The sequence below is a fragment of the Melospiza melodia genome, chromosome 14 (genome assembly GCF_035770615.1).
Source record: "Melospiza melodia melodia isolate bMelMel2 chromosome 14, bMelMel2.pri, whole genome shotgun sequence".
Taxonomy (NCBI): Eukaryota; Metazoa; Chordata; class Aves; order Passeriformes; family Passerellidae; genus Melospiza; species Melospiza melodia.
This window is the reverse complement of record NC_086207.1, coordinates 18,766,439-19,049,393: the sequence shown is the minus strand read 5'-3', so window position 1 is coordinate 19,049,393 and position 282,955 is coordinate 18,766,439. Positions and strand designations below refer to the sequence as shown.

At 50.1% G+C, this 282,955-nt stretch overlaps 4 protein-coding genes across 6 annotated transcripts; 3 read left to right on the top strand and 1 right to left on the bottom strand.

Annotated features, from left to right (window-relative positions):
- The first annotated feature begins 49,321 nt into the window (after positions 1 to 49,321).
- Positions 49,322 to 91,961, top strand: UBTD2 (ubiquitin domain containing 2). Its single transcript, XM_063169054.1, has 3 exons — positions 49,322 to 49,414; positions 73,015 to 73,251; positions 91,431 to 91,961. Exons 1-3 carry the CDS (start codon positions 49,345 to 49,347, stop codon positions 91,826 to 91,828), a joined length of 705 nt encoding a protein of 234 aa, XP_063025124.1. The 5' UTR covers positions 49,322 to 49,344; the 3' UTR covers positions 91,829 to 91,961.
- An 11,478-nt stretch (positions 91,962 to 103,439) lies between these two features.
- On the top strand, positions 103,440 to 145,037 carry STK10 (serine/threonine kinase 10). The gene is made up of 19 exons (XM_063169053.1): positions 103,440 to 103,630; positions 116,563 to 116,727; positions 128,657 to 128,705; positions 129,523 to 129,672; positions 131,482 to 131,554; positions 132,137 to 132,331; positions 133,377 to 133,458; positions 134,139 to 134,273; positions 134,952 to 135,656; positions 136,864 to 136,994; positions 138,188 to 138,311; positions 139,202 to 139,381; positions 140,103 to 140,195; positions 140,358 to 140,487; positions 140,899 to 141,023; positions 141,623 to 141,811; positions 142,091 to 142,216; positions 142,675 to 142,788; positions 142,890 to 145,037. The coding sequence occupies exons 1-19, from the start codon at positions 103,475 to 103,477 to the stop codon at positions 143,028 to 143,030; spliced, it is 3,063 nt and encodes a 1,020-aa protein (XP_063025123.1). The 5' UTR covers positions 103,440 to 103,474; the 3' UTR covers positions 143,031 to 145,037.
- Positions 145,038 to 150,959: 5,922 nt separating this feature from the next.
- SH3PXD2B (SH3 and PX domains 2B) lies at positions 150,960 to 212,949 on the top strand. Of its 3 annotated transcripts, XM_063169050.1 has the most exons (14): positions 150,960 to 151,074; positions 160,729 to 160,809; positions 173,195 to 173,270; positions 182,925 to 183,001; positions 187,335 to 187,426; positions 195,146 to 195,171; positions 195,422 to 195,457; positions 201,055 to 201,189; positions 202,535 to 202,639; positions 204,433 to 204,550; positions 205,983 to 206,203; positions 207,373 to 207,422; positions 207,581 to 207,706; positions 208,528 to 212,949. In XM_063169050.1, exons 1-14 carry the CDS (start codon positions 151,003 to 151,005, stop codon positions 210,004 to 210,006), a joined length of 2,694 nt encoding a protein of 897 aa, XP_063025120.1. In that variant the 5' UTR covers positions 150,960 to 151,002; the 3' UTR covers positions 210,007 to 212,949. The 3 variants fall into 3 exon arrangements, with proteins under 3 accessions (XP_063025120.1, XP_063025121.1, XP_063025122.1); XM_063169051.1 differs by lacking the exon at positions 195,422 to 195,457; XM_063169052.1 differs by lacking the exons at positions 195,422 to 195,457; positions 201,055 to 201,189.
- Positions 212,950 to 213,940: 991 nt separating this feature from the next.
- Positions 213,941 to 247,877, bottom strand: NEURL1B (neuralized E3 ubiquitin protein ligase 1B). The gene is made up of 5 exons (XM_063169049.1): positions 247,775 to 247,877; positions 222,914 to 223,477; positions 219,510 to 220,217; positions 218,439 to 218,564; positions 213,941 to 217,420 (listed from the first exon to the last, which is right to left on the bottom strand). The coding sequence occupies exons 1-5, from the start codon at positions 247,803 to 247,805 to the stop codon at positions 217,176 to 217,178; spliced, it is 1,674 nt and encodes a 557-aa protein (XP_063025119.1). The 5' UTR covers positions 247,806 to 247,877; the 3' UTR covers positions 213,941 to 217,175.
- Between the last annotated feature and the right edge of the window lie 35,078 nt (positions 247,878 to 282,955).

Here is a 282,955-nt window from a genome sequence, read left to right as displayed (position 1 = left end):
ATTTTGTATTCTTTAGTATTATTTTTGTATTCTTTAGTATAGTATTTTTTAGTATTTTTTAATATAATATAGTATAATAAAATAATAAATGAGCCTTCTGAGAACATGGAGTCAGATTCATCATTCCTTTGTTCCTTCCTTCATTGGGGCACCCCTCAAATACAATACCCAGGCACAGTTTTTAAATGGTTTTGAAGCCTCAGTGACTGGGTCTGGTGGTGTTGTTGTGGGTGCCAGGATGAGGTGAGAGATGAGAATTGACTCCAAGTTCTCAGAAGGCTGATTTATATTATATTATATTATATTATATTATATTATATTATATTATATTATATTATATTATATTATATTATATTATATTATATTATATTATATTATATTATATTATATTATATTATATTATATTACTATACTAAAGAAAGAGAAAGGAGACATCAGAAGGCTTCAAAAGAATGAATAATAAAAACCCTGACACAGCTGGACTGGGATTGGCCATTATGTAAAAACAATTCACATGGAATCAATCAAAGATGCACCTGTTGATAAGCAACCTCCAGACCACATTCCAAGCAATCAGATAATTTTGTTTACATTTATTTTCTGAGGCTTCTCAGGAGAAAAATCCTGGCAAAGTGATTTTTCAGAAAATATCCCAGTGACAATTAGGAGCAGATCAGGGAATCCCTCTCTGGGGAGCCCGTGCTGGAGCTCTCCCAGCAGCACAAATGAGCTGGGATGAGGCGGTAATTAGTGATTTACACCCTGCTCCTGACAGGGACAGCCCGGGAATGGGAGTGACAGCATGGGGACAAAGCCAGGCTGGCAGGGGCCGCAGCAGAGCCTGCAAACCCCGCCTGGGCTGCGCTGGAGCTCAGCTCCAACCCCGCCAGGCTTCCTCTGTTGGAAAACCTCTGTGTCCGAGCCCGGGACATTCCTCTGGCTGCCCTGGAGGACTCCAGACCCTGGCAGGGGGCTCAGAGACCTTGGCATGGAGTCAGAACCACCTGTGCCTTGGATTTTAGCTCATGGAAAAAATTCCCAACTTTGTGTGGAGAGTTACAAGTCACAAGTTTGACTAGTAGAATTTTGGGGTTTTAGAATGGGGGTTCAAGGGGCAAGATGGAGGAATCTAGGCATTTCTTCTTCTTCTTCTTCTTCTTCTTCTTCTTCTTCTTCTTCTTCTTCTTCTTCTTCTTCTTCTTCTTCGTCTTCTTCTTCGTCTTCTTCTTCTTCTTCTTCTTCTTCTTCGTCTTACTCTCCATCGTCTTCTCCTTCTCCATTGTCTTCTCCTTCCCCTTCTCCTCCTCCTCCTCCTCCTTCTCCATCTTCTGCTGTGATGGTGACACCTCTGGATTGGTTTAGAGTAGAGACAGACTGTCTCTAGTGCATAGGTGATAGGTACTGGAGAATTATTGTAAATAAAGCACACGTAGTTCTTAGCATAAAAAGCCAACACCACCCCAAGGGTGGTCAGTGCGCCACAACCCAGCCTGCTGGACAGATCTCAGCAGGTCAGAGAAAGAATGTCACAGATAAGAGAAAATAAACAATCTTGAAAAACAGAGCTGAGGAATCTCAACTTCTTCGAGTGTGGGGCTGGTAAAAAAGGCTTTTAATACCTTGGAAGCCATTCCAGCAACACAAAACCCAAGACCTCTGGAGCCATTTGCCCCCTTCAGCCTCTGGAAACCTCTACAAGGTGTCCTCAGCAGAGCTTGCAGAGTTCTCCCTTCAAGGCAATAATGATATCACAAATATTTTGCTGCTTTATTTGTTTTGATGCAACCGAGGTTTGCTGGAGAGCACTCAGCGATGCCTCAAAATAGCCATCATTAAAGGCTTCACCAGCGGCTTTCCCAAGCATTTTCCAGCAGTCAGGCATCCAAAATCCAGGTGTGAAACATTTTATTGCTGCCTGAAACAGGCCATAAAAGTTCCCTGTTCCTCCTGGGGCGGGAGGCACTGCCAGGGCTGCCGAGGTCATTCCAGGCTGAGGAACGAGGCGTGGATGCTCCCCTCCCTCTGGGGCAGTCAGGGACTTTTTAAAGCATTAAAAATTCTTTTAAATTACAATTTTATGAGTGAAGAAGGGAGATAGTCTTGGTGAGAAACTCCTGTTGAGAGCACACTGCGAACTGCCTGATGTGACTCACAGGATTCCCACAGGGAAGAGCCCACAGGGTTCCCACAGGGAAGAACCCTCTGCTTGCCTGCTTTTACATTTTCCTTGCTGTCTCCTTGCTCCTTGCTTATTTTGGGAATGCCACCAGGGTTTTGTTGTGGTTTTGTTGCGTTTTCTACTCACCTGAACAGTAATTTTTCTCTTGCAGTTGATGGCAGTGCTGTCACAGCTTCAGCCTCTTTCAAACCCTGAGGAAGCTGCACTGGGAGCTTTGGTGGGCTCCACAAACAATTCTGCCCCTCCAAGCAGAGGTACATCAACATTTGCCCTCTCCAAAGACTGAGATCACCAGGACTGGCCAAATCTGAGTTTCTCTCTCTGGCCAGCTCCAGGGCTTGAACCGCATCCCACACCCCACACTTTGTGTGTCTCTGAGTGTCTCCAGCATCCCTTTGTGTCCTTTTTGGGGGACAGGCACTGCTTTTCCCCAGCCCTGAAGCAGAAGAATGGCCCATGGCACCAAGGCCTGCCCTGCTGGAGGTGTCAGCTGGCTCCCTCCTGCCCCAAAACATTGACTTTTCTGCCTCTCCCCTGCCCAACGTCCTCCTCAGGCACAGTTTCCACAGCCAGGCAAACAGACTTTGCCCTGGGATTCCTTCCAACACAAAGATGAGATGCTTTTCTCTGGCTGGTTTGTTTGAGATGCAGGAACCAGCTCCACAGTGGGACTGGGCCCAGCTTGGCCCCGTTATCTCCTCATAAATCACAGGCTGACTTCTGAGAGTGCTGGTGAAGCCCTGCTGCAAAAACCCGCTAGCCCAGGGACATTTCGCTGTCCCACCACCTCCACCCTCCTCTTTGGAGCCATGGCCACTCCAGGAACCTACAGATGGTTTTTTGGGATCCCCTGCTGCATCCAGGCAGGACAGCACCCACTCTGCTGCTCCGGCACCTTGAATGAAAGAGTCTTTAGCTCAGACAGAAGCTGGAGGTGCTTCCAAGTCTCCAAAATGCTCCCAAAGGTTTTCTTGCAGCCTCACTGCAGCATCCTGGGACACCTCCCATGTAGCAGCAGCAGTTTGACTTTTCCTGGAAGGAGCAGGATTGGATAAACCCATGCAGAAGCCAGAGCAAAGGAAAAGATTATTCCATAAGGACAGCAAGAATGTGGTCCTGACACTGTGAGATGCAACCCAGGGAAGAGATGAGCTGGAAAGAAGAAGTGTTGGAGATATTCCAAGGAGTATTTGAAAGGTCCTGACCTTTCCCTGTTTTTGAATCCCTTCCCCTTCCTCCCCCAGGTGAAGGTCCCCAAGCTGCCAACACCCAATGTCACTGCACAGGTCTGTGGCTGTGCAGCACTCGAGGGAAAGTTATTTTTAGGACCATTTTTCAACAGATGATGGAAACTCTTCTGTCACTTGCACAAACAGAAAATCGTTCTGGCCAATGCCCAGAAGTTTCTGGCTGCTTTTGAACTCTGTGCTCACCAGCAGCCCCTGGAGCTTCAGAGTCTCTTTGAGCTGGTGACTCCTTCAAAAGAGGCAGCAGGAAAGGAGGGGATTTCACTGAAAATGAAAGTGTAGGAGAATTTCACTGAAAAGGAGGGAATCTCACTGAAAATGAAAGTGCAGGAGAATTTCACTGAAAATAAAAAGCCTCAGGGCTCTGCTGGGAAGTGCAAGACAGAAAGTGGGAAGACAGAAGATCAAGAACCAAGAAGGGTGAGCATTCCCTGCATGCTTCTTCTTCAAGGAGGATGAAGATGATGAGGGCAGAGGAGAAGCTCTGCCACATTCCAGGGAATCTGTGTGATGTTTCTGGATCACAGACACCCTGAGCCCTGCACCAAGTGCGTCAGGTCTGCTGGATGTGATGCAAGAACACGGTGACGTTTGTTCTTTTCACTTTTCCCGGAGTTTATTTGCAGAGGTTTGGCCTTACAAGTCCATTTAAGACAGGCTCATTGAGAAATTATGCTCAAGTATTTATTCACACTGATAACTCGGAGCATTTGGCTCCAAGCCTAACAACACACTTGTTGGGAATTAATTCCTTGATAATCTTTATCAGTTTGTGGTAGACACAGCCATAAACCTCCTCTGTGGATAGATTAATAACTGGAGAGCTGGTGAGGCATTAAATCAACCTCAAAAAGCTGTTTATTGTGTGTATCCTCCCCTGCAGCATGGCTTACCCAGCCTGGGCAAAAAAACGTCTGGAAAAAAGAGTTGGGAATGGAGAATTTGAGGCTTCTGATGCACAAACAGCTCAGGCAAGGGTGAGGGCTGAGTGTGCCGCACTCAGGGGCTCATCCCTGGAAATGAGCTGGAGCAGCTCCTTGTGCAGCCCACAGGGGGATGTTCTTCCCTCTTCCCACAGTGTGGGCTCCCAATGGGGATCCTAAATCCAGAATAAACGCCCAGCTTTAGTTCCCTCTCACACCCAGGAGGCCAAGAGGCTTCTCCATGAGTGTTCCCCATTTATTCACGGTTTCCTCAAGCCTTGGAATTTGTTCTGGGCAATCTCAGCACTTTTGGGGTGGGATGGGAGCCAAACTGAGCCCATTGTGCTGCTTGGAGCTCCCAGTGGAGCAGGACAAGGAGTGTTTCCTCCTTCTCCAAAGCAGGACAGGTTGTCCTAGGGAATCAGATCCATGCTGCTGCTTCTGATCAAGCAAATTAAGAAGGCAATTATTTTAATGACTTTTCTCCCCCTTTATTTATTTAATTAATTTGTTTTTCAGGACACCAAGAACTTACATAACAATTATGTGGGGCCAGGATGGGTTGGTTTCCTAAGGGGGTTGTTTATCCTAATGATTCCCAACTTGTCAACAGGAATCAAATTCCCGTGGTGAATAAAGAGGGAAATCTTGGCATCTTGAAATATTTCACCCAGCTCAAATCAAGCACCTCTGGTAATAATACCATGGGGGAAAGGCAAATTGAATAAAACTGCTGGAAAAACCAGGATTTATTCCCTGTCTCCTTTCCTTTCCATCAGCACTTGGATCAGTTGTTTAGGGAAGAGGCTCATCCTTCCACAGACCTTTGAGTTCAATTCAGATGCACCAGGACCAGCCCTTTTTTATGCCATATATTTCTGATGGAACTCTTGGGATTTCTTTAAGGCTTGGGAACGTTTACACTGGAAGAAGAGGTATAGGCCCCTGATGCTTTTTGAAATCTATTTTTATCTTTTAGAACAAAATATGATATTATTAAATAGCATATTAACATGATAACATTTTAAAAAGCAGCATGAACAATACCAGCAATATAATCATGAAGTCACCAAGAGAGTCATGTGAGTTTTGGCAGCTTCTCCCCAGAGAATTTTTCCCTAAAAAATCTGTTCAGTTTGTAGTCAATGGAATTTGTCAGGGATTTCTCATCAGGTGGAAGCTGTACACATTGTATCTGAGAATGTCAGCAGAAATATTCCATTGTTCCATCTATTTTTGTTGATGTTGACAACAGTTGCCATCAATTGGGCAACACTTGCTGACCACTGAATGCAGGTGCTCTTTATAGAGGCACTGGAAAAGATCTGGGTTGTTTCCAGAGACAATTCTTGGGCTCTCTTGGCAGATGCTGAGGGGTTTATTTAATGCCATGTGCTATATATAAAATGTAAAATAGCTCATGTATAATCTAAGACCTTAAAAAACTCAGTCCATACCTATCTGTGTTATAATATATGATATATATTGATATATCATATCATATTGATATGATTCTACTCACTGCTCACATCTAAAAATCACCAATTTAATGTTACTCAACCATTTCTCATGTCCCTGAAGGTTTTTGCCTTTCTGCCAGACCTGTTGGGGTTGAGTTGGCTTTGAAAAAATTTTTCTTTCCAGCCTTTATCTTTAATAAACATCCAGAGTTATGAGGACTAATATCCATGGTGTATTCTCCTTCTTGGAATCACAGAATCCCAGACTGGGTTGGGTTGGAAGGACCTTAAAGCTCTTCCTGTTCCAACCTTCTGCCATGGGCAGGGACATCTTCCTCTGGACCAGGTTGTTCCAAGGCTGTCCTTGAATGTTTACAACCCAAATAATTGTATGATTCCATGATTCTATTAAAAATGAAAAAAAAATCTTTGGAACCAGCTCATTTTCCCTTTTCTTCCCAAGTAACAGCGCTGGAGGGATCTGCATTGCAAGTGAGCATCTCCAGCTGTTAGAAATTTTAAAATTTTTAATTAAAATTATTGCTTTTTATTAATGATGAGAAATGTCACATTCAGAAGATTCTTGTCACAGCAGGGACAAATTCCTGCTCCTGGCAATCCCGTTGCTGCCCACCACCTTGTGTCCAGGGTAAATTCCTTCCCTGATTTTCATTCCAACAACAAAACATAACTCTGAGAGCAGTCCCTGCTGGAGGCCATTCACATTCCTGGAGCATTTGCATGAGGGAAATATGAAATATCTGCCCACATTAAAGCTATCCCATGGATTAATGTCCCTTCTCCACTTCCCCTCTGCTGCAATTTCTCACCCTGGGGCCAGGGAGTTTCCTCCCCCAGAGTCCAGAGGGGAATTTCTGGCAAATCAGTGCCCTGAGAAAGCTGGTAATGGGTGGCAAAGGGATCTGATCCTGTGGGATGGGCAGTGCCAGGGGTCCCTTTTCCCTCTGTGGACCCTGAGGCAGTGATGTGGTGTAGTTAACTCATTCTCTGTGAGTTAATTAGAACAATTAGAGGCACAGCTCTGAGCAGAGGCCATCACTGGAACGAGAGAGGATGCTCAGACCTACAGGTCTAGAGAAAACCAAGGAATTATCCTCTTGCCCTAAAGCCTAAAATTCCTGGGAATTTATCTCCCTTATTCCAACTGCACTTTCTACCCACTGCAGCCTGGGCTGCTCTGCATATTTTCCATTCCTGCCAGGTCCTCTCCTCACCCTGAGCTCTTCTGGATGAAACAGATCCAGAATCTGAGCAGCCCCAACATCCCTGTTTGGGGCTGGGGAGCTGGGAACCCATGGGAACTGAGTCCTTCTCACAAAGGGCCTTCCTCAGCCAGAGGATGAGCGTGGGGGAAGCAAAATGGACTTTGGAGGGATGAGCTTGAGACAGCAATCCTGATTGTTAAAAGTAGACTATTTCCCTTATCAGCATCCATTAATGGCAATGGTCATGGCATGGATTGATCTTCCTGGGTTTCCTTTCTCTGCTGACTTTTAGTTCTGTGGCCTGAACAGGGAGACTGGGCAGGTTCACCCTCATTTCTGGCCCATCCCCTTTTTTGGCTGAAGCTTTGTGAGGACAACAAACCCAACAGTGAAATTGCTGATTAAATAACCCTATGAGATAATGCTTTTAAAGACTTAAAAATGCTTATACAACCACCCTGCTGAGATCAGTCTGCAGCATGGGGCTGGAGCCAAGACTCCTCCTCTCCTCCCTGGCTGAGCAGTCGGTGCCACGCTGGGATGTTCAGGCAGGTGAGATCCCATCTTCTGCTGCCACACCTGGAAAGGCACTGGGCTGTGCCATGGGAGCAGGCTGCTGGCACTGCCAGGCAGTGATATCATGGTGCTGTCACCCACCACGCCCTGGAATTACACAGGGCTTCCATTCAGCTCCTTTTGGCTCGAGGAAGAGAAAAGCTGCTTCCTGTCATCATCAGGTGTTCAGGATGGGAACGTCCCAGAATCCCAGGTTGGAGGGGACCACAGTGGGACACTGGTGTCACCTCCCTGCTCCTGCTGGTGCCTGGGATTTCCTCCTGAGTGCAGGGCCTTTGTTCCCCAAAAGTCACCCTATTTTCAGGAGGTCTGACCTCCTCTGATCATTCCATTTTCTCCCTCCTTTGTGTTCTAAAACACTTCATCAACTTCATCAACACTTAATCAACTTCATCCTTATTTGCAGTCCAGGAACAGAGTTCTCCCTGGCCTTTCTAACAGGGAGAGATACAATCCATCCTGGACAGACTTCAAAAGGATGCCAGGCTGATTTAGGCTAATAAAGAGCATCATTGAGATAATGAGATTAAAGCTGCCTTGTTCATGGTGTCCCTGTTGGAAACTGCTCCAGGACAGGGCTTCCATGTTGTGGAACCTTGGGAATTAGAGAGGAATTTTGCTGTAGCCCAAAAAGCATTGACCTGGTTGTGCAGGCCTCCCACACCCAGAGGTTCTTTGGGAAAGATCAGGACACTGAAGTGTTCCCTGCTCATTTTCCCATCCCTAGACAGGCACAGGCAGCAATGCCCAGCCAGTGGGAACATCGTGTTCATCTTGTCCCTGGAGAGATCCAGGACACATTCCCAAGGGTGGGAGCTGGAACTGAGCTGGTGCTGAGGAAGAGAAGGGCACCACGTAGGTGAGTGGGACCAGTTCTCCCCCTTTACTGGTCTGGTTTATAATCATGGAATGAGTTGGGTGAGAAGGAACCTTAAGGATGATCTCATTCCACCCCATCCATGGGCAGGGACACCTTCCACTGTCCCAGGTGGCTCCAAGCCCTGTCCAGCCTGGCCTTGGGCACTGCCAGGGATCCAGGGACAGACACAGCTGCTCTGGACAGCCTGTGCCAGGGCCTGCCCACCCTGACAGGGAACAATTCCTTCCGGACATCCCATCTAAATCTACTCATTTTCAGTGTGAAGCTGTTCCCTGTGTCCTGTCCCTCCAATTCCTGATGAAGTTCCCTCTCCAGCCTCCCTGCAGCCCCTCCAGACTCTGGAACGTGCTGTGAGGTCTCCACACAACCTTCTCCTCTCCAGGCTGAGCATTCCCAGCTCTGCCAGCCCCTCCACAGGAGAAGTGCTCCTGTCCCTTTATCAACTCTGTGGCCTCCTCTGGAATTGCTCCAGCAGCTCCATGTCCTCGTTCTGCTGGAATCAGCAGACCTGGGCCCAGTGTTCCACATCCACTGGCAGTATCCATCTTCAGGACTTGCCCAGCCACCTCCATTCTCCCCCTTCTGCAGCACCATTTCCAAACTACCAAAACCTCCCACGAGTTCAGCGCCCCAAGAGTTAAATGAAGTCAGAACAACAGAGGAAAAGATTCATTTATCCCAGGCTTTCTGTGGAATTGCTCTGGAATACACTCAGCAATCCAGGAAAAAGCAAAGTGCTCCTTTGGGAAGCGGTCTGGGAATGTGAGAGTCCCCTGGGAGGATGCAGACAGGCCCTGCTGTGGCTTTGGGGAGGCTGCTGGAGCTTTTGGAAGGATCAGTTGGGGCTGTGAGGTTGGCAGTGCCCATCAGGGACACTGAGGACTGTCCCCTGTCCCTGTAGGGGACACTGGCACAGCAGCAGGAGCATGGCGGGCCCTGCCACAGGCCCTGCAGCCCCCCCAGGCCTGGCAGGTGACCACAGGAAGCACCGAGCTCCTGAGCTCATTTCCACCAGCCCAGGGCTCCGTTAGGAGCAAAAATAACTCGGGCAAACAGAGCCAAAGGCGTGTTTGGAGTGCCTCGGTCACTCAGGGCCTGGTGCCTCCCTTCCGCCATGGCTCCTCCTGCCTCAGCAGCCACCTCTGGCACCTGGGATCGTTTCCATCACCCTGCTCCTTAAAAAGCAGCCATCACCCTCACTAATTCCCACAAATTCTGTTTCTCTCCTGCAGAAGGTGGGGTTTTGCACCAACGAACAGGAGGAATGCTCCTCACCCAAGTGCTGTCCCCGGTGTTATTCCTCCTGAGACCCCCCTGGCATTTCCTACAGTCTGACTCTTTGAACAAGCAGCTTTCCCAGCCCATTTCCAAATAAAGCTGTAGGAACAGCCAGTTTTTCAGCTTGGTGGGTGAACAAAGAAAGCAGAGGAAAATTAATTAGCTGAGCCCAAGCAGAGCTGCATTTCCACCTCTGTTGTTTAGTAAAACAGCAGCAACAATGAAGATGAAGTAGACCAAAACCAAGAGATTTATTTTGTCTGGGGACCACTGGTTCTTCTTTTTAACTTCTTTTCTAAAATATAGGTCACATTTCAAAAGGAAAAAACCAAGCACTGATTCTGAAAGATGAGGCTGAAAGGCTTCTTTCAAGCTGTCAAAATGAAAAACTTCAGCACATTTGGGGGAAGGGAAATCCTTGTGGGACACACAAACACACACACAAAACCTGGCCCAAAAATGTGTAAATAATTTCCTTCTTCCATAAACAGCATTTTCCCCCAAATTTTCAACCTACTGAGGACAAAATTCCACAGATCTCCTTGGCAGCATTCCCCTGGATAAGGGCTAAATCTGAACAGAGGATTGATAGAAAGACAAGGAGATCCACGGACAAAGATTCCATGCATGGAAGAACTCATGGCAGGAAACGAGTTTGCTTCAAAGTCAGGCACTACTGAACTCTGGGGCACAGCAAACATCCTTTGATCCAGGTCCAGCAGTCACTGATAAGCAGAGAGGGTTATTTCTCACTCTAAGTTTGATAAGAAATGTCCACATGCTCCCCCCAGAGGAATTAAAACACAAGAAACCCAAATCCGGCAGGGCTTAGTTCCACTCTGCTGTGCTTGGGGAAAAATGGAGCAATTGAGCTCAGTCTGTATGCAGCAATTTATTAAGTTGTGCATAATTAATGAGCAGCGACGTGCTCCATGTGTTTTCTGATGTGATTCCATTTCCTGGGGATGCACTCACAACAGACTGTGCATTGCTCCTTCTTCTGGCTCCCATTAAATATGAAATATTCATGGAAATACCAACTTTGCAGGGTTCTTCACACTGAAGTGATGGTTTAGAGCTGGAGGACCCCACCACTATCCAAGAAATCTTCAAAAAAGGTGACTCAGCTCATGTTCCTCGGTCAGGCTGAGGAAAACCTCAGATGTCCTCATTTCCCTCACACCCAACATCCTCAAACTTTCCTGCTTTCACAGTAACCATCCTGATTATCTTCTGAAAGGCAGATTTTATCAGAAATCCATCCAAGCTGGGGACAGCATTCCCAGATGACAAATTCCCTTTTTTCCACCTCACAATCCTTGCAAACACAGCGGCTCCTTGGGAGAAGTGCCTTGAATATGATGTAGAATGTAAGGCTTAGAAAATAATAAATATTAATGTGCAATGCACTGAGAGAAAAGCCTTGCTCTGACCACTTCCTCCAGCTAGAAGAACAAACACAGCTCCTCAGGATGTGAAAACACAACCCCCAAAGATGTGAAAACACATCCTCCAAACATGTGAACACACATCCCCAGAGCTGTGAACACACATCCCCCCAAGATGTGAAAACTCATCCACCCAAGATGTGGCTGTGAAGGAGCTGTGCCCCTTTCAAGCCAACCTTGGTGTTCCAGAAGCCCTGAGGTGACTGCAGGGTGAGTCCTCAGTGCCACCTTCTCCCACCACGCTCCCAGCACCTGGATTTGGCTCCTCAGATGGGCCAGGCAGCTTTGGGGGATGCAGGAAACACTCTGAGGGCCAAGTGTTGGGGACTGGAACAGTCACACACGGGGGACATTTGCTGTCAGGTCCAAGCAAACTGGAAGCTCAGTACTGCAGTCATTTTGGAGCATTCCCACATTCCCACAGCTTTGCCCCAAACCTCTTGGTCCCGGTTCCTGCCTGTTGGATCAGCAGCACCAGTTTGCTCCCTGTCAGACCTTTCACATCCAAGTCCCTGTGCCAGTTTTTCTGGGCTGGCCAGATTTCAGCTGTTTGCACCTCTCATTGCTGAGCTATTGTTTATCCATCCAGAATTTATCCTTCAGCAGCCACACTGCCAACCAGCAGAGATTTTGTGCCATGTCAGGTGAAGCTCCCAGCTATTCCCTGGGAATTGGTGGTTCTGGAGTGCTGGCCTCAGGAGGAGCCCAAGGCAGCCTCCACATCCCTCTGTGAGCCCTGATGAAGTTAAAGAATAAAATAAATAGAATTAAAGAAATAATTCAAATGGCCAATGAAACATTCCCCTGGCACAGAGCTGTGGGAGGACCCTGATCCATCTCCATTGCTTCCTGCTTTTAAACATTCCCTCTGTTCCATCAAGCCACTGTAGGATCAAAGCCAAAGTGACCTCCAAGGCTGTGGCCAGAGAGCTGTGCCCTCCTCAGCTGTCCCACAGCTGTCCCACAGGTTTTGGGTTTACACAGAAAGGAGCTCAGCAGCACCAGCAGGGGATGGTGCAGGGCACATTTCCCCCAAACTGGGTCAATGAAGGTGTTTTCCCCTCCTGACTTCAGGACTGACCACCCTGATGGGGAAATCTTTGTGGTTTTGCTGTCATTCCTGCCTTAAAAGGTGTCCTGTGGCCAGGAGGGATCAGTGCCAGGATGCCCAGACCCCACTGAGGTGCAGTGTAGGGACAGGGCTGGAACAAACTCCAGTGCAGGGCTCAGCTGCTCTTACAACCTCCCTGCTGCACAGCAGGGAAAGACAAGCTCAGCTTAATTATTCCATGGACAATTAAACTCTGCAAAGGCACATCGAGGCTGTAGCACATCAAGGCAGAGCAGGTGGATTTGTTGCAGAGCTGAGAACAAATGTAGGGCACGTGAAGAGCAGGGTAAAAGTTAAATGGATCTGAGAAGATGATTATCAAAAACAGGGAAAAGAAGGAATTTCAGGAAGAATTTCTTCATGGAAAGCATGGTCAGGGATTGGAAGGGGATGCTCAGGAGGGTGGTGGAGGTGTCCAAGGAATGCATGGAGGTGGCACTCAGTGCTCTGGGCTGGTGAGAAGGTGGGCATTGGGCACAGCTTGGATTCGATGATCCTGGAGCGATTTTCCAACCTCAAGGATTCTGGGATTCTGGGATTCACCAGCCCTCACAGCAGCATCTTCCAGGGGGTGTGGGGATGCACAGGATGGGGAGAAGCAAACCTGAGGGACCTGAGTCCAGTGAGAAGCTGCAGTGATGCTGCGGGTGAGGCTCTTCCAGCAATGGAGCCAGTCCAAAATTGCTTCAGCCTGGAAGGGCAGGGCAGGGCAGGGGGAACGCTGTGAAATGGGAGCAGGGACTGGCAGCACATCCCTTTGTAGGGACAGAAACTCCCTTCCCCTCCCACAACAGCCCAGGGCTCCTGGGGAGGCTGTTGGGAAAGGATGTGACCTTTGGGAAAGCACATGTGAGCAGGGAAGCTTTATTATTCCACAGCAGCTACAGCCTGAAGGAAGATTAAGTTGTCCCAGGGACAAAGCTGAGCTCTGCAGTCTCGCTGCCAGTGCTTTGTCAGGGCAGGGCTGGATTTAATGAGGGCTGACGAATAGCAATGGAATCAAGGGGCCAAAACCATCTCTGAGCACATCTGCACCAGCCAAACGTGTCCCATCAGATAGATCTGACACATCAGCCACTCCTGCGTCCCCCAGGTGGGATTCCTCCTTGGAATGGCTCTCCAGGGAGGGGAGAGTTGGCTTAGAGACGTAAATGGGGATCACTGGGCTGTGCAGGACATGGATCCAGCTCATGGATCCCTTGGCTGAGAGCCTGGTGTGACTCAGGCATGGTCACACATCCCCTGAGGGATCCTGCAGGCCAGAGCCTTCCACACAAACTGGTGTTGGAAAACTGCTCCTTCCTGGGAGAAATGCTGCTCACTTCCAAAAATTTAGAAGGTTTGTTAAAACCTTATCAAAAATACAACAGAAGAATGAATAGGGAAATCTTTCCCACCATGTGCTCACCAACATAATGGAGGTTTCACCTTTTAACCCTTTACCTCTCCCAAAGTTCTGTCCATGTCTCCTTCTTCACTGTCCAGTGGTGGAGATCACTGCCTTAAATCTCAATTAGGGGTCAGCTGTTCCCATATTAACAATCCCACCCTCCAAAATGTCCCAAACACAGGCCACCCCTGATAACAAAACAAGGGGTGTAAAAAATAAATATAAATCTACAAAATTTCTCTTAACATAGATAAGATTATATATATATATATAATCTTATATATATTATATATATAAGATTGTATATATAAAAATATATATTTATACATATAAAATATATATAATATATATAATATATTATATAATATATAATATATAATATAATATATAATATATAATATATAATATATAATATATAATATATAATATATAATATATAATATATAATATATAATATATAATATATAATATATAATATATAATATATAATGTATAATGTATAACATAGAATATATAATGTATAATGTATAACATAGAATATAGAATATATATATATTTATATTATATATAAATATATAATATATTAAAAATATATCATATATATATATATACAATTGTAATATATCTCATATGAATATGATATTTGTCTTTTACTTGTAGGAGTCAGCCATGGCATTACTCATCTGTCACATTCCCCACCACAGGTCTGGAGATGCCACCTGCCCACCTCTGCAGTGCCACCACGTGTCTCTGTCCAGCAGGGCCATGGCTCAGCCCTCCACAAACCAAGACTCCCCACGTTTGCTTTCTTTATTCATGCTCTGCAGTCTTGTTTCCTCCCCTTTTGTTTCCAGGATCCATTTGTGATGCTAGGGAGAAAAAGAGGGGAAAAGCAAACTCATTTCATCTTTTTGGGATATTTCCATCTTCCCACAGCCACCTCCTGGCACCACTGTCGTGTCTGTGAGAGTGATCTGAGCTCTGCAGGGAAAGGAAGAGGAGTCTGAAGTCTTCAAGAAGGAAGAAATTCTTCCCTATGAGGGTGGGGAGGCCCTGAGAGCAGCTGTGGTTGCCCCTGGATCCCTGGCAGTGCCCAAGGCCAGGTTGGACACTGGGGCTTGGAGCACCCTGAGGGAATGGAAGGTGTCCCTGCCATGGCAGGGGTGGCACTGGATGAGCTTTAATGCCAAAATTCAAATTCCGTTTCACTGGTCTTCCCCAATCAACCAAAATTAACCAGAATTCTCCCTGCAAGTCTCGGGCTCACTTCACCTCTGTCCCCACGCGCCGGAGAGCCAGCTGTCTCAGGAGAATTCCCTGCAAAACCCACTGGAAATGGCCCCATTTTGCCCTTTTCACTGGCAGAGCGCCATCCTTGCCCGGCCAGTGGCACCAGAACAGATTCATCTGCCCCAGCTGTGGCACACACCCCTCCCTCAGCCCCCTGCTCTCTGCTGGACCCCCCAGGGCTCTCAGCAAAGCTCAGTTTGGTTTTGGGGCGCTTGCAGAGCTCACAGCCCTCACAGTGCCAGCCTCCCTGGTGAAGATAAACAATTTCTGTGACACTTTCCTAATTATGGAGAAGGGTTTCCTAAAGGGGACTGAACTCTCTGCTCTGCCCTGATGGGGAAAGGAATAACTGACATAGTTGCAGCATTTTTCATGCTGGAAGATCCAAAATCCTGCTGTAAACACAAGCTGTGAGTGGGGATTGCTTTGCTCAGCACTGAAACACAACTTTGAAAGTGAAAAGGAACAAGGTAAAGATTGTTTGGGGGGTTTAGGTCAGGAATTGGGAGGTTTCATAAAAAGGACATCATAATTTGGGGGAAGAATAACAGATTTGAGGGGTTTATTTAATGCCACATGCTATATATACAATATAAAATAACTCATGTATAAAATGATTCGAGCAGGTTGTGTTTGGGTTGGATGCAGTTGGATGAACAGCCTGTTTAGGACCAGGATTTTCCCTCTCTGACAAACCATCAGAGCTCTTCCAAAATGGATCCAACCTCGTCCTTCCCAAATCCCTCTGTAAATTCCTTGAGGATTAGAAACACAATCATTGGGAATGGCATTGCTGAGAAATGCTCTGCTTCAGGGAAATGATCTCCCTGTCATGGAAGAGGAGCTCAGAGCCAGCCAGGAGAGCCCCCGATTCCCAAAATTTGCCAAAATCTGTGCCACCTAAACCAGGCAAGAGCTGCCAAAAGACCCAGCCCAGGGAGGGATCTCAGGGCAGCTTTTTGGGCTGGGTTTTATAGGATTTGGGTTGCCTAGAGCAGAGTTACAAATGCCAGCATCTGTCCTTCCCTCTCCAAGGATCAATATTGCCTGGCTGGCTCCCAGGATGTGCAATAAGGACAAAAAGGACTCACTGCAGGTGCCACCAGTGGCCACAGCCCCTTGTCCCTGCCCTCCCTGCTTGGGGACATGGACAGTGACACACTGGGGGTGGCAGGGCCACTTCCCACCTGCTCTCAGACCAAGCTGGCACCACTGCGCTGCCACTTGGCACCAAGCTCTGAGTGGGAAGAAAGGGAAAATGTTGGCAAATGTTCACCTGCTCATCCTGAATGTCACAGCTCCTGCAGGTGACATTCCTGTCCCTGCTCAAGGCAAATCCAGGAGGGTTTTCCTGTCCCACATTCCTGCTGGGATGTCCACAAGCCCCTCCATGGAAGAGGAAGGGAAGCAGAGATGCCTCTTGCAGGACTCTTGTCCCCACCTCACCCATGGTGGCTGTCCCCTTGTCTGGACAGTGACAGGGACCCCTTGCTCTGCCTGGGCTGTTTTTTCCCAGCTCTCCCCCTTTCCCCAGCTCTATCCTGGAGCCTTGCACTGGGTTGGAGCTGTTTTTCAGGGGAGAAGCATAAACAGAGCTCTGAGGGACACTCATGACTGTTTATTTGCCTGGTGCTCTTGCCTCCTTTCTTGGTCATGGTTGTAAGAAAACTTTTTTTTTTTTCAAACTTTAACAGAAAAACAAATTAATGGTTTCCTCCGGCCACGCTCTGTTGGCCAGCAAGAGCAGCTGTCACCCACAAAGGCTGGGAATTGTGACTCTGAAAAGACTGGGAACAGGTCCCTGGCTTTGGAGAGAGGCTGGGATCAAAGAGAAGGAATTTCATCTCCAGGGTGGCTGCACAGCCAGGAGTGCCATCTTCTGGTGCTCACCCCAGGGATGGGCACAGTCACAGAATCCCAATGAGGTTGGAAAAGTTCTCCAAGTCCATCAAATCCAGGCTGTGCCCCATCCCCACCTTGTCCCCAGCCCAGAGCACCGAGTGCCACCTCCAGGGATGGGCACTCCAACCCTCCCTGGGCAGTTCCAGTGCCTGAGCCCCCTTTCCATGGGGAAATTCCTGCTGTGCCCACCCTGAGCCTGCCCTGAGCCCCCTTTCCATGGGGAAATTCCTGCTGTGCCCACCCTGAGCTGCCCTGGCCCAGCCTGAGGCCGTTCCCTCTCATCCTGGATGCCCACCTACCTGTCCCCTCCTGTCAGGAGCTGTGCAGAGCCACAAGGGCCCCCCCTGAGCCCCTTTTCTGCAGCCCAAAGCCCCCGCTCAGTGCAGAAGGAGGGACACACTCCAGGCAGTTCCTCTCCAGCCCCTCTCCTCCAGCTGCTTCCCTGCTGGATTTCCTGGCCCATCCCTGCAGGCTGTCAGCACTGAATGTCTTTTCTTCTGCCACCCCTGACCCTCTTTCCCTGGATCCCTGCTCCTGGCTCATCCTGGGAGAACAAGTTCTTCCAGCCAGGAGCTGCAGGGAGCAACCTCTGTGCTGAGCTGTGTCCTGAACCTTCTCCTCTGACAGATGTCCCCTGGCTGCTCCTTCCTGCTCACCTCTGGGGCCAGGAGCAGCTGTCCACTCCCTCACACGTACTGGGATTGACTCCATGAAGAATGGAAAAACACTGGATCAGGAGCAGATAGCTGAGCTGAGGGGAAGCAAAAATACAAACCCAAAAGGTGTCCCTTGAGCTGCTGGTCTGGGATTTGGGGATATTTAACAATGAAGGGGATGGAAAGGAGGAGCTTTGGGCAGGGCTGGGGGTGCTGGTGGGGAAATGAGGCCAGGGCTGGATGAGGGAATAGCAGAGAGGCAGAGAACTTGTGCTGAGGCTCCAGTGTGGTCACCCTGGCTCTCCAGCAGGGCTGTGTGTCCATCTGGCCCTAAATGTGCCTGTGTGACAGTGCTCACATGGAGGATCTGACTCCATGTTTCAGAAGGCTTGATTTATTATTTTATGATATATATTACATTAAAACTATACTAAAAGAATAGAAGAAAAGGTTTCATCAGAAGGCTGGCTAAGAATAGAGAAGAATGATACAGGTTTGTGGCTTGGGCTCTGTGTCTGAGACAGCTGAGTGTGATTGGCCATTAATTACAAACAACTACATGAGACCAATCACAGATCTATTCACCTGTCACATATCACAGCAGCAGATAATCAATGTTTACATTTTGTTCCTGAGGCTTCTCAGCTTCTCCAGAGGAAAAATCCTGAGGAAAGGATTTTTCATAAAAGATGTCTGTGACATGCCTGGGAACAGGACATTGTACATGGGTGCATCTCAGCCCTGCTCCTCTGGCCTGTGCAGGATTTCAGCTGGGAGAGCTTTGTCTCTGTGTTCTGCAAAGGACTGAGCCCAGCCCAGGCTCCCTAGCCCCCAGAAGCCATTCAGGCCCCTCCATGCCCCCCTCCATTTGCAGGATAACAAACTGAGTGCAGAACAAGACTCTGAGGGTGTGTTGTGCAGGGCAGCCAGAGCTGGCAGTGCCAGCGCCTTCAGAACCTCAGGAGCAATCTGCAGATGAAAACTGCAGATAGGGAAATGAGCTGCCAGGCCAGGATCCAGAAGGACATCTGAGAAATCAGGCAATTCTATTCCAAAGGCATAACTTTTTGTGTTCTCACAGCTACAAATATAGCTCCCAGAACAGGCTCTTCTCTGGCAGGGCTTGTCTATTTGGCTCATCAGAGTAGTAGCCAGGCAGAGGATAAAGATCTTTGCTATCAACCCTTTTAGCTAAGAAATGGAGTTTAAATGAACCTTTTATAGACAAACATCTGGAGAAGGGTGGATGGAGTGAAACTGTGCAGGGAATTCACTCCAGCACTTCAGCAATTCTCTCTCCAAGCATTCACAGTTCTCTTGCTCTTCTTCAGGGGACATCGTTTACAGTTTCTCCCCTGAATTTCCCCAAATTTTTTTGAATGATTTCTCTGTAATAGGGCCACGAGGTTGATAAGGGGACTGGAGCACATTCCCAATGGAGACAGGCTGAAAAAGTTGGGGATATTGAGGAAGAGAAGAGGAGAGAGAAGAGGAGAGAGAAGAGGAGAGAGAAGACACCCCTCAGTCTCTTCCAGTACCTGAAGGGGTTCCAAAGAAGCTGGAGAGGGACAATTCATCAGGAACTGGAGGAACAGGACAAGGGGAATGGTTTCACACTGAGAGAGGGGGAATTTAGGTTGGATATGTGGAAGAAATTCTTTACTGTGGGCTTGGGGAGGCACATCTGATCAGGATTAACAGGATCTTTGTTGTTTGTCAAGCAATTTATCTCCCTGATTTATTTCCTAGGTCCAGTGCAATGCAAGGTAAGCCAGATCTTGCACCAGGAGGTCCCTCAGCTGTTCAGACCCTCTGTTGTGATTTCCTTGTGCAGTAAAAGCAGAGCCTGTTTGCACATTTGAAATGTGCTGCTGCCTAGAACATCTAAATGCAGCCTTGGGATTGCACTCCTCCCCTGTTCATCTGTTTTCCCTTTAAACATGCCGTGCCTGAAACCCCCTCAGAGTGGAACCTTTTGTGAGCTCCCAGCCTGAAGAAGCTGCTCTGTCCATCTGAAGCCATTCCACCTTGTCCTGTCACTCCAGGCCCTTGGAAATTACCTCTCTCCATCTTCCCTGTAGCCCCCTCAGGCCACAGTTAAGTCACCCCAAAGCTCCTTTCCTCCAGGCTGAACAATCCCAACTCTCCCAGGTCTAATCCCCAGTTTCATCTCAGGCAAATTTTAGGGCCAAAGCTTTCGATTTTGCCACCCTGAGTTTCTCTGAGCCAATTTAGTGGCAGTCCTTGTCTGTGGCTTGGCTCCTTCACCCTTTATAGCTACAAAGCAAACTGTCCTTTTTTGGCCTTTAGCCCAAACTTTGATGCCTTTCCAAGAGCTTTTCAACTGTGTTTTCATTTATGGGCAGCTAAAACTTTCCCAGTGAAGATAAAGGGGTTTTTTTGCCAGTGTCACATCTGTGGTTTGCTGTGAGGAATGTGTGAAAGTGCTTTCTCAGCAACCTTTGTGGGTCCCAGGGATCTGCAGGCATCGCCCTGAAAGCTTCCCCTGCTGCATAAACAGAGCAGGAGGGACCAGGACTGGAGGTGGCACATGAAACTTCTTCCCTTGCACTGAAAATCAAATGATAACCATGGTTTCTTCCCATGTTAAATCTGCAAAGTTGTGAATTGATTTAACACCCCATGGATGTCCAGGGAAATGCTGTCAGCTCATCAACCCAGCCTGGCCAGCCACTGAACCAAGGCTTGAACTGTTCACAGCGCTTCTTCCTTGGGTCACTTCAATTTGGGACAGTTTCTTCATCTTTATGGCTTGCAAAGAATATCCTGAAAAGTCCAATTTGGTGCCAAATAAACAATCTCATTTTTGGTTACTATTTGAGTTGCCAGTGTGATTTCCTGAGATTTGGCTGTGCTTGGGCTGGATTTCATGTTTAACATGATGTTTGATCTTAACATATTCTTAAACCTTGCCAGCTCTTCACTGTTTATTTTCTTTTTTTTGCCCTTCTTGCCTCCCATTCCCCCATGGATGGAATTCCATGAGAACATCTTGCCTCCTCCACTTGGATTTTGGGAGCTTTGGATTTTGTGTTTAAAAAAAGACTAGACATGGCACTTGGTGCTATAGTCTGGGTGAGGTGTTAGGTCATAGGTTGGACTCGATGATTTTAGAGGTCTCTTCCAACCTCATTATTCTGTAATTCTGTGATTCTCCCCTATCATCATTGTGACCTCTCCTTTGAAGGCAGAACTATTCCTGGGGAAGGACCTTTCCATGACAATGGATGTGACTGAGCCATGAAGCAGCACAGGGTAAAGGAAGATCAGGAATTATTTTGATGTATAAATAATGTACTTTTTAGGGTGTTCTAAGGTAAACAGACCGAGCTGAGCCCCATGGGGAGGGTCCTGAGGTGGGGAGAGGAGAGGGAGCAGTGCTCCCATAAGGCCACTGACATTTCCAGGACATTTTGCTGATATTCCACCTCCTTGCTCTGTGGGAGCAGGGCAGGTTGGCACCTACAAGGAATATTTTGCTCTGCTTTTCCATTTATCTGCCAGATAAAGCCCAAATCCATTTCTCTACCTTTAATCACAGCATTTGGAGAGAATTTCCCAGTGAATACACACAGCATTTATTGGCTCTGTCTGCTCCTCAGCTGGAGTTAATTCAGAGAATAATGGAGGAACTTTATCTATTAATTAAAAATAATGACTTTATAAACTGGCAGATGTGTTAAACTTCAAAAGACCTGCATTGAAGGCCAATAGGAACAGGCAATTTACAAGCTGGGATAATAAAGGAAATTGCCTTGGAATGGGTTTATCCTGCAAGATGAAATCCTCTCCAGCCATTAGAAACTGCAAAGGGAATTACTGTGCCTGGTAGCCCTTAGATTAACCACCTTTACCACCCTATTTCAGAGCTGTGGACACTTCTCTTGTACCAGGAAAAGCTGGGAAAGGACATTTTCCCCTCCAAGGTAAATTCACAAAGAAGCCATTGCAGGGACTCCCATTTGTTTTCCTCCCAATTGTTTCCAGATTGTGCCTGCTCATTTTGCAAACAGAAGGAGTCCAGCTGGATGTTTCATGCTCCTCACATCCCCAAGAGCAGTAAAAGCTCTGCTACCCTTAATGTCACAGCAGAGAGCCAGCAAAGCCACACTTGGCTGCCCAGAGTGGTCATGAGTGGTTGCACAGCCCCAGCAGAGATCTGGAGATGCTCAAAACCTGGGAATGGGCACTAAATCCTGGGAAGGTTTGCTTTAAGTACCTAAAATATCTAAAAGTATTGGAGAGCACCCAAAGGAGGGACATAAGAGTGTGGAAGGGTCTGGAGGAGCAGCTGAGGGCACTGGGATTGTGCAGTTGTAGGAGGCTGAGGGGTGGTGTCATCTTATCACAGGGGCTCCATACTGTTGTCTCCTTATCACAGAACTTTCATATTTTTTTGGTGCTTTCTCATGGGCAGTTCCTCAGAGCACCAACTCATTCTTCCTCACACAGCAGCCACTGACACCACCCCACTCTTTTATAGCATCTTCTTCTCATTGCTTACAGCTGTGGCCTGTTAAAGTCAGGCCTGCTCCTAATCTTTGATAATTGGCCCAGCTGCAACTCCTTAGGGGTGAGATTACTTTCTACACCATCTTTCTTTTCTCATGTTCTATCCCCCTACAGAGGGGAGACTTCTTGGGGGCTGCAACTCCTCCTGAGGGACAGCTCTGATCTCTGGGACAGGACACAGGGAAGGGCTGGGGCCAGGGGAGTTCAGGATGAATTTTGGGAAAGGTTCTTCCCCAGGGATGGGCACAGCCTGAGGCTGCCAGAGCTCCAGGAGGGTTTGGACACCCAGACTGGGATTTTGGGGCTGTGCAGGTTCAGGAGCTGGGCTGGATGATCCTGCGGGTCCCTTCCAGCTCAGGATATTGTGGGATTCTCTGTTTTTCACATGGGTGACACAGACAAGCCCCAGAGCTGCCTGGAGCCCTCCAGGTGTCCTTTCCCCATGGGGAATAGAGAGGACACCCCCAAGGTTTGGGGTTTGGAGGGACAGCACAGCTGCACTGGGCAGAGCTCTCACTCTCACTGTCTCTTGTTAAAACAGAAGCATTTACACACATTAGACAGCAAAACCATGGGCTGAGGTGTTTCCTTCCCACTCCCAAGCACAAGGGGTGGCCAATATTGACTCCAGACTCATCAGGGCTCCAGCAATGGAGACAAAAGTGCAGCCTGTGCTCTGGGGCCTGCAGGATGACAGCCTCAGTGACTGTGCCCCAGGCTGGTGGCTGTGAGGACACAGAGTGTTCACAGACCCTGGATGCTGTGGCGGCTCTCAGAGCTGCCCAAAACATGTCCCAGGTGCCAAGGACCCATCCTGGATGCCCAGGGACCCATCCTGGATGCCCAGGTGTCCATGGAAGCTGCTGCACACCTGTGAGGAGCTGGCTGGCCACGTGTTCCTGGCTCTCCTGCTTTCCAGCTGCCACTGAAATTAAAAGGAGCTAAAAATACCCAAATACTCTCCTGATAGCATTCTCCATAGAAGCAGGAGGACAGGGATGCTCTGCAGGCATGAATGAGTTTGTATTTAGGTTGTGTTTATTTGGGCAATGAGGGAAATCTGAAATTCTTGCCCCTGCAAGGATGAGTTCAGGAAGCTCTTTGAGGATTTTTTCAGCTGGGGATGCATCAGGCATCCAAACAAATAAATGTCAGAGCATGGAGAGCCCAGGCAGGCCCTGTCCCCACCCTGGCAGGGACACCAGGACAGCACAGGAGCCTGGCCAGTGTGGTGGAGCAAGGCCTGACTGCTCAGATCTGCGTGTTCCACCCTCCTGACAGCTTTACAACACAGACTCCCTCCATAAACCTGGGAAAGAACTCAGCTGGTGTTTGCTGCATCCTCTGCACCTCCTGCTCTCATGATTGTAGGAGTGTGAGTTCACAGCAGGGAGGATCAAGCCTAGAGATGGGAGCCAGCTCAGGAAAAAGCATCAGCATCTTTGCAAATCTGTCAAAATTGGGAACAGAGGAGTGGAAAGAAACACCAGGCACCTCCCACACCCCTACAGGAGGCACCTTTCCCCTCTCCTTAGAGAAATCTGTGTTTGTCTGGGGAGCTTTAGGCCAGGCCTAAAGGGGTTTTGTGCTGCCCACCTGCCCTGGGCAGAGCTCACTGCTTCCAGGTTGGAAATACTTGTGTGAAGGAACAAAACCAGCTGGAATGTCCCCCCAGGATTTGTGACAGGTTCCCTGTGGCACCTTTGCATCAGCCCTGCTGTGAAATCCATGTTCTGCACATGGAAACCCCAGCCAAAGCCCCTGGCTGGTATAAACCTGTGTGGGTGACTTAGGTGTGATTTGGTGGGAGAATAAAGCAGATGCTCAAAGCATTTTGTTCTTCTGAGAGCAAAAATCTCTCACAAAGCCACAGATGTTGGGTGGAAAGAGGAGGTACAAGAATTCCTCCTCAGAAAAGCAGCAGTTCAGAATAGAAATGGGGAAGCCTTGCTCTTGAGGGTCCCACAGATTGTGACAGAAAAATCCCAAAGAAGATGGGGAAAATTTGGCTATCTGTCACCCTCAGCCTCCCAACACCTTCCCGCCAAGGCCTTGGTCCTGCCCCAGTGCAACCCAGTGGATCCAGTTGGGAAGTTTGTTTGTGTGCCTGGAGGAGGGCACAGCACCTTCAGGAATGGTCAGGGAATGGAAAGATATCAAATACCCCCCCCAAAAATAGCAGCTATTCCACAGCCCAGGGCTTGGAGGTCCTGTGTGGATAACAGCAGGAGGGCACAGCAGCATATGGTGAGGTGCCTGATGCCAAGTGGAATTTTTCCAGGCATGTTTGAGGACCTCAGGTTGAAGTGCTGCTCCCCAGGCCTCCCTCAGAGCCTAAATTTAACCAGGCTGGATTTGCTGGCAGCCAGGGTGGGGTGGGCAGCACCCAGCACATCACCCCTCTCCCAGAAAAGGCTCTTTAAAGGGCTGCAAGGGGATTGTGGTGCAAAGGCAAGAAATGGTAAGGAAAAAGGAATGCTCAAACATGCTTTCCTTCTTACAGAGGATGTCACACCCCAGGCAGTGCAGGGAGCTTCAGCAGCCCTCACAGACATCCACAAGCTATTCCTTGGTAAATCTAAAAGATTTTTTCTGTTTCTTTCCCCTCTGAGCCCTTCCCCAGAGCAGGAATCCCATGGAGGACAGAGCCCTGGCTGATCACCTCAGTCCCAGCTGGAAGAGCACCCAGCTCATCCTGGGAGCATCCCTGAGCTCCCAGCCCCATCCCAGCCCTGCAGGGAGATCCCTGCCATCCCCCTGGCCTGCCAGGAGGCTTTGGGGTGTATGCAGAGCCGGCAAAGGGCTGGGAAGGGCTGCCTGCATTGCCAGGCTTTGAGCACCATCTCCTGTCCTGCTGGCTCGGCTCCATGCAGGTGCAGGGACAAACTCTGAGGAGCAGATTGCTCTGCTGGCCATAAATCCCACAGCCATGGGGCACATCATGCTCTCCAGGCCTGGATAAAGAGCCTTTGGCGCTTCTGAACTCCTCAGCCTCTTCACAGTGGCTCTGTGAGGCCAGGGAGGCCGATGGAGCCCAGGGTTCAGTTGGGAGCTGCTCACTTCACCCAGCTCAGGAGTTTTCTCTTGTCTCTCCTCTGAAGGAGCTCTGAGCTGTTTTCCTTTCAGCTCTCTGGAGTGATCCAGTCCCCAGGAGCCCTGGCATGTTTGGCAGCAGCGAGAGCTTCAGCAGGGAGGCATTTTCCTGGAGCTAAAAGCTCCTCCTGTAAGGGGACACTGGGCGCTGCCGGGGTCACTCTTGACGTCAATGGCACTCGTTGGCTGCTGGCCTGGGGGATATCGATGCACAGGCACCCCTTGCCCTCACTTCCCCCCTGCCTGGGAGCAGGAGGCACCTCCCTGCAGGCCCATGTGCCATCTGCCACCACCCTGGGTCCTGCTCAGGCTCCCCAGGGACACCCAGCTGGTGAATATTCCCAGTTTCACATCCCTGCCCATCTCCACCACCACCAGGATCTGCCCCCAATAAAACCATCCCAAGAGCTCAGCTTTGGCCACTCTGATCAAACCCCACAAGGTGTGGGGACTCCAACAGCAAATTCTGTCCCTAGAGGTGCCCTTCAATGCCCGGCAGCAACGCCACCACTGGAACCACAGAGCTGCTGGGCACAGCTGGATGGGACAGGGCACAGCTGGATGGGACAGGAGACAGCTGGATGGGAGAGGGCACAGCTGGATGGGACAGGAGACAGCTGGATGGGAAGCAGGGCTGGAGCTGGAGCTCCAGCTGCAGCAGAGCATGGGCAGGGTGCTGGGATACCCCTGCTGAACATTTATTTTAGTGCTTCCCTCACTCCCTCAGGCAGAAAAACCCATCCCACGGTGCTTTTACACCATCACACCTTGCTGAGACACCGAGTTCCCCTGCACTGGGGTTGTTTCCAGCCTCCCAAATTGGGAATAATGGTGCAATTGTCCCCACGGTTCCATGTGGTCTTGTACTCCTTTCCATAAATATTTTTCTGCTTGTCCAAGACTGTGAAAGCTGGGACTGTTTGGTGATGTTGAAAGGGATCAGAGCTAAACATGTTGATAGGGGTGATGTGTGTTGGGAAGCACACATTCCCTGGAGAAGCCCACTCTAATCCTGGGGAAAACCACTTAGCAGTGCTATAAATGAAGCAAAATCTGTTGCTGTTTTTATTTTGAAAAGAAAAAAAAAATTACAGCTCACACAGCAAATTATTTCGGGGAGTAATAATTGCATAATCAGGGCTAAAAGTGGATATTCTAAAAAGAAATGCGTGGGGTAATGTTGATCATTACTGGAAAAAAAATAGCAGCACATGCTTGGGGAGCTCAAACAGGGGAAAACAGAGAGCCCCCAGAATAGCAGCTATGAAGCAGGTTGTATTTTAAACCTCCTGGGAGGCAGAGCAGAGGGCCAGGAGCCAGGGCCACGTGGGATGTGCACTCTGCAGGTCTGTGCTGAGCTCCCAGCATCCCGGGCTGGCAGCAGATGTTGTCCCTGGCAGGGCTGCTGAGCCAGCAGAGCTCTCTCCGTGCCCACTTTAGCCCTGTTTACCAGCAGGGAGCCAGGCAGGGTCAGCACCATGGGACAGAGGACACCTGGCCTGAGACAGGGAAAAAAAGGGGAGAAATATGAGCCAGGGATTTTTCACCCCCTCCTGATTTGGAAACACCACATGATTCTCAATGGCCCACTGGAAGTTATTCCCAATCCCCTCAGCAGGCAGAGCGGGAATGGGGAGCAAGGGGCTCAGTTTTACTTCACTTTAAGGACCTAAAGCTCATCCTGTTCCACCCCTGCCATGGGCAGGGACACTTTGCACTGTCCCAGGCTGCTCCAGCCCCATCCAGCCTGGCCTTGGCACTGCCAGGGATCCAGGGGCAGCCACAGCTGCTCTGGGCACCTGTGCCAGGGCCTGCCACCCTCCTAGGGGGGAATTTATTCCCAATATTCCATCTAAACCCCACTCTCTGTCAGTTTGAATCCATTTCCCCCTGTGCTGTCACTCCAGGCTCAGCCCAGCTGCGCTGTGGGGGAATAAACTGCAGAACTTTGGGCATCAAATTGCAGAACATTGGGCACCACCTGGAGCCAGCCCTGGTGCCTGGGAGGGTTTGGTGGCTGCCCAGGGTGCCAGCTCTGTCCCTGGGCACAGCACAGCCACAGGGACATGGGGACAGTCATTTCTGAGCCCAGACACTCACCTGAGCAGTGAGCTGGAGCTGGCCACAGCCTCTGTGTCCTGGCCATGAAATAAAAGCCTGGCTGTGTCCCTGTCCTTCCCTCTCAGAGGAGAGCATTGACAGCCCAGCAGGAGCAGTGCCAGCCCTGCCCCTGGCACGGGCACAAGGAGCTCTCCCTGCCATGGAGGGATGGATGGAAAAGCAGCAGGAGCAAGGTGGAAGTGCAGCCCCAGAGCTGGTGGCACATGTCCAGGCCTGGTACACTGCCTGGTTTGTTCAGTGCCCTGCATGGGGCAGCCTGGTGAATAGGCACAGTCAGGCTGCTGCCCTGGCACCTGGGGTGGCTCCTGGGCAGGACAGGGACAGATCCTGCCTAGCAGGACCCTCAGGAGACAGGGCTTGTTGTGAGTTGGGTAATCACAGGAGGTTCTGCCCATCTCCCCTGAAGAAAGGCCCTTGCTCAGGCCCAGCTCTGGCTCACTCAGGAGCTGGGTCCCTCTCTCATTTCACATTCAGGCCCTGGAATAAATTCATGAGGCAGGAATGAAATGCCAGCTTGTTTTCTGTGGGTCCAGCCTGGCTTGCCCTCACCCTGCTGTTTACACTGACTGCAGCACCAGGCCCAGCTCAGGCCCTGGAAAGTAAAACACAGCCAGGGCTGCCTGGTTCATTCCCCATTCCCCATTCCCCATTCCCCATCCTCAGCTGAGGCCCTGGAATGTAAAACAGCCCCAGCCAGGGCTGCCTGCCCCATTCCCTGGCCTTGCTCCACGTGCTTAGCCCTGACAGCAAATTTCCAAGCTGAATTTGACTGGGCAAAGGGGAATGGCCTCAAACTGACAGAGGGCAGGGTTAGATTGGGAATTAGGAGGAATTTTTTTCCTGTGAGGGTGAGTGAGAAGCTGTGGCTGCCCCTGGTTCTGTGAAAATGCCCAAGGCCAGCTTGGACATTGGGACTTGCAGTCACTTGGAATAGTGGGAGGTGTCCCTGCCATGGCAGGGGTGGCACTGGTTGAGTTTTAGGTCCCTTCCAACCCAAACCATTCTGATTCTGTGAAGAGGAGGTGAAAATGTCAGTGTGAAGGAGCCTCTCCTGCAGGGCTCACCCCATTCCCTGTCTCTGTTGATTATTTCAGCTTTTCCCTCAGCTCCATCCCCGTGCTCACCTGCAGTGGGAGGGAATCAGGGAGCAGTGGGACACAGACACATCCTCAGCACTGCTGCAGGGCCCCACAAATGCTCATTTGTGCCTCCGCTCCTCCACCTGCACAGAGCCCCAGGGGAGGGAGCAAGGCCAGCACCCAAACCCAAATCACAGCTCAGTGCTGTGCTCATTAATGGCAGGAACGACCTGCAGGGCTCCATCTCAAGGCTGACTCTGGGGTAAGATTAAATAGGGAAATCAGCTTTTATTTTCTAATTGGAGAAAAAGATCCTCTGGCCCTGCTTTGAGAATGATCAAAACCCTGCAGTGTTCATTTGCACACCCCTTCCCCGCGTGGTGAGTTGAGTGAGAGGAGCTTAACGATCCTTCCTCAAAGTGCAGGAATTTATTTTACACATCCCATGGAGCAGGAAGGCAGAGCAGCTCACACTGTGGGGGCTCAAAGGGTCTTAGAGACCAGCTGGGGAGGGACAGCCCTTCCAATCTGCTCCAGCTCTTGGGAATGTGGGATCTCCTGGAGCCCAGAGTGTCAGAGTGGCTCTAAATGAGCAATTCTGCAACTGCAAATATTCAGTGGTGAGAAGCAGCTGGTGAATTACCAACCCTGCTCCCCACGGCCCAGGGGAAGCTGGGCAGGACAGAACGTTCATTTATTGGCACAGCCCTGCTGTTTGCCTTTCTTTCCATCCCCCTTTCACAAGCAGCCCTGTCTGAGGGTCACTGGGGGTGCCACATGCCCCTAAAATGCCACCACACTTCATTAAAAGCTGAGTGGAAGAGGGAGAAGCCAGCTGCCAGCTCCCTGGGGGTGAGAGGGCTCTCGTTTGCACAGAGCCAAATGCTCTCAATTTGCACAGAGTGAAAATTCAATATTGGGCTCTTGGGATTGTTTATTTTGTGGCTTGGGAGGTGCCAAAAATGTCTCCGGCTTTCAGCAAGGGATGTCAGGGCACAGAGGGATGAAGGAGGTGCAGTGCTCTGACCCCGGCTCTGTTGGACTAGAACATTATCCCTCTTACTCCCTCTGAGAATAAAGCTGGGCTCCCAATTTCAATAAAAGCAGAGAAATAAAGCTTAATTTCACAAAAAGAGGTGCAAATAGGCACATGTGAAGCTGTGCTCTGCTGGGGTTACGTTCAGGCACTGCTCAGCAGGACTCTGCACTTCTGGGCTTGGCTCTGGTGTTAATTTGCCACTAATCAGCAGCTCCTGCCCATTTCCCAGCAGCAGCAGCAAAATAACAGCCTGGAGCACTGAGAGCTTCTTTGTTAACTCACAGACTTTTCTGGGATGCAGTTTCCCTGCCTGTTTATCACAGAATGATGGAATGACCTGGGCTGGAAGGGATCCCCCAGTGCCAGCCCTGCCACCTCCCTCTGTCCCAGCCTGGCCTTGGGCAATGCCAGCATCCAGGGGCAGCTGCTGGGGAAGGATGGAAAGGAACCCAAAGGCAAAGCTGGCCTCCCTGTCAGGAATGCTGGGAAGGTGTTTCAGGGTATTCCAAGGAGGATTTTGTTCCCAGAAGAGTTTCCAGAGAAGGGAACCCATCCTGCAAACCGCTCTGGCAGGAATCTGCTCAGTTTCACTGTCAGGACCCAGGACATCTCTCTGGCTGTCCTGAGCAGCCAGGAACCTGCCAGGGGGCTCAGAGACCCCAGAATGCCCCTGTGGGTTTGATTATGACCCATGGAGCAAGTTACCAGCCTGAGATGAGGATCTGCAAGCCATGACAAATTAAGTAGAATGAGAGTGAATTCATCACAGGATGGAAAAGTAGATTTTGGGGTTTTTAGAATGGGAGTTCAGGGGCCAAGATGGAGGGATCTGGGCGTGTCCAGCCTTTCTCCTTCTTCTTCTTGGCCTCCATCTTCTGGGTGATGGTGGCACTTACAGATTGGTTTAGAGTAGAAGCTCACTGTCTAACATAGGTGATAGGTGTTGGGAAGTTATTGTAAATATTGTACATGTAATTTTTAATATAAAGACATAACACTGCCCCAGGGGCAGGCAGGGTGCCTGGAACTGACCTGCTGAATGGACCTTGGCAGGACAGGAGAAAGAATTTTATAGATAAGGCAGAATAAACAACCTTGAGAACGAGAAATGAAGAGCTCTGACTCCTTCTTTGACTGCCAGGCTGGAAAAAGAGACTTTCTGACACATCTTGGGGTCACTCTGACCAGCTAGACATTCCGACATTTCACCAGCCCAGCCCATCTGCAACCACCCCTGCACTGACTAAAGTGTATTTATCCCACAGATTCCCTATAAAAGAAATATTCCAGAGCCTGGTATTTATTTATTTATTGGGTGCAGGGAGTCACTGATGTCCCCAAACCCAGCTCAGCCTGGCACAGAGGGGTCCCCCCTTGTCCTCTGTCCTTGTTTCTGCAGGAGGATCACTGGGAATGCTCTAAAACTCAAACTGGACAGCAGGAAAACCCCAGAGAGAGGAGGAGGAGGAGGAGGAGGAGGAGGAGGAGGAGGAGGAGGAGGAGGAGGAGGAGGAGGAAGGAGCAGAGAGCCCATCAGTGGCAAGCACAGAGAGGACAATGCTGACCTGATAAATAAAATCATTTCCAGCTCATTTCAAGAGGCAGCAAAGAGGGAGGAATTACAGAAGGGGTTGGGAGGTTTCCACCTCTGTCCTGCAGGGAATGAGGAGAGGATAAACAGAGGACAAACCTGACCCCTCTTCACAGTTCTCTGCAGGAGGAGGTGAGATCAGGTCCACAATGGGATGGGTCCCATCTGAAGCCTTGCATTCTGCCATGTCCTGGATGTTCCTGACCCAAATCCATGAGAATTTATTGAATTTCCATAATAAAAATCCCTTCTCTGCTGAAAATACTGAGAGGAACTGAATAAATGAAGGGGATTTATTGAGTCAGGGGATGCAGAGGAGCTCCTCCTTTTTCCTTTTTCCTTTTTCCTTCTTCATTTTTCCTTCCCATCTTTTCCTGGCAGAGCTGCCCCATCCCAGACCCCTGCAGGGACCAAGGCTGGGAAACAGCTCTTGGTGATGCTTTTAATTTTTTTTTTTTTTGGGGGGGGGGGCTTTTTTCCCCTTTTGGAAGGAACTTTCTGATGGTTGAATTTTTTTCCCCAACAATTTCTGAGCTTCTCACGAGCCACGTGGGCCACGCGGGTTTGGTATCCTGGGAACTCCTGGCAGTTATTGACAGAAAATGCTGCTCCAGCAGAGGCTGCTGATAAAGCACAGACGGGAGCAGGTAGAAGCTGTCTGTAAACAATTATTGGGTGAAAAGCCTGTGATTACAGCAGAATCACAGCTGAGAATTGTGAAAGGTTTAGGAACTGGAAGAGGATGCTGTGGGAATTGTTTCTCAGGAATCCATTTCTCCCAAAAAGGCTGAATTCTTCAAATCCTTCTACTCACAGAAGCTGAGATGGGGGATAAAAAAGCATTTTTATGAAGTCACATTGTTTCAATATTTTTAAAAGCAGATGATCGGTTTAGGAGCTAGAACCAAAGTAATTTTAAATTTGATATGTTAAAATTTAAAAATTTAAATATCATTTGTTTTTGCAGTCAACCTGTTCTTTAAAAATATAAAGCAAAATCAGAGTTTGTATATATTTTTTTACAAAAGAGGTTTGAAGGTGTTAAATCATCCAAAATTTGATATCAGGTCCACAATGGGATGGGTGCCACCTGAAGCTTTGCATTCTGCCGTGTCCTGGAGGTTCCCAACGCCAATCCATGAGAATTTATTGAATTGCCGTAATAGAAATCCCTTTGCTGAAAATACTGAGAGGAACTGAATAAACCTCTTGCTAAAGGGGATTTATTGAGGCAGGGGATCCAGAGGGAGATGTCTGAAGGTGTTAAATTATCGAAATTTGAAGCCATTAAATTATCCAAAACTGAAGCAAAATGAGAGGGTTTGAGCTGAACTAGAATAATCTTTTTTTTCAGGCTGAGATCCTGGACATGTTAGGACCATTCCAGGGTGGGGTTTGGCCAGCTCTTCTCCATGACCCCAGAATGGTTTGGGGTTTGGGGTTTGGGGTTTGGGTTGGAAGGGCCTTTAACACTCATCCCATTTTCCTCCTGCTTGTCAGGGCCCCTTCCCCAGCCCAGGTGCCTCAAGCTCCAGCCAAGCCTGCTGGTTCTTGGCTTCTTTTCTGCCTCTGTCACGGTCAGCATTGAAGCACCACTGATGGTATTCTGTGTTCAGGCTCAAATGTTTATTATTTCTCATCCAGACTGCAGTTTTACAAGTCATGAGTTCTGCAGTATTCTACTAACAAGCTACAAAATGCCCAATTATCTTCTCTACAAAGTCTTTTAAAGCATCCAACTAAGAAATGACACCTTTTTTTTTAACTTTTAACCCAATAATTAATCACTCATGTCCCAGAATTCTGTCCAATTACAAAACACCACCCAAACTCATGAAGGAGAAGGTGAAGAAGAACAACCAGCACCACCCTAAAACCTCCATTTTGTCCCATATTTATTGCTATATTCTAAAACATTAAACTCTCATTTTTTGGCCTCGGGTCAAATGCAATGTTCTCCTGTGGGTTTGTGCCTTTCAGCATAGGAAGGTTAAAATTCTCAAAGTTGAGAATTCTCAGCATCCAGGGCTCCACCATCAACCCTGATGCTTTGCAGGCTCCCCAAGGACGCCTCGTGTGAGATCCAGCCCGTGCGGGAGATGGAGCCCGGCCTGAGAGCCCCAGGGTGCTGGACACAAACACAGACCCCTCCTTGGCAGGAGCTGAAATCATCCCTGAGCTCTCCACAGCTTGGATGAGGAGCTTTTTATGCTTTTAACCCAACAATTAATACTCATGTCCCACAATTCTGTACAATTACAAAACACCACCCAAACCCATGACGAAGAAGGTGAAGAAGAACCAGCGCTGCCCCAAACCTCCATCTTGCCCCATATTGGGCACTCCCTGCCCTGGGATGCTCCATCCCCAGCAAAACTGAGATTTTCCCACTCTGGCAGCTGCAGGATGGAGCTGTGCTCCCTGGGAAACCACGTGGATTCAATGGGTGAAAATAAATTGGGTGACTGGGATGGGACCTACTTTGGGTTCTCCTCTTTCACTGGGGGAATATTGGGGACATACTGAGCTGGCTTTGGGGGCTTTGGCTCTGCTGAGGATTGGGTTTTCCTCAGCTTCTCTCCCTAGAAATATCCCAGGACCTCAATTCCCCAGGAAATCCATTTTTGTGGGATCTTGAGCAGCAGGGCTGGCCCAGGTGGAATCTTGTTCAGGATCCCACAGGCTGAGGTGGCCAGGGAGAGTCCCCACTTCCTTCCAGAGAGTTTGGAACAGGTTTTGGAAAATAAACAAAGCCCAGAAAAGAGCCATAGAGCCCAGCAGGAGCAGGGCTGGCTGCTGACTCTGCAGGTGCTATTTTTACACCTTAAGTGTTCCCAAGCTCCCAAGAGCAGCTCCAGAGGAGACGTTCCCTGGGAAGGGCTCTGCTGAGCAGGAGAGGTTTTTTCCTGTTTATTCACTGCTGACATTGTGTTTAAAAGCAGGAGGGAGTGACTTTGTGTCAGCCTGCAGAGCATTTCCCTTGCCTGGCTTAGTGGCCAGGGAAAACAATTGCAAAAATAAAACAAAAAAAACCCAACAAAAAAAGCAGATTTCTGCCCTAGGGTTTGGCTGAGGGGAGGAAAGAGAAGAACCCGAAGTAGGTCCCATCCCAGTCACCCAATTTATTTTCACCCATTGAATCCATGTGGTTTCCCAGGGAGCAGAGCTCCACCCTGCAGCTCCCAGAGTGGGAAGAGCTCAGCTTTGCTGGGGATGGAGCATCCCAGGGCAGGGAGTGCAGGGAGCCCTCACCACACACCCATGAACCTCTCCAGGTCTGCGTGCTGACAGTGAGAAAAGAACAGTCAGTTCTTCAGTGTTGTTTTAATATATCATTTACTTTTAATATAATCATAAAATAATTTTTAAAATGATATCATAAAATAATAAAATAAGATTTTATTTAAAATGATATAATAAAATAATAAATCAGCCTTCTGAAACATGGAGTCAAGATTGTCATCTCTCCCCTCGTCCTGGAAGCCCTGTGAACACCCCCACACTGAGCACATCCTCCAGCCTGATTTGGGGCTGAACACTGCAATTTCCCTGCTGCTGTCAGGGAGAGGACATGCCCTGGGATGAGCTCCCATTGCCATGCCAACAACCCCAGCAGCACAAAGGACATTTCCCCTCCTGGCCAGGTTTTAGCAGAGCCTTGCTAAGCCCTGGGGTTGGTTTTGGGGACGGGCAGCGCTCCTGAAGAGGGGGAGAGGCTGGAATCTGTGACACAAAAGCACAAAGACAGCGTGAAACAAGCCCAGCTGAGGTGGCACAGCCTGTCAGTCCCTTATCTAAGGCAGCCCTTCTATTTTTGGCTCTTTGCTGTACCATGTTTAGTCTGTGCCTATTGTACTTTTTGGCAGCAGTTCTCCAGCACCAGCTCAGCTCCTTTCCTAAAGATGCTGGAGCAGAACACATTCCCCATCTCTGCCACCTGGGCAGGTTGGGTGTTCTTAAATCCAGGAATAACGTGCTGAGAGGATGGAATGCAAAGTCCTGTGCTCAGGAGGGAAGGCAGTGGCGAGTTTTGAAGCCTCAATTTGAGCTTTGAAGCATCAATTCTCTGCCACAAAGTCTGGAGCAGGCAGTGCCACAAAGTGCTCAGAAAATCTGACCAAATCTGACCAGAACATGCTCAGAAAATCAGACAAAAATCTGTCCTTGTATCCCCATCATGTCCATCAACTCCAGCTCCTTTCCTAAAGATGCTGGAGCAGAACACATTCCCCATCTCTGCCACCTGGGCAGGTTGGGTGTTCCTAAATCCAGGAATCAAGTGCTGAGAGGATGGAATGCAAAGTCCTGTGTTCAGTGGTGAGTTTTGATGCCTCAATTCTCCTACACAAGAAGGAGACTCAGTTTGAATCCATTCCCCCTTGTCCTGGCACTCCATCCCTTGTCAAGCCTCTCCCCATCTTTCCTGCAGCTCCTTCTCCTCCTCCTCAATTCTCCTCTGGCACAGGCAGCACCAGAACAGCTCAGAAAACCAGACAAAATCTCTCCTTGCATCCCTTCTTCCCAGAGCCATCCCTTCCTGGTGACACAGGGATCTGCAAGGGCTCCCACAGACCCAGACATGAGCAGAGAATCATTATTCCTGTTTAAACCAACGTGGTTTTACCATAGCAACTCCCCAAGAAGGAATCAACAGCTTCTGAGCAAACAAACACTGATTAAAGCGCCCTTGTGAAATATTTATGCTTTGTTCCCCCAAGCCCACTAAGTGCCGGGCCCTGCCTGGCTCCAGGAGTGGCAGGAGAGCCTTTTTTCCGCTGCCTGGCAAAGTGGAAAAACCATTCTTCAGCAGAGTGTTTGTCAGGGCCACAGCAGCTCCTCAACGTGACTGCAAGGAGCTGCAGCAGAGGGAACAGCGTGGCCTGGGGCCTGCACGGCAGGGCAGAAATGCAGCAGCTTGAGGGGTGCTGGGCAGAGGAAACACGAATTTACACAGCGCTGGAAATGCCAATGTAGCTGTTGGGTTTTGCTGTTATATATTGGCTTTTGCAAATTATTATTGATAATACATAACAATTTTAATGTAATATAAAATATAGAAATATTAATATAATAGAAATAATTAGTAGAAAATTAATATAATGAATAAATGACGTAAAAATAGAAAATATATAAATAAAAATAATATATAAAGAATATAAATAATATATAATTAATATAAAAGAATATAAAATAAAAATACTATATAAATATTATAAAAATATAAAAATATGAATACTATATTATAATCAATATATGAATTTTATATAAATAAATAATAAGTAATATAACCTAATAAATAATAAATCTATAAATATAATAAAATAAATAATAAATGAATAAATTAAAATTATATAAATATTAAGTTTATAACCACTTTTTAACTGTTTTTAATATAGTATTTAGTATAGTATATAGTATATATATAGTATTATAGTATACTGTGAAGTATATATAGTACATTGTATATGTATATGTATGTGTGTATTGTATATTATATTTCATATAGTATATTTTTATATCATTTTCTGGGCTTGGAAGAACACAAAGAGGGAGAAATCTGGGAATGTTCAATGCCTGTGTGAGCCCCAGAGCCCTGTTTGTTTATGTGCTGGTGCTGCACACAAATATTTGCCAGGCTGGTTTCAGACGGTTTCAGGAAGTTTTTCCTTAAACAAGGGAGCCCCGCTGCTCTCTGCCACGTTTTCTGCTGCAAACACGCCGAGATTTTCTGCTCTGAGAGTCCCTGCAGATCACCAGGATGGAAAAGTAAGGAGGAAATGGCATTGTTTTACATCATTTTATTTTAAAGACTTTGGAAATAATTTCATTCCACTCCCAGCCATGGCAGGGACATCTCCCACTGTCCCAGGTGCTCCCAGCCCTGTCCAGCCTGGCCTTGGGCACTGCCAGGGATCCAGGGGCAGCCACAGCTGCTCTGGGCACCTGTGCCAGGGCCTGCCCACCCTCCCAGGGGAGAATTTATTCCCAATATCCCACCTAAACCCACTCTCTGCCAGTTTGAATCCATTCCCCCTTGTCCTGTCCCTCCATGCCTTGCAAATCCTCTCTCTCTGTGTTTCCTGCAGCTCATTCAGGCACTTCAAGGCCACAATTGTGTCACCCCAAAGCTTCTCCTGTCCAGGTGAACAACCCCAGCTCTGCCAGCAGAGCTGCTCCAGCCCTCTGATCACCTTTTGTTTTTTGGGATTTTTATGGTGCTTTTGTTTTTTGGGTTTCCCCCCCCGCCCCTGGCATAGGTAATATGGTATTGGAGAGCTCTCTAACTACAGAAAATCACCTTGAAATTGAAAAGAAAGAAATATAATATTGTAATAATAAAAAGAAAGAAAGAAAGAAAGAAAGAAAGAAAGAAAGAAAGAAAGAAAGAAAGAAAGAAAGAAAGAAAGAAAGAAAGAAAGAAAGAAAGAAAGAAAGAAAGAAAGAAAGAAAGAAAGAAAGAAAGAAAGAAAGAAAGAAAGAAAGAAAGAAAGAAAGAAAGAAAATAAAATTTATAAACATAAATAAATAAATATAAACTTAGCTCCTTGAGAGCCCCAGGACAAGAACTGGGTGATGCTGGAACCTCATATGGGCAGAATTCCCAAAGCATTTGCAGGATCTGGCACAGATGGATCCAGATTTCACCCTTGGCCTGTTGGGTGGAGCAGCTCAGCCCTGAGCCCCAGGCAGGAGCTCTGAGCACAGATTTGGACACAAATTTTGTTTTATTTGCCCTGAATCTCCTGATCTGAGCTGCGATTCCCATTTCAGGCTGCACAAGCGGGCATTGACTTTAGTCTGGCTCTCTCTAGTGGTGTGAAGCTTAATGAGATGGAAGTCCTGCTCTGTAATTACTCTGGGTGATTGAAGTATGAACAAAGAGACATCCAGTCACTTTTGGGCAGTTCAATTAAAAGCAAACTGCATTGAGCTACCTGGGGTGTGCTTCCAGGTGATAAATGCTTTCTCACAAATCTCATAAACCTTCCTTCTTCTGCTGCGCTGAACGGGGATTTTATGGAGCTTTTTAATAGTGCCTCAAATAATTTCATCAGCATAAAGTCTCCTCCTGGATGGAAATTTAATAAAAAGCTGAATTGTTCAGAAAGGGATGAGCTTGATCTCATCTTGCCCTTGTAAATGTATTCCTAGCAGGGTGGCAGTTAATAATTAATAAATGAAATAAACTACTTGGAAATTGCAATCTGACACCGGGCTCTCCCCTCCTGCCTGCACAATGATAATTCACACTTTGTTTTTTTTCAGTCAGTTCCCTCTGTGATCCAGATTAAACACCCAAATTAAGATGTGGAGTGCCTCAGCTCAGGGTGCAGAGCCAGCATCTCTCATTTCACATTTCAGTGTGGGTTTGCTGGGTTCAAACCATCAAAAGTGAGCCTCAATAGAGATACAGAGAATTCCTGGTCTTTTTTAGAGCTTGTAGCATGGAACAGGAATCATTTCCTGAACCAGTGGGTCCCAGCCCAGCTCTGTGCTTGGATTCTCCAGCTCCTTCTCCAAGTCCCACCTGTGAGTTCCAAGCTGCCAGAAATCCTTGGCTGCAGCTCCAAATCCTCCTGTGGCTCCCAGGCATCCCCTTGATGCCTTGGGAAAGCTGAGCTGGAACAGAGACTGGACAGAGCTACAGAATAAAGCAGGGATTTATTGACAGGATCTCTCCTCCATGGATGCACCTTGGGCAGCACCAGAGCCCAGGCAGGGCTGCACCCAAGATGAACCAAAACGGCCCCAAAATGCACGGCCGGGCACGGGCTCTGTCCCTGGGATCAGCTCTGCTCCATTTGCACCTTGCAGTTCATTGTCCCATCCCAGCTTTAGCCCAGGCAGTCCCACCCTGCTTGTTTTTCTCTCTCCAGCCCACGGTGTTTGTGCTCCTGGGCTGAGATTTGGATCATTTGTCCTTGGTGCCCAGCTGGAGCAGGAATTGTTTTGTCTCCCTGCTCTGTGCACAGAGCTCACCATCCCTGAATGTGAACCCAAACCCAAACACTAAAGCAGCACAGAATGTGAAAAATAGAAAAGCCAAACCTGAGGCATCACCCTCAGACCAGTTTGGGTCCATAACCAACATCTCAGGGAGCTTCTGGAGCCCTCTGCCCCCTCAGCAGCCTGACAAGGGTGGTTTGGAGCTCAAGGGAACATCAGGAAATCATCCCTGTCCCAGAGATAACTCCTGCAAAACCCCAGCTTCATTTTCCCTGCAGATCTGTGGGATTTTCCCTGCTCCTTGCACAGGCACTCTCCTGTCCTTGTGTGGGCTATGTTTGGGAGAAAATCTGCTTTGTTCCATCCTTTTTCCTCACCTGGTGCTAGAAAGGAGCTGAAGCCAGGCTGGAATACACCCATGGAAATGTGTGGGTGTCCTGAAATCAGCAGAAATTATGGAAATGATGGAATTTATGGAAATTATGGAATTCATCCCAGAGCACTTGTGAACCATCCAAGGGAATTTCTGAGGCATTAGTGAGGATCTCTGAGAAGGTGGTGGAAGGAGGAATAAACAGTGCCCTGGCTTTGAAAAAGGAGGGAAAGAAGCCCCAATAGTGATCCCTCAGCCTGCCCAACTCCATCTCTTGGAAAGGTCCTAGGACAAATGATGAAATAATAAATACAAACACCTAGAAGGTAATAAAATTACAGGGGAAATAAAATAACCAGCATGGATTTGTCAGGAGCAAATCACATCAAATCAACCTGATTTCCTCCCCTGACAGAGGAACAGCCTGATGGACAGGGAGAAGCAGATGTGAGATATCCTGGATGTAAAATCTGTGCACTCAGGATTGCATGGCAGCCTCGTGAGCAAATCAGGGCCATGGGAGCAAAATAGAAACATGAAAAAAGCTCTGTAATTTCAGTGCCTCGACAGGAGAAAATGCAGCTCCCAATTCAGGTGGGGCCAGAGCTGCTTGTTCTGTTCATGCCCATTAATAAGTGATTTGTCTGATAGCAGAGATAATGCAGCTTTATGAGCTGGGAGGTGTTGGAACAACACAGAGAGCAGCTCCTGAATTCAGATTGATCTGGATAATAGGATGAGATCTGTGGGCCGAGGACAAAGGCAGAATCCCAGGCTCAAGCAGCAAAAATCAAATGTACAGATGCAAAATGAGATAAGGGACAAAGCCTCGCTGGGAGGATGGGGACACAAACGATTTCATCTCTTCTGCCCGAGCTCAGAGGGTTTCTTTTCTGATTTCAACGTGTGCAGATGCTTTTGACATTGACAGATGGTGGAAGTTCTGAGATTATTTCTTCCTATTATTAGTTTTGACAAAGAACACGTATTTTTCCAGGGTTTATGGATTAAAAAGTAATGTTTTAGGGGAGAGCTGGAGTGATGAGGTCACACCTTGAGTGCTGTGTCCAGTTCAGGGCAAGATGGGCATGGAGGGGCTGGAGCATATCCATGGAAGGGAAAGGAGATGAGAAGGGGCTGGAGAATCCCTGAGGGAGCTGGGAAGGGGCTCAGCCTGGAGAAAAGGAGGCTCAGGGGGGCCCTTGTGGCTCTGCACAGCTCCTGACAGGAGGGGACAGCCAGGGAGGCATCCAGGATGAGAGGGAACGGCCTCAGGCTGGGCCAGGGCAGGCTCAGGGTGGGCAGGAATTTCCCCATGGAAAGGGGGCTCAGGGCAGGCTCAGGGTGGGCACAGCAGGAATTTCCCCATGGAAAGGGGGCTCAGGCACTGGCACTGCCCAGGGAGGGTTGGATCCCCATCCCTGGAGGTGGCACTTGGTGCTGGGGACAGGGTGGGGATCAGGGTGGACTCCATGTCCTGGGAGGGCTTTACCAGCTTTTCTCTGGGATCCTGTGGCACCAGCCAGGCCCAGGACCTGGCATGGAACCCTGGTGGCACCAAAGGACAAAGGACACCTCAGAAATGGCCACTCAGAGCTCCCATCCCCAAAACTTGGGGTGTTTTAGAGCCAGCAGCAAGGCTGAAGCGCTGATTTAAGAAGTCTTTCATTTTTCCACAGGCAGGAATAGGATGCCCTCATGTTATAAATGCCAATATTTAACCATTTTTCCCATCTCTTCAGGTGTTTCCTGTCATGGGTTTCTCTGACCAGCACGTTGCAGGTGGGATGGGAGCTGTTCCAAAGCCAAATCCAGGCTTCCTTCCAGAGGAATTTTCCTGCAGGAGCACTGGAGATCCCTCCTTAGCACCACCTCCTTCTGAGCTATCTCCCTTTGAGGTTCCCAGAGTCACTCCAGTCCCTGCATCCCTTCAGTTTAAATTGCCGGGAGTATTTTGCAGAGTGTTAAATTGAAATTAAAGTGATGTTTATCCCTGTGAACCCGTGGATTCCCAGACTTGGCTCTGTCCCCTCACACGCCCTGGAGGTCACGTCCCCAGCAGGGCTGGCCCAGGAGGATCCCTCACACCCAGCTCTGTCTCACACAGATTTCATTTTCCTCCACTCACACAAAGCCCATCTAATCAGGCACGAGGAGAATCTGCCCCTTTGTTTATTGGGAACACAACAATAGGATCCTATCCCACAGCCCGAGGGACAAACAACACCGCTCACAGCCAGGATCTCTCCTTGCCATTATTGGGTTTGATGTTTAATATCACAATCCAAAGTTCCAAACAGATTTTGATCCAGGTTTAACATCCCTGATGCAATTCCACCACTCATTAGAGGCACAGCACATGTGAAATGAACTCCTCAGAGACAATGGTGATAAGAAGAGATAAAATTTTGACGTCCAGCCAGGTGAAATCATCTAACAGCTTGTGGGGATGTGTCCTGCCATGCTGGGGGTTGCTCAGGTTGGGATTTTGGGGTGTTTCTCCCATTTCCATGCAAAGCTCAGTGAATCATTCACAAAACAATTCGGCTCTGAACACTGCCTGTCAGGGTTAGGAGCTAAGAGCTGGGAAGGATTCTGGTTTTCTCTAGGAGGAAAGGAACTGCTGCAGGGACAGTGTGGCAGGTCTTGGTCCATGCCTCTGCTTGGGTGTCCCCAAAACCATGGAGCAGGGAGCACCTGGCAGTGACAGTGGCCCTGCCCTGCCCTGCAGCCAGCCCTTGCTCCTTTCCCTGGCTCCATTTCTGTTTCTGCTCGTTTCCCTGGCTCTATTTCTGTTCTTTTTCCTTTCCCTGTCTCTATTTCCATTCCTGCTCTTTTTCCCATCTCCATTTCTGTCCTTTTTCCTTTCCCTGTCTCCATTTCCATTCCCGCTCCTTTCCTTGTCTCCATTTTTGTTCCTGCTCCTTTTCCCATCTCCATTTCTGTTCCTGCTCCTTTTCCCATCTCAGTTTCACTCTCTGCTCCTTTCCCTGGCTCCATTTCCATTCCTGCTCCTTTTCCCATGTCCATTTCCATTCCTGATCCTTTCCCTGGCTCCATTTCCATTCCTGCTCCTTTCCCTGTCTCCATTTCTGTTCCTTCTCCTTTCCCTGGCTCCATTTCTGTCTCTGCTCCTTTTCCCATCTCCATTTCCCCTCTGGCTGAGCCCCTGCCCTCAGCACCAGGCAGGGAGCAGAGCAGGAGCTCAGCCAGCTGAGGACAGAGGGGAGGAATGAATATCCCACCAAAGCACAACATCCAGACCAGGCAAACCCTTCCTGAGCACAGGAATCTTCTTCCAGCTCCCCAGCCTGGGAGAATGCTCAAGATCCAAAGCTAAAATATTTGGAATATTAACATCTATCAGTTTCACACGTCTCTTAAAGCAGCATATTCCTTGCCTGATTGATCCTGCCATATGGGAACATTAGCCTGTACCATCACCATCTGCTGCAGCTTTAATTTTATCAAAAGCATTATGACAGGAGGGAGAATGTTTCCTTTTCCACCCTTCCTTCTCCTCCCGCCAAAACCTGGCTGATTTCTCCTCAGATGAACTCAATTTCCAGTCCTGAGTGAGAAGGCTGTCTGGATACTCTGTCTAGGAATAGCTCTTTGATTTCAAACACTTCACTTTTGGGAAGCTGAGCTAAAAATCCAGGAACAAGGCAACTCACAAACTTCTCTCCCAGAGAAATTTTGGGTATTCATGAGCTCAAAGCTGAAATAGAAGCGTGGCTTTAGTGTTGCACATTTCTTCCACTCTCTGCTCAGAATCCCTGAATTATTCAGGTTGGAAAAGCCCTCCCAGGTCATGGAGTCCAACCTGATCCCCGCCTTTTCCCCAGGCCAGAGCACTGAGTGCCACCTCCAAGGATGGGGATCCAACCCTCCCTGGGCAGTTCCAGTGCCTGAGTTCCCTTTCCATGGGGAAATTCCTGCTGTGCCCACCCTGAGCCTGCCCTGAGCCCCTTTCCATGGGGAAATTCCTGCTGTGCCCACCCTGAGCCTGCCCTGAGCCCCTTTCCACGGGGAAATTCCTGCTGTGCCCACCCTGAGCTCCCCTGGCCCAGCCTGAGGCTGTTCTCTCTCCTTCTGTTGTTGGTTGTCTCAGAGAATAAAAAATATTGTACTTTAATCATCCCTGACTTATCCTGTTACCACTGATTGTGCATCCTTTCATAAGGGGGAAAAAAAGGAATTCCAAATTTTTATGCCTTATTTCTTCTCCCCTTTTCATGACCACAGATATTTTTACAATGTCCCTGCTGTGCTCCTTTCCTACAGCAAACCATGAACCAAACATAAACTTCAGTATCATAGAAAGAGAGAATGGTTTGGGTTGGAAAGGACCTTAAAGATCATCCAACCCCAACCCCTGCCATGGGCAGGGACACCTTCCACTACCCCAGCTTGCTCAGAGCTCCATCCAGCCTGGCCTTGGGCACTTCAGTGGAGATGTGAGCTTCCAAATGAGCCTCCAGACATTGATAAAATATTTATATGACACAGAATGAACACAATAATAGAAGGAAAGGCAGAAATGGCACCAGCACAGGCCAGGTGGGGCTGTGCCCTGTGCTGGCTCAGTGACCCAGCTCCAGGTGGAGATGTGAGCTCCCAAATGAGCCTCCAGACATTAATAAAATATTTATACAACACAAAATGAATACGGGAAAGGCAGAAATGGCACCAGCACAGGCCAGGTGTGGCTGTGCCCTGTGCTGGCTCAGTGACCCAGCTCTGCAGCAGCTCCTGCTGCTCTGGGAATGTGCACAGAGCATCCTGGTGTGCTCCCTTTGTGCCACCCTCCATTCTTTAGCGACACGGAACACTCCTGCAGCCAGGCACGCACAGAATCCCCTCGGAGGCAGCTGAAAGGGGAGAGAGAACCTGGCCACAGAGAGCAGCTCAGGACGGGAGCAGGCTCTCGGGGCAGGAGCTGGGATTGATGCTGCGCTCTGGAAACGCCAGCCCAGGGCCGTGACAGTGACAGCGGGGTGTGAGCGACTGCCTGGATGCCATTGCAGCAGAATAATGATAATCATTTTTAAAAATCAGGTTAAAAGTGCCGTTCCTTGCGGCGTCTCGCTGTGCAATCAGGCAGGTCACCACAGGAGGGAAGCAGCGTTTCACTTTTGTTGCTTTAGCAGCCAAGGTTTTTTGTTTTGTTTTGTTTTGTTTTGTTTTGTTGGTTTTTTTTTTTTTTTTTTCTGTTTTAATGTATATTTTGATTAGCAGAACCTGCCTGATGTGACAAAGCAATAGATCATAGAGTCATGGGATGGTTTGGGTTGGAAGGGACCTTAAAGATCACCTCATTCCACCCCTGTCATGGGCAGGGACACCTTCCACCAGCCCAGGTTGCTCCAAGCCCATCCAGCTTGGTTCTTGCAGTGGAATCACCCCTTCCAGAGATTCCTACCACCATTGCTGTTGCTGCTCATTAAAAGGGATTTTTAGCCTTTTCAGTGACCCCTTTTCTCCAGCCATTGCAATCAAAACCTCAGAGCTTTGCAGAAACATTTAAAGCAAGTGGAATCATGACTTTTCCTTGTTATTGACAGAGAGATAAAGAACCCAAGCAGTCCCCAGCAGTGGGTGTGGGGCTTTGCAGAGATCAGGAGAGAAACTCAACATTGCTCTTCCCAGCGATAATCCAAGGGTGGAAATTCCTTCAGAGGCTCTAGATTCCCATGCTGGCATCCCTGCAGCAGAGGTGCGTGCCTGGGCTCCAGGAGTGGGGTTTGTGCTCCTGGAGCACACACAGAGCCCTCACTCTGCTCATTCCTGGCCAGCTTGAGGTGTTCTGGTGTCTGCTGGGGCTCCTCAGCCACAGGAATTCCTCAGGGCAGTGTTGTCTCCTTGGCCATCCCAGGAGAACAAACCCTGCCTGCTTTCACATTGTTTTGACACAGCTTTGCTGCCTCTGGGTGCTGGAGATTGCTACCAGCCACTTTGGGAAGGGATGGGTCAGACGGGATTGGAATCAGCCTAAAAGCTGCTGGTGGAAAGTTTGGAATGGGAGCCAGCATTCCTAAAACCCACATTTGAACAGAAATGCTGTGCAGGGAAACCTCCAGCCTGCTACAGCCTCAGCAGCTTCCAGGAAGAGCCATGGGGAAATGAATCTGAAAATAGCAAATTGCTGAATCTCTTCAGAGTCTCTGAGGAGGAAAATGAGCAGTTGGACCCCAAGGTTCTTTCCTGCTCCTGCTTCCTGTGGGACCTTTGCTTGATAACCTCATCAGCCCTGTCTCCTTTCCCATCTGTCAAAAGGAGAAATCTGGGAAGACTTTCACTTCCAGTGTGGAGACTTTGATAGTGCTGTCCTGAGCAGCACCGCTAAAAACCAAACTGTGGATGCCTGAGAGAGAAGTTTCGGTGCTGATGCAATTTGTCAGCATCTCATCCTTGTTCCCACACAGAGCTGAATCATCAGAGAACAGAGATTTGTCACTCTGGATCATCATGTGATGGCAGAGCCCACCACCACCACCACCACCACTGAGAGCAAACAGAGAGAGCCCAGCTGGGAGAAAAACTGGCCAAGTACAGAAAATATTTCATTATATAGGATTATAGAGGGTTATAGAGGGAATAACTTGACAATCACAGAGCCATGGAATGGCTTGGGTTGGAAGGGGCTTTAAAGATCATCCAGTTCCAATCCCTTTGCCATGGCAGGGACAACTTCCACTGTCCCAGGTGCTCCCAGCCCTGCCCAGCCTGGTCTTGGGCACTGCCAGGGATCCAGGGGCAGCCACAGCTGCTCTGGGCACCTGTGCCAGGGCCTCACACCCTCACAATTTCTGCCCAATATCCCATCTAACCCTGCCCTCTGTTAATGTGAAACCATTCCCCCTTGTTGTGTCCCTCCATCCCTTGGAAATTGTCTCTCTCCATCTTTGCTGCATCCCCTTCAGGCCTGTGAGGCCACAATTGTGTCACCCCAAAGCTTCTCCTGTCCAGGTGAACAATCCCAGCTCTCCCAGCAGAGCTGCTCCATCCCTCTGTTCCAACACAGTGCATGTGGAGATCTCCTCAGGGACTTTTACACAATCCCCCTCCCTCTGGTGCTCCCAGGACAGCACAGCCCAGCAGGGTTTGTGCCACAATAAAATCCTCCAGCTGCTGGCACTGTAGGGTTTGTGACCCCCCAAATAATCCCAACCACACAGGGCAGTGGTACCTCCATGGCACAGTGCATCCGTGACAGCCTTTAATTGTGAAAAGTCACTTTTGATGTTCAAAGTTTTCCATCCCACACACTGCAGGCAGTTAGCAAGTCATAAAGAGCAAGAATTAATTAATTAATCCTGGCCATATCCCCAAGAGATGTGCAGACAACACTGAGCTACTGACAGAAACACAGCAGCCAAGGTTACTGACTTGTCCAAGCCACAGTGGGTGCTGGAGCAGAGCTGAGATTGAGGTGCAGAAATTGATTGCAAAGCTCAGGGAAATTGATTTTGAGGAGGAATAACCTTCAAAATAAACAAACATTTAGAAAAAAATGTTTGTTTTTAATTCAGTACTTTGTTAGTACATCCTGATCCGTGGGCTCAGGGTGTAAATATTCGCTTTGGCCCATCCTGAGGGTTTGTATGCACACAAAAATGTACATATGATAAATATGTGCTCCATACAATGTGAGAGAGAACAACGAGGTGTCCAGCGAGAGAGTTCAGCCCCAAACAGGCAGAATAACAAGCTCTGCTGTGTTTTTCCAAGGCTCCACCAGCAGACTTTCCCACGCCAGCCCACAGCCCTGCAGCCACCCTGCTCTGGAACAGAGTCACGTTGGGTTCCACCAGCTTTGGGGTCTCACTGGGCACCAGATATCCCCCCAGTGTGCTTCCCCACAATCCACGATTCCCCGCAGAGGTATGTGCCCTGATGGTAAAATACTCAATACTCACAGCAACACCTACTTCTAGGAAAATTTGCAACTGCCTTCCAAATTTCCTACACTTTTGAATAAATAATATTGAATCCCTCCCCCTCAGCCTGACATATCTCAGGAATGGGATGCTCAGGGAGGTTTGGAGTGCCCACCCCTGGAGGTGTCACCTGGAGGTGGCACTCAGTGCTCTGGGCTGGGGACAAGGTGGGCATCGGGCACAGGTGGCACTCTGAGGTCTTGGAGCTCTTTTCCAACCTAACTGATTTTGTGATTCTGCAATATCTTTGATCATACAGTGGATATATGGGCAAACGCCTTCGTGGCCCTCAGATGAAATCTGAAAGCAAAACAACTGAGCTCTGTGGGGCTCCTTGATCTGGTTTAAATGTCTGCACAGACAAGGAGTTTTTGCTTTTGTTGTAATTAGTGGGCATGTGCTCAGACTCTAATCATTGTTCTTTAGGCTTTCTTAGCAGGCCTGACCTTCCCATTTGGACCCAATAAAGCAGATGAGCTCTGTGCCTTTTTGTTCTCAGATGACAAAGTGCTCGGCATTTGGCACTCAGCTTATCTCATCCATTTGGGATTTTAATTATCAACACAAGAGCCTTCCCAAAGGCTGGCTGGGCTTTGGGCATGAAGATTATGTAGGGAAATTAATGGCAGGAAAACGCCTTTGTCCATCAGTTCTTTTCACTCTGGAGACTAGAAACTCTACAAACAGCTATGCTATTTTAATTCCAAAAAACACATTTGCAATGTCATCTCTATGGAGGAAAAATATGCTCAGCTTGAGTTTTGTTTTGTGCTGCTCTGTGTACAAGAACATGGAGCTGCCGTGTTTGCAGAACATGTGGGGAACCCAGAGCACAGTCTGTTAGCAGGCTTTATTTTTTGCACTGTCTGCTCCCATTTTTTCAGTGCTCTGACTTATTGCTGATTACTCCAAGGCGCTCCAGTGCATCTGATAGTGCAGGAACTGTAACTCCTCAATCCCAGGCTGGGATGGCTGCTGAAATGAGATAACCCAGCCAGGCATTGAGAGCACAAGAGTTGAACTTTTCTTCTCAGAGCTGAAGCCTGCTTAGTCAGACTGACCAACAGCACTGAGTTTGCTTAGTTTTTATTTCAAGCTGGCAGTGTGATAACACAGGGGTGGGTGGCTGGGTAGTGGGGCAGGGATTTATCTGAGTGTGGCCTTTCTCTTCATGTGCAGAGAAAAATCACAGAACGGTTTGGGTTGAGAGGGACCTTATGGATCCTCTTGTTCCCTGGGCAGAGACACCTTTCAGTAGAGTGAGATGCTCAGAGCTCCATCCTTGAACGCCTCGGCGATGGGTCAGAGCACAGCAGGGCACGGAGAGCCGCGGGCTGTACAGTGATCAGGGAATAAACAGTGAGAGGGGAATAAACCCAGTGATCAGGGAATAGACACAGGGAAAAGGGAATAAACACGGCCTGGTACCCAGGGCCGCGGGACCCGCCCGGGCTGGGGGCTCGGGGCTGGCCCCGCATCCCGGTGCCGGGCTGGTCCCAAGGGCGGTATTGGGGCGGTCCCGATGTCGGTGTCGGGGCGGTCCCGATCCTGGTGCCAGGGTCGGTGTTGGTGCCGGTGCAGTCCCACGGGCCAGAAAAGGTCCCGGTGTCGGTGCCGGGGCGGTCCTGGTGTCGGCAGCGATGTCGGGGCGATCCCAGTCACGGTGCCGGTCCCTGTGCCGGTATTGGGGCGGTCCCGTGGGCCAGAGGCGGTGCCGGTGCGGTCCCGGTGCCGGTGCGGTGCCGGTGCCGGTGCGATGCCAGGGCGGTCCCGCGGGCCGGAGGCCGTGCCGGTGCCGGTCTCGGTGCCGGTCTCGGTGCCGGTCGCGGTCCCAGTCGCGGTCCCGGTGCCGGCCCCAGTCCCGGTCCCAGTCCCGGCGCGGGTGCCGGGGCGGTCCCGGTGCCGGGGCGGTGCCAGGGCCGGGCGCAGGCCGCGCCCCGGGGGCGGCGTTGCGGAGCGGGGAGGCGGCTCCGGAGCCATCGCGCCTGCCCGGCCGGCGGCGGAGCTCGGTGCAGGGGAGGGGGGCGGGGGGCGGCTCGGCGGCGGGTCTGCGGGCCCCATGGGCGGGTGTGTGGGCTCCCACCACGACTCCTCGGGCAGCCTCAACGAGAACTCGGACGGCACCGGAGGTGAGCGCTGCGGGCCGGCCCGGGGGGCCCGCGGGGGGACCCCGGGGCGGGCGCTGCGGGCCGGGGCCTGCGGCGGGCGAGGGAGCCGCGTCCGGCCCCGGCCCGGATCGTGCCCCGGGCCATCCCCCGGCTTCTCTGCCTCGTTCGCCCGAAGTTTGCCGGGCCGGCGGCGCTCGGCGGGCGCTGCCCCGGGGCTCAGCCCCCGCCCCGCTCCGCGGCCCCGGCGTGCGGGGCTGTACCGGGGCTGTACCGGGGGATGGCCTGGGCTGTGCCCACCGGGGCCGCAGCGGGGGCTGTACCGGGGCTATACCGGGGCTATACCGGGGCTATACCGGGCTGTGTCCGCCGGGGGCTGTGCCGGGGGCTCCGGGGCCGGGCCATACCGGAGCGGTGTCGGGGCTGTCTCGGCGGGCAGTGCCGGGGGGCTCAGGGACGCGGCCCCTGCCGAAATAAAGCCCGGCTGGGGAAAGGCCCTGCCCGGGGCTCCCGAAGTTTGTTTTCCTCGGGCTCCCCTCCTTGCGGTGTGCGGGCAATGATTCCCCGGCTCGCTGAGATCCTGGCAGTGCTGCGGGGCCCGGGGTTATTTTCCAGCCGGGAGAGGTGCCTGGCTCCAGCCCCAGCCGCCCGTGGGACCGGAGCGGCTGGAGATGCTGCATGGATGGATGGAGGCATGGATGGATGTATGGACGGAGCAGCGTGGTCCCTGCGAGCGCAGCCCGACCTGGGCAGCAAAGCCAGCGTGCAAACGCTGCTGCAGTGTCAGCAGCCTTTCACCGGCGGGTTTCTCTCCAGCTAAATGCCTGAATGATTGCTTTTTCAACCCTCTCAGGTTTGTGGACCCCTGATGTTCTCCAGCTGAGCTGTGTGTGTTTTATAGTCATTTAAAGTCAGCCTACCAACAGGACACTTGACTTATAGGTAGTCCTCGTGCATGCAGGGTCCGCAGATTTCAGGAGGAGAATTGCTGATCTAGGTCTGTGTTTTTCCTTGTGTTTTACAGAATGTTATCTGTCAGTCTGGTTTTTATTTCGGATGTCCCAGCTGATGGGTGTTCTTTCCATCAGTGCCTTTGCTGTCATTCTGTAATGTAGAAATACGCAGCACTTGGAGTTGTATCTGAACCAACCATCTGCTGGTTCATGCCAGATACAGAGTTCATGGAAACACCAGAATTCCAGCTGCTAGGAGCTGTGTGGGATTTCACAGAATTCAAGAATAATTGGGGTTGAGGACTCCAATAGTTGGGGAGTGACCTCTGGAGATCATCCAGACCAACCCCCCTACTGAGGCAGGGTCATCTGGAGCAGGTGACGCAGGGACACATCCAGATGGGTTTGGAATGTCTGCAGAGAGGGAGGCTCCACAACCTCCTGTGGATTTAATCACATCAGTGTCATTGAAAGGAATTTTATAGCTTTGAGTAGTGTGAGTCTTCCTTACTCTATTAGTAAAAAGAGAAGGAGTGTGTTACCTAAGATGCATCTGTACTGAGCACATTTACCAACCAGTAAAAACCTGCAGGTGTGCTGAGCAGACTGGACCAGTCAAAGGAACAGAACAGCAGGAATCATCACATAGCCCAAAATCTTGACCAAAAAATAGCATTAAAAGCTCCACTGGTGCTTGTCTTGAGATGTGCTTTGGTGTTATGAGGTGAGATCATGTCACAGAAATAGGCTGGGTTTAATTTCCTTGCTCTTATCTCACCTGTGATATCGAATGAATGAGATAGGAGAAGAACACGATCAGGCTTCTTGTAAAACAGATTCCACGCCCCAGAGCAGCGTGTGAGGTGGGCAGGCTCCATCCATGCAGGCTCTGTGTCCCTGCCTGGTGCTCCCAGGGCATGGCACTCTGCTGCTCTGGGGTTAAATAACCCATTGTGCCTGCTGCATTACAACAGCAGCTGGGCTTTCAAGATGTAAGAGATGTGAAATTCGTGTCAGCTGGCTCGTGTTGATTCATGCTCTCAGGGTAATGTTCCTTAAGGTTGTCTCGCCAAAGTGAGAAGCGCTGAAATTTCACTTGAATTATGAGCTTCTTAGGACTGTCTTAAACAGTCAGCTCCAGTGTGCAATAGCCTGTTTTGTAATGCTACAGATCTGTTCCTGCCTCAGCACAAGGAGGAAAGGGGGGGTAGGTTAAGCTGGGGGAAGCTCTGAGTATCTCCCCTAAATGTGACTCCCCAGGTGCCAAAGTCCAGCCCGTGCTGATTCCGAGCTTTACAAATTCTGCCAAGCCTCAAACCTGGCTTGCTCTCTCCAGGGAGCTTCTGTCTGGAGGCATCAGCCAGTGAAGCAGCTGAAGCAGAAGTGAGCATGGTTTGGAGTTCAGACCTGTGCAGAGAGATGACTTTTTCCTGTTCCCCAGTGAGGCTCATTTCCTCCGGCTCGGGGGTTGTGACCTCGCCCGCTACATTTGCTTTCAGATCGCTGTCGGTGAGCGGGGCCAGAACGTTTCGAAATCCTGGGAAGGTGTTTTGGAACATGATGATTGTAGCTTGCCAGTGATGGACTTGTTTTGGAGAGGCTTTGTCTTTTCCCCAGAATGGAAAAGTTTCCTGGAGAATTGCGGGCGCCCAAGAGCTGGATCAGCCAGCAGTGGCTGTGTGCGATGCTTGCGAGAGCAGAGCCAGCTCTCGAGTCTGATTCATCCCGGTTTCAATTTATTCCAGGGCAGTGGGGAGTGGTAAAATCGTGCTCAGTTGTGTTACTGGAGTTGAGAGGAGGATTTGTCACATCCCTGTATTCTCCTCAGTGTTTTTGTCCGTGGCCAGCACTTCCCGTTGCTCGTGTGCAGCTTGGCAGAGCTGACGGCATGTCCTGGCCACGTGTGCTGCTTTTGTCTTTTCCTTATGGGCATTTTTCAAGGTCAGGATGTGCCTGTGTGTGTCAGGAGAGCTGGTGTGGATCCTCAGGTGTGCCTGCATGTGTGAGATGGAGCTAATCAAAAGCCCAGCTTATTGCACAGCTCTGTTTGCAGTGACCGGAGCAGGAGGAGGCTGTTCCTCACCAAGAATTTAACAGATGCTGCTCTGCCCATCGGGCTGGAAATAAAATGGGCTTTGCAGATTGGTACCAGCTGTTTCATTAGCACTGCTCTTTTTAGCAAGTTCTCATTTCACCAGGACATTGTTTGGCATAGGCAGGAAAAGTTGCTGCCTCGATGCTCGGTGTGTTGAAACCCAGCAGCACCAAACTGTCGTGGGTGTCCTGGGTGGATTAATTGGGGAGTCATTAAAGGACATCATTAATTGGGTTATAGACACAGGTTTTCATCCCTTTAGCTCAGCTGTCTCCCACCCAACAGCCCAAGGTTTCAGGAGCTGAGCGCTGCATCCCTTCCAGCTGTGCCCTGCCAGAGGTGCCCGAGTTCCTGCAGGACGGTGGGAGCAGGGAGGAATAACTGTTCTGCAGCCACTCCCCAGCTGTGTGACCTCTTCACTTGTGCTTCTGGCATTGCTTTGGGCTTGGAATGAACTGCTGGCAAACTCTGCCCTTGTGCCTGTACATCAGGTATGTTCAGTTGAGCAAAACCAGCAGAGCTGTGCCAGCTCCCACCCCACAGGCCAGTCCTTCTGGAGGGCTCCTCAATTTCTTTTTGAGAAGCAAAAGGAGGAACCTGTTCATTCTCTTGTGGCAGCTCTCGCCCCTCTCAGAAGCTGCATGTTATTTTGTCTGACGTGGTGAATTCAGCGAGACAGTGACTCGTGTGGGGTGAGGGAAAAGCAGGGAATCCAGTGGCTGGGAGCAGGAGTCATTCCAGATTAGGGATTTTGGCTGCAGCTGTCTGATTGCTGCTGAGCTCTCCTTGACACGATGCTCTCCTGCCTGCTGCAGTTCTTGTCACCCTTCCTCGGGAGCAAAGATGCTGATTCTGTTTGAAATTTGTCTTCTTTCCTGCTGCCCCCATCGCCCAGCAGTGAGAACAGGGCCAAGTGGAAATAAGGCTGCCAGAATGGGAGATTATTCCAACTCTCAATTCCTCCCGTGGAGTTTGATGCAGTGCTGGAGCTTCATTAACTCAGAGAAAGGCAAATATTGTGCTCCACCTCTGCTCTCAGCAACTGGACAACAGTTTCTTAAATATTTTCCTTGAGTGCTGTGCAGGGCTGCGTATCACATGGCTAATTGGAAGTCACAATAAGTGCTTTCATGGTGCTTCTCTGCAAGACTGACCAGGGGAATTTGCATATTAAGCAGTGAGATTTGTGGCTCACAATTGCACTGATACAGCCGGGCTCTGCTTGGCTGGCACAGGGGGTTAAACAAGCAGCTCATGACTGAGCACTTAAGAGCATTTGGTGCCTCCCTTTTGTGCTGGAGCACACAAAGAGTCTCCCAGAGGGATTTTTCAGTGGGTTGGAGCTGTTGGGTGCAGGCTGGGATGGTTTTTCACTGCCATCTGAAAGAGGCACCTCTGGATTTCAGGTAGTTCCTGCTGGTCTGGAATACAGAGCTGGCAAAAACATTCAGAAATCAGAGCTGGCTTTTGCTGTTAGGTCCTATTGGGGGGGTGTTTTGTATGGTTTGTTTTCATTTTGGATTTTTTTTTTTTTAATGAAATAACCAAAAAGGCTTAGCATGACACTGAAATTTGCTCCAAATCCTTCCTGCTCCATGCCTGGGTGTATTTAAAGGATGTGTAGATGGAGCACTTGGGAGTGTGGTTTAGAGGTGGCAGTGATGGGTTAATGATGATCCTAAAGGTCTTTTCCAACCTAAAGGAGTCTCTGATTTCCACAAGGGGTTTTATCATGGCTTTGGAATAAAACTAGCCTTTTATTATACTATCTACCTATTATATTATCTGTAATATCTATTATAAGTCTTATTTCCCGAGGGCTGGGCACCCACAGCCTCCTGGAGGTGATTATGGTCTGGGAATGGGTGCTGCCACCCTCTGATAATTCAGTCCCAGGTGTTCCTCTCCTGGCTGTCACTCTGCTGCTGTGACACCTTTCATTTGTCAAATACAGGACTCGGTTTTGTTTTCCAGGTGATAACAGGGGGCTCTCAGAAACCCAAATAAAGTGTTATTTTTGCTGTTAATAAGGGCTGGCAAACGAAGCTGTTTGGTTTCCTTTTTGGCTGGTTCCTCCATGTAATTGTTTGTTTGGCTTCTGGATGAAGTGATTTATTTTAATTTCTCTGTTTTGGATTGCAGTGTTGAAAACGACAACATCCTCCTTCACTGAATGTTAAATACAATAAATTGAACAGTCATTGTGCTTTGGAGACTTTTGATAAATGGAAAATATTATTAGTTGCCAGTTTGAATAAACTCTACAAAGCAGCCATGCACTCTCATTGCAGCAAGTAATGTGATAGCTATTATTTTTCATGTGAATGTTGAATAATATAATTTATGAGTCACAAATTATAATACAGTTGAAGCCTGAAATACATATTTGCCTCGTGGTTAAGTTGCAAATTCCTGTGAGTCTTCTTGCAGGTACAAGGAAGGGTCAAGTTGGCCTTAATTGCTTTGATTGCCTTTAAAAAAGAAAGAATATAAAGATTTGGAAATTCATGAGCAAATGACCATGATTGAGAAGGGAATATAACTCCTCCTTATAATTTAGAGTGTGATGTAACAATCTTCATCTTCTTTTCTAGACAGACATTGTGTATAAATGTCTGATGCATTTTTAAATAAATTGTGCTGTCTGTGGAGGAATAACAAAGCTGGGATCAGTACCTGACTGTAGAATAAAACACTTTTCTTGCACTCTGAGGTTTTTAGTTAGTTTCATCTGCTGCTTCTGTGTTGTCTGGCATTTTAGAGTTGACAAAACAGAAATGTGCAACTACTTAGGAAGTAAATGAACTTGTCAGTTTTGTTGGGGATTTTTTTAGATTTGGTTTGTTTCCTTGTTTTTGAAGAAAACAAAAAGGTTTCCCCTCCCGTGGGGGCTGTGTCTGCAGTGTAATTCAGTGTTTCAGACTGAGTTATCCACAGCAGAAAAGGTGATGGATGCAAAGCCTCCTGCATCCCAAAGCAGCAGGAATGCTGGTGGCACTGAGTGTGGAAAACACCTCCAGCACAGGATGGCCGCTGATACTGCCCTGTTTGACCTGTGTGCAGGGAAAACCTCTCTTGTGGTTTATTTAAGGTTCAGCTGGAACCTGAGTTTTGCATTTGCTGCCTTGTGCTGGCCCTGGCACACTCAGATTTAATGCAATGAGAGCTGGACAAAAGATGGGGCACGGCAAACTGCAGGAAGTGGTTTTGTTCTGATCCCCCTTGTAGGATTATTTTAAAAACTGTCTCAAATGCTGAATGAGGCTTTCTTAGACTACCTTAAATATTTAAAATACCATCAGTCTCATTCGGAGGCTCCCCAGCCCTGGGAAATGCAAGGGCCCTGCAGGTTCTGCACGTAATAAATGCAGGAGCAATTATTGGATGCTATCAATTTGCAGGAGCTGCTCCACAGCCACTTGACCTCTCAGGCCTGATGGAAAACATTTGGAAATTGTCCTTCCCAAAGCAGGAACGCTGCTGGGGATGTGGATTAGAGCAGTTTTAGCAGCTCCTCCCTCCAGCCTTTTCTCAGTGTCCGTTTCCCTGCCCATCTCCCCCTCTCCTCAGTGGAGAGGATTTTAAAAGGAAAATTCAAAGCCCTGCTTGAAAGCCATTTGTGGGAGGAGATGGGCACAGCTCTGAAGCACTGAATTTTTTTTTTTTTTTTTTTTTTTTTTTTTTTTTTTTTTGCTTCTGGAGGATCTCAGATGTGCTGGAGGATTTTCTGTGTGCCTGTCTATCTGTGTGTGTGTATGAAGACATCCTTGTGCTGCTGATGAGGTGGAAGGGAGGGGATTTGGGGAGTTTCTGCATGATCTGTCATGTGGTTTTTTTCCCCCCACATTCTCAACCATGAAAGCAGAGGCACTTCACAAACGGGAGTGGAAAATGCTTCAGTAGTTTGCAGCAAGAACAGGTAGTGCCCAGGGGGAAAAGATTAGAGGCTAAAATGGGAAAATGTGTCACACAGAGCATGGTGGCTCTGCACATGTTTAACAGGGAAAGTTTACTCTTAAAACATATATATTCAGTCTAGCATTACCACCACTTTTCTAGAAATAAATTACTTTTCATCCCCTGAAATGATAAACATTTTATAGCTCGTAACAGCTTCCCGTTTATAATAATGTATAATAAATGTGGCAACTATAAATAATTCTCTTAGTTCAGACAACAGATTCTGGAGGGAGGCATTTTTCACCTGCTCCCAGAGGAGCTGTGTGCTCTTTGAGAGCACTCCCAGGCCTGAAATGGCATCGGAAGCAGAGCACATCACTTTGGGATTGGAAGCTTGTTACCTTTCTATTTTTAAAATCCAGTCATGGAGCTGCAGCTCTGCTCCCATGCTGTGATGAAGGGCACTGTGGATTCAGCAGAAGAATCTCTCCGTGGCATTTACTTTGTTGCTTTATTTCCCTGCCACAGAGCTCTCATCTCCTGTGATTCCTGCCTGCCTGGGTAAATACAGACTCTGGAAAAGAGCACCTACAGAACAGCACAGGCTACCTGCAGCTGCCAAATGCCATTTTCTCCTCTCTGCCAATTGTTTTGGGGTTTTTTTTTTTGGGAGCACCTGAGCCTGCAGCAGAGCATCAGCAAGCGCAGGATAATGGCTGGCTGGAGAATTGAAGGGAAAATTGTTAATTCCCCTGCACTGGCTGCACAAAGCATTTCCTGCAGAAGCTGTCACCGAGCCCTGCCGGTGCCACACGTGCTGGATTTGTGCCTTCACAGTGGGTTTGGGTGTGTTTTTCTCCCTCTCAGGTGCACGCAGAGGCTGGCTGTGTCAAAAGAGTGTCTTTAATGCAGAATATTGAGCTTTTAAATGCTCCTGATGCATTGCACTGCCTCCCTGACCCTCAGAGGAGAGAAGCCCTGAGTATGAAGGGGACACCCAAATCTTGGAACGCACAAATGTATTTTAGATGGTTTTTTAGTGCAGGTACAAACCCCATTCCTACCTAGCATGGCTGTGGCTGCTCCCAGCTTGTTACCCCTCCCCAGGGTGAGAAGACAGGGAAGGAGCAGTTGGGAAGTGTTTTGGGAAGCACATTTTGGAAAGAATGATGGTCACCCAAAGATTGGGTGAGTGAATTCCCAGGTGGGATAAATTTGGTGGCAGTGATGCCTTGAGAATGCTGAGCTAGAACAGAGAGCAGACAGAGCTAAAGAATAAAGCAGGGATTTATGGAAAGGATCTCCTCCATGGATGCACCTTGGGCAGCACCAGAGCCCAGCCAGGGCTGCACCCAAGATGAACCAAAATGGCCCCAAAATGCACGGCCGGGCACGGGCTCTGTCCCTGGGATCAGTTCTGCTCCATTTGCACCTTGCAGTTCATTGTCCCATTGCAGCTGGATGAAGCCCCATCCTTCTTCTTTTTCTCTTGTTTGTGCTCCTGGGCTGAGATTTGGGTCATTTGTCCTTGGTGCCCAGCTGGAGCAGGAATTGTTTTGTCTCCCTGCTCTGTGCACAGAGCTCAGCATCCCCTGATGTGAGCCCAGACCCACACACTAAAGCAGAGCAGGATCTGCTGCTGATGCCTCAGGTTTGAGCTTTTCTGTTTTTCAGAGTCAAACAAGCTCAGCTGAGCACTCCAGTGCTTCCCACTTCCAAGGAGCAGCATTCCCAGATCTGCCCCTGCCCCATGGCTGAGGCTGAGCCAAAATCCCCCTTTCCCTGGGCATTCCCATCCTCCCCGTGCCTGGAGTGACCAAACCTGCTCTGGAAACTGGGAAATCACAGCTCCCAGCTGAGCAGGAGCACTGGGAGGGCTGAAGGAGAGGAAAGCTGTCACAGAGCTATTTAAACTTTATTTTTTGAGGGTTAGATTTCACTCATGAGTTGCATGTTGATGACTTGGCTCGGTGAAGCACGTAGCAGACTGATTTTTTTTTTTTTTTTTTTTTGGTGATTTTTTTCTGCTCTGTGCCCACATAAGTTCGTTAAAAGCACATGGGTTGCTATAAATATGAGCGCTTTTAGAACAAAAATACCTTCTGTGAAGTGCTGATCAATATTGGATATTATCCTGAGACAGGTTGAAATGCTCATTTGAGATGAGTTCTCACTCTTTTGTGTGTTTTTCACATCCACAGTTCTCCATTGTGTGTTTATCCAGATCTAAAAGTAGTTCTGGTGCCAAAAAAGCTCGAGTTTCAACAGAAAACCACATGATTATTGCTTGACTGAAGTCACACACTTCCAGTCACTCACAGATGGGATGGCCCCACGTGGATGTTACAGCAAAATCCCATTTTCTGCTGCCTTCGTGCATCCCAACAAATCACATTCCTTGTGTGTATCCAGGGCTCTCCTTTTAATACAGCACTAAAATAGCTCCAAAAATCCTCCAGGCATGGGTTTGGCTTTATCTGAAACTCCTGGAAAATAGAGCAGGGAATACAAGATTTTAGTCTGGCAGCTGGGAATAAAAAAGGAGCAGCAGCATTGTCAGATTGTTGTGGTTTGGTTTTACAAGGCAGCACCAGAATGAAAATCCCTTAGTTGTAAATAAGCTTTCAGTTCTTGAGCTCTGCCTCAGAATGGAGACTTTCTAATTGAGTGTGGACAGAGACTATTTTCTGTAGACCTCTGAAAACACTTGGATTTGGGGGTTTTATTCTCCTAAATAACACAAACCTTTAGAAACCATCACAGGTTCTTCACAGCTGTTGTTAGAGGTGAATCTCAAGGGCTGTGTGTGCTCTGCCTCCCTGGGAAGTTTTGTGCCCTTTCTAAATATTTGTGCCCTTTCTAAATATTTGTGCCCTTTCTCCTAAATATTGGTGTCATTTTGTGCCCTCTCCAGTTCTCCTGAATATTGGTGTTGTAGGAATTAGGTTAAAGTTGAGGAGGAGAAGTCGTGGCTTTTGATTAAATTATCACTCTGGCAGCTTGAAAATTGAAATTTTAGCTTGAAAATTGAAATAATCTGCTGGGTTTTGGAGTGTTGGAGTGCTCAGCAGTGGGGAAAACACAATCACCCCCTTAAACAGGAACCCAAAATTCTCTTTTTTATCATCAGCATGATAGGAGTGGGATGGCTCCAAACACTCCCCATTCCCAGCCTTCCTCCATCCCAGGATCAGTCATGATCAGTTCTCAGGGAGCAAATTTCCCCCAGAATTTTTAATTTAAACTTATTGGAATTGATGCTTACCACAGCCTCTTCATAATATTGCTTTGGGAAATCAACAGGTTCCTTTATAATTTTTTTTCCTGCTTTATCCATCCCAAATAAAGTGTTTTATCTTAGGAATGCCCCTGCTGTTCTTTCAGACTCTGATCATGTTTTTCCTGATGATTGGTGTGCTGCAGGAACCACATTAGCATTTTATCTTATTGTGCTGGGAAACTTATTACCAAGAGTTAATAATTTGCATTGAGCTCACATTAGTTAGGAAAATATTGCAGATATTTTTGAGGTGGGGGAGGAAGTGTTTTGGTTGCTGCCAGTGTCCTGCTTTAACATCTCTTGGCAGCTCTGTCCAGAGGGATGCTGAGCTGCTGATCTGATCATTGAGCCTGTTCAAAATCCATTCTATTAACTAAAAAAATCCATTTTATTAAGTGTTAAGTAGTGACAATTCAGCTTAAAGTTGTGCAAAGTCCAAGATGGCAAAGGCTTCTGTATCTCTGCTTCAGTGCTGTGTCAAACAGAATATTCTGCCTTAGAAATTCTACCAACTGATCTAATCTTGCCTTGAAACTCTTTCCAGGTTTGCCTGCTCAAGGATTCTGTCGCTATCTGATTGCTCTGCCTGCCAAATTTCCAGGCTGGGTTCATCTGCCATTGATAAAGTGCATTTCTCTCTGCTCACTGCCTTCACCCTTCCTTCTTTCACACGTCTGCTTTGGTTATTATGAATTAATCAGAGCATTTTTTCCAGCTGAGGGGACTCTTGCCATGCAATTCAGCTTCAGGGATCTGCACCATTTCTTTTCTTGTGTTTTGAAACTTTCCAACTTCTGCTGGTTTCTGTTGAAGGTTAATAAATTAGGAGCCCTTTTTCTCACAGAGCATTTTTCTACCAAGATATTTCAGGGATTGATGTTTGTTAAAGGCAGTTTTGATGCTAATAACAGGGAGCTGTGTGGATGCTGCTCAGGTTTTAATGCATTTTTCTCCTGCTCATCCTCAGGTCTGAAAGTGGCCCCAGTTGTGCTGCTCTGGGCTTTGAGATGCCTTTGTTCAGAGCTGTGGAATCAGCACTTCCTGGGCATGGCTTGCTCATTAGAGCACGGTAATTAGTGAGTTTGTCATGGACTTGCATGCAGCCATTCTTAGGAATCCTTTGCACTACTGCAGTGAAATCAGCTTTGGGTATTGGGGTTTGATTTCTGCAATGCTTTCAGGAGTTCCTTTCCCTAAACCAAATGATCCCACCTGCCTTGAGGAGCTGTGGGAGAGGTGGGCTCCCGTTTTCAGATGCCTGAAATAAGAATCTCTTTTTAATAATGCATTCTCATTGCCAGTCAAACTTCTCATCCTTAATTTGAAGCTATTTTCCCTTGCAGAAAGGGCAGCAGGGATGAGAAGAGGATCTGTGTAATAATGGAGAGTTCTGCTTGAACTCGGAATTTTTCTTGCAGTCACTTTAGGGTCCAGCATCTTCACTTATTTAACCTGTTATTACATCAATTATGCCTTAAATAATGGGGAAAAGTAGGAAAAGTGCATCTGTCCTGACAAAGAGCTCTGCTCTTGCTTTGCAGTGATGCCACAGGAGAAATGAGCTCCTGGAGCACTATGGTGAGGAGCTTTTTAGAAAAGACAAGCACAGCCCATGGCCGAGCCCTGCCTCAGCTTTTGCTGGCTCTGGAACAACAGAGAGCATTGCCAGCACCATCCCTGGGCTGCCAGTGTGGAGCCTGCCCTGAGCTGTGGAGAATTAAATGCATTTTCAATCAAATTCTGTGATCCCTGCCTTTGAAAGGAAGTTCCTCAAGGGCTGTGTGTCCGTAGGAAACACTGAGCAAGCACCACTCAGGCCATTAATAGAGCTAAAGCCCGGTGTGCTCAGGGACTTCTGAAAGAGATCAGATTAATTTGCTAAAGGTGGAAAGGCTCTGGCTGCTTTAATCTCGCTTCATTTCAGCAATTGAAGTGAAGAGGGCAGGTTCCTGCGCCTCCTCCAAGGTCCTTCCAGCTCACAAGGTGCTCTCTGTGCATTGCTGTGAGGAGGAGGAGGCCTTGATCAAGTTTCTAATTTTGGGGGATTTTAAATACTTAGGATTGAAGTGACTGGCACAGGGTGCCCAGAGCAGCTGTGGCTGCCCCTGGATCCCTGGCAGTGCCCAAGGCCAGGCTGGATGAAGCCCCTGGGACAGTGGCAGTGTCCTTGCCCATGGCAGGGGATGTCCCTCAAGGTCCCTTCCAGCCCAAACCATTCTCTGATTGCATCAATAATCCTTGAGGCTCTAACAGGGCTGGTTTTTCCCTTTACAGGAGGATAAAAAGGCCTTGAAAGGAGGGAGTTTTAATTTTTACACTCCCATTTACAGGTTTGGGTTGGTTTGGGGTTTTTTTCCCCCCCCCTGGATGTACAAGACATCCAGGTATTTATACAAGTTGCAACAAAGGCTTGCACGTTTTTCATTTTAGCTTAGATTGCTTTCTAATTATCTGAGCAATCCACTGATGTCCTTATCTGTTATTACTTGCCTCTAACGCGGGGATAAATGTGGATTTCTTAACAAGATATGTAGTTGGAGGGTAGGAATTCCTTATGAGGTTGCTCCTGTGTTCTACACTAAATTCTGAGCTCTATCCAGCATGGGTGCTTTAGTTTCCTGGGGGGTGACTGCCCAGGAGAACAGAGAGGAGTTGAGTTTCAAAATTGAATGCGAAATATTAACTTTACTATGGAAAAGTACCCTCTAAAATAGGGCTGAATAAAGCAGCAAGTATTGTTCTGAGAAATCCAGTTTCTTAGATGAAATCTGTCAATGTTTGTGTGACTTTCACTTTCACTTTTCTTGAAACCAAGCAATCACCTTTCAGTTTTCCTCAGGCACCTGAGGAACATTACATGGGAGCGTAAAATGAAATCATTAAGATAATGTATGTTTGGGATGTGTGTCAGGTAAGATTCCTATTTTCAGCTTACACTGAGCTCTTAATTAACTGATGAGCTTAAGCAGCTGAGATACAGTAATAGTGCATTTAGTTAATTGGCTCATGTGAAACTTTATCCCTGCCAATAACTGTGACACTGGAATAAATTCAAGACATGGTGTTAGATCCTTTAACTAAGCTAATTTAATCATTGGTCATTGTAAAAACAGCCACCAACTTGGAGGCTTTTTTTTGGTCATTCCCTGCTGGAATTTGTGCTGGCAGCAGTGACATGGGAAGCATGGCATGTTCAGCCAAAAAATCCTTGGGAAATGGAGTTGGCCATCTGTCCTGAGCATTATACCTTGAATTACCCAGATTTCAGGGTGTGCTGGGAGGGTTTCATGCAGCAAAGCCAAATTTTGGCTGTGCTGTGCAGTTTTACCTGAGGGAAAAACCTGAGAAAGATGGAGAGGGAATTCTGCAACAGCCCGGAGTGACAGGAGAAGGGGAATGGGTTCACACTGACAGAGATGGATATTGGGGAGGAATTCTTCCCTCTGAGGGTGAGGAGGCCCTGGAATGGCTTTCCCAGAGAAGCTGTGGCTGCCCCCCATCCCTGGAAATGCCCAGGTTGGGGCTCGGAGCAGTCTGGGGTGGTAGAAACTCTCCTTGCCCATGGCAAAGGCTGGCACTGGATGAGATCCCTTCAAACCCAAACCATCCAATGGCTTAATGAACTTTGGGTTTATTGTAGTAAATGCAATTCACTGGTGGCACCATCCAGAGGGTCTCCAGAAGGTTCATCCCCCACATTTAAACACCCTCTGCACAAGGTCCTGCTGAGCAGGGTGTCCTGGCTGCTTCCAGCACCATCACACCTCATCAGGGTTTGAAGAAATCCTCAGCCAGATTTTTTTTTGTCATTCTGGCAGGGTGAAAGATAAGGCTGCCTTTGGTTATTATTTTTTTCCCCCTTGGAAATGTTGCTGATGTTGGAAGCACTGGTGGTGTGTTAAACACAGCCCAGATGTCCAGCAGATGGTCCTGTGTCACTTGCCCAGCTCAGAATTCCTGGTGGCCTCGTGTGGCTGGGCTGTGGCTGTGTGACAGAGGCCAGCCCTGGCCACACCACTGCCCTGGCTCAGCCCTGAGAAAAGCCAGGCTTTGGCTTAAACCTGCTGAGCCAAACCCCGCCTTGGCCTTGCTCCAAGCGCCCAGAACTCAGCTGGGAGAAGAGTTACGAGCCACGAGAGCTTGAGTAGAATGATAGTGAATTTGTCAGGGTGAAAAAGTGGAATTTTGGGGATTTAGAATGGGGGTTCAGGAGGCAAGATGGAGGAATCTGGCCATGTTGTCATCGTCTTCTTCTCCTCCTTTTTCTCCTCCTTCTCCTCCTTCTTCCCCTCCATCTTCTGCTGTGATGGTGACACTTCTGGATTGGTTTAGAGTAGAGACAGACTGTCTAACATAGGTGATAGGTATTGGAGAATTATTGTAAATAAAGTACATACTGTTTTTAGTATAAAAAGGGCGGTCACTGTGCCACTGTCAGTGTGTGGGGAGGCACTTGGCGCTGGGAGAGTTTTGGTGCTGCTCCTTTTCCCTGGAGGTGGCACTCAGGGCTCTGGGCTGGTGACAAGGTGGGCATTGGGCACAGCCTGGTGATCTTGGAGAGCTTTTCCAACCTCAGTGGTTCTGTGGTGTCAGCCCCAGTGAACTTTAAATCACTCTTTTAGCACTTCATGCTTGTTGTGCAGAGGTCAGAGGGAGAACAGTCTGAAGGAGGGAGGGAATTTGTGAGCCTGAGCTGTTCCTTTGCAGAACTGGACATTCCCTGGTGTTCAGTCCATGCTGCCCATGAGCCTGGAGCAGTGGGCAGTGCCCTGTCCCAGCAGGCACCAGCACAGGTTGTCCAGGCAGGAATTTGCACTTTTATCTGATGTGTCTAAAGTTTCCCTGGGAACTGAAGGGACAGGAGACACAAAAGGCTTTTAGTGCTTTAAAGGTGAAGTTGCTGAGTTGCATTCTTCCTTATGCTGAGATACATTTAAGCTCTAGGGTGGGTTTTTTTTTTTTTTGTTTTTTGGGTTTTTTTGGGTTTTTTGTTTTTTTTTGCAGATAAGCTCTGTGCAGCTTCCCAGTGCATTCCCAGAGCTCTGAGCTGCTCCTGTTTTGGGTGTGGGGCTGCCCTGGTGCCAAGCTCAGCTGCAATTGAGCTGCAGTTTAAGCCACATGCTGCAGAAGTCACAACAAACGTGTGCCCTGTGCAGCCTGCCTCACACAGAATATTTTTCACGTTGCTGACAGCTTCCTTAATGGTTCTTGTCACAGCTTTTAAAAACGGTGGCCCAGTTGTGCACTGTAGATGGTGCAGATTGAAGCTCCTGGTGTTGCACTCTGTGGGTTGGGGATGGGGAAATCTTTATCCTCTGCTGTATCCAGCTGAAAACATTCATCTGCCAGAGATAGGAGCGGGTTTAAATTCCAGAGTAAACAGTGCTGACAGGTAATTGTGTTGATAATGTCTGTCCCCTGGAGCTGTTTCACCTCACTGAACTTCCCTGCCGGGCTGGGGCTGACTCTGAGCCGGGTTTTACAGCTCCTGCTGTTGGACCTGAGTTCAGGCAAGCTGGGTTTGGGGCTCCAGAGGCAGATGGGCATCCCCTGGGCTGTGCCCTGCCTGGCAGCCTGCCTTCCTCACCCTGCCCAGCCCTGAGGATCTGGGGACTCCACAAAGGTGTTCTCTCCCTCAGGCTTTTGTCTTTGTCCACAGGAGCTGCTGTGCCATGAGCTTAATCAAGATGATTGAGAATGAGATTGAGAATTGAGAATCAAGATGATTGATTGATTGAGAATTGAGAATCAAGGGGATTGAGAATTGAGAATCAAGGTGATTGAGAATTGAGAATCAAGATGATTGAGAATGAGATTGATAATTGAGAATCAAGATGATTGAGAATTGAGAACCAAGGTGATTGAGAATCCTCTGTTTGTGCACCCAGCAGGAGGCTGGGTGGGCAGGCAGGACTCAGGAGTGCCCACAGAGCTTTTGGAAATAATAATCATGGAAGCAAAGGATGGTTTGGGTTGGAAGGGACCTTAAAAATCATCTTGTTCAGAGCAGGGACACCTTCCACTGTCCCAGGGTGCTCCAGGCCCATCCAGCCTGGCCTTGGGCACTGCCAGGGATCCAGGGGCAGCCCCAGCACCCTCCCAGGGAAACATTTATTCCCAATATCCAGTCTAAATTCCCCCTTGCCAGCTGGCTCTGGGCTGAGGATGCCCCCTCAGGTCAGATGACATGCACTGCCCTGGTTTTAGTTCTGTTCAGGACATCCCAGGGCTGTGGCCACCTGAGCAGGTCCTGCCTGGGCTGGGATGAGCTGGCATCTCTGCAATACCACAGAGCAAGCAAAGATTCAGATTTCCAAAGCTGAAGCTTTTATTTCTTGCTGCAACACTGCTGGCTCCTTTGAGGGGTGATGAGTGATGAGCTGCTTGGAAATCTCCTGATTTCTTCTGCAGTTTCTGCTGAAAATGATGGGAAAAATGGAAAATGCAGTGGAATAGCTGCTAATTAGAGTCAGTTTTTCTCTTTGTCCCGCTCATCCATACACCCTCATCCTCTCATGCTGAGAAGCCTCTGGATTGACTCGGGGAAGGTTTAATGTGCAGACAAAGGCAGGGATAAGCCGTCCAGAGCTGCCTGGAATTACCAGAGGAACTTGCATTTTATTCCCTGCAGCCTCTTCTGGGCAGTTTTTGGTGTTGAGTAAGAACTGAGGAGGAGCAGGGAAGGATTCCCTGCCCAGCAGTGTGTGCCAGGCTGGGGGCACTGGGTGGCACCAGTGATGGATTGTCCCCCTTGTCCCCAGAGGCAGCACATCCATCACTGAGCAGCAGCACATGGTGTCTGCCGTTACTGCTGCTGCTCCTTCCCTTCTCCATCTGATTATTTTGCGTTTATTTTCTTCCTTTCTTCACCTCCTTTCAGGTGGGGGAAAGGGGAAATTGCTCAGGGCTTGGCTGGAGGGTTTATTTCTGTGTGCTGATGTGTCTCTGCTGGGTTTGCTGCCCTGAAAAGCTTCACAGTTTGTTACTTGGCTCAGAATTAATATCTTTGGCTCAGAATTAATACCTGTGCCTACACTTTTGTAATATTGCTTTGAGTCTGCAGCCCGGTGTTTTAGTACACAACTATTTCAAGATATAACCTGAATTTCTACCAGGGAAGTAGCGTTCATTTTACCCTCCTAAAAAAACATAAAACTTGACTTAGTTTCAGGCATTATCTTTCCATCTATCTGTATTTATTTGGAAAGTTCACACAGGCTCCCTGAAAATATTAATTCCTTTCCTTGTTAGGAAGCTTAATTGTCCTAATATTTCACTTCTAACTCTTTGCCACTGTCCAGTGCCACTTCTGTTCCAAAATCCTCTTCTTGCCTTGGAAGAATGTGAACACCTTAAAAAGAAAATTGCTGAAAATCAGCCATAAACAGATAAAATTCTGCCATTTTGCTGTTGTTGGGCACGCCTGTGCTATTTAATGTAATTTAAATTGTGTAAGCCTGTGTTGCTTAATGTAATTCAAATTGTCTGCTGCTTAAGTGCAATGAATTTTCCCTTTCTCCCTCTCTGTTTTCCCTGGGTTTTTGCACTTTTCCTTTGTCCTGGCTCTTCCAGCACTGTTGTAATTCAGGATTACACTGGAGAACAACACAAAGAAAATGTTTAGGATGAACTGTGTGATAGTGATACCAAATTACAAGGTACCTCATGAGGAAATTGGAGCAAAATGGGTTTCAAATGGGACTCATTTGATTAAGTAGAGAAGTGCTGGGTGATTGTGGGGAGAGGAGCCCTTGGGACTCTTCCTGACAGAAACTTTCTGGGTAGCAAACTGTTATTTGCATTTCATTCCTGATAGAAAAATACTTTGTTAGCAGCTGAGCCTCAACAGGGAAGCAATCTGGTGAAGAAAATAGTTTTGATCATTGGTTCAAGTTCTAAAACATTTCCTCAGCTTCTCCTGGCTGCCTTCAGGTCACTATCGAGGTTTCTCCTGGGGAGCCATCCCCTGTCCTGCTGGGGCTGGGGAAACCTTTCTCGTTTCTCACCACTTAAGCAGTTGGCTTCATCTCTTGGATATTTTCTTAATCAAGGCAAAAGGACAAAAAAGAAAAGGCTACATTTTCTTTTATTTATTATTTATTATAATAAATAATATTAAATAAATAATAATATAAAATAAACAATATTATAAATAATATATTCATTTTATATATAAAATATTATATAAATAATATAAAATAAATAATACAAAACAAACAATATTATAAATAATATATTGATTATTATATTTTATATGTAAAATCTTACCAGATTTATTTTATATATAAGATATAATAATAAACAATATTATAAATAACATATTCTTTATATATATATAATATTATAATAATATAAATAATATAAAATAAATACTATAAAATAAATGATGATATAAATAATATATTTATTATTATATTTTATATAAAAAATAAATCTTGCCAGATTCTCCTATTGCAACATTTTCACCATTTTGATCTGGGAAAGTTTGCCTACATCTGCTCTTAACTCGTGTCCCACTGTTGGGCTGTCCCTCCCTGGTGCTCTCTGGCTGTGTGTCTGTCCTCCCCCAGATCTGCAGGGGCTGGGGAGCAGAGCCAGGCCCTGTTCCTGTGACTGCAGCTGCTGATGAACCTGGAGATCCCCTGAAGTGGAACACATCCAATCCAGGTGGCTCCTCCTGGCTTTCCATGCCCTGGTGGGTTCTGTGCGCTGGAAACTTTTCCACCACCAGACTGGGCCAGTTTTCCTCTGCTTTTTACAAAAGCTGTAAAAGACTAATGCTGCAAGCAACATATGCTTGTGTTTCCAAGGGAAGGGAGGAAATTCACTGTGGAGCACTTGCAGGGATGGAACAGCCAAATTTGGTCCTAATTTTAGTTTTAGAAATAGGTGCAAGATGTTTGAAGGATGGGGTGGGAGGGAAAACTCACATAATGCTGATGGCAGCAGAGGTGTTTGCACAGATAATTAAGATTTGAGCTCAGCTGCTTCAGGGCTGTTTGAGGTAACCTTATCCAGAGTTACCTGGCAGGTCAGAGAGTGGGGAGGAGGAAGATCCCGGTCCCACCTGAAGCAGAGAGAAATTTGAGAGAAGTTCTGCCCTTCTCCAGAGCTCTGAGCTGTCCCTGGCTCAGCCTGGCCATGTTTGATTTGACACAAAACCCTCTGGGGCTGAAATATTCCCAGTTTGATGATGGAGTGCTGTAATTCGGGTGGTATAAATTAGGAATTATGGATTGTGTAGCTGGATATTGGCTTTTAATACACGAATCCTGTGGTAGCAGCTGCTCCTGCTCATCTGGTCCCCCTCAGAAGAGGCACCAGTGATACCCACAGTGATATCCACAGTGATAGCAACATAACAAACACACCAGCTGCTCCAAAGAACTGCCACAGAGACATTTCTTGACATCCTGTTAAGAAACTGATTTAAATATCTGGGTTTATCTGCATAAGGAGCAGAGATAACCTTCCAGATTCATTGCTTTGATGGGAAGCTGCGGGGAAGGGAAATAAATTTACAATTCAGGTGATAAAACAGTCTGCGAGGATTGGAGAAATACATTTTTTCCTTCTGAAAAAATAAGACTTTGTAGGAGTTCAGTGGGGCTGACAGGAGCAATCCTGATCCAAGGTAGCAAGGGCAAATAGGGAATGCTGCTAAATCCTGCAGGAACAGCCCATATGTGCCACTGGTTTGGGGCACTTTGAGGCATTAAAAAGAATTATTAGGATTGGAAAAGAATGTTCAGAAGAGTTTGTATCCAGTCTTTGATCCATCACCACCTTTCCAAGAGATTGTGTCCAGTCTTGGATCCATCACCACCTTTCCAAGAGATTGTGTCCAGTCTTGGATCCATCACCACCTTTCCAAGCAGATCTGAAGGGAGGTTTGGATCCCCAGCCCCAGGGAATTCCTGGAGGTGGCACTTGGAGCTCTGGGCTGGGGACAAGGTGGGGACTCAACGGGCTGGGAGGGCTTTTCCACCCTAAACTCTGTGCATTTCTTACCCTCTTTGGGATGCACAGCCCCACCTGCACACCTGAGCTGTTGGAACAACAGCCTAGCTCATTTTGGAGTGTGGCTGCTGCTAGTTCACTTTTTGAAAAGTAGACCAGTGCTGATTTCCATATTCCATTCTAAATAAATCCCTTGCCAAAAATATCAGCCATTGGCCTCTGCTGAGAGGGTGACCTGGAGCTTTGCTTCAGAGAGAACGTGCCTTCTTCTTGGCATTTGGAAAACAATTCCTGCTTTCCAGCAGGGTATTAATAATTTCTTACTCGTGTTGAAGTGATGTAAGATGAAAAATTAATGTGGATGCTGCTTTCTTTTCTGGATGCTGCAAGCTGCTGGTGCCTGTGATGGGTATGGTCTGAAATGAAGTCAGGGTTTCCTTCTGAGCTCTAATTTCCTTCCAAAGTGAGGAACAGAAAACTGACACTGTAAATACTTTTAAGTGGTTCAGACTGTTGATGTTTGTTTCTTTATCAGCCTTGTTAACAGAAAAGGGAAAGTGCTTTGATGTGGTCAGAAAGTTTGGTTGTGGAAATTCACATGTTTTGCTTTAGTGACTAAAACATGGGCTGGAAAGGGAAATATTTGGGCATTTTTGCACATTATTTTTTTACATGGCATAAGTTTCTCTCATCCACTCTGCCCCATCTATCCACAGAGCTAAATAATGAATATTTCTTCAGGGAAGGCATAAAGCTTTTTGGGGATCCTTGAAGCACTTCTATTAAATGATAAACACACCAAAGATCTTTTTAAATACTGGCTTGTGCTGAAGCCAGATTGTGTTTAAAGGCTCAGTCCTGGGATGGATGGCTTGCTAGAGTGGATTTGGCTTTGGAGCCATTTGGAGAGTCCCTTTGTTCCACCACCCTTCCTTCCAACTCAGAAAAAAAAATAATTTATCACTGGGTTTATGATCACTGCTCTGTGTGGGAAGGATGGGATCTCCAGGGAGGAGTTATTGGAGGCTGTGAGGATCTGAGCCTCGGCTGGAGTGAGGATAAATCAATTTTTAATAAATCTGGGTGCAGTCTGGGGCAGAGTGGGGAGCAGGGAGAGGAGTGGGCTGCTGGATTTGCAGTGGGCTGAGGGAAGTGCCTTTAACCTGCTTCCATAATTGATGGCTGGGGACAAGGAGAGGGCCCTGTGGGACAAATCAGCATCCATTGAGTGGATGCAAACAGATGTGAGCTAAAGTGGAATGGAAAAAAAAAGATATCCACTGACCCAAATTTCTTGCAGTGTGTCCTGTTCTGTCTGGCTGAAAATGTCATGCTCTGGCCGCTAATCCTTAATAAGGAAACAATTCCTCGTTGGAGTGTTTTCCCACATGTTTTTAGAATTTTAGCATGTACAGGGTTTAATGCACAGCCCCATTGCTTGAGGCTGCCCCAGCACCATCTTCCAGGCTTGCTCAGCTGAGCCTTGGACTGGGAAAGGCTGGGCTGTGCCAGGAAACTCGGTGTTTTGTAAACACTGGGGCTTGCAGCTCTGCAGTCTGCTAAATGGTCAGCGCTGCTTTGAAAAGCAAATGGAAGCAGTCCCATGGAAGCAATCCCCTGGAAACAAAAAGCAATAAATGCTTGTGGTCACTTGAAAGGATTTAAGAGTTTATTATTGTTGTGTTGTGCGTGGGACGCGAGGAGCGGCTGGAGTCGGTGGCTGTGGGCCATGCAATTGTCATTTGCTACTTTTAATTAGGAGCTGACTTTGTTTCTGTGCAAATGTAGGAGGCCAGCAGGGTGGGAGGGATGGAGCAGCTCTGCTGGGATTGTTCAGCTGCAGAGGAGAGGCTTTGGGGTGACACAATTGTCTGAGGGAGCTGCAGATGCAGACAAAGGAAAAGATGGAGAGAGAGGATTTCCAAGGGATGGAGGGACAGGACACTGGGAATGGCTTCACACTGACAGGGAATAGGTTTAGGTGGATATTGGGAAGAAATTCTTGGCTGTGGCCCCATCCCTGGCAGTGTCCAAGGGAAGTTTGGGCAGGGTTGGAGCACCCTGGGGTGGTGGGAAGTGTCCCTGCCATGGCAGGGGTGGAATTAAATGATCTTTAGGGTTCCTTCCAACCCAACCCATTCTCCCATGTCTTTAATCCACAGAAAGCTCATTCCTCTGCACAGCTGGCACTGTCAGCTCACCAGCAGGAATCCTTTTCAAACTCCTCTTTTCCACGATTTACACTTCAGGTTCATGGACGTGTCTGTCAGCCTGAGCCAGCAAAGGAAGCTGATCCTTCTTTGCTCTTATGGGGTCAGATTGAATAAAGGCTTAACCTCCTGTTGGGGGTTTTGGTCTCCTTAAAACCTCTATGAACTTGGAATCTCCTGCTGCAGCAACAGGCACTGATGGGGATGAGAGCAGGGAGTTTTAATCTGTCAAATTTATACCTGTGTGATAACCTCAAAGTGGCTATCACACCAAAATAGCTGTAGTTCAAGGGAAACAAATGGGGTTGTGTTTATTGAGAAGGAGTAAAATGCTCTTTAAACCTTGATGGATTCCTGGATTTCCAGGGGAAATCAGCAAGCAGGAGGATGCATTTGCACAGAAACAAAGTCAGCTCCTAATTAAAAGTAGCAAATAACAATTGCATGGCCCACATCCATATCACCTCCCTTCTCCTGAGCTCCACAGTCCTTTGACCTCTTGGGGAAATTGAGGAGACTCTGAGTCTGGTTTTGACCATGCAAGACTGGTAAAAACATAAATATCTCAAGAAATGAAGATCTGAACCGTGAGCAGGATATGAATAACACCCCTCTCACTGCATCACCTGGGAGGGGATGAACAAAAAGGACCAGGCTTGAAAATTCAGCTCTGGGGATGCCTTGGGAAGGCTGAGCTGGAACAGAGACCAGACAGAGCTGAAGAATAAAGCAGGGATTTATGGAAAGGATCTCCTCCATGGATGCACCTTGGGCAGCACCAGAGCCCAGCCAGGGCTGCACCCAAGATGAACCAAAATGGTCAAAAAATGAACCCAAGATGAACCAAAATGGCCCCAAAATGCACGGCCGGGCACGGGCTCTGTCCCTGGGATCAGCTCTGCTCCATTTGCACCTTGCAGTTCATTGTCCCATTCCAGCTTTAGCCCAGGCAGTCCCACCCTGCTTGTTTTTCTCTCTCCAGCCCACGGGGTTTGTGCTCCTGGGCTGAGATTTGGGTCATTTGTCCTTGGTGCCCAGCTGGAGCAGGAATTGTTTTGTGTCCCTGCTCTGTGCACAGAGCTCAGCATCCCCTGATGTGAGCCCAGACCCAAACACTAAAGCAGCACAGAATGTGAAAAATAGAAAAGTTAAAACTCTAAACAAAGCAACCAAAGGGAATTTTGTGGTGTTATTTTGATGATTTCCTTTTTGCTTTGTCCCCACAGTGGCTCTTGGTCGTAACCAGCCCCTGAAGAAGGAGAAGCCCAAATGGAAGAGCGATTACCCCATGACGGACGGGCAGCTGCGCAGTAAGAGGGATGAATTTTGGGACACAGCCCCGGCCTTTGAGGGCAGGAAGGAGATTTGGGATGCCCTCAAGGCTGCTGCCCACGCCTTTGAGAGCAACGACCACGAACTGGCACAAGCAATCATTGATGGTGCAAACATAACACTACCCCATGGTAGGTGCAGCTCGCAGGACGTGGCTTCTCCAGAGGGTGACAGGTTAAAATCCTGGTGGTTTTACCCCAAAAATCAGTGGTGGAATGGTTTAAAATATCTGGGTTTTATTGTGAGTATGCTCCTGTTCACAGTTTCCAAGCAAAATGGTGTTAATATATAGAAGGACCAAAAAAAAAATCTGTTTTGTTTGGTAGTTGCTGCAGTGGAATGGGTGATGTGGTCCATGGGAATACTCAGCTTGGGTCTGGTCTTTCCAGGCAGCACTTGGGACTTTCTGTAATCTCTTGAAACACCTGGATGCTCCAAGGCACCATTTTCATAACTTTTTCCCCAGCTTCTCTTTGTAAGGAAGTAGATTATTTTTCCCTCCTGATTTTATGAGTTTCTTTGGCACTTGAACTGATGGGGTTTTTTTAAACTTTCTCTTCTGAAGAGCTTGAAAAAATTTCCCCAAAATTTGGGGCTGGCAATCTGCTGTTAGATCCTGTGTGAGATAAACTGCAAGGTCTTATTTTGGGTACTTTCCACTTTGTTTTGTTATTCTGAATCTTGCTGGGTGGGATTTTTTTTTCCAAGTAATATTTCCCTTACTCCACAATTCTGGAATAAATCACTTGCCTGTATTCCTAACAGAAATACAGTGAGAGGGGCAGGCAAGAAGTTCCTGATCAAGTTGCCATTCGGATAAATGGAAATAATAACTCGGAAATTGCATTTTTGCAGACCTAAGGGAGTTGCTGCATTGTTTTTAGTTGCTAAAATAACAATTGTAGGTGCCAGGAAAATTCAATTTATACATGGGGAAGGTGGAATAAAATCCAGGTTACCTCTCACTGTGGTGTGTCCCTCACATCAGCCTGCAGCCCTCAAAAATTCTTTAATGTGAGAAAGTTCCTCTCTGGGAGGCTCTGAGTCTGTTTGACCATACCAAAGCCTGGTAAAAACATAATTATCTCAACAAATGAAAGTTTGGAGGCAGGAGCAGCGAGGGGGATATTATTTCTGTGATGAATTTGATGAGCCCCCATGAATGAGCTGTTCTGGCAGCACTGGGTTGTGCATTCAGCACTTGAGGGGAAAACACTCAATTTATGGCATCAAACCCTGCAAAGAAGGTGCTTGGCACACGGGGCTGTGCTGCCTCGTGTTAGAGTGGCACAGCAGCTGGCGGCTGGGAGGGGGGAGCTGGAGAAAGCCGAAGTTGAAGCGGTTTAATCCTGCCTGGAAGGCTCAGGGTGGCTTTGGGGGCACAGGGCAGTGCCTGGTGTGGCTCAGGAAAACAGGGGACGGCTCATGGGCAGTACAAGGCTCCCAGATTTGGAGAACAAATGGATGTGAGCTCTTAAATCTGTTTTTCCAGCAGTTTGCTTTGAGTCCTGCCCACTGCTAATTCTGCTTTTTAAGGCCCACATGCAGAATATTCAGAGTATCAGAGAAATAACTCAGAAATCAAAGCTGTACCAGGGGCTCTGCTGCCCAAGGCAGGCCTAGCTTGAGGCTGAATTCCAAAGACAGAGAATATTCAGAATTTTTACCCAGGATGTGGAGCTTACTGGGGATTTTTCTACCCACAGAATTGCATTATTTATTTTTATTCAGCTTTCTGACACGTTTGGGCATCAGCTGTTGGCAAAGTGTGACCTCCCCAGTCCAGAGAAAGCTGCTGCTCCTAGAAATCCAAATATTCCATTGGCAGTGCCATGGCTGAGGAGATTATGGATCAAATCCTCTCATTATTTTGGGAAAAATTGGGGAATGGGGGAAATAACTGTGAAGAAATCCAGCTGTGATGTCTGCAGCAGGATCCTGTGGAGGTTCCCCCTCACATCCTCACATTCCCCATGGAGCTGCTGGGCTCTGCAGGGCACCACTGGCACTGCTGAAATTCATCTTTTAGCCCTTTTTTTGGGGTTTTGTTGGGTGTGGGTTTTTGTTGTTTTTTTTTGTTTGTTTGTTTGTTTTTTTTTGTTGTTGTTTTTTGGTTTTTGTTTTGGTGGAGGTTTTTTTGGGTTTTTTGTTGTTGTTTTTGTTGTTTTTTGGGGTTTTTTTAGGTTGTTCTTTGTTTTGTTTTGGGGTATTTTTGTTGTGGGTTTTTTTTTTTTTTGTTTGTTGAGATTTTTTGTTTTGTTTTGGGGTTGGGATTTTTAGGGTTTTTAGTTGGTTTTTTGTAGTTTTTTGTTTGTTTGTTTTGTTGTTGTTTTTTGTTTTATTTTGTTTGTTTGGGGGTTTTTTTTGTTTGTTTGTTTTTGGGTTTTTTCTTCTAGATCTCTTTACCTGCCCAGGCTCTGTCTTCTATAAAAAAGTTTGGATGAAAATTAAGCTTCAGGCTGGGCCGGGGCAGGCTCAGGGTGGGCACAGCAGGAATTTCCCCATGGAAAGGGGGCTCAGGCACTGGAACTGCCCAGGGAGGTTTATATCCCCATCCCTGGAGATGCCCGTCTGTATTCCTGGTATAAATCTAAATATTTCCCCAAGAAAACCCAACATTTGTTGGATAAATTAATTTAAATCTATGGGAAAAACAGAGAAAGATTTCTCACTATTTTTTTTTCTTGTAAAATGCTGCAATGCCAGGGGATGTGGTGTTTCATTTATTATCTATATGTACAACAAGAGGCTTTTAAAAATAAAAACCCTACCCAAGCCCCACACCCACATCTGACTGTCCTTGTGTTCAAACCAGGGGTTCCTGAGAAAATAAAACCTTTCAGGAAGGAGAGGAGGGAGAGGAGGAGGCTGGGCAGTGAGGAAGGACTGAAAATCCAGATTTTGTACCCAGAGACTCGGCCTGAGCCGATGCTGCAAAAATAAAATTGCTTTTTTATGCCAGAATCCTACAGGATTCTGATCCTACAGGATTCTGATCCTACAGGAAAGGGAGGGGAAATAAAAATAAAAAAACCTCTTGTGAGGCTGTTTTCAGGCAGATGTGTCACTCCTCTGCTGTGAGGAAGACTCTCTCAGTGTAATTTTTCTAATGGATGCCTTTCCTGGCTTCTGCTGTTAAAAATAGCGTGTAAGAAGTATTAAATAAATAAATAAGCTTGTGGGATGGGCTTAGCACTTCTCATCTATCTTGGGTGACTCTGTGGGATGGGTTTAAAAATAGAAATAACGTTATCACCAATTTCTACTTCTTTTTTCTCCTCCTCCTGTCTTAAAGTAGCACGTCCTCCATATTTTATTAATGAGTCCATTTCAGTTTCATGCAGAAGAGTTTTCCCTACTTCTCAGCTATCAAACAGGAAATCTTGGAGCATGTAGTGTTTTAAAATAATCTTAATGTTGGGCTGAACTTGGCCTGCAAGTCATTAATATTAATTGTAATCTGGCAGGGGTTAAGTGGAGTGTTTAAATCCCAGGCTGGACACTTCATGAGCTGCAGCAGAGTTCCCAGGATATTGGGGTTAAATATCTCAGAAATTGCATCTTAGCAGCCCTTGCATTGTTTTGCTTGGTTGCTAAAATATAAATTGGAGATGGCAGAAAAACTCACTCAATTTATACAGGGGGAAGTTGTAGTGAAATGCAGGTTACCTTTAATAGGTAACCTGCATTTTATAAATAATATAAACACATAAAATTTACTAATATACTATACTATAATATACTGTACTATAATATACTGTACTATAATATACTATACTGTAATATAATATACTATAATATGATATGATATGATATGATATGATATAATATAATATAATATAATATAATATAATATAATATAATATAATATAATATAATATAATATAATATAATATAATATAATATAATATAATATAAATACATAAATAATATAAATACATAAAATTTACCAAAAAATACAATAAAAAATTACCAGAAAAAATACAATGAAATAAATTTTTCCCTTAAAGCCACTCCACCAGCAGCTTTGGGTTGTGGGTGTTTTTAACATTTATCACTTGTAGTCAATGTAAAAAATTGCCCTTTGCTATGTTGAAAACTCCCTTTTTTATTGATGTTGATGAAAATCTCCATTTATTGAGTCCATTTATTTTATTTTATGGTGATGGCAAGCTGAGCTGTCAGTGTGTGCACTCACAGCCCAGCAAGCCAAGCATTAGGATTGAAATGTGCACAGCAACTCAGAAATATCTGCCACAAAATGCTCTAAAGTGTAGGGGGCTTTTAACACTGCCCATTCCATGGATGGTTCCTGTAAATTAAAGAGCTCAGAAGTGGAACTCTGTCCTTCTGCAGAGCTTTTTGTGTGGTGGCAATGTTGGAGTTACCTCTGTACTGATGAATTTGTGATGGAGTCAGTCTGTACAGTGAATTTTGCTGCGGAACCTTTAGCATTTAAATTGAATCCCCTGTGAACTGCTGCCCTTAAAACCACCAGCTCCTTGTGGTTTTTCTTCCTCTTGTCCTTGAAAATTTCTCTATCCATTGCTGGGAATCAAAGCTGCGGGAATTGCTTGCTTGTCTGAAGAGGCTTTTTAATTATCATTCAAAATCACATTTTTGATGGATTATATTCTCTCCAAACATGTCAAACATTGCTGGACAATGTGTTTTTTCTGTGAGGATACCCAATACTCGCTCAGGTTTCTCTAATGCCCCTTTAAAATGATATTTTGGTGACTGTGGCTGTCTAATTTTAGATTCCAGCAGAGTTATGAAAGCTTTGGGAGGTCTGACTATCAAAGCCTGCCTGTCAATATGATCAGCAGCAGCACTGAGAGGAAAATGCAGCCCATGAAAGTTAAGCAAACTCTAAAATCTGTAGTGAACATCATAAAATTCACAGCTGAGCCTCCTGGTTTGTTGCTTTGGGGGTTTTTTTGACTAAACTCTGCTCAGGAGACAGCAGTTATTAGTTCCAGGGAAGCTTTTTCTGGTTTGTTTTTACTTCAGTTTAAAAAAAAACCCCAAAAGGCAAGGGATTAAAACCCAAAATTGCTGCTGTCTTGTGAGGAAGCAGACAAGCTGCTGCTGGCACTGAGGCTGTGTGTGCGTTAGGAGAGTGATTTTATTTTGCTTTTCCTTCTACACATCCACGTCTATTTTTAAGGGTTCTTGACGTCAGGTCCCCTCTGTAGGCTGGGAGGCTGAAATGGGGAAGTGAATGCTTTGGGAATTTCATAAATCTTGAATCCTTCCTGCCTCCCAGCGTCCAGCCATCCTCTGGGGAAGGGCTGGGAGCTGCATCCCAATTTTGGGGGTTCCAGCCCTGTCAGCAGCACAGGGCAGGGCCAGGGGTGAGCCAGATCACCCCAAAATCCAATTCCCAGCTCATCCTAAAATCCATTTCCAGAGTGGAGCAGCCCTACTCATCCCAAAATCCAATTCCCAGAGTTGGGGAGCCCAGCTCATCCTCAAATCCCATTTTTTGGGGGGTGTGGGAGCCCAGCTCATCCCAAAATCCAATTCCCAGAGTTGGAGAACCCAGCTAATCTCAAAATCCAGACTGCAGCTCATCCCAAAATCCATTTCCCAGAGTAGAGGATCCCAGCTCGTCCCAAAATCCGTTGCCCAGCTTGTCCCAAAATCCAATTCCCAGCTCATTCCAAAATCCCAGTTCCCAGCTCATCCCAAAATCCATTTCTCAGAGTTGGGGAGACCAGCTCATCCCCAAAACCCATTATTTTGGAGTGTGGGATCCCAGCTCATCCCCAAACCCGTTTCCCAGCTCATCCCCAAACCCCTTTCCTGGAGCAGCTCTGGCTGCTCACAAAGTGCCTCCTTTGAGGAGCAATCCCCCAGTCTCTGCCTCTTTCAGTGCCCAGGCACAGGAGTTGATTTTCCATCCACAGGAGGGATCCTCAGCTGCAGGCTGAGTGCTGGGTTTGGGATTTCCCTGCTCCAGCCTCCCTCAGCCTGCTCCCTCTGCTGCCCCTTATTTTGGTGTTTTTTGGCATTTTCTGTGTCCATCACACCTGGGAAAATGGCATTTTCCCCTTGGGAATGGCCATGGTTCTAGTGAAGGATGTGCTTTGTTGTTGCGTCTCCAAATTCCTCCTGACCTTGAAAATGAATCACTTTCCTCACAGCCTCATCCAATGAAGATGCTGCTTTCCATCATTTCTGCAGTGATTAATATTTCTAAAATAGATCACAACATCCTTTCTGAGGGATGCTGAATTCCCAATGTTTTCTTCAAGTGGAAGGAAAATGAATCAAACCCTCAGGATGTAAAGCAATTGTGGCTGGCTGGAATATTTATTTATATATCTAAGTGCAGGTTAGAAACTCTCAAAACCCTTCAAATAAAAACCCCACTTAGGGCTCCATCCTACGGTTGTTTTCCTTAAATATCCTTAAATTTCCTTAAATATCTTTAACTTCTGCTGTTGTGTTTTGAAAGGTTTTTTGAGCAGCTTTGTCAACAGAATTCTTGGGCTCCTCTGAGTCTCTTCCTCTGCAGCCCTTGCCTCTCTGTTTCCTGCCTTTGGTTTCAGTTTGTCTTTCTGCTGTGGGGAGGATGACTGTGCAGCACTTTTCAGAAATGATGTTTTAGGAGTTTTTTTAACCATTAATGTGTGACCAGAAAATTGCAGCTAATTCCTTTAAGGGGAAAAAAAAAAACAAAAAACAAAAAACACCACAAAAAACCAAACCGAACACAAAAAAAAGAAAAACAACACCAAAAAAACCCCTAAACAACAAACAAATCAACAAACCCAAATTGGCCACAAGATGCTCAAAATAAACCCAGATTTGTGCCAAAAGAAGGTCTCCAATTCCTCATGGGGGAAACTGCTTGTTGGTCATGGTGCTGCAGATGTTCCAGACAGGAGTGTCTGCTGCAGGTGAAAAACATTGCTGTGCTATCTGATGGTGCTCAGGACATGATGCCTGCTTTATTAAATATTCCCCAGTAATATTCAGGACATGGTGCTTTATTAAATATTCCCCAGGTGTGGACATTTCCTCCATTACTGGCTGCTTGCAGTGGAGGGGCTGAGCATCAGCTTCATCTGCCTTGCTGTCTGCTTGGGGAATGAGAAAAAGAAAGATGAACTGTTTAAAATATGAGTGGGAAATGAAGTTTGAAATGGGTTTTTCCCCTGAAGATTGCAGTGAGAGCCTTCCCTGGTGATCTTTGCTGCCTTCTAGAATTGTGGTTTGCAGTGGATTTGGTGTTCCTGGAGGGATTGGTGCCCTCAGGTTGGTAAATGGGGGGCTCAGCCAGACCTAAAGGTATTTTATTTTGATATTTTAGTAACTTATTTTGATACTTTAATTGCTAGGAAAACTCAATTTATACATGGGGAAGGTGGAATAAAATCCAGGTTACCTCTCACTGTGGTGCCTCCCTCACATCAGCCTGCAGCCCTCAAAAATTGTCTTTAATGTGGGAAAGTTCCTCTCTGTGAGGCTCTGAGTCTGTTTGACCATACCAAAGCCTGGTAAAAACATAATTATCTCAACAAATGAAAGTTTGGAGGCAGGAGCAGCGAGGGGGATATTATTTCTGTAATGAATTTGATGAGCCCCCCTGAATGAGCTGTTTTGGCAGCACTGGGTTGTGCATTCAGCACTTGAGGGGAAAACACTCAATTTATGGCATCAAACCCTGCAAGAAGGTGTTTGGCACATTGCTAAAATATCAATTTCTTGGGTGTCCCACCTGATTCTGGCTTCTAGCTCATCCCACTCCTCCTCCTCCATCAGCTCCACTTGATTGTGGCCAAAACCTTTGGCATCTTCTGCTGCTTTGGCTTCAGGAATTTTAGTAGTAGTAGTAGTAGTAGTAGTAGTAATAATAATAATAATAATAATAATAATAATAATAATAATAATAATAATAATAATAATAATAATAATAATAATAATAATAATAATAATTTATTTTCTATTATTATTCGAATTTTCTCCAAAACCAAGGCAGAAGTGTGTGAGCCCCAGAAAGTTTCTCCCTTGAACCTTTTAGGGGCAGGTAATGGTGAGGAAATCCTGCCTGAGGTGTCACAGGGAACATGGGCAGCGCTCATGAGGTTTTTCAGTATTTTTAAATATTCCACAACCTCCTTCAATAAATACCCAGCTGATAACTTGGAGTCATTCACTGGGTTTGTTACAAACAGCTTGACCTCTGGAAAAATCTGAATTTCAAAGGATTTTATGCACCTAGAGCTGGGAGCTGCTTTTTGCTGACAGTTAACATTGAGAAAGTCATCACTGAGAAAAAAACTTTCATTTTTTTTGCAGAGCCCAGCCCAGAGCAAGCAATGCTTGGTTTGTAGCTCTTTTGCAAAGAAAACCTGCAGCAAAATGAACTCTGAGTTCCCACCTGTGTTTTGATTCCTTGAAGCTGCACAGGAACAAAGAAACCTCTGAGGTGCTTTTAATAATTCCTGTGTGATCAAGGAAGGTTTTGATGGAAGGTCACAGGTACAGCAAGGCCTTGGATTTTTAACCTTTTTGGGCTCTCACCATCTGTGCAGCCTCTGCTCGGGGCACATCCAGGGCGTGAGGCAGCACCAACATTCACTCTTCCACCTTTGTGCTTAATCAATCATTTTCTCTTGTTTTTTATTTTAAATAAGGGACACTAATTTTATTTTATTTTATTTTATTTTATTTTATTTTATTTTATTTTATTTTATTTTTTATTTTAATTATATTTTTATTTTATTTTATTTTTATTTTATTTCAATTTCAATTTATTTTTATTTTATTTTAAATTTTATTTTATATGTTATTTTATGTTTTGTTATTTTTAATTTTATTTTTTATTTAATTTTTAATTTTATTTTTATTTAATTTCATGCATTTTTATTATTTTATTTTATGTTATTTTATGTTATGTTATTTTTAATGTTATTTTTATTTATTTTATTTATATTTTACTTTTATTATATTTATATTTATATTTTTAAAATTTTGTTTACATTTATTTTATTTTAATGTAATTTTATTTTATTTTTATTTTATTTATTTTTATTATTTTAATTTATGTGTTATTTTATGTTATGTTATGTTATTTTTAATTTTAATTTTATTTATTTAATTTTTATTTTAGTTTTACTTTATTTAAATTTTTATTCATTTTAATTTAATTTATTTTTAATTTTTTATTTTATTTTAAAATTTTTTTTAAAATTTATTTTATTTTATTTTTTTATTTATTTGATTTTGTTTTAAAGAAGGGCCTCTGCTCTGAAAGAACAGCACCATGGAGGTGAGGAGCAAATAAAGAACTCTCAGATCTTCTGTAACCTCCTTTAATCCCCTCCACCCGCACAGCCTGAGCCAGCCTTGTGCTGGAGTTTTATTTTCGGCTGTGGGCGCTGCTGTGGGATCCTGTCAGGCTGCGTGACCTCCCTTGCACATTTTTGCTGCTGATCCGTGGAGACTGAGCGTGGAAATGGGGGAGTGCAGGCTCGGGGCAGGGCAGCAGGGGCTGCAGGGAGGTGGCAGCAGGAGGAGCAGAGGTGCAGAGCAAACCTTGGTCCTTGTCTGGGTCATTCTGGGCTCGTGCTGCCTTCAGAGGCTGGCCAGTGTTAGAGGAGTAAAGGATTATTGTGACACCCTTATTAAAGGATTCACCTTATGGCTCCATCCTGCAGTTGTTTTCCTTAAAGGTATTTAACTTCTGCTCTTGTGTTTTGAAAAGTTTTTTGAGGAGCTTTGTCAACAGAGTTCTTGGGCTCTTCTGGAGTCTCTTCCCCTGCAGCCCTCGCCTCTCTGTTTCCTGCCTTTGGTTTCAGTTTGTCTTTGCTGGTGTGGGGAGGATGACTGTGCAGCACTTTTCAGAAATGCCTTCAGAGGCTGCCTGGAGCAGAGTTAAATGAATAAATAGGTTTTTATGAAAAGCCCTTCACAGGACACACCTTGGGCAGTGCCAGAGCCCGGCCGTGGCTCCACCCCAGATGGATCCTGGCCACGAGTTCTCGCACTTTGATAAGTTTGGGTCCATTTCCATGCTGGGGTGTCCAATCCCAGCTCCAGGTGATGCAGTCCCACCCTCCCAGGTTGCTCCCCTCCATTCCCTGTTGTTTGCACTTCTGGGGCTGAAGCTGCAGCGGTGTCCTTGGTTGTGGGGCTGGGAAAGGATTGTTCTGTGGGACTGAGCTGGGAGCAGAACTGCTGACACTTTATGTGGAGTGCAGAGTTATAACTAACACAGTACCGAGTCTGGAAAATATGAAAGCTCAAACTGAAGGCATCATTTGCCTTCTCTCCCTGTTGCACACAGGTGGGGAAGAGTTTTTCAGTTTGAGGAGTTTTCCACCTCTGGGAGACCACCCCACACTCCCATCAGAGCCAACATTTGTTGGGTGTTCAATCTGAGGGGTTGTCACTGCTGCTGCTTTACCTGGAGCTTTAACAAGTGCTCTGTCAGCCTGAATTTCCCTCCAAATCCATTTGGAGCTCAGATTAAACTCTCTGAAATCTCATTTTGAGCAGGGGATTGTTTAGAGGCTGAACTCCCTGCCTGGAGTGCACAGGAGGAGGAGCAGCTCCAGTGCTGTGCTGAGCAGTTGCTGATTGAACATCCCAACAAGTCCTGGTCAGTCTGTGCCTCCTCCTCTCTGCAATTCCCTGCAATGAGGTTGGAGCTGGGAGAGTTTGGTTTCTGCTCCAGGGAGCAGGGACAGGAGGAGAGGGAACAGCTCAGGCTGGGCCAGGGCAGCTCAGGGTGGGCACAGCAGGAATTTCCCCATGGAAAGGGGGCTCAGGGTGGGCACAGCAGGAATTTCCCCATGGGAAGGGGGCTCAGGGCAGGCTCAGGGTGGGCACAGCAGGAATTTCCCCATGGAAAGGGGGCTCAGGGCAGGCTCAGGGTGGGCACAGCAGGAATTTCCCCATGGAAAGGGGGCTCAGGGTGGGCACAGCAGGAATTTCCCCATGGGAAGGGGGCTCAGGGCAGGCTCAGGGTGGGCACAGCAGGAATTTCCCCATGGAAAGGGGGCTCAGGGTGGGCACAGCAGGAATTTCCCCATGGAAAGGGGGCTCAGGGTGGGCACAGCAGGAATTTCCCCATGGAAAGGGGGCTCAGGGCAGGCTCAGGGTGGGCACAGCAGGAATTTCCCCATGGAAAGGGGGCTCAGGGCAGGCTCAGGGTGGGCACAGCAGGAATTTCCCCATGGAAAAGGGGCTCAGGCACTGGAACTGCCCAGGGAGGGTTGGATCCCCATCCCTGGAGCGCCCAAGGAATTCCTGGTTGTGGCCCTTTGTAGACTTCCAGGGACACAATCTGTCAGTGTCAGTGGTTGGCAAGAAAAAGGAACTTTTTGCCATGTGAATAATGTGAGCCTCCCATTTGGTTTCCATTTGAACCATAGCAGTTCTGGGATTTGGGATGCTGAGTGCCAGCTGTTCACTCTGGATTTACAGGAACAGCAGACTGAAAAAATCAATGGTAACCAAGGCAGTGACAACCTGTGTAAATCTGAGTTCAGCCTCACCCTGAGCAGGTGACCTGGGGACTTCAAACACTGCCAGGGCAGTGGTGCAGCCACAGGTGGTGAGGATATTCTGCTTTATTCTTCTCCTCCAAAACCCTCCAGCCCCTTGAAGAAGCTGGATAATGCAGAACAGCAAATGTAAATGAAGAGGGTACACAGAGAAGCTCTTTTACCAACCATTTTATTTTTAAATTTTTATCTAAGAAGCCTGTCTAGACAGGCATTTATTTTCATGACATGCAAAGCAGAGTAGTAGATGAATACTTCATTAGTAAAATGACTTGTCATCTTTGAACCCTGATGGAATATCTCTTGGAAGCTGTTCCTTCCATGCAGTGTTAGATCCAAGTTTTACAGGGATATGGAAGTAGCAGTACATATGGTGTTGTTAACATGACAAGTACTGAGCATTAGTGCATAATTACTTTATTTATCAAAGCCAGTGAAGTGCACAGCCTGGAGGAATGTGAGCTCTGGTAGAGCTGTTCTAGGGAAGGATGAGGTTGTTTGTGGAAGTTGCACTGCTGGGAAATGTGGAGCTTTCTGGTGTAGGTCCCTTCTTCCCTGGTCTCCATCAGGTGAGGGAGGTGAGGTGACAGATCCCAGCTCCTCTGCAGGATTACACTGCTGCTGTTGGCATTAGTGTGGATTTCCAAGAGGAATTTTGGGGGATTTGGTTCCCTGAGCACCCTTTCCATCCCTGTCCCTCTGCTCTCCCCTCTCCAGCACATCAGGCACGGTGAGGGAGGCACAGCTGGGGCTGAAACCTGAACAAAAGTGCCTCATTTAGCTAGGGCAGAAATTCCTCTGCTTCAGAAGATTCTGTTAATTATCTTTCACCTTCAGCCTGGTTAATTAGTGCTAATGAGTGAAGTGATGCTGGTGCTGTGCTGTGAGAGGATCAGCAAGCCCAGAGATGCACATGGCACACGTGCAGCAGGCTTTGCCCAAAATTTGGGTTTGTGGGCACCTTAAAGCTCATCCAGTGCCACCCCCTGCCATAGCAGGGACACCCTCACTGTCCTGGGTTTTTCCAACCTGGCCCTGGACACTTCCAGGGATGGGGCAGCCACAATTTCTCAGGACAAGCTGCTCAGTGAGGAGCCTGCCCTGTGCTTAGTTTGGGGCAGGAAGGCTTGGATACACCTGAGGGACCTTTGGTTGCATTCTCCAGCTGGGAATTGCTCTTTAAAAGGATTGTTTTGGTATTACAGCATGAGGAAAGCTTCATTCTGTGGAGAGTGGCAGAGCCCTGGAGCAGCTGCCCGGGGGGGTTGTGGAATTCCCTCTCTGGGGACATCCCAGACCCACCTGGGCGTGTCCCTGTGTCACCTGCTCCAGGTGACCCTGCCTGGGAAGGGCTGGAATGGGTGATCTCCAGAGATCCCCTCTAACCCCAACCATTCTGTGACTGCAGGAAAAGCAGCTGGGTAGGATCCTTGAGGTTGGGAAGGGTGTCAGAGTCCCCTTATTTCCTCCTTTTTCCAATTTCAATTCCTGTGTGTGGGAATTTCAATTCACAAGTGGGAATGAGCTGCTCCTGCTCTCCAAGCAGCTCCTGGAGCCCTGGGATCTCCTGCTGCCTCTGGGAATTCTTCTCCAGCATGGAATGGAGCCAGACCAATAATGTTCCCATAATGGAAGAGCTGCTTTTCAGTGGATTTGAAATGAGAATTATTAAATGCTTAACACTCATTATGTGCAAAGCCATTCCTGCAGGAGCTGCAGAGGCACGATGGGGATGGGAACAGAGCACTCGTGCCCTGCCTCAGGATCCAAACTGCACCTTTGTCCTGGAGCTTTGTGCCAGTTCAAATCTGCAGAAATTGAATGTGGAAGGAGCACAGGAGGGGATTTATATGGGTGGTTTATTATCAAGTGTTTCGCCATCACCATTAATTCCTTATTGTTTTCTCCACACCGTGCAAGGCACTGACTTGCACAAGCATTCCCACAAATTTCCCTCTGGAAAAGGGGAAAGTCACTCTGGTACCAGCAGCTTTGGACACTTCCAGGGATGAGCTGAGCAGTTTCTGTTGGGATTAAGTCAGGAGGAGCTTTGTGGTGTGAATTCCTCCCAGTTTGGGCTGCCTGCAGGTGAGTGGAACACAGCACTGTGTGTGTGCTGCTGTCCCAGCCCTGCTCCACCTCTCCCACGTCCTCCTGATGCCAGCACTGGGATTATTTTCCTTCTAAAATCTTGTATTTCCCAGCTCAGACCTGGAATCAGCAGCTAATAACGATGAAGAGATAATTCAGCTTTTCTGCCTCATCACTGCTCTGCTGTAAGACCCAGAGACTTCTTTGTTTTCCTTCTGAATTTCAGGCATCAGTGATTTATATTGGGTCCAAATCAATACTCCACAGGTGAGAGCTCTGCTTTCCCCAATTTATTCAGCAATCCAGGCTCAGCTTGGCTTTGGAATGGAGATTTTCAGTCACAAAAACAACTGAACCAGCTGTTCCTTGGGCAAATGTGTTATACACAGACAGTCTCCTTAAATTAGCTGAGTCTCACTGCGCTGCTACATTTTGGGTTGTGTTGTCTTAATTTCTCTTCCTGCAGCAAATCTGGCTGAGAGAAGGGGGAAAATAAAATGGAAATCTGCTCAGTTCTTAAGTTTTGGGTGTTTCTGAGCAATGCTCCTCAAAATTGCTCTAAAACCTAAAGCAGAAAGCACTTTATAAGAGAAAACAAGAATTTTCCTGCTTTTTCTGGAGAGAATGGTGTGCAGTTTAAGGAGATGCCAAAATGCCATTTCAAATGCATTAAAACTTTTCATATTTTCAGGTGAGTGTGACCATATTTGCTTGATTTAATAACTCCTGCAAAAGTTGGCCTTCCTGTCATTGAGAGCTCTTAAATTGTTGGTCCTGCAGGAGGATAAGTGAATCCAAACTCTTAACTGCCTAGGGGTGGAAGCAGCATTTTAACCAGTCTTTTTTAGTGTTTCCCCTTCCAAATCCAGTGCAATATCCTCATAATCTTCATAAAACAAAGTTTTTGTAGCTGGCAAAGCAATTAATTTCAAAATGTTCCCGTTCCCTTATGCTTGATGATCACATCTGCTTATTTTTTTCCCTCTGAAATTCTCAAGCTGTCTCCTACCTGGACAACAACCAACAAGAAGCTCTGCCTTGGATCCTTCCAGAATCCCTCACCCTCCAAGCCCCCGTTAGCTCTGAAATATTAAAATAATCCCATCTGCTGTTGTTTTTTTTGCATTGTCTGCCACCCTTCCTTCCTTCCTGCTGCCTTCCTCCCAGATCCTGCCCCTTCCAGAGGTTTCTTGGGATGGTGCAGCAGGGAAAGCTCCAATCCTCGAGGCTTTGGCATCTGAACCTCTCTGGTTTGGGGAAGGGAAGGGAAATGAGGCTCAGCTGGGATGTGGGGTTGTTGTTCCCTGCAGCTCTGAGCATCGCTGTGCTGGAAGGACCCTGCTGCCTAAGGGACAGAAAAACCTAAAAAATATTTATTTCTCTCTTGTTTTCCACTCTCTCATGAAAACTTTATGGTCTTTTAGTGCCCCTTCCAGCTAAACGTGGTCCAAGCTGCTGTAACCTGCAGGAAGGATGAGAAATTTGATTTTCAGTTAGAAAAGCCCAGTTGGAATATTTGATTTCCTATGATTTTCAGTTAGAACAGCAATGTTAGGATGTGTTCACTGGTTGGGATATTTGATTTGTTATGATTTTCAGTTAGAACAGCAATGCTAGGATGTGTCCTCTAGTTGGGGTATTTGATTTCTTGTGATTTTCAGTTACAATAGCAATGTTAGGATGTGCTTTCTAGTTGGGATATTTTATTTCCTGTTATTTTCAGTTATAACAGCAATGATGTGTTCTCTAGTTGGGATATTTGATTTTTTTGTGATTTTCAGTTAGAACATCAATTTTAGGACATGTTCTCTACTTGGTGTATTTTATTTCCTGTGATTTTCAGTTAAAAAAGCCACGTTGGAATGTTTGGGGATTGGGACAGGGGACATTTCCACCAGGATGAATGGGAGACTGGGATTACTGGTGAGGTTTATAACCTGTTCTTACATTAATAACCTGTTCTTACATTAACAGTTTGGTAAAAACCATTTCTCAGTCTGGGATGGGCCTGTGGGGTTTTATTGGCAAGAGTTTTCCTCTGCTGTGTCTCTTTCTATTTATTTATTTTTATAGCTGCAGACCTCCAAGTTAGCTGCTGTTTGAGAGGATTTGTTTTAATATTGCTTGTCTGATGATGATTTAGGAATCCAGTGTTTATAGCATCAGCTTTGAGCCATGTTAGTTCAGCTGGGCAGCCAGATAAATGATGAAGGAATTCCTCAGCAAGCTCCCCATGTTATTTAAAATTAACTCTTTGAGGAGCTCTTCTAAAGCTGATGAATTCTTTTAAAAGAAATGGATTTTAAAGACATTTTAGCTACATTGAAAGGCTGTTGAGGTTTGGATTTTGGCTTGTTTTTAGCAGCAAATTTGTTTCTATGTCTGGAATTTAGTCCTGTGACATTCAGCAAATAGATGAGGAGTGAAATGAGTTTTGAAAAACAAAACTGAGGTGTGGGAACTCCAGGCTTGGGTCTGTAAATGGCAGAGAACCATAAAAGGGTTTGGGTCCAACACAGCTTTGATAAACGTTGGTTTGCTCTGAAATTCATTAGTGGTAAAACACTGTAATGAGTTGATGTAATTAGATCATTTTATTTCCTTTGGTTTTGTTCTCTGATAAATCTCCGGGCACAGATGCCTGTACAAACAGAAAGCTTAAACCATTGATCTTTTGAATGATTTCCTCTGTGTGTTTTTGCAAACACAAATTATCCTTAAAAAAAGAGGATTTCTATCCAAAAGACTTCCAGAAGATGTTGCTGTTACACTGGGCTGGGTGACACCACATATATCCCTGAGTTAGAATTTTATATTGGGGTCATTTTGCTGATCAGACAGCAAAGTTTAAGACAACTCAGTGTCAGCATGAAAAAAAACTCCAAATAAAAACCCCTTTAATTTCTAAGGAAGCACTTGGCTCTTGTGTGCAGAACAGAGTCAAAGAGGTTTTTAATATTCTGTAGCTCAAGGACTTGGCTCCTCTTCGAGCATTCCCAGCTCCACAAGGATGGGGAATTTGGCAAGCGACAGAAATGTGGAAATTGGTTCTACAGGTGAATTCAGACCAGGGAGGGAGGCTTTAACCACAGTGAGAAGGGATTCCTGCTTTTGGGATGCAGCTTCCTCAGTTTCCCAGGCTCTGCTTTCAGCCTTCTCTGCCTTGATTTGTTAAAATGTGCTGGTGCTTTTCTAGAGTGGCACTGGAAATCTATTTTAAAAAGTAAAATCTTTATTTTATGAAGTTACACTGTGAAAAACTCAGCCTGTATTTTGTAATTCAGCATGTGATAGAATTCTTGAGCACCCAGGTTGTCCAGATGACCCCAAGGGAGTTTAGGGAAATAAAAATCACGCCAGGGTTTGAATGTGGGCTCAGAGGTGCTGTGGAAACCCAGAATCTGGGCTGGGTGTTGTTCTGTGGTGCTGATGGAGCCACAGACCTGGGTGGCCGTGTTTGTTTGTCCTGGCAGTGCTCACTAAAACACCAGGCCTGCAAGAACCATCCCAGCAATTTGGGGATGTTTGAGAGGTTACAAAATCCTCCTTTCACGGGGCCCTCCTGCATTTTCACAGCTCGGGCTCAGCCTGCTGGAATTGCTCCAAGTGGCATTTTTGTGTCCTGAACCTTGGCCCTGCTGCTGAAATGAGACCTGGGGGCACATCCTCATCCCTCGTGCATGCCTGGGGACTTTATCCTGGTTTAGCTGGGGTGTTTGGCTTTTAGGGGGTGCTTGCTTTTATCTCAATACTCCAAGTTTCAAACAAGGTGGGGCACTGATGATTTTTGTCTTCGTGCAAACAAAGTCAGGCATTGATGATTTTTTGTCTGGTCCTTTAAAGCCTGAATTCCAACCTCACCTCTTGGGTGGTTGAAGAGCAGGGTAAAACTTCCCAGAGTGACCAGTGCAGTGTGAGATGCGCCAGCAATTCCCATTCATTCCCAGAATGACCACTGCAGTGTGAGATGTGCAGTGAGGAATTCTCACTCATTCCCAGAGGGACAGAGTGACCACTGCAGTGTGAAATGTGCAGTGTGGAATTCCCACTCATTCCCAGAGGGACAGAGTGACCACTGCAGTGTGAGATGTGCCAGGAATGCCCAGTGACCACTGCCGTGTGAGATGTGCAGTGAGGAATTCCTGCTCATTCCCAGAGTGACCACTGCAGTGTGAAACATGGCAGGAATTCCCACTGCAGTGAGATCTGCCGGTGAGATGTGCAGTGTGGAATTGCCACTCATTCCTAGAGTGACCATTACAGTGTGAGATGTACCAGCAACTCCCAGAGTGACCAGTGCAGTGTGAAACATGCCAGGAATCCCCAGAGTGACCATTGCAGTGTGAAAGGTGCAGTGTGAAATTCCCACTCATTCCCAGAGTGACAGAGTGACCCCTGCAGTGTGAGATGTGCCAGCAATTCCTGCTCATTCCCAGAGTGACCCCTGCAGTGTGAGATGGGCCAGGAATGCCCAGAGTGACCAGTGCAGTGTGAGATGTGCCAGGAATTCCTGCTCATTCCCAGAGTGACCCCTGCAGTGTGAAATGTGCAGTGTGGAATTCTCACTCATTCCCAGAGTGACCAGTGCAGTGTGAGATGTGCCAGCAGTTCCCAGAGTGACCCCTGCAGTGTCCCTGACCCCTGCAGAGTGACATGTGCCAGCAATCCCCGCTCACTGTCCCCTTTCTCTCCCCAAGGTGCTCTTACCGAGTGTTACGATGAACTGGGCAACCGCTACCAGCTGCCCGTCTACTGCCTCGCCCCTCCCATCAACATGATCGAGGAGAAGGGTGACCTGGAGACTCTGGACATCCCCGAGCCCCCTCCCAACTCGGGGCACGAGTGCCAGCTGCGCCTGCGCCTGTCCACGGGCAAGGACCTGCGGCTGCTGGTGCGCAGCATGGACACCGTGTACCACATGAAGCGGCGGCTGCACGCCGTGGAGGGAGTGGAGCCGGGCAGCCAGCGCTGGTTCTTCTCTGGGAGACCCCTGGCAGACAAAATGAAACTGGAGGAGCTGAAAATCCCAAAGGATTACGTGGTGCAAGTCATTGTGAGCCAGCCCTTAGCAAACCCCACCCCGGTGGAGAACTGAGCGCTGCTCTCGTTTGGTTTTTCTCTGCTGCGTCTCTGCTCTGGGGTTTGGTTTTGTCTGCCCTCTCTTCTTTTTTTTTGGGGTTGTGCTGCTCGTGGATGGGTTGCAAGGAATGACCAGCAAAAAAAAAAAAAAAAATTCCATCTGTGATGGAGATCTGCAAAAATGTAAAAATATGACCTGGCCTCTGGGGTTTGCCCGATCTCGTATTGAACACGACAGCAACGGGGCAGGGCAAAGAAAGGGGAGGGAGAAGAGGGAGGGAAGAGATTGTTCTTCATTCATGCAGATATGTCATGGTCCTGGAACTGTCAGTGGTATCCTGACCCACGAGGCTGGAGCAACAGAGAGCACTTTTATTTAAAAACCCAACTTGAGACGGAATCAATGTTTCCAGTTCATATCAGCAGCACACACAGTTCCTGCAGGAAGGAGCTCACGGGGATCCCTGGGGTGTGCCCGGGCTCTGATGAGGCACAGCCAGCCCTGGGCAGTGCAGCTGGGCTGGGCTTTGCTCTCTGGCAGCTCCTGGTGATGCTCAGAGGCAGCAATTGTACATTCCAAGGTGGCAGTGCAGCCACTGCCCCAGGCAATAACGCCCTGGCTGCTCTGTACTGTAACTCACCTGCTCCAGCCCTGGCTCAGCCCCAGCCCCTGCCTCGTGGGCACCTGAGTCTGTGCCTGCTGAACTCCTGTCCTCAGATGCCAGAGGCTGTGCTGGGTGAGTGCTGCTCTGTGATCACAGCACACCTGGGCCAGGTGGCCCTGCTGTCCCTGGATTGCCGCTCCCCTGGGAGCCTCCGGGCTTGCAGATGCTGGGGAAGCAGCAGCAGCACACAGCTCCCAGCTCTTGGGGTGTCCCTGGGAGCCAGCCCTGGAGCTGGGGGGGCTCTCCAGCACAGCCTGGTGGCCTCAGCAGCACAGGGAGTGTCCCCAGGCAGTGCTGGCCCTGCAGAATGTACCAGGGGCCCTGCAGCAGGTGACAAACCCTTCTGTAGTCTCACAGACCACACTGGGCTCATGGGGTGCAGTTTGTGCCCACTGGAGCTGCTCTGCCCCCCTGCCTTTGCTGGACATCAAGGCCCTGCTCTTTTAATCATCATTTTTCTGTTTGCTCGGGGTTTAAGCCATCATTGAAATCACTTCTTCCAAAGTCAGATGTGCTCTTAACATGGGAATAGCAGATTATTTTTTTTCCTGGTTTCTGTCTTCCCTCTGTGAATTGAGTGAAGCTGGGGGATTCCCTTGACAATTTTAAACTTCTGCTCCTTCAGTAATTCCATAGAAATCGAATTTCTGGCACTCAGAAACTCCAAGGGAGTTCTTGTACCAGGGAGATCCCAGCAGATGGAAGCAGAATTTCATTGATGGTTGGGAAACAGAGCCACATCTTCTTTGCATTTCCCACCCCACCCCACTACAGCTTTTCTTGGTCCTCATTTTGTACCAAACCTGAGGGTTCCTGACAGCTCCACTGGCCCCACTTGGCCCAGGATGCCTGAAATGCAGAGCTGGAGGAAGGAAAACGAATTCTCTGTTCTCATAATCACCAAAGTGACTTGCTTTGTTTTTCTCTTTTTTCTTCTTTTTTTTTTTTCCTTTATTTTTAAAGGTGAAAGTGAGCTGATCAATACTAACCTAGAACAAGTTTTCTATTGTGGAGTTTTTTTAAAGCAGATTTGCTTTACTGTACTTGAGGTTTTTTGCAGCCAAATCTTTTGCATTCCAGGGGAGGGGGAAATATTTGCTACATAAACAAGTCGAAAAAATCTCTCTTGGGTTTTCTCTGGGCAAAGGATGGGCTCATGCCAGGAAGACACTACTTGTCTTATAAGGCATAATTTATATGTCTGGATAAATGCTCTTTGTGGTGTCATTTCCCTGCAGTCCCTCCTGGAAAGGGGGGAAAATTCTGATGGATTAAGGAGGAGCAAACCTGGAGCTGTAAACACTAAAACACCACTTTTTTTTTTTTTTTAATTTTTTCTAGAATCCTTTTTTTAATATTATTTTTTCTATTTTCATTCAGGCAATTTGTCACCAGGTGCTGGTTTTGAGCTTTTGGGGCTGGGATTGCTCCTTCCTTGCCCCCTGTGAGCTGGAAAAGGCTCAGTTTGTGTCGCTGTTCCACAGGATCATGGTTTATATTCATTGCTTTTGTGACAGGGAGGAAAGGTGATGCTCTGAAGGCCGGGTTCTGAGTAGAACAGAGATTTTGTTCATGAAAATTCTCTTTAACAGCCTCCCCCTCCTTAATCACATATCAAAACCTGAAAGAATTCAATGGTGAAATGCTTTTAGAGGTGACAGTGAAGAGTTTGACCCTCTCTGTATAAAGTGGCAGCACTACTGAGCACACACCCTGCAGAAACACAATTTTACAGGATTTCTATTAGGAAAGAACTTAAAAATCTCAAAATATCTGTTAAAAATATCAGCAACAAGCTCTAAAGGCACATGGCTGACAGGGCCACCGATAGAACTGGAAATTGTGACACAACAGAGAACATCTGTGTCTCAAATGATTGAGTTTGCCCTAAAAGTTGGGCTTTGGTGCAGATTCCAGTGCAGGGGAGAAGGCTGAGAGTGTGGGGTGAGTTTTGGGGCAGAGGGGGAAATTTATTGGAGTGGCTGAAGTGGCACTGAGCAGGGGCTCTACTGTGGGGGCTGCTGGGGAGAGGATGGAGAATCCCAGGAGAGGATGGGGAACTCCAGGAGAGGATGGAAAATCTCAGGAGAGGATTGAGAACCCCAGGAGGGGATGGAAAATCCCAGGAGGGGATGGAGAGCCCCAGGAAACGATGGAGAGCCCTGGATTGCAGCAGGAGGGTGCTGGCAGCGTGTCCTGGCTGGGTTTGGCCCCTGGGTGCTGTCCCCACTCAGGCCCTGGGGTGTAAATGCTGGGACGGGATTTTAATGCACACGACACAAGCGAGGAGGAGTCAGTTTGGGATTTTTAAATTCCCCTTCTCGGCCCTCTGTGCCATTCCTGCTCAGCTCTGGCTGGGAGCTGATGCCAGGAGAGCCTTTTTCACCCTGTCAGTGACAGCTCTGTTTGACACAGCTCAGATTTTTCTACTCTTTCTTGTCACTTCTGCCCGAGCCAGAAGTGAGGACCCAGTGAAAGTCACACTCCTGACGAGCTTGAAGGGCAGAGAGGCACAAACCCCTGAGCCTGCCGGGCCAGGGAGCCCCAAAAAGGCCCAGGTGTGCTGCAGCTCCATTTGGGGCACTGCGGAAGGATGCTCAGGGTCTTCTTCCCCACCCCAGTGACAGCTGCTCCTTCAGAGCCCCCCAATGTGTTTTTGGGGTTCCCCACACAAAACACAGCTTGGGATCCATTTTCTGAAAGTTTTGCTGGGGAGGAGTTTGGGAAATGAATTGGTGGTGTGGTGAGTTGGGTTTTTAATAGACACCTTAAATTTGGGGTGTAACAACACCAAAAAACCTCAGCCCAGGAGCAACCAAACCAAGCCCAGCTTTTCTTTGCCTTCCACAGAAAGTTTGGGAAGGAAAGAGGGAATCTTTGGAGCAATGTGCATAATGTTTGGTGAAGGTCAATGATAACTTGATAAAATATTGCTGTAGTGTGATGTGCTTCTGCATATATATCCATTGCTAGTAAATAATGTAAAATCTTTTTTTTTTTTTTTTTTGGAAAGTATTAAAACTACAAAAATACTCTTTGTTACAATGGTGGGATGCTTTTAGCCATGGAGTTCTGGAAGCATTTTTGCTGTGTAGGTGTTGACAAAGTGAATGCTGAACGTTTCTCCATGTCTGTGATGCTTCAGAAATGGAAGGGGCATTTCTGGCTCTGGAGCTCTCTCTTTTCCAAACTTTTCCATGTTCCTGTACAGACATCTGAGACCCTGCACCTTATGCAGAGAATGTTTACATTTAAAAAAAAAAAAAAGGAATTTTTCTTTTTTTTGGCTTTTTCCCTGTGCTGCTCAGATCCTGTTACTTTGAAATGAAAGTAGTCTCTGTTAGAAAAAGGGGCTTTTTTTAATTTTTAATTTTTTTTTTTTTTTGCCCTTCCCTGTAATCAAATCCCTCCTGGATTGTGGCTGGAAGCTCTGGGACAGCTTGGACTTTTCTGGAGTGGGATTAGAGGTGCTTGAGAAAGGTGTTTTTAACAAACCCTGCCTTGGCTGTGGGGATGAGCTTTGTCCACACTGGAAAGAAGCAAACCCAGCTCCAAACCCCCCTGGATGTGAGGCTGCCTTGCAGATTCCCTGGGAAGCCTCAGGGATGGAATTCCCAGCATCCACATTTGTGTTTCCTGCCCAGATGATGAATGTCCTGCTGTTCCCTCTGCAGCCACAAACACTTGTGGTGGTTTGGATGCACAAATCTGCTCCAGGATTCCCCTTCCCAGGAGTTGTTTGGGATTGCTGTGGGTGCCTCTCCTCTCCCGAATCCCACCCGTGGGGATGGACTCGGAGCTCTCCTTCACTGAGCCTACAGCAGGCAGGCAGCTGGAAAATGAGATTATTTTAACCAAAAGGCTCCTTAAAGTGGACTTTGAGACTTTAACCCAACGTGTCTGCTGGATTTTCCATGGAAGATTTGTCCCGACCCTCGGAGCAGGGGGTGGGTCCAGGGGAACTCTGGATTTGTACATTTTCCACATGAAGACCACTCAGCCAGAGCCATGGGGCAAAGAGACAACTTCAGATCCTGACTCCTGCCTTAAAACCTCTCGTTCATCCTGAGCTCCAGAAATTCCTGCACCTGCTCGCTCCCAGGTCCCTTTGTGTTTCCGTCGGGAAATCGGAACCCGCTCCAAAGGCCGGGGACAACTCAAGGCAATGGAAAACAAAAGGAACTGGAGCTGGTGGCTTTATGAAAACAACAAACTGGTCTTGGCTTAAAACCCCTATTTGTGCCTCTCAAGTCCAGGGAATGTTTCAAAAGAGGTGGATTTGAGCAACGGCGGCCGGGACTGCGCTGGTGGCACTTGGTGACACCTGGTGGCACTTGGTGACACTTTGCTCCCGTGTGCTCTGAGCAAGGACTGGGCTCTGTGTCCTCTCTGCCTCATGGGAATGGCTTTCAAAGATGGCTGGTACCATCAAATTTGTACTTCTTGAATAAATACCTTCATTTTTATGGTAAGAGCCCTGCTGTGTGTTTGTGTGTGCGGTTCGGGGTGCTGTTCACAGGGGTTTCAGGATGAGGGGAGAGATGAGAATTGACTCCATGTCTCAGAAGGCTGATTTGTTGTTTTATTATTTATATTATATTAAAAGAAAATGATATATTAAAACGACACTAAAGAATAGAAGAAAGGATTTCATCAGAAGGAATAGAAAGGAATGAATGATAATAAAATCTTGTGACTGACCAGAGCCAGCTGGCTGTGATTGGCCATTAATTAGAAACAACCCCATGAGACCAATCACAGATGCACCTGTTGCATTCCACAGCAGCAGATAACCATTGTTTGCATTTTGTTCCTGAGGCCTCCCAGCTTCTCAGGAGGAAAAATCCTAAAAAAAAGGATTTTTCATAAAATGTGTCTGTGACAGGGGTTGGAGTTGCTGTTCCTGGGATCTGCTGCTGCTTTGGGATTGCCCCAGGACACACCAGGATTCCAGGGATGGGGCTCTTCCTTTCCCCTCTAACTTCCAGGAACATTTTTAGAATCAAATATTGGTGTCAAACACATTTTTTTTTTAATATTTTCCTCCTCACTGCTCAGGGAAGAATTCCAGAATTCCAATTTTATCCTGCTTTGAGCACCAGGTAACTTCCAAAGTGCTTTGTGGGTTTTGATCTGGTACTTTATTAACACCTCACAGGTTGTCTCCAGGCTGATAAATTATTTCTTATCCTAGGCAAGATCTTTTACTGCTGAGAGCAAACCACCCTGAATTTCCAGTGGAAACACTGTGCAAATTTCCTGTATTTTTAACAAAACCAAAACAAAATATTTTCCCCCCTGCATTTAAAAAATAAGAATAATTCTGGCCATGCCACACCTGAAGAAATACACTCAGTGTTCTTTTTCCTCCTGAAATTTTCTCAGTGGGGCTTTTGGCTGGGAGCTGCAATTCTCCAATTTCTCCATTATCTCCGGTAGCCCTAAGGGAGAGGTTTTAATGTGAATTTGGGTGTGTGACAATGTTTTATCTCGCAGACAAGGTGTGAAATCCGTGGAGAATGCAGAGCCTGGAGATGTGCCTGGCTCTGGGGATCTGCTCCTTGCTGAACAAAAATAATGGATCTGGGTAATTGTCCTGTAATTACATTGCCTGACACTTTGTCTTAATTCAGGTCAGCACTTTTATAGTCTTGATTAACTACCAGAGGTGTCAGAGGAGTAGGAATCATTCTTTGTAGGGCACAGCTAAATGTTTCAATTTTTTAAGTAAAATTCAAGAAATAAAGCTAATTTCACTGTAGAATTTGGGATCTGAGTTTCAAACAAACAAGGGTGTGATTTTCCTGGAAATTTTCCCTTTACAGATGTAAAAATACATAATTTTTATTCCTTTTATATGGGGGTTTGTTCATATAGTGTCTTTAATTTATCAACATTGCTTTTTCTAATAGATATTTATAAAACACAAGGTGCAAAGGCTTTGCACCTTTACAATTTTCTTGTAAAGAAAATTTATATTTTTCTTTAATTTATCCATATTCCTTTTTTAAGGGAATATGGGTAAATTAAAGAAAATTTAATTTAATTTATGCATAATATTAAAATAAAGAAAAATAAATTTAATTTCCAATAATAAATAAATAAATATAATTATATATAATTATAAATTATTATATAATAATTATTCTATATACTTATAAAATATAAATAATTTATAATTTTCTTTAATTTAGCCATATTCCCTAAAAAAAAGGTGAATATGGATAAATTAAAGATAACTATAAATTATGCAGCCTTTCTATAAAATCACAGGATGCTGTGGGTTGGAGAGCACCTTAAAGAGCCTCTTGGATTCAGGAGGAATCAGTTCCAGCTGATGGCCTGGGGCTCATCCCAAGCACTCCCAGCTCCCCCAGCGCCTCCCTGGCTGCTGCTGTGCCCTGGAGATGAGCTGCAGATGTTGGGGTGATGCACAACATCTGGATTGGGCAGTGCTGGAGGAGCCTCCACAGCCTTTGAACCAGGCAGCACCAGCAGGAATTGGTGATTTTTGCATTTCCTCATTTCAGGAGATGCTGGGAGGGCTCAGAGCTGCCCAGAGGATGAGGAGGGGTTTGGTACCTGCCAGGGCTGAGGCACAGCCACCTCCAGCAAATAACTGCAGAGGAGACTCTGGGCAAAGAGGAGAATTGCCTTATTATTAATTGTACTTTTATTAAAAACAGTGACCCAGGGAGCTGGCAGCAGAAAGGAGGAGCAGGTGAGGTGATGTCCCCCCGTTCCTGGAGCAGGTGGAGATGCTCTGTTCAGGACAGACATAATCCTGATTTCCTGCCTGGGAGGAGCACGTGGAGCACGGAGCCCTGCTCACATCCAGACAACAAACAGGACCTCCTGCTTCCCCCAGCCTCAGGAAATGCCAGAATGCTGCTGCTTCCTGCCATGGAGCCTCAGCTGCTGCTGCTGCTGCTGCTGCTGGCTTTGGGATGGGCTGGAGAGCCTCTGACACCAGCCAGGCTCCAGAGCTGCTGCCAGGGACTCGTGGAGGGGTTTGGGCTGGAAAGGACCCTAAAGCTCTTCTCACTCCACCCCAGCCATGGCAGGGACACCTTGCACTGTGCCAGGCTGCTCCAGCCTGGCCTTGGGCACTGCCAGGCATCCAGGGGCAGCCGCAGCTGTGCCAGGGCCTGCCCACCATCACAGGGGAGAATTCCTTCCCAATATCCCATCTAAATCTCCTTTCTGGCAGTGGGAAGCCATTCCCAGTGTCCTGTCCCTCCATCTCTTGTAAATCCTCCTTGTAAATCCTCTCTCTCCATCCTTCCTGCAGCTCTCTCAGGAAGGTCACAATTGTCATCCCAAAGTTTCTCCTGTCCAGGTGAACAACCCCAGCTCTCCCAGCAGAGCTGCTCCAGCCCTCTGCTCATCCTGGAACTCTCCTTTGACAGTTCCTTTCCCATCCCTCCCATATCCATGGTGGGCTTCTTCCCCCCTCCCCAAATCCCACAGGGGACACTCCAAATGTTGATCCTGGGCCAGGCTCCTGCTCCAGAGCAGAGCTGCAGCTCATCCCCAACACCAAAGCTGAGCTTTAGGGGTAATCCTGGCTTTACCACCCCTCTCCCTCCCCACTGCTTTTCCATTCCAGCTCAGTGGGTGGAGGAGCAGCAGGATCTGGTCCTGATTCAGGTTGGTCCCATCCTGGAGAAAGCAATAAACCTTCCCCTGAGCAGAGCAGGGAGCTCTCAGCATCTCCTGCACCAAGCTGAGAGCAATAATAATTAGCAGGATTTATTTCATTTGAAATGCCCACTGCTCCCAGCCAGGCTGCACAGGCAATTAACAGCCCGGAACAGACACGAGATGCTGCTCAGAATTCATGGACAGCATTAATAAGATGATTTATGAGTGTGATTTCTGCCCAGAGAAAATGTGCAGGTGCTCGTTGCTGTCTGCCTGTCCTCTCTTCCTGTCTTCTTCTCCCACCCCACCACTGGAGGGAAAAAAATATTTTTCCAACCAACCAGAAACACTCAGAAAACCCCACATTTTTCTTTTGAAAGTGTCACTTTTAACAACTCTTTTCAGTCCTCAGGGCAGCGCAGAGGAAGAACCAAACCAGCTCCAGAATTTCAGTCAAACTCCCCCAAATGTGAACACAGAGGACAAACTGCCCATGCTAAAAAAACAAATCTGCAGCTTGGGCTGATTCTGCCACCCTTAAATCTCTGCCAGTGGGAGAAACCTGTGGGAAGAGGGATCATTTGGGCTGGAACACCAAAAACACCTTGAAAATATCTTCAAATATATTGAAGAACTGCAGCATCAGGTGGGGAAGCGCTAAACCAGTGGGTGAGGGCTTGCAAAAAGTCTCATGTGCAGGACTTTTGGCAAGAAACAAAAAAAATGCTTCTCAACATGAGCATGGCTGGGTTTGGGAAAGGATTCCATGTGCAGCACCCAGGAATGAGCTCAGAAATGCCCTCTTGCCCTGTGCCCCTGACATCCGGCACAGCTGGAAGGATTCCTGCACTGCTGGCTGGGGTTTTCTCACGTGGATTTTGTGTTCCCTGTGCCAGGACCTGGTTATGGTGTTTGGACAGCCTGGCCTGGGGGTTTCACACCCTGCAGGGACACAGGGGACAGGGATGGCATCAGCGCAGGCAGGGCTGGAGCTCTGTCTGTCCCACACACAGGACAAGGAGGATCTTCAGGCAGAGCTGGGGTGGATCTGGGTGGCTCTGCCCCCTCCCCTGAGCCCCAGGGAGCAGCCAGGCCATTGTCACCTCCCAGGGGGCACAGAGGTGTGTCTGAAACCTTTCTGGGGAATTGCCAAGCCCTGAATTAACCAAGCTGCTGGCTAATTAACATTACAGAGTGCTGCTGTTGCTGGAACATCCGAAGTGCAATGTTTGTAGTGCCACTGATGCCTGGCTTTAAATCCCAGGTGATGCAGAGGCCTGTGTGTCCCTTCCCAAAACATCACACAGAGCATTTGATGGTTTTAATGCCAATCTCGTTTTTTAGGAGCATTTTTTCTTGAAGGGCAGAGAGGCACAAACACCTGAGCCTGCCAGGGCCAGGGAGCTCCAAAAAAGCCCCAGGTGTGATTGTGGCTGGAAGCTCTGGGACAGCTTGGACTTTTCTTGAAGGTGATTCTTTCAATGAGCATCTGGGAGCTGGAAATACTCTGCCAGGTTTTTGGGACATTTTTTTTAAAGCAAGGATGGGGAAAGATGACAACCAGCCCAAGGTTTTAGTGAATGATGTGTCAGGGAACTCATCGCTAAAATCAGATGTTCTGAACGAGGCAGCCCGTGCTGGGTTTTGCTGGAATTATCCTTCAGGATGGAGTGTGGAACCCCCCCGTCCCTGTGCCCCGGGCTGCGCTCTGGGATCTGGATTTGGGGCAAAACCCGCGTGGTTCGGGTCCGTGCGGGGCAGAGCGATGGCTCCGGCTGCACCGCCGGGGGGGTCCCCTAGGTGTCCCCATTCCAACGGGATTCCAGCTGGCTTTCCATGTCCCCATTCCAACGGGATTCCAGCCGGTTTATGTCCCCATTCCAACGGGATTCCAGCCGGTTTATGTCCCCATTCCAACGGGATTCCAGCTGGCTTTCCATGTCCCCATTCCAACGGGATTCCAGCCGGTTTATGTCCCCATTGCATTCGGGATTCCAGCCGGTTTATGTCCCCATTCCAACGGGATTCCAGCCGGTTTATGTCCCCATTGCATTCGGGATTCCAGCTGGCTTTCCATGTCCCCATTCCAACGGGATTCCAGCCGGTTTATGTCCCCATTGCATTCGGGATTCCAGCTGGCTTTCCATGTCCCCATTCCAACGGGATTCCAGCCGGTTTATGTCCCCATTGCATTCGGGATTCCAGTCGGTTTATGTCCCCATTCCAACGGGATTCCAGCCGGTTTATGTTCCCAGTCCATTGGGGATTCCAGCCGGCTCTCCAGAGGCTTGGAGCCGCCTCCATGGGGAGGATGCGATGTCCCAGCGGACACCGCCTGGTCCCATCCCCGAAGCAGCGGCGCTGCGGGGTTCCCGCAGTTCCCGCAGTTCCCGGCGGCTGGAATCGCCGGCTCCGGCTGCTATCCCGGGCCTGGGGGAGCAGCATCGCGGCTCTGCTGCCCGGCCACGGCGGGATTCGGGTTTTTCGTGCGAGGCCGGGCCGGGCCGGGGCGATCTCTCCTTCCCTGCCTGGCTGGGCCGGGGTTTGCTTTCCTCGGCTCGGGATTGCGATCCCCTGGCTGGCTCCGCGGAGGGGCCGAGCCGAGCCGGGCCGTACCCGGGCTGCACCGTGCCACGATGACAGGGCAGAGCCTATCACAGCTGAGCCGTGCCGGTCAGGACGGACCTTGACCCGGCTGGGCAGTGCCGGGCCAGGGCAGAGCCGCGCCCAGGATGAACCGTGGCAGTCTGGGCCGTGCCCTGTCTGTGACGTGCCCAGACCGAGCCGAGCCGTGCGGGGCGGTGCCGTGTCTGGACCGTGACCTGTCTGTGCCGTGCCATTCCTGGACCGAGCCGTGCCGTGCCCTGTCTGTACCGTGCCATACCCGGGCCGAGCCGAGCCGTGCGGGGCCTTGCCCTGTCTGTGCCATACCCGGACCGTGCCCTGTCTGTCCCGTGCCATACCCGGGCCGAGCCGAGCCGTGCGGGGCCTTGCCCTGTCTGTGCCATACCCGGACCGTGCCCTGTCTGTCCCGTGCCATACCCGGGCCGAGCCGAGCCGTGCGGGGCCGTGCAGTGTCTGTGCCATACCCGGACCGTGCCCTGTCTGTCCCGTGCCATACCCGGGCCGGGCCGGGCCGTGCGGGGCGGTGCCGGCCGGGCGGGCGGAGGGCTCTGCCGGCCAATGGCTCGGTCGCGGGCAGCCCAGCCCAGCCCAGCAGGTGGAGCGGCTCCGGCTCCATGTGCGCGGCTGGAGGCGGCCCCGGTGCCGGTCCCGCCTCGCCGCTCCCCGGGCGCGCAGCGAGCGAGCGGCTCCGTCCTGCCGGGGCGGCGGCTCCGGGGCCGCTCTCCGCGATGGCTTTCGCCAATTTCCGCCGCATCCTGCGCCTCTCCGCCTTCGAGAAGCGCCGCTCCAGGGAATACGAGCACGTCCGCCGCGACCTGGACCCCGGCGAGGTGTGGGAGGTGGTGGGCGAGCTGGGCGATGGAGCCTTCGGCAAAGTCTACAAGGTGAGAGCTCCGAGGGCTCCGGCAGCAGCCGCGGGGCCGCCGCCCGGGCTCGGGGCGGCTCCGGCACGGCGGGGCCGGCTCCGCATCCCGTTAGCCGGGATGGGCACGGCTGGGCTGGGCTGGGATCGCAGCGCTCCGGGGAGGAAGGGGAAAGGAGGGCGAAAAGCTTCCTGCCTTTTTTATTTCTTGCCTTTTTTTACTTTTTTTTTTTTTTTTTTTTTTTTTTTTACTTATTTTTTGTGGGTTTTGGGGTGTTTTTCTGTTTTTCGGGGTTTTTTTTTCTGTTTGTTTCTCTTTTTTGGGGTTTCGTTTTCGGTTTTTTGTTTTGTTTTGGTTACTTTTGTTTCGTTTTTGTTGTTGTTGTTTTTGAGGTTTTTTTATTTTATTTTTGGGTGGGGGGGGGGGTTGTTTGTTTTTTTTTTTGGTCGCCCCGAATCGCCCCGTTTTCAGAGCGATGCTTCTGTGAGCAGCCCCCGGCGCTCCCTGCCAAGCCCGCCGGTGCAATGAATGGAGGGAGGGAGGGAGGTTTCTTGGAAGTCGGCGCTTCCAGGGCTGTCTCCCAGTGTTTCCCGAGTCCCCGGCGCTCCCAGGGGAGGAAAAGCTCCGCCGCCGGCAGGAAAAGCTCGGGAGGGCCGAAGGAGCCGGCTCCGTGCTGTGAATGTTTAACCCCGGCTTTAGGGACGGGGGCTTGCAGGAGCAAAGATCCCCCGGACTTCGCTCTCCAAAGCAGCGCTGTCCCTGCTGTGTGCTGGCAGGGGACGGGTCTGGGGTGCAGGACCCTGAACACACCTGTGTGACAGGAGCCGCTCGGAATGGGGGTGGGAATGGGAATGGGAACCGGCTCTCGGGCAGCCGGGGCTGGATGGCCTCCTTAGATCACCTGAGAAGGCATTGCCTTTGGAAAAATGAGAAATAAACAGGGCAGGAAGGGAGGCAGGTGACCGCGGGTCAGGACAGGGGGATTTCGTGTTTATTTCTCGTCTCTGTCACGGTATTTGACAGAAACTCTAAAAAACTGAGTGCTAAATACCCATTTTTAGTGAAGGATCCTATCTTCTAATAAAACACAGTTCCTAAAAATGGTATTTAAATCCCTTCTCCATTTATCCTTCCGAAAGCAGCATCAGTAGAAATTCTGTTGCCTTTCTGCTCTGTGAGGTGCATTGGAGACACGTTTATGTGTAGCAACACTCACTCGTGGATGATTCCGTGCTTTTATTTGCTCAAGTTTCTCAAACAGTGACAGGAGCCAGGTAAACAGTGTAAAATAACTTCAGTGGCCTCTGAGAGAAAGGAAAATTTAAATAATTATTTAAATGCTTTCTATTTAAAACATGTATAATGTACCCAAAGACTTAGAGAATAAAGCTGCTTTAGAGGTGGCTGGTTTGGTTTTTAGTCTGAATGCCTCAGTTATTAACCCCAGCCTCACAAGAAAAGCATTGTCAGAGTAACTTTATTACTGTAGGTAAAGAATGTCAGCCTGTCAGGCAATAACAGCTCATCCCCAGCTCTTTTCATCCCCATTTTGACACAAATGAGAATGAAAATGTCCCAGTGGACACCGTGTGTTTGCAACCAGAAGTTGTAAACCTTCTGGAATATTCAGGCAAATTTTTGCTTTTGGGGAGTTTTAACCCTGTAAGGCAGGGTGGGGTTTAACATCGTGCCAGAAATCAAAGGGTTACTTTATTGTATTTAGCAACATTTTACTTCACCATTGCTTTGATGTCTTCTCCACCTGTTCTCCATTCCATCTGGCAAAAGGTCATGGCTGGATTTGGAATTCTCATCCAAGAGTTTGTTCATTTAAAAACCCCAAATTATTTGGGGGTGCTGTGCTATAAATCCTTATTTTAGGATCATAAATCCTTATTTTATAATGATTAACAATCCTTATAAATACTTATTTTAGGATTAATAACCAGAGACACATTTTCCCTTCACCAAAAGTGTTTGTTTTTGTTGTCTCCTTTTGCTTTTTTATATCTGGGGTGGGGATGAGTGTAAGGTGGGATGTGAAAGAAGGGGTTTGCCCTCTTGTGCTGCTCAGATGCCAAAAAATCAGCTTAAAACTCACCACAAAATCAGCTGAATAACTCAACAAAAATTGCAGAATAACCCCCCAAAAATTGCAGAATAACCCCCCAAAACCACAGCAGCTGAATAACCCCCCTGTGCTCCAGGAGAGCGGCGGCACCCAAAATTCAGAGAACAACTTGAATCATTCTCTTGACCCTAAAATCAATTTAATTTTCTCACTGAAGGCACTGCCTGGAGCGAGGCTGAGTGTCTGCAGGGCCCCGAGGTTTCCAGGATGTTGGAGTGAGTTCCTGCCCATTTTCCAGCCCTTTTCCACGCCCGGAAGCGTGGGGAGGTGACGGAATCCTGAGCTGCATCCTGCCCCGTGTGCCATCTGCTGTGTCCCCTTGGAAAGGGCTGAGCAGGGCTTTGTTCTCTGGGCACTCAGACCTGGCACAGGCCGAGGTGTGGAGAGATGGAAACACGGGCTGGGTTTGGGAGGATTTGGGTTTATGGGGCTGGGTGTGAGCAGGGCTCGGGGATTTGGGGTATTCCTGCCCTGTGGGATCCTGTCTGGAGCTCAGACAAAGCTGAGCTGGCTTCTCACAGTGTTTCCAAAAGTAGGACAGGCTGCATTTAAATACTCATTAATTAAAAAGAATGAAATTTATAGTGGAGTCTGGATCCTACGCGGCAGACCTAAAAAACCTGCGGCCAGCAGAAACTGGGCCTGGGATTTCCCTGTTTTTATAGAAAGTCTTTTTGCAGCAAAAGAGGATCTGCCTGCGTGAGGAACCAGTTGAACAGAGGGCAATGAAGCTGAAAAGTACAAGGGGGTGGGGAGGAAATGTTCCTTTCTAGCTCCTATTCTGTGAATGCCGTGGCCTTGGCAAGGCCAGGGGTGCACTGAGGACAGGGTGGCAGCCCAAAGGTGACCAAGCTTTGGCACCACCTCATCCAAAGCTTGTTAAATGGATGATCCTAAATCCAATAGTCAGGATCTGTGGTCAGTGGGAAGGCTCCAGCCCACCCAGGGTTGGGGTCTGTAAAGTTCCTCAGACTTCCCAAGCTGCCTTAGAAGAAAAACAGAGTTACTTTCCTGGAAAGACACCTAAAATACTGTTTATAAACCCAGAGGATCTGTGCTGCCACTTCAGAAAAGAAAAAAGCAGAGTTATTTTCCTGGAAAAACATCTAAGATAGCACCCATAAACCCTGAGGATCTGTGTTGCCACTTCAGGAAAGAAAAGAAAAAGGCAGAGTTATTCTCCTGGAAAAACACCTAAAATACTGCTTATAAACCCAGAGGATCTGTGTTGCCACTTCGGAAAAGACAAGAAAAGAGAAAAAACAGAGCTATTCTGGGAAAGCACCTAAGATAGCACCCATAAACCCAGAGGACGTGTGCTGCCGCTCCAGAGCTGTCATCGTTGGAGGCACAAGTGGCAGTGGCAACCCCTGGGCTCTCGGGGAAGATGCTCAGGGTGGAAGCAGCAGTGCAGGAGCCCCTGCATCCCCTCTCAGCCCTGCAAACCGAGCGTTCCCTGCCCTGTTAATGCCCCCAGGAAGGGATAACCCCATGTTAATGCCCCCAGGAAGGGATAACCCCATGTTAATGCCCCCAGGAAGGGATGCCCATGTGGGCATGGGCAGCTCCTGGCTTGCAGGGGCTCCTCTGGCTGCTGGGGCACGGCCTGAGCCGCCTGCCTTTCCCTGGGGATTGTTTCCCCCTGCCTTTCCCTGGGGATTGTTTTGGTTCCAGAGCCCCCTGCCTTTCTCCTGGGGATTGTTTCCCCCTGCCTTTCCCTGGGGATTGTTTACCTGCCTTTCCCTGGGGATTGTTTTGGTTCCAGAGCCCCCTGCTTTTCTCCTGGGGATTGTTCTGGGGCCAGAGCCCCCTGCCTTTCCCTGGGGATTGTTTACCTGCCTTTCCCTGGGGATTGTTTTGGTTCCAGAGCCCCCTGCCTTTCTCCTGGGGATTGTTTCCCCTGCCTTTCTCCTGGGGATTGTTTCCCCTGCCTTTCCCTGGGGATTGTTTCCCCTGCCTTTCTCCTGGGGATTGTTTCCCCCTGTGTCTCTCCCAGGGATTGTTTTGGTGCTCCTGAGAAGCGCTATCTGCCCTGCCCAGCGCTGCCCATGGGGACAGTGGCTCCGATAAGGCAGGGTGGGGACAGGCTGCCCTGGGGGGGGTTATTCACTGCATCCCTGCAAATCGCCTGCACACAGCTCCATCCCCGCTCAGCAGCGCCTCTTTTGTGCCCTGGGTGTCCTCTCCCCTCCAAAAAAAGGCGAGTTTTGGGTTATCTGATGTGCTGAGTGCTATCGGTGCTGTGCATGCTGCGGGCTGGAAATGTGGCTTTGAAAAAGGGGTCATGAAAGGCTGATTGTTGGGTGGTGCAGCTGCTGCAGCAGCACTGGGGCTGTTTGTGGGCACCAGGGTGGCCCTGGCACCACAGACACCCCTGCTCATCACCCCAGCCTGCACCACTCGTGGTTGGCTCAGTGATGCAGGCTCAGCTCTTGGTTTGATCCACAGAGGAGCAGGGTTAGGTGGGATTTTGGGAAGGGATTGTTCCCAGAGCAGCTGTGGCTGTCCCTGGATCCCTGGCAGTGCCCAAGGGACACCTGGCTAGGGCTTGGAGCCACCTGGGACAGTGCAAGGTGTCCCTGCCCAGGGCAACAGAATGAGCTTTAAGGTCCCTTCCAGCCCAAATCGTTCTCTGATTCTGCACTTTAATTCCTGGAAAGGGTGTCACAGAGATGTTAATCAGAGAGTTAACTTTGAGAAAGAAAAGGGAAGGAAAACAGAAACAGGGGAAGTTTGAGCTGATTGGCCATAGAAATGTAAGATCAGATCATGATCTTGTCCTTTAGAACTGCTGAAGGGTTTGCTTAAAATGTTTTTGCTCGGTAAGGAGGAATGGGAAGGTTTAACAATGTTAAACCTGGCTGAGCTTTAAACCTGATTTTCACTTGCAGCTGATGGGAACGTGGGATGCTGTGTCCCTGCTGCAGCCCTGTGCTCTGTGCCTGTCTCTGTGTGACAGGGGACAGGGACAGCTCTCCATGGCCTAAATATTTGGGCAATGACTTCAGTGGCACAGCCCAGATCCTGGCAGTGCTGCTGCCATGAGAGCTCAGATCAGCCTTTCACCCTCAGCACGTGGCAGTCGCTGCCCAGAAAAACTCCTCCCTGATTTTGTAAATGTTTTGTCTCCTGAGAATCCAGTTTCCCTGGACAAGAGGTTCTTGTTCTGTCCATGGGGTGCTCCTGTAGATGTGGGGCTCTCAGGTGTCTGGGTGTCCCCAGGGGCTCTGGGGGTGGCCGTGCTGTGTCCCCATGCCCTGGCACTGCCAGCCTGGCCCAGCCTGAGTGCACAGGCAGCAGAGATGGAGCAGGGCACGCTGTGCTCCCGTGGGAAAGGAGGGGGCAGCTCCCCAAGGGCAGGCTCTGGATGTGCCACCCCGGGCTGGGGCTGGACGGGGCAGCGTGTCCCTGGCACAGAGCACAGCCAGGGCTCTGTTCCTGCTGCAGCTGCTGCCTCTGCTTCTCTCTGGCTGGGGAAAAGCCCCTCGATGCCACCTCCCTCGCAGGCAGCACAGGGACCTTGTGTGACCGTGCTCACAGGGCTGTGAGGATGGGGGACGAGATGAGGATCTCACTCCACGTTTCAGAAGGCTGATTTATTATTTTATGATATATATTACATTAAAACTATGCTAAAAGAATAGAAGAAAAGGTTTCATCAGAAGGCTAGCTAAGAATAGAATAGCAAAGAATGATCACAAAAGTTTGTGGCTTGGACTCTCTGTCTGAGCCAGCTGGCTGTGATTGGCCATTAATTACAAACAACCACATGAGACAATCACAGATGCACCTGTTGCATTCCACAGCAGCAGATAACCATTGTTTGCATTTTGTTCCTGAGGCCTCTCAGCTTCTCAGGAGGAAAAATCCTGAGGAAAGGATTTTTCATAAAAGATGTCTGTGACGACCTTGCTGGCATTTCTCACCTCCTGTCCCCAGGGCTCCTGTCTTGATTTGCTCTCTGTGGTGTCTGGAGAGGTGGCACAGGCAGAGAAAGAGGAGGCTGTGCCCATCAGCTGCTCTTGGTTTTCCCCACAGCTGGCTCTGCTGCTCCTGCCCTGTATTCCTGCTGCCAAGGGCAGTGCCAGCAGTGCTGGGGATGGGGAAGAGCTGAGTGTTGTATTGCCCTGCCAGGACCTTGCTGAGCTGGCGCTTTCCAGCCCAGTGAGGGAGGGCTGCCAGGGCCAGCCCTGCCAGGGCCAGCCCAAACCCCTTCCCTGGGTGTCTCAGCCATCCAGCCCCTGCTCCCACAGCCCTCTGTGCACCAAGCTTGGAGCAGGGAGTTGCTAGGAAACTCAGAACTGCCTGAAAGGCTTTTCCCCTCTATTTTTTAGTTATTTTCCCAATGTTGTGGTGTTGTCTGCATGCAGACAGGGCCAGGAATGCTCCCTTGGAGCACAGTGCTCTTCCAGGACTGGTGATTTGAACGATGCTTGGGGCTCTCAACTATCAGGCATGAGAAAATCCACTTTGATTTGAGAAATGAGGGGTTAGCTGCTGAATGATTGATTATGTTTATGGCATTTGGATGGAAGGGGAAAACTGGAAATTCCTTTTTGATGCACAGAAGGTTGTAGGTGCAACAGGAAACATTTGATAAATAATGTTTACTAATTTGTTCTAATGAACAATAAATATTGCAGAATCACTGCAATCAGAACCTTTTATCCATGCTGTAAATCCATCAATTTTCATTAGAATAAATTCAGAGCAAAATTGGGCATTGTCACTCTTTAATTTTAGGCTGAAGATGCTGGGTCGGGGTGGAACTTCCCTCTCCCCAAACCTTGCCTGTTTATTTGCACGGCCCAGGAGCTGTGCTGCTTTCTGTGGGTGTTCCAGCAGCCCCAGCCCCCTGTCTGTGCCTCTGTGGCCTTTGGGTGCAAGCTCTGGAACATCACGTGCAGCTCTCTGGGCTTCTCCTCTCTGCCCCCTTTGCTGAGGGCCAGCAGAGGTGTTTGTGCTGAGCTTTGGTCACACTTTTGTTTGGCAGAGCTGCCCAGGGGCTGTGGCTGGAGCTGAGCTCTCTGCTGGGGCTGCTTTCCTGCCCTCAGCTTCTCTAACCAAAGGAAGGCATTTCTGCTTTTCAGTGTTTTTTTATTTAACGGTTTTTGGGGTGTTTCATAAGCCACTTCCCCTTCCCTCTTGCTGAAATGTTGCCACAGCTGCCGGAGCAGCAGGGCTGGGCCTGGGGCTGGGCCCGGGCTGGGGCTGTGCTGCTGTGCCCTGCCCAGGAGTCACCAGCTACTCTTTGGTGGCACCTGGGCATGAATCCAGCATTTCAACAAAACCCCAAATAGGATTCTTTATGGTTCTAGGGTGCCTGATAGGCTTGGAAGCCATGGAATGGTTTGGGATGGAAGGGACCTTAATGCTCATCTCATTCCACCCCTGCCATGGCAGGGACACCTCCCACTGTCCCAGGTGGCTCCAAGCCCATCCAGCCTGGCCTTGGGCACTGCCAGGGATCCAGGGGCAGCCACAGCTGTGCCAGGGCCTGCCCACCCTCACAGGGCACAATTCCTTCCCCAAATCCCATCCATCCCTGCTCTGTCAGTGTGAAGCCATTCTCTGTTTCCATCACTCCCATTCCTGAGGAACACTCTCTCTATTTTTAATTTTCTTTGTGCCCTTCAGGCACTGGAAGGCCCCAATGAGATCACCCCAAAGCTTCACTCCTCCAGGTAGAACAGCCCCAGCTTTCCAGCCTGTCTCCATTCCTGCTCTATTGATATCTGACAGCACCACGAGCACTGACTCAAGCCTGGCCATTCTGTGTTTATTGATACAGGGAGGTTCATGAGGAGGCAATTAATCAGGAGCAATTAACCATGATGTAATCCCTGGGAATCACGTGAGGGATCAGGAGTGGGGTGGGACAGGCCCAGCTATCACCCCACAATTGAGCATCCCTGGTTTCTCCAGGTTCCTCCTGGGGCTCCAGCCTGGTGACATCTGCAGCATCAGCTCTCCTGGCATGGGGACAAGGAGGGGAGGAAGAGCTGACACAGAAATTTGGTGGCATGGCACCTGTGGGGATGACCCCATGGCCTGGGGTGCAAAGGAGCTGAATGAGGCCCTTGGGGAGCTCTCAGTTCTGCTTTTTGTGCCAGTGAGAGTTCAGGGAGGGTTTTCCTCTGCCTCACCTAGAAACTGGCCGTGCTGAACCCTCCAGCCTTCCCCTCGTGGGTTCTTGCAGGGCTTAAAATAGTTCCTGTGTTTGTCACGCTGGGATTTCACAATAGCTGCGGGGTGAGTCACAGGCAGAGGCCAAAGAGCCACTTCTGTCACCTGGGCAGGCACCTCTCAGCCCTGGGATCCACAAAAACCAGCAGTGCTTTCCCTCTGAGGAGCAATCCTGCTCATCCCCTGTCTCCTGGTGTTCCAGGGGTTGGGCAGCACCCCCTGTGCCCCAGGGCTCTCAGGGAAATCCTTTCCCTGGTTCCTGCTGGACTCCCGTGCGGCTCTCTGCTGTCTCTCAGTTTACTGAGTAACTTTTATGTGACGTTTGTGGAATGCACAAATTCCAGCCCTGCTCCTGTCCCCGTTCCCACTTCTGTCACCTGGGCAGGCACCTCTCACCCCTCAGATCCACAAAAACCCAGCAGAGCTTTCCCTCTGATGGGAAATCCTGCTCATCCCCTGTCTCCTGGCATCCCAGGGGTTGGGCAGCACCCTCTGTGCCCCAGGGCTCCCAGGGGACATCCTTTCCCCTGTTTCCTGCTCCTCTCTCTCAGTTTACTGAGTAACTTTTATGTGACATTTGTGGAATGCACATTCCAGCCCTGCTCCTGCACTGACCTGTCACCATTGACTCGCTATGGGGCTGCTGGTGGCCACGAGGGGATTTTGGGGTTGAAATGACTGTAATGAACCCCCTGGAGCTGAGCAGCACCTCCTGGGCACTGTGCTGGCATCTCTCTGCTTGGGTTTTTTATTTTTGGTGCTAATTAGCACCCTAAGGACAAATTATCTGTGGGATTGAAATGCCAGGAGTGGAGGAGCTGAAGATGGAACTGGCATCCAGCAGCCTCAAGCTGCACCAAGGCTTGGATATTAGGTTGGACAGGTTGGATATTAGGAAAAAGTTTTTACAGAAAGGGTGATAAAGTTCTGGAATGTTCTGCCCGGGGAGGTGGTGGAGTCACCATCCCTGGGTGTGTTTAACAAAGCCTGGATGTGGCACTGGGTGCCAGGGTTTGGGTGAGGTGCTGGGGCTGGGTTGGACTGGATGATCTTGAAGGTCCCTTCCAACCCAGTGATTCTGGGAATTCTGTGTGTGATTGTGTGAATTCTGTGTGTGATTGTGTGAATTCTGTGTGTAGTTCTGTGTGATTCTCTGTAAATTCTGTGTGTGATTCCATGTGTGATTCTCTGATTCTGTGTAATTCTGTGTGTGAATTCTGTGAGTGATTCTGTGAATTCTCTGTGTGCATTTTGTGAATTCTGTGTGTGGATTTTGTGTGTGATTCTGTGAATTCTGTGTGTGCTTCTCTGTGAATTCTGTGAGTGATTCTGTGAATTCTCTGTGTGCATTTTGTGAATTCTGTGTGTGGATTTTGTGTGTGATTCTGTGAATTCTGTGTGTGCTTCTCTGTGAATTCTGTGAGTGATTCTGTGAATTCTCTGTGTGCATTTTGTGAATTCTGTGTGTGGATTTTGTGTGTGATTCTGTGAATTCTGTGTGTGCTTCTCTGTGAATTCTGTGAGTGATTCTGTGAATTTTCTGTGTGCATTTTGTGAATTCTGTGTGTGGATTTTGTGTGTGATTCTGTGAATTCTGTGTGTGCTTCTCTGTGAATTCTGTGTGATTCTATGAATTCTGAGAATTCTGTGAGTGATTCTGTGCATTCTGTGTGATTCTATGAATTCTGAGAATTCTGTGAGTGATTCTGTGCATTCTGTGTGATTCTCTGAATTGTGTGCGAGTTCTGTGTGTGATTCTGTGCATTCTGTGTTTGATTCTGTGTGATTCTGTGCATTCTGTGTTTGATTCTGTGTGATTCTGTGAATTCTGTGAGTGATTCTGTGAGTGATTCTGTGCTTTCTGTGAGTGATGCTGTGTGTGATTCTGTGAATTCTCTGTGACTCTGTGCATTCTGTCACCCCTGTCCGTCCCAGCTCGCACGATGCAGGGATGCAGAGGTGCCTCTGCCCTGGCCCCTGCCCCAGGCGGGCACAGGGGGCTCCCAGCTGCTCCCCAGGGGTGCAGCCATAGCAGCGAGCCAGGCTGGGCTGTGGTCCCTCCCCAGCCCAAAGTGCAGCCCCCGGCCCAGCTCCCGGCTCTCCCCAGCATCCTGCAGGGCTGGGCTGGCAGGGCCCCTCCGCGGGGAGCAGAGCTCCAGGGGAAGCCCCACCTCTTCTCACAATATTTACTTCCCCTGCTTGGAGCTCTCCCAGCTCTGCGAGTGCGGAGCGAACACAGTGGGGCACTTCTGGCTGCTGTTTGGAAGGGCTGAGCTTCTCCCCGTGCCCCTTCCACGTTTCCCCCTGCCCTGCCCTCTGTGTGAGAGCCTCTGCTGCTGGCTGGGTGAGAACCCAGCTGGGCTGAGCTAAAGAAACCCCCTAATTTCTCCCGAAAGCAGCAGGAGCTGCTGGCCTGAGCGTGGGCAGGGAGCCCAGATGGAAATGGATTTGTCCCCTGTGTGAGGACAGGGCTGTCCCTGCCAGCTCCTGGAATGCAGCAACGCTTCAAAACACAGCACAGATCCCTCGTGTTCCTCCCTCTGCTGAATGATTTGCCCAATATTCCTTCCTGCCTGCCCAGCTGTCCCTTGGTGCGTGTGGCAGTGTCACCCAAGCTGTGTGAAGCTGTTCAGGGGGGTTTGTGGTGTTTGCAGCAGGGGTTCATCCTCCTGTGAGCTCCCCTGAGGGTTTTCCAAACACAGAGATGGAAACTGCAGAGTGGGGAGAAAGGTCACGAGCAGAGCTTTGTGACGGTGCTCACAGGGGTCTGAGGATGAGGGAAGAGATGAGGATCTGACTCCATGTTTCAGAAGGCTGATTTATTATTTTATGATATATATTACATTCAAACTATACTAAAAGAATAGAAGAAAGGATTTCATCAGAAGGCTGGCTAAGAATAGAATAGCAAAGAACGCTAACAAAAGGTTTGTGGCTCAGCTCTCTGTCCAAGCCAGCTGACTGTGATTGGCCATTAATTAGAAACAACCACATGAGACCAATCCCAGATGCACCTGTTGCAACCCACAGCAGCAGATAATCAATGTTTGCATTTTGTTCCTGAGGCCTCTCAGCTTCTCAGGAGGAAAAATCCTAAGGAAAGGATTTTCCATAAAAGATGTCTGTGACAGAGCTTGGCTGGCTCCTCCAGGGGTTCCATCCACAGTGGGAATTGTTGCCCTGGGGGAGAGGGGAGGAAAAGTGGGAGGAGGTGGAATTGTGGGGAGCAGTGGGTGAGCTGCTGACTCAATGAGCTGCTGGGAATGTCTGGATGCTCCTGAGTCAGCAGCTCCTGTCTCACCCCTCTGCCACGAGTGACACATCTCCTGCTGCAACTGGGCTGTGGATTTTACAAATTTTACACAATCACTGAGGTTGGAAAAGGCTTTCAGCATCATCAGATCCAGGCTGTGCCCCATCCCCACCAAGTGCCACCTCCAGAAATTCCTGGGACACTCCATTGATGGGCTCTCCAAACCTCCCTGGGCAGTTCCAGTGCCTGAGCCCCCTTTCCATGGGGAAATTCCTGCTGTGCCCACCCTGAGCCTGCCCTGAGCCCCCTTTCCATGGGGAAATTCCTGCTGTGCCCACCCTGAGCCTGCCCTGAGCCCCCTTTCCATGGGGAAATTCCTGCTGTGCCCACCCTGAGCCTGCCCTGAGCCCCCTTTCCATGGGGAAATTCCTGCTGTGCCCACCCTGAGCCTGCCCTGGCCCAGCCTGAGCTGTTCCCTCTCCTCCTGTCCCTGGGAGCACGGTGCCATCCCCACCTGGCTGCACTCTCAGATAGATCTTGGATGGATTATCTGCATGTTCAGGATTTCTAGTAATTCACCTGTGGTATCATCAGAGAACTTCTGCACTTTGAGGTTTCCTTGCTTCCTTTTTTCTCCCCATGCTACAAACAACAGGGTGCATCTCCTTCCCTCAAAGCTTCCCTCTCCCTGTGATGGGAAGTGGTTTGGCTTTGGAGCCCGGAGGGAGGAAGGAGGACCCGGGCACTCTGTGGGCAGCTTTGGGAAGCAGAAATGGCCCTGCAAGGTCCCTCCTGGTGAGATGGCTGGGGCCAGCCAAGCTGAGCAGGAACTGGAGCTCTTTAATTTACAGGAACCATCCATGGAATGGGCAGTGTTAAAAGCCCCCTACACTTTAGAGCATTTTGTGGCAGGTATTTCTGAGTTGCTGTGCACATTTCAATCCTAATGCTTGGCTTGCTGGGCTGTGAGCACACACACTGACAGCTCAGCTTGCCATCACCATAAAATAAAATAATTGGACTCAATAAATGGAGGTTTTCTTCAACATCAATAAAAAGGGAGTTTTCAACATAGCAGAGGGCAACTTTTTATATTGATAAATTAATTTATCAACATATTGTGATAAATTAATATTTATAACATTAAATATTAATTTATTGTGATAAATATTAATTTATTATTAAATTTATCACATTTATCACATATATTGTGATAAATGTGATAAATGTTAAAATACCAGTGATAAATGTTAAAAACACCCACAACCCAAAGCTGCTCCAGGGTGGAGTGCCCATCCCTGGAGGAGTCCAGGGAGCAGATTCCAGAGCTCAGCAATTTGCTGCTCCTCACTTTCTCTGCACTCACCCTGATTTCCTTTCCAGGCCAAGAACAAGGAGACGGGAGCTCTGGCAGCTGCCAAGGTCATCGAGACCAAGAGTGAGGATGAGCTGGAGGATTACATGGTGGAGATTGAGATCCTGGCCACCTGTGACCACCCCCACATCGTCAAACTGCTGGGAGCCTTCTACTGGGATGGCAAACTCTGGGTAAGGCTGGGCTGGCACATCCTGCCCCTGTCATGGTGAACAAACCCCTGTCTGGAGCTGCTTGAGCATCAGAAATGAGTCATGAGCTCACTCTGTGCTCAGGGCCTGGATTTTCCCTGCTGTCCTCATCACCAAACTCTCTTCTTGCTAAAGCTGCTGGTAAAAACCCAAGGGAGGGCCAAGGGATTTCACAGGGAACTTGGAGTTGGGTTTTTTCCCACCATTAAGAGTTTGTAAAGGGAGAAAAAGCATCACCAGTAAGTTCCCCTCTCTTTTAAAACACCAGCTGGAAGGGAGACTCTTCCAGGTGGTTTTCAGGATTTGGGGCTGATTTGGGGCTCAGCCCCTGCAAAGCAGAGGCACCTGATAGCCAGAGCTGCATTGTGGAGGGGCAGGAACATAAAATGCAGTGGAGTGGGTTGGTGCAGGGGCTGGAACAGCAGGTTCCTGCAGCTCTCTCCCCTAGCCCAGCAGGTTTATAGATGGTTTTTTGTTTCCCCTGCCTGCTGTTCTCTCAGAGTGGTGAAAGCTTCAGAGGAAGCCGAGTGTGAGAGGCAGCAGAGGAAGCTGAGTGTGAAACGCTCCTTCCTGTGCTCTGTGCAGGGCATGGAGGGGCTGGGGGAGTGAGCCCTTGGGTGCTCAGCTCTGTGCCTGGGTGAGGATTGTGGAAATCAGGTGAACAGGAGCATTTCCAAACCCATCTCCTCAGTTCATCTGCTCCTCCTTGAACCGCAGGAAGTCAGCAGAGTGGCAAAGGGTGCATTCAGCAGCTCTGCTGCTTCTTCCTTCCTGTTTTTAATGTCTCAGATAGCTCTGTGGCCTCCCTGGGTAGATTTAACAGAGTTAAAGAGGAGATCTCAGCTTGTGGGGCTTGCCTGGTGTGAGCTGGGCTGTTGGAGCTGCCAGTCCCTGCCTGTGGTGCCAATGCCAGCCTGGCTCCAGCAGTGCAGGAGGGGGATGTTTCATTGGGCTGGTTCAGCAGCACCTTCTGCATTGTCAGCACGTGTTTTCTTGGTTAAAAATCCATGGCTGAAGGCCCTGAGCCCTGTGGAACACCCAGCTTGCAGTGCTGGAGTGTTTCTGCTCTCTCTTCTGCTCTCGAGGGAGCTGAGCTGTCCCGTTGGTATTTTGGATGGATTCTGAGCCCTGGCTATGTTAAGAGCAAGGTAAATATGTACTGTGTGAGGAAGGGAAGGACAAACATCCCTCCTAGGACTGGGATTTGGATGGATTGCAAGTGCAGCAGGATTAATCTGGGCTGAAGTAAAAAGGCAAACACAGCCTGAGCCGGGGTGAGAGATGAGGCTGCTCCAGCTGCCACCCTCTCTGGCTTCACCTCCCTGCCCTGCTCTGAAATGTCAGCCCCATCCCTGCCTCGGGGAGCTTTGCCTTCCCTCCTTCCTTCGTTCCTGGAGGAACAGGGATCGCAGAGTTCCTTTGTGACCTGCCAAGATTAAACTCTGCCACAGGAGCCTCCTGTCTGGGGCTCCCCACCAGGGCAGGGTCTGGGCTTCTGTCAAACCCTCCCTGCAGCCCCAGCATTGTTCTGGGAGCAGGATCCTTCTCTTTATCTCATTTTTGGAGTAGCATTTGCATTTCAGTGCTCAGGCTGGTTTTATTAATGCTCCAGTGTTTCCCTGGCTTGGAGGGGAGTCATTAAGCCAGGCTGGTTTATTTCTGCAGGGCTTTTAGTCCCCACCAGATTTTCCCTGAAGTCAGAACCTTCCTCTGCTTGGTGACCAGTGCTGCTGGGGAAAATCTGCATCCAAACATAAAGAGCAGCTTTTATTGCTCTGCCCACATCCCTTCCTCGTTGCTGTCTGTGCAGTTGTTTGGAACAGCATTTTCCTGCAGCATTTGCATGCTGGATTCTCAGATAAAACCTCTGGGGGTGCCTGTCTGGTCAGGAACCCTCCGTGGCTCCCTTGCTCCTCACAGCCCAGCATGGAAAGGGAATATTCCAAGTGAGCAGCTCCAGATGTGCCCAAGCTCCTGGGCGGCAGCAGCTTGAATAATTCACAGTGCCACAAGCTCTTCCTAAATCACTGTGGCTGTTCTTTCCTTGGGGAAACGTGTGAGGAGCCCTCTCCTCCCCCCCTGAGCTGGGTCAGGTCCCCCTGGCTCTGCCAGGCTCCTCTTTGTGCTCCAGCAGCCAGGAGGGGACATGAAATGAAATATTTATGGAGCAAAAGACCTTTCTGTGCAAGGGGAAATGGCTCATCCTCCTGCAGCTGCTCAGAAATCCTCAGCACTGAAAGGAAAGCACAAACCAGAGAGTTCCTCTGGGTTTTATACCTGGTTTTTAAGTGTAAAAGGAGGAAAACCCCAATTCTTGTGTGGGATGGAGCACAGCCCACTGTGAGCAAGGGTTGGGAGAGCAGCAGTGAGTTCCCAGGGATAAATCTGGTGGGATAACAGCATCCAGCATGAACTTTCTTGGCATTTAAATCCTCAGCAGAGAGGCTGTGCCCTGCCAGCAGCTCCTATCTCGTTCTATCCCCCTCCACCTCCTTTCCTTTGCTCGTGGCAGAGGCCAAGGAGTCTTATGCTGCTTGAAAACAGCCCAGGGGAGCTGCGGAACTGCCCTGGTGGGAGCTTTCAGGATTTTATTTTATTTTTATTACAAGCCCCGTGGCATTTCATGTTCTTTTGCATAAATCCTGGCTGCTGGAAATGGGGGCACTGAATGAAAGCTGAGATTCTCATGCTTGTTTTTAAAGAGTTTGGTTTGAGTTCCTTGTGGCTGGGACACATTTTAAATTCTCTTTTCCTTCACTGTGATGCAGGACTTGGAAACACAGAAGCAAATCCCCCTCACCCAGTGTAACACAGCTTTTAAAATGGACTTTTTAAAGTTATTTGTGGCTTAGGAATGGGGCTGAGAGGGGGTTTGCTTGCTTTGAACAGGATTTTCCCTGATAATTATTACAGCATGGGAAAGGAGCACAACAACAGCTCTTGTGTTTTGTGTCCCTCTCGAGGGCTGCGTGGTTGGGAGTCTTTTTTTCCCCCTTCCAAAACAACAACAAAAAGCCAGGCTGAGAGCTGGGAGGAAGGGAGGAACTTCTGATGTGCTGCTGCTGCTGCAGCATTCTGCAGTTCCCCGTGTCTCCTCCCGCAGCCAGAGCACTGATAACACACAGGCGAGGAGAATTCTGTTTGTGTGACCTCTCCTGCAGGAAACCTCTGCTCCCAGGGCATGGTGGCTGTGCCCAGCCAGCCCAGCAGCAAACCCAGGAGCCTGAGATGCTGCAGCACTGAGGCTGCAGGAACCGCTAGAAAGTCAAGGTATCTCTAGAAATTCAAGGTATCTCTAGAAATTCAAGGTATCTCTAGAAATTCAAGACATCTCTAGAAATTCAATGATATCAAAACATCATTTGGCCCCAGGTGTTGAAGCTCTGTGCTGGTGGTGGGACAGCTTTTCCAGGGAAGCCCCGGGGAGTTGTCTCCCCCTTTCCTGCTTCTCCCTGCCCCAAGGTTGCCATGGCAAAAAGGGTTTTTGAATAAACAGCATTTTCCTGGAGATCAAAGCAGGGGTTGCTGCTCCGTGCAGGTAACCCTGCCTGCCTGGGCCTTTTGGGGAATGGCTCATTTAACCAGCTCAGGGTTTCTCCTGTGTGGGTACAGACTCCCACAGCTGGCACAGACCCTCCAGCTCTGTGCTGCTCTTTGTGCTCACATTAAAAAAGCCCTTTGCATTTGCTGTGGGCAGGCCCTGACCTGCCCAGCCAGGCACTTTTGGGATTGCTCCCCCTTTGATATGGATGTTGACTGGAGATTTGGGCATTCTTGAAAATCCTGTAGCATAAAGAAATGCTCATTATCCCATGCACTCGACTGCTGGGCTATGTAAAGCATCTGCAGCCTCTGAGGCTGGCAATACCTTTGCTTTAAAACAAGCAGAAAAGGGAGCTGGTAGCAGGCTCAGATTCCCCTCAGTTTTCCTTAGCAAAGGGAGGTTATCACAACTTGCAGGGATGTCTTGCAGGGTGAGCAGCCTGAGCTTGGCTGAATGCCCGTGGGGATGTGTTTGTGTGAATGCTGCACCAGAGCAAGGCTCTCCAAGCTGCTCCTCTCCATTCCCCGAGGAATCCCGTGGCTCTTTGTGTCCCTTTAAAGCTCCACTTGGCAGCAGAGCTGCAGCCCTTCCTACTTGGCCTCCTGCTCCTGGAGCTTTGCACCAAACTTCCCCCAGAAGCTGTTGAACTTTGTTGTTTGAGCTGGCGGGACTCGAGCACAGCCCAGGGAAAGCCCGGGAAAACAAAGAGATCCCAAACTCTGCTGAACAGCTCACCAGAGGAGCAGCAATCCCTCCCCTTCCTCAGGAACATAAATCCCAGTCCCTGTGGGATCTGGCAGGGCTGGGGAGCTGCTGCAGGATCAGCCTCGCTGGGAATAGCAGCACTGAGGGGGTGGGGTTGGCTGGACCGGTTTCCAAATTCCTACCAGTCCAGAATTCGGGCAGAACTGCAAAACACCCCCAGGAGCTCCAGCAGGGTGGGCAGGAGAGGAGCAGGTGTGGGCAGAGAGCAGCAGGGCACTGCCTGGCCCTGGGAATGCAGCAGGGGCATCACAGTGTCCCCTCCCTGGCCTCAGGGGCAGCTCCTCAGCTCGGCCAGAGCTGCAAAGTGGAAAAAGTGATGCAGCCCAGTGGGGTTTTGGCGCTCTGCTGCATTTCCTGGGTCAGCAGTTTGCTGCTCAGAGCAGCACAGTTGAAGTGGGTGATCACTCCTGCTCCAGCTCCGTGTCTCTGCCAGCTGGGATGAGATGGGTCAGATCTCTGGTGGCATCTCCTTCCCTTCTCCTTGCCTGGCCATTCCCAAAGGTCTGGAGGGAATGAATGCTCTGGGTCAGATCTCTGGGTGACATCTCCTTCCCTTCTCCTTGCCTGGCCATTCCCAAAGGTCTGGAGGGAATGAATGCTCTGGGTCAGATCTCTGGGTGACATCTCCTTCCCTTCTCCTTGCCTGGCCATTCCCAAAGGCCTGGAGGTGTAAATCTTCTTCTGCTGGAAATCTGGGCAGCAAGTTCCCCCTCTGTGCTGTGAACGTGAGCTTCAGCATTCAGCCTCCTGGCAAGTGACCCTAAATCCTATTCTGGGTAAAACTGAGGGGTTTCCCTTAAAACAGAGAGAAACCCAATGATTTTTAGCAACCCCCAAAATGATTTATGTATCAGGCAAATTGCCACAGCCCAGGTGAGTTCAGGAGTGCTCCTGCAGGTACCAACAGGACAGCCTAAAGGAGAACAGAAACCTTTGTCTGCCACCCTTTGCACAGGATAACGTTGCATGAAGGGGTTATTGAGGTAATAATTCCTTGTGATTGCACAGCCTTGTCATCTGCACACCCTGGAAGGCTTCAGAAAAGGCCTGGTGTCATTATCCTGGCTCTGAGAGTGAAGGCACAGACAGGGATTTGCCTAAAGTTTCCCCAAGGGTAAATGGCACTTGGGAATGAGTGCTGGGTGCTGGGTCCCAGTGCAGGGCTGGAACGTGAGGCCGGAGCTTCATGAAAAGAAAAGCAGAGCAGACAAGAAGCCTTGTAGGCAAATCAGCTTTCAAAGCACCTGAAAACTTTGTTTAGGACTGAATTGCAATGAGCCTCGTTCCCACTTGGCTGGATCTCCCAGGGAATGCTAAGGAGCAGGGTTTGCATAGACAGGAATATTTATGAACTCCCTGTGGATAGGAGACAGTGCCTTGAAACCCAGCTTCAGCAAGGAGGGATAGCTTGCAGGTTTAAACTTTATTCTGTGTCAGATATAGCCTGAAAGTTGTCATTTGCAGGGAGGGAGGGATGTCCTTTTGCAGACCTCGTGGCCTGGAGTGATCCATTGACTTCAAAGCCCTCACTGGAACTGTTCAACAGCAACACTCAGGGTTGTGTGATGGATCCAGGCACCCTGTGCTGGAAATTGAGGTTGATTAGGACAAGGGGCTGTTTCTAAAAAGCCCTGGAACTGTTAAACAGCAACACTCAGGTTGTGTGGTGGAGCCATGCACGTCATGCTGGGAATTTGGGGATGATTAGGACAAGGGCTTGTTGTTTCTAGGGAGATGCCAAGCAGGAATGGAAAACTCCTCAAGCCCTTTGCCAGCCCTTCAGTGCATTGTTCTCCCCCTGGCCAGGTGAGGCTCTGGGGCTGTGCTGGAACTGCTGAATCCATAAAAAGCCACCAGGAAACTTGTGCTGGGTCAAACTCCAGCTCTGCCAGTGAGCTTTGCCCTCTGAGATGCCTCATCTCCCTCAGAGGCTGACACAGGGCACTTGGGGCATCTTCCCACTGAAGCAGCAACTTCTTCCTTTTTGCTATTTATATCTGAAACGATTTTGGAGTTTTGCTTCCCATCCCGTAACAAAGTGAACTTAGTGGCCTCCAAATGCTGATAACTTGGTGAGAAAAGGGATCCCACTCACAGCCCTCCGAGCAGCACAAGGAGCTTTTTGCAACATCAAAACCATTTGGTTGAACTCAAAGGAGTTTCAATTTGTGCTGCCAACATTGCAGTAGGGATGGGAATGTTTCTGCCATCTGTGGGGGGCAGTCCAAGGAAACATTTTGTCATCTTGCAGTGATTTAAATGTGCAGAACTCATCCCCAGTTTCCTTCAGATCAGCGGGGAGCCCTGCACTTTGCCAGGAGTATTGACTTTGTTCTCCATAAAGTTTTCTTACTCTGAAACTCCCTAAACTTTGTGTCCCTTGTTTCCTGCCTTGCATCGTCTTCCCCCCACCCCTTATGGGGACAACATTTTTTCATTTCTGATTTCAAATATTTTTCTCTGTAGGTTATTTTGTCCAGAAAAGGGGGGCAGAAAAGGTTTATTATATTTAAAGTCTCTGAATGGTGTCCTTGTCCGTGAGGGAAAATTGGCAAGCTTGGAGCCTTCTCTTACAGAGAGGGAATTATTTCACTTCCACCTACAGCATATTTGCCATGTCAGGCCAGCTTTTGACATTTGTGCTGCTCTGGGGCAGCCAAGAGGCTTTTGGCGGCTTCTGGATTGTTCTGTGCCCTCTCTGTGGCTGCTGAGGGCTGGCTGCAGCTGGAGCTGGTGGCTTGTGCAGATCACAGTGGCCTTTGGATGTTGTCCCCTTTTGTCTTGGTGCTGCTCTGGTCTCGTGGTGTCACAGACATCTTTTATGAAAAATCCTTCTTTTAGGATTTTTCCTTCTGGGAAGCTGAGAGGCCTCAGGAAAAAATGTAAACATTGATTATCTGCTGCTGTGGAATGCAACAGGTGAATCTTTGATTAGCTCATGCTAGATGTTTCTAATTAATGGCCAATCACAGCTCACCTGGCTTGGACAGAGAATCCGAGACAGAGCCTTTGTTGTCATTCTTTCCTATTCTATTCTTAGCCAGCCTTCTGATGAAATCCTTTCTTCTATTCTTTTAGTACAGTTTTAATGTAATATATATCATAAAATAATAAATCAGCCTTCTGAAACATGGAGTCAGATCCTCGTCTCTTCCCTCAACCTGAGACCCCTGTGAACACTGTCACACCATGGGGCTCCAGGAATGAGCCTGGGATGGATTTTGTGGTTCAGCCCCCAGCAGAGAGCAGGAGCAGCTCAGCCTGGCTCTGGGTGAGCCCGTCTGGTGGAGCAGTGATTTCCACCTGGGTGATTTCCAGATTGGAGCAGGGCTTGGCAAAGGAGTGTCCCAGCTGGCCCCAGCCCTGCTGCACCGCAGGGACACTGCAGGGACACTGCAAGGACACCTCAGTGCTCCCTGGCATGCAGAGGAAGGAGCCAGATGTGCCCACAGGGGTGCCCAGCAGGGCTTTCCTGGCACCACCACCCACTTACAGGAAAAGCAGACAGGAATCCTTCACATTCAGCAGAAACACAGCAAAGGGAGAAGGGAAAGAGCCCGAGGAGCTGGGGGGCCCTGGCTGCTGCAGCTGTGCTGGTGCTGCACACAGGGGTGAGCTGTGGGTGTGAGGGTGGCAGTGAGAGGGGCACAGAACAGGTACAGGCACTGCCAGCTGCAAACCCCCTCTGCTCCTGGAGCTCTGTGCCAGCTCCACATCTGGATGGAGAGAAGGTGGCCCAGGTGTGATGGGTGGCAGGAGGGAACCTGCAGCTCTCTCTGCAAGTGCAGCATGGTTTCCTTTATCAGGTTTGGTTTCTCTTATCTCCGCAGCCCTGTGTGCCAGCACGAGGCTGTGCTGGGGGTGCTTTCCACTGTGGGTGACAAGGACACCTCAGAGCCGGCCCAGAAACGTGGCAGGGCCACGCGGGTGCAGCAGGATGCTGTGGCTTCCACACAAACACAGAGGGCCCCACTGCTGCAGCCTGGGAGGAAATGGTGAGGGCTGGAGCTGTGCTCAGCTCCTGGGCCAGGCTGGGGGGGCCTGGGGGCATGGCAGGGCCCTGTGCCCACTGGGGGCTGCAGGTCTTGTCACAGTGTCACAGAATCACCTGAGGGTACCCTGAGCTGGAAGGGACCCACCAGGGTCACCAAAGTCCAGCTCTGACCCTGCACTGGGACCCCAAGTTAAAACTAACTTGTTAAGACAGATAAAACCCAAAATCTGAGATGTCCCCAGAGCCAGCCTGGACAATCCCAACCCCTGCAATCTCCCACCATGTGAGAGAAGGTGGAGCAGATGGGATGGGTGGCAACCTGACAGCTTTTCCTTCCCCAGCTCTCTCTCCATGTGCTCCAACCCTCCCATTTCCCCCTCCTGCCCACACAACGATCCCACAAATGAGGGGCAGAGGGGTCTGAACCCTTTCCATGACCTCCTGAAGGCAATTAAGGAATCTTAATGAGATTCCTGACTTGCTGCAGGGCTGCGCTGCAGACCCAGCACAGCATTTCCCCATAACCCCATGTGTGTTCGCAGATATTCAGAACACCAACGGGGAACAAATCCCCCCACACAGGGATGGCTTTTGCTTTCCACCCCCTTCCTGCCTGCCAGGGAAGGTTTGTGGGCACTGCCCTCGGGTGAGTAAGAGCCAAACCCTGCTGGGGCCAGCAGCTGTCCCACCCTTGGCCACTGGGCACTGTTTGGTGACATTATCTCTCCAGATAAGCTTTGTGTGTGTGGTTTTGCTCTTTGTTTTAGCCATGGAGAAAGTTCCAGACATGCCCAGGAGGCAGGAGCTGTCCTGCCCATGGTGGCAGGAGTGAGCTGGGGCTCGGTGCCACCTCGGGGGCACCTGGGCACGAGAGGCTGCTCCTTGGTTTTTGTCACCCAAAATGCCTCCAGATCCTGCTGTGGTGAGCACAGGATCAAGATGAGCCATGGGAAAAATCGAGGTGACCACCATTTAACTTGAGTGGATTTTCTCTTATGAATTTCAGTTTAACGTTGCCCGTTGCAAAGGCTTTTTGAAAAGGAAAGCTTTTGTGGTGCCTGCATGCAGAGCTCTGTGTTTTTGTTTTGTTTCACATGTTTTATTGAAACCGTCACAAAGGTTTTCACAGGTAGTGAAAGCAAGTTCCTTTCTATTTCAGCCCAAATCTGTTCTGTGTGTGCAGCCAGAGCATCCCCTGGAGCTGGGATTGAGCGAGCCCAGGGGGTTCTGAGCCCCTTGGCTGGGGCTGATTTGGGGCTGGGGGCTCTGTCTGTGCCTGTCACTCAGATAACTCAGAAATTGAGCTAAATGTGATTTTTGGGGTGGTTGTATGCACTGGAAGCCAAAACATGGATGGTGGATTTGTAGGAGCTTTGATGTGGCACAGGAACCCTGTGTCCCCCCAGCTGCCTGGGCTGAGGAAGTGCCTGGATTTCCTGGGACAATGATTTCCTCCGCACAAAAATCCTGGAAGCCCCTGGGTTTGTTGTGCACAGGAAATCATTAGGAACAGGATGTTTGCTGCCTGCACACCCACAGGGCCCAGAGCAGCATCAGGAGGAGGAGCTGTGGGTGCTCCCAGCCCTCACACAGCTGCTGCTGTCACCTCCATGGCAGAGCCCTCTCCAGGCTGGCCCTGCTCCTGAAGGAAGTGTGGACGATCTGGGACATTGCCAGCTCTGTTTGTTTAAATTGCATTTTGGGGCTGAAACCAGCTCGTTGTTTTTTTAGCTGCTCTGGCCACACCCACAATTATTCTTTGGCATCTCTGCTCTTGTTGAAAATGCACATTTGGGAGTTGAAAGTGCACATTTGGGAGTTGAAAATGCCCATTTGGAAGTCTCCCAGTGCCCAGCTGCATTCTGCTGTGCCTGGATGTGCACACAGGGTCACGCTGCTCCACAGGGACTGGTGCTGCTCATTTCCTCATTGCCAGCTGCAAACCTGGCTGGAATTTTGTGAGGTTTGCTCTGAGCAGCCCAGGAAGGGCTGGTGGCCACTGCTGGTTTATCCTGCTCTGATGAATGTGGTGAGGAACACCACGAAAACAATGGGTGGGAATGCTGCTCCTGGGGATGTTTGGGGTGGCAGTGGGGCACAGGGCAGTTCTGTGCCTGGGGACAATTCCTGCCTTTCCATGTGCTCAGGAAGCTGCTGGTGCTCTGGTTCAAGGCATTAAACAACAACCAAGTGTTGGTATGTCCCATTGATGCTCTGCTGGCCCCATCTCTCCTGTCAGGATTCACCTGTGTGGGTGAATTGGTTCTCCTGCTTTGGGAGGGGTTCAGCTGTCTTATTCCCAAATATTTCTCCCCACCTGCTTGTTTCATCCCTGGCCCTGGTTATTCTCCTCCAGTGGTGCCTCTGTCACCCCTGGCCAGGTTTGTCCCCTCAGTTTGTCCCTCTCTGGCTCCTTGGCCCTGGGCTGATTGTCCAAAGCAGTTCCAGCTTTGCTGCAGCCCTGTCCTGCTCCTGCTCCCCATTGTCCCCAAGCAGGGGATCTCAGGGGTGGGATGTGGCTCTCCTGGAGCTGCAGGATCAATCCATGAGAAATGGAGCCTGAACCTTCTCCCCTGAGCTCCTGGGTCTGTGTTTGGAGCTGCTCTGAGTGATGTGACCGCTGTGGATGGGTTTAGAGAGCTGAGCTGTAAACTGTGCTCAGGGCTGTCCTCAGAGTCACCTCTGGCATTTCAGCACTCTGTGTCACCTCCACGAGGAGCCGAGCTGCTTGGAGAGGTGAAGCACCTCTTGTAATCCCTGGCTGCTTGAAATTGTAATCAGTTGGTCTGAGCAGCCCCAGAGGGGAGCAGGGAAAGGCTGAGCCTGTGCAGAGCTCAGGGGAGAGGATCTGCATCCCTGAAGAGCTGGGGACAACTCATGGCAAGCAGATGTGTGGCACTGGCAGGGCTCTGCACGTCCCTGGGGAAAAGGCAGCATCTGGGGAATGTGCTCTCCCTGTTTACTGACACGCTTTCCCCTCAAACTGCTCCAAATCCGAGAGCAACGAACTGCTGAGCAATGTGGGGAAATAAAAACAGCTAAAAGCCCTTCCCTAAAGGCACGAGAGCCCTCCCCATCCCTCCCTTGGCAGGGAAAGCCCTTTCTGAAGCCTCTGAGCCACGTCAGCTCGCAGCTATGGCAGTCATCCCACCCTGCTGGCAGCGCTGCTCCCCGAGCCGGGGGAGGGATGGCAACGGGGGCAGCCCCGAACCCTGAGGCTGTGCTGGGGTGGGCACCGGGCACGGGGTGCTGGGGGTGCCCCAGCCCCGGGAGGGTCCCTGGGAGCCGGGCAGGGGGTGGCACCTGGGCAGGGGGTGGCACCTGGCAGAGGGTGGCACCTGGCAGAGGGTGGCACCTGGGCAGAGGGTGGCACCTGGCAGAAGGTCCCTGGGCAGAGGGTGGCACCTGGCAGAGGGTGGCACCTGGGCAGAGGGTGGCACCTGGCAGAGGGTGGCACCTGCCCCCGGGGCTGGGAGCTCCTCACAGTGCCCAAGGGGAGCTCTCACAGCTGGGCAGGGAATCAGGGAATCCAACCCAGCTCTGCTCCTCTGTCCTCCCCTTGCCCAGTGGGACCCAGCCTGGCTTTAACCCTCTCTTTGCCCCCCCAGATCATGATCGAGTTCTGCCCGGGTGGGGCCGTGGATGCCACCATGCTGGGTGAGTGCAGCTGTGCCCAATTATAATATAATATAATATAATATAATATAATATAATATAATATAATATAATATAATATAATATAATATAATATACTTTTCAATATATTATTTTAATATATAATATATTTTCATATATTAAATATATATTATATATTTATATTATATATTATATAAATTAATATATTATATTATTATAATAATATCAATATAAATTAATATCTGGTATTATTATATATAGCTATATTAATGTATTGATACATTCAATCTATATTATAATGTATATTGAATATATATATATATTATATATTGAATATAATATAATATAATATAATATAATATAATATAATATAATATAATATAATATAATATAATATAATATAATATAATATAATATAATATAATATATTCAGATTAAGAATGAATCTGACTCCATGTTCCTCTGAGAACATGAAGTCAGATTGTCAGATTAATTCCTTCCAGCCATGGGGGACCCCGGAACATACCACACCTGAGTGTGGTGGGATTGAGGGATGCTCTCTGCTCCTCAGCAGGGAGGTCACTCCTGTCCCTGTGAGCAGCAGAAATGGAATCACTGAATCACAGAGCATTCCCAGCAGCTCCAGGAGGTGGAAATCCTGCTGCAAGTGCTGGTTTAGGAATAAATCACCTTTACAAGCTGATTTCCATCATCCCCCGCTGCTCTGGCACAGGGACAGTGGCTTTGCCACGCCCTGCTGGGTGACCTGGCCCTTCCTGCTGCTCAGGTGAGCATCCCCGGATGCCTGTCCTGTGTGACCCCCTGTCCCTCCCTGCAGAGCTGGACAGGGCCCTGACTGAGCCCCAGATCCAGGTGATCTGCCGCCAGATGTTGGAAGCTCTGCACTACCTGCACAGCAAGAGGATCATCCACAGGGACCTGAAGGCTGGCAACGTGCTCCTCACCCAGGATGGGGACATCAAGCTGGGTGAGTCAGTGCCTGGCACCTCCCCAGGGACAGCTGGAGCTGGATCTGTCAGGTTTGGATGTCCCTGAGTGTCACTGTCATATTTTCTGAAAAATCCCTTCACCAGGGTTTCTGCTCCTGGGAAGCTGAGAAGCCTCAGAGAAAAATGAAAACAATAATTATCTGATTGCTTCTCCTGTGTTTTGCTGCCTTGGAGTGTTGTTGGACATTGTTTACCAACAGGTGGTTGTTTCATTGGTTTCATGTGAATTGTTTTGACTCAATGACCAATCACAGCCAGCTGTTTTGGGACTCTGGAAGGGTTTTCATTATCATTCTTTGTAGCCTTTTGTCTGTATCCTTTCTCTATTCTTTAGTATAGTTTAGTATAGTAATATCATATCGTATACTATACTATCATATCATAATATAATATAATATAATATAATATAATATAATATAATATAATATAATATAATATAATATAATATAATATAATATAATATAATATAATATAATATAATATAATATAATATAATATAATATAATATAATATAATATAATATTATACATTTTAATATAATATTATACATTTTAATATAATATTATATTATATAATATATTTTTAATATAATGCAATATATTAGCCTTCTAAGAAAATGGAGTCAGATTCATTCCTTCCTGCCACAGGGACCCCAGAAAATACCACCCCTGAGTGTTGGTGTTGGGATTGAGGGATGCTCTCTGCTGCCCAGGAGGAGCAGCAGCACAAGGAGGGGAAGGTTTTGTTCCAGGGAAAGGCAAATGGAGCTGCAGCCCCCAGGGCACAGCCAGCTCAGCCCGCCGATGGATTTTTCCTCCCTGAATTTATTTAATCCCTCTCTGAACCCGATTTCTGTGGGTTTTGGCCTGCTGAGCATCCTGAGCAGGGGGTGCCAGCTGGCAGGGCTGGGAGCTGGAGGAATTCCTCTTATCTGCACAGCAGCCTTGGTGGTGACAGGGGCAGCCTTGCCAGAGGGTTCCTTTGCCAGCTCTGGAGTTCAGCTGGCACCCAACGAGTGCTGCTGAGGGAGGAGAGGCTGGGTTTGTGTGCAGGACAGGCAGGGACACCCTGGGCTCGGGCTGGGGATGGGTGACAGCTCCTCCAGCTGCCCCCAGGGCTGTCCCAGAGAGCAAACCCACTGTGTGGGCTCTGAACCCCCTCCAGGTCTGACCAATCTAACCTGGGCTGAGCTCACAAGGGACAAATCAGGGACAGAGGGAATGGAACAGCAATTTGGGTTTTCTGCTCTAAAATCAGGCTTTTTGCTAGGAAATAGGTCCTGAAATCTGCTGTGGCTGAATGTAGCACTTTGGTTTTTCTGCTCTAAAAATCAGGCTTTTTGCAAGGAAATAAATGCTGAAATCTGCTATGGAGGTATGGAATAGCTCATTGGTTTTTCTACTCTAAAATCAGGCTTTTTGCTAGGAAATAATCCTGAAATCTGCTATGGAGGAATGGAACAGCAATTCGGTTTTTCTGCTCTAAAATCGGGCTTTTTGCTAGGAAATAATCCTGAAATCTGCCATGGAGCTGCTTTTTTCCATTTCCTCACAGACATGTAGGGTTTGGCAGGAGGGGGTTGTGCCTGTTTTATAGCACATGGGAGAGGAAAATCCCGGGGGTCATGCACCCCAAACCGGGTTGAATTCCTGATGCTCAGCTCAGAGGACACAGCCCATGGCATCAGTGTGTGCTGTTTGCTCTCCAGTCTGTGTCTCAGCCAAGTGTGCTAACTCAGAAGGCTTTTCCAGCTTCCCTCCAGCCTCTAATGTTACTGCTCTTTGCAGCTGACTTTGGGGTGTCTGCCAAGAACATGAAAACCCTGCAGAAGCGAGACTCCTTCATCGGGACCCCTTACTGGTGAGTGCCCTGCTCGTGGAGGGCTTCACTCCTGAAAATCAGCTTTGCTCTGGAGCTTTGGGGGGTGTTGGGCCACTCTGCTTTAGGGTGGGAGGATCTGAATGAGGATTCCTGGCCGTTTTCTTGCACATTTCAAGGGTTTTCCTTGAGCAGAGCTGTGAGAGCTCTGTGTGCTGCAGAGGGGTCACAGCGCTCCAGGCTTGCAGCGAGGGTCACACGAGTGTGCTCTCCCCATCCCGGGGCTGACATGGGCTTTGAAGCCACTCCAAGCTCATGGGAACGAGGCCCTGCCCCAGAAACACAACCTCTAAATCACCCAGCTTGCTGGAGGAGTGGAACTGCAGGGATTAATTGATGCTCTGAGGCAACATCCGCGCCAGATGTCAACGGCCTGGGGGTTTTCTGTGGAGCAAGGAGGGGGCTGCACCCCGTGGAAAAGATGCTGAAACCCAGGGCTGGGGGGGAAAGCTGTGTTTCCTGCAGCTCTGGGAGGAACAGCTGTGTTTCCTGCAGCCCTGTGGGTTATTTGTGGGTGTGGGTTATTTGTGGGTTATTTAACTGCTGCTGCCCTGCCCCTCGCAGGATGGCCCCGGAGGTGGTGATGTGTGAGACCATGAAGGACACTCCCTACGACTACAAGGCTGACATCTGGTCCCTGGGCATCACCCTGATCGAGATGGCCCAGATTGAGCCACCCCACCACGAGCTGAACCCCATGAGGGTCCTGCTGAAGATCGCCAAGTCCGACCCGCCCACGCTCAGCTGCCCCTCCAAATGGTGAGGGGTCACCTCCCAGCTCTCACACGGAGAAAAACCAGTTGGTTTTAGGAGTTTTCTTGCATTTGGGTAGGGGTTTAGCTGTGTTCCTGTTCCAGCTGTGTGCAGGGGGCTGGGAAGGCAGTGCTGGCTGAGGGCTGGATGCTCACAGGGTCCAGGCAGCACAGGGAGAGCTGCTGCTCACCCACAGAGCCCCCAGAACCAGAGAGCTCCTGCTCACCCACAGACCACCCCAAAAAACAGGGGTGACCCCTTGGCTGTTCTCAGAACAACCCGTGTGTATGAAAGGCAGATTTTTCTCTAAAGCTGGAGATGGCCATGAGCTCCAGAATTGCTTTCCCTGAAGTCTGGAAAGCCACTTCTGCATGTAAAAGAAAATTACCCAGTTAATTTAAAGAAAACAAGCCACTGATTTTCATTTATTTATTTATTTATTTGTTTGTTTATTTATTTATTTATTTATTTATTTTATTAATTTACTTGTTTCTAAATAATAAAAGCTGCAGCAGGTCAGCCAGCAGCCGATGTCTGGCAGAGCCCTGGAGTCACAGCCCTGTCACAGCACTGTTACAGTCATTGTCACAGGCAGCAGCCAGGCTGGGAGCTGCCTCTGGAGCTGCCCAGGAGTGACACCAGGGCCACGCTCTGCTGCCCAGAGCTGCACTTTGCAGGCTGAGGGTGCCCTCCTATGGGCTCCTGCTCCTTCACAGCCACTCGTGCCCACTGGATGGCTTCTTGTCCCCAAGCAGCTCCTGCTGCCATGGGCTCCTTTGGGGACAGCTGCCGTGTCCTGCCTGTGCCTGGGCTCAGTCCCCACCATCTGCTGCCAGCACAGGAAAAGGCAAAACCTGGTCCCTGCCCTGGCCCTGGTGCTGCTTCTCATACAAATAATCAGAATTACTGAGCACAGGGTTTCCCATGGGAGCAAAATGCTGATTGTGGCCAGTTGCAAGCAGGGGCAGAACCTGCTGAGGGATCAAGCTGATCCCTCTGCTATTTGGGGCCTTTCCTGTGCTGAGTTTCTCACCACCAGCTGTGTTTGAAGGTCCCTGGAGTTCAGAGATTTCCTGAAGAAGGCGCTGGACAAGAACCCAGAGACCCGGCCCAGTGCTGCCCAGCTGCTGGAGGTAGGGCCAGACCAGAGACCCCAGACTGGATTCTGATTATTTCTGTCTTGTTTAGAAAGTTCATAGCACTTTTCAGCCATTAAAACTCTCCAAAAAGGATCAGCAATGTTTTCCCCCTTTGGAGCAACCTGCAGAGCCCCTGTGGACACCATGTGGAGCAGAAGCAGCTCCTGTAAACACCCCTGTGGCAGCCAGCTTGGGCTGTACCTGGTTAGCCCTGATTGAAACTCAATTCCTTTCCTCCTGTCCCTTCCCAAAATCACAGCAAAGACTGGAAGCTGCTGTGAGTAGTGTGTTCCCACTGTGAGCACTGAGTGATCCCAGTGCTGTGGGCACTGACTGATTCCAGCCCCATTCCAATTTAACCTCCCCCAGGCTCTCTTTGTCCCAGGGATCCTGCCCTGCTCCTGGTGACATTCTGTGGGCAGATGTCCCTTGTCTAAATCCCACTGCTGCTTTTTTTGGGGGGGAATTGCTGCCATAAAGCAGCTTTGGGGAGCGCCTGAGGTTCAGTGTGCCCTGAACCTCACCCCAGTTCTCTCCTGTGAATTCCTCTGGGGGTAAATCCCAGTGACACTGCAAGGAACTACCCCCTCAGGTCTCTGAAAGCCCAAAGTCCTCCTTGGGCTCACAGGGTGTGACTTTGGCCAGCTGACACTGTCCCTGTGCTTGGTTTTCAGCATCCCTTTGTCAGCAAGGTCACCAGCAACAGGGCCCTGCGGGAGCTGGTGGCCGAGGCCAAGGCTGAGGTGATGGAGGAGATCGAGGACAGCCGGGATGAAGCAGAGGAGGATGACTCCTCCGAGTCTGCCTCGGTGAGCAGCTGGGGCTGTGCTGGGGGAAAGAACCTGGTGCTTTTTTCACCTTCCAAAAACTGGTTTGGGTCACATCAGGTGGAGGGGAAGTGGTTGATTAGCCAGGGAGGGGCTGGGTTGTGGTGGCTGCCAAGGGCATGGGGAAATAATGGTGCTCAGTGCCCACTCACAGGAGGGGCTCTGAAAAGTGGTTAACAAACAAAAGGAAAAGGGAAAACAAAAAGGGAAGTAAGCCCTGATGCAGGCTGGAGAAACTGCAGGGGAAGCAAAGGCAGCAGCACGTGGAGGGAGCTGGGCAGATCTGCCCCTGGGCTTGGCTCTTTGCAGGGGACATCTCAGAGCTGCTTGGGGACACATCTCAGCCTCCCTCCTCTGTCACAAAGGGAGTGGCTCATCCACAGTGGTGTTAGCCATGGGAAAATGAGTTATTGTGCAAATTCCTCATCTGCCTCTTAAGGATGTGCAGGTTCTGGGGCTTTTTCATTGCTCCTCTTCCTCCCCCCCAGGATCCCTGGGGCCACCAACCTGGGGCAGGATGGAAGCATCCCAGGGCAGACGTCCTAAAAGGGACATTCCTTCCCAGTTCAGTTCAGGGTGACCTTGCTGTGCCTTGTAGCCCTCGCAGTTGTGTTGAGTGGTGGTGCTAAACCCAACATCTGCCCTTGCCTGTCTTTGCAGCCCCCTGGGAAGCACAAGAGGGACTCCTCTGAGGTGAGCCAGCTGAGCTTTGATGGGGAGAAACCTCCAGACTCATCCTTGCCCAAAGCCCTGAACGGCTCCATGGGCACTGGCAGGGACACCACAGAGAGCCAGAGCCACAAAGCCTCAGACAAAGGGGTGAGCAGTGACAAACTGGAGAGCAACCACTCCACAAAACCCAGCTCGGCCCCCTCAGCCACCCAGGACAAGCCAGACATCATCCTGCAGCCAGGACACTTGGGAAACTCAACGGAGGGGAACAAGGAGCCCAGGCCAGGCAGGGAGCAGAGGAAGAGCCTTGGGGAGAGGAAGAGCATCGGGGAGGGGAAGAACATCGAGGAGAGGAAGAGCATTGAAGAGAAGAAGAGCATTGAAGAGAGGAAGAGCATCGGGGAGGGGAAGAGCCTTGAGGAGAGGAAGAGCCTTGAGGAGAGGAAGAGCATGGGGGAGAGGAAGAGCATGGGGGAGAGGAAGAGCATGGTGGAGCGACCAGAGAGCGTTTTCCTGGAGAACTTCAGCGAGGAGAAGCTGGCCAATGGAAGCCTGGAGCCCCTGGGGCCGTTCCCCCGCTCCAAAAGGGACTCAGACTCCGGCAGCACCTCGGCCTCCGAGAGCATGGACCTCACCATCTCCCTGTCTGCTGACCTGTCCCTCAACAGGGAGAGCGGCTCCATCTCCCTCAAGGTGAGAGTGCTGCCAGGGGGTGCTGGAGAGGGTTCAGCAGGGAGGAACCCTTCCCTAGGAAAAGCTCTGCAGGGTTTGTTTCCATGCTGCCTGTCCCAGCTGGGCTCAGGCCAGCACAGCATGCACAGCTGGGCTGAGCCGTGCCAGGGGGATGTGGCACATCCTCAGGTGAAGGAGGAGCTCTTGGTGGAGCTGCTGAGGGTTCATGTGTCCTCTTCTGTGCCAGGCCACTGAAATCCAGGGGAAGTCTGATGTCTTGGGGTCTATTTTGTGTGCAGTAACCACGCCATGACCCTGACTCGTCCTTGCTCAAGGGTGAAACCCCAAATGGGGCTCCCTAAACTTTATCCATAGTGCATCACTCTGCTGCTCTTCCTTGGCACTCCTGATCCCAGGGAAAAGCTCATCTGGCCTTGTGCCTCTCAGTTTTCCCAACACCTGGTTTGTGTCAGCAGGGACTGCACAAAGACCTCCCAGGCTTCTTGGCTTTTGCTAAAGCTTCCTGGAGGCTGGGAATGCTTGACCTGGAGCTGCCCAGGCCAGCAGGGCTTCGAGGAAGAGGCAAAATAACTGGAATGGTATTTGCTGAGCTCCAGGAGAAGAAATGCTGTGCCTTGAGGGGGCAGAGGGAAGTGTTGCACAAGATCTTTGTCACGTTGCCCGCATGAGTGAGAAGTTCCCGGCACAGAAACGTGCCTGAAAACCTTTCTTGGCAAACCCTTCCCCACCTCCTGCTGGGAGCTGGAGAGCCAGCATCCCCCAGAGCAGCCTGCAATCCTAATGGCTGGAAATGTGATGCTCTTGCACAGGAATTTCCTCCTCCTCCTCCTCCTTTCCAGCACACCTGGAATCCTTGAGGAGGATGCCACACAGAGATTTGCTCTCTGAGTTGGTCCTTTTGAAGGGGAAAGGAGTTTTTTGGGTTTTTCAGGGGGTAAGCCACGTGAGGAAGGTGAGAAAGGGTCTTTGGGAGGTGGGTCAGTTTTGTTCAGGGTGGAAGTCCTGCTGCTCCATGTTTTGGTAGCCAGGCTGGATCTCCAAACTCACCGATGGTTTGTGCTCCATGTTGTTCTTCTGTATGTTCCTCATGAATAACAGAGCGCTAGAATTGCTCTGAGGGCTCCAGTGCAGCTCTGAGGGCTCCAGTGCAGCTCTTGCAGCCCTGGGGAGCTGCTTCAGGGCCCCTCCTCTCCCCCTGCCACCCCAGGACTCGCGGCTGCAGAAGAAGACTCTGAAGCGCACCCGCAAGTTCGTGGTGGACGGCGTGGAGGTGAGCGTCACCACCTCCAAGATCATCAGCGAGGACGAGAAGAAGGATGAAGAAATGAGGTTCCTCAGGCAAGTGGGGCACTGGGATGGGGGAGAAGCAGGGTTTCCTCTGTGTGAGCTAATCCAGTTAAAATCCTCTTTGTTGTCTTGGTCCCACTTGGGCAGGGGAAGGAGGGATTCAGCTCAAAATGCAGCAAGGCTGTGGCAAGGGGAGGTTTGTTGTGGCTGGCTCTGTCCTCTGGGGATGACTGAATGTGTCCCCAGGGCTGCAGATGCCTGGCTCAGTGGAAATTAGCTGGGAAATCTTCTCAAGATGTTCCTCTCGCTTTTGTTCTCAAATCTCCTCAGACTTCATTAACAGAATGGCCAAGGGAGTTGTAAACTCCTGGAGCATTATTTAATATTCATGGGTGTATCCTCCCTGCTTGATGACTCCTTTGCAGATCTTGCAGCCTTCAAACCTCCCTGACTTATCCTCAGAAAGAGGCGCTGCTGTTTCTAGCACTGAAATGAAAAGGCCCTTAAAATAATTAAAATACAAATTGTTTCATTTGATGCCCAATTCCAGGCTTCCTCATGCTGCTCTCAGGGACTCCCTGAGAGGATAATTTGTCCTAAACACTGTGTCCCTGTGGCTGCCTTATTCCTCAGCCCCAAGATCAGATTTATGTAAAAGCTCGTTAGCAGAGCTCATTTACTGAGGTGCTTTTGGGTGGTTCCTGAGGTGCTTTTGGGTGAGCTGGATGAGGGGAGGGATGCAATGTCATCATAGATGGGTCAGAATTTGGGAAAACTGCCTTTTTTTCCACCCAAATATGAATAAGAACGGATATAGAGCACAGAGGCCAGGCCAGAGCAGTCCAGCTTGGGATTTGGGGAGCAGTGACCACTAACCCAACTGGCACAATGGGTATTTGGGCTGCTGAGGGACACCAGTGCCTGCAGAACCCCCTCAGGAGCTTTGCCATGGCTCATTTGGGGAGCTGTGAATGCTAAAGGGCCTTACCTGTGGGGGCTGTGGTTTTCCAGCAGTTCCTATGAGCAGCATCCTGCTCCCTGCAGTGTCCCAGCAGCTGGAGCACATCAGGCAGCTGGGATCTCCCTTCTGCCTGTGCTCACAGCAGCCCAGGGTGCTCAGAGCTGTGGGCTGCAGTTTCCACTCCCTGCTGAAACACTCTGCTCGTGGGTGTGCCCATCTCTGCCCTCTGAGCCTTCCTGACCCCGCACCTCTGTGTGCCCCTGCCCGCCGTGCCCCTCTGCAGGCGCCAGGAGCTGCGGGAGCTGCGTCTGCTGCAGAAGGAGGAGCACAGGAACCAGGCCCAGCTGAACAGCAAGCACCAGCTGCAGCAGGAGCAGATGCTGCGGCGCTTCGAGCAGGAGATGATGGTAGGAGGGCAGGGAGAGCCCTGGGAATCAGCCGGGAACCCAGGGGATGCTCTCCGGGTTGGAACAGCCTTGGGCATCATAGGAACCCCTTTGGGATGTGAAGCATGGATGGAGGGTGGAGGTTTTGTGGGCTTTAAGCACCCTGGGAAGCACTGGCAGCCTTTGCCTGGCAGGGTGTAGCAGGGAAAGGGTTGTTCTGGACTTTCTCTCTTTAATGATCTTTTCTTTGATGTCTGTTCATGGCTACTGTGAGAAACAGTTTATAGTGCTGTTGTAATTCACAGGGAAAAAAAAAAAAACTTTAAATAAGAAAGCAGCACGGCCTGAGTGTGACAGCAGGAAATCTGGCAAGGCTCTGGGTGTAAATTGAATAAACCGGCCTCACACATTTGGTCCCTTCTGTTGAAGCAAAATAATATTGTAGCTAATCACACAACGGTGTGGGTTGGAAGGGACCTTAAAGAACTTCTCCTTCCATTGCATGGGTGCAATGTTGGAGCACAGAGCTCCAAACCTGAGGTGCTGGTTGGAAATTTCGCTCCTCTGTGAAGAAGCTCAATGTGCTCCAAAGTTTGTGAGATGTTGGTTGGAAGTTCCCCTGCTCTGTAAAGAGGCTCAATGTTGGAGCACAGAGCTCCCAACGTTGTGAGGGGTTGGTTGGAAGTTTCCCTCCTCTGTAGAGAGGCTCAATGTTGGAGCACACAGCTCCAAATGTGAGGTGCTGGTTGGAAGTTTCCCTCCTCTCCAAAGAGGCTCAACCCAAGCAGGAACAACCCCTTGCTCCCTTTTATATTTTTCCTCTTTTCACTTTTCTTTTTAAACTTTCAGAAGGCAACAAAGCAGGAACCCGAACCCTAACCCTAACCCTAACCCTAACCTTTCCTGGGCAGGCCAAGAAGAAGTTCTACGACACGGAGCTGGAGAACCTGGAGAGGCAGCAGAAGCAGCAGATCGAGAGGATGGAGCAGGAGCACGGGCTGCGGCGGCGCGAGGAGGCCAAGCGCATCCGCCTGGAGCAGGAGCGCGACCACGCGCGCTTCCTCGAGCAGCTCAAGCAGATGAAGAAGGAGGTGAAGATTGGGGATGGGAGGGAGGGAAGGTGATGTCCTGCAGTTCTTTCTTCTTGGGAAGTTCGGCATTTCTCGTGGCAGAACTTAAGAGGAAAGCAGTTGGTGTTTTATGAGGAAAGTGTTGATTTTGGGTGGTTCCTGGGGTGGTTTTGGGTGATTTCTGAGGTGGTTTTGGGTGATTCCTGAGGTGCTCTTGGGTGATTCTTGGGAGCCTTTTGGATGATTCCTGAAGTGCTTTTGGGTGATTCCTAAAGTGCTTTTGGATGATTCCTGAAGTGCTTTTGGGTGATTCCTGAGGTGATTTTGGGTGGTTCCTGAGGTGATTTTGGGTGGTTCCTGTTCCTGCTCTGCCTGCAGCAGGAGCGCGACCACGCGCGCTTCCTCGAGCAGCTCAAGCAGATGAAGAAGGAGGTGAAGATTGGGGATGGGAGGGAGGGAGGGAAGGTGATGTCCTGCACCTCTTTCTTCCTGGGAAGTTCAGCATTTCTCGTGGCAGAACTTGAGAGGGAAGCAGTTGGTGTTTTATGAGGAAAGTTCTGCTTTTGGGTGGTTCCTTAGGTGTTTTTTGGGTGGTTCTTGAGAGTCTTTTGGGCGATTCCTGAGGTGCTTTTGGGTGATTCCTGAGAGCCTTTTGGGTGATTCCTGAGCTGTTCAGTGACTCAAGGGAGGGTTGTTCCTGGCCTAAAGTGCCCTGCAGGAAAATTTAATTTCCTCCCCACAGGTGAAGAACGAGGTTGAGAAGCTGCCACGGCAGCAGCGCAAAGGGAACCTGAAGGCGAAGATGGATGACTTCACCCAGAAAAAACAAACCATGGTGAGACTCAGGGAACATCCCCCAGCCCCAAAACTGGGAAATGTGCAGCAGAATAGAGCATCCTTCCTGCTGCAGGGACTGGCAGGTTCTGCAACACCAGCAGCTGCTTCCCAAGCTGCAGCAGAGGGAGAGCTCATGGTGGCACTGCTGGTTTGTTAACAGGAACAGGAGTTTTTGGCCAAGCAGAAGGAGGACCTGGAGCAGGCCATGAAGAACATCATTGCCCAGAACAAAAGAGAGATCTGTGACAAGGAGCGTGAGTGCCTCAACAAGAAGCAGCAGCTGATGAGAGGTGGGTGGCAAAGGCTGGGAGGGAGGGGAGGCAGGGCTGCAGCCATGGCTTTATCCAGCCCTAGCTGTTCCCACGCAGCAGATGCTGTGACAGAGCTGCAAGCTGCCAGGATGGGATGTGGAAAAAACCAGCCTTGCCAGGTCCTGTCTAAATGTTTAACAATAATAATACTTAGTGCTTTAATCTTCAAAGTACTTTACAAATATGAACCAATTAGGCTTCATAATTGCAAGAAATCAGGTTCCAATATGGTTTGCAACCAGTTTCTCATGGAAAACAGGAGATGAATGGTCACCCCCAACATCTGCTGTGCTGTTGGTGTGCACAGAGGTCTCTCGAGCTTGGGACACTTTGTGTGACCAGGATGGGAGGCCAGGGTGGGTGATCTCCTGCTCCTGCTCCTCCCCACAGACCGAGAAGCTTCCATCTGGGATCTGGAGGAGCGTCAGCAGCAGGAGAAGCACCAGCTCATCAAGCAGCAACTGAAGGACCAGTATTTCCTCCAGAGGCACGAGCTGCTCAGGAAGCACGAGAAGGTGAAGGATTTACACCCTCCCACGCTGGTGTGGGCCAGCAAAGTGTCCAGGTGTCCTTGGGTGTTTCCCTTCCAGGATGAAAGGGGGGAAATCACCAAGGCTGTGTGTTCAGTCCCTATATGGGCCATTCACTTAAGAGCTGGCCTCAATCCTTGTGGGTCCCTTCCAACCGAGAATATTCTGTAATTCTAAGGGTGGGTTGGGAGTTAAAGGGCTTGGTGATTATTAATGAAAAGGGACCAGAGTACAGCTGGTGTCAAGAAGGCAATGAAGCCTTCTTGCCTGGGACATGTGCTCTGTGTTGTGTGCATTTAACATGCAAGAAGTTGCGAATTCTGGGGGGAAATTTTTCCCCCCAGAAAAATTTTCTGGAAATCTGCCACTGCCCAGGATTTGACATGGTTGATTCCCAGAGCATGGAGTGAAGACTGGCACTTCCGGCCCTTCTCCTCTGCTATCCCAGCACGTTCATCCCCTCTTATCCCTTTGGAGTGTCACCAGCCAGCTCCAGGCTACTCCCAAATGTGCCCTCCAGCTGTCCCCGTTCTGCTCAGGGCTCTGGGGAGGCGACCCTCCCTCTGAGCCCCGTGTGCCTGCAGGAGAGGGAGCAGATGCAGCGCTACAACCAGCGCATGCTGGAGCAGCTGAAGGTGAGGCAGCAGCAGGAGAAGGCCCGGCTGCCCAAGATCCAGCGCAGCGAGGGCAAGACCCGCATGGCCATGTACAAGAAGAGCCTCCACATCCACTCCAGCGGCACCGCCTCCGAGCAGAGGGAGAAGATCAAACAGGTCAGGGCCTGAAGAGGCACCAGGAGTTGAGGCTTGGCTTGGTGAGGGGGGAGAAAGCTGCATTTTCCCAAATTGCTGTTTCCATATTCTAACTTACTGCTGGGTTGAATGGCTCTGTTTTGTGGTGCTGCATGTGGTTTTCAGCGCTGCCTCCATCGTGACAAAGCAACACAAATATTTTCTTTGCTGTGCAATAATGGAAGCTGGGCTGGTCTCTCAGGCAGCCCCAGAGGCCAGGGCAATGCTGCCTACATGGGCACCTGCTTCTCTGTCTTCCAGTTTGCCCTGCAGGAGGAGAAGAGGCAGAAGGCAGAGCGGCTGCACCAGCAGCAGAAGCACGAGTCGCAGATGAAGGACATGCAGGCCCAGTGTGAGAGCAACACCAGTGAGCTCCAGCACCTCCAGGTACTCATCTCTCATGGCTTGGGCTGCCAGAGCTGCCTGTGCAGGGCTCAGCCTCTGCAGGAGTGCCTGCAGAGGACTCTCAGGGGTTGATGTCTCCTTGCTCTTGCCTTGAGAGGGTTTTGTTGCCGTGTCTAAACGTGGAGCTCAGAGCTCCGAATGTCTCTGCCCACAACAAGTCCTGTTTGACTGTAAGAAATAGATATAACTGAAGCTGATAAGCCAAGAAACACTAATAATGTATTACAATTAAGAAATAATTAGCTTCTGATTGTCATAGCATGAATTATAATGTCTGCATTGTCTCACCCTTCACATGAGACTGGAAATGGAATAAAAGTTTTTAAAACACCTCGCAGTTAGCCCATCCCTAAGTCAGAAAAGAGCTTAATCCAACATTTGCCCACTGGCTGTACAGTTCCAGCTGCTGATGGCTGTTGTGTTTGCTGATGTGTTTTTAGAATGAGAAGTGTCACCTCCTGATTGAGCATGAAACGCAGAAGCTGAAGTCCCTGGATGAGAACCACAACCAGCACATGAAGGAGTGGAGGGACAAGCTGAGACCACGGAAGAAGGTGGGGCTGTGAGCAGGGTGTCCTGGCTGGCTGGAGGGGACAGTGCCCATAGCTCCAGAACCATCTCAAACCCCGCTCTTGTGTTGTTCTCTTTGCTGAAGGCCCTGGAGGATGAGCTGAACCAGAAGAAGCGTGAGCAGGAGATGTTCTTCAAGCTGAGCGAGGAGGCCGATGGACAGGTGCCAGTGTCGCCAACCAAACACGCCAAGTTCGTCCCCTTCAGCTCCTCAGAGAGCTTGTAACACCTGGCAGGCCACCAGCTGGGACTGGCCGTGTCCTCCTGGGCTGCAGGGACAGCTTGGACTGGGAAGAGCCTCTCACAGCCTCTTGCCACCACAGCCTGGGATAAACGTGGCCTCTGTGCTGAGGGACGCTGGCTGGAACTTGGGGTGGCTCTCCCAGGAGCTCCAGGCTGGGAATTGGGGCAGGAGCCTCTCTGGATTGCACTTGCACTGATGGCTGGATGCTTTTGGGGTGAGCCTGGTGCTCACTGGGTTTGTCAGCTCAGGCTGGAGCAGTGCCCACTCTGATCGGGGGACACAGCCCCTGGGGCAGGGCTGTCACCTCCCTCTGCAGCCTGGCTGCTCCTGTCCCTGTCCTTTGTAAGGCCTGGCCTGGGGCACAGCAGCTCTGGCATTGTCTTAAACTCACCTTGGCCTTAGACTTACCCCTCCCCACCATGGCCCTTTTATTGCCACAGAGGGACACAGATTTGGGGTTTTTTGCCTAGGGAGGGCTGGGTTTTTTCTTTCCTCCTGCTCCCCACACAGCCTGTGCAGAAAGGGGCTGGATGTCCTCCCAAAGATGCTCCTGCTCTTCCTTTGCTGTGACCAGTGGCACTGAAATAAACACCACAGCCCCTCTGGCACTAACTGTGTTCTCAGAGGCTGGTCTGGGCTGGTTGCACTGCCCAGCTGTGGGTTCTGAGGCAGTGCAGGTGCAGAGGGGACATTGGGGACAGCTCAGTCCTGCGGTGACACAGTGACTGTCACTGCCATGCGCCTTGGGGATGAGTGGGGTGAAGGGTGTTACAGCCAGAGCTCTCACATCACACAGCTGCTTCAGGCTGGATTTTCAGTCTTTCCTGTGTGGGGCCCTGTGGGTCAGGCAGAGGGTGATGTCTGCACAGCATCGCTGGGGAGGAGCAGTGGGACAAGGGAAGAGGAGATGCAAACTGGGCTTGTTGCTCCCAGCACCTCCTTGTCCGCTGATGTCTCATCTCCCTGTGATGTGCCACAGCTTTTTGGGTGTTTCTCCTGGCTGGGAGTCGGGGCAGAGGGGCAGAGCAGGTCCTCTGTCCTTTCTGTCCCTTCCTGGGGCACAAGGCAGGGCTTGGCTGAGCTTGGGTGGGACTGGGAGCACAGAGCTGGGGAGGGCTCAGGGACCTCACTGGCAGCACCTTCTTCTTTACACAACCCAAAGGTGTAAGGCAGCACTTAAGTATTTTTTTCTGGACAACAATGTTTGTTTTAGACCTGTTTCTTTAGCAAGAAAAAAAAAATATTCCTGCTTAAAAACAAGAGAAAGAAAATCTAAGAAAAAAGTTGTTATTTTCAAGTCCCCTCTGTTGATTCACTGGCATTTCAGGGCAAGGTGGTATGTGATGTGCCTCACTTCTGGGTACTGGGCTGAAGGAGGCAGCCCCCAGGTCTTTAACTCTGGATCTGAGGGTTCATTTCCTACCCTTTTAGAGCCCCTAATCCATATTTATAAACTTCCTGCAGGCTGGCAAGGCTCTGTCTCTTTGGGCCATCCCAGGTTACCTCTGATTTCACAGCAGTCATGTCTCTGTGAGTGAACACAGGAAGGTTCCTGCCCCACCTCCAAAATGTGGATTGTGCCTTCCAGATGTGCTAACACCTGGCTGGGAGCTGATGGAAGGTTAATGAACACCGAGGGATGTTCCGAAATGGGACAAGGGCTGTCTGGAGATTGTATTCTGTGTTCTCTCCCTGGGTATGCCAGGCTCCAGTACCTGTCCTTCACCTACAAGGGGGGCACATCATCTGCTGTCATGTTTACAGCATGGTTATCATTTTCCCTCCTTTCAAAAATGGATTTTTTTGTTGTTCCTGTTCAAAAGGAACCACAATTAAACCCAGCTTGCTTTTCAGGGAGGGGATGGGACACGATTTTAAAAATTGTGGCTTCGAATAAAAAGGGGTTTTTTAAAATATTTTGTAAAATATCTTCAGTGGGGCCACCACCGTGATGTAAAGACTTCTCTAATAAAGTAACAAACTGAGAAACCTGGGCATGGGTCTGATTTTGTGCCTGCTTGCCAGCTGTGACCTCAGCTCAGCTTTGCTTCTGCTCTGGGTTTTGCTGACTGGGAGAAACTTCTGGCATTTGAGCTTTGCAAGGCTGGATGAAGGCGGGCTGGAGCCTCTGCTGCTGGGTGAGCTCAGTGCGGGCTCAGATGGTGCTGGGCTGACACTGCTCGGTCAGCAGCGAGTACTGCACCGAGAGCAAAGCATTTCTGCAGGCTCCTTTTCCTTTTCATTAACGGGAATCTCACACAAACCCTTCAATTTCTTTCAGTTCCCTTCAGTTCTCCCAAGGAGATGCCTCCCTGTCCCTCCCCATGCTCTCCTCTGCTCAGGAAGAGAAAAAAATTCATTTTCTCCTGGGAAGCTGAGAATCCCCAGAGAGGAATGAAAACCAAAATTATCTGATTGCTGCTCCTGCGTTTGCTGCTTTGGAATGTGTCTTGGACATTGTTTACCCACAGGTGAATGTTTGATTGGTTCCATGTGAATTGTTTTTAATTAATGACCAATCATGGTCCAGCTGTGGAGAGGCTCTGAGGAGTAATGGGTTTTTATTATTCATTCTTGTTAAGCCTTCTGATGTATCCTTTCTCTTTCTTTAGTATAGTTTTAACATATAACATAACATAACATAAAACATAACATAAAACATAACATAAAACATAAAACATCAGCCTTCTGAGGACCTGGAGTCAGACTCTCATCCCTCACCTCGTCCTGGGGACCCTCACAAACACCACACCCTTTGTTCCCTGCTCACAACTTTTATCCTGCTGCTTCCAATGACTCCTCCCAAGGAACTCAGATTAAATCAGGGCAGCCCATGGAGCTGCTGTGGGTTTACCCTCAATTTTGGAAGGTTTGCCAGGAGCTGCCAATTCAACCTTGGATTTCCTGCAGGAAATGGCCTGGCTGGCAGTGCCCACCCCAGGTAAGTGCAGCACCTGAGTTCAGGTGAGGTGCTGAAAATGAGATGGAATTGGGAGTGTGAGGTGGTGCTGGTGAGGTTTTAAATGAGCAGAGAGAGGGATGAGCAGAGCCTGAGGGTTCCTGTCTCCTTGCTCCACAGGATGGTAAGGAATGGAGTAGCTGAGGACACATAATTAATCATTTTGTTTATGTATAGCAGGACTGCAGTGGTCTCAGTGTGTCCCAGGGAAGCAGGAGATCTCCTGGGAATATTTAACTTCATCTGCATGTCCTTGGCAGTGCCTGAGGGGAGCTTCAACCACGAGGATTTAACACATATATAAGTATATATATAAGAACTGTATATTCCAGAAATAACTGCTAACTACCATTTCCTCCCGATGCTAGGTTGAAAACAGAGCGAAAGTAAAAATATTCCTTCATTTTTCAAACCAGAGCTGACAGCCCTGAGCAGCTCCTGGTGCTGCAGCAGCTGCAGCATCCCCTGTGGGTCAGCTCCTGTCACATCTGGGCTCCAAACCCCTCTGGGCTGCCCAAGGGCTTTGGCAGCTCCTGGTGCTGGAACTCTCTGGGGGAAGAAAAGCAGGGCAGGCCTGGAGGGTTTGGGGCTTGTGCCTGAGTGCTGTCCTCCCACAGCTGCATCCCTGCTCCCCTGGTGTCTGCAGGGCTCCTTGAGAGTCCTCTGGAGCCAAATGCTGCTCCAGTGGCCAGTGGTTTATTCTCCAAATAAACTCCTCCCAGCCTGAGCAGTCCAAGCAAGCCTCCCTGGAGGTGCTGGCCCTGCTCTGCTGCTGGTGTTTGCTCTCCTGGCTGGATGGGGATGGATTATGGGGGCAGTTTGCCCTGGCAGCCCATCCTGCCCTGCTCCAAACCCGACTGATTCCAGGCTGGCAGGAGCTGGATGCTCGCTGCTCTTCCTCTCCTTCTCTTCCTCTCGCTCCTCACTAGATGGCATCACCCTGGAGCTCCTGAAGGGTTCTCTGCCTCTTTCCCTGCATCTGGCACTCTCTGTGACATCCCTTCCACCAGATCTCTGCCTCTCCTCGGGGTTTCAGTGCTTTTCCAGCCTGGTCCTCGGGATTTTCACTGTGTTCCCCCATTTTAGGGGCTGAGCATCCCCTGTGTGGGTTTTGCTCTGCCTGGGCAGGATGGGTGCTGCCAGCCTGGCTCTCATGGGTGACACCTAAACCCTGCAATTCAGGGGTCACAGCAGTGGAAAATCATTCCTGCCGACTGCTGAGAATCAGAGAGGTCTGGAAAAATGGGAAATCTCTGCTGGGCTGGGCTCCAGCTGCAGGGATGTGTCCTCTGTGGGGGCAGGAGCATCATTTTGTGAGCTGATTTTGGTGAGGTGATTTTTGTGAGGTGATTCAGGGAGGATGGATGGATGGATGGATGGATGGATGGATGGATGGATGGATGGATGGATGGATGGATGGATGGATGGATGGATGGATGGATGGATGGATGGATGGATGCATTTGTTCCGTACACAGGGAGGACCAGGACATTCAGGCTCCTGGCACAATCTCCCAATTCTGAAGTGGCCAAGTGAGGAGCAGAGGCTCTCCATGCCAGGATGGCTCAGTCAGTGCTCCCTCTGCAGTCAGGGCTGATGGTGGGGCTCTGCCTTCTCATTCCACTCCACTGAGAGGAACAGCAGATTTGTCTTTCCAAACAAGCTCTGAGTCTGCTGGTAGATTAAACCAGCTCTGGAAGATAAAAGAAACAATGGGAAGGATTCCACTGATTGACGAACGGAAAAAGATATTTGCTTTTACAAATAAACTTTAGGTTTGCTGATAAACGAAATTAGACATTGAGAGATGAAAAATAATGGGGAAGAAAAACCCCTAAATTCCATAAGAATTAAAAATTAAAAGGGAGGATGATACATCAGAGGGAGATCTTTGGGAAATATCTGGTATCAGGTGTTTTGGGAAGTCTGAAGCTCTCAAGTACCTCAGCCAATGGGGAAAGAGAGAAGGGAAATGTGGCTGGAAATTGGGATAAAAAGGAGGCTGCATCCTCCAAAAATGTGAGAGATCCCAGGGGAATGCCCCATGGCCTCTTCCTTCTATTGGAATAGAGTAAAACGACTCCTCTGTCTCCTTTTTGGACATAAACCTCTGGTGTTTGTGGATTCATTTTCCTGACACCCCCTGACACCAGGCAGACCTCAGGGACTGCCCAGCTGTGCCCCAACAGCTGGAGCCCACTCACAGCTGTGCAGAAACCCATTTGTCCATTGGAGCTGAGGGATGGATTTTCAGAAGTCGTTCACCCTCTTGTTTTAAATTGCTCAGCTGATCCTGACAGGCACGAGGGAGAGTGCACAAGCCTGACTCTTGTGTAGGTCATGACCTCTCCTGTGCAGTTATTTCAGCACAGTTATTTTATTTTATTTGGCTTCAGGAAGCTTCAGCCTGTGGTGAGGGCAGCAGGGGATGAATGTTTACCCTGAGGCTCCCCAAGCTGCACCTGCAGCACCCAACATTTCTGTGGGACGTGCTACTGCCACGTCTCTGCTGTCCTGCAGCAGCATCCCCGGAGGTGTGGGTGAGCACAGGACTCCCAGGCCAGTCACAAACCCCTCATTTGGGCTCTCTCACAATGCCTTGGCAGATTCCTTGGCAGATTCCTCTCTTACAATGCCTTGGCAGAGGAATGACCAGGGCACAGCTCTGTCTCTCCACAGTCAATTCCCAGCGTTTCTCCCAGGGGAGGTGATCTGGTCAGCATGCAGAGCCACTCCCCACTCCTCTCTACAGCCCTCATTAGACTTGTTAATTAAGCACAGGAGCCATTTTGCAGCCTGAGCTGAGATTCTCTCCAAGCCCTGCTGGTTCCTGGGTGCTCATTAGCTGTGAGGCTGCCAGGGCCAGGAGTGATGGAATCCCTTCAGGGGAGAAGAAAATGCTGATACTGAAGTGCTTCTCTACCTTAATTCTTCTTTTCAGCATGTGAAGACCAGAAATTGTTTCATTCCTCTCTCAAACAGCTTTCTGCCTTGCTCCACATTTCAGTGTACACTGCCTCTCTTAGCAGCTGCTTTGGGTGTTTTCTCCTCCATCCTCTGGAGGATTTGTGCATTTCTGAGGGCTTTTAAACTGGTAAAGCTTCCTCTGCTCCAGCCTGGACACTCCACACAACAGCAGGAGCTGCAGTTGCAGGTGTTGGTGCTGTCCCAGGCTCTTCATGAGCACTTCCAGTGCCAGCATCCCACAGGAGTGTCACCGTGACAGAAGGAAGGGAGGATTCCACAGCTCATCCCCACTTCTCTCCAGATCACATCTGACTGAGCATGGTGGTGACTGGGGCAGGAGTGGGGGTGACGTGCAGTGACCCAGTGCTGTGTCTGCACCCCAGCAGCCACCAGGGAGGTGACCAGTGGCCTGGTGTCCCCTCCAGACAGCCCAGCCACCTCTGCAGGGGCTGGGGGCTTTGCTGAGGGGGAGGAGGATGAAGACGAGCCCTTGGGGAGGGGCAAAAAAGCCCTGGCAAAGTGCCTGCACCTCCATTAATTCTCGGGGGTGGCTGTAGCAAAGTTAATGGTATTAAAAAAGCGCCACATTTAAGGAGCTGCGAAGGAGTGAGATGAGTTGTTTATGATTAAATTAAATTCATATGAAAACTAATGACCTGCCAGTGTAAGCCTTGAGTAACTTTATAATGTAATTAAAAGCCCAACGGGGGAGAGAGCTGTGGTTATGCCACGTGTTGAGGAGCTGCTGGGAACAGAGGCCACGGGTAAGTGCTGGCGCAGAGAAGGGCCTGGGCACTGCCCTGGCTGCTCTCTTGGCACAAGGGCACAGCTGGGCACAGGGGGGCTGCCAGGAGGAGAGGTGGGTGCAGGGGAACAGCTCCTGGCCCACAGGGATAGAAACATGGACTGGGTTGGGCTGGAAGGGAACTTAGAGATCATCCCATTCCGTGGACAGGGACACCTTCCACTATCCCAGTTTGCTCCAGCCTGGCCTTGGACACTGCCAGGGAGGGAACTTCCCTGGACAACCTGTGCCATGCCTCAGCACGCTCACAGTGAAGAATTCCTTCCTGATATCTAATCTCAGCCTGCTCTGACAGGAGCCATTCCCTGCTCCTGTCACTGCACGCCCTCCGAGCAGCCTCTCCACGCAGGTATGCAGCTTGTCCCGGGCAGGGCAGCTCTGACCTGAGCAGGACAGCCCTTCCTTGTTCATTCCCTGCTCCTGGAGGGACGTGGCTGCTGCCAGCAACCCCAGGCACTGCTATGATGGGACAACACAGAACCACCACAGGCACTGCTGTGATGGGACAGGAGCAGAACCATCCCGGGGGCACTGCTGTGATGGGACAGGAGGAGAACAACCCATGGGCACTGCTGTGATGGGACAGGAGCAGAACAACCCATGGGCACTGCTGTGATGGGACAGGAGCAGAACCACCCTCGGGCACTGCTGTGATGGGACAGGAGCAGAACCATCCCGGGGGCACTGCTGTGATGGGACAGGAGCAGAACAACCCATGGGCACTGCTGTGATGGGACAGGAGCAGAACCACCCTCGGGCACTGCTGTGATGGGACAGGAGCAGAACCACCCTCGGGCACTGCTGTGATGGGACAGGAGCAGAACCATCCCGGGGGCACTGCTGTGATGGGACAGGAGCAGAACCACCCTCGGGCACTGCTGTGATGGGACAAGAACGGAACCACGCTCAGGTAAGGGGAGCAAACCGGGACCCGTTCCCGGGAGGGGCACCGCGCTCTCCGAACCATCTCGCTGCGGCAGCGCCGGGCTGGGCACGGAGCGGGCACCCGGGCACGGAGCGGGCACCCGGGCAGGCTCGGGCCGGCCGTCCCTTTAAGCGGGCGGCGGTGGGGCCGCCCCTCCGGCCGGGATAGGCCGGGCCGGGCCGGGGCCGCCTCCCGCCCCCGGAGCGGGCGGCGCGGGGAGGCTCGGCCGCGCTGCAGCCTCCGGTGCCGGCGGCGAGCGGCAGAGCGTCCCCGCTCCCCGAGGGGCTCGGCAGCGGCGATGCCCAGGCGCAGCATCGCCGAGGTGAAGGTGCTGGACGTGCAGAAGCGGCGCACCCCCAACAAGCACTATGTGAGTGCCCCGGCCCGGCCCCGGGCGAACAAAGGCCGGGCGCTGCCGGCCCCGCTCCCGCGCGGAGCTCCGGGAAGGGAGGACGGACGAGGAGGAGGAGGAGAAAGAGACAGAGGGCGGCAGCGCTGCCGGGGTGCCTCTCTGGGTGTGCCGGGGGTGCCTCTCTCGGCTGTGCCGGGGGGTCCCGCGGTGCCCCTGCCAGCCTGGGGATGCCCCCGGCCCCGCGGGATGCCCGGGGATGCGGGCGGTGGTTGCGGCACCGGGCATCGGCCACGGGCACCGCGGGGAAGCGCCCCCGCTCCTGCAGCTGGCGCCGGGACCTGTTGGTCGCGGAGTCCCGGGGCAAAGAGACCGCCCGGCTGCTGCTTTCGGTCCCTGGGTAGTGCTCCGTCCCTAGGAAGGATCCCTCGTGTCCCCTGCCCTCCTGCGTGCTCCAAACTGTTGTGGGTTTGTCTGGTTTTAAACGTGGTTTTATTTTTTTTTCCTTTTTTTTTTTTTTTTTATGATTTAAACTTTGGTGTGTTTCCAGGCACACCCGTGGAGAGCTTGTGGGTGAATCCTGGCAACAGCCTGAAACAAAGCCCGAAATGTTCTTGCCTCCCGTGTTGCCGTGGCCCGGGGTGACCCGGTGACACACTCGCTGCTCGGGGCACATCTGGGCTGTGCAGATGTGCTCTTTGCTCTGGCTGCAGTCAGTTGCCACAAGGGCTTTCAGAGCTCTGGGAAGATCGAGGGCTTCTCCAGCTCCCCTCGGCTGTTTCGTGGCATTGAGCAACAATTGGAGGAAAGCTGAGGGCAGGAGGCGAGGGCAGCGGGGTCTCTCCTCGCATCAGCGATGCGGCGTGGCCGCTGCCACCCACCCACCTCCCTTATCTCCCCTTCCTCCTGCTGCCCTGCCTGGAGCTTTGCCAGCCCTGGCAGAGCCCGGCTCGGGTTCCAGATGTGCGCTTTTCCTGCCATCGTGTCCATCGTGCCTTACTCGTCGCTCCGGAGCCGTGCGGAGCTCTGCGCGCCGCTGTTTGTCTTGGCGGATCCGGGGCTTGGTGTCCCGTGCCGAGCCGGGCCGGGCCGGGCTGGCTGTGGGATGGCTCTGCTGTCCCTGCCGCGCCCCTCGGAGCGGTGTCCCCGCGGTCCCCGCCTGTCGCGGCCGGAGTTGGGCAGGGCACAAATAATCCCTGCGAGGCTGCAAAGCTGGGCCGGCGATGTTTGCTGAGCACAGAGCTGGATGGAGGGGCGGTGGGTGGGGATGGGGAGCGGGAGCGGTGACAGCTGTGAGCCCCGGCCTCCCCAGCCCATCCCAATCCCATCCCGGTGCTCCAGCCTCCCCAGCCCATCCCATCCCGGTGCTCCAGCCTCCCCAGCCCATCCCATCCCGGTGCTCCAGCCTCCCCAGCCCATCCCATCCCGGTGCTCCAGCCTCCCCAGCCCATCCCAATCCCAGCCCGGTGCTCCAGCCTCCCCAGCCCATGCCTGTGCTCCAGCCCTCCGCTGCTCCGGGCTCGGACCCAAAGGCGGCAGCGGGAGCCAGCGTGGCTGCTCGGGGCTGAGCAGGGAGGGGCCGGCAGCCTGCAGGCAGCGCTGGAGTCAATGGGAGCGCTCGCCTTGCCGGAGGAATCGATAGGAGCAGGCAGATTCACAAAGCCAGTTAATTATATGAAACCAAAGCGCTTTTTTTTTTTTCTTTCCCTTTTTTTTTTTTTTTTTTTCTCCTGCAAAGAGAAGGAGAGGCAGCAAATCATGGCTGAATCATTTGTAGGCAGTGGCTGCTGGCGCAGCGTGAATGCAAGGCAAGCACCGAGTGTCTGTGTAAAACCTTTGCCCTTTGCCTTCTCCCATCGCACAGATGTGCTCTGCCCCGGCCCTGAGACAGCTCTCCTGTCCCTGGGGAGGCTGCAGGACCACGCTGCCTTTCCCTCCTGCTGCCTCCGTGATGACCTGCCCTGCTCGGGCTCCTCTGCACCAGCCAGAGGTTTCCCTTTGCTGGACAAAGCTGTGATTGTGCTGCTCAAGATGAGGCCACAGCGCAAAGTTATGAATTCCACTTTCCCAGAAAAGTGAAATCAAAGTCCTTGTTGCACCTGCAGTGGGGAGGGCTGGCTCTGTTCAGGCTGCTGTGGTTTGCCTTTCACCTGGGTAACTGATACTACAAGAATTGCAATGCCTGAGACAAAAAGTTGGTTGTTTTGCAGCTCTGCTGTGGAGCAGGATGCACAACATTTCCCCAAACTGCAGGGCAAGCACCCAGCAAGGTGCTGGGCAGGGTTTGGATAGCTGGGTACAGGTGCTGGGCTGAGTTAGGGCTCAGCACAGCCCTGTGCCCTCACACCCCACTTGTGTTTTTAAGCTTTTCTTCATGGGCACCGAGGAATGATCCTTGTGCAGGTGCTTCTTGCAGGATGCTCTGGCTCATTTTCCAAGGGAAAAGGGGACTCCATTCTCCAGGCAGTGGCTGAGGTGACATTTTCAGTACATTTCCCACAAAATCCTGTGTGAAGTGATCCCAGCTCAGGGCTCCAGGGCCACCCTGCAAATCTGAGCAAAGTCCAAAAGGAAAGCTTAAAAATAATCATTGTGAGAGACAGAGGAGCAGACTGTCATTTCTCTGGTCTGGCCAAGTCTCTGATAAATGAATGTTTATTCAGAAAAGACCCAAAACAAAGCCATAGTAGAAACAGACTGGATTTTTCTTAAAGGACTCCACTCAGGACCTTATTATAGTATTGTGTTTGTTATTCTCGAGCAGAAGCCCTAAAAGAAAGCTTTTTCCTACTAAATCCAGATTGGGTTTTCTTTCCCTTGGGCAAGCTTCAGGATGTTCCATTTTGTTACAGCTGCAATGTGTGTGTTTTCTATGTGTTAATAGCAATGCCATGAAATCCCAGCTCCATTTCTGCCTACCAGGAACATTTCCATAGTTATGTAGGTTTAAATGGCTGTTCTGGAGCACCATCCAAAATTATATCTGTCCATTCAATAGCATGCTGTTTGGGTGGGTTAGATTTTTGGGAAAGCTGGGTTATATTCTCTCAGAACTTCCATTCCCAACCTCCATGTATCCCTGAAAAGGGGGAATTTAAATAATATTTGCAGCATACATTTATTTTGCAAACCCAGTGAACAAGATGGCAAAACATTAAACAAGGTGAAGACCTCATTTGTGGCAGCTGGGTTGTGAAAGTAATTAACAGTGAGTGGTGGAATCTGGCTAATGGGACCTACAGGTGTTTGAAAACAAATTTGAGGAGAACCACGTTCAAAAAGTGAAGGTGCTGTTACGTTTTTGATGTGGAATTTGTGATGTGGTGGTGTAGGTGTCCTCTCTGCTCCTGAGGCCATTTGTGGTTTCATTCCTCGTGCAGCCCAGCCCTACTGTGCTTATCTGGAGCTGATTATGGAGTGTTTGAATGGCAGGAGGACAGAGCTGCCAATCCACAGCTTCTTTAGTGCCTTATATTTATGAGCTGAAGGTGTTTCTGAGCAGCACCATGGATGTTGCTTTGTGGTCCCAGCTTGGAGCAGGTGGCCCTGGCACGGTGTCACCTTGAGCAGGCTGAGTTATTCCCCTGGATTTTGGGAGTTATTTCTGCCCTTGTGCATCATCCAGGTTGTTAGGGTGTCAGGGATGACTTTTCCCCATGCTGTCTCATGGCAGGGTGACCATGCCCTTGGAATGTGGGAATGTCCTGTGGGCAGCTGAGGGAGGAAGGAGGAGGCTGGCGTGAGTAGTGTGAAATCTATGCAGTGTGGTGTCCCCAGATAACCAAACTAGGAGTGGGAGAGAGCCAGGGGAAGCTGCAGTCTCACTCCTGGTGGCCTCTAAAGCTTTGAGGGCTTTCTCAGCATCCTCAGTGGTGGTTTGCTGCTGTATCCTGTGGTTGTGCCTTGTCTCATCCCATTTCCTGTCAGCTGGATGATGCTGTCCCAGCAAGGCAGGGAATTTGGTTGGAATTTTGCCCTGTCCTTGTGCCTGACCCTGCTCTGCTCCAGATCTCACCAGGCTTTCCTCCTCACCTCTCAGCAGAGCTGAGCATGGAGCACTCTTATCTTTGTGGATGAAAACCAGCACTCAGACTCCAACTCTGCTTTGTTTTCCTTCCCCAGCCACTTTTCTCAAGGCTGTTGAAAAGCTTGAATGTGGAAGGGCCAAATCCTGCCTGGCCCCTGGCTGCTGTCAGGAGCAGCTCTGTGGGGGAAGCTGATGCTCACACTCAGGTCCAGCTGGTGCTCACACTCAGGTCTAGCTGATGCTGATGCTCACACTCAGTGCCAGCTGGTGCTCACACTCAGGTCTAGCTGATGCTCACACTCAGTTCTAGCTGATGCTGGTGCTCACACTCAGTGCCAGCTGATGCTCACACTCAGGTCCAGCTGGTGCTCACACTCAGTGCCAGCAGCTCTGGGGCCATCCCTGGCCTCTGCCTGCCCCCAGCTCTCTGACCTTGATCCCCCAGCTTTGTTTGGAGGGTGTCTCTGCCTTCCTGTGGCAGTGGGGGACAGGAAACAGGAGAAACCATCTGTGTGACCTTCAGAGGGGCTGGGGCAGGCTGGCTGCATCGCTGTGTGCCTGAGGGCTCTGAGCAGCCTCTGCTGGGCTGTCCTTGGGGCTCCCAGCCTGGTGGCTGTGCCCTGGCCATCCCAGCAGTGCTGTGCCCTGCCAGGCTGTGCAGCAGCTGGGGGAAAGAGGGTACAGAGCAAAAAATCCAAGGGATGAGCTGGGGAGAGGGGAGAGGAGGCCGCTCTGCAGTGCTGGCTGTGTGCTCAGGCTGCCTGGGCTGGTGATGAGGATCTCCCTGCCCTGGTGCTCCCTCCAGCCCTGTTTCCAGCCCTGCCTTGGCTGGTGCTGAGATTTTGCCTGCCCTTTCTCCAGCCCTGCCTTGCTGTTTCTGCCTCCCCTGTGCCGCAGAGCCCAGGGCAGCATCCCTGGTGCCCTGCAGCAGCTGGAACACCTTCCCCTGCCAGCCTGTCCCTCCTCCCAGCTCCCCAGGCACAGAGCAGGGGTGAGGGGTCCCGAGCTCTCTGCCCACCCAGCTGGGCCTTGGCTGTCCCTCTGCTGCCCCCAGCTTTGGCATCCCCTGTCCCCTCCCCGGCCCTGCAGCAGTGAGGGCTGATGGACAGGGGCCAAGCACAGCAGCAGCTTGGTGCCAAGAACTTTCTTTGTTTCCAGCCACCTCCCTCCTTTTTTTTTCTTTTTTTTTTTTTTTTTTTCTCTTTTCCTCTTACAATTTCCCACTCCCTTTTCTGCGTTAAACCCACTCTGGCTTGGCTGCCTCGCTCAGCTCCTGTGGTTTCTCTGCCCCTTTGGGTTTCCAAAGGGAGGGTGAGGCTCTCACATCTCCCCTCATTTCAGGGTCACCACGTTTCAGCGTGGGTGAAATCAAAAGCCTGACGCCTTTGACTGATGCTTTTCCTCTTTGCTGCTGAAAGATGCTTTAAATATGTGCAGTTTTCCACAGAGAGGTTCATTGTGCAGAGTCCCCCCGGGCCCGAGACCACACAGCCTCTGAGCCTTTGGAAACAGCCCTGCAGACAGCTCGGCCCCCGCTGCAGGCTGCGGTGTCTGGAGCTGCTGCAGGAGCCCTGCTGGAGCCTGGCACCTTCCCTGGTGTCCCTGGAGGTGTCGTCCCAAGTGACCATGGGGTTGCTGTGCCTCCTGCCCATGTCTGTGTGGGGGAGCTCTGGGATCCTTCAGGGTAGATGCTGAGCTGGTGCTGGGGTGCCTGAGCTGCTCTGGGCTCCACCTGCATTCTGGATGCTGCTGAGTTTGGGCTGCACTCGCTGCCTGGTGCCAGGCAGAGTTCCCAGGCTGCTGCCCCCTCTCCCGCATCCTTCCTTGCGGGGTTTTTGTGTGTCCCCCCCAGCCAGGGCACCGTGCAAATCTCTGGGAAAAACTTTGGAAAACTCCCGTAGGAGGGGAGAGAAGCTGAAAGTGCAGCTCTAGGTTTTCCTCTCCTTCACCCTGCCTTTTTCCTGCTCGCATTTGAGCAGTCCAGGCTGCTCCCCAGCTTGTCCTTGTGTGTTTATGCAGGGAGTCCAGAAGTGATTCTGCTGCGAGGTCACACGGCCTCGTGTTCAAGAATGGGAAACTGGCTCTGTTGTTTTATTTTTTATTTTTTTTCTCAGTATCTGTTCTTAATTTCCTTGCCTCGAGTCAGCAGTTTGAACCAGCTCCTCTCTCTCTCTCTCCGTGCTGTTGTGAGGGACTTTGGGCAGGGCAGGATGGAGGATTTGGGAATGGATCCTTGGTCCCTGAGGGCACTGGGAGTCACCAGGAGCCACTGCTGGGTGCAGCACCAGGGATTTCCAGCAGTCCCTGCAAAAACACTGCTGGGCTGGCTGCTCCCAGGACTGGCTGCTTCATCCCTTCAAGAGGAAAAGAAAGGAAAAAAAAATTAAATCTCTGGCTGCCCTTTCCAGATTCTCACTGGCTCCTCACCCCTCTGTCCCCGTGACTCCTGTGGCTCTGCAGCCTCCAGGAGCTCCCTCCCTGCCCACGAGGGATGTCCTGGATCCCCCTGGCTCTCAGTGTTCCCCTGGGCTGCTCTGACAGCTCTGCTGTGCTTGGCCAGCTGCCATCTGCGTTTCTTGCAGCAAGCTGTCATTTCCTGACACTTCCCTTCCCTCCCAAAGGTTTTCAGCCCCATTTTCCAAGGGCTGTTCTCCCTCTGACGGAGGTGCTGGGCAGGGGGCAGCAGTGACAGATGCTGGGTGGTGATGGAGGGCACCAAGGGAAGGCTGCAGGATCCCCTGAGTGCAGTGCAATGCTCACGGGGCGAGTGCAGTGTTCAAACCTTCCCAAACCTGCACTTGTTAGGTGAGGGGAGCACCAGGGTTGTGTTTTCTGGTGGATTTTTTATTTCTGAGACAGCAGGGACTGGCTTAGATATTGGGAGACACCAAGATCTGGGATGGGGCTGTTGGAAGGACGAGGAATATCCCCCAGCAGAGAGGCAGCTGGCTTTCCCCAGGTTTGATGGATGCTGAGGAGCTCCAGTTCCTGTGGTTCCCCCATCTTCTCTGCTGTCCATAAGCAGGTTAAGGAGAAACCCCTGGAGACCTTTCTGCTGCTGGAAAGGGATGTGCAAGAAACTCTTCTCTGACCCCTGGGAGTTGTGCATTTCAGCACGGCAGCAGAGAGCAGAAATTGCTGCAGAGGGAGCCTGGGCTGCCCTCGTACCTTCACTGCCCTCAGGAGCTCTGAATGACTCTGGCTCCCTCTGTCCACATCCTGATTACAATCCCAGTCTAATGAGCTGTTGACTCCAAATAAAGGCAGGGTGGGAATAAACAATGAGGAGGAGCTGGCTGCTGCTGCTGCCCCAGTGGAAGGCTCGGCGCAGGCAGGCAGCCAGCAGTGATATAACCCGAGCAGGGCTGGGGACTGCTGACAAAACTGGGATACGGCTCAGCTCCCAGCCCACATGAGCTCATGCTGGCCCTGCATCGGGTCCTGGGCAGAGGGTAGAGGAGTTTGAACCTGTGTTAGCACCAGGTTAACCCTTGGATTGCTGGGGGAGTGCTGCCTCCCTTGGAGCACGGCATGGCCTCCGCAGCTGGAGCAGATGTTGTCTTGGAGAATCCATCTGTCTTCAGAAGGAGGAAATGAGGGTTCTTCATCTCAAAATAAGAGTTTGGGAGTGAAAGCAGAGCAGGGAATGGCTCCAGACTGAGGGACTGGGTTTAGGTGGGCTATTGGGTGCGCAGGCCCTGGCACAGAGTGCCCCTGGATCCCTGGCAGTGCCCGATGCAGGTGTTTGATCACCCTGGGACAGTGGAAGATGTCCCTGCCATGCAGGGAGATCTTTAAGGTCCCTTCTAACCCAACCCAAATTCAACAAAAGTGGACCTTGAATTACTGGTTTGAAATAGGGAAGTTCTTTATTTTAGCAGTAAGAACTTGGTCCCTCTTGCTGCCTTGTTTTCTGTCCACTTTTCTGTGGAAGTGATTGTCTGTCACCCTCAGGAGTGTCCCCACCTCGGTGGCTCAGGCTGTGCCAGCCCTCTGAGCAGCAGAGTGAGATTTGAGGTGAGATTTTCAGTGCAGCATTTGAGTAGCTTTGATAAACTCCAATAACTGAGTGTTGTGCTGTCCTGGTGTTTAAGTCTGGATACTGGCTGAGGATGTTGGTCTCATTCCAGAATCTGGATAAATGGGCATCTCAGTGGGCAAAACCTGGATAAACTCCTGAGGGATTCTCTTTTAAATACCAAACCATCAGCTTTTAAGAGCCTTGATGCTTGATTTTGCTAGCAGCAGTTCCAGCAGGTCCCTTCACCTGAGCTTCTGAACGTTTTGGTCCTTCTTCAAGGAATTGATGCTTGAATTTCTGATGGAAATAAGGACTTGAGTTAGGAGGGAAAAAAATACCCTGGGTTCTGCTCAGTCAATCTGTTATCAATTTGAGATTTGTGTCACTAGGGTGTTACACTGGCACCTCACCAAGGGTTATCTCTGCTTTCTGTGAAACACAGAGGGGACATGAGATCAGTAATTGCCTCATTCTGTGATGTGCTTGTTGTCTTTCACAGGAGAATTGGTCCTGAAATGGGCTGGGTTTGGTGTTTGGTGCTGGAATGGGCTGGGTTTGGTGCTTTGTTTGGTGCTGGAATGGGCTGGGTTTGGTGTTTGGTGCTGAAATCGGCTGGGTTTGGTGTTTGGTGCTGAAATGGGCTGGGTTTGGTGTTTGGTGCTGGAATGGGCTGGGTTTGGTGTTTGGTGCTGAAATGGGCTGGGTTTGGTGTTTGGTGCTGGAATGGGCTGGGTTTGGTGTTTTGTTTGGTGCTGGAATGGGCTGGGTTTGGTGTTTGGTGCTGGAATGGGCTGGGTTTGGTGTTTGGTGCTGGAATGGGCTGGGTTTGGTGTTTGGTGCTGGAATGGGCTGGGTTTGGTGTTTGGTGCTGAAATGGGCTGGGTTTGGTGCTTTGTTTGGTGCTGGAATGGGCTGGGTTTGGTGTTTGGTGCTGAAATCGGCTGGGTTTGGTGTTTGGTGCTGGAATGGGCTGGGTTTGGTGTTTGGTGCTGGAATGGGCTGGGTTTGGTGTTTGGTGCTGGAATGGGCTGGGTTTGGTGTTTGGTGCTGGAATGGGCTGGGTTTGGTGCTTTGTTTTGCATTCATCACCAGTTAGAGCCTGGTCCTGGGGTCTGTGAATGACCTGCAGTGACTGGGGCTGGTCCTGTGGCATTTTAGGGATCAGGACCCTGATTTCCACCCCTGCAGGTGTCAGAAACCCAACCCCAAGCAGGTGGAGTTGCAGACCCTGGGGTTTTGGGCTGTTGCAGTCCCATTTGCAGGAGCCAGGCTGGTGCCCTTGGATCTCAGCATCAGCTCTGGTGCTGCAGCTGTAAATGGGGTGCCCAGGGTTTTGTTTTAATTGGGTTTTTAGTGCTGTCTGGAGGGATTTGTGCTGTGTTTTTACACAGAATTGTCACCTCACACTCAACGTGTGCCCCTCTCCGAGGCCACAGAGTTCAGTCCACCACCAGAAACAAACATTTGGTTAAGCTGCAGCTCAGTCATTTCCCCTCACCTCTGTTGTGATCTGAAGCATTGCCCTGCTCGTCACCCAGCTGTGGGGGGGCTGCACTGGCAGATTTTGGGTTGTGGTGGGGCTTTTTTGGGGGTTCCCCACGCTGATTTGTGCCTCTGTTCCCTGCAGGTGTACATCATCAAGGTCACCTGGTCCAATGGAGCCACCGAGGTCATTTACAGACGGTACAGCAAGTTCTTCGACCTGCAGGTGGGGAACCCTGCGGGGGTGACAGGAGTGCTCTGGGGGTGTGACAGGAGTGCTGGGGGCGTGACAGGAGTGCTCTGGGGGTGAGAGGAGTGCTCTGGGGGTGTGACAGGAGTGCTCTGGGGGTGACAGGAGTGCTGGGAATGCTCCTGGGCTCTGCCTGGAGGGGATGAGAGTCTGGGATGGTGGGCAGATGCTGCTCCCAGCCCTGTCCCTACCCTGCAGGACATCTGAGTGATGAGTGGCTGTGAGCACACTGAGGTGACAGCTCAGCCTGCCCTGCCCTGCTGTCACCCTGCCCCAGCCCTGGCAGTGCAGGGGTTAAAGCTGTGAGCAGCCGCTTGTGTAACCAAGGAAATATGAAAGTAAATAAATAAGGAACAGCTGTTGGGCAGCAGCCAGGGCTGGAAGGAAATGGAACTCGTGCTTCCTTCTCTGCAGCATCTCCTCTTCATGGTGCTCCGGGCTCATTCCTCTGGCTGGAGAGCAGAATTTGGGGTGTCTGTGTTCCCAGACCCAGTCTGGGCTGTCTGTGCCCCCAGCTCCCTTTGGGGTGTCTGTGCTGGTTCTCTGGGCTGGGAAGGGCTGTGGGGAATCCTGGCTGTGCTCCCTCTGTCCCTCCATCCTGGCTGGAGCTGTGCACACTCCTGGGGTGGAAAACGTCACAACTGGAGTCAGGCACTCTGCAGAACACCTTTAGAAGCAGTGTATATCCTTTATAAATACAGGTAGGTGTGTATCGTGGTGGAGGTGGGAAAGTTGAAAGCAAACATCTCCTCCCTTTGCTGTTCCCTGCAGTTTTTTTCTTTAAAAAAAATGAAAAAAAAAATATTATAGCAGCCACTCCTTTTTGGCTCTGTTGAAGGAATGAAAGAAGCTGTGGTTTTTCCCTTCCTTCCCCCTTATCACACATGCTTCCTGGTGTCCTTGTTTTAAACTCGTGCTGCAGGACAGTGCAAATTGGGAGGTGAGGAGTGAAACAGATCCTCTGAGCACAATGGAAAAAAATGCTCTGGGTAGGCTCGGTGGCATGACTGGTGCCATTGCTGGAGGCCTCTCTTGTGTGACTCTTGCATGATTCTGGGCCAGTTTTAGCTCTTCAGGCAGAAGTTTTCCATGCTGGAAATTATTCGTGCCTCTGGTTATTTAAAAAAAAAGGGAAAATTCCACACAGCCCCCCACCAAAATGAGTGTGGGACTGAAACAGTTCAGCTGCTTCTGAAAACAGCAAGAGGGGAAAATATTTTTCCTAGGTCCAGTTCTGATGATCTTTTTGGTGTGCTGGAGGGAGAATTGGAAATTTGAGTGCAGGTGAGCTCTGTGTCAAGAATCTGTCTGTCATTGTTATCCAGGGAAAACCCATCCAGGCTGATTCAGGCTCGCAGCCTTGAGCAGCCCCAGTACGTGCATGTTGGGGTCAGGATATTTGTTCATTTAATACCAGTGTTCCCAGTGGCTCTGGCTGCACTTTCCATGCTCCTGCCAGGGGCTGAGCAGGGTTTGTTTTTTAAAAGAGCAGGGGAAAGGTTGGTGCACCCTCCTTGGCTGTCAGGGATGTGGAAACTTCTGGATCCAAGTGGGAGAGAGGAGCTTGGTGGGGCTGGGGAGAGGCTGGGGAGTTCCTCCTGGTGTTCCCAATGAATCCACAGCTGAATCATTGGTCACCTTCCATGGTGGCTGAACAATTATTGCAGGAGCAGGGCCAAGGAAAACACGGTGAGTGCTGAGAGCAGAGCCAGGGGCAAAGTGTGTTCCCCATCCCAGGCAGGCAGGGAGGACACTGCAAACACAGACTGTGCAGGAGTGAAGCCTGCAGGCTGCATCCACAGCATCCTGGAGGTTGGAAAAGAGCCCCAAACTCTCGGTGTGCCCCGTCCCCACCTTGTCCCCAGCCCAGAGTGCTCGTTATCATCTACAGAGATAGATTGCACTCAAGAAACCTTGAGTATCTAAAACTGCTCATGGAGCACTAAATCCTCCAGGGATGGGCTCTCCAAACCTCCCTGGGCAGTCCCAGTGCCTGAGCCCCCTTTCCATGGGGAAATTCCTGCTGTGCCCACCCTGAGCCTGCCCTGAGCCCCCTTTCCATGGGGAAATTCCTGCTGTGCCCATCCTAAACCTGCTCTGAGCCCCCTTTCCATGGGGAAATCCCTTTGCCTTGGAGCCACCAGAGCAGCTGCACTCCCCATGCTGGGATGAGCAGTGTCAGAAGCCGCCCTGCTGCTCACAGTGATGCCACAGATTCCAGCCAGGAGCATTTGGGGCTTTTCCTGAGTACTGTGGCCTTGCAGAGCCCTTCCCTTTCCTGTCCTTGGTGCCCAAACCTGGCCATGTCCTGCACAATTCCAGCTTCTGTCCTGCACAATCCAGGTTCTGTCCTGCACAATCCAGGTTCTGTCCTGCACAATTCCAGGTTCTGTCCTGCACAATTCCAGCTTCTGGCCCTGTCCTGCACAATTCCAGCTTCTGTCCTGCACAATTCCAGGTTCCCAGCTCGTGGCTGCTGCACCTTTCCAAGCACCACCACCCTGCCTTTCTCTTCCAAGGGTGGCAGGAGCTCCTCTCTCTGCCTGCTTGGCTCTTTCCATGCCTTGTGCCACACCAGTGTCCCACAGGATGCTGTCACCTGTCCCCAAGGGCTGGTGGCCCTGCTGACCCTCAGCTGAGCCCAGCTGCTTCCTCCTGGAGCCGAGCCCGCAGTTTGGGCAGCTGCAGTCAGTGGTGGCTCTGATCCCTTGGGAAGTGCTCAGTCTGTGCCTTTTCCTGCTCTGGTCACCACTCCAGCGCTGAAATCAGGGTGAGATTCTGGAGCTGGGGGTCAGCTCCACCCTGGGCTCTCTCCTGTGCCCAGGAGGGGTTTTGCTCTGCAGGTCCTCTGCCTCTCCTCCTTTTCTCTGTGAATATTTTCTGTCAGGTGGCAATTTACGTCAGGGCAGTTTTTTAGGAATAGAGGAAGATAAAATTGTAATTCTGAGCTTTGAAACCTGGTGTAACTGCAGGATTTGTAGTAAATTCGTAACTCCAAATGCTAAACTCAGTTCTGCATAAACCCCTTGGCTGGAGGAATAATTTCCTTCCAACAGGACTGAGGCTCTTTCTCAACACTCACAATTCCAGATGTGAGTGCTGGCAGCAGATGGAGGCTGCTCCTGAGAAACAGAGGGATGGGATTGGGGCTTGCAGGGTGCTGGGAATGTCAGCTGGCATGGAAGGGGGAAATCAGGCACTGGAGTGGCCTCTGTGGTGGGCAGGGAGAGGATCAGGGCCTGCTCCTGCCTGGGAGGTGCAGAAGCTCTGCAGTGCCTGTGGGATGCTCCCCTGACGAGTTCCTTGGAAGGATCCTCGTGAACCACAGGCTGCCAGCAGTGCCACTGCTGCTTAGAGAACAGATTCTGGCTGGTCTCTTGTGGTTTCTCGTGGAAACCCCCAGAAGGAAGCATTTTTTCCCCCCTTTGTCATTGTGAGTTCAGCAGGCACGGCTGGCAGTCACTTGAGCTCTTCATGTGACCGAGAGCCACTGTTGCCTTGCTGCTCTGCTAAAACACCCCAGCCCTTTCACACCTTTCCTGCTCCTGCCAGCCCCCATGGAGCCCCAGTCCATGTCCTCAGCATCTTCTGCCTTTTGGCTGCAGCCACATTCTCAGAATCCCAGAATTATTGAGGTTTGAATTCTCAGAATCCCAAATGTCTGAGGTTGGAAAAACATTTCTGATACCATCAAACCCAAGCTGTGCCTGATCCCCTCCTTGTCACCAGCCCAGAGTCTGAGTACCACCTCCAGGGATGGGGATCCAACCCTCCCTGGGCAGTGCCAGTGCCTGAGCCCCCTTCCCATGGGGAAATTCCAGCTGTGCCCACCCTGAGCCTGCCCTGAGCCCCTTTCCATGGGGAAATTCCTGCTGTGCCCACCCTGAGCCTGCCCTGAGCCCCCTTTCCATGGGGAAATTCCTGCTGTGCCCACCCTGAGCCTCTCTCAGGTTCCCTCTCCCCCTGTCCCTGGCCCCCTGGCTGTCCCCTGGCATGTTTCAGGGTCCCCCTCTTTGGCACAGGTTGCCCCAAGGCTTTTCCCCTTTAGTCAGACCCTTCAGCCCCTGAGGATGATGATGTTCTGTGGCTGCTTCTCTGCTCAGAGCTTTCATTTTGAGGCCAGGGCAGGAGACACAGCACAGGCTGGGCTAAACGTGCTCCCTGCACAATTCAGGGACAGAAAAACTGGGAATTTGAACAAACTCTAGAATTGGCTCTGGCTCTTCCTCCCGTTCCTGTCTGTCTGTGCATCCATCCAGTGTGTTTCCCAGCTCTCTTGTTTGTCCATATGTTCAACAGCTCCTTCAGGTTCTTTGCTGGAAGCTCTCAGCTCTGACCCACCTGGAGCTGTGTCATCTTGGAGCGAGTCCTGCAGCCCTGGGGCCAGCAGCTCGGTGTGCAACACCAGAAAATAAATGGTCTGTGGAAGTGTTGCCTGCTTCCACGAGAGAACTGGCAGCAGGCAGTGGCCTGTGCCTGCCATGTCCGTGTGGAGCAGGGCCTGGTGCTCCTGGAGGGGCTCCTCACCTGTTGTGTGCACACGGGCGCCAGGCAGAGGCAGGCAGAGGGGAGAGCCTGGCTCTGAGGGAGCCTGAGAGGCTCTGCATAATCCAGCACACTCAATGGGCTCTGAAGGCTGCAGCTGGCACACAAAGAGGAGTTGTTCTCATCAGCTTGTTCCAGGCACTTGGAGGCTTGAAAAGTTAAAATGAGCCTCTTGCTTCCATTACTGTGAGCTCAGAGCTTGCCTTCCTCTGTCTCCTTCCCTTCCTCCTCCTCCATTATTTACCCCAGGCTCCTAGGAGTGCTCAGAGATGAAGTGAGTGTTATTTTCACGCTCCTGATGTGGAGGGCAGAGAGCAGCAAGCACTGGGCTCCAGCAGGAGGAAATGCCAGCCTGGATCCCTTCTCCTCGGCCATTCCTGCCCTGGGAATGCCAGCCTGGATCCCCTTCTCTCTGGGCTCCAGCAGGAGGGAATGCCAGCCTGGATCCCCATTCTCCTGGGCCATTCCTGCCCTGGCAATGCCAGCCTGGATCCCCTCTCCTGGCTCTGCCCTGGCAATGCCAGCCTGGATCCCCATTCTCCTGAGCCATTCCTGCCCTGGCAATGCCAGCCTGGATCCCCTCTCCTGGCTCTGCCCTGGCAATGCCAGCCTGGATCCCCATTCTCCTGGGCCATTCCTGCCCTGGCAATGCCAGCCTGGATCCCCTCTCCTGAGCCATTCCTGCCCTGGCAATGCCAGCCTGGATCCCCTCTCCTGCTCTGGGCGGCCTCTTTGATGGCAGAGCCCTGTGGCAGCTCAGCCAGGCAGGGTTTTGTGTGTCCAGGCACCGTAAACAGGGCTCTCTCAACAGTTCTTTCGTAACAGGAATCTTATTTCAACACTTTGGGGATTTTTTTTTTTTTTTAAATTTTTTTTCCCCCCCCTCCAGGGTTTATGGAGTTCAGCACAATTCTGGGCAGTTGCGTGTGCAGTGAGCTCGGTGGTTTCAGCCTCCCACAGAAATAAATCAGCAGGATCTCTGTCTCTCTCTCAGGCAGCTGGAGCAGGACAGGCCCTGCGTGACTGAGGGCAGGGGAGAACCCACAGCTTCCTCCAAGAGAGCCCCAGCAACTGCTGTGGCCAGGCTGCATTCAGAGCCAGGGGCTGCAACACCCCTTGCACAAGGGCAGGAATAGTGAATTCCCACCCTGGAGCTCAGGAGAAAACACTTTCCATTAAATAAGGCCTTTTTCTGTTTGCAGAAGGAAGAGCCAGTGTTTTTCCAGCAGTGCATCAAAGACCTTCAGCACTCTCCTCCACAAAGAGCATGCACAGCCCAGTGCACTTCAGCCTAGTTACAAGTTGGCTCCTTTGTGCTTCCTCTCTCCAAATGTCTCCCATTTATAGCGTTCCAGCCCTTGGCAGAGCAGCCAGCACATTCCCAGAGCCAGGGCAGCTCTGGCCTGGGCTGGCACCTCCTGGGCCTGGCAGAGCTGGGGCTGCCCTGGCATCATCTCCCTGGATGGGGCTCGGGGAGCATTCCCAGAGCCAGGACAGAGCCAGGACACGCTGCAGGGCTGGGCAGGCAGGATCAGCTGCACGTCCCTGAGCTACAGCCTGCCTGGGGCAGGGCTGGGAGCTCCATGGCTTATTCCAGACTGGGAACAGCTCTCCATGGCTTATTCCAGGTTGGGAACAGCTCTCCATGGCTTATTCCAGACTGGGAACAGCTCTCCATGGCCCATCCCAGGCTGGGAACAAGACTCCATGGCTTATTCCAGACTGGGAACAGGACTCCATGGCTTATTCCAGACTGGGAACAGCTCTCCATGGCTTATTCCAGGTTGGGAATGGGACTCTGTGGCTTATCCCAGGCTGAGAGCAGCTCTCCGTGGCTTATTCCAGACTGGGAACAGCTCTCCATGGCTTATTCCAGACTGGGAACAGCTCTCCATGGCTTATTCCAGACTGGGAACAAGACTCCATGGCTTATTCCAGACTGGGAACAGCTCTCCATGGCTTATTCCAGACTGGGAACAGCTCTCCATGGCTTATTCCAGGTTGGGAACAGCTCTCCATGGCTTATTCCAGGTTGGGAACAGCTCTCCATGGCTTATTCCAGACTGGGAACAGCTCTCCATGGCTTATTCCAGACTGGGAACAGGACTCCATGACCCCTGATTTATTCCAGGATAGGAATAGCACTCTATGGCTCTTGGTTTATTCCAGACTGGGAACAGCTCTCCATGGCTTATTCCAGGTTGGGAATAGGAGTGCATGGCCCATTCCAGGGAGGGAACAGCTCTCTTTGGCTCTTGGTTTGTTCCTAGCTGGGAACAAGACTCCATGGTTTATCCCAGGCAGGGGACAGATCTCCATGACCCCTGATTTATTCCAGGTTGAGAATAGCTCTCTATGGTTCCTGACTTATTCCAGGTTGGGAATAGGAGTCCATGGCTTTTGGCTTATTCCAGGCTGGGAACAGCTCTCCTTGGCTCTTGATTTGTTCCAGGCCGAGAACAGGATTCCATGACTTATTGCAGGTTGGGAACAGCTCTCCATGGCTTATTCCAGGCTGAGAACAACATTCCATGGCTCTTGGTTTATTCCAGGCTGGGAACAGCTCTCCATGGCTTATTCCAGGCTGAGAACAGCATTCCGTGGCTCTTGGTTTATTCCAGGCTGGGAGCAGTTCTCCATGGCTTATTCCAGGCTGAGAACAACATTCCATGGCTCTTGGTTTATTCCAGGCTGGGAACAGCTCTCCATGGCTTATTCCAGGCTGAGAACAGCATTCCATGGCTCGTGGTTTATTCCAGGCTGGGAACAGCTCTCCGTGGCTCTTGCTTTGTTCCAGGCCCCTCTCCCAGTGCAGCCCAGTTTGCTGTGGGTCCCTCTCCCCCTGCTCCCTTGGGCTGGTGCCTTGTTCCAGCTGCACCCAGGGCAAAGCAGGGCTGGCTCTGAGCCTGCTCTGTGCCCATTCACCCCTCCTGGCACCCCATGGCTCCTTCTCCCTGGAGCCTTGGCAGAGCAGCTGCAGGACAGCCCTGCCAGCCCTGGGGAAGCACATCCCAGGCAGGCTCTGCTCCTGAGAGGAACGAGCCAGAAAGATGGACGGGGTAAAAGTTCCATCCCTGGGGGCTTGTGCTGGCAATGCAGTGTGGATTTCTGGGGGGAGCCCTTGCATAATGCAATGGTTGAAGGTTTTCCTGTTCCTCTCTCCCTGAGCCAGGGTGAGCTGACGCCCTTGCACTCCCCAGATATTTATTATTGGAAAAGCTCTGGAAATTCAGCTCCTGCCTCCTGCCAGGGCCCCTCTCCTGGCCCTGGGGAGGTTCCTGCTGTGCCCTGGGGCTTGCTGAGGTTCTGTGGCTCTGGCCTGAGTGAGACCCAGCATCTCCACGTGCTTTTAATCAATCCAACACAGCCACTCTGCTGGGGGAAGGACCTGCAATTTATATCATGTGGCAGCAGGCCTGGCTCCAAAATGAGCCAGTTTGATCTGATTGATGCTGCCTGGGGAGAGGCTGAGGATGGAGAGCAGTAAATCAGTGTGAAGGAGTGCTGTGTCCCAGAGTGGGGGATTTTTAGTGAAATGGCCAGGACCTGTTTCTGTTGTTAAATGTTCTATTGTTAAATGCTCCTGGTGCAGCACAGACTGCTCTGAGCACCACCCACACGCCCAGGGAGTGCATCTGTGCACTTGGACGGCAGTGGGAGACAGAAAGGAGAGCTGGGCTGGTCCTGCCCTTGCAGGGGGAGTCGATGAAGCTGAAGGGATCCAGACAGGACAGGGTAGAGTCTGAGCTGAGCACGAGCTCAGGGCAGGAACAGCAGCCTCATGACCCTCTCCTTGCATCACACTTCTTGCTAAGCACCCAACCATCCATTTCCCCTGCTGTCCCGTGCTCCAAGGCAGCAGAAAAGCCAATACTGAGGGATTTTTGTCCCCACATGAGGGAGGATTTCACAGTGATGTCACCAAGAGCAGCTCCAGGGCAATGCAGGGATGGAAAAAGGGGCACTGCAGACCGTGAGGGTCTGCTCAGGAAGTTCCACCTGAACACAGGGAAGAGTTTCTGCCCTTCTCAGTGCCCAGTGCTGGTGTCACTGGAGCCCTTTCCCAGCACTGGGCACTGAGCAGGGCACAAACTCCTCCCTGAATTCAGGGGGAACTTGCTGGGCATCAGTTCCTGCCCGTTTCTCCTGTCTCATTGCACTCATTTGGGATCTGAGCTTGCTCCCTGTTAATCCCTCTGTCTTCTGAGCTGCTGTGGGGATTTTTTCACCCCCTGTTTGTTCAGACAGCCCTTGGGGATGCAGGGAAGGTGCCTCTTGTAGCATCTCAGAGAGACTAAGCAGCCTGCGAGCTGCTGCCAGATTTCCCTTTCCCAGACTGTTGCTTGGCAGAGCTTTCCCAAACCAGCTGATCCCAGTGCTTTGATCTGCAGGAACACTCTGAGAGGTCCCTGGTTCCCAGCCTGGAGCTGTGTCCCCCATGCTGTGTCCCTTTCCCAGCTCCCCAGTGGGACACTGGTGGCCCCAGTTGGGGTCAGGGTGGCAGTGCAGGGCTGTCCCCTCTGAGCTCACCCTGCAGGGATGGGTTCTGAGGAGCTGGGGATGGGATGAGATGGGAGCAGCCTTGGCCCTGCTCCTCCCTGCTCCACGGCACTTTGTCCTTCTCACAAAGAGCCTCTTGTGATTCTGCCTCCCAGACTGGGGAGCCTTTTGTTGAACTCCTTTTGTTGAACTCCTTTTGTTGAACTCCTTTTTCGCCCTTTTCCCTGCTGGCTGCTCTCTCTGGGTACCAGGGCTTGGGGCAGCTCTCCCTGCTGGAGCACACAGCAGCAGTAATGTGGTTTGAGGCTGAGCCTCTGCCACCCAAGAGAGCGAATCCCCAAATCCCAGCGTGGGTTGTGACCACACAGGGTCCCTGGTGCCACCTCCCAGGGCAGTGTTATCTTTTTATACTAAAAACTACGTGTACAATATTTACAATTACTTTCCAACACCCATCACCTATGCTAGACACTGAGCTTCTACTCTAAACCAATCCAAAAGTGCCACCATCACCCAGAAGATGGAGGCCAAGAAGAAGAAGAAAGAGAAAGACTGGACATGCCCAGATTCCTCCATCTTTCCCCCTGAACCCCCATTCTAAAAACTCCAAAAATCTATTTTTCACCCTCTGATAAATTCACTCTCATTCTGCTTAAACTTCCGTGGCTTGTAACTCTTCATATAAGGTTGGTATTGTTGGAATTGTTTTTTCCAAGGGCTAAATCAAAGGCACAGGTGTCCTGGGCTCTGTTCCAGGGTCTCTGAGCCCCTGGCAGGGTCCTGGCACTCCAGCACAGCCAGAGGGATGTCCTGAGTTCCCACAGCTGGGAGTGCCATGTCCTGCTGCAGGGGCTGTGCAGGGTTCAGGTCCCTGGGGTCACCCTGGCACTGCTCCACAGCTCCTTCTTGGGGCAAAACCCTCTGCTTGCCAGGATCCTGCTGGGCAGGGGCGCTCCCCTGTCCCCAGCATCCCCTGCAGCACTCCTAATTGCTCTAATGAGGATTTTATCTCAGGGCTTTCCTGCTGGTGCAGCAGCTCTCTGCCAGCCTGCTGGTACGAAGCTGCTTTTCCAGGCTGCCCATTCCTGGGGGGTTATCCTGGTTTGTTTTTCCTGTATTTCCCTGTTAATGGACAGCTCGGGATGGGGACAGGGAGTTCTCAGAGTCTGCCTCGCTCCAGACTCACTGCCCAGACATTCCTGGCTAAGGAAAACAGCTCACTGATAAGATTAGTTGGTGGTGCAGATAAATGTGGATGAATGTGCCCTGTGCTGGTGTGGGAGCCTGGGCTGGATCCCCCACTGGGGTTTGTGTGCCCCAGCCCTGGCTCCAGGGCCTGGGATCCCTCTCCCTGCTGCAAAGGGTCAGTGAAAAATGGGATACAGAGCTTCCCTGTCACAGCAGACACCAGAATTCCTCAAACTCATCCACTCCAGCCTTTTTCTTTCTCCTTCTCTGTCACAAATACGTAAATATAATCTTGGAAGGGGAGAAACAATAGATTAATTGTTGCTGGGGGTTTTTTTCTCCCTGGGCTGGCTGGGTGCATTGCTGAGAGCAGGACTTGGCCCCTGTGTGCTGTGCTGTGTTTGGTGTCTGGCTGCATCTCTGCTGCCCTGGCTGCCCCTGTCCCTGGGAGCCTGGCTGGGCCCTCTGGGGATGGGATTTATATATTATATATTATATATTATATATTATATATTATATATTATATATTATATATTATATATTATATATTATATATTATATATTATATATTATATATCATATGGGATGGGATACATATTATATATTCTATATTTATTATATATTGTATAGGGATGGGATGGGAGCAGCCCTGTTTGGGGCTTGGAGAGGAACCTTTGCTGCAAAGAGAATTTGTGGGAGTACCCCCACGCCACCCTCCTGCCTCCCTATGTGGAAAATCTGGCACTGGAACCTGCAGAGCAGCCTCTGCTGCCTGTCCCTGTGTCCCTCCCCCAGGGTTTGTGGGGTTGCTGCACTTTTACCCTTTTCCCATCCCTTTTGCAGAGCTGGAGCTGCTTTCCTTGGCAGGAGCAGTGTGACAGCCTGTGCTGCATCCCCGTCCTGCAGGACAGGGAGGGCACAGAGGGAAGCCCAGAGCCTGGAGCCCTGCCAGCTCTCCCTTGTCTCTGCTGGCATCCCCTGCCTCTGTCTCTGCTCTTTCCCTCTTTCTCTGCTCTGTTTTTTGTGTGTGTGTGCAGCTCAGGAGGATCCCCCAGCCCAGGCTGTGTTTCTGTGGCTCTGTTCTCCTGGATGTGCCATCCCAAGCTGCCTCCCGTGCTCACAGCCAGCTCTGGCTTTGTTTTGCTGGGAGTGAGGTTTTCAGCAGCTCTTCCCACAGGCTCATGGCCAGCAGAGCTGCTGGGCTGGTGTTGGCTGTGCCTCCTCCAGGGCTGGGTGATGTGGCAGCCAGGCTGGCTGGGATCCATGGGATCCATGGGATCCCCCCTGCCCTCTCCTTCCCCACCTTCTCCTCTTCCTGGCCATGCCAGAGGCTGCTCCAGACACTCTGCAGTCCCTTTTCCTCCTTTATCAAGGAAAAAATGAGCAATTTGTTCCTTGCAGGCTGCCTGGTGCAGGTCTGGGGGTGGTACTGGTGCCCCTGGGCTGGGCTGGAGCAAGGAGAAGGGTCCCCACACTGAGCAGGGCACAAAGGGAGCTGGAGATGGGCTGGGCTGCAGTTCTGGATGGCTTTGGAGGGATCACATGGCTGGGGAGGGATCTGGCCAGACGCAGAGCCCAGGCACGTGCCTTGAGCACAGGGAGATCTGCAGCCAGGGATGCTCAGCTGGGGCTGCAGCAGGGGCTGGAGGGCTCCCAGTGCCTCCAGGAATGCTCTCAGTGCCTCCAGAAATGCCCCAGTGTCTCAAAGGTTGCTCCCAGTGCCCCCAGGGTTGCTCAATAATTTATCCCAGGCTTCGGGATAAATAAATTTATCCCAGAGATCTAAGGACAAAAAGTGTAACTGCTGCAGGTTGGACTTTCCAGGTTTTCAGGGCACTTCCTGGGCAGGTTGTCTGCAGTGCCTCCATAAATGTGAATTCTTTAGGCAGAGAGCTCCAGCCAGACCCATTTCAGCACCTGGGCACCAGGGAGCTGCAGAAATCCTGGCAGACACTTCACACCCATGCCCTGGGCAAACCAAAGGAGAGTTTGCATCTCCCTCCTCCTCCTCCTCCCAAGGAGGGAGCGTTGGAGTCTCTGCTGTGTTCTGCCTCTCCCTGGGCAGTGCCTTTGTGTCCTGCCAGTGAATCCCTGACCCTCCTCACCTCTCTTGCATTTCCTTTCCTAGATGCAGATGCTGGACAAGTTCCCCATGGAAGGAGGCCAGAAGGACCCCAAGCAGAGGATCATCCCCTTTCTGCCAGGTAGGACAGGGGCTCCAGCAGGATCCAGAGTGGTTCTGGCATGGCAGGAGCTCTGTGGGACTGGGAGCACACACATGTGTGGGAATACACAGATTTTACCTCCTATCCCCTGCACCATCTGAGCAGCATTGAGTTCTTGGCCTGCAGTGTGTCCTTTAAAACCTCAGATTTGTCAGCAGTGTGCTCGTTGGGTGTTAAACCCTCCAGGATTTCTGTGAGCCTCCAGAATTGTTGAGTGGAAGCCCAAGGATTCCTCTGAACTGTCACAGACATCTTTTATGGAAAATCCTTTCCTTAGGATTTTTCCTCCTGAGAAGCTGAGAGGCCTCAGGGACAAAATGTAAACAATGATTATCTGCTGCTGTGGAGTGCAACAGGTGCATCTGGGATTGGTCTCATGTGGTTGTTTCTAATTAATGGCCACTCACAGTCAGCTGGCTAATAACAAGCTTTTGTTATTCATTCTTTCTTTTTTTATTCTTTTCTAGCCTTCTGATGAAATAATTTCTTCTATTCTTTTTAGTATCGTTTTAATATAATATATATCATAAAATAATAAATCAGCCTTCTGAAACATGGAGTCAGATCCTCATCTCCTCCCTCATCCTGAGACCCCTGTGAACACCACCACAATGAACCTCCAGAATTGTTGAGTGGAAGCCCCAGAACTGCTCCCACTCTGCTTTGCCTGTTGTGTGCAGCTCCAGGGGACACCAGAGAGGAGGAAAGAATGTGGAATTCAGCCTTGGCTTCCTGCCCTGCTCAAAGCCAGGAGCTCTGTGCCATGTCCAGCACCAGTGGTTTTATGCCCAGAGAGCAGATGTGATAATCTGGGCACTTTGTGGTGTGGGGATTGCTGCTGTGGGGGAAAAAAGAGCCCTAATGTGCCTTGGGAAAATAAGCAGCCTGTGGGGAGTCTCTGTGAGAAAAGAGTTGTCTTTACCCCCACCCCCAGCAGCTAATGAGGATATTTAGGAATGTCACAGCACCATAATCACTTCCAGTGGCTGTCAGGTCTGTTTAGTGCAGCTCTTTGTGCTGTGCTCTGCCTCCTGGCTCTTCTAGAAACATAAAGGCCTTTGTGGGGTTTGCTTTGCTCTGAGTGCTGTGGAAAAAAAAAATAGAAAATAATTTAATTTCCACCCCTTTCTGAGCAAGAGGATCTGCTCTGGGTTTGTGATTCTGGCTTGTCCTGGCATTGTAACTTCAGCAAAAGCAGAGCTCAGCAGAAAAGCTCACCTGGGGTTAGAGCAGCAAAGCTCACCTGGTGAAACAGCAGAAAAGCTCACCTGGGGTTACAGCAGAAAAGCTCTTGCTGTACAAATGCTCCTGCCAGCAGGGAGAGATGGAAGCCAAATTGGCAAAGGCCATCACTTGGAAAATTTGGATTTGTGCTCTGCAGAAAATTCCCACCAGAACTCTGCTATTTTTGGGAGGGAAGCCTGGTCAGAGCTCTGCTGCTCGCGCTCACCAGTGCTTGTTTCTCCCTGGTGTTGGAATGGTTTCCCTTTGCTCGGAAACGTGTCACTGGGATTTCCACTGTGGGAAAAAAGGGGGTGGAAATTGCTGGAAGAGAAAGGCTGTGCCAGCTGCAGAGGCTGTGCTTGGGGGAAGGTGCTGTTGGAGCTGGGGGTGCCTTTGTCCTGCAGGCTCCTGGTGGCTGCCCCTGGACAGCTCAGAGAGCCACAGCTCCCCAGGGACAGGGTGGCAAGCTCTGCTTCTGAAGAGGATTTCACCTGGTGGGGAGGAAGGCTCTTTTAAAATTTGCTGGCTGTCCTGGAGCCTGATTCCTTACTGGAATCTTTTCCCAGTTTGGGGTGACTGTGGTGGTGTTCACAGGGGTCCCAGGATGAGGGAAGAGATGAGAATGTTGGCTCCATGTTTCAGAAGGCTGATTTATTATATATATTATAATTTATTATATATGCTTATTATATATATCATATATTTTTATATATATAATATATTATTTATATTATATATACTTATTATATATTATCTATTATAAACATTTTCTTTTATATATTATATTAAAACTATATAAAATATATAATATATACTACACACATTATATATTATATATTATATATTATATATTATATATTATATATTATATATTATATATTATATATTATATATTATATATTATATATATTATATTAAAACTATACTAAAAGAATAGAAGAAAGGATTTCATCAGATTTGCTAGCAAGGAATAGAAAGGAAGGAATGATAATAAAATCTTGTGACTGAGCAGAGAGTCCAAGACAGCTGGGCTGTGACTGGCCATTAATTAGAAACAACCACATGAGGCCAATCAAAGATGTACCTGCTGCATTCCACAGCAGCAGATAATTATTGGTTTTCTTTTCCTCTGAGGCTTCTCAGCTTCTCAGGAGAAGAAATCCTAAGGAAAGGATTTTTCAGAAAACATCATGGCTACAGATGCCAAGCAGTTTTGTGCCAGCTGACCCCCAGCTTTGTCTCTCTCAGCCCAGGGTGCCATCCAGGTGAGCCTGGGACTGGTTTTCTGCACAAAGGTGGTTCCATCTCCCCAGACTTGCTGGGGTTTAGGTTCTGTTCAGCTTCTGGGAATGCTGGAGTTTGTTCCCAGTCCCATTTGGAGCATCTGAGTTTCATTAGCAGGGGAGCTTTGGCTGCCGTGGTTTCCTGCCAGCCCTCTGCTTGCTGGGAAGCCCTTGCAGAGCAGCACCAGCCCTGTGGCCACTGCAGCTCTCCAGAATTCTGCTTTTGAAAACAACCTCCCAAACCCCCTTTGTCCTGCTGAATGCTCCTCCTGCAGCTCTGGCTCCCTCACAAACCCCGAAGTGTCCCAAGCTGGGGTCAGCACCATGACCTGGGGAGGTGTCACAGGGTTTGTGTGTCAGGCTGGGTTCCTGGAATGGGAAGGAGCTCCAGGACTGCCCCACATCCCAACCCCAGCCCACAGGAACTCTGCTGGCTCTGCATTGCCTCATTTTGTGAGCGCCTGCCTTGAGGATTTGACTTTTTATGGGAAATTTCTGCAGGCTCTGGCCTCTCTGAGCAGCTCTGTGATGCTCTCAGGAGGGGATTTTGTAAGTGCAAAACTCCTTCAGCTCGTGTGGAGCCACAGAGCTGGGTCCTGCAAAGCAGAGCAGCTGCACTTGAGCTTTGGGGTCAGGTTTGAGCTCTGAGCTTTGGGGCCAGGGTCTGAGGTCTGGGGCCAGGGTTTGAATTTAGAGCTCTGGGACCAGGGTTTGACTTTTGAGCTTTGGGGCCAGGGCCTGAGTTTTGGGGCCAGGCTTGAGCTCTGAGCTTTGGGGTCAGGACTTGAGCTTTGGGACCAGGGTTTGAGCTTTGAGTTTTGGGGCCAGGGTTTGTCCCTTTCTGTGTGTTGGCACCACCTTCATCCCACAGAGCAGAGCCTGGTGGTGTTTGGATTTTCCTGGCAGTGCTCCTGCTCTGTGCCTGGAAAGCTCTTGAGGGGAATCTGAAGTGCTTTTTGAGCTCTCTTAGCTGGCCACGAGCCCCTGGCAGAGCTTTTCTGTGGTGCTGCAGCAGCTGTGGCAGCACCCAGCCCCTGGCTGGCACCAGCTGTGCCCTGGCAGGGCTCTGGGCAGCTGCAGACAGACAGAGGGACAGAGGGACAGAGCCCTGCTGGGACATCACCCCAGGTCCCACCCTGGCACAGGGCAATGGAGACCCCAGGAAAGAAGGAAAGAAAGGAGAGGAGGAGCAGAGCAAACAAATGAGCTCAGCTGGGAGGGCTGTGCCAGATCCTTCAGGAAACAGCTTTGCTGAGGAACGTGGAGCTTTCCAGGCTCCCTGCAGCCCCAGGGGCTGGAGCAGCTCCTGGCCAGCTCTCCTGCCTGCCTGCCTGGAAACGTGAGCCCCAGCAAGGAGGGCTTGCCTGAGGCTGAGCTCACTCTGGCTGTAAAATTGCTTTTCAGGAAGATTTAGCAGTGAGGTTCTGAGTGAAGGGAGCAGGACAAAGAGGGGCTGGGGAGGTTGTTTTTAAAAGCAGAATTAGCCCTGCTTTCTGCTCCCTCCCCAGCCCATCAGCCTGGCTGAGCTTTGGGGCCAGCACAATTCCCAGCATAACTGTGAGGGTGCTTTGGCTCCCACAAAACCTCTGTGAGAGCAATGGGAGAAAATTTGTTGCTTGTCGAGGCAGTCATGACACAAAGCAGAGACCACAAGCAGTCTCAGATGGCAACTCTTTATTATTGAACGTGGCTGACTTTTTATAAACTTTTTAATTGTTTGTGCTTCTTCTACTTTAACTATTGGCTACAATAAGTCAACATTATTGGTGAAAGTTACAATGACTTCAACTAACTTTTTAAAATTCTTCATATAGTGCAAAGTTCTCTTATCTTTCTTCAATTCTTCACTTCTTTCAGTCTCTTTAGTTACAACTTTAAAAAGAGCTCTTTATCAGCTTTTTCTTGCTTCTTAGCTTCTTCTTACTCCTTTAGCTAACAAGCCTGCTGTTAACCCTTTCTACAAAAACTCATCTATTTGCCAGCTCTGGTTCCTGACTTTGCTCAGTGCTGTTGCATCTCCCTGTGAGCCGGAGATGGGGCAAGGGTCCTCGTTGTGGTTTTGTGCTCTGATGAGGTGGGATCTGCGCTGCAGCAGGTTTCAGGGCAGGATGAGCCCCTGCAGAGGGCAGAATCCTGCAAACCCCCTCTCCCATGCCAGCAGTGGCTGGCAGCTCCAGAGGCTGGGATTCATTCCGTGTGTGTGCACCCAGGGCTGCCTTTGCTCTGGAGCGAGCCTGGAACCCGTGCTGGGGAAGGGCTGGATGTGATTGGAAGGTGCAGAGGAGTGAATTCTTTCCATGGGGAGGGGGGGACTCCTTCAGCTGCTTTTCCACCCCTGGAATCCGTGCCTGGCTCGGGCTGGGCTGCCCTGGGGGTGTTTGGGGTTCTCAGCCTGCTGCACATCGAGCCTTTGGCTCCACTGTTTGGCTACTTAAGGTCCCTCTGCCTGGTTTTTTGGGGTTTTTTTGTTTGTTTGTGTATTTTTGAGGGATTTTTTTGTTGTTGTTGTTTTTTGGGGGTTTTTTTGTTTGTTTGTTTTTTGGATTTTTTTGGGGGGTGAGGTTTTTTTTTGTTTTGGGGTTTTTTTTGTGGTTTTTTTTGGGGGACGGTTTTGTTTGTTTGTGTATTTTTGGGGGGATTTTTTTGTGGTTTTTTGGTTTTTGGATTTTTGGGGTTTTTTTCATTTGGGTGGGGGTTTTTTGGGTTTTTTTTTAGTGTTTTGGTTTTTTTTTGGTTTTGTTTTTATTTGTTTGGGTGTTTGTTTGTTTTGGTTTTGGTTTTTTCCGTCTCCTTGCTCCCAGTACAGCTCCAGCTCCGTCTGGATAATTCCCCCAGGAGGAGGGAACCATTTGCAGAGCCCTGTGTCCCTGTTTCTGTTTGTTTGGACAGATTAACCCCTCCTGTCACCTCCCTGCTCTGGCTCACACTGCTGGAGACCCAAATTCCTGCTCAGCCTTTTCCCCAAGGTTCCTGACACTGCTCAGTCCCAGTGAAACCTGAGGCAATGGGGACCTGGCTGCATTTTTTTCCAGCCCCCGCTTTAAGACCTGCTCCATCAATTTTTGCTCTGGATCAATCAGATAAAGCAAATGAGCCTCGATTACCCACAGAGGAGTTTGGTTCTTCCCCTCCTGGGGAACAGATCCTTTCTGGCACCAGAGGAATTTTCATGGCCAGACAGAATCCCTTCAGTGGAGCATTTTTTTCCCTTTGTAGGGATTAACAGGTTTTTAAAGTCCAGAAAAAGCAGGCAGCACGTTCTGGAGCGTGGGTGCTTGCACAGCCATTGTGTGTTGGAGCCTTATCTCAGCTGCCTTTTTCCAAAATCAACTTGTTTGACACATTCCTGGGTGATAAATGTCCGTGCTCTCTTCAGCTTTGTTTGTTTCTGTGAAGGACAGTGCATTTTCAGGGTGTTTTTACAGTGGATTTTAGCACACTTCCTGCTGGAGGGAATTCCTGCTGCCAGCAGGGATGGAGCCTCGCTGCTCATTGCTCATGCATGACATTATCTATGTAAATAAGAAAATCTAATTATTTCTGGCTCCTGGCATCGTGACAAGAGAGGGAAGCTGGAGCAAGTGGAGCCTGCAGCAGCTCTGGCCTTTGCAGCTGATGGAAACCCATCCCCAGCAGGGCTGCCCCCTTCACCTCTCTCGTCCTTGGTGTTGCTCATCCTGGGGCAGCAGCAGTGCTGGGAGGGGAAAATGGGTTTGGAATGTGGAGCCACGGGATGGTTTGGGTTGGAAGGGACCTTAAAGGTCACCTCACCCACCCTGCCATGGGCAGGGCACATCCACTGTCCCAGGTGCTCCCAGCCCTGTCCAGCCTGGCCTTGGGCACTGCCAGGACCTGCCTGAGCATCCTTCCAGGCTCTGGAAGCAGCCAGAAAAGCACCAGGGAGAGAGTTCTGGGAATGAGGAGGGGGGAGCCATCCCCTGGAGCTGCAGCATTGTTCAGGTGCTGTCTGCACCCCTCAGTCTCCTGGGCTCCCCTTGTGGGTGACCGTGCTCACAGGTTCTCGGGTTGGGGAAGAGACAAGAATGTTGACTCCACGTTTCAGAAGGCTGATTTATTATTTTATGATATATATTACATTCAAACTATACTAAAAGAATAGAAGAAAGGATTTCATCAGATGGCTAGCTAAGAATAGAATAGAAAGGAAAGAATAATAACAAAAGCTCTGTCTTGGACTCTCTGTCTGAGCCAGCTGACTGTGATTGGCCATTAATTAAAAACAACCACATGAGACCAATCCCAGATGCACCTGTTGCATTCCACAACAGCAGATAACCAATGTTTGCATTTTGTTCCTGAGGCCTCCCAGCTTCTCAGCAGGGAAAATCCTAAGGAAAGGATTTTTCATGAAGAGATGTCTGCGACACTTGTGCTTTGTTGTCTTGGGCCATGGGAAAAGCCCCACTGGACAGCAATCCCCGCTGGAATTTCTGCTGAAATTTCTGCCTAAATTCCCAGATTTAGGTGTGGGCCAAGGCAAACCTGCCCAGGGAAATGCTGCAGGCTGTCCACCTCTCCCTTGCAGAAGGGAAGGGGTTTCCTGCTCTCTCCTGCCTGTCAACTCAAGGGTTTCTATTGCTGGATTTGGCAGCACTGAAGGGGCTGCAATTATGTTAATTAGGCTTTTTGATTAAAGTCAGCTTTTTTGTTAGAAAATAAACTTCCTTGTTGAAAAATACCAGCTCTAGCGCAAATGGAGAGAGGAGCTGGGTTTCCTGCTGCTTCACATGCTCCATGCCTGGGCTAATTTAAGATCACTTGTGATGAATTTATTCCCCCAAACTGTATTCTTTTTATTATTACTCACTAGCATATGTTTGTTAAACATTTCAATATTCCCACACCCAGAGCTTATTATTTCAGCCATTTGTAACCTACCCACCCAGCAGTGATTTCACTTTGGCAGGCCCAGAACCAGAACAGCCATTCCTTACCTCTGCCAGCAGAACTGGTGTGATCCATTCATCTTTTTAGCAATCATCATTCAGGCACAATCCTCAGCAGCAAACACGCTGGGATTGCTGATGCAAAGGCAAAACTTGATCATTCTCTTGCCAGATGGGAAATAATTGCTCAGGGCAAGGAGTGGAGCTCCAGCCTGGGTGCTGGTCCCAATCTTCCCAGAGAAATCCCCTGTTCCAGGCTATCCACCCTCAAAATAGGAGAAGATTGAATAGAGGGGGGTTTTGTCACAAAGGCTGCCAGATTTGGCTCTTCTTGGCATGTCACAGACATCTTTTATGAAAAATCCTTTCCTTAGGATTTTTCCTGCTGAGAAGCTGGGAGGCCTCAGGAACAAAATGCAAACATTGATTATCTGCTGCTGTGGAATGCAACAGGTGCATCTGGGATTGATCCATGTTGGATGTTTGTAATGAATGGCCACTCACAGTCAGCTGGCTTGGACAGAGAACCGAGCCACAAACCTTTGTTATCATTCATTCCTTTCTATTCTTAGCTTAGCCAGCCATCTGATGAAACCTTTTCTTCTATTCTTTTAGTAAAGTTTTAATGTAATATATATCATAAAATAATAAATCAGCCTTCTGAAACGTGGAGTGAGATCCTCATCTCTTCCCCAGTCCAAGAACCCCTGTGAGCACTGTCACATTGGCACACTTTGAGAGGGAATGCACTGCAGATCAGAGCATTTCCCACCATCAGTGTCCCAGCCCTGCTGCCAAGGGCCCAGAAATGAGGAGAAATGAGGAGCAATGCTGGGCTGAGCTGCCTGACCCCCTCCCTTCCCCTGCAGGGCAAGGATGGAGCTGCCTCTGAGTGGATCCAGCCCTGCTCCAAAGCATTCACTGAGCCTGGCGGGAGATTTGGCTTCTGCAGAAGGTTCTTGCTCGTGCTCTTTGCAAGCTGGAGTTGGCTTGGCTCTAGTTCATCTCTCTCAAAAATGCATTGGCAGCTTGCTCAAGTCACCCGTGATGCAGCCCCTGGCCAAGTCAGGGAGAGGCACAGGGGGTGACCCAGCCCTGCATTGCAAACTGGGATAAATCACCCAGCCCTGGAGTTCACATTCTGATCAATGACTCAGCCCTGGGTTTCAAATTGCCAGAACCATGTGACCATTTTCCTGTGCCCTGCTCTTGGTAGCATCCAGGGCCTGGATTCGGTAATTCCAGGGAAAAGGGACAAAGGGACAAAGCCATGGTGGCTCCCCAGGGGCTTTTTCCCTGCTCTCATGTTGGCAAGGGTGCAGTGAGGGGAATTTGGCTTCTGGCTTTCCCTTTGATAAATGAAGGGGTTGTTGCTCTCCTGGGGTTCAGGGATGGGATTGGAAACCCAAACAGGCACAGAAAAGACTTTCCTGTGGTATTGGAGCTGCCAGGAGGAACTTGAGGGACCTTCATTGCCACAAAGCTCAGTTTTGCAGGTGATGGTGTTGCAGAGCAGTTCCTGGAGCTTTGGGAGGTGCTCTGAAAGGCTGCCAGCACCAACCCTTTTGATCAGGGATCTGTTTCACTGTCTGCTAATGGCTTTTGTCTCCTTAAACCAGGGAGGCTGTTCTCTGAGAGAGCAGCTTGAAGCATTTAGGACTCATTAGGCTTCAAAGGAAAGAGGCCTGTACCATAACCAGAGGGGAGGAAACGGAGTGGCAAGAGGATCCCATTAATGGAGAACAAAAATAAACCCCAGACAGGAAGGAAAATTCTATAGGTCTGACTCAGAGCTGCAGACACTGTGGCTTCCAGGAGCTGCACAGGGAAAAACCCTCTGGGCTTGGCTGCTGCCACACTGGAGCTGGGCACCCTGGACAGTGGGACAAGGGATGTCCTGCAGTGTTTGCCAGGGATTCTGTCCAGCCCAGGCTTGCACAGCAGCAAACAGAGGGGTGTGATTTGCGTGGGGGATACTGCTCATCACTGGTGAGAGACCAGGGGGATGCAGTTTGCTGGAGCTGTTTCCTCTTGTCTCTCCTGGAATGTCCTTGCGCTTGAACTGTGCCTGATTCTGATGAGGTATTTAATCTGTGTGTGGGCTTTTCTTGGCTATGGTGCTTTTGGGAACAAGAAGGGGTGCAGGGAAGAGGTCCTGACAGAGTGATCCCAAAGGGTGCAGAGCTGACCTCGTGTCCCTGTCTGCTCTGGTGTTTCAGGGAAGATTCTCTTCCGCCGGAGCCACATCCGCGACGTGGCGGTGAAACGGCTGATCCCCATCGATGAGTACTGCAAGGTAAGGGCATCCAGATCACGGGGTCACACAGAGAATCACACAGGATCACACACAGAATCACACAGGATCACACACAGAATCACACAGTATCACACAGGATCACACACAGAATCACACAGAGAATCACACAGGATCACACACAGAATCACACAGGATCACACAGAGAATCACACAGAGAATCACACAGGATCACACACAGAATCACACAGGATCACACACAGAATCACACAGAATCACAGAGAATCACACACAGAATCACACACAGAATCACACAGAGAATCACACAGAATCACACACAGAATCACACAGGATCACACAGAGAATCACACAGGATCACACAGGATCGCTCACAGAATCACACAGGATCACACACAGAATCACACAGAATCACACAGGATCACTCACAGAATCACACAGGATCACACACAGAATCACACAGGATCACACACAGAATCACACAGAGAATCACACAGGATCACACAGAGAATCACACAGGATCACACACAGAATCACACAGAATTCACAGAATCACTGGGTTGGAAGAGACCTTCAAGATCATCCAGTCCAACCCAGCCCCAGCACCTCACCCAAACCCTGGCACCCAGTGCCACATCCAGGCTTTGTTAAACACACCCAGGGATGGTGGCTCCACCACCTCCCTGGGCAGAACATTCCAGAACTTTATCACTCTTTCTGTAAAAAACTTTTTCCTGATATCCACCCCTTGGTGCAGCTTGCACCTTCCTGCTGGGCTCTGCCTGCCTCCCGTCCCTTCTCCAGCTGCAGAGCAGGGCCAGCTCTGGAAGGGCTGGGCAGGACCTGGCTGTGTCCATCACCACAGGTCTGCACTGAAATGGCTCCATGCAGGACTTGGTTTGAAGCTCCTCAGAGCCTTTCCTTTCCCATCTTTTGGGAAAACTCCTCCTGTTTGATGTGGCAGACAGCACTTGAGGCTGTGGGATGGTGGGGTGGCTCCAAACTGGGATGCAGGCTCCAGTTACTGGTTACAAAACCAGGGTAAGATGAGTTGTACCTCAGAAATTTATTGGAACAGAGAGAAGGCTGAGACAATTTGCTCCATACCCTTGAAGGATATAAAACTGGGCTGAAGTGTAAGGGAAATTATGATTTTTAGGGCAGATTTTTTTTGGCAGGGGAAACAAAATTCTAAAGTCCACGACGAGCTATTTTCACACAAATCCAGTGTGTCACATCTCATCATGTCAAAAACATGCTTTGGTGCTTGCAGCAGCCATGGTAGGGCTGGCACCTCCAAAATCCAGTCTGAATGCTCTTGGAAATTTATGCCAAGACTGTAAAACCCACGGGAGAAATGGGGAAATGGTAAAATCCCCATGGCATCCCTGAGGTGAGGGAGGTGTGGCAGTGCCTGTGTGTGGTGGGGGAGGCTCTGGGGTTTGGGGCTCAGCCAGGGAGGAATAACAACCCCAGGTGTGACGGTGTTCACAGGGGTCTTATGTTGAAGGAAGAGATGAGCATCTGACTCCATGTTTCAGAAGGCTTGATTTATTATTTTATGATATATATTACTATATATATTAATTTTATATTTATTAATATAAAAATTTTATTAATATAAGTTATTTCTATTTAATAATATAAATTATTTATATTTATTAATATTATTATATTAAAACTATACTAAAAGAATAGAAGAAAAGGCTTCATCTCAGAATGAAACCTTTGCTAAGAATAGCAAAGAATGATAACAAAGGTTTGTGGCTCGGACAGAGAGAGAGCCAGCTGACTGTGATTGGCCATTAATTAGAAACAACCACATGAGACCAATCCCAGATGCACCTGTTGCATTCCACAGCAGCAGATAACCATTGTTTGCATTTTGTCCCTGAGGCCTCTCAGCTTCTCAGGAGGAAAAAACCCTAAGGAAGGATTTTCCATAAAAGATGTCTGTGACACCCAGGGATGGAGATGGGTTGGGAAATGCATCCTGACAGCTTTGCAGAGGGGCTGCAGATGAGAATCACTGCAGGCCAGGAGAGCAGAGGAGTGCTGGAGGTGTGGTGCAAGGTGTGCTCTGAGCTGTCCTGGGGCAGCTGGTGGTGCTTGGCCACTGAGCTGTGTCACTGCACAGACAGACACAGCCACAAATCCCATTTTGGGCAAGAAAACGTCCCTCAGTGATGAAATGCTGCAGCTGCCTCTTGCAGAGCAATGCCATTAGTGGCATCAAATATAATGAAGCCATTTTCCTTAACAAGAGGAGGGTAATGGTTGACGTTCTGTGACCCACTTAGGGAGCTGTGCTTTAATGCATCACCCAGCAGTGCCCAGCTCTCCCCTGGCCTTGAGCTGCTGCTGCTTACCCGGAAAGCAGCTGGGCTGAGCTGGCTCTGGGGCTGGGCAGAGATGGGAAATGAGCTGGGGGTTAGCAGGAGGAAGCTGAGAGAGGAAGGTTTTCTTTATTGCCATCGTCTCCTCTGGGGGAAGCTGGGTGTTTTCGTTCTCTGGGAGAGCCCTGCAAAGAGGATGGGTGAGATTTGGGGTGGAAGTAGGGAAGAGGAGCAGGGAGGGAAGCACTGCTTTCACAGGGCTCTATTCCAGCTCCTTGTACTGGAAAACGTGGCAATTTAAGGTAAAGTGCAGGAAAAGCAGTGAAGGAATCAGAGCAAACTGGTAGGAGCAATGAGTTGCTAAATGAGACTTGGGACAGCCATGGATTGGCAAGGAGAGGGAGCAGAGGCCTGAAATGTCTTCCCATTGCTCCAGTTTATTCTCTTTGGTCCTTCTCGCGGTGTGGGATCTGCCTTCCTCCTGTCTGAGGGATTTGGGGAAAGTTTCAGAGGGGGTTGATGGAGGAGTGGTGATGCTCTACCCCAAAGAGACTGGGTGGCCCACTGAGAATGCTGCTGCCCTGAGAAAGACAAGAAAATCTTTTTTCACTGCCTGCAGAATGGATTTTAACCCAACAAGGATCCTCTATCTTTGGTCCTTTCCCCTCAGGCCTGCAGGAAGGGTGGGAAAGGTGACTTTGCTGTGGCTCCAGCACCAGAGCTGTGCCCTGCTTTGGGTGGCAGGGCCAGAGGTGGGACAGACAGACACCAGGCAGGGCCAGAGGTGGGACAGACAGGCACCAGGCTGTTTGTGCCTCTGTTTCTGTGGCCAGCAGGACAGCTGTGGCCTGCTTGGCTCAGCAGAGCCAGCTCTAGGTGGGCTTCCTTCCAAACGTGCTGGAAATGAGCTGTGGGCCCTTTGTCTCCTCCTTCCAGCCCAGGGTGTTCTCTGGGATCGTCCCCTCCTTCCAGAAGGCACAGAGCCTTCTCCAGGCCACAAAACCCAGGGATTTTGGCAAGGGGAAATCACTCAGATCATGGGATGCTGGAGCTGGGGAGTGGTACCACATGGGAATGGCATGCACACAAAACCTGATATTTGAATAGCCCTTCCCTGGGCCCAGCAGCCATGGAAGGAGTGGTTTTCTCTGTGCTGTGTCTCACATGATGCTGTTCAGTCTGGCCCATGATTAGTGGGCTGACAGGCTGCTGTGCTGGCACTGAGGCACTGCTGCTCGTGGCTGGAAGGGCTTTGGGCCAGCCCTTGGGCAGTGAGGAGCCACATCTGATCTCTGTGGTCACCCCAGGGCTCTGCTGCTGTGCTTTTGTGTGCAGGACAGAAATGAGGGGAGGTTTGCTGTGCCCACGCTGCTGTCACGGGACTGCAAACAGAGGGGAGGGGGAATTGTGCAGAAATCTGGTTATAAATCTGCTCCAGCTCAGGCTGCAGCTCTGCTCCCTGATCTGAAATACTCCCTTTTCCCACTGCCCTCCCAGCCAGGCACTCTCACCCTGCAGTCCCACTGTTGAAGCTTTTTTGCAAAGATGCCTTGAAGGGAAAGAAGCAGAGGGAATTTTACATTTCCTGCAGCACGGCAGCCTCCAGCCCTGGTGCCTGTGCTCTTGCCTCTTCCTTCTCTCCCTGCCCCTTCCCAAGTTCCCATTGCCCAAAGGAGCATTTTTAGGCTGTGCTGAGGTGGCACTGAGAGCCTCCCACGTGTGAAGTGCCCAGCCTTTCCCAGGGATGGGAAATGGAACTGGGAGGCTGCACGGGCACCCTGGGGCTCCCAGCCTCTGGCACAACATCTGCCCCAAAGGTGGAGCTGGCTAAGCAGGGCCTGGGCAGTCTGTGCTTATTCTCCTTTAGTCTAACTGCAGCTGGGTGGGGTGCTGGCTGGGAGAGGGGCTCTCTGGGTCTGGTGCTGGGAACCCCTTGGGTGCCACTGGTGTCCTCCCAGGGCTCCTGGCACAGTGTGGATGCTGCTATCAGCAGTGTGTGTGTGTGTGTGTTCGCTCCCCAGGCTCTGATCCAGCTGCCCCCCTACATCTCCCAGTGTGAGGAGGTGCTGCAGTTCTTCGAGACACGGCCCGACGACCTGAGCCCCCCCAAAGAGTGAGTGGGTGGGTGTGCCTCTGCTGGGGGGGACAAACTGGGAGGGAGGGAGACACACTGGGATGGTGAGACATGAACTGGGATGGTGGGGAGAGACTGGGATGGTGAGACACAAACTGGGAGGGTGGGGAGAGATGAACTTTGATGGTGGTGAGACACAAACTGGGATGGTGAAAGACAAACTGGGATGGTGAGAGACAGACTGGGATGTGATGAGACAAACTGGGATGGTGGTGAGGCACAAACTGGGATGGTGGGGACACAAACTGGGTTGTGATGAGACACAAAGTGCCTTGGGCTTGCTGATCCCCAGCACTCTGGTGTTCGTGAGCAATTCCCTTGCGAGTCACAGGTCTGGGATTTGGACACTTTGGTCCCACTCTGCAGCTCAGTGTGGACACTTTTCTCCAGTGGGGAAGTGGAAACACTTCTCTGTACCCCTTGAAGTGTTGTTGGTCTCTTCCTGAGCCTCTTTCTCCTTGCAAATAGCACTCAGGAGCATGATCAGCCTGGAGAGCCTCACTTCACACACTTGCACCAACTCTGCCTCGTTGGAAGGGCATTTCCCTCCCCAAATCCGTGAGCCCCATCCATAAGAACACTCCAGAGCCTCTCCATGCAAACCCAGGGAGGTTTGCAGGGAACCTTACACAACTCAGTGTGGTTCTGAGTCTTGTGACTGTGAGCTGCTCTGGCCAGGAGCCACCCATCCATCTCCTGCTGATCACGAGCAGCAGGAATCTGAGCAGCCTCCTCCGTGTGCTGCTCTCCCTTCCCTGCTGCCTGTGACGGGGCTCTGAGCACTGCAGGAGCCTGACTGACTGTCAGGGGAGAGGCAATAAATTGATTTGACACCACTCTCTATTGGCAGGCTGTGGAGGTAGATAAAGGGATTTTGTTTTTCCCCCCTGAGCAGCAGCTGAGCCTGTCAGGTCTCCAGCTCAGTGCTGTGCTTGTGTGTTCTACATCTTCTCCCTGGGTTTTTGATTATTTTATTCCCTCTCTTAATTCCCCCTTCCCCCATCCCTGCTTTCCTCCTTTGGCTCCTGTTTCTATTGCCTTGGCCTGTCATCATTTCTCCTGCAGCTCGTGGTCACTGATGAGATTGGTCTGAGAGCCCCAGAGCCCATTAACTAATTGCTCGCTGTCTCTGATGCTCTCATCTGTCCTGCCCAGCTATTGCTCACCACTTAACCTGCTGCTCCAGGGGTCATCATCCCTCAGGGAAGGTCATTCCTTTGGGAATGTCATCTCTAAGGAAAGGTCATCTCTCAGGGAAGATCATCTCTCAGGGGCAAGCAAGGGACACCAGGACAAGATGCGCTTGCAAGGACATCAGAGGGAGGGTGTCATAGGGTGAGGCTGTTTTGGGATGTCTCTGCAGGGATGTTTGAGCCTGCATGAGGAGGAGGAGCTGCTCTGCAGTAGGAGTCAGGTCTTGGACCCACCTGCAGTGTGGGACCTTCAGCCACAGGGGATGGAAGGGCAGCTTCAGCCTTGTACCCTCTCTCCTCACCTTTATTTCGTTTTTCAGGCTCAGCCAGAAATGAGGCAGGGTGGGCACTGTGGCCAGAGCATTCAGGTGTCTGGGGACACCTTTGGGGCAGCCCTGGGAGCTGCTGTGCTGCAGAGAGCTCCCAGCCCTCTGTCCTTGCAGCCCTCAGTGCCAGTCCCCTGTCACCTCCCTGCTTTGGGTGTGAGACACAAGGCACTGCCTGGAGCCCAATCCTAAACATGTTTTTGTGGTGGGACAGTCCACAGGGGCCTGGGTGCAGAATTCTGTGAGTTTGTGACACAGTTTTGAGCCCTGCAGGGTGAGCAGTTGATGCTGAATCCAGTGGTGGTCGTGTTGCCTGCCCCTCTCCATTGGGAATGTGCTGCTTCCCTGCCTGTCCCTCTCCATAGGGAATGCACTCCTTCCTTTTCTCCCCCTCTCCAGGAGGAGATCCAAGCTTGCAGCCCACAGAGGGACCCCGTGGGTGCCCCTTGTCCCTTTGCCTCCAGCAGCCAAGCCCTGCAGCATCTCAAGGACATCCCCGTTGTGTCCCCCATCCCATTCCAAATGCCAGAGGAGTATTTATTAGCTGCAATTCAAAATGCTAATGAATCCAAGTCCTTGGCTGTGTCCTCTGGAGGGGCCGGGAGCCCATTCCCAAGGCCTGGAGTGCTGCCAGCTCAGCACTAAGGAGATGGGAGCTGTGATAGACGGCTGGGCTGGATCAGACGTGATGGCGTGTCTGGGGCTGGCCCGGATGTCATCCCTCATCCAGCACAGAAACATTCTGCTCTGCGAGGCTGAAAGGGAGCCAGGCCCTGAAATGAGTGGGGAAAAGGGGAAAAAAAAAGGAAAAAAATAAAAGGATAATATTTTTATGCTGAGTGGGTGAAAGGTGGGGATGAGGGAGGGGAAAAGGACCAGTCAGCCACTCTCATGGAACCCTCCTGCTCCCTGTCCCTTCCCTGGGCATCCCTGGCTGGCACCTCTGCTCACCCCAGCCCACGAGGGTGGCAGCTGGTGGCAGAGGAGGGGATGTGCCTGTGAGTGCTGTTGGATTCACCCTGTGCTTGTCCTTTCTGGGGGCAGGTAAGGCATCACCCAACTCACTGCACCCCAGGGTGTCACACCCTGCCAGGGCCACAGCTGGCTGCAGCCCTTGGAGCTCTGCTGAAATGCAGCCCTTGGAATTCTGGTTCAACTGAAGTTCATGGAGTTCTGATTTAACTGCAGTTTGTGGAATTCTGATTCAACTGTGAGCAATGGAATCCTGGTTTAACTGCAGTCCTCGGAATTCTGGTTTTAACTGCAGTTTGTGAAATTCTGATTTAGCTGCAGCTCTTGGAGCTCTGCTTTAACTACAGTTCATGGAGCTCTGGTTTAACTGTAAGTCATGGAATTCTGATTTAACTGTGGTTTGTGGAACTTTGGTTTAACTGCAAGTCATGGAATTCTGCTTTAACTGCAGTTTGTGGAGCTCTGATTTAATTGCAGTTTGTGGAGCTTTGGTTTAACTGCAGTTCATGGAAACCTGGTTTAACTGCAGTTCATGGAAACCTGGTTTAACTGCAGTTTGTGGAATTCTGGTTTAACTGCAGTTTGTGGAATTCTAGTTTAACTGCAGTTCATGGAATCCTGGTTTAACTGCCGTTTGTGGAATTCTGATTTAACTGCAGCTCTTGGAGCTCTGGTTTAACTGCAATTCTTGGAGCTCTGATTTGACTGTAAGTCATGGAATTCTGGTTTAACTGCAGTCCTTGGAATTCGGATTTAACTGCAGTTTGTGGAGCTCTGGTTTAACTGCAGTTCATGGAATCCTGGTTTAACTGCAGTTTGTGGAGCTCTGGTTTAACTGCAGTTCATGGAGCTCTGCTTTAACTGCAAAGGGTGAACTGAGTCCTTGGTTCTGGCAGTGTTTGGGAATGGAAAGAGGAGCTTGGACAGCCCCAGCCTTTCTCTCCAGGCCCCTGTGGTGTTGTTTTCCCCAGAGCTGGGGCTCTCCCTGGGCTCAGCCAGGGCTCTCCTGCTTCTCCTGCTCCCTGCAGCAGCTCTGTGCTGAACATCACGAGCAGTGCTCAGCCCTTCCAACCTCCCCCTGCTCTCCAAGGGAGAGGAAAAGGCTCAAGCTCTGAGTTTATTCCTCCTCCTCACACCACTGCTCCCAGCTGGGCAGGATGTCACAGCCAGGAGGGGAGTGAGACAGGAATCTCAGCATTTGGGGGTGGAAGATTGAGGTGAAGCTCTCATCCATCCCCTCTTTTCCCCAAATTTTCCTGTGTCCTGGAGAGACCACATCAAACAGGAGAGCAGGGGGAGGTGGCAGGGTTTCTACTGGCAGTGGCAATTGGTGGCTCTTGTGATGTGGATCCCTGACTGGGATTACCCCAGTGCTTCCAACTCACGGGGCTGCCCAGTGAGGGGCAGAAAGAGGCTGAATCCAGAGGAATTTGTGAAGAGCAGTGAAGGAAAGGAGGAGAGGAGAAATGCTTATGGAAAAAGAAACCTCTGGAAAGTCAGCAATCTGGGGGATGTGGGATTTTTCTCCTCGGTGCTGGATGGAAGCCCTGCAGCTTCAAAGAGCAGAAGTCATCAAATTCCTGCTCCCCACGTCTCTCAGCAGGTCTGAGCAGCACAGGATGCTGAGCTGGGAGGTGCTGTGTGCCCCCTCAGCTCCCCCAGCCCTTTGCTGCTTTTAACCACAGCAGAGGTGCTGGAAAAGGCTGGGGAGGTCTGAGGGGTGGGCACGGAGCCACTGCTGAGTCAGGGCATTCAGCTGCTCCCTCTCCAGCTCAATTTCAGCTCTGGGACATCAGGGAGCCCAGGTTAACTCTGCAGAGAAGCAAGGCCCTAATAGTTATTGATATTATTAATATTAATGACTAACTGGTTATTTTACTCTTACCAGGCAGTTATTTATTCACTGCCCACAGTTACAAGTGGTTAACTCTGTAAAGAAGCAAGGCCCTAATAATCATTAATAAATTATTAACATTAATGACTAACTAGTTATTGGTATTACCAAGCAGTTATTTGTTCACTGCCCACATTTACAAGTGGTTAACTCTGTAAAGAAGCAAGGCCCTAATAATCATTAATAAATTATTAATATTAATGACTAACTAGTTATTGGTATTACCAAGCAGTTATTTGTTCACTGCCCACAGTTACAAGTAGTTAACTCTGTAAAGAAGCAAGGCCCTAATAATCATTAATAAATTATTAATATTAATGACTAACTAGTTATTAGTATTACCAAGCAGTTATTTATTCACTGCCCACAATTACAAGTGGTTAACTCTGTAGAGAAGCAAGGCTCTAATAGTTATTAATAAATTATTAATATTAATGACTAACTAGTTATTAATATTACCAAGCAGTTATTTATTCACTGCCCACAGTTACGAGTAGGGTGTGGTGGGAAGGGGCTGTTGTGATGTTCCCACCCTGGCCATGAGAAACCTCTTCAATTAAAAGCGTTTTTCTCTGGGGTTTCTGGTGAGCTGAGCAGCCCATCGTGTATAAAACACTTATAAAAGTTGTTGCTTTGATGGAGGGGATGGAGGGGCTGCAGGAAGCCACTCCAGGAGCTTTTGCTGGTGGAGCAGAGATCCGTGAGCTGGTGGATGTTGGTTTGGATAAGGATTCTTGCTGGTTTGTGGCTTTGGGGTCGTGTCCTGCTCTGCAGACAGATCCCAGCTTGTACACAGAGTTGTTTGTTTTGCATTTCTGCTGATCCCCACCAGGAGCTCAGGCTGGATCCCAGCTCCAGAGCAGCCTCCTCCCCTTTCTGTGAGAGCTGCCTGTGCTGGCTGACAGCAGGCAGAAATAGCAATTTCTGCAGAGCCCTGCAGAGTGCCAGCTCCTGGGCAGGCTCTGGCTTTCCTGAGCCCCAGGGCTCAGCTTGGCCAGCCCTGCAGTGGCCCTGCAGTGTGGGGACAGGAGCTCCTTTCAGGGCTGCTGGAGCATTTGCTAAACATCACTTCTCCCCAACAAGGGCTCTCTTGTCCCCTGCTCCTTGCCTCCATAAATCTTGCAAACATCTCCAAGCTGGCTGGATGCTCAGGAGATGAAGCCCCTCCTGACAGCTATTTTGGTGGCATTACTGTGTTACAGCACGACTTTTTTTACAAGAGAGGTTTGGTTTGTATTTTTTTATGTGAGGGAGATGTTTTCTTGGAATGCTGACCTCAGATCCGTCCTGTTTGATGTGGCTCCTGTGTGGGTTTGCAGCAGCTGCAGTTGTTTTCCTCCTGTTGGGTTTCCAGTCCTTCACCTATTCCACCAGCAGGGCCAGTGCTGAGGTCCCCAAAGCCAATTTGGGGAAACTTTTCTGCTGTGAGTCCCACTGCAGGGTGGGTTTTTCTGGGTGACAACCTCAGGGCCGCCTCCCTGCACCTCTGGGACCTGCCTGGCCCAGCAGCCACCAAATGTGCCTCAGGAAAAACTTTATAAACTCAAGCCAGCTTGTAACAACTCTTCTTTAGACCTGGCTTTAGAATTAATGGCTTTTAGTTAACATTTCTTGCCTGAATTATGACCCTGTAAGTCCATGAAGAATTTCAGTGTCCCCAGCATCCTGCAGTGAGTAGTTTAGCAGTTGTCTTACAGGTTGTTGAAAAGCAACCTCTTTGTACTTGCTTTTAATTTATTTTTAAAGTCTGCTCACTTTGCTCAACCTCTGTGCTCCCCCTCTCACTCCTTCCCACCCCTGGATCCTCAGGGATGCTGCCTAGAGAAGATGCTTGAGAAACCTGACTCTCTTTTCCTAAAAAAACACGTGGCATGTGGAGATTATTGAATGTGCAAAGAGTTCTCCATGTGTCAGAGTTTCCTTTCAGGGCATTGTGAGGTTCTTGAAGGACACTGAGCTGATCCCACTGAGCCTGTGGTGTTGGCCCAGAGCTTTAAGTGAGGGTCCAGGCACACAGCAACCTTTGCCTTCAGCGCTCTGGGAAGCAGCTGGAGAAGCATTCCTGGCCTTTTTCCACCTCTGTGGGGCTGCTTGGTGTCCCCCTGTCCCAGCTGGGCATTGGTGCTTTGTAACTGTGCTGTGGCTGCTGGGGGCTGGAGCTAAATGGGATTTACAGTGCAAGGCAGAGAGGTTTTTCCTCCCCTTCTGCTGGAGCCATGAGTTTCCATGGAGTTGTGCACATGAGCTCTGCTCTTCCCTTCTCTGCTCCATGGGGATCTGAGGAGGAGGAGGAGGAGATGCTGCCAGGAGTTTATTGCTGTTTCCTGTCTTGTCTGAGCTCCTGTCCCCTCTGAGGTGCTTGGGCCAGGCTGCTGCTCCCCAGACCTGCAGCTCTTTGTGTCCCTGCCAGGAACGTCCCAGCAGCAAAGTGGAATTGCAGCTCCTTCCTTGCCCCCTCGCTCCGAGGGAGCAGCCAGGGGATGAGTTACAGTGATGGCTTTAGCAGAAGGCAGGGCAGGAACTCCAGTTATTCCCATCCCCACCTGCTGGTCTCCAGCCTGCCTTGCTTTGCCTCCCTTCCCTGGGGCACCTCTGAACTGGGACAGTTTTAATGGGGATTATTAATTAACTCTGATTTAGCTCTGCAATGAGAAAATGCTCTGTCCCAGATTCCCCTGTGGGTCTCTGCGCCTGGGACGTGGTGCTCAGGTCTCTGCACAGTCTGTGGTCTCTGAGCTCCACAGGCTCCAGTTTCTGTAGCAATGTCCTGCTTGTTTCCACTCCATCTTGGCTGCATTTTATTTTATATTTTATTTTCTATTTTTGATTTTATTTATTTTATTTTATTTTTTATTATTTTTATTTTTTATTTTTATTTTTATTATTTTATTTTGTATTCTATATTTTATTATTTTATTTTTATTTTATTATTGTTTATTTTTATTTTTATTTTTATTTTTATTTTTATTTTTATTTTTATTTTTATTTTTATTTTTATTTTTATTTTTATTTTTATTTTATTGACACTCCCATGGATGAGTGCCCAAGGGGGTACCAAGTGCCTCGGTGGAAGTTGCAAGGCCAGGCCAGCAGCCAAGCTCAGCCTGGGAAGGACAAAACATTAAATTATGAAATGAAAGCAGGGGGCAGGGGCTGTTTGCAGGTGGGTGATGCCCATGGAGACAGTGGCTGGGTGAGGAGGGTCAGTGGCCCCACCAGAGCCAGCCCTGTGTGCACTCCTGGGTGGGTTTGTCACTCAGCCAGCACCCCAACTGTCCCCTCACTCTGCTGACACTCTTCTTCTCTTTTTCAGGGAGCCCATTGGGAAGAAGAGGTCTGGTAAGGACTCCTTTCCTCTCTGCTGCTTACACCAACTCCCGCTCCCACCCACAGGCCAGCTGTCCTGCTGTGGGGCTCCCAGCCCCATGGCCCTCATCCCATATCCCTGAGGCTCTGTGGGGCTCCCCAGGATGGGTCAGATGCCCACAGCCCCCAGCACTGCCCTGGAGGTGCTGTGAGCTCTGCTGGACCCCCAGTTCATCCCCTCCCTGCCTCATGCCTTGTCTCCCCTCCTTTTGTTCCTCATCAGGGATTATCCAGAGAACGGCCTCTTTCCTGCACAGAGGTACTAACAGCTGCTCCTGCCCTGCTCTGCTCTGCCTTTCTCGGGGGACACTGCTCAGCTGGGGGGGCAGGAGGCTTGTCACCCTTGCCAGCAGCTGTCACATCCCCTGTGCCTTTCTGTGGTGGCTGGTGGACACGGGGGTGGTGGCACAGGGGCTGGGCTTGGCTCTTGGTGCAGCTCCACGGGCAGGGGATGTGCCCCAGGTCCTGCTGAACGTCTGCAGGGCTGGGGATGGAATATTTCAGGGGTTCAGGGTTCAGTCTGAGCTGCCTGGGGGGCAGTGTGGGGCTGGAGGTCTCCTGGTGCAGCTGGATGTTCTCCTTCACCATGGCACCAGCTGGGAGCCCTGGGAAGGTGGTGGGGTCTGGGATGCTCTGCCCTTGCTCCTCAGGAGAGGGGGACATCTCTGAAAAACCCCCTGGTTGGGGTTTAGGGTTATTGAGCTTCCCAGAAAGAGCAGGAGACAGGAGTGGAAGGGCCTTTGGTCTGTGGGTTAAGGAGGGATCTTTCAGCTCTGGAGCTGCAGAAGGTATAAAAATGATGTGAGGTTCTTTGGGAAGGAAGGTCTGAGCTTTGGCTGCATGGAGATCCTGCTGAAATCAGTGCTGGGAAGGATTTTGGGCAGAGAGCTGGCACTGCCATCCCCTGTGTGAGCAAACCCCCTTGTGGGTGAGTGGTTCCTCTTGCAGGAGGCAGGAGAGGCACAGGAGGACTCAAAGACTCCATTCCCTTTCCAGTGGAGCTGCAGCTCACCCCTCCTCCAGGGGCTGATGTTTTCACTGAGGTTGGTGGTAGGATGTGGTGGTGTTCGCAGAGGTCCCAGGATGAGGGAAGAGGTGGGAATCTTGACTCCATGTTTCAGAAGGCTGATTTATTATTTTATGATATATATTATATTAAAAGAAAATTATATATTAAAGTATACTAAAAGAACAGAAGAAAGGATTTCATCAGATTTGCTAGCAGGGAATAGCAAGGAATGATAATAAAATCTTGTGATTGACCAGAGAGTCCAAGACAGCTGGACTGTGATTGGCCATTAATTAGAAACAACCACATGAGCCAATCCCAGATGCACCTGTTGCATTCCACAGCAGCAGATAATCAATGTTTGCATTTTGTTCCTGAGGCCTCTCAGCTTCTCAGGAGAAAAATCCTAACAAAAGGATTTTTCATAAAATACACCTGTGACAGTAGGATGCAGGTGGGAAGCTCTGGTATTGTTAGGGCTGCTGGTTTTGATCTGTTCTCATGACCTGACTGCTCTCCTGTGGGGCTCACAGGGATTTAACCTGTTCAAACCTTTGACAGCATTTTGTGCTCAATCTCTGACTGCTCCCTGTCCAAGCAGGACATTGGGATGGGCATTTGCCAGCACAGCCTGGCTCTGTTCTGAAGTGCTGGGGACAAGAGAAGGGGAGGCCTCTCTTGGAGAGGAAAAAAATTTCTGCTGCATAACTCAGTTCAACGAGGGCAAAATTCAATTTAAGGACGCTGCCTGTTAGAGAAGCAGGAGTTCTCCAGTGAGAAGGAAGAGTTTGGATAACATCCAAGCTCTGGCAGGGCAGGATGTGCTGTTCTGCCCTGGCAGCAGCCACCAGGGAAAGGTGTTTGCTCTCAGTAACCTTACACAGGGTTGATGCCTCGTGCCAGACATGTTCAGAGATTCATCTCTCTGCCTTGCATTTCCTGGCAGCAGAAACAGAATTGGGTTCAGCTGCTGTCACCCCAACTCCTAAACCTTGAGGAAATCCCTGGTGGTTCATTGGGTCCTCAGGCCAGGCCTGCTTTGAGGTAACAAATGTGCAGCAAGGCGCAAAAAATACTCCTTCAATCCAGGATGTCCCTGAGGAGGGGTCATCCAACAGCTGCTAACAACAATCACGAGGATTGTCCAAAAAGCCATTTCCCAATTGCCTGAGAGGGGCTGAACTGCTCCTGAGTAGTGCTGGAAGGAGCTCTGAGGCACTGGCAGTGCAAGCTGGGTTTGGAAATGGGATTTGAGCAAACACTGGGATGCAGAGTGGGTTAAAGTGCTGCTCCTGTGGTGACCACGGGACTCAGATGGCACTTGGAGTTTTGAGGAGGGCCTGGTGTGTGTGAGCACTGGAAATAAAATCTGCTTTCTTTGCTCAGCTTTTTGTACAGCACTTGCAATCCCACCTGGTTGAGCCTGAGGCGTGGGCTCTGCACAGCTTGCAGGGGGTGGATTATCCCAGATTATCCCAGACTTTGGGGCTCTGCCTTGGCCCCTGCTTTAGGTTTGTCTAAAAGCAGCCACGCCATCAGTGCCCTGCCTGTTGGAGCGTCTCTGTTCTCTCTGCCTCTCACAGAAAGCACAGATGGAGAGCCATGGCTTGGTGCAGGCGAGCCTGGAACTGCCTCCAGAGTTTCTATTTGGGTGGAGCTGCCCAAGGAGGCTGGCAGAGACCTCAAATGCCCCTTTGCCAGTTTGCTTTTAGCTGCTTTCTTGTGTGCCCACGTCCCTTTTGCTGTGCTGGGGAATGTCCCTGCAGTGCTTGGGCTGAGGAGAGGCACTGAAGGAGCCTCAGGGGAGCTGTGTGAAGCCCCACTGCTGGATGGGATTTCCATGTGATTGTTTTCCACATTCTGCAAGGATCCCTGGGGAGATGAGAGGGTTTGCAAAGAATTCAGCAGAGCCTTCAGGGCCCATTTCAGTGAGAGCAGGAGGAAGGTCCATCCCCCTTGCAGTTCTGATCTCTGGGAGAAGAGGGGCTGCCCTCAGAGCTCCGGATCTGACCCACACAGGCAGAGGAGGAAGGGACTTCATCCAAAAAATGACATTTTTGAGAGATGCCTTGGAGATTAGGCCAAGGCTGGAATGTACAACAGGTTTCAAACCCAAATACCTGTGCCCCTAATTCAGTGCTGAGCTCTTTGTTCCCTCTGGGAGCATCAGTGGCCAAGCTCTGTCAGGAATTCCTCACTTTTGGAGGAAAGGAAAGGAAAGGAAAGGAAAGGAAAGGAAAGGAAAGGAAAGGAAAGGAAAGGAAAGGAAAGGAAAGGAAAGGAAAGGAAAGGAAAGGAAAGGAAAGGAAAGGAAAGGAAAGGAAAGGAAAGGAAAGGAAAGGAAAGGAAAGGAAAGGAAAGGAAAGGGGAAAGGGGAAAGGGGAAAGGAAAAAGGAAAGATCAAAAGCACTCCCATATCTGTGAGATTTCCTGTTGGGTTTGTACATCTCAACCCTTGTGTGAAAGGCCAAGCTTCTGGCCAAACAAAACCCAAGGATTTTTGGGCAGGCTGAGGGTGAGGTCAGTGCTGTGAGCATTCCTGGGTCAGCTCTGGGATGTGCTGAGTGCCCCTCCTGCATCCAGGGCGAGCATCACTTCTGCCAGCCCAGCCCAAGGCCTTTGCCTCGATGGATTCCCCTTCTCTGGGCCACATTTGTGTCACATCCCAGCTGAGGATGCCCAGCTCCTGCCTGAGCTGCCTGCACACCCTCTCTGGGGGATGAATTCCTCCTCCCCAGCCCAGAGCTTTGGTGCTTCTCCCACCTCCCTGGGCAGCTTTACACCGGTGCTATTTTGGGGAGCCCAGGTGTGGCTGTGCTCAGGATGCTTTGCTCCCTCCAGGCTGTGTTTTTGTGGTTCAGGATGATTAGGGCAGGTGAAATGCTCCCGAAATTAACGCCTACCTCTTCCTCCAAGCTTGTTTTACCACTTCTCTTCTGGTTTAATGGGCACATTGGAGGATCCAGAATTGGCTGCTGAAACTACAAATAGCCTCAGAGGCACGGGTGGGAGGCAGAATTACAGGAGGGAGGCAGAAAGGGGAGTACTTATCCTTTCCTGCAGTTGTTACTCTTCTCTCAGGGGCTGGGTAGATCCTCAGATCCCTTTAGGCACAAACCTTTAATTGAGCTGCTAGAAGAGATAGTCCCAGCATCCCCCATTCACTTTGGAGGGCTATTTTGAGCTCTATGTGCTGCCCCACCTTTGGGTTTTGGTGTGGAGGAAGCTTTCCTGGGCAGGAACAGATCCTCTGCACGGGCCAGCTCACCTGGAGCTCTGCAGGGTGCTCTTTATGGACGCAGACAATTTCCTTCTTTTCCTTGAAATAACACTGCCCTGCAGACACATTTCAGTCTTGGTTGTGGTCTGGCATTGTCAGGAGCAGCTGGGAGAGGTTGTGACCTTGTGGACAAGAGAACTTCTCCAGGAGGCAGCAGGACATCCTGGAGTCCTGAGGACCTGCTAGATCTCGTCCTTCAGGATGGGGATGGCACCTTAGCACACATCTTTCCTCTCAACCCCTCCTCTCATCTCTCTATTTGTCATTACAAACTCTACTTTTTAACCCCCTGGAACATTTGAAACTCCCCCTCCTGACTTTTCCTGGTCTCTGCACCAGGTGTGGCAGGTAAATACAGAGAATAAAGTAGAAAATGAGAGTTCATATTAGCCCAGTAATCTTTGTAGATGGCTCCTGATAGCCAAGGTCTCCCATCCTTTTCTTCCTGTTGGGAAGCCCAAATCTCTGGGGCATTAGAGATCAATTTAAAAGATCAATTAAAAAATACTCCAGTGACCTCAAGTAACCCCTGGATCAATTTAAAAATACTCTAATGACCTCCAGTAATCCCAGATGAACTAAAACAATACCTCCCAGGGACTCCAACAACCTCTAGTAATCCCAAATGACCTCAAGGAACCCCAGATGACCTCAAGGAACCCCAGATGACCTCAAGTCACCCATACCAGGGCCTCCCATGGCCTCACACACAGATTCACCAATAGTGGTTGAATGAAATGCACCTGCTCATCTTTCCCCCTTAGCAAAAGAGCATTTGAACAATTGTTCCCCCTTTGGTATAAAATTCAAATCAGACAGAGAAGTGTCTGCTAGGAAACACAATTCTGGGTCCAGCAGGGGCTCTAGGTACAACAGCAGACCCTGACACTCTTAACAATCCCTTTCTTAAGTTCTTTTTTCCAAATGGCACATAACAAATGCTGTCCCGGTGATCCCGCAGTGCCCCCTGCCGCCGCTCCAGCTCCGTTCCCCGGCAGCTCCCGGCTCTCCTCTTGCTGCCACAGCAGCGCTTTGTTCCTGCTGAGTTCTGCCCCCTCTGCCCCTCCTCGGGGTGTTTTCCCCATTTTTTGCCAGGACACCGGGATGTACAGCTGGGCAGGCAGCAGAGCAGGCCAAGGCACTGAGCACAGCGGGGCTGGGAGGACAGGGGATGTGTCCTGTCCTACAAACACCTCCATCCGACAAACCCTTCCCATCCGGGGCTCCTCAGCCCAGCAGAACCCGCTGCAGGCTCTGTGTTTTGGGGCACCCGATGTGCTCAGGAGGGTCCCCAGAACCCCAGGGAGATCCAGGCTGCTGTGAGCTCCTGTGCTGGTGGAGGTTGCTTGGATGGCTCTGGTGGGCAGCAGCAGGTCTCGCCTGGCTGTCCCCACCTCACCTGGCTGCTGGTTTGATCTCTGTGCCCCTCACTCTGCCCCAAGCTCTGGCTCACCCCTCTCACGCTGGGGTCCCCGGGGTGTCCTGGAGCTGCTGGGTGGCGCTGGCCGTGCCCTGGGGACAGTGCTGACCTGGCACACGGGTCGGTTTTGTCCCCCTCCCTGTGCAGGAGCTGACTGTGCCTCGGCTGAGCCCCTGGTGCTGGAGCAGTATGTCGTGGTGGCCGACTACCAGAAGCAGGAGAGCTCGGAGATCAGCCTGAGCGTGGGCCAGGTGGTGGATATCATTGAGAAGAACGAATCAGGTACAGGGACCTGGGCTCTGTGCAGGCTGCACAGGAGCACTCCTGGGCTGTCAGTGTTCTCCTGAAGCAGAACAGCCCACAGGCATGCTGAGGTGGGATGTGAAGGAAGCAGCTCTGCTCTGTGAGTGTGGATGAGGCTGCAGGGCTGATTCCCCCCGTGCTGAGTGCCCGGCGCCGTCCCCCTTCCTCACTCTTGGTGCTTCTTGGTGCGAAAACTTGGCTGATGTGTGCTGAGGACAAAAGCCATGCCTGGGCTTGGCAGGCTGGGTTTAGTGAGTGACAGAGGGCGACACTCTCGTTGTGGCCATGAAAGGCTCTTGGTGCATTCACAATTCCTATGGGCAGCAGCCGAGCGCTTTGCTTGCTTCAAAACTTAAACCCGCTCTTAACCTCTGCAAAGGGACTGAGCCATGGCATGGAGAATTTATTCCCTGCAAAGGGACTGAGCCATGGCATGGAGAATTTGTTCCCTGCAGCTTACAGAAGTTGTTTGTTGGGGGGAGTTAAATGAAAATGGATTTTAGCAGCTCTGGAGAGCTGGTTGCCGGAGGATCAGTTGCACCAGCAGCTCTGTTTGAGAACGAGAGAAATAAAAGCAACCCTGAAGCAAGTGAAACGATTAGCACAGCCAGCTCAAAAGCTGTGGAAAATCATTTATTTATCAAAGGTCAGCCCTGCTTTTCCCTCCCATGCAGGTAGCTGATTCCCTCCCTGACAATCTAGTTGTCTTTCTAAATGACTCACTGGGGGGGTTCTGAGGGTAACGCTCAATCTTTATTTCCCCCCACTAAAGACACAAATTGTGCTTTTAATAACGAGCAGCAAGCGCTGGTTTTGATTGGACACACAGGGGGGCCCAGAATTGCTTGTGGCCTCTCTGGAGCTGGCTGGGCTTCCACTGGGAGAGCTGATGTTTTAAATCCTGCATTTGCTCGTGGCTTTTCAGTTCTGCTGTTTCCACAAATGCAGAGAAGGCGAGCGCAGCAGGGCTCAGCCATCGATTCACACACAGGGTATTCATCTCTGCTAATTAGCCCAGCCTTGCTGACCCACACTGAGGGAAAATGAACCATGAAGGGGCAGAAAAATCCAACAGCAAATGCAGTGGCTGGAGCCATTCAGCTCTCAGAGCCTCTCCTGCTTTTCCTGGGGAGGGAATTGTACTTTTAGATGTCACTCAGCTGCAGTTCTCCTCTGCTTGGCTCTGTTGCTTTGGGGTCACCCCAGCTTCCCGTGGAGATGCAAGAAAGGGGTCCCAGCCCCCCAGGCACGTGGTTTGGAGGGAGGGAGGGGGTTTTTGGCTGGTGTGAGCCCTTGGCTGAGCCTCCTGCTGTTTTCTCCTCAGGCTGGTGGTTTGTGAGCACGCTGGAGGAGCAAGGCTGGGTGCCAGCCACCTGCCTGGAGGCCCAGGATGGAGTCCAGGATGAGTTCTCAATGCAGCCTGATGAAGGTAGGAAGCTGCTGGAGGCATCTGCCCCAGCTTCCTCTGCTGGAGGCACTGCATCACCCTCCCTGAGTGGGGCAGGGCACGGGCCTGGGGGAGGCAAAACCCAGGAACCAAACCTGAGAAAAGGGACAAAACCCCAGGAATGGTCCTGCAGCAGGACTGGGGCAGCTGGACACTGGTGGTGCATCCACTGGCCTCTCTGATCCTGCACAGAGGTGCCAGCCCCCAGGAATGCTCCCCCCAGTGCCTCCCTGCAGCCCCGGGAGCTGTTTCACCTGCCCTGCAGGAGGAGCAAAGCCCAGCTCCTTGGACAATGCATGTGCAGGACAAAGAGCACGCAGTGTGGGAAAGGCAAGGGTCCAGCCTGTCCTTGGAGCAAATCCCAGAGGATAACAGATCCTGGCCAGTGCCTCCATGTGCCCAGAGCAGAGCTGGCTCAGCCCCTGCTCTGGGGGGCTCAGCCTGGGGAGGGCTCCAGAGTCTCTGCACCACTCTGCGTGTCAGCCCTGTCTCCTCCTGGGCATGAAGTGCCACCTCCTCACGTCCTCTCTCGTCCTTCTCCTGCTCTCCCCGTGCTGTCCCAGTGCCATGGAGGTACTGGTCCCTGCCCAGGCACCTCGGCCGCCGCCGCACCCTCGGGGACTTGTACACCCCTGGATGGGCTCAAGGTGGAGCACAGAGACTTTCTTGGTGCCCCTGTGTTGTGCTTGGAGCCTTGTGTGCATGTTGGTTTGCTGTGCATGTGTCAGCCCACCCCTGCTCCTCAGCCTTCCCTTCCCTTCCCTTGTGCATGTCCCTCTCCTCTCTCAGCTCTCCCTTCTCATGTTTTGGGCTCAGAAACTGCAGTTCCTGCTTTCCCCAGCACACATGTGCAGAATTCCTGCAGCTGCTGCCTCAGCCCCTGCAGTAACCTGGCTTGGTGGCTCAGGGTGGGGTCAGGAGGGGAAGGTCCTGCTGGATGTGACAGGACATTCTCTGCTTGGTCCCCTCTGCATGGAGGGGATGGGAAATCAGAGCCTTCCAGGAGACAAATCGAGGAAAGCTGCATGGTGGGGATGTAGTGATGTCAGAGGGGTGGATTTTGGAGGCAGAATTTTCCCCAAATGGCCTTCACCCTGTTGTGAAGGCACTGCTTAAGCACAGGCAGTTATTTCCCTGTGTTTCTTCCAGAGAGGAAGCTGAGGGAGGGGAGGATGGATGGACCCATTTGTCTGACATGGCTGCATGGCTTTTAGGATGTTTCTCCTTTCTCCTGAAGAGAAGAACATTCACATTCCTGCTTAACATCCCTTGTTCTGGTGGTCAGGACATCAGGTTCTTCTCCAGGCTCCCCACGTGGCTTTGAGCAATGTCCTGGGGATTAAATGGTGATGTTCTGCAGATCTGCTGCTCTGGAGCAGTTTGAGGGCACCTCTGTGTGCATGGGGTGGCCCCCTCATGCCTGTGAGATTTCTCTCCCCTTACAGAGGATGGTTTCTCTTTAAAGACTCTGAGAATGAAATTTGAGCTGAAATGGATGCATGGAAGAGCTTCTGTGATGAGCTGTGAAAAGTCTGTAGTCCTAAGGGAGAGGAGAAACTGTTTTAGAGAACTTCTTGGGCCAAAGCATCTCACCAAAGTTTACATTTCCAAATACATTTCACTGTCATTTCCCTTTGAATGGTCATGTATCTCTGTGTGTTTGCACCTCAATTACAAGAATTATCATTTTATAAAGCACCTCATAGCCATTGTCCAGCTGGGGCCAGGTTTCCATCAAACAGCTCCTCAGTGAAGCTGCTCTTTCTTTCCCCCAGAGGAGAAGTACACGGTGATTTACCCCTACACTGCAAGAGACCAGGATGAGATGAACCTGGACAAAGGGGCCGTGGTGGTGGTGACCCAGAAGAACCTGGAGGGCTGGTGGAAAATCAGGTACTATCGCAGGCACTGCAGCTGGGGCTGTGGGGTGCCAGCCCCAAGGCAAGTCTGTGAGCTGGGGAGGGCAGAGTTTCAGAGCTCATTTCTCTCCATCCTCACAGATTTGATGTTCAAGCACAGCTTTGGCTGAAAATCTTTGAACTGCCCAGGTTTCCTCTGCTGGGAGGTGTGACAGTGTTCACAAGGGTTCTTGGGTGAGGGAGGAGATGAGGATCTGACTCCATGTTTCAGAAGGCTGATTTATTATTTTATGATATATATTACATTCAAACTATACTAAAAGAATAGAAGAAAGGATTTCATCAGAAGGCTGGCTAAGAATAGAATAGCAAAGAATGATAACAAAGGTTTGTGGCTTGGTTCTCTGTCCGAGCCAGCTGACTGTGATTGGCCATTAATTAGAAACAACCAACATGGGCCAATCACAGGTGCACCTGTTGCATTCCACAGCAGCAGATAATCAATGTTTGCATTTTGTTCCTGAGGCCTCTCAGCTTCTCAGGAAGAAAAATCCTAAGGAAAGGGTTTTTCATGGAAGATGTCTGTGGCAGGGAGGTGGCTGTGTCCTCCTGCAGAGCTTTAGTGGGTGTCACATCCTGCTGATGGGGAAACCCAGGAATGTCCCAGGCCTGGCTGCATCCCCTGGCTCTGCTGGAGGCTCCTGCAGGGAATGGCCAGGTCTGGGCCAGCTCTGCTGTGTGCCAAAGGCTCCAGCCCATCCCCAGCTGAGGCTTGTTTTCTGCTGGAGGCTCATTTTCTCTTCTCTGTGGTGGAGCAAACGGCCGGGCTTGCTCAGGGTGGGAGCACACGCTGCAATTTTCATAACCTCACACTGAACCTGTGCTCCTGGCAGCAGCACAGCCTCAGAAACACATCCACTGCCATGTGAGGCACAGGAGAGCTGCCACAGGAGCTCCAAAGGCAATTACAGGCTCGGTAGTTGGTGCCATCTGAAGGAGGTGGCTGCAGCCCAGCCAGCAGGGAGGGTCTGGCATGGCAGGGGCACTGTGCATGTGGTTTTTCAGTCAGGTCACAGGGCTGGTTTCTCTCCTGAACAGATTTAGAGCAGGGAAAGGATCCAGGCTGCCAGCAGGGACAGGGCTTGTGCTCTGCAAAGAGCAGGTACATCAATCCCAACAGCAGTGCTCTTGTTTTTCCCTCTGCCTTCCCTGCCAGAGCTCTTCACTCCTGAACTGGTGCCATTGCTGAGGTGAAAACTGGGCTTCACAACATTCCCATTGCTTGGCCCTGGCTAGGGCCGGCTTGTGTGGGAGCATTGGCCACGAGGGAGCTCTGCTGGTGCCATGGAGAGCCTGGCAAGCTCCTGTTGCCCAGAGCTGCCAAGGTGTGTGCTGAGCTCTGGGCTCACATCCTTGGCGTGTCCCAGGGGCTCTGTGCAGTGACCCTGCTGTCCTTGTCCCCACAGGTACCAGGGCCAGGAGGGCTGGGCCCCTGCCTCCTACCTCAGGAAGGGCAATGGAGACGGCTTCCCACCCAAGCTGGGCTCCTCGGCTCACTCCAGTGCCCTGGAGCTGGATGGCATCTCCAGGCAGCAGCTGCTGGCCAGCAGGGACAAGGACGGGCTGGGGGGCCAGAGGGACAGCAGGCTGGAGAGCCGGGCCCTGCCCAGCGCCGACATCCGCCGCAGTGAGTGCTGGGCAGGGCAGGTGGGGCCAAACGTGGCCTTGAGAGGGCTCAAACATGGCCTCGGGTGGGCTCAAAACATGGCCTTGGGTGGGCTCAAACATGGCCTTGGGTGGGCTCCAAACATGGCCTCAGGTGGGCTCCAAACATGGCCTCGGGTGGGCTCAAACACAGCCTCAGGTGGGCTCAAACACAGCCTCAGGTGGGCTCCAAACATGGCCTTGGGTGGGCTCAAACACAGCCTCAGGTGGGCTTCAAAGACAGCCTCAGATGAGCTCCAAATACGGCCTTAAGTGGGCTCCAAACATGGCCTTGAGTGGTCTCCAAACACGGCCTTGGGTGGGCTTGAAACATGGCCTTGAGTGGGCTCCAAACACAGCCTTGGGTGGGATTGAAACACAGCTTTAGGTGGGCTCCAAACACAGCCTCAGGTGGGCTCCAAACATGGCCTTGAGTGGGCTCCATAAGAGCCTCAGGTGAGCTCCAAACAGCTCCTCCCTCCCAGGCTGGGGATCCCCTCCCAGGCTGCAGGGTGAGATGTTCTCCTCTCAGAAACTGGGGCACCTAAAGGGAGCCTGCCAGGAAGATTGAGAGGATGTTTTACAGGACAAGGGAGAATGGCCTCACACTGACGGAGAGCAGGTTTAGATGGGATATTGGGAAGAAATTGTTCCCTGTGAGGGTGGTGAGGGTCTGGCACAGGGTGCCCAGAGCACTGTGGCTGCCCCTGGAAGTGCCCAAGGCCTGGACAGGGCTTAGAGACACCTGGGATAATGAAAGGTGTCCCTGCCATGACAGAAGGTGGAATGGGATGGGCTTTGAGGTCTTTTCAAACCCAGCCAATTCCATGATTCTGTGTCAGTCCTGCAATGCAAAAGTAATTTCACGTGGCCACCTCAGCTGCATTTCCCAGGAGAACCTGAAAGCTGGGATACCCTTGAGACCTGGGTAACCTGTGCCACTCAGTATTCTGGGCTGATTGGTTCTGAACTTTGGGTTCTGGGCTGGTGGGCTCTGGGCTGGTGGGCTCTGGGCTGGCAGGTTCCTCCTTCAGGTTCCTTTCCCTGGGACAGGTTTAGTCCTTGCCTTTCTGTTCTGTCTCTCCCTTGTCTGTCATGAACACATGCTCAAAAGCCAGAAACTCAGCAGCATCTGGAATTCTTCCTCCACAGAGTCCCCAAAGATGAGGCAGAGGCCACCTCCTCGCCGAGACCTCACCATAGTAAGTGCCAGCTGGTGTGGGAGGGCAGCAGTGGCACAGAGGGAGGGGAGCCCTGCAAGGAGCTCTGGTGGCTGGTTGGGATCATGTCCCAGTGCCTGGATGTGGTGTTACACCTGCTCTACAAACGCACTGATGGCTTTTCTGTTTTCCTGCCCCAGCCCCGTGGTCTGAACCTGCCCAAGCCTCCTGTCCCCCCTCAAGTGGAAGAGGAATATTACACCATTGCTGACTTCCAGACCACCATCCCTGATGGCATCAGCTTCCAGGCAGGAATGAAAGTAGAGGTGAGGCTGTCACCTTCCCTTCACACACTGTCACTGTCACTTCAGGGCAGTGCTCCTGGCTCCCATTGCCCTGGCACCTTTTGGGCAGGGCTCCCCTTCCAGGCCAGGGAGATCTGGTCCCCAAGGTGCTCTGGGTGCAAAGCAGGCATGGTTTTGTCTCTGTTAACATTCCAGACTCTGAGAGTGGGATAAAAACCTGTAGGAGCTCAGGAGACTCTGGCCCCACACCATTCTTGGTGGCCTCCTGTCCCCCAAGTGTGAGTTCTCTGTTTGAGCAAATGGAAAATAAACCCACACCACAAATGGCATTGGAGATGGGAGTTTTTCCTCTTAGTTAGGCCAGGTGTAAAGTTAAAAGCCCTTCCAAGTTCCTGGAACACCCTCTTTGCTGGCAGAACCCCTCCTGCAGATGGGATTTTGCTTTCTCTGTGTGCGGATGTGACTTACGCCTCTCTAAGAGGATTTTTCCTTCGGGGCTGCCCCACTCAGCCCCTGCCAGGCCCCAGCCCCACTCCTGGAGCTGCAGACAGGCTGGGCAGGGTGGGATCCACACGGGATCGCTGCTGCTGCTGCTTCATTGCTCCAACAGTGCCACGCTGTGGCCAGCACCCAGCATCCCGCTCCGGGAGGGACAGAGACAGCTCGGCAGCTCTTCCTCAGCCCTCTTCCTTCCTTGGCAGCCAGTCCCTCCCCTTAGGATGCCACTGCTGGGATTCCATGGCTTTTGGCTGGAGCAGCACAAGGCCATGTGTCACCCTGCCATCATTCTGAGACCCCTGAGTGCAGAGCGGTATTTCTGAGGTCTCCTTTCCCCCTGGCAGGTTATTGAGAAGAACCTGAGTGGCTGGTGGTACATCCAGATCGAGGAGAAGGAGGGCTGGGCCCCTGCCACCTTCATTGACAAGTACAAGAAAACCAGCAACGCCTCCAGGCCCAATTTCCTGGCTCCCCTTCCCAACGAGATGGCGCAGCTGCGGCTCGGTGACACCGATGGCAGCAGCGCCGGCGAGGAGGTGACAGGGCCCTGCCGACCCCTGCCAGAGGCTCCTCCCAACGGCATGGACTGCACTGGCAGGTGGGGCAAGGACTGGAAGGGGAAGGAGGCTCCTGACAGCGGGGACCTGTCCTTTGCTGGGGGCTACGAGGAGATCTCAGACCGTGACATGGAGGAGAAGCCCAGCCTCCCACCCAGGAAGGAGTCCATCATCAAATCAGAAGGAGAGTTACTAGAGAGGCAGAGGCCTCCCCCCAAGCCCCCAGGCATGATTTTGCCCATGATCCCACCCAAGCAGTCGGCAGCCCCGAAGGACAGCAAGAAGCCGGAGCTCAAAGCGGAGAAGGCCAAACTCTTCCAGCTGAAGAACGAAATGGGGCTGGAGTGTGGACACAAGGTGTCGGCCAAGGAGGTGAAGAAGCCAAACCTCCGGCCCATTGCCAAGCCAACCAAGCCAAAAGCTGAGCCCGTGGAGGACAAACCTGAGCCCATCACCCAGAACCCCTTCTTGAAGTCAAGACCTCAGATCAGGCCCAAACCCGCCGCGTCCCCCCGGCCTGAGCCACCCCCAGCCGATGACAGACTGGACATTTGCAGCCTGCGGAGCAAGCTGAGACCTGCCAAGTGCCCAGAGAAGCCCTCAGAGCAGGACCCTGCTGCTGGGGAAAGCTCCTTCAGCAATGCCATGCTCTCCTCAGAGCCTTGCGGGCGCTTTCCGGAGCGGCCGGGCACGGAGAGCAAAGCCCTTCCCAAGCTGGACATTGCCCCCAAAGAGGCACTGCCCAAACCTCCCCTGGGCCCAGCCAGCCCCCCCTGTGCCAGGGACGCCCCTCAGCGCCCCGTGGTGCCCCCTCGCAGGCCTCCCCCTCCCAAGAAGATGGGGGCTCCTGCCTTGGTGCCTGCCGAGCCCAGGGCCCCCTCACGGGAAGCCCCCGAGGCCAGGCCCTCAGCAGTGCCAGGCAGGCCCATGCTGGTCCCTCCCAAAGCCAAGCCCTTCCTCACTGCCTGCATGCAGGACGAAGCCAAAGCCAGAATAAACCCAAAGGTCATCTCCAAACCCGTGGAGAGAGGGGAGGCCAGGGAGAGGCCCTCAGCCGCCATCTCCGGGCCCGACGTCTCCAGGGAAGCTCTGTACGTGGCAGTGGCGGATTTTGAAGGTGACGAGGAGACCAACAGCTTCAGAGAAGGGACTTTGTTTGAAGTTCGTGAGAAGAACAGCAGTGGCTGGTGGTTCTGCAGGGTCCTGGCTGGGGGGCCGTGCTGGGAGGGCTGGATCCCTTCCAACTACCTGCGGAAGAAGCCGTAGCTGCTCCATGGCTGGAGGCTCCCTGGTCTCTCACCTGAGTATTTAATGAGCAGATTAATTTATAGTTTTCTGTAAGGCTGGCTTTAAAAGACAAGATAATAATTGGAGATCCCACACCTCCCAGCTGGAGGAAGCAGCTCAGCCTCCCCTCCTCACCCCTGTGCTCCCTGTACCCATCCTCCTCCTCACATTCCCCAAAGGACTTGGCTCCCGTGGTTCTCTGTGCTGGGGAGATGGACCTTGAGTGACACTTTGCGACCTCTGTGGTGAACTGGAGAGAAATCCAGCAGCAGCCAGGTGGAATGGTACCAATGCAGGAAATCACAGAAGGATTTGCCTTTCCCTGAAGACCAAGAGTTGCAGGTCGTGTTGCTTAGTCCAGGGGTTTAGCAGAGCCACGAGGAATGTGGCAAAAAGGAGGAAGTGATTGCTGAGAACGGGTTCCTGTAGCTCTGTCTCTGGTTAAGGGCTGTGCCATGCTCTCCGTGCACGGGGATCATCCCTTGGTCTTCCCTGCTCTACAATGACAAGTGTTAACTTCAACATCCTCCTGATGGAAAAAAAATAGGGAAAAATACCCCCTCATTTACCAGGTCCTGCTGTGCTGCTCCAGGACAGCTCTCAGGCTTCTCCCCTGCAGTACTGCAACCAAACATCAGAGGGGTTTTGCTTCCGGAGCTGAGGAATTCTATGCAAGGCACAGAGGACCAGAACGACCCCAAAGCCCCTGGAAAAGGGAATGCTTTGCTCTCCTCCCCACACAACTGCCCTGCCTGTTGGACTAGGAGGGGACCACCCCTTCCAGGACCCACTGAGCTCCCCGGGCTGGCGGGAGCTGGGTCCTTCCCTCGGTGCTGATTTATCAAGTGCAATCCACAATGTGGGAGCTCAGCTCCTCATCACCACCAGTTCTGAGGTGTGTCTGGTGCTCAGGGGCTGCCTGCCTTGTTTGTCACCCCTCCAGGTTCTTGCATTTCACCCTGTGGGCCAGGTTGGCTTGGAGGGGCTGCTGGGCAAGCAGAGCCTGGGCTTTCTCCATGCTGACATTCCTGCCTTGCCTTCAGTGCTGCTTATCCCAGCAGGAGGATGAGCTGTTGTTCCCCAGTGCTGCTTTCTTCCTTTCTGTCCTTGGCTATTTGCAGCTTCAGGGCCACATTTCTCTCCAGAAGAGCTTTAAACCCGGATGTCTGTGGGTTTCACAGAGTCACAGAATTGTTGGGGCTGGAAAGGACCTCTGGAGATCATCCAGTCCAGCATCCCTGCCAAGGCAGGGTCAGGTTTGGTGTTGACCAAGCCCTGTTGCCCTCTCTGGTCTAATTGCAAGTGTGAGCAATGCAGCCACATTGTTTTGCTGCTGAAAATAATGACAGTTTTCCCTCTAATTTGAGGCTGGCTGAATTGAAGGAGCATTCTCCACTCCCCCAGATACTCACTTCCTTTTCTGTCCATGTTTTCCACCCTGGGAATGTGAAAATCCCTCTGTCTGCACACAGAAAAAACAGTGGTCATTCTGGGAGGGCAGTGGGGCAGGTTGATCTGATAGAGAAATCTGACCATCCTCATATCCAGAAGCCCCAGAATTCATTTTTGGTGATGGGAATTCACTCACCCCAGTGTGTGGCTGATTCCTCTCCATCCCACCTGCGGTTTCCTCCTGTGGCACATCAGCCCCTGATGGGCTGACTCACCTGAGCTGGCAGAAGCAGCAGAGCACTGCATTTGCAAGGCAGTGCAATAACAAAGCTCCTTGCTGGCACGCCGGGAGGTGTTGATGTGCTCCTAGGTGGGTTGGGACAGCTCTGCCTTGGCTCTGCCTGGCTCCACTCAATCCCTTCTGCTTTGGAAAGGAGTGGGGACAGGATGAGTTAAAGCAAAGCTGCTCCACAGCCAAATGCAGCTCCCACAGTATGTGGGAAGGGCTGGACCTGTATCCCTGCTCTTGACACGGGGTGGAAGGGCTGTGTGTCCTTTTCCCAGGCACCGTCTCCTTGCTCTGCCTTTGCTGAATGGCCTTTTCATCTCAGCTCTGTCTCAGAGACCTCTGTGCCCTGGCTCTCCTCAGAGAGGGCTGTGCTATTTGTGTGGTCTCATCTCTGGAGGAGGGCTGTTCCCTCTCCCCTCCCAGCCTGAGCCTCAGAACTGGTCGTGCTCCATTTTCCTGACACAAGTACTGTATTGGCTCACTGAGCATGGGGCAGGAGCTCTCCCTTCTTCCCAAAGAGCTTCCAGGAGGGAGTGCCCGGTGGGATCCCCCTCAGGAGGTGCCCACACCTGCAGCCTTACCCCTTTTCCACCCTCCTGCCTGCCCAGGGGCTGTGGGGAAGGTGCTGGGAGCCACTGGGCTGGCAGGGCTTTGTCCCCCCTCTGGTTTGTGCTCCTGCTCCTGCAGCCACCTGTGCCCCAAGCCAGGCTGCCTCTCCTGCCTGGGCCTCCCTGCCTACCTCGTGAGGAGGAGGAGGGTGGCCAAAAGCACCCCAAATTCAGGGGCAGCCCCCCTCCAGGCACAGCCCAGCCTCCCAGAGCAGGGGCTGTGCCAAGGCTTGTGGCCCAGGGGCTGGGATTTGGGGACAGGCCAGGCTGGGCACATCCTGGGTGGGCACCTGCCCTGCAGTGCCCAGCTCCTGCCAGGCTCCCAAAGCCCTGGGTGGGCACCAGCCCTGCAGTGCCCAGCCCCTGCCAGTCTCCCAAAGCCCATTTGTCTGTCCACGTGTCTCTATATTATGTAACGTGTATAAATCTCCATTACTGTGGGTGGGTGGGGGGCAGCAGAAGGTAGATGTAGCTGTGTCCATGCCCTGTCTATACCTTCACCTTTAAGGGATGGATTTTTTTATTTTTATTTGCTGGGTTTGGGGTTGATTGTTTTTTCCCTTTTGTTTTCTTTTTTTTTTTTTTTAAGAAACAAAAATAAACTGCTTGACTGGTTTCAAGCACCCTGGTGAACCCGTGTGTATGGCTGGTGGAATTCTGGGGTGCTGCTCTTGTGTTCAGGGCTGGTTTGGGGTCTGTCTGTCTGTCTGTTCATCCTGTCAGATGTGGTAGGGAGGCTCATGGGGACCTTGACAGCTCCTTGTGTCTTCCTTGGTGCCCAGACTTTATATCCCACCAAATGGGGCAGTGGAGTCTGGAAGTTTTTACTGTGGGCTCAGACCAGCAGAGTTTGGTGATTTTGGAGAAGTGCAGAGAGAGAAGGAGGTGCACGAAGGAAAAAAGGAAAGGGAAAAGGAAACAGGAAAAGGGAAGAGGAAAAGGGGAAAGAAAAAGGAAAGAGAAAAGGGGAAAGGAAACAGGAAAAGGGAAGGGAAAAGGAAAATGCAAGAGGAAAAGGAAACAGGAAAAGGGAAGAGGAAAAGGGGAAAGAAAAAGGAAAGAGAAAAGAGGAAACAGGAAAAGGGAAAGGAAAAGGAAAATGCAAGAGGAAAAGGAAACAGGAAAAGGAAAGAAGAAACAGAAGCGGGAAAGGAAAAGGAAGAGGAAAAGGGGAAGGAAACAAGAAATGGAAAAGGAAAAAGGAGAAAAGGAAAAAATCAAAATCAACCTTCCTGCTGTGTCTGCATCACCCCTGGCTGCCTCAGCCCCAGCAGCGCACAGGAGGGGGCCAGGCTGGAGATTGGATGAGAAATTTGGGGCTCTTTGTGAGGGCCACCAAACCCTTCCACCTCTGTAGCCCTGCAATACACCCTTGTCCCCCAAACTTCCAAGGATTTGCAGAGTTAAATGTGCCAGCAAAGCCTCCCAGCCCATGGAGGGAGTGAGCAGCCACTGGACAGTGACTCCTAGGGGCAAAGCAAAGCTCAGGAAAGGTTTGTAAAATGTCTTTTTTCATTCTTTTGGAAGCCTCTGCCCCTCTGGAACAGTCTTTCCTCACTTTGGAAATCAAGGCTGTCTCACCCCCTCATCTCAAAGTATCTTTGAAGCACTCCAGAGCACTCTGTACAAGCCAAAGGTTTATTTGTTTCATAAACAAGTCAAAATTATATTCATGGAAAACAGGTAAATGGACAAAAGGAAAACACAGCACTGAACACTATAGAGCACTGACATGTAGAGGTGCAGCTCCCTCCCTCGTGCGATGCCCTCCCTCCCCAGGCCCCCCAAAATTTTGCTTGAAAAGCCTAATACAGAGGTCCAAAATCTGATTCAGCTTCAACAAGATAATACAGGTCACAGTATTGAATCATAAAGGTAACGACAAGAGAGGAACTGCCTCAGAAAGGGGGAGAGGTAAAAGAGTTCCCCCATCTCTTTCCTTTCTTCCTTTTTTCCTTAAAATTTCAAACAAAGGTTAAGGAGGAGAGCAGGGGAAAATCCATGGAAATAAACACTTTTTCACTCCTATATATATATATATGTATATGTATATACATATATATATTTATAAAGCAGGATTCTCAGTGAACACAAAATTCTATAAAACTGCCATTGATCTGTGTAGGTTTTCTCCCCCCATCTTTTTTTTTTCTTTTTAAAAGTTGCTTTAAAAAGGATAAAAAGTGCACAGACACCCTTATAAGGCACAAACAGATCTTCTGTACAAATCATATATCATTGGACTGTTTAAAAAAAATAGCAATACGAATACTAACAATGAAATCTGTAAGAGGCTACTTTTTCCTGGAAATCTTTTTTTTTTTTCTTTTTTTTTCTTTTTTTTTTTTTTTTTGAGGCCTATTTTGGAAAATTCCTGTTGCTCTTGGATAGGCAGGGCCACAGGTCCACTGCTCTCCCATCCCTCTTGGTTCCTTGCTGGCCTCACTGGGTGCTGCCCCTTCTTACAAACTGGTTTTGGCTGCTACAGCAAAAATTCAGCCTCTGCAAAGTGTCCTGAACAGCTCCTGGGGTGGGTTCAGTGTTTCTCCTTGCTGGCTTAAAAATACAAAACAGAGCTACACCAAAACAACCCCAGCCAGGCTGCACCCACCCTGCTGATGGACCCTGAGGTGGCACCAAGGGCACCCCTGGAGCTGGGACAGCACCCTGGGCATGGCCCAGCCCTGCTCCAGGCTGGGCATTCCAACAGCTCTCCTTGAATTCCTCCCCAGGGAAAGGCTTCCCACGGCTGGCAGTGCCCAGGTAGGGGCTGGCACACCTGGCACTGCTGTGCCCACTGCCCACAGCTGGACCTGGATCTGCCAGCGTGGGGCTGGGACATCCCTGGGAGTGCAGAGCCTGGGGTGGAGGACAGCCGGGAGGTCCAGAACAGCTCCAGGTGCAGGGAACGTGCCCTGGCTGCTCCTCAAGGAAGGTGGGAGTGAAAGGTGCAGTGGCTCTGCTGAGGGTGGTGGCACAGCCAGTGGCACCAAAAAGGTCTCCAAAAAGGGCTCTGCAAAGCTGTTGGGCCCTCGTGCAGGGCCATGGCTGAGAGGTCACAACAGCCTCTCCTGAAACACTCAATTAAAATGTTCATCAGCACTCCAAGGGAAAAGCAAAAGGTTTCTGGGTGCCCTGTGAGCACAGCCCGCTGCAGGAGGAGGGTGGCAGGGCTGGCACAGGGCTGGCACAGGGCTGGCACAGGCCAGTACCAAACCCAGCTCGCCTGGCACAGCCAAGCCCCTGCGTGGGCAGCAGCACCAGGCACCAACAGCCTTGGAGGAGAGAGGGAACAGCCAGACATCCCTCAGGCTCCCTCTGTGCCCAGAAGCTCTAAAATGTACAGGAGTTATTATTCCATTTTTTCCCTTTTCCAGACTAAAATGGTAATTGCACCTTTCTGAAAAGCTGTTCTTGTGCACTTGGTAGCACATGGTCACAGAGCTGCAGGGACACAGCTCCTCTCATCCTCCCATTTCCATCATTTTCCCTCTTTATGAGCCTGAAGCAGCTGGAAACTGGCCAGGCTGGGGCTGAAGGACAGGATGGGGCTGTGCAATGGGCAAAGGACAGAGACTGGAGCAGCAGGGAGGAGGATGCTGAGCTCCTCACACCAGCCCTGGTACTGAACAATCAGGTGCTGCCTGCAGCTGACATTACACCCAAAACCCATTTACCTTTGAGTTCCCACCATCTAATTCAGCCTCAGAGCCTTTTTCTTTCCTCCTCAGTAAAGCCAAGTGAGATAGTCCCTGTTTTTCTCAACAAGGTCTCAGGTACAGTTGAGACCCAGCGTGCAGGCAGCTGGGAGCTGTGCTGGGAAAAAAAGAACAGGTAAAATCAGCAAATACAGTCCCCAGAAATAAAGGTGAGCCTGATGGGACTGGGTCAGAAATGAATTTCTCACCAAAGCCTCCAAAAAATCCCCATGGTGGGGTGGGAGGAAGGCTGAGCCCTGCCATGGCACTGGCTGCAGGGGAAGGTCTAGCACAGGTGACAGTCAGGACAGGTGACACAGCAGCTGTGCCACCTCCAGGAGGGCAGAGCAAAGTGCAGGGCTGTGTGCCTGCAGGTGACAAAGCCACCACTGTAGTGTGCCCATCCACACACCCCTGTCACCCACAGGCTGCATTTATGGCTTCAGAAGGCAGCAGGGCCGTGCCCAAGGTGCCCCTCACAGCTCCCTGCAGCTCCGTCACTGCAGGGGCTCTGTGTGGGCTCATGCTCCTCACTGCTACCCCATGGCTCTCAGACTCCATGGCCAGAAGTCCCTGTTCTGCCTCAGAAAGAAAAATCTGCATTATCTAACCCAGACCAGCTCCTCTATGCCCCCATGAGCCTGTTCATGGGGACAGAACCCCAATAAGTGACAACCTGGCTGTGCCACTATTTGGCCTGAGCTGGTTCTCCTTACATGACATTTCCAGATCATTTCTGTCCACTTTGAACCCTCCTGCTGGGCTTTATCCCATTTTCACTCCACCACAGCACAAGCCCCTGGCAGCAGCCCAGAGCTGTGGGGTTTTAGGGTCGGGAAGCCCAGTGGCACCTGGCACTGCCCAGTGGCACCTGGCACTGCCCAAGTGACAACCTCCCCATCTGAACCCACAGCACAGCGAGCCTCCCCCGCAGTGGGAGGAGAGAAAAAAGAGCCTTTGCAGGGGAAATTTCTCATTTGCAGCTGGCTGGGGTCCCGGGCCCCACACGATCCTCAGCTTTGCTCCCTGAATTGTGCCCTAGCAGTCAAATAAGGAAACACAGATAACAGAGCCACTGGATAACGACTGACCAGCACGAGAACCCAGAAGCAGGGACGGAAAGGCGTGGGTTGCTAGCGGCGCTCCCCCTTCCCGCAGCCCCTAAGGACGGTAAATTTTAATCACATCTTTGATCACCCGTCGGCAAATGGGGCAGCAGGCGTTGAGCTGCTTCTTCAGCTTAAGACCACAGGTGTTGCAGAGGCACATGTGTCCGCAGGTGTAGATGACCGTGTCCACCTCGCTGTCAAAGCACACGGTGCACTCCCCGTTCTTGCTGCTCGATGGCTCCGGAGGGGAGAAGACAGGAGAGATGGGGGGGCTCAAAGGGGAGCTGGGGGCAGTCACTGCAAGAGAAAAGGGGGGAATGAGGTTGGTTGGTCAGCTGGGATGGGGCAAAGCTGACACTGTGTGAAGTTTTCTGGATCACCTAAGAGGTTGGGGGAGAATAGGGCTAGGGAGATGAGTAGGGAAAGTATTAGTACAAATCCTAGAATGTCTTTAATGGTATAGGATGGGTGGAAGGGGATTTTGTCACAGTCTGAGGGGATGCCTAGTGGGTTATTTGAGCCTGTTTTGTGAGGAAGGTGAGATGGACGAGTGTCAGGCCTATGATGACGAATGGGAGGAGGAAATGGAGGGCAAAGAATGAAGTTAGTGTCAGGTTATCGACAGAGAACCCGCCTCGGGCTCATTCACACTTAAGGCACGTTTTAAGGCTGTCCTTAGTTGTTGCCTGGTTCTTTGGCCAAATGAATCCCAGTGTATTCCAACCTGCAGCAGTCACAGCTCTGTGCAGAGCCTGTTATCCCTTTCCTACACACGGGGTAGGTGCAATATCCACACATTTTCTGAACACTTGTAGGGATGGTGATTGCACCACTTCCCTGGGCTGCTTGTTCAATACCTGATCACCCTTTCCATAAAGAGATTATTCCTTATATTTAAATTAAACCACTCCTAGTGCAACCAGATGCTGTCCTGTTCCCTGGCAGCACAGCCCGACCTCCCTGGCTGTCCCCTCCTGTCAGGGAGTTGTTCAGAGCCAGAAGGGTCCCCCTGAGCCTCTTTTTCTCCAGGCTGAGCCCCTTTCCCAGCTCCATTCCCTTCCCTGGACACACCCCAGCCCCTCCATGTCTTTCTCATCTCGAGTAACCCAGAACTGGACACAAGGTCTGAGGTGCAGCAATGCCAGCACAGGGGACAGTCCCTGCCCTGCTCCTGCTGCCACACTGGGGCTGATACAACCAATGCACAGCCCTTCTCCAGGCCAAGAAACCTTTCCAGCACTGGGTTTTCTTCCCATTCCTTCTGTTGGCCTGGCAGGAAGGGTACCCCCTGTGGCTGAGGGCTGGCTGTCCTTACCCAGCGAGGACTCGGAGGCTGATGAGGACCTGTTGACGCTGAAGGCCATGTCTGAGTCGCTGTCGTACTGGGAGCCACCAGGAGATCCTGAGGGAGACACCGTCCCTGGGCTGGACTGCACCGTGCCTGGGAACACAGGAGAGAGCTGAGCCCACAGAGGGACCCCCCAAACCTGGCCAAAGCCCTCAGCCTGCTGAGCTGCCCCCACCCCACCTGCACAGCGACTTCAGGGCGAGTCCTGAGTTAATGCTGCCCCTTGGTAACGATACAGGGCGAGATTCTGGATGGGAGCCCAGGGTCTGGACCTCACTATGCCTTTGTATCATGCCTGTTCAGCTTCAGAGAGGCAAGCACCAGATTATCCAATATTTGCCTTTCCACTTCCCCACGGTCCCACTCTCCCCAGCAGCAGTGGGCTCCAGCTGTGGCTGTCACAAAGGCATTAACATCTGCTATTCTGATTGAATCCTTAACAGAAGGAGAGGAAAAAGGCTGGAACTGGTCACCAGCAATGGATCAGAAATGCCAGCTGATCCCTGAGCTGCGGCACTGCTTCAGGAGCACTTACTGCCCATGCTTAAACCAGAGCTGTGCCCATAAAAATCACCATCCTTACCAAGGCAGAAGTTTAATACCTGTGGGCTGGAATAGGGAGTTTATAAAGAATCCCTTCTATAAACAAACCCATTGAAAAACACTGTTTCCCCCACAACTACCCCTGTTTATAAAGAATCCCTTCTAAAAACAAACCTACTGAAAAATGGCTGCCCCCCACAACCATCCCTATTTATAAAGAATCCCTTCTAAAAACAAACCCACTGAAAAACAGCTGCCCCCCACAGTCATCCCTGCCTTCTTGCCTGCAGCTTGTTTTATCTCTCAAGCCTCATTCTTTCCTGGGGGAATCACAGAGGCTGCACACATCTCTGTGACAGGCACCATGCTTTGTCACTCTTGTTAGCAAACACAAGTAGCTGCATCCTCCCATCAGTGAGCACTGAGTGCAAACCCAGAGCTCTGCTTCTGGCCCAGGAACCTTCCCCAGCCAGGTGCTCCGTTGGCTGCACTTACCCAGGATTTTGAGCTGGTTGATCACACCGTGGATGGTAAAAAACACCCAGAGGGACTGTGAGGTGTCCACGCACATGAGCATGCCCCGGCTGGCCCCGTTGACCCCGTGGTGCACCTCTCCGTTGGGCAGGACCATGAAGCTGAGGATGTCACCACTGTTGAGCACTGGGAAGGCCCTGTAAACCACCCAGTACTCCTTACGGTCCAGGAGAAAATCCGGATCCGCCGGGAGCTCGTTTGTCCGCAAAGTGCTCGGATCACACGAGGTGATGCCGAACGAGAGGGCCCCGTAGTAGGGCAGCCCCAGGTGTCCAACTTCCACAAAGAGGCTCTCCCCGATGTGCAAAGGCCGGTCAGAAAACACCAAAGTCCTATTGCTCTCCTGCCAGTTGGTGCAGGCCACCATCCTGTCCTGGGAGAAGGTGATGTCGGGGCCGCGGGTGGGGTGGAAGCGCAGGTCGGTGTCCAGGAAGGCCGGGACTCCCTGCGCGTGCTGCCGCCGGCCGGGGCAGCAGGGGATGATGTGGTTGTCAGTCCCAAGCCCTGGCACCCGGCTTAGGTTCAGGTTTGCAATTTTGGCCACCACTTGGTTGTTCTCGAGCTCGTTGTTGTTGAAGTTGGCCGAGTCGTGGTTGCTCTGGGGAAGGCAGGTGCTGAGCCGGGCGGTGCTGAGCCGGGCGGTGGTCATGGTCTCTGCAAACATGCTGTCTGTGAGAGAAACCCAGGCACAGAGGCTTTAGTCAAGAGAAAACCACCTGCTTTTATGCTTACAGTTGTTATTGCAGCCTACAGACTCCATAAGGGAAAATCGGCCACGGGTCAACCACTAACGAACAGCCCCTGGTGCAAAATCACGCGTGGAGCAGGCAGAGTGGCTGCATCTGGCAGCAGCCAGGAAAAACAAGTGTTCCAAAGTACCTGTGTGATCTGGGAGCTCCCTGCACTGGGAAATGGGGAAAAGCAGTAAGCCAGCATGCTCCTACAGCTTTCTGAGCAGAAGGATCTGATAGCTCTAAAAAAAAAATCTCAATATTTTGTTGTCCCAAGATCTTGTGCAAGACAGGTGCACAAGTGAGGAACTCAAGGATGAATGGATATTCTTTCCACACTCCTTGTCATTGCCTTACACAGGTGTGTCCCAGAGAGGTCATTTCAAGCCTCATATCTCAGGGGTGTTCACAGCCCTGCAGAGGTTTTGAATGGAGAACTTGTCACAAAAGCTACTTCCTGCAGGTGTTAGAAAGCTTTTACAGCAGAAGGTTGTTTTCCCTTTTCACAGCAAAGGGAAAGTCAGGATGTTGATCCTTAATTAATTTCCCAGGTTTCCACTTGAGCCAGGCCAGGCTTGGGGGTGATGTAAAGGTGTGGGAAAGTTTGGGAGTGTTCTCTCCTCTAACTCTAACCCTGCTGGGGCAGCCTGGACACTTCAGTCTGGAAGGTTTCATGCACTGAGCAAAGTCAGAGGATGTGGAATTTAAGAGTCTGTGTGATTTACTCCTGGTCTTCACAGAGATGGAGAGGGGTAAAGCAGCCCAGCATCAACACTGCCTTCTACTTGGAGGACAGAACCCCCAGGCTTTTGGCAAAAAAAGGAAAAACACCCAAATCCACCCAGCAGCTGCAAAGCAGAACCTGGCCCACTCAGAAGCCCAGGAAGGAGAGGCCACTGGGGTGGGCTGATGGCTGGAGCAGCTCCTTCTCAGGCAGCACAGCTTGTGTGGCAAGAAATGGTCCCACAGAGGGGTCAGACACATCCAAACTTCATGATGGATGTCCCATCCCGGGAAGTGCTCAAGGTCAGGTTGGACAGGGCTTGAAACAGCCTGGGATAGTGGAAGATGTCCCTGCCCATGGTAAGGGGTTGGAATGAGATGATCTCCAAAATCCCTTGCAGCCCAAACCATTCTGTGATTCATGATCCTGAAAGACACATTTTATGCCTCAGAACTGGATTTCACAATTTTCTCAATTCACAATATTTTGCGAGGATGAGGCAGAGACAAGCAGATCCTCAAGCAAGGAATTCAGGTCCCCTGGTGCCCCAGGTGGCTGAGCATGGCCCTGATTCCTGGGGCAGTGTGGGGGGTTTGGTATTTTAATAAAGAAAACCTCCCAGCAGAGTACAGGTGCTCTCAGCCTGAGTCTTTCACTGGGAACTCTTGGATGCTGCAGGCAGGACTTAGGTGGGGAGCAGAAAGAAGCTGCACTTTATTTTTCAAACTCCAATTTAATGAGGACAAAGGAGAGCTCTGGTGAAGCAGCTGCCTTGGCCAATACAGCAAACATTCCTTCTCCTCTGTGACGAGCACCAGAGGCTGGAGTGTGTCACAACTGCAATTACAGGACAAGCTGCTGGTGAGGTTTAATTACACATTGGAGGCACAGCAGACAGGGGAAAGCGTTGTTTATGTGTGGCCTTCTCGCCTGTAAAATAATTGGCACTGTTCAGAAGGATGTGTGATGGAGCTGCCTGCCCTCTGGACTCACCATTCCACAGCTCATCCCTGGTGCCTGCTCCATGCCAGGCTGGCAGCACCATCCCCTGGGGCAGGTGCAGCTGCCTTGGGCTGTTAAAGCTCCATCAGCTCCGAGGAGCCTCTGGCAAAGGGCAACTCTCTTGGATTTTAAAAGTGTTCCCTGTGGTGCAGCCCAGTTCAAACACTCCATCTAACGCTGAATTAATTAGAAATTTCAATGCTGTAAAAGCCTCAAAAGGAAAATCATTCCATGGCCATCAGCCGGGCTTGCTAATGGGAACAGATTCATCCCATCTTGCAGCCCTCCCTAAGGAAGAGGCTGTAAACCAGCCAGACTCCAGCAGATTCCAGGGCTCTGAGTGGTGTCCCTGTGCCAGGGAAGGGTCACAGTGCCAACACAGCCCCTCAAACTGCCAGCCTGTGTGGGACCACGGCCAAGAGCAGAGAGAGGGGCTGGGGAAGGGCTCCAGGAGACTCTTGGGCAATTACTCATAGTTTTCCAATGGACTGGCAGTAACTGGTAGCTGGGAAAGAACAGACTAAGTCACAACTGGTCCTTTTTTGTCTCCTCAATCCTTGGGACCTTGCTCCATGTTTTTTCATGCCAAAGCAGCACATCCAGCTCAGCAGCTTATCCTTGCTCCATGTTTTTCCGTGCCAAAGCAGCACATCCAGCTCAGGGAAAGCTGAGTGGAATTACAGGTAAGGATTTCCATTTATCCCTTCACATAATGTGCAGCCTTAGGACTTTTCATCACTGCCATCTCTGGAATATATTGCTACTGCTGGCAGAGGAAAAATGATTAATTGGCGGTACAAAACCAACAGCAAATTAATTTTCTTAAGTGTCCCACAGAAACACTCACACACATCATGCATCAGAAAGAGCAAGCAGAAGAGCAGCCCAGAGGCCACAAAGACACTCACCTAGAATTTGCACTTCGTGGGTAATTCCATAGACGTCTATGAGCGCCCAAAGAGGCCCGGAAACTTTAATACCACAGTGAAACAAGATGGGCTCCTCGTCGTTAATACTGTAGAAGACTCTGCCGTGCCGGTCCACCCAGAAGGCCAAGATATTGTCCCTGACCGCAAACCTCTCGGGCAGAGCCTTGGCCCAGTAGCCGGGCCGGGTGACGAGGTCGGGGCAGGCGTACTTTGGTATTTCCTCGGAGCTCATCTGCGAGGGGTCGTGGATGGTGAAGCCGAAGCGCAGCGCCCCGCTCCAGCCGTGGTGCACGGCCACCAGCTTGAGGCGCACCTTCTCGTAGAGGTGGATGGGCCGGTTGGTGAAGGTGACGCCGTTGCAGAAGCTGTTCCTGCGCGTGGCGCGGCGCGAGTGCGCGTCCAGCCGCACGTTCTTGCCCTTGGCCTGCGAGTGGAAGCGCGGCGGCTCCGCCAGCGCCAGCACCGAGCGCCGCTCATGGCTGCTGCTGTTGGGCAGGCTGTAGTAGGGACGGCTGGACACCGAGCGCGCCTGGTGGCTCGTGTCTGCAAAGGGACAAAGGACAGATGTCAGCGAGGATTGGTGCAGCTGGGTGGGATTTGCGGCGCTCTGGCAAGAGATGGAGTGTCACGGGATCTGACAGAATTCACGGAATTCACAGAATCTCACAGAATCACAGAATCCGAACCTCAGAGAATCTCACAGAATCACACAGAATCACACAAAATTCACAGAACCAGAATCTCACACAGAATCACATAGAATGACCAGGTTGGAAGAGACCTTCAAGATCATCCAGTCCAACCCATCCCCAACACCTCAACCAAACCCTGGCACCCAGTGCCACATCAAGGCTGTGTTAAACACACCCAGGGATGGTGACTGCACCACCACCCTGGGCAGCCATTCCAGAACTTTATCACCTTTTCTGTAAAAAAATTTTTCCTAATATCCAACCTATATTTCCCTTGGTGCAGCTTGAGGCTGTGTCCTCTGTTTCTGTCAGTTCCTGGAGAAAGAGACCAACCCCATCTGACCACAGGCACCTTTCAGGGAGTTGTAGGGAGTGATAACATCACCTCTGAGTCTACTTTTCTCCAAACAAAACACTCCCAGCTCCCTCAGTCATTCCTTATAGTGCTTGTGTTCCAAGCCCCTCAATATTTCACCTTCACACAGCATGCTTAGCCACAATCTGCTCTTTGCTGTCCCAGTTTGGCCCTCAGCTTTCTGCAAAAATGTGTCAAGCAAGGTTAGGCAGCTTCCCTGCAAAGCTGGAGAGGAAGGAACGTCCTTTGTTCCCATCAGATGCTTCCTATGGCCCTCAGAAAAGCCCAACATCTGCAGCTCCAAGTTTCCTCCTTGCAGAGCACGTGCTGTTCAACTCACATGGTGGCCAGAGACAGGAGCTCTGAGGTTTGTGGCTGCTAAAAATCACAGATGCTCAAGGTCAGCATGGGTTTTAGGAGATTTTTGTGGGACATGCAGCCACCAGCTCCTGGGTGCCCTGATTTTGTAATGATGAACAGGAACTTTTGACCAGCACAAATACTCCAAGACATTCAGCAGCTGGAGCACCTCTGCAACACCAGACTGTTCCTCCTAAACCTTCAACCGAGCCCCTGGCTCAGATATCAGATGCAACTGGCACATCCAGGAACATTTCATCCTTGCCTTTACCCAGAAGCTCCCATTTGAGCTCAAAGCACTTTATAACTGATGATTGTTTTCAGCTTCACAGCACCGCAGATGGCACAGAAATCCTGCCATCCTCCTTTTACAGATGGGAGAAGGAGAATTGATGGGTGAGATCTTGCAGCATTTAAAGTCAACAGCAATTCTGAGACTGACTTCAAGAAAAGCAGATTTGGGACCTAAAGTGAGTTTCACACAGCCATGAAGCAGAAATGAAAAATAGCTCAAGTTTGAATCTTAAACCTTAGCTAGAAGCTCCCTGAGGTGGAGACAATGTCTTGTGCATATCCCTGAGCACATGGGGACTTGCTCCAGGTCCTGGGCTCCCACCACCACCATGGTGTTCTAGAAAATTTGGTCTCCCCATTCCCCACCCACTCCACCTCTCCTCCCGTCTCTGCACCTGGCTTTGTAGATGTTTAAAGCAAAAATGGAACACATCCTGAATGCCCAAAGCCATCCTGTTAAATATAAAACCCCATCACATACTCACAATTATTCTGAACACTTTTTTGCCATGCTTGAAGCTTTAGCAGCCACCTGCCCGGTCCTTCCTTCAGGCTGCTCCCTCCCTGCGTGCAACCCCAGGCTTTGCTTCGTGACAAGGGAAGGATTTTCTGTCTGTTGGAAAAAACCCACCAGAAGATCCTGAGAGCTCAGCTGGGTGACCTGGCAGGAGGGCTGCAGTGGTGGCAGCTTTGCTTTGGAGGCAAAACCAGAGCAGACAGGGCAGTGAGAGGCTGGAACCTGCACTAAGGCACTGAGCAAAGAGAAGAGAGGTTGCAGCAAGATCTGAGCACAGGATTAGCCCTTGAAATCAGGCACCTGGAACAGGAGTCAAAGGGCTATGAAGGCAAAAAAGCTCCTGTTTGCAGTAAGATATAAATAACAATCAATAGGTGTTTTGTCTCTTGGTTTGTCCTGCACGTGACAGTCGCTGTGCAATGGTTAATCCTGTCAAACAGCAGTGGAAATTAATACATCCTTGCTGTCAGCCAGTGAGGGGAGGGTGCCAGTTCCATGCTAGGGCTGTGAAATGAGCCCTGGAGCAGATGGGGAAGGGAAAATCCTCCCCAGGTACTCAATCCCCCTGCCCAGCACAGCACCTCTGCCCCAGCAGCACAGCAGGGTTCCCCAGAAAGGGACATTTCTTTCTGTATTTCCAGGAGAAATCTCATTCCTTGCCTGCTGAAGAGCTGAAATGCAGCAATGGCTGCTCCCAGCACAGCCCACCCGTGCTCATGTGGGTGCTGCTCCATGTGTGTGTGCCTGTCAGCACTCCTGACAACAGAGCTGCTGCCAAGGGAGCGGGGTCTGGAGGCTCCAGGCAGGGACCCAGCCAGCACAGGGCAGGGTGGAGCCTCTCCTGGCCTTGTCCCCCATCACAGCACCCCATTTTCCATGAGCATTCACACAGCCTTTGTGCCCTTCAGGTGGGACCTGGGTGCAGCAGGGCTGGGATGGATCCCAAGGGGCTCCTGAGGGATGGGGTGGGCTCTGTGCCACCTCACACCCTGCCTGGCTGTGCAGAGAAACCCTCATTTTGACAACCCCCCTGCTGGTGCAAGTGCCATGGCCTCAACACCCCACATTGGCCAGCAGGAGGAAGGAGGGAAGACAGGTTTTGTTCTCCTCTCTGCTATCCCCAAATTCCCCTTTCCCAATCCCACCAGCCTTCCTCCCACAGCCCCCTGATGGAGAAGAGGCTCCTGCCAGGAATGTGATGCCCTGGCACTGCTCCCAGGCAGGTTCTTCTCCTGCCCCTCTCAGAGGGCACAGAGGACCAAGGTGGCAGTGCCAGTGCCACCACACGAGTGACAGGACAGCGAGGACACTGGCACCCACTTCAAACACAGCTTTGGGTCCACCCTACCAGAGGGGGATTCGGGGTCAGGATTTGGCACTTTTTGTTTTGTTTGTTTTGTTTTTAAAAAACAGGAAAGCATATTGTGGCTGAACAATAGGAAACGCTGGGACGGAAATGAAGGGATAATTTATTTATAACACTGTCCCCCCTTCACATGAACACCTGCCTGTGGAATAAAGCCTGCCACCACCCGAGGCAGGCAGGCAGAGCTTTCCCAGTGAAACCCTTCTGGGGCTGAGCTGGGCCATGTGCTTTACTCATTAGGTGCTGACGGGGACTCCAAGCCCAACAGGATGTTTGTGCCTTTCAATTGTGCCTTTCAATTGCCCTAATTTGCAGCTCGGCTTCCACACTTTGGCTCGGTTTATTCCCTCTGCTATCGCTCCAGAGCCTCTCCTCTCCCGGCTGTGCATTCCCACCCTAAAATGGGATGACACAGCCAAGCTCGTGGCACAAGTGCCACCCTGCCCAGGGTGCCTGACAGGCACTGAAGAGCTACACCAACTCTTTTCTTTAAGCTGTGAGATTCCTACAACTCTTGGGAGCAAGTAATTTCTTCTCTTTCTGCCTCACTTCCCTGTCTAAAAGAGAGTAACACCATTCCTCCACCTCACGGACAGCTAAAAGGATGGAAAAAATGTAAAATTCTCAAACACTTCAACCCCTGAGCCCTGAGAGCCTGGCTGCATCACCACAGGGGACACAAACCCACTGAGGGATGCCTTGAGCTTCCATCCTTCTTTTTATTCCAGTTCTCCATTTTTCATCCCCACTCTCACCAGTTTCAAACATGACACTCACAGCACATCCCTCAAATGCACAAGGAAATATAAAAGGCAGGAAAGTGGAAGGAAAAGCTGAAGTGAAGGGTGAGGAATGGTCTGAGGCTCCTCGCTGAAGGATAAACCCTTTTGGCAAGGCAGCATTTCCATCCATATCCTTGTGGTGTCAGATGACACTGAGGCAGATTTGGGTTCTGGGGGCCCGTGCTCTCATCTGAAGCTTCACCTGCTTTCCAAAAGGCCAGCACACTCATTCCAGAGGTTATGCTGACCTTTGGAGAGGTATTTTAACAGACATGCACTTTGCATTTCAAAAAGGTACAGCAGGCAGACCCTGGACAAATTCCACATATTTATCATGGTTCCAGTTCTAAAAATAAACATTTTTTTTCACCCATTTGTTTGCAGTGGCACTGTAATCCCACTGACAGCAGCAGACAGAATTCAGCTCCAGAGCCCTGTCTGAGGCTGCTGCTCTGCCTGGGGCGTGGGATGGAGGAGGCTGCTCAGCTGGGGAGTGACCTCGAGCCAGATCCATCCTGCCTTCACTTGCCCTGACAAGCCAGGCAGGAATGATACCCCTAAAATGGGGGAGAAGGGAATAATGCTGAAGGAGAGCAGAGCTACAGTGAGAGCAGCCTGACAGAAGGAGGAGGAGGAGGAGGAGGAGGAGGAGAGCGCTGCGTCCTCGTGCGTCACCGGCAAATCCATGGTCGGCACCAGAGACATTCCCCAGCTCCCACAGCCCGCTCCTAAAGGCCTTTCCCAAGTAAACCCATGACAGAAGACCCACAGGAGCCCAAGGAGCAGTTTGGTGCCAAACAGGGCTGTGCAGTGGACACAGAGAGGGACAATTACTGGGACCACCCAGAGCTGGCAGCAGACATGGCTTATGCTGCGGGAGCATGGTTTGCCCTTGGTCAGAGAAAGGCTGGGAGCTTCAGAGAAAGGCTGAAGGGTTCAGAGAAAGGCTGAAAGGTTCAGAGGAGAGGCTGAAAATCTCCTGAGAGGCAGCAGTATGCAGTCTGAAATCCATCTCTGGAGCCTTGTGCCTGGTGAAAGGGAATCCACCAAACACACCCACGGCTTATCTTTATGGGCTCTGCTTTATCTACAGCTCTAAACCTCCTCCTATCCCAGCAGATACTCAGGTGGTTGCTGCTGCTGCTGCACATTGAACAGGGTGTCTGCAGACAGGGGCAGGTGGAGTTTGCTTTGTGACAGGAAAACCACAAGAGGTGGGGACACCAAGGGTGAGTTCACGGCATGACAGCGAACAGTGGGAACAATCCCAGTCAATCCCGGTGTGCTCCAGTCAAAGCACATCTCAAAGTCCTCACCCACTGGTGCCTTGAGAAGGCTGAGCTAGAGCAGAGACCAGACAGAGCTACAGAATAAAGCAGGGATTTATGGAAAGGATCCTCCATGGATGCACCTTGAGCAGCACCAGAGCCCAGCCAGGGCTGCACCCAAGATGAACCAAAATGGCCCCAAAATGCACAGCCGGGCACGGGCTCTGTCCCTGGGATCAGCTCTGCTCCATTTGCACCTTGCAGTTCATTGTCCCATTCCAGCTTTAGCCCAGGCAGTCCCACCCTGCTTGTTTTTCTCTCTCCAGCCCACGGGGTTTGTGCTCCTGGGCTGAGATTTGGGGCATTTGTCCTTGGTGCCCAGCTGGAGCAGGAATTGTTTTGTCTCCCTGCTCTGTGATCAGAGCTCACCAACCCCTGATGTGAAGCTCAGAACTACACACTAAAGCAGCACAGAATCCAAAAAACAGAAAAGCCAAACCTGAGGCATGAGCACAGCATCTGCACTGCTGGAGCCACTGGGAGGCTGGAGGAGGCAGGGGAGGCTGTTACTGCACATACCAAACATCCCCAGCAGCACAAACAGGATTCTGCTCCGACACGATCTTATCTTCTGAGGACAAGAGATACAAATCTGCTCACATATAAATTTAGTGAGCTGTCTAGACATTTCTTTCTTTTTTTTTTTTTTTTTTTTTAATACAGAGAATGTGTCAGGGAGCTCTGTGGGAAGCACTGGGGTGGCCTATTCCACGCTCAACGGTGTGGATTTGAAAAGCTGGGCTACCAAATCCAACAAAAAAAATCTGCCTCATTTCTGAATATCCTGCTGGCTCAAACACTGGAAAATTCAATTAATAAACTCCCCTGTGTAAATTCTTATGGTTTGCACGACCAGTCTGGAGGCCTGTTCTGATGTAATGTCTTCTAACCTGAAAGAAGCTTCCGGAGAATTCAGAAAAGTTTCATTTGCAAGAGAGTGACACAGAAATTGAGGTGTTAAGGGGACACTGAAGAGCCTGTGACGAATTACAGGAAATGTGAAAATTTTGAAGAAAGGCTTGTGAAGGAGGGGAAGAGAAAAGACAGACAAAAATCACTTTTTCATTAAAAGAAGCTGTGTTGTGGCACTGAGGTAACTCTCAATGCACATATCTCATGGACATACATCATTTCTCATTGCAGAACAGTTCAGAAAAATCCCTGGCAGAGAACAGGGATTGACTTTAGCTCACAAAATCAAGTTGTGCTTGTCTCCACAAGAAAACCCTCTAATGCTTCAAATCAAACATTTTAGGGAGGATTTTTTTTTAAATACTAAAATCAATGTTTTTTTTTTACAGGCACAAGGTAATGACATATTCATTCTGGACTTCTAGATGTAGCTCCATGAAAACAAAGAGGTATTTGCCAATAGCCTTAGTCAAAATCCTTTAGCTCTGATCCTTTTTCTCAAACCAGCAAAGGCAACTCCAGCAGGACCTTGCAGTAATTCCCAGCTTGTTCCACCTCCTGTCTCTCCCTGTATCATACAGGCTGCTCCACCTCCTGTGTGTCCTCAGAGCTCCTCCATTGCTGCTCCTTTCAACTTAAACCCTTTTCTTGCAGTGAGGAGCTCACACCAAAGCTCAGCCACATCCCATAAAAAAATGGGTAGCCTGAAAAGAAAGCCAAGACCAAGCCTTAACTCTCCTGGTTATCCCAAAATCTCCTCACAGCAGCAGAATTGAAACCAGAAGATGGGGAAGTGCAGCTGAAACTCTGACATGTCCCTCCCAGGAACCACCAGCTGGCTCAGGGCAGAAAATAAACCATGACAGAATCTCTGCTCCAAGGATGGAAAGTGCTGATGGCAAATCCTCCACAACCTAGAAGAGCCCCAGAAGCTGAGGAGAGCCTGGCAGGAATATTCTATTCTCATATTTATATATATATATATATATATATATATACATACATATATACATACATATATATACATATATATACATATATATATATACATAATATTATATATATATTATATTATATTATATTATATTATATTATATTATATTATATTATATTATATTATATTATATTATATTATATTATATTATATTATATTATATTATATTATATTATATTTATAGTATAATATATCATTATATTTGTTAGATGTATTTAATATATTATGTATTAAATACTTTAATATATTAATAAATTATTATTAAATGATATAATATTATTCTATTATATAAGATTATATTTATTTTTAGAATTAATATAATCTAATATGATGTAATGTAATGTAATATAAGAATTATATATAAAATTATATAAATTTAGAATGATATATATGATATAATGTAATATTCTATATGTAATGTAATAATATAATATAATATAATATAATATAATATAATATAATATTATATTATATTATATTATATTATATTATATTATATTATATTATATTATATTATATTATATTATATTATATTATATTATATTATATTATATTATATTATATTATATTATATTATATTATATTATATATAAATTTATTTATTTATTTATTTATTATCATATTCTTCTCCTTGGCTTTGCTTTTGGTGGTAGAAGAAATAAAATATGCCGCAAGCAAAGCCAGTGCATGACTTGGATGGAGAAGCATTTCCAGAGCAAAGTGAGGAGCCCTGAGCTAAACCAATACTGATGGATCAGGCTGTAAAAGCAAGGGATGCTCCCCAAAAATAAAACTCCTGCTGGGTCTGCAAGGATGGGAACATCCACCCACCCACACTCACCTCTGCCTCTCTCCTGTTGTGCCTCTTTCTGGGCACGCAGGAATTTTGCTGCAAAGTTGGCCCCATCTTTATTACAGGCTTTTAGTCCTCCTGCATATAAATAGCACTCAGTATACACAGAAGCCAGCGATTAAGCACTGGAAAAAAAAAAATCTCCTCTTGCCTGTATTATTAGGGAATCTGGGTCAATGAGTCTGCAACTGGAGTAAGAAATTCTTAGAGCCGGTTAATGAGAGACAGAGCGGGCGGGATGGAGGACAGGCAGGGTTCGTGCCATAATCCTGCTTAAGCCCTGCAGTGCCAGCGATGAAAGCAGCTGTGTGACGGATGAGGAGCCCTGCAAAGGGCACAGCTCCTCCTGGGCTGCTCCAGGCCTCGACACCCAGCTCTGGCTCCTGTGGCTCCCAAAGCCACACAGCGCCCAGACACGGCAGGGCTTTGGGACCCATCCTGCAAAACTCGCTGGAACTTTTGGCTACTGGCTCAAGATAAAAACATCCTGTCAGAAATGATCAGTCAGCCGCTCCCACTGCAGCTCTGAGTGGGGATTTTTGGGCTGTGCTCTCACTAATCAGCTGCATGTGCGACACACACGAGTTCCTACACCAGCAAAGCAAACCCCTGGCCCTGACTTGATGTATTATGGGTCTGCAGAATTGTTACCTTCTTTAGAAAGTGGAGCTTAGCTCAGGAAGAGCAGAGGTCTGCTCAGCTCACTTTATCTTCTCTGAGTCCATCACAGAGTTTTGGGAGGTGACCAAAAGCAGGGAGCAGTGAGCAGCTGACAGTTCTTAAAGCAACTCCACAAATGGTTTCTGAGGAATGCTAGGTTGGAAATTATCATCCCTAGGTTGGAAGACTGAATATTTTCCAAATCTAAATGCTTGGTGATTGTCAGTCGGGGATTAAAACATTTATTTCTGTGATTTATTGGTTTTGTTGTTTTCTAGAAACAGGCAATGTGCATCAGAAAGCAAAGAGAGCATTAAAATATGCAACACTTGAGGCTGGAAAGACTGGTCTGGGAGGAGTGATCACAGCTGGAGATCGCAGGATGGAAAGAGAGGAGCAGAGATGTGAACAAAACCCTCTTGTTCTCTGGGGTGGCTGGGCTCTGCTTAGATTTACTAATTTCATACAGAAATAATTTACTAATTTCATAGGTCCAAGGTGAGAGTACAGACCAGCCTAAGAGCAACCCAAGGGACCCCAAAAAGCTCCTGTGTCAGGGAGTGCTGCTCAAGGCCACCCCATGACTCTCTCTGAGACCCATCCTGCCCCTGGCTGGTCCCTCTGCACAGCAAAGACCACAGAATATTCCTCACAGATCAAAAACCTGCCTTGGTCTCCTTGCCCCCAGTTCCTCCCCATTCATTTCTCACTTCCAAGACAACTCCTGCCCCACAGAGAACAAAAACAGCTCAGGTTTTCAGAGCAACACATTGGTCCAAAAGCTTCATTTTGGTGCTCTCCTACTCCAGTCAGGACTGGGATTTGTTGAGGAGTTACAAGACCTTGTGCCTGCCATAATCACTGACATTGAAATGGTCCATGCCCTCAGGCTCCTCCTGCTGGCAGAGCAGCACGGAAGGACCATTAATGCAAATAAAGTCCCTGTTTCCATTGAGCCTTTTCTCCTGGCCAGCTGCACCAAGTCATCTGCTCCAGGGATTTATAAATAGTGACCATGTCATTCCAAAGTTAATGGCCGTTAATGAAATTGAAGGATGGCATGCGTTCATTCCCTTTGAGCATCCTCGGAGCTGCAGTCCCGCTCCATGCCATGCTTTCAAAGCAGCGCTCATGGAAAGAGCCCTGGGACTCAGCACATCCTTCCCCCAGCCCGTCCATGTGTTCCTCTGCACAGGAACACAAAGAGGGAAATCATTCTGTTGTCTCCCTGATGCAGGAAACCCACCCATCCCCTACAGACAGGCACTGCACCACGAGGGCAGCTTGTGACACAGGGAAAATTACCAAAAAAAAAAAAAAAAAAGATTTAAGAGCGATAGTGGCAATTGAGCTTCACTTTCCACGCATTGTTCTCTGAAAATCCCCGAAAAGCTGTGTTTACCTTATCTCCATCCCTCCGGGTTTGGGCTGTACACAATCCACAGCCCTCCCCACCTCCCCAAAGCATGTTTGGAGCAAGGCCAGGCCATGAGCTGTGCTGGCATGACTCAGGTGGGTGTGTGAGGCTCCAGCCAGGAGCTGCGATTTCCACACTCCCTGAAAACACCAAAATCTTCCCCCTGAGCTAGCAATCCTCCAGGGCTGGGGAGGAAGAAAAGCTGTGATGATGATGAGCACCTGGGCTGGTGAAGGTGTCCCCTTCATGGCAGGGGTTGGAATGAGGTTATCTTTAGGTCTCTTCCAACCCAAACCATTCTGGGATTCTGTGAAGGGTGAGATCAGCACCTGGAGAGATGCTGCAGGTGCAGGAAGGAGAGCCTGGCCATTCATTCCACCTTCAACTTTTCCATTAAAAAACTCTCAAGATAAAAGGAACAAATCTGCTCTTTTTCTTTGCTTCCTCACTTTTACAGAAATTTCTCTTGTCTTTATCTCTCTTCACAGTGCTTCTAAGAGTCCCTTTTTCTTTTCTCCTCCTAATTACAACTTCTCTACACTCCAAAGAATTCACTTGAAAAGAAAAAAAACAGTGGAGCTATTCCAGTCCAAACAGGGATGGATAACCAGAGAGCCATCAGATTTAACAGTGCCACCCAGAGAGGGCTTCAGATCTGCCCTGAGAGCCAAAAACCCCAGGAAAAGGGGGGGAAAGGCCTCTAAGAAGGTGTTCTTCCCAGCAAATCCCTCTTCCAGCATTTTCTAACTGTGTCCACAGCTCCTTTTCTATTTACACACAATTTAAACAGTGATCTGGCAGCAGGAGGGGAGAATACTTGGGGAGGAATGCATGGCTGAGGAAGCTAAATAAAGCAGTGGCCAGCTCCTCAATCATCCTATATTTTATATATACAAAGGCTGTGATCCCACTAAGCTTTTCCAAAACAATATGTAAAGAATCCAAAACAGGGCAAAACAAGGGTAATAACTGGTTATGATTAAACCAGGGGCACAGCAGAGCTCTGCTCCTCTGCCAGGCTGGTTTCCCTGGGACAGTGGCACTGGTGGCACTGGTGGCACTGGGAGCTCTCTGGGGCTGTACTGGTGGGCTGCTGCCTCAAGCCAGCCCTGTCCCAGCAGGGAGATTTCAAGGAAATTCAATCTGGCCAAACTCTCTTTTTGTGATGACCTCACTCAACTCGTGCACAGTCCAACCTGCACAATAACATCACATTTTTTGTTGGCTGTTTTAGTAAATATTCAGACAAACGAGCTGGGGCTTTTTTTCCTAAATACTCCAGAAACAAATTTTAAAAAAATAAAGGGAAAAAGAAAAAAGCAAGTTAAAAAAAAGAGTAGCATTCTGGTCCAGAAACACAGGAAAACATCCCACTAAAAAAAGATGCATCCCTCTTTTCCTTAGCTGAGGTTTTTAAAAATGCAGATTTCTCTGCTAAGCTGTGAAGGCAATCTGAGAGGCAGGTGGTTGTGCAACACTTGGCTGCTGCATGGCTCAGCTCTGAGATCCTTTTCCATCATATTTGCAGGAATTAATAAGAGGAAACAAGACCCACTTCAAGACATTAAACTGTCCAAACAAAAAAAATAAATAAATACAGTCATACCATGACCGGACACACCATGACCTCAGCCCCCTTCCTTCATCTCAAATATCTTCAATTATTTCAACACAAGAAGGATTTCAGCAAGAGAGGTTTATTTTTAAGCCTCTGTGTCAACCTTAATTCCAGTGGGGTTTGAACCCAGCACACCTAAATCAACATCAGCATTTTTCTCCCTTTATTCTTTCTGTCTTTGTGGTATCACAGCCAAAATATGATAGAGGCAGGTGAACCAAAAACAATCTGAAGATAAGACACAATTCCTTGCGTTGTTGAAAAGCCAGAAAATGATGAAAACAAGTTTTTTTTGTTCCCTGCCCCAAATGAAAGAATCCTTGGGGTGAAGGTGTGAATTATAGAGCAAACAGCACTGCAATGGCCAGGTCCAGGCAGCACCAAGCCCTAATTTACACCCTGTTTTCTCACTTTTTTAATGTGGAGTTTGGGCTGTTGTTCAGCAGAACTCCTTTGGTCAATACCTTCCAAACAGTTCACCACAGAGCTGCCAGTTGTTGTTATTGTTACAGCTGTATTTTGGGTTTTTTGTATTTTTCATTAGTCATTTCTACCTCTAAACCCCAGTGCACAGTCCAGCAGCACTCCTTGGTAACTGTGGAATTGGGGATATTAGAAATCCCACATGAAACAAAAAACCAGCTGCTAAACCCTCCCATTTCCACCCAGATGTCTCTTGTTGCAATTAACAGAATCAAACTAATTCAGAGCCATTCACTGCCCTTGTTTGGACTCACTTGGAAAAACACACCTATAAATCACATCTGAAAAGCTGCAAAGAGAGAAGGAATTTTCCTCTTTGGGCAGTTCTTTTTGTTCCTTTTTTTTGGTAGAACAAACTTTTACTACCAAACACAAAGTGCACAATTATGTGCTGACAGCTCACAGCCTTTGTGGGTCTGGCCACAATAAAACACAACTCCACACTGTCCCTCCAGTTCTTCGAAATTCAGGACACCCAGAAGCTCCCATTTGCATCATCTTGCTGGGAATCTGAGCTGGAAAAGGGATTTCAAATGTCCAGGGAGCCTGAAGTTACCAAAACAGAGCCACAGCAGGGATTTCCCTGGTCCCAAATCCATCAGACACTGAAATGCAGGAATATGGGCACAGAAAGGGGAATGCAGAAATATGGGCACAGAAAGGGGAAATGGGGACATAAAGGGGAAATGAAGGAATGGGCACAGAAAAGGGAAATGCAGAAATGGGGACAGAAATGGGAAATGCAGGAATATGGGCACAGAAAGGGGAAATACAGGAATGAGGACAGAAAAGGGAAATGCAGGAATATGGGCACAGAAAGGGGAAATGCAGGAATATGGGCACAGAAAAGGGAAATGCAGGAATATGGGCACAAAAAGGGGAAACGAAGGAATGGGGACAGAAAGGGGTAATGCAGGAATGAGCACAGAAAGGGGAAATGGAGAAATTGGGACAGAAAGGGGAAATGCAGGAATATGGGCCCAGAAAGGGGAAATGAAGGAATATGGGCACAGAAAAGGGAAATGCAGGAATGGGGACAGAAAGGGGAGATGAAAGAATATGGGAACATGGAATATGCACAGAAACATCCTCAGCACTGCCCCACCCAACATTTCAAGGAAAGCAGGACTGCTCCACATGTCCAAGAGAAGGAGGCAGGGGGAAAGCATGGTCACAATCCATGGGCACACAGGGAAAGCTTCTCCCTCCTCCTGGGGCTTGGCCACACCATTAATCTCATCTCCAAGGAAAATCTGAGCCAGTGGTTGAGAGCTGCTTGACGTGGTTTGGAGAGGATTCCTCCAGCCTGCCCATAGACTCTGGTATTTACAGGAGGGCAGTTAATTTCCACGGGGCTGTAAACATTGACTAAATAGGAATGCATACAAAAAGAGGCCTTGGAAAGAGTTTGGTTTCAAATGAGAAGTGGTGTTGACCTCTCAGGGAGGAATGTCCCTCTGCCCTCTGCTTGGAGATGGTCAGCTGAGTGCTCCACGAGGGTGGGAGAAACCAGGAGCTCGCCCAGGGAGCCAGGAAGGAAATTCTTATCTTTGTTTTGCTTCTCAAAGTAGCTTTTAATATTTCTAAGAGCAAGAGGCATTTTGAAAGAAACACAACCCCTCGAAACAGAACTCTGAAAAGGGGCTCCTTCTGAATCAAAATAAATTTTGAAGAAGAAAAATGTGAACACACTCTTATTAAGTGCTAAACTCCAGCTGTTCCACACAGGGCTGGCAAGGCAGGGAGAAATAATTCACAAATCATTTTATTAATTAACCATCAGAGCGTCCTCATGAGCTGATGGGAGACCCCCCACAAAAGGGAAATAATCTGCATTGCTATTAAAAATCTGCCCTGGAAACCATCAGATTGAGGGAGGAAAGGACCATTTTAACCAATTCATTAATTATGAATATTAAAGAAATCAAGCTTTGAAGCTCAGTTCATAACGACTCAAACTTCCACTTTTGTTCTGCTTGGGAAGATCCAACTCTCCAGACAGCATCTGTCAATCTGATCATTATGTGGTTAAATGAGGGAGAAAAAAATGTGTTCTCTCTCACCTGCAAAAGCTATCTGAGCCTTGAAAATTTAATTTGAGTTTTCCCTTCTAGATTTGACTGGTCAAGTTAAACTAGAAAGATTATTCATGGAAAAGCAACCGCAGTTGGTTACTAGGATACAAAAAATCACTTAGTATGTTCCTCCAATGAATAATCCCAAGCAGAACACACACAAATTCAATAAATTATGAATTTCTCGTTCTCTCTTACATAAACATTGGGGTTGCAGAGGCATTTCTTGGAAGCCTTTAATATAAATTCATCTCTTAATGACTGTGCTCTAGCAAAACAAACAGAGGGGATGGCTGAGCCCTGCAGGTGAGCTGCATCCTTTGTCTAGACATGGAAGTTGTGGCAGCAGGCAGGGCGCCCAGGGCCAGCAGATCCCTGCCTGTCACATCTCAGAGCAGATTCTGGAATTTGGCAAGCTCACAGGCCCTGGCACAGCGGGTGACGTCAGCAGCAGACTAAGCTAATTTGGAAGAAGGCAATTCTTATTCCAGAAAAAAAAAAAAATAAAATAAAATAAAAAAAATCCTCCTTCCTGCACAATTCCACAGATCTGAGAGGTCTTACATAAAGCACTTGTCAGATGTCTGAAGGCACGAGGCACAGTTTAGGCTGGAGAAGATCTCATAAGATTATTGAGGAAGGCAGGGAGAAGTTTTCCTGCATCCATCCGAGCCCCCAGCCCAGCACAGGGTGGGGAAAGCACCCTGGAGTCAGACAGAGCCTGCCCTGAGCCACTCTGGCATCCCTGGGAGCAGCCCTGGGCTCGGGAGGCTCATTTTGGTCATTGAACAGAATTTGGGTTTGTGGGTCTGGGGTTGTGCATGGGGCTGTGGTGTCAATTCCCATCCCTTCCAAAACCCCTGGATAACAGGGATTACAAAACCCAGGACAACAGGGGATACAAGCCTCAGGATTACAATCCCCAGGATAACAGAGATGCCAATCCCCAAAGGGTGCAAGGTAACAGGGATTACAATGCCCAGGACAACAGGGATTACAATCCCCGGGATAACAGGGATTACAAAACCCAGGGTAACAGGGATTACAATCCCCAGGATTACAATCCTCAGGATAACAGAGATTCCAATGCCCAAGGTAACAGGGATTACAATGCCCAGGACAACAGGGATTACAATCCCCAGGATTACAGGGGTTACAAAACCCAGGGTAACAGGGATTACAATCCCCGGGATAACAGGGACTACAAAACCCAGGGTAACAGGGATTACAATCCCCAGGATTACAATCCCCAGGATAACAGGGGTTACAGTCCCCAGGATTACAATCCCCAAGCACAAACCCTGCTCCATACTCAGGTATTTGAAGCCATGCTACAGGGCCTCAGATCACTTTTTATATAAATTTAGATTTCCTTGAAATTGAGCCTCGTGGAGCTTCTGTCCTCCTCACCCTGTGCCTTTGATGGCATCGGCAGCTTGAGCTGCTCCGTGCAGCCAAATCACCCGGTAATTGCTGTTTAAACCCCACAAATTGCTGTTTAAACCTGTTTAAACAGATCAGGTGCCCGGTAATTGCTGTTCAAACCCCACAAATCCGGTGTCCCGGGTGGGGATCTGCCTTGCACCCTGCAGAGGACACCTCCACCCCAGGAGAGAGCACCAGAACACCTGGGATTCTGAAATACCCGCCGGGGGAAGATGCTCTTGATCTCTACGAGCAACAGCCACTTAGCAAATGATTTCTGTTTTCGTTCTTGGAAACCCTTTCACTTGGCAGGACAAAATAACCCAGAGGTTTTGCAGGTGTCCTGAGGAAAGGGCCAGAAGGGCCCCTAAAGAGGTCACAAGGGGACACAGCTTTTTGCCAGGATTATCAAACCCACCCTTAGCCCTGGTAGTGCAGTTCTACTCATTCCATGCCTAGCTGATGAATAACAAATAAAAATAACCTGTTCTTTAAGATCTCCAGTGATAGAACTATTCTTATTTATTGTATTCCACCAAGGCTTTGCATCGGTGCTAACCTGCCTGGCTGCATTCTGGAGAGCATTTGCTGAAAATTCCTGGTCCTGTCTTCTCCCCAAAATTCACTGCAGCTTCTTAAGAGAATTTTAGCCACCCTCAGGACCCTACACCAGGCAGATCTTGAGAAGAGTTTTGTGTTCCCAGGGAAAAAAAAAGCTCCATCCAACTGTGTCAAGTTTAAGACCCCAAGAAAGAGCAATTTTCCCTCATTAGGAATTATGCTTTCAAGCTGAGGAGATAACTTCTGAACTGCACTCCATAAATTCCAGAAGACATCAAGCTGAGCAGCTGGTGTCCCAGTGAGAGCAGAGCAGATAACGGGCTCAGGAAAGCTGTGCCACAGTGCCAGTTATCTCTGAGCAGAGCAAGATAAACCTGAATGAAATTATTTCATTTGTGCTGCCAAATGGGATATTCTATCTTTCATCTTTGGCTTCTCCAGGCAGGGCCTGGAGGATTCAATGTTTGAGTTATAGAGGAGGGCAAAAATCAAAAATCTTTATTCCCTGGCATTTGGAAACCTGATGGAAAACTTTTGCTCCAGGGAATTCTTTCCTGACTGATTGTTTTCTCTGTGCTGCCACACAGCCAACAAAAACCAGAGCTTTACTTTTACGTGTCTATTTATTTCTCCCACGTAACCATTAGACATTTTCCTATCAGGAGTGCAATCACAGGAAAATGGTTAAAATAGGAGAATTCTTAAAGCACAGAATTATCATTATTATGTAAAAATCCACAGTAAAACCGGCAAAGTTCAAAACCTGTTACATGCAATTATCCAGCCAACAACCACAAACACAACTCCATCCATCCTTCTCCCCTCAAAGCATCATCAGCTCTTAAAAAAATCCTAAATGTGATTTCCCAGCTGCACTGGGAAGGCTTTGAAGTGCAGTTAGATGGTTTTGTCTTTAAGGAATCTTCCTGCGCAATTGAAGCAATAAATAATTTTTTATCTTCTGATTTGGTTTCCTGACAGCAAAAGGGTGCAAAAAGGGAAAAAAAGGGAAAAAAGACGTGGTTTTGTTGGAAAGGGGGAAGGATTGGGGTCAGATCCTCTCAGCAGGAGCTGCTCCATTGCCAGAGGTCTGAAAGAACCCAGGGAGAAAAAACCTGCAGGGTGGAAAGCAAGCCCTGCTTACACAAAGCCGAGGAGGAGATCTCCCTGCACACAGAGGGGAAAACAAATTAGCAAGCAAGAAATCACTTTCTCCTCCCTCCCTCCTCCCCAAAGCCCCAGCCCAAGTGCTCAGACAGCAGGAATTCATGTTCCAGCACTCAGTAATTGAGACAGCAGGGCATCCAGGTCTGCAGGGAAAAGCTGGCACGGGTAAGGTGACATAAAGCTCATTCTCTTTATCATACACAGGGAAAAGAAACACAGCCATCACCAAGATAGGGAAGAACACTGAGTAAACAGCATCTCCCTCCACCCTAAACGTCCTGCCATGGGCACAGATCTTATCTGAGGGAGCCTGGGGAGGGCCTGTCCCTGCTGGTGCCTCTGGGCAAAGAGCTGGGATGGGGAGGAGAAGGGGTAGAACCTCACTGAGGGCACCAAAACACCTCTGTCCCCTCCAGGACACACATCAGTGACACCAAACAGGGGTGGAGGAGCTGCCCGAATGAGAGGACAGAACAAAGTATGGAAATCCTCCTCCAGCAAAGCTTCCTGCAGCTGCTGCAGGCACAGGAACCTCCCTGAGACATGCCACAGAGCCAGGCCATCCCCACAGCCCTTCCCCACTCCCTGGCACCTCTGCCTCTGGATAGGTCTGGAGAATTTGGGTGCCAGGGGGTCCCACAAGTGGCCAAAAGGAGATCCTGAGGAGCAGGGAAGGTGCAGGTTGTGAGTCAGCCCCGTGGTTTGGCTGCTGTGCAGGGCACAGAACTCCAAACTGCTCCCAGAAACTGCCCTGGGCAGGGGAAGGGAGATAAACACGGGATAATAACATGGAAATGTGTCAATTATACCCTTCTTTGATTTGGAGATGGGATAACTGAGAGGCACTTTAAAAACTTTAATTCTATTTTCAGCCTCATGAGAAGGCTGAGGGAATACAGATGTTATAAACTCACACCATCACACAAATCCATTCCTCACAGGAATGCACAGAGAAGTGCTGGAGGATCTCACACACCTTCCCCGTGGGGAAATCCAGGTGGGATCTGAAGTGTCCCAGGGAATCTCATTGTGCAGCACCAAAGCCAGCCCAGCAGCAGCCCCTCAAGGGCTCTCCCTGTGCCTGCTGTGCCAATTCCCCTCCCCGCTCCTCTCCCGATCCCACCACATCCATCACGGTGACGTGCACACTCCACCTTAGGAGAGGCTGCTCCTAATTTAGCAGCCAAGGCTCTCAGATAGGCTCTGTAAACAGCGGGATGCTGCTGAGAAGGAAAATGTTTCCTTTCAAGGCAAGGCCTGCAGTGGCAGGACACGGCTGCCCCGAGAGCAGCTCCTCAAGCCAAGAGGTGAAATCCTCAGAGGTGCTGATTTGCATTCCTGATTGAAAGGGCAGCGAATGTGACAAGATCCTCAGCAGGACCGGGAGAGGAACCCGGCACAAGGCTGGCAGTGACTCATCCTCCTCCTCCTGTCAAATAAACATCCAAACCTGCCTGCCTGGAGTTAAACACCTCAACCATCCTGAGCACTTCCATGGGTTATCAGATGATAACGTGCTGGGGAGCTGCGATTTCCTCTGCCTGCAGGGAGGGCTCTCCGAGGTTCTGCCCACACACACAGACCCTGGGGTGGGATTTGCAGCCTCTGCCGACACACAAAATTATCCAAATTACCCAGAGAAATAAAATTATCCAAAGAAATAAAAGCGGGGAAAGCGCTGCTTGCCAGAATTCCCAGCAAAGCAATTCCCTGTGGGGAAAGTGCTGCTTGCCTGGAGTTAAACACCTCAACCATCCTGAAGCACTTCCATGGGTTATCAGATGATAACGTGCTGGGGAGCTGCGATTTCCTCTGCCTGCAGGGAGGGCTCTCCGAGGGCTCTGCCCACACACACAGACCCTGGGGTGGGATTTTCGGAGTCTGCAGGAGGGTGAGGTGCTGACACACACAATTATCCAAAGAAATAAAATTATTCAAAGAAATAAAAGTGGGAAAAGTGCTGCGTGCCAGAATTCCCAGCAAAGAAATTCCCTGTGGGAAAAGTGCTGCTTGCCAGAATTCCCAGCTAAGAAATTTCCTTCTGGAGCATAAATAATTAAAATTTTAAAAAAAGAAAGAGAGAGGGCACCTGCCCAGCACCAGCCATTGGAGACAGGGAAAGCTCTGGCTCCAGTGACACACTTGGCACAGTGCTGGGTGTGTGTGACAGCCCCTGGGCCATGACACAGCTCCATTTAACAGCAGCCTGGGAGGCGATGCCTGCCTGCATTGGAGCTCAGTTGTTCCTCCAGCCTCCAGGGCCGAGGTGCCAAAGGCTGAATTAGTGGTGCCAGTTGGCTGCAGCACAGTTTGGGGCATGTACAGCGGTTAAAGAGAGCCCTGGGTGCACAATCAACCTGTTCCAGCTCTAAATCCCACAGAAGGCTCAGCAGCCTCACAGGTTTCCTTTTGAAGAGTGGGAAAGCAGGAGGCTGCTAAGAAAGCAGTGAATTAATCTTTTTTCTTCTTTTTCTTTTTTCACTTCTGTGACCTTCTTCCAGGAGATGCTTCATAATTAATTAACTCTTGTAGCCCCATGTGAGCCAGGGTTTCCTGCCTCCCTTACATTCAAAGCAATCCTGTGATAAAGCCACTTGCTCAAAGGTCACACAGGGAGCCATCAAAATCAGTGACAGATTCTCAGAACCTCAACTCCCAGCCTAAAAGATGCAGAAAAACAGGCAAAATCAGGCTGGATTAACACCTGCAGTCCGTGTTGATCAGCACTGAACCAAACCCAAACCAAAAACTGGTCTGAACAGGAACATTTTTCACTCAAACCAGAACAACCTGAAGTGTTTTTTTGTAGTTTTCCTAAAGTCAGACTGGAGCCAAATCAAACAATTTACTGAACTCCTGACAATAACAAGAACTCCTCCCACAGTGCATCACTAGCAGCTGAAGGAGGAGGGACCAGCAAACAAATTTAAACAAAAGTGCTCCTTCAAGTGAGATTTCAGCCCCTGGAAAAGGCAGACAGATCTTTTCCCACTGCATGGACTTTGCTCCTCATTTCTTAGAGGAGAACTGAATCAGTGTTTTGAAAAGGCATACACAGAAATGTCTTTTTTAACCCACAAACTGTAAATTCCTGCTGCTCTGCTGTAACCAGGACCCTCCAACAATCCCTGTATGGCCTGGCAGATGGGAGCACCAGCCTGGTGAAGGCCTAAACTTGGGATTTCTGCCTTGTTGAGGGTGGGTTGATGATTAGAAGCCTTTTCCTTAAGAACACAAAATAATTTCTTGCACCGAAGTGACTTGTGCCAGAACAAGCCCCATTCTCCCTCGTGTTTACCAGACACAAATGCCACTCATACTTGGTATTCCTCACAGTTGTGAGGAAGGCTGTGGGAGAAGCACAGCAATCAGATCCCAGCCAGACTCTAAAAAGGGAATTTGGCTGCTTTGTTAAATACCAATGCCCCTATTTGGGTCAGGACCAACAGCTGGATCCCGAGTGGAAAGTCCTTCCCCTGTGCCTGGGCTGGTGAGTGCCTGCTGTGTCCAGCAGCTGTCCACCTTCCCCTGTCACCACGGGGACACCGCTCTCACAAGGCTCTCCCTGCATCACAGGAATTTTCCCCTCTCCCCAGCCTGCCCTGGCTCCCACTGGTTATTAACCCTTTCCTGAGCCCTGTGTGTGCCTGCAGAAAGGAGCCCCGTGGAGGAAGGAGCCCCGTCCATGGCACCAGAGGGCTTTGTGCTGCTCCCTGCCTCTCTCACCCCAGCTACACAGCGATTCCCTGCAGAAAAACAAGCACAGAGCCAGAAATCCCACAGATCCAGCAGCTGCCAGCCCAGGTGCTGCCATCACCTGCAGGAGCCAGGACATCACCGTGCCTCAAAAACCAACAATTCCCTCACCCAGCTGCCCGCAAATCACTTCAGGCCGTGGGCAGGGAGGCGAGGGGAGCAGGGGAACAGTGACATGGGAGCAGGGGAACAGTGACATCCATCCCTGAGCAGCCTGTGTGGAGCTGCTCCTGCAGGGGATGCGGGCCAGCCCAGGTGCTGCCATCACCTGCAGGAGCCAGGACATCACCGTGCCTCAAAAACCAACAATTCCCTCACCCAGCTGCCCGCAAATCACTTCAGGCCGTGGGCAGGGAGGCGAGGGGAGCAGGGGAACAGCGACATCCACGCCCAGCCCGTGTGGAGCCGCTCCCGGAGCATCCCGAGCGCTCCGGGCAGCATCCCCGTGTGTCGGGTGTCATTTCGCTGTCACCCAGAGAACAGCGGCTTCCAGCAGCACCTCAGGCCTGCTTCAAGCGCATCTGACACATCCCAGCTCCTTTCCCCTCAACGCCTGCCCAGGAGCTGCCTCTCATTAGGCGCAGCCTCATTACTCGTGTGGGTGCCGCTCCGCTCGGAACCTCGCGGTTCATTTGACAAAGCCCGGGCCCATTGTGTGCTGACCATCGGATACTTGGCAAACACGAGTTTCCCGAGCTCCCGGCACGAATTCCTCCGGCACCGATAGCGTGTGCTCTTGCATCGCTCCACGGAGACGTGCGGAGGAACGGATGAGGCTGGGCGAGGTTTAAAGATGCAACAGGAATGGTTTGTTCAAGCACATTCAGCCAATTCGGGTATAAAAATGAGTTGTCCTCAATAGGATTTAAAATCGAATTGTGCTCTTTGAGAAAAGCATTGCCATTTCTGTATTAAACCTGAATTGCTGCTTGTTTGGCTTTTCCAGGAGCCAGGTCCCTCCACATTCCCTCTACGTTTGATTGCATTGAAAAGGCTTTTTCTACCTTAAGGTATTTATGGTGAACAAAACCACCAAAGTGATTCTGCACTGAATCAATTTATCACAAGCAAGCAAATTTCAGTTTGAAGACGTTCTGTTTGATTGTTTTATTAATAAGTTTCTTCAGTCCCTGGGACAGAGAACAATTCCTCTGTTTGTCAAAATGAGAGTGAAAGTGCCTTGCTCAGTCTGCAGGGTGAAGAAAGAGGTGCATTCTGGACCAAGAAAAGGAAAGACTTAATTCTGACTGATTATCTTTGACTAATTCTAAACAGCCCTCACATTTATAAATAGGATTTCATCCAACCATTCAGTCTCCCGGAAAAACTTTCTAATTTTCAAAAGGACTGTTCCAAGAACAGCTCTAAACCTGCTTCCCTCTGCAATGCCATTTGGATAATGAAAGACAAACAATCCATCCAAAATTCAATTTCACATGAAAAATTGCTGAATGGGGTCCAACCCGACAAAAAACATTCACAAACTTCCCAAGTGCAAACATCCAAAAGCTCCTCTGCAGCCACAGGTTAACAGCTCCTTTGGGCTGTCATTACTCTTGTAAAAAGCAAACTGAATTTGGGAAAAAGACATATTTCCAGCATCATCCAGCCCTCGGCAGAGGCATTCAAGTGTCCTGCATAGCTTTGCCTTGCGCAATTTGACAAACGTTTGCCAATGGACCATCCCCAGCGCTGCAATGCTCCCAGACAGCCTCCACCTGGAGGGACACCACCGAGGTTTCTAGGCCACCAGAACAAACGTTTCAGCTGGGAGGTCTCCATAAATCAAGCCTTCATTTCCCCCCCAATCAAACTTTTCCTCTTGACCGGCTCCTTTTGAAAGCGCCGCGAGGAAGTCCTGAACGGCGGAGCTGCGGTGCAGCTGATGTCATCCCTTTTTTTAAATTCACGTGTGGAGGGCTGAGCGTGTGGAGGCTGCTCAGGAGAGACTGTTCTAGCACCAGGGCTGGTACAACTCCCAGCCTTCTGGAGCACAGCTCTCTGCTGGATTCCCACGGCCCAGCAGGTACACAGATTTTTCCTTCGGGAAGTTCCAGCCTGACCGGGGTAACCTCTGCTGACCCAAAGACGTTTCCCTGGCTTTTCTTTCCCCCTCCCAGGTTTTTTGCATGTGCCCCCAGCTGAAAAGCCGAGCCGCGAAATAAATTTCCTCCAAGGTCATGCACTCCTCACCATGCCTTTATTTGCCAGTTGGTGAAGTATTGAAAAAAAAAAAAATGAAAACTTCCTTATTGTGAGAGGAGCTAATGTCCCATTTAAACGTAATAGAGAACGAGAGGAGATGCAACTAGAAATCTAATCGCTGCTTCATAGCTAAACCACGAGCTTAGCAGCTTTCTTTTGTGCCCTGAAGGTCCCAGGCACCCTCTCTTTGCAAAGACAATATATGGCACATCCAAATGCTAATCTATTCCTCTCTTTATTTCTATATTCAGCTCCCTGGCTGATTACAGGCAGACGTGTATGTGTTCAATAGGTCCTCCTGCTTCTTTAAATAAGTTTAATAATACCCTTTTTATTTATGGGAGCCTGAAGTACAAAGGATGCAATGCAGGAGCTCTGCAAGAGCAGAAAAGAGAAGAAAGGCAAAGTAGCTGAAGATACAGCCTGGCAAGGGCTCAGTAATTCAACACTGTTGATTCTATAGAGACCAACTGCTTTTATTATGCACAGATTCTCCGAGGGGGGAGACAACCCCACAGTTACGAACTTGCAAAGGAAAAGAATCTGTACATGTCTTGTCTGAGTGCAAAATTGGCTAAAAAGGCAATTTTAAAGGCAGGGCAGCCCACCCAACATTTCACTCGGCCACTCCGAACAACTAACGTCTCTCCCCATTAAAAAGTTGTATTAAAATAACGCAACGAGCGGGAGAAATGAAGCAGAGAGCCCCTCCAAGGAGCGGGTGCGAGGGCTGGGATCGCCGCTCCGGCTGCGGGATCAGCCCCGCTTCACCCCGCGCTCAGCATCCCCGCCCGCCGCGCATCGCCGCCAGCGAGCGGCTCCAAAAACCCCCGGAACGCCCGAACGCCCGGGGCTCCTGCGGGCACCGCCGGCACGCCCGGCTTCCCCGGGCACTGCCCACACGCCCGGCTTCTCCCGGGGAGCCTCGCACCGGGGAGGGCGGCACGGCCGCCGCCGCTCGCCCGCAGCATCCCCGGGCAGGCGGCGCCCCCCGCCCGCGGCCCCGCGGCCCCGCGGTACCTGCCAGCGTCTTGTGCACCGTGTTGCCCATCGCTCGCTCGCTCGGCGGCGCGGCGGACCCCGGGGCCGCCCGGAGCTCCGCAGGGCCATGGACAGCGCCCGCCTCCCGCCGCCGCTCCGCGCCCGCCCCCGCCCCGCCCCGCGCAGCGCCCCGCCCGAGCCGCGGGAGCCGCGGGAGCCGCCGCGCTGCCCTGCCCCGGGGCCTCTCCTTCCCATCGCTGCCCCCGCCCCGGGGCTTCTCCGGGACGGGCTGCGCTGCCCCCATCCCTGTGCGTGTCCCTGTGCCTCTCCGGGACGGGCTGCGCTGCCCCCATCCCTGTGCGTGTCCCTGTGCCTCTCCGGGACGGGCTGCGCTGCCCCCATCCCTGTGCGTGTCCCTGTGCCTCTCCGGGATGGACTGCTCTGACCCCATCCCTGTCCCTGTCCCTGTGCCCCTCCGGGATGGGCTGCGCTGATCCGATCCCTGTCCGTGTCCCTGTGCCTCTCCGGGACGGGCTGCGCTGCCCCCATCCCTGCCCCTGCCCCGGGGCTTCTCCTTCCCATCGCTGCTCCTGCCCCGGTGCTCGTCCGGGATGGGCTGCTCTGTCCCCTGTCCCTGCCCCGGTGCTTCTCCGGGATGTGCCGATCTGCCCCCTGTCCCCATCCCTGTCCCTATCCCGGTGTCTCTCCGGGTTGCACCCACTGGCACCTGTCGGAGGAGATTCCAGCTGGGATTTTGGCAAACGCGGGCCTGGCTCTCCCCCAGACACCCCCGAGAGAGGTTTGGCCTCTGCCTCCTAAGGAAAAGAATCCTCTTTCTCCCGCAGCACAAGCACACCTGTCCATCAGCAACACCTGCCCGAAGGGCACCAGCTGCACTGGGGAGCACTGGGAGCCGACAAAGCTGAGCTCTCTCCCTCCCCGTGCCATTTCCTTGCCGGTGACATTGGATAAGCCACTTTGCATCTCGGTGACACGGCTTCCCCACCTGGGCACCGAGGGAATTAGCAGCAGTGTTGTGTCGGCAAAGGCGGGATCAGTTTGAAGCACGGCGGTGGCCAAGGACGCCTCAGCCCCGACAGCATCGGCTCCGCAGCTTCCCTCCTTCGGATCTCAGACAGAAAAACACCTTTGGAGCCCCCTTGGAGAAGAGCAAGGCTCCCTCCCCACCCCTCCCTGCTCCTGGCCCGAGGGTGATGATGCTGACAAGGGAGGGTGCCAAACCTTCCCTCCCCGTGCAGCTTCCAGAGTTTTCAGACTTTAGAAGTGGGAGCCTCAGAGCTCCAAAATGTTCTGCAGCCACGCCTTGGGCTGATGACACCGTGCACAGTGCTGGGGAAAAGTGTCCCCTAGCAGGAGTCACATCTCTGCACTGTCACAGAACCTGGGACACAAAAGGAAAAGTGGGAAGAGGGGGGAGCCAAGGAATAGTAGCTCAATAGCCTGACAGAGATCAGCCTCTGATCTATTATAGAGAAGCTAAAATAACAAGCCTTTAATCCCTAGATCATGTTGAACAGGTCAAGTGTGGCTCGAGAGATGAGAGAGGACAGAAAAACCCAATTTCCAGCATTTTTTCGCTATCATAGGGATTTGTTAAAAATGGGATTATTGAGTGAGACACCAGCAGCTGTTCTTAAAAGCGCCTGCACCCATCTGCTGTCTCCTTGGGTTAGCACATGTCTCCCACTCCCTTTGCTGCAGGAGCTGTCAGAGGGCAGCAGGAGCCCGGTGCTGCTCCTCGGGGACAAGGGGGGGGTGGCAATGTCACAGAGGGGACAGTCCTTGTGTCACCAGACAGCGGGAGGCTCCGCTAATCGCGGCTGCTTTCCCTCAGCAGGGAGTGGCTGTTGTTATTTTAGGGCTTCAATTCGCCTTCAAAAGCAGCGGCAGCAGCCGGGGGCTGCTCATGCGTGTGCCATGTGTCACCTCCCTGTCCCTGTCCCTCCTGCCACGCCCCGGCCACACCAGCCCACACACTGCCCGTCCCAAGGGTGTCCCAGCCCTTCCTCCTGCCCAAAACGGGGTAAAAATAGAAGACAATGGAATGGGAATGCACATCCTTGGGACACGGAGGCAGCCTGCAGGAGTGAAACCAGCACTCCTGCTCTTGGCATTGTAAAAATTGAGAGTTTGTTAAAATAAAATAAAATAAAATAAATAAAAGGTTAAAATAAAATAACCTGCTCCTCACAATGCAAAACAGCACTCCTGGTAAATGGTTCAGCCAGGAGGATTCTCACCCTCCCCAGAAAGAGAGAGTGAAAGACAGCCAGGACTGGACACTGAGCAGGCCTGAGCAGCCCTGCAAAGTCAGCCTGGAGAAAAGCAGAATGTGCCCCAAGCAAGGCTCCACAGACAAAAGCTCATTAGCATTTTAAGATTCTTTCTGCTCCAGCAAGTTTTGATAACTCTTGCTCACAACACACTTCAGCAATTTCCTCTGTGTGCCTCTGAAGGAATCCCCTTCCTTCCCTGTGTGCCCTGGCTGGCCAGGCACGGCCTGCCCTGCACACACAGCTCTGCTCTCTCTGCACTCCCAGAAATACAGAACTCTAAACCCACCTAAGCCCCTTCCCAGCAATTTTCACCACTAGACCTCAAAGCGTTTTGCAGACAAGGTGAGTGACAATATCCTCATTTCATGAGGGATGAAACCGAGCCACAAAGAAGCCAGGAGATCTGTACAAGGTCACAGCTTGGCCATGGGCAAACTGGGGAGCAGAGCTCTGAAACAGCCACAAAACTGAGCTGGATCCAGGACTGGACACTTTTAGCTGCACAAATTTTATTTGCTTCTCCTTCTGCATTTTCTATTGCTCCCCATAACAAATTCATCTTAGTGGGATCAGTGGAGTCTGATCAGGATAATATTATGCAAAGGAAAAAGTCTTTGGGAGGCTTTCTGTATCCCACTGATGTCAGACATCTGCTTCCCAGCTCACTGTAATCACTTCTAAATCTCACCGTGCAGGGGTGTGTGCCCAGGCCTTTCAAAATGGACCAAAAAAAAAAAAAAAAAAAAAAAAAAAAAAAAAAAAAAAAGAGAGACAAATTTCTTCCTGAATCAAAAATGGGATGAATTCCACTTGAGGTTTGTCGCAGACAGGAATCTGACACAAACCCTCCTCTAAGCACCCACACAGGCCAGGCCTCTCTCTCAGAGAGGGAAATATTAGCAGTGATATAAACACATTTGTATAAATGTAATGTTCCCAAAGATGCAAATAGCTTACAAGGAACAGCTAAATTCCCACTGATTGTTACCATCCCGATGAGGAACTCTTGTTACAGCATCAGATGTGTTTCATTGTCTCTGTAAATCCCCCGGGGGCTCGAGTTTTGGGGGCTGAAAGCCGCTGTGAGCTGTGAGGTACCACTGGGAGCAGCTGCCATTCGTGTCTCTAACAGATGGCAGTGAATAACGACAGGCTCGGCTCTTGCAGCAACAGGCAGATCAAACCCTGAGAAATCCGTGTGTCTGTGGGGCAGGGAGCCCTCCTGCCCTCCAGGGCCGTCTGATCCCATCCCAAACCCCAGTTCAGGTGGGATCACCTGCCCTGGCTGGCACAGCCCCTGCTCCAGCTGCCAACACAAACACAGCTCTGCTCCTCCGCTCTCAAACTGGCCAGGCTGGTCCCATTCACAGGGAATTCCTGGGGAGCCCCCAGAGTGGTCTGTCCTTCCCAAAGAGCAGATTCCCAAAGAGCAGATTACTGCTCGCAGAGCTGTGCCCATTCCTGGTTCAGGAAAATTTACAGAGAAACCCTGGGGAGCTCCCAGAGCTTCTGTCCCTCCCAAAGAGCAGATTCCTGCTCAGAGAGCTGTGCCCAGCCCTGCTCCACAGCCCGGGCACTGCCAGCTGCTCCCGTTTCACACCCTGCTCCCTCAGCGCTGGATCCCTTCCCTTCTCTGGGACTCAAGCTGAGGAGATGCTCACAGAATCCATTTCTCTTCCAGCTCCATCTGCCTGGAGCTCTGAGGATGCCCAAACCTCCTTCCCTCCCATCACAGCTCACCCTGAAACCTCCCTTTCCTTCCCCTGCTTAGCAGGAGCTCCCTGGGAATTCTCAGAGGCTGCAGATGGAAAATGCCCTAAAAAAGACATCAGGGGACTGTCGCAGCCTAAAGTGCCCTTCCAGCCTGCAAACACCACCACGGCCAAGAGAGTGCCGCTCCTCTGAATGCACAGCAGTGACATTCAACACATTTCCTTCAACAGGTGCTGATCCAGCATGGAAACAATTCCTTCCTCCTGACACGAGCTCGTTTCCCTGGCTGTGCTGGGTGGGTTTATCAGCTTCCCCCCAGAGCTCCTGCCAGCACCTTGTGCTTTCTTCCCTCCTCATCCTGGCTGAAGGGACTGTCCAGGAGAGAGCAGATTTGCCTGATCAAAGCAAATGTAACTCGTCTCACAACTCCCCAGCCTCCGCATCTTGCCTATGGAAGGAGAGTACTAATAAGCCTCTCTCCTACTTGGAGATGAGTGGAAAAAAAAAAAAAAAAAAAGAGAAAAAGAAAAGCTGAATTCCCATCCACACACTTAAAGAGGGATTTGTTTAGGAGGGATGCATGCACAGAGCATCCTCCAGCAGCACACAAACCCTCCTGCCACCCACGCTCCCCACTGCTGGCAGCAATTCCTGCCCTGCCCTGCTCCCAGCCCCAGCACAGGATGCTCAGGGTCTCCACAGGTCACCCTCCCTAACTGCTTCTGACTCTTTTTTCCCCTCTAAGAAATGAAGGGAAGCAGGAGGTTCCAGCACAACAGTAGGAAAATCTTGCAAAGAGCTTCTTGAACTGGCCTTGACCACACAGAGCTGAAGCTGTTTCCTGATCCTTGCCCTCAGAGCCTGCTGGAGACTTGGCTTATTCACCCAAAAGTGGGACATGAAACCACACTGTGGAATATAGGAGAGAGTGCTGCTGGGCCAGAGCTGACCCACAGGATGTGGTGCAGCCAGGGAAGGGAAGCCTGCAGGGATGGATGGATGATGGATGGATGGATGGATGGATGGATGGATGGATGGATGGATGGATGGATGGATGGATGGATGGATGGATGGATGGATTTTGTGGTCAGATGCCCAAAGGAGCAGCGAGCACCTGCCCTGACAGGGCTCTCTGCTCAGGTGCAGGCTGTGATGTGTGCCAGCCATGCAGGGGATGCAGAAGCCACCTCTGACAAGATGCCAGAGCAGCTCTGAGCTGAGGAACATGTGGGCATTGCTGGCAGAAAGGGATTTGGCCACGCATTCCTCAGCTGCAAGGATTAAAGCCCAGGCAGAGAGAGGAAAAGGAAATGGTGAAACCACAGCACAGCTCAGTGTCACTCACAGCTGCCACGTCCCCAGTGCCTTTGGTAGGATAATGACAGTCCCCAGACAGCAGCAGAGGCTGCCAGCAAGGGCAGGAGCTGGGGTGGCAGCGAGGATGATGATGATGATGCAGGGAGGAACAAGGAGAGCAGAGGCAGCAGCAAGGGGAGACTTGTGACAGCATCTTCTCCTGGGAAAAGTGCAACTGGGCTAATTCCACACTCTTCATGCTTGAGATAAACAAAGGTGCTTCCTCTCCACCTTCCCAGGGGCGTGGGGAGGAGAGGGGCTCCCTGATGTCTATGATGGACCAAGGGCCACCCATCCCTGCAGCCCAGGAGCTGCAGCCCAGCTGGGAGATGCTCCCCAGAGCAGTGCCCTTTCCTCCTGTGGGGGTGGAGGGTGGGCTGGGCCCATGGAAGGAAGAAATTCCAATTTAGAAACAAACAGAGGCAGTTCCTATTATTGTTAGTGGGATGTCAGCATCTCTGGTCCCCAGCACCACTGTCAACAAACAGGCTCACAAATGCTCCTTCAGCATCAGCCAAAATAACATCCATGAAAGCAGCTATAACTCAGCATTCACTACACACACAACAAGCTCTCCTTCTTCTTTTTAAATCCAGTCTTGTCCACGTAATTTTAACATAAAGGAACTGGTTGTGGGCTGTGTTACCAAATGAGTCATCACTTTATGTGACAGCGTAATATGATTTAGAGAATTCTTGGCACACCAGTGTGGATTATGCATTATAATCTCTTAATTTGGGCTCTCAGTGCTGTGTGCCAGTGCCTGGAGCAGGAGGGAATTGCAGCCCGAGCTCTGCTCCTGCTTTGCTGTGTGACCTTCACAGATTTGGTGCCCTCCTCCTGCCCTCCTTCCTCCATCTGCAGAGCGGGACCACGCCTGAGTCTCCAGCAGGGTCAGCTAATGCTCACCCAGGGGGTTTTAAGAACATTATGTAAAAGCAAATTGTTATTTCAGTAGGGGAAGGAAAGCAGAGGGACTTTGCAGTGCAACAGGCTGATCTTGGGAAGGGCTGGTTCCAGACTCTGGGTGCTGGGTACCAATCCCAAGCTAACTGGGGACAAGGATTTTAAGGTGGCGAGTAGGAATTCCTAACAGGAAACCTGGAGATTTGCAAACTGCGACTCTGTGGAAAACAAGCATTGTTTCTGGCAAATATTGATAGAATAAATAAATGAAACACTTGGGAAAACTCCTCTCCCCTTCCCCTTCTCCTTGGGGAGGCTCCCAGTTTCCCTGTGGGGATGAGCAGCCCCCCCAGGGGAAGTGGAAATGCGTGAGACCAGGAGCTGGGGACACTCATCCACTCCAGGATGGCCTGAAATTCCGGAATCAGCTTCCCCAGAGAGGAAAGGTTTGGGACCAGAGCTGCTCTGGAGATCCAAACAAACAAACCCAGAGTGCAGCATCTGCCAGGGCTACCCCTGCCCCCCCAGGCTTTCCATTCTCTGTGCTTCTGGGAAATGCAGACAGACCCATATTAGCCAAGGGGCACTGGGCAGGCAGGAGAGATGGTGCCCTTTCCCAAACCCATCCCTGAATCCCTGAATCCCTGATTTGCCTCTGTACCATTCCCAAATCCATCCCTGAATCCCTGACATCTGCCTTGCACCATTCCCAAACTGATCCCTGAATCCCTGGTTTTCCCTGAATCCCTGTTCTGCCTTGCACCATTCCCAAATCCATCCCATCCCTGAATCCCTGATCTCCCTTTGTACCATTCTCAAATCCATCCCACCCCTGAATCTTTGATTTGCCTCTGCCCCATTCCCAAACCCATCCTTGAATCCCTGATCTGCCTCTGCACCATTCCCAAATCCATCCCTGAATCCCTGATCTGCCTTGTACCGTTCCGAAATCCATCCCTGAATCCCTGATCTGCCTTGTACCGTTCCGAAATCCATCCCTGAATCCCTGAATCCCTGATTTTCCCTGAATCCCTGATCTGCCTTGCACCTTTCCCAAACCCATCCCTGAATCCCTGATCGGCCCCATCCCCACAGCCCCTGCTCTGGGATCAGAGGCAGCAGCATTCCCACAAGGCAGCAGGATGCATTTCATGAGACACAAACACCACATGACAGATTCTGGGAGACTGAGAAATCCTCCCCAGAAGGAGGAAGAAAATTCTGAGGAAGAAATGAAAAAGAAAAAAAAAAAAAAGAAAACAACAAACCCCCTACATTTGCTGGCAGGAGGGTTTCTCCTGAGCCCAGTGAAAAACTGCCAAGGCAAATCTGTCAGAACTGGGGGAGAAAAGCAGGGCTGGGGCTGCCTGGAGCCCAGCTTTCCCCAGGACAGCTCTCAGTGGCAGGCAGAGCAGGCAGACAGAATTGTTTGACCTCTGGGAGCTCTTTGGGGAGCAGATGACAAGCGAGAAACACAAACACGGGAGCTCATCTGCCCCTGCTCCGAGCTCTTCCACCTGTTACTGATTTCCCCAGGCAGGGCAATGACTGAAAGGCCACTTGGAAATGCAGCACTTGAAAATATTTTACATTTTAGGAGCTCATGGGAAAACCGAACCAAACCAAACCAAACCAAGACAAATCCTGCATTTACTGCCTGTCACCTTCTAAAAACAGGACCAACTTCTTAAGTCTCTACTTAGGAGTTATTCCCTTGAAATGAAGCACTCAGAGAGGACACAGAGCTACTGGATAGGCAGAAAACTATCCAGGAAAAAACCATCTTTCACTCCTTGCTCGACCTTCCTGAACTTTTCATGCACAATAGAGCAAAAAGGAGCTGACCCTTGGTGACTTGCAGTTAATTTATAAGCAAGAATCTCTGTGCCTGGGCAGTGCCTGTGCTCCTGTGCCATTATCAGGCACCAAGGCACTGCCTGAGGGACTGGGGAACAGCTTTTCATGGTCAGGGGCAGAGCAGAGCCCTCCAAAACCCGGCCAGGGCCACACAGGCACTCTGCACCACTCCCAAATCCGTCCCTGAATCCCTGACATCTGCTTCTGCAGATTTGGGAGTGGTGCAGGGACTATCCCCAGCCTGTCACCTCTGGGGAAAAATGCCCATGGGGTGAGCCAGGGACACACAGACACTCTGATATTTGCCTGGACACCCACAGGATTTATGGAGAGAGCCCAGAGCAGCAGGAGATGCTCAGATGTCCCTCAGCCTTGGCTGTGGGTTCACACAGGGGGACTGCAGCTCTCCCATCAATGCCACCTCCTCTTTGTCACAGATTGTCCCTCCAGAGCTGTGCCATCAAATCCTGACCCCGTGTTTGTTGCAGACATCTTTTATGAAAAATCATTTTTTTAGGATTTTTCCTCTTAGGAAGCTGAGAGGCCTCAGGAACAAAATGTAAACATTGATTATCTGCTGCTGTGGAATGCAACAGGTGAATCTTTGATTAGCTCATGCTAGATGTTTCGAATTAATGGCCAATCACAGTCAGCTGGCTTGGACAGAGAGTCCAAGACAGAGCCTTTGTTATCATTCTTTGCTATTCTATTCTTAGCCAGCCTTCTGATGAAATCCTTTCTTCTATTCTTTTAGTATCGTTTTAATGTAATATATATCATAAAATAATAAATCAAACCTTCTGAAACGTGGAGTCAGATCCTCGTCTCTCCCCTCATCCTCAGACCCCTGTGAACACCGTCACACACGTTGGACTCTGCTGCCCTCATCCCCAGCCCTCAGAGCACCAACCCAGTGACAGAGCCCAGCCCCAGCTCTCCTCTTTGGGGCACAACAAGCCATCATTTATAGATTTATACACACACATGCCCAGCTATTCATCCTTGCAGCAAACCCTTCATGAAGTGTGCCCCGAGCCTTTCTGAATCGAGCAATTCTCTGCTCAGACAATCAATTCCTGACTGAGACTCTGCAGGGAAAGACATCATGTTGCAGGAATGCCGCAGAAGCTGTTGCATATACTGTTTCCTTTGTTGAGAATAGCATCTTTTCCTTGGATATATTTTTTTTTTCCTCCTTAGCCATTTAATTTCATGAAACGGGGCCCAGTTCCAGCAGGCAAGAAGATTTTGCCTCTCCTTTCCCGAAAGGCTGAGAAACCAGATTTAAAAAATGTGCTTAGTGGGCGTTTGGTGGGACGAATTCTCTCCCAGAGTTCGGCATTTCTGAGCTAGAGCAAGAGCTACATTGCATATGGTGCCTGCTTTTTCTTCCCTAGCAGGTAGCCTAGAGATTTGCTGCCTTTTCTACCATGAAAAAAATAAAACAAAAATCAGAGTAGCTGCTTTGATTAAAAAAAAAAAATCCTGCAAGAGGCTTCAGGTTGGAGCTTTTGACCAAAAGGCTGGGGTCAGGAATTTGTAGAAGTGCTTGTGTGTAATAAAAAGCAAATTATTGTGTAATAATTAAGTGTAATAAAAAGCAAATTATTCCTTGCTCCATCAGGGAGCACAAGGGTGGGTCCACTGAAAACAGGGACTTTAAATCAGTGTAACCAGGGATCCTAAACTGCTGCAACCTGGGAATTTAAACCACTTAACCAAGGATCCTAAACCAGTAAAACCAGAGACTTTAAACCAGTGTAAGCAGGGATCCTAAACCACTGTAACCAAGGATCCTAAACCATTGTAACCAGGGACTTTAAAGCAGTGTAAGCAGGGCTCTAAACCACTGAACCCAGGGAACTTAAACTAGTGTAACCAGGGATCCTAAACCAGTGTAATCAGGGAATTTAAACTAGTGTAAGCAGGGATCTTAAACCACTGTAACCAGGGATCCTAAACCACTGTAACCAGGGATCACAAACCACTGTAACCAGGGATCATAAACCAGTGTAACCAGGGATCATAAACCAGTGTAACCAAGGATCCTAAACCAGTGTAACCAGGGCTTTAAACCAGTATAAGCAGGGATCCTAAACCACTGTAACCAAGGATCATAAGCCACTGTATGAGTGACTTTAAACCAGTGTAACCAGAAATCCCAAACCACTATAACAAAGCATCCTAAACCACTGTAACCAAGGATCCTAAACCACTGTAACCACTGACCCTTAAACCAGTGTAACCAGTGACCCCAAACCAGGGATCCTAAGCCACTGTACCAGTGATCCCAAACCAGTGTAACCAGTGACCCTAAACCAGGGATCCTAAGCCACTGTACCAGTGATCCCAAACCAGTGTAACCAGTGATCCCAAACCAGCATAACCAGTGACCCCAAGCCACTGCAGAAGCATGGTGTGGAGCCCTGGGTGCCCACATGGGCACTGCAGGAACAGGCAGGTGCAGATCTGAGCAAGGACACCACGCAGGGAGGGGCAGAAGGAGCCAAGCAGAAAGCCCAGTGAATGACACTCCTGTCCCCGTGCACCCTTATCAGCAAAATACAACAACTGCCAAGATGTGCTACATCTGCACAATTGTCTCCAAATTAAATGTACATCCACGTTCTATAAATATCAGTAATTCTCCTCTAAAGCATCAGTAATTCTTCAATTCCGCTGGGATTTCTTTCTTAGCTGCCAATTTTAGAGTCTTCCCAAGAGATACTGGCTTGAACCTTCTATCTCAGCTATTAAATAAAGACAGGATATTTTTATTAAAAAAACCAAAGCACACCCTTGAGACTCAACAGTTCAGACTGGAGATAACAACCCCTGAGTCATGCAACGTGGTTTTAAGGAGACTCCAATAAATCATGGAATGGCTTGGGTTGAGAGGAACCTTAAAGATCATTTTGTTCCAACCCCACTGTCATGGGCAGGGAAATCTCTGCAGCTACAGACTATTTCTACACCTGCATTGGCCATTTTTTGGCCATTTTTTCCCCAAATACAAGGTTGAGGTCTGAATCTCAATGTTTTTCCTCTGTGACTTGAAGAGGGACGGAGGATTTGTCTCCTCCTTTGAGGGGCACTTGGGGAGAGGAGCTGAAAGACAGCAACTCCAGCAGCACATGGATTTGGGTATGTTTACAGAGCCCCAGAAATCAAAGCTGTCCAATAGAGGGAGAACACTGAATTCATTACACCCCAGGCTGCTCTGGGCTCAAAGACCTCTCAGATGTGATGAGGATGTCTCAAAACTCAGGAGGACTTTACAGCCTTTCTTGTGTGCTGCCAGAGAACTGAAATTTTGGGGTGGCAATCAGTCTTTCCCTTTGGAGAGCCCCATTTCCCTGAAGGAAAGGCCCCATCCTTGCAGTGCATGTTGTCATTGGAGTGTTTTATTTAATTAAAATAGGAAGGAGCATCTTTTACTGTGTGCAGTAAAAACGAGGAGACACCTCACAATACTTGTGATACCTCTTGATATTAAAGACACCATGGAGGGGCTTGATAGCTGGTTTGTAAATAAAGCTGAGTTAGTAGAATAAATAACAATTGATGATTTTTGAGTGTATTTATAACAAGGAAGAAGACAATGCTGTCAGCATGGGAACAGATTAGAAAAGATACATGAAAATTTTTGTAAGTTAGATTACATGCATAAGTAAATGTGTATACGTGCCTTAATAAATTTCTGTAAAACTTTTGCTAATTATATTAATGTTAATGGCTTTGCACCAATGAATATCATAAGTTATTATGATGTAGTTAATGACTTAAGACCACACTTTGTTAAGAGTATATAAACCAGAGAGCACACAGAATAAAAACTTTTTCTTCTTAGAAGAAGTGTGTATGTGTGACATCCAATCTAACAGTGACAGACACTTCACAATACATCCCCTCCCCTGCCTGCCAAGGGCTGAGCCCGCTCCTGCCCTGCTCCTGGCTCACACAGCCCATCCATCACCTGCCTTCACCTGGCCCAGGTGAGGAAATGGTGCCTGGGAGCAGCCCCTGCACCACAGGCTGGCATTGCCATTGTCCCACAGCGAACACTTGTCCCGGTGCCAGCAGCTCTTTCCCTCCCTCACCTGCACTCTTACGAGCAGCGCTGCTGTGTCTCCTCCCTGCTGCTCCCACCACCTTGCTGGCAGCTGGAAAAAACCAAACTCACCCAAGCAGGGCACATTTCTGTGTCACCTGGAGGGGTTTGGTGGCACTGCCGTCCCCCTGCAGCTCAGCAGGGTGGGATAAAGAGACCCCAAATGAGACGCACTCAGCAAGATTTTCCCTTAGTGAGAGCCCATCAGGGCAGCAGGAGTGGCACAGAGGTGGCATAGGGTGGCACAGGATGGCAAAGGATGGCAAAGGATGGCACAGGGGTGGCACAGGGGTGGCACAGGGGTGGCACAGGGTGGAATAGAGTGGAACAGAGGGGGAACAGGGGTGGCTGCAGCCCACTGAAGGCACTGGGAAAATTTCCTGCTGCTTCAGAGGGAAATGTGGGTTAGGGCCATCAGCCTTCCCCAGGCAGGGGAGACCTTGGCACAGCTGAGACCCTAACAAAGGTGAGACCCTGGCAAAGGTGAGACCCTGGCAAAGGTGAAACCCTGGCACAGGTGAGCCCCTGGCACAGGGCAGACCCTGGCAAAGGTGAAACCCTGGCACAGGTGAGACCATGGCACAGGGGAGCCCCTGGCACATGTAAGACCCTGGCAAAAGGTGAACCCCTGGCACAGGGGAGACCCTGGCACAGGGGAGACCCTGGCACAGGGGAGACCCTGGCACAGACACTCAGGGTTTGCTGATGCACAGCCAGGGCATGGCAGCCCCTGAGCAGCTCCCAGGTGGGAGAGGAGCCACCTCAGGACAGAGCAGCACTGAGTGACAGCAGCCCCTCTGCACATGGCACAAGTTCTGCATCATGGCTTGGCCAAGCCCCTCTCCACTCCCCATCCTCAGCCAGCCTGGGAGAGGATGTTTATTGCTAAAATCAGATTTATTCCTCACCAGCAGGGCTTGACCTGCAGCATCTCTGTGTTTCTGGGCCACACACAGCCCTGCTCAGCCGGAGCTGCAGCTCTGTCCTGCCCTGCCCTGTCCTGCAAAGGTCTCGGGGTTGAACTCTGCCTGGAAAGGGCTCTGGACTCCCAGCAAACTTCACATCAGGCTCCAAACCCTCTCCATCTCCCAGCTGGGTCAGTGGCAGAAGCCTCTCTCCAAACAGCCAGGGTCAGACCACACAGAGCATTCAGAGCTCTCCCCTCACAGCAGCCTGGGGTGCTGCTTCAGGCTCTGCAGCCTTTTCAAGTCCCCAAAAATTACAGACACAGAGTCCTGACTCCTCCACTGAAACAAGAAAACCCCCTGATTTACGAGAAATTAAATAGGGGAAAACAGGACATGGGTTTGCTTTCCTTATTTTATTTTTTAATGATTTTTTTCTGTAAAGGCTCCAGATCCGTCCAAGGAAAGAATTCCTCAGGGCTTATCAGAGCAGCCACCACAAAGCAGAACAAAGGAAACACCAATCATTTCCAGCAAATCAGAAAAATGACAAGCTGTAACCTTCAGAGGAGAGCAGATTCCTGCAGAGGGTTTGGCTGCTCTGTCTCTGAGCTTCCTTTTCCCCAGCCCCAGCTTCCTAGCACGAGATCCCTCAAACAATAGAGACTGCCATCAAAAGGAAAAAGGGGGAAAAATGGAAAAGAGCCATTCTTTTACAAATGGAATTAAAATGGAAGGACAGGGCTTGTCCCTTGGGGGAATTGGTCCCTCCTGGTGCTGCAGGGGGCTCAGGGAAAGCACTGCAGCCCTGCTGAGGGGTCACAGGGCAGAAAGATGCTCTTGGCTCCATTTCCATGAGTAGGAGAGCTCTGAGGGGCTGGAGCCTAAACTCGAGGGCCTCTTTTTTTCACGGAGGAAGCTTTTTAAACCCCCACAAGGACCAATGAAATCCTTCCTGTTTTACCCACACTGTTTTTCCCTCACCTGGGAAGAACAGAGGGGTCTCAAACCTTCTTGGCGGGGAGTGGGGCAGCACCAGAGAGACACAGAACCATCTGGAAAAGCCTCCAAGAGCCAGATGTGTCTGACCCCCATCCCAGAGCACTGAGTGCAAATCCAGGGCTGCGTCTCTGTTCTCCTCTTGTCCCAAGCCAAGAGGTGATCCCAAGAGGCTTGGGATCATTTGGAATCATTCAGAATCATTTGGAATCGTTCGGAATCATTTGGAATCATTTGGAATCATTTGGAATCACTTGGAAAAGCGCTCCAAGGCCCAGCTGTGCCTGACCCCCAGCCCAGAGCACCGAGTGCCAATTCCATGGCTGTGTCTCTGTTTTCCTCTTGTCCCCAGCCAGACCCTGTTGTTTTATCACTTTTAAACCCAGTTAACCACAGGAAAGGTTTGCTCTGGGGAAAGCAGCAGGGCCAAGCAGAGCAAATAATTTCTTTTCTGTCCTGCAGTGAGCCAGGCCATGATAATTGGAATCCCCTAAAAAAATCTTTCCTTTTCCATTTTACAGTGAGCCAGGCTGTGGTAACTGAGATCCCCTAAAAAATAATTCCTTTTCCTCCTTGCAGTGAGCCAGGCCATGGTAACTGAGATCCCCCAAAAAATCACTCCTTTTCTGCCCTGCAGTGTGCAAATAATTCCTTTTCCATCCTGCAGTGAGCCAGGCCATGATAATTGGAATCCCCTAAAAATCATTCTTTTTCTGCCCTGCAGTGATCCAGGCTGCGACAACTGAGATCCCCTAAAAATTCATTCTTTTTCCATGGGGCAGGAGCTGTGACAGGGCCAGAGCTGCTGCAGGAATGTGCCCCGACCTGAACAGCCACAGGGCTCTCCTCAGAGCTGTGCTGGAGCCACAGCTGGAGCAGCAGGGACAGCACAGGGGCTGGTGGCAGCTCTCTGGGCTGTTCTGAGCATCCTGGGCTCTCTCAGGGCACAGCTGAGCAGGGTTGGACTGGATGTGCCCCCCAGCCCCATTCTGGGGTCACGGCAAAGGGATCTCCTGCATTTCCCCCCAGTCCCACAAATCCTCATTCAAACCTTCCTCCAGCGGAGCCAGAACTGCTTTGCTGAGGTGGGAACAGGTGATAAAAGGTGCAAGAAAAGTCATCAGCAGAACAGCCCAGCCACAAATGCTGCTGCTGAACTGAATTGGTACCAGGAGATCAAAATCTCCTCCCAGAGAGGTCCCAACAGCAGCCAGGAGTGGCCCTGGGGGAACAGGAGTGCCCTGATGTTTCCTGGCAAAAAAATCATTCCTTTTCCCTCTTGCAGTGAGCCAGGCAACTGAGATCCCCTAAAAAATCATTCATTTTCTGCCCTTCAGTGAGCCAGGCTTTGTGGGATTCCCTAAAAAATTATTCCTTTTCTGCCCTACAGCGAGCCAGGTAACTGAGATCCCCCTGTAAACTCACTACAAAAAATCCCACACCACACAATCCTTGTTTCATGCTGCTTCTCCTGCTCAAAGAAGGAGAATTCATGTGTCACTGCTGACAAACCCCAAAGCACCTTCCCCAAACTAAAATCTAAACCAGGAAGTTTTGATCTCACCCCATCCCTGTGCTATTCAAGGATTTGCATCGACCATCAAACAAACCTCTGGATGCTTGGATCAGGTTTGTCTTTTGGGAGATCTGTCAGGACAGGGAGCAGCAGCTCAGGGGGACACTGCTGTGGGACAGTTCAACACCAAGAGATCCCTCAGCTACATCCTGAGAGTTTTCATGTGCCTGAGGGTAGGAGCTGCACCGAGGTTCACAGCCCTCCACACCACGGCCAGAAGTGCTGCTGTGATACTGGGATGGTGAAACTCTCTGGGTTTTCAACAGGAAATCTATTTTGGGACCTCGAAGGAGGACTCCTTAACTTTCCCTTTTGGAAAGAATTGTTGATGATCTCACTGCACGGCTATCAGTGTCCTGGGCCAAATACTCCTTCTGCTCCTGGACTTCTGATCAGCTCACAAAGCAGATGCAGGGACTAATTAAAGAAGCAGAGCCTGTGTTTTCTGCTTCTTGCAGCTCTAAATTCAGTAGCTGGTACATGACACCTCGTGAGCTGATGCTTGTCTGTCTGTGATCTCAGATGAAAGAAACATTCACCAAATAATCCAGGGGGATGGGAGCCTGAGCACTCCCTGCCAGGGCTGTTCCAACAGATGGAGAAACAAAATCAATTGCAGGATCCCAGATTCACAGGAGTGCCATGAGGAAAATAACCCCATCTCTGCTGGCTGGAAGGGTTTCATACCTGCCATGACATCACCTGGAATTCGTAATCCTGGATTTTGCAAGAGGACAGACTCGGGCCAAGCTGCACAGGCCTTTCCAAGCTTTATTTATGGCAGCATATTCAATCTTATTCCATCTTTCATAGGATGGAAGAGACTAAAATGAAGTTGCCTTGGCTGAACACAGAAAAAGAGCAGAGGAGATTTCAGTGTTCCTGGCCTGTCACTCATTTATGCTCTCGAGAAATTTTACAAGGCACAAGCAAAGGACATCATTAAAAATAAAATGAACTAACCTGTAATTTAGAAGAGAACCTTCTCTTCCCTGAGTTATTTATTAACCAGTTAAGAATCTGCCAAGCCCTTCTTAACTATTAACAAACAGTTGTTGAGGTTGGGACATAATCCCAAACTGCACAGCAATTAATTGACAGGAGAGCCTGAAATGTATTGCTCTCCTTGTGCAAACATCCATGTGCAGCTGCACAAAACCTCCTGTGCCCCAAACCTCCAGGAGGAGCTCAGAGCTTGGGGCGCTGCTCCCTGCCAACACTGCAGGGGCTGCTCCCAACACACAGAGGGGACACAGGAATAAACAGATAAACACAAAATCAGGATATTCCCAACCAGCCAGTACTGAAAAATGGGTTTGACTGAGGAAGGTTATGGAATCATGGAAGGGACACAGGAATAAACAGATAAACACAAAATTAGGATATTCCCAGCCAGCCAGTACTGAAAAATGGGTTTGATTGAGGAGGCTATGGAATCATGAAAGGGACACAGGAATAAACAGATAAACACAAAATCAGGATATTCCCAACCAGCCAGTACTGAAAAATGGGTTTGACGGAGGAAGGTTATGGAATCATGGAGGGGACACAGGAATAAACAGATAAACACAAAATCAGGACATTCCCAACCAGCCAGTATTGAAAAATGTGTTTAATTGAGGAAGATTATAGAATCGTGGAGGGGACACAGGAATAAACAGATAAACACAAAATTAGGATATTCCCAACCAGCCAGTATTGAAAAATGTGTTTGATTGAGGAATATCATGTAATCATGGATTGGTTTGTGTTGGAAAGGACCAGTTCTAACCCCTGCCATTGACACCTTCCACTGCTCCAAGCCCCATCCAACCTGGCCTTGGACACCTCCAGGGATGGGGCAGCCTCAGCTGCTCTGTGCCAGAGCCTCCCCACGCTCACAGGGAACAATTTCTTCCTAATCCCTAATCTAAACCTAATCTCTTATTAATTTGGATATAGAAAATATACAACTTAACTAGCAGGAAGCCAACAGAGATGCCAGGCATGGTGGAACAAGTGCTGGGGGAAATAATGACCAGGAAACAAAATCTCTCAGCCTTAAATGGCCACAAAAGTTTGTGCTTGGGGGGAAAAAACCAAATAAATGGCAATGGAGAGCATGACTGTCCCCCACCAGGTGTGCAGCCACCTTTTCACAGCACAGCTCTCAAATCAAAGCAGCAAATTTTCCATTATTGCTTCACAGGCTGGGAGAGAAGGAGTTGCCTGAAGCAGACATTGAGGGTATCATATCATGAGGAATTTTGAATAAAAATATATTCTACACTAAAAGCAAGCAGGTGACTTTGCATCCCTGCAGGTGCTTTTGAACCTGGTGTCTCATTTCTTTTCACATCCTCCAGACCTCCCTCACATCAGGATTTTGGAGTCTTTGGGATAAGCCCACTCCTGGGCGTAAATTTGCCCAAATTTCCCTTTGGCTACAACCTGAATGTTAAATGAAGACCCTCAGAGCTCACCTGGTGTGGTTCCACAGCTGACAATGTCCAAGCCCACCCACACCAGTGGTGCCTGCACCCACCAGGGCAGGAAGGGGGAAGAGCTCCTGCCCTCCTAAATCCTGTTAATATTCCCAGGGAGAAATATTGTGGAACATCCCCTTGGGCAGCATCTGCAGAGATGGAGGAATCTCAGACCCTGGCACTGCAAACAACTGGCCCAATTTCATCTCATGTACAGCAACTGCTGGTGTGAGAGGGAAGGGAAATCAGTGCAATTTGTTTCTCTGCAGACATGTGTCTCCATAAAAGAAAAGGACTCAGTTCAATACAAAACTCCTTTGGGCAAGGACGTGGCATTTAGGTTTTGTCTGTGGGCACAGAGCACATGGCTGATGTACCATGAAAATAAAAATGTTCTCTTGACCATTATCCAAAAATGCAAAGGGATCAGCAATGCTGGAAAGCTCTGCTCTGACATTTCCTGCTCCCTACCCCTCTCCTGGGTATCCCTCTGGGCTGGCCCCAAATTAAATCTGAACAGCACTCTCTGCCTCTTCCTTTTCAACAATATCCAAGGATTTGGGAGTTTCTGTCCTGGCTGGGGGGAATAAATGATCTTTGATGTCCTCTCCAAAGGACACCAGGGCATATCCACTCTCCTGCCTGGGAAAAATCTGCTTCACTTTGTCTCATCCCTAGAAATTTCCAGCAATGCTGCATTTTGGTCACTGGGAATGTCTGTGGCAGAAAGATGAATTTCCACCCAGATCCAGCTGTATCGGAGAGCTAATGACAACAATCTGGAAGGAAACCTTGCTGCAAATGTTACTGGAAGGATCTCAAGCAAACCAGATCTTTCAACACCATAAAAAACAAGCCAACTCCCAGCTGCAGGTGGAGATCAGATAAGAAAAAAAAAAAAAACATTTGGAGTAGAAAAAGCCTTTACATCATCGTTGCTTTTTTTTAGTGTGGTTATCTTAGGTTTCACCTCCAAGTGGACATAATCAGTTCTGTCTTCTCTCAGGATCCTTCAGCTGCAAAATGCCCAGCCACACTCCTCTAGGGAAATGGGTTTTCCTCCCCAGCATCTGGAACGTGCTCCCCTGACCTAGGAACAATCACTCTGTTCCCCATTGATTTCATCCCTTAAATATCAGCTTGAAAAATATCAGCTTGAGCTTCCTCTCTTTCCCAGGGGCCACGTGCCAGAGCAGCTCTGCCCTGCTCATCTCCTCCTCCAAAATCAGCATCAGCACTCCCCATCCACACCGAGGACACCCTGGAAACCTGGAAATACAACTTGTACATAAGCAAGGCACACTCTGCTCTGCTCTGCTCTGAGAGCAGAGTCCAAACTCTGACCTCAGCAGTTTTGGGGGGGCAGCACAGTGTGGATGTACAGAGCAGAAAATCCTCATCCGTGCAATACATTTCAGAAGAGAGCTTCACTTTTCTTTTCCCTTTCTAATTTTCACTTCAGCTCCCTCGGGTGAATCCCTGTTCTCTGTATGTGAGCTGTACCTGTCCCTGGGGCTCCTCCTTCTCCAGGTGAGGTCACTCATTCTTTTCTCAGGTGCTCCTCATTTTATTGCACTTAGATTTTTCAGGAGAACTGCCCGTTCTGTTTCCTTAACTGAAAATGCATTTTATTCACCAGTGCCATTCAGCTTCCTAGGGGAAAACAGTGAAGAACCCTGAACTGTGTAGGGTTTGTCCCAACATGAGCTGTCCTGTGGGGATATTCTTCCCCAAAATAGAAATCATCGTTACATTCAGCAAAATTAATTCAGGCCATTCCCAGACCATGGCTCCAAGGTCTGCCAGCTGGAAATATGGATGGACAGGCAAAAAGCTTGGCAAATATTCCAAGGAATGTTGAAAATAACCATCAATTAGTTTGGCTTTTCTCCTTCACTAGAGTTTGTTTGCCTCGTGGCCATGAGGGATAAAAATGTTCAAATCCTTGCTGTTACATAAAGTCTTTGGGAGATGAGGATGCCAACTGAACACGGACAGAAAGGCCAAAGTTGGCACTGCCAAAGCCTCACCGTTTCTGAGGACAGAGCCTAAAACCAGCTGGAGCCACATCCTGCTCCCACTCCCCAGGATTAACCCCAGGGCTGCTCTGCCCCTGGAATTACCTTTGGTTTTGGTAATTTTGGATTTTGGATGGAAAATGAAAAGCAGGACCGAAGTCAGTGAATTTCCATTTTTCCCTGGGTGCTGTTAGAGGTCAACCCATGCATGGGGGATGCAAGAACACCACATCAATCCCAAATGCAGCCTGCAGGGTGAGAAGGGGAGGGAAACTCTGATTTACAGAGCTGGCTGGGTCTGGGATCCCATTTGGATCCCTGGGCAGCAGAGCAGGCCTTGCTTGGTCTGACAGCACCGTGATTAAACACTGAGGCTCAGAGAGCTCCCAGCTGCTGGGACAGAGAAGGAAGAATCTGGAAAAGCCAGAAATGTTCCCCCCACACCCTCATGCAGAAGGACTTTGTGCTCATTAAGGCAGAATTCGCTGACCATTTCCAAGAGCGCAGGGTGACCTGGGGGGCAGCAGGCAGAGATAGGGATCACCCTGGGGCCTGAGTCACATCTGGCTGTGCTCATGAGCCAGAGGGGTTTACAGGGCAGGGAGGGCTGAGCTGGGCCGCCTCAGGCCATCGGCAGTGTCTGCACCAAAGCAAATATCTGTGTGATGTTCTGATCTCCCCAAGTCGCCCCTGCACAGGATGGCTGAGGGGCTGTGCAGCCCCATAGCTGCTGACCCCACCTTCCAATCCCAGTGCCACTTTACAAGGATCACTCACAAGAATTCCCGCTTCACTTCACACATCCATACAAAGCACTTGGCGAGATTTGCTTGAGACTCTGCAATTACATCAGGCAGCTCACAATATCACCATCCATCAAGGACCTGGAGCAGGGGTGTTCAGATTTCAGCACTACAAACATCTGTACATTCATAAATCAGAATAATTTAGGTTGGAAGGGACCTTAAAGCTCACCTCATCCCACCTCCTGCCAGGCAAAGCTGACACAACTTCAGACCCTCTGATTACAGTCTGAAAATCCTAAACCTAAACCTGAAACCCTAAAAATCCAGACCTCCATCCAGAGAGCAGCTTGCAGACTATTCTCTGTGTCATTTCTACTTGCTTTCTAATAAGAGAGCCCTTCATCCAGCAGGAGAACACCCTTTTCTCACATATTTATCCCTAATCCCCTGCCAGGCCTTCAGAAAGCGTTGCTGTGGAGACTGGAGGATGGTCAGGAGTGGCACAAAGCAAAGGACCGAAGTTGTGCTGGCCCCATTCTGACTGCAGGGGCAAAGCTCTGCCTTTCAGGGAGGTTTTGGGGCTGAAAAGTGGAATCTGGGACACACCAGGGGCAAAGCTCTGCCTTTGGGAGAGGTTTTGGGTGAAAAGTTGGAATTTGGGACACACCAGAGGCAAAGCTCTGGGGCAGGTTTGGGGCTCAAAAGTGGAATTTGGAACATATCAGGTGTAAAGCTCTGCCTGTGTGAGAGGTTTTGGGTTGAAAGTTGGAATCTGGGACACACCAGGTGCTCCCAGGTGGCCCCAGCAGAGCCCAGAGTGGATGAACCTGCCCAGCCATGGATCTGTGCAAATTCCCCTGGGCAGGGCTGGCACTGGAGCATCTTTAAGGTCCCCTCCAACCCAAAACATTCCATGGTTCTGTGATTTCAACATCCCATGCCAGGGTTCACTCTGGTGTCCCTGTGCTTTGAGAGACAGAAAAAGCCAGATCTCCTCCACTCCAATGCTTTGAATTACCAGAGTTTTTCTCAGGGGAAGAAGAAGAAACCGTGATTAAATTCCCTGTTAGGAAAGGGACCAAAGGGAACCTGGGGCCTGAAACCCTCTCAGTCTTTTGTGGGAGGGTGAATGTCCTCACCCCTGTGATGGTGCTCAGATCTGGGAAGGGAAAGGGGGAGAAAAAAAGATCTTTTAAAGACTGATTTCAAATCAAGACCCATGATCTTGTTACCAAGGTATTTAGGATGTTAAAAAAGACAGACTTCTGTGGGTGGAAACGAGCAAAAAGATCAACTGAGCCTCCAGTTCCATGTAGCTGCCTTCAGCAGAATGCAGCATGAGAGGGGGAAAATTCCCCATGAAAGAAACCCAGAAGATGAAAGGAAGCTGCCTGGGAAAGGGAATGATCATCAGAACATCATCTGCTCCTGAACAGCAGGCTGAAGGCTGCAAAACTTCTTTTTAGGAATTTCCATAGACTAGGAAGTATCTCCAATGACCTAAAAAGAGATGTAAGGATATATGCATATAAAAAAAAAAAATATATATATATATATATATACCCAGAGATATATCCAGAGAGGGAGCCTATCTGTAAGGACAGATCCCCACAGCCTCTGAGGCTTGGAGCCAACTCACTTCCTGCTGTGCTCAGTCATTGAAGCTCTCGGGATTGCTAAAATTGGACAGCTCCAGGTCTCCATTTCAGCTCCAGCCCCTCTCCTGAAGCAGCAGAATGGAAATGGGGCCCAGCTGAGGAGCCACCCCTGCTCTTGGCACAGGGGAGCAGCTCCTGGGCACCATGGGGCTCATCCTGGATCATCCACAGAGGATGGAGGCATCAGAATGGGAGCTGATGCTTGGGTGAAGCTCAGCATTGAAAGCACTGGCAGATGTTTTCTGCTCTGTGTCATGGGAGGAGCCTGTGGAACCTGCAAAGGTGGGTTTGGGGTGTCCCTAGATCAACATTGCAGGCTGCACCTTGAGGCAGCTGCAAAAGAAATTAATAGATAAAATACAGTCAGTCACAGCCTCAATGTCAATGCAGGGCCATTGCAAATCCCAGCTCCTCAGAGCACAAACTCTTGTGATTTGAGACAAAAGTGTGACATGCACAAGCCCAGTGGAAAACTATTGAGTTTTCCCATGGTTATTAATGCCACTGGGTCCAACCAAAGGTTGCTGATGACACTGAGATCCTCACCACGAGATTTAGTTTGACAAGAAAAGAGGAAATTACCTCAGGCTGGGCCAGGGCAGGCTCAGGGTGGGCACAGCAGGAATTTCCCCATGGAAAGGGGGCTCAGGCACTGGCACTGCCCAGGGAGGGTTGGATCCCCATCCCTGGAGGTGGCACCTGGAGGTGGCACTCGGGGCTCTGGGCTGGGGACAACGTGGGGTTGGGGCACAGGGTGGACTCAGTGGGCTGGGAGGGCTTTTCCAGCCTGAATTATTCTGTGATTCTGCGAAGGGTGCTGTGGTTTCTCTCTCTGTCTCTGATCAGACCCCACAGAGCTCAGGGGATCCCTCCAAGCCAGCAAAGCAACACCTCCATGCCCAGGAGGCTCTCCCTGAGCAGAACCAGGCAGCTGCATCCTGCACATCCATCTCTGGTGCACAGCAGAGTCTGTGCAAGGGCACAGCCCCAGCACTGCTGCACAGAGAGCACAACCAAGCCAGGACTGCCAGCTCCCAGGGACATCCTGTGCTCACCCCCAGGGACACACTGCAGGACAGAGTGGGCACAGGCGAGGAGAGAACGTCCCCTTTGCTTTACAACCTGCACATTCTGCAGTCCCCAGCTCTGAGAGGAAGCAGAGTCTGTTTTTCCCTTCATTCCCAAGCTGACACTAACACTGACATGTTTTTCCCCCTATATTTAGTGGCCACATTACCTGGCACTCAGCACTGAGCTGTCACGAGCAGCTCTGCTACATGGCACAACAGTGGGAACGGGGAGTTTTCCTCTGTTTGGGTTATTTTTTTTTTTTTTCCTTCCTCTTCCCTTCTCCCCAAAACACACACGAATTTCTTGCAGCACAATCCCTTCCTCCCTCCTGGGCAATGCCATCAGCTGTCGTGCTGCATCATGTGCTTCTGCCTTCCCTGGATCACTCACACCCCCCACACCACTTTCCCCAGGTCTGTCACAGTTATTAAAACCTCATAACAAGCTGCTTTGCATTTAATCCCATCTGTCATCAGATCCTGTTTAAACACCAAGAATTACCACTTTAATGTGACTACTTCCTAAGATATGACAGCTTTCTTCCACGGATCTCAGAGAGTTCTGCAGGAGAAGCTGAGCATTCCTGAGCTCCTTTTTTTTTTTTTATTTCTGGATAATAACTGAGACAAGAGGAAATAGGGCAGCCCAAGCAAAATGAACAGCCCAGTGCCAGGAGACAGAAGAAACCCAGCTGGGATATCCCAGCCTGGATATCCCTTGTGACTGTCACACCAAGCTGCCTACAGGTGGGTTTGGGGTGTCCCTAAATCCAGATTGGGGTGGCACAAGCAGCAGGCTGCACCTTGAGGCAGCTGCAAAAGGCCAAAAAATTAATAGATAAAACACAGGCAGTGACAGACTCAATGTCAATGCTGGGCCATTGCAAATCCCAGCTCCTCAGAGCACAAACTGTTGTGATTTGAGACAAAATTGTGACATGCACAAGCCCAGTGGAAAACTATTGAGTTTCCGTGTGAGAAGAAATCCCCTTTTCCCCAGCACAGGAGGGACATGGAGCTGTTGGATTCCACCAAGATGGTTGCAGGGAGGGAACACTTCTTCTATGAGGAAAAGCTGAAAGAATTCCCAATGCTTAGCCTGGACAAGAGAAGCTTAGGGGGGACATAGCTGTGACCCACAAGGGATGGGAGCTGAAGGGAACCTACAAGAAGGACAGAGAGACTTTTTACAGAGAAACTGGAGTGTCAGAACAAGGGGGAATGGCTTCACACTGACAGGGAGTGGTACAGATTGGGTATTAGGAAGAAATTCATTGCTGTGAGGGAGCTCCTGGCACAGAATGCCCAAAGCTGTTCCCATCCCTGGATGTGTCCAAGGCCAGGCTGAACAGAGCTCTGAGCAGCCTGGTCCAGTGGAAGGTGTCCCATGGCAATGTGTTGGAATGAGAATTATTTAAGGTTCCTCCCAACCCAACTCGTTCTGATTGTCCTCATGCCCACAGAGAAGTGGAGTTACCCCACAGGAGCATCCCATCCTGCCAGAGAATCCCTCCCAAGCCTGCAACACAAACTGCAGGGTCTCAGCCCCCTCAGACCCCCATCTCTGGGGCAGAGCATGAGGCAGGTTGCTGATTAAGCCACCAACACGTTATTTTGTAAGAGAAGGGAAAAAAAATTAATTAAGAAAGCGCATTTGTTATTATTCATTAAATGTACTGGAGCTGCCTTATGTGCTAAATGTTCTTCCCCTGATGATCTTAGCACCTAATTAAAGGAGGCTGATGAGGCATGATAGAAGCAGTGTGTGAGTACATCCAAGCTACCAATGGAAATGGAGGCAGGGAGAGTACATAAATTACCCACATGAAAGAGGCAGAGGGCACCAAGTTTTGATCTCCTGGTGATCAAAACACTCCTTCCTCCCTTGGGAACTCTGCTGGGTGACACAGCAGCAATGTCCCCTTGCCAAACTCATCACCTGCACTGCAGAGCCCAGGACTGATGCTCTGGGAGCTGCTGAGTCCTAAAGCTGGGATGGTTTTAGGAGGATTTGTCCCAAAGAAACATTGGCATGGGGCCACTTTTGGAATTGAGCTCGAATCAAGATTTCTGGAAGGGCTTATTTATATTTACACGGGATGGCAATATCCCAAACATTGGGATAGCACAGGAGAGCTGGTTCTCATGGAGTTTTCCATCCCACTTTTAGGACACTCTGCTCCAGAGTCCTTTGAAGGAAGTCCAGCTCTGTACCTTTTGGATTTCCTCCAGAAATCCACAGGAGGAACAGGGAGAGCTCAAGTTACAGCTCCAGTTCCCAATATTCCACCCAGATCAAAATGTCCAGGTTAAAAGACCAAGTTTGGCCTCAATATCATAACTTCAGCCAAGGAAAGGAGATCAGAGACATCCTTGCCTCTTCAGTCCCTAATTAACTTCTGTTGGCATCCTCAAAAATTAATTACTGTGCATCCTCAAAAAGCAAGGCACAGAAGTGTTGGATCCTCCTGCAATGAAATCCTTGGCATCCGTACCGCTGGCCATAAATCTTGGGAACAAATTCCTTGGGATTAAGCTCCTGCTTTGAGCCAGACTGGAGTTCCCCAAGGACAGTGCCTGTCAGGAGCTTGACATCACAAGTTGCACATGGTTATGAAAATGGAAACAACTTCAAGAAAAGCCAGTGTTGTTTGTTGGGCTTTTTTTGTTGAGATTTCTCAAGAAATTCAGTTTAAGGCCAATTCATACGGTCAGGGCTGATTCCTTTATCCAAACCTGCTTGACCTAAGCACAGATCCTCTTTTCAATCACTTCACAAGAAGGAAGCTCAAGTCCAACAGCCACATTAAAAACCACAAAACACGTTAGATCTCTGGATTCTGCCTCATCAGCCACATCCCAAACAAGAGCCCATCCAGCCCCAACAATGTTTGGACAAGCCAAATCACAGCTTGATATTTAACCCAGCTATTTGATGGTCCAAAACTCCCCTGATTGCAGGCTGGGCTGGGCTGGGCTGCCAGGTTTTAAACAAAAGGGGGGTTTGGGTGACCTGACACGGGGATGGGACAGGACACAACCTGTCCCTGTGCCATGGGGGATATTCCCCTAAAGAGGGGAGACCCTCTGCCCTACAGGAAGCTGGGGAAGGAGGTGGCAGCCAGCCAGGAGAAGGATTTGGTGGATCCTGCAGGGCAGGTTCCACCAGCCTGAGATGCTGCAAGACAGACAGAGAGAGAGAGAGGAGACCAGCTGGCAAATGTGTGTAGGTGGGGAGAGTCATGCTGTTTGCCAAAGGGGCAGGGAATAACACATGTTCCTGTGCCTCAGTGGAAGGGGAAGTTCCCAGAAGCTTGCCTCATCTGTCTTTCTATTCTTAACCCTTCTCTGGCACCCTCTCAAGTCTGGGTACTGGTGGAAGAGATGGGAAATGATGCAGGAAAAGCAGCCCTTGCTAGCCTGGCAGGGAGCAGGTCCTTTTTGCCTCTCCAGCATCAGAAAGGCAAGGCTGAAATGCTTTTTCCAGTGTGAACCAGTCCCAAAAGCCTGGTTTGTGGAGAAATGGATGTCACCAGGGAACATCTGCTTTTGAGCAGAGGTAGCACTGAAAGGTCTCCAGCCCCTCTGGTGCTGTGAATCCCCCCCAGGACTGGGCTGGCATCAGTGCTAGAGGGATGCAAACCCTCAGGTGTGAGGTAAAAAAAAAAATCCTAAAATTCTTCTAAAATTCCCAGGGCAACAAAGAGGTTTTCAAAGCAACAAACTTGAAAAGGATTTTAAAAGAAGATTTTCTTTTTTTCTTCTGGGAAAAAAAAATTTCTTCTTTTTCTGCTTTCCTCTACACCATTCCCATTCACTGCAGTCAGACACTGGCATGACAGTGAATTTGACCCCAAGGACTACTCAGCTCCACCTCTTGTTTGGGACAAGCTGTAAATCTGGAGCAGAGACAAGAGGTCATTGCTCTTCCCCAAAATCCCAACCTCAGTGAAGCTGAGATAAAGCCATGGCAGCACTGAGGGGAAACTTCCCCCTGTCCTGGAGGATAATTTGTGCAGGAGCCATCCTGTCCTTCAAGGGCTGTTCCGAAGGCTCATCTCAGCCCCTTTTCCAAACTGAGAGCAAATTTCCAGCATTTGTCATTCCAGCCTGGAAAAACATGAACTGATCCCCTGATTTGGCTTTTTGTTGTTTTTGTTTTGTTTTGTTTTGTTTGTTTGTTTGTTTTCCCTAAAAAGCTTGGAAAAGCTCAGCATCCTGCACAGGAGCTGGCAAAGCTGGGAGGGACAGGAAGGTGGGCATGGCAGGTTGGGGCACTGTTATAAAGTTAATGAACACAAAAGCAATTTTCATCTCCAGACCTGGAGGAAGTTCACCACACATCCTTTTCCTCCACTACAGATGGAAAGCAGGGGAAACCTGGCAGAGGGGTGAGGAGGAGGAGGAGCAGGAGGGGAACCTGCTCCTCACCAGGCCTGAGGAAGGAGCAGGAGCTGGGATGCACACATGGACTGAAAAATCCATGTCAGGAGTAGCTGGAAGGAATAGAAGTGGACAGATAGGGGCAGGTAAAATATGGTTATGAAAATGGAAACCACTTCAAGGAAAGCCAGTGTTGTTTGTTGGGTTTTCAGTTTAAGGCCAATTCATACGTCTGGGCTGATTCCTTTATCCAAACCTGCTTGACCTAAGCACAGATCCTCTTTTCAATCACTTCAGTAGAAGGAAGCCCAAGTCCAACAGCCACATTAAAAACCACAAAACACGTTAGATCTCTGGGTTCTGCCTCATCAGCCACATCCCATCCCATCCTCCCAAAAAATCTGTGGCAGCTCAGCAGGGCCGTGCTGGGCCTGCCTGGGGTGAGCAGGGCTGAGGGGAAGGGAAAAACAATGTTCTGAGGAGGGTACAATCCTCTCCAGGTTCACACGTAGCAACCCTGCAAGTTTCTATAGCAACACCGCGATTATTTTTAGCATTAGTCACATCTCAACAGTAGCAACCCAACATGGAGCTGGGGTGGAGGCTTCACCCTCGCCAAGGCTTTTTCCTTCCCTCTCCTGGGGCTGCAGAATCCCACCCTGGTAACTGTTTAGTGCTTGTACAGCTGTTCCTACAAATAAACGTGAAGGCATTGGGCAGAAAAACTCTTTTATCCCCCCTCTTTTGTTGATGTCCCTCCAAAGGCTGCAGTGCCCATGGCAGTGGTGACACCCAGCCCACAGAGGACATTTCCATGGCGTTCTTGAGCTCTTTCAGCCTTGGTGGGTTCTATAAACACCAGGGAGAGCAGGGAGGAGCCTCGTGTGTCTCATTTTGCTGTTATTTCACAGCAAAAGGGGTCAAGGCTGGCTGTCACAGGTGGGATGTGGTTGGGGCACTGCAGGGATTTGTGGCAGGAGGAGCTGAAGGCAGCTCTGAGGCACAGGAGGATGCAGGATGGAAGAAAAGGTGCAAATTATCTTCCCAAACAGAGAAACCAGGTGGGAAAAATGCCCAGAGCTGCCTGGAGAGGGGCACAGGGGGATGCAGCTCACAGCTGAGATCTGACACTGCACATCACCCACAGGAGCCACTCACACACAGCTCCCAGCTCCATCAATGGGCAAAACTCTCCACAATCCCAGTCCCCATCAGGCCTCAGGTTTGAGCTTTTATATTTTCACATTCTGTGCTGCTTTAGTGTGTGGGTCTGAGCTCCATATCAGGGGATGGTGAGCTCTGTGCACAGAGCAGGGAGACAAAACAATTCCTGCTCCAGCTGGGCACCAAGGACAAATGACCCAAATCTCAGCCCAGGAGCACAAACCCCATGGGCTGGAGAGAGAAAAACAAGCAGGGTGGGACTGCCTGGGCTAAAGCTGGGATGGGACAATGAACTGCAAGGTGCAAATGGAGCAGAGCTGATCCCAGGGACAGAGCCCGTGCCCGGCCGTGCATTTTTTGACCATTTTGGTTTATTTTGGGTGCAGCCCTGGCTGGGCTCTGGTGCTGCCCAAGGTGCATCCATGGAGGATCCTTTTAATAAATCCCTGCTTTATTCTGTAGCTCTGTCTGGTCTCTGCTCTAGCTCAGCCTTCCCAAGGCATTTCTGCCTTTTCTCCTCCCACAATCCCACCCCAGATCCACATTTCCACCCAGCCCTGCATTTGGGCAATGCAGCATCTCCCTCTGCTCTAGCTCAGCCTTCCCAAGGCTGTGAGCAGGTGAGGAGCCCCTGGAATTTCTTGTTTTCCAAGCCCCAGCACAGCACAAGGCACAGAGCAGAGCAGATCCCTGACAGACCCGGCCAAGCAGAAGCAGGAATACAAATTATAGCATTTCCTAAGGATCTGTTCTCCACCCACACACCCACAGACAGTTCCTATTGCCTCTCAGAACAACCCAAATCGTTAACCATAAAAATGTGTGCTGTGATAATTAACAATTTCCCTTGCATGCAGTTCCTTTTATGCCGAGAAAAGCCATTGGTGCCCCACAATTCCTGTGAGCACTGAACCTCCAGCACCTTTTTGTAGGGTTTAGCCCCCACAGACTAAACCAGGTTTTAAACACCCAGCAAGTGAGCCAGATTCTGATCACATCAATGGAAAGCAATCCTTGTCCATCCTCATCTCAAGCAGATTCATTTCTGCTCACTCCAAATGAAATTCCCAATGGGATTCTGCTTTGAAGAGCAGGGAACTGCTGGAAATGGCCACAGCAGCAGCTGGGGCAGGAAAGAAGATTTCCACCTTTTTTTTCCCCCACTGAATCCAATGTTTGCCACACCACCAACGCTCAGTGGCAGGAGCTGAGCCCCCTGTGCCCCATGGAAAGCACTGCCAGCCACAGGAAAGCTGCAAGAATGAGCTCTGGAGAAGGTCCCTGTGGGCAGGTGCTGCTGGAACAAGGACTTTCACAGAGGTGGGATGGGGCTCAGCTGGGCTGGAAGCAGCCAAGGTGAAGGAGGTTTGTGGAGGAGGTCACTGGCAGCCAGAAGGAAATGCCCACAAATTATAGTTGGGGATTCAGAATCATAAATCATAAAAATCACAGGATCCCAGGGGCACTGAAGTGTAAAAGCTCTCACAGATCATCCAGTCCAAGCTGTGATCCCCACCTTGTCCCAGCCCACAGCACCGAGTGTCACCTCCAGGGATGGGGATCCAACCCTCCCTGGGCAGTTCCAGTGCCTGAGCCCCCTTTCCATGGGGACATTCCTGCTGTGCCCACCCTGAGCCTGCCCTGAGCCCCCTTTCCATGGGGAAATTCCTGCTGTGCCCACCCTGAGCTGCCCTGGCCCAGCCTGAGGCCGTTCCCTCTGCTCCTGTCCCTGTTCCCTGGAGCACAGCCTAACCCCCACCTCCTTTCCCTGATTTCCCCAGTCTGCCAGGGCTGTGCAGAAGAAGCAATCAGCATTTTCTCCAGCCAGTACCTCACAGAACCCCAAATTCAGCACAAGCTCCCCCCCAGCTTCTTGTCCTGGGAGAGGAAAGGGCAAAAGAAGGCGAGTACCACGCTGCACTTCTGGAGAGCCCTGCACTCCCCCAGGGATGCTGTGCTGGGCTGAAGGAGCCTTGCCTGCCCTCACTTACAGTGTGCTTCACTCTTCCCCAAGGAAACACAGCATTTTTCTAATTAAGCATTAAAGTGATTCAATTATGAGGAATGCTCTCTTGTGGAGCTGAAATCCGTCCCAGACGAGCACAGCAAGGCTTTGGACAGTCCTGGAGAGGTTTTGCTGACTGAGGGGGTCAAGAAACAGCACAGCTCCAAAATGGGATTTATTTTTTTCCCCTGGTGAGAAGCACCGAGTTGTGCTCTCTGCAAGTGTAAAAGGCAGCAGAAGAACAAGAAATGATGATGCAGACAGGAGTGACAGCCTGAGGCTCACTGGACTGCAGTGGACCACACTGCAATGGACTGTCCAGAGACAGCAGTTATAAAAATAAAATAAATAATGAAAAAATCATTACAGACACTGTCTAGACAAAGGCAGCCACCTTCCAGGCCTCCCTTCCCTCCCAGCCAGTCCATTTGCCTTCACACACTCCAGCTGGGCTGTCCAGCTCCCTTCCTGCTCTGCTGCTCTGTCCTAATGCTGCCTCCATTTGTTTCATGTCTGGGGAGCTCCTTCCAGCTCATCCCACCCTGGCAGGGATGCAGCAGCAGTGCAGGCACCTTGCTGCACACCTGCAGCTCCTGAGCAGCAATGCAGCCACCCTGCTGCACATCTGCAGCTCCTGAGCAGCTGTGCCCAGCCTGCAGAGGGAAGGGGAACCATGGTCCAGAGCTGTGACAAGGACAAGCAGAGACACTGTGGTGGCCCAGCTGAGCCAGGGACCTGCTGTGGGCACTGTGTGAGCTCCTCAGCACCTGAGGGTTTGGGATCCCTGCCCCAGGCTCCCTATGGAAAGGATCCCATCTGCTTTTCTGGCGGAATTTTGACAGCTGCAGAGCAGTGAGCTCTGTAAATTCCATAATGAAGAAAACCTCAGCAGGACACAGAGAATTTAAGCATGCTCCTGCTCTGGAACATGGGGATCCCTCCTGTTGGGTGTCATTCCTCATCATGGCTCTGCTGCTGACCTCAAACCAGACGTCATCTGTGTTTGTGCTGAAAGCTCTGCTTGGAAACCACTGGACAAAGGCCAGGTTGGAAAAGTCATTGAGGTTGGAAAAGCCCTCCAAATCCAAGCTGTGATCCCCATGGTGTCCCCAGCCCAGAGCACTGAGTGCCACCTCCAGGGATGGGGATCCAACCCTCCCTGGGCAGTTCCAGTGCCTGAGCCCCCTTTCCATGGGGAAATTCCTGCTGTGCCCACCCTGAGCCTGCCCTGAGCCCCCTTTCCATGGGGAAATTCCTGCTGTGCCCACCCTGAGCCTGCCCTGAGCACCCTTTCCATGGGGAAATTCCTGCTGTGCCCACCCTGAGCCTGCCCTGAGCCCCCTTCCCATGGGGAAATTCCTGCTGTGCCCACCCTGAGCCTGCCCTGAGCCCCCTTTCCATGGGGAAATTCCTGCAGGCTCAGGGTGGACACCAGCAGGAATTTCCCCATGGAAAGGGTGCTCAGGCATGGCAGGAGCTGCAGAATTCAAAACTGCAGGTGCCCCATCCCTGACAATGTTCAGGGCCAGCTTGGGCAGGGCTTTGAGCAACCTGGTTAAGTTGAAAATGTCCCAGGTGAACTGCCAACCCAAACTGTTCTATGATTCTCGAAGCTGCTCAGCCCTCTCAGCACACAGGTTGGATACAGAATCTCCCATAAGAAGCTAGCACCACAATGGATGTCCTTCCCAAACTCTCCTTCCACTCTTTCCCTTCATTCACTTTCATTTCAGTGAAAATAATTTTTTTTCACTCTTCCCAGCCCTTTTGGGGAAATGAGTTTCTGTCCCACATGGTGGTGATGCAATGTCCCATGTTCCCACAGCTCCAGCACCAGCTCCCATGGGAGCAGAGCCCCGAGGGCTGTGAAACAAGTGCACAGCAGCAGCTGACCTTCCATGACCCGGAGAATTTGTGCCCTACTTTATTTAATCCCTGGAAATCCTGGACCATAACCTCAGGACCTGCCTTTGGCACATTGTGCTAAAATTAAACCCAACTTTTTCCAATGAGGTTTACAGACCTCAGGCATGTATTTTTCTCCTCAGAGGCATGGCAATTTAACTGCTTCCAGCCCAGAAAGGTGAAATGTGGATGTACAAAAGTGTACAAAAGCCATCCCTGTGGGAACAGGGTCAGGTGAACAGCAAGAGATGAGAACCACCTGCAAATTAGAGATGATGATGATCCCACCTCCAAAAATCATCTTACACTCCCCAAATGAGAGTGTGAGGAAACCCCCAAGAGCTGTTTTTCTGAAATATTTCCAGTGAAAAAGTTGAGGGCAGGAAAGATTCTGAGATTGTCACCTGGCAATGAGGAGAGATGGCTGCTGATACATCTCTCATCTAATTCTCTTTATGTCCATCACACCTCTTGGCTCACCACTCCAAATTTGGGTCCCCTAGGAAGGACAGAGAAAATCTGGTGGCCAAGAAGTTCCCTTTCTCCTACCCTCCCAGGAAGCAGCTGCCACACTGTCAGGCAGCCCAAAGGGATGGGCTGCACCAATTAATAATTCCAACACCATTTGGCCCAGGTTCAGCTGACCTAAATCCTGCCTCATTTGCAAGCCTGTGCTCTGTGGGAAGACCCCCAGCTCCCAGCAGCATCTGCCAACAGCAAATATCAGACAGAGACACAATTAGGGCATTGAATCTGGGCCAGTGCTCTTCAGCCATGAGAGCCCAGCCCAGATTGCAGTCCTGTGTTGGATGGGAGGCCCAGAGCTGCCATCATTCACCACCCAGCATGGGTTTGCTTCCTATATTGGACTGAGCAAGAAGTGGAGAGGTGAGAGCAGCATTTGGAGGGAGAGAGAAAAGGAAAGGAGCCCATCAGCACTGGGAAATAACACAGAAATGTGGTGTGGGGAAAAAAATCCAGATTGAAAGTGCATGAAGTGACCCTTTGCTCACACACCCATGGTGCTCAGAGCAAGCTGCTCCCAGCAGGGTCTGTGCAGGTGTGCAGCACAGGCAGGTCCCAGGTTATGGAAGAAAAGGAAAGGGAGCCCATCAGCACTGGGAAAACAACACAAAAAACGTGGTGTGGGTGAAAATCCACATTGAAGCTGTATGAAGTCACCCTTTGCTCACACAGCCGTGGTGCTCGGAGCAGGCTGCTCACAGCAGGATCTGTGCAGGGGCGCAGCAAAGTGTCCCACAGAGGTCCCAGCAGGACACACATGTCCCCAGCCCTGTCTGGGCACAGCCCTTGTGTCCATGCTCACCTCCCCTTGTGTGTCACCGTGTGAGGGAGCCCTGGCAGCCTCAGCCAAAAACCAGGAGCCACAATTCACAGCAAACTGTCACCCCATTCATTATTCATCCATTCCAAGCACTGCACACACTCCTTTTTCCTGCCACTTCTCCACATTTCAATCATTTGCAGCAAAGCAAATCAATCATTTACATCACTTACTATTTGCTTCATCCTACACGCAGCTAAAAAAGACAAGGGCTCTCCATGAATGAGGACAGCACGCTACTCCAGTGAGGCTGACAAGAACAGGATCTCTTTGGCTCATCTCCTGCCACTCACTGACAGCAATTTAGAAAGGTCTGTTTGACAGTAATTTCCTCTTTGCATTCTTATTCTGCTTAGACTGGAAAACCACCAGTGCAGAAACAAAACCACTCAGAAAAAGACAATCAGCCGTGGCAATCAGGCGCCTCTCCATTTACCAGCAGAGATTTTGGAATCATTTTTGGGGTGAAAGCAGGGGAGGCCACAGGCTGCATGGCAAGCTGCCAAAATGGGCTATTCCTGCTGGGCATCCTCCTCCTCGTGCCAGGGATGCTGCCACCTCTGAGTGCAGAGTGTGGCCAGGGTGTCCCTCCTGTTTGGGGGCACAGCAGCACCAGGAAGCTGCTGGGATGGTTTGCAGCATTTTTTGGGGGGTATTTTCCAATGTTTGGGCTCGCTGCTCAGGGTACTGAGACATTCCCAGCTGCATCTCCCTGCTGCAGAGTCCTGAGGAGCCCTTTGG

Bases quoted from the DNA above. Each gene is read 5' to 3' on its own strand.
- UBTD2 (XM_063169054.1), top strand. From the start codon at position 49,345: ATGGGCGGGTGTGTGGGCTCCCACCACGACTCCTCGGGCAGCCTCAAC. The intron at 49,415-73,014 runs GTGAGCGCTGCG...TTGTCCCCACAG, and splicing joins GAACTCGGACGGCACCGGAG to TGGCTCTTGGTCGTAACCAG. The intron at 73,252-91,430 runs GTAGGTGCAGCT...TCTCTCCCCAAG, and splicing joins AAACATAACACTACCCCATG to GTGCTCTTACCGAGTGTTAC.
- STK10 (XM_063169053.1), top strand. From the start codon at position 103,475: ATGGCTTTCGCCAATTTCCGCCGCATCCTGCGCCTCTCCGCCTTCGAG. The intron at 140,488-140,898 runs GTGGGTGGCAAA...TCCTCCCCACAG, and splicing joins GAAGCAGCAGCTGATGAGAG to ACCGAGAAGCTTCCATCTGG. The intron at 141,812-142,090 runs GTCAGGGCCTGA...TCTGTCTTCCAG, and splicing joins AGAGGGAGAAGATCAAACAG to TTTGCCCTGCAGGAGGAGAA.
- SH3PXD2B (XM_063169050.1), top strand. From the start codon at position 151,003: ATGCCCAGGCGCAGCATCGCCGAGGTGAAGGTGCTGGACGTGCAGAAG. The intron at 206,204-207,372 runs GTGAGTGCTGGG...CTTCCTCCACAG, and splicing joins CAGCGCCGACATCCGCCGCA to AGTCCCCAAAGATGAGGCAG. The intron at 207,707-208,527 runs GTGAGGCTGTCA...TCCCCCTGGCAG, and splicing joins AGGCAGGAATGAAAGTAGAG to GTTATTGAGAAGAACCTGAG.
- NEURL1B (XM_063169049.1), bottom strand. From the start codon at position 247,805: ATGGGCAACACGGTGCACAAGACGCTGGCAG. The intron at 220,218-222,913 runs GTGAGTGTCTTT...TTTCTCTCACAG, and splicing joins CCACGAAGTGCAAATTCTAG to ACAGCATGTTTGCAGAGACC. The intron at 218,565-219,509 runs GTAAGTGCAGCC...CTGTGTTCCCAG, and splicing joins CAACCAGCTCAAAATCCTGG to GCACGGTGCAGTCCAGCCCA.